At 42.8% G+C, this 242,529-nt stretch overlaps 65 protein-coding genes across 65 annotated transcripts; 30 read left to right on the forward strand and 35 right to left on the reverse strand.

The window, feature by feature from the left end:
* Nucleotides 1-4,576: 4,576 nt before the first annotated feature.
* PCOAH_00010210 (SET domain) lies at nucleotides 4,577-10,231 on the reverse strand (the record flags this gene model as incomplete). The annotated part of the gene is made up of 1 exon (XM_020057830.1): nucleotides 4,577-10,231. One exon carries the CDS (start codon nucleotides 10,229-10,231, stop codon nucleotides 4,577-4,579), a length of 5,655 nt encoding a protein of 1,884 aa, XP_019913582.1.
* Nucleotides 10,232-13,732: 3,501 nt separating this feature from the next.
* PCOAH_00010220 (Uncharacterized protein) lies at nucleotides 13,733-15,970 on the forward strand (the record flags this gene model as incomplete). The annotated part of the gene is made up of 1 exon (XM_020057831.1): nucleotides 13,733-15,970. One exon carries the CDS (start codon nucleotides 13,733-13,735, stop codon nucleotides 15,968-15,970), a length of 2,238 nt encoding a protein of 745 aa, XP_019913398.1.
* A 1,053-nt stretch (nucleotides 15,971-17,023) lies between these two features.
* PCOAH_00010230 (Uncharacterized protein) lies at nucleotides 17,024-21,931 on the forward strand (the record flags this gene model as incomplete). Its single annotated transcript, XM_020057832.1, has 3 exons — nucleotides 17,024-19,341; nucleotides 19,400-20,864; nucleotides 21,050-21,931. The coding sequence occupies 3 exons, from the start codon at nucleotides 17,024-17,026 to the stop codon at nucleotides 21,929-21,931; spliced, it is 4,665 nt and encodes a 1,554-aa protein (XP_019913361.1).
* A 247-nt stretch (nucleotides 21,932-22,178) lies between these two features.
* Nucleotides 22,179-22,985, reverse strand: PCOAH_00010240 (Ribosomal protein L21; the record flags this gene model as incomplete). The annotated part of the gene is made up of 1 exon (XM_020057833.1): nucleotides 22,179-22,985. One exon carries the CDS (start codon nucleotides 22,983-22,985, stop codon nucleotides 22,179-22,181), a length of 807 nt encoding a protein of 268 aa, XP_019913482.1.
* Nucleotides 22,986-23,425: 440 nt separating this feature from the next.
* On the forward strand, nucleotides 23,426-23,869 carry PCOAH_00010250 (hypothetical protein; the record flags this gene model as incomplete). Its single annotated transcript, XM_020057834.1, has 3 exons — nucleotides 23,426-23,470; nucleotides 23,578-23,607; nucleotides 23,744-23,869. Coding segments are annotated over 3 exons (201 nt in total), but the record flags the coding sequence as incomplete, so codon positions are not given.
* Nucleotides 23,870-24,297: 428 nt separating this feature from the next.
* PCOAH_00010260 (Uncharacterized protein) lies at nucleotides 24,298-24,933 on the reverse strand (the record flags this gene model as incomplete). Its single annotated transcript, XM_020057835.1, has 1 exon — nucleotides 24,298-24,933. One exon carries the CDS (start codon nucleotides 24,931-24,933, stop codon nucleotides 24,298-24,300), a length of 636 nt encoding a protein of 211 aa, XP_019913551.1.
* A 1,058-nt stretch (nucleotides 24,934-25,991) lies between these two features.
* Nucleotides 25,992-28,454, reverse strand: PCOAH_00010270 (Uncharacterized protein; the record flags this gene model as incomplete). Its single annotated transcript, XM_020057836.1, has 1 exon — nucleotides 25,992-28,454. The coding sequence occupies one exon, from the start codon at nucleotides 28,452-28,454 to the stop codon at nucleotides 25,992-25,994; it is 2,463 nt and encodes an 820-aa protein (XP_019913516.1).
* Nucleotides 28,455-29,901: 1,447 nt separating this feature from the next.
* On the reverse strand, nucleotides 29,902-33,477 carry PCOAH_00010280 (Uncharacterized protein; the record flags this gene model as incomplete). Its single annotated transcript, XM_020057837.1, has 1 exon — nucleotides 29,902-33,477. One exon carries the CDS (start codon nucleotides 33,475-33,477, stop codon nucleotides 29,902-29,904), a length of 3,576 nt encoding a protein of 1,191 aa, XP_019913385.1.
* Nucleotides 33,478-34,186: 709 nt separating this feature from the next.
* Nucleotides 34,187-37,720, reverse strand: PCOAH_00010290 (Translation initiation factor IF-2; the record flags this gene model as incomplete). The annotated part of the gene is made up of 1 exon (XM_020057838.1): nucleotides 34,187-37,720. One exon carries the CDS (start codon nucleotides 37,718-37,720, stop codon nucleotides 34,187-34,189), a length of 3,534 nt encoding a protein of 1,177 aa, XP_019913636.1.
* Nucleotides 37,721-38,898: 1,178 nt separating this feature from the next.
* Nucleotides 38,899-42,168, forward strand: PCOAH_00010300 (Uncharacterized protein; the record flags this gene model as incomplete). The annotated part of the gene is made up of 1 exon (XM_020057839.1): nucleotides 38,899-42,168. One exon carries the CDS (start codon nucleotides 38,899-38,901, stop codon nucleotides 42,166-42,168), a length of 3,270 nt encoding a protein of 1,089 aa, XP_019913407.1.
* Nucleotides 42,169-42,670: 502 nt separating this feature from the next.
* On the reverse strand, nucleotides 42,671-45,063 carry PCOAH_00010310 (Uncharacterized protein; the record flags this gene model as incomplete). Its single annotated transcript, XM_020057840.1, has 3 exons — nucleotides 42,671-44,635; nucleotides 44,833-44,871; nucleotides 45,049-45,063. 3 exons carry the CDS (start codon nucleotides 45,061-45,063, stop codon nucleotides 42,671-42,673), a joined length of 2,019 nt encoding a protein of 672 aa, XP_019913439.1.
* Nucleotides 45,064-48,144: 3,081 nt separating this feature from the next.
* PCOAH_00010320 (Guanine nucleotide-binding protein) lies at nucleotides 48,145-50,062 on the forward strand (the record flags this gene model as incomplete). The annotated part of the gene is made up of 2 exons (XM_020057841.1): nucleotides 48,145-48,639; nucleotides 49,221-50,062. The coding sequence occupies 2 exons, from the start codon at nucleotides 48,513-48,515 to the stop codon at nucleotides 50,060-50,062; spliced, it is 969 nt and encodes a 322-aa protein (XP_019913626.1).
* Nucleotides 50,063-51,415: 1,353 nt separating this feature from the next.
* PCOAH_00010330 (Uncharacterized protein) lies at nucleotides 51,416-52,414 on the forward strand (the record flags this gene model as incomplete). The annotated part of the gene is made up of 1 exon (XM_020057842.1): nucleotides 51,416-52,414. The coding sequence occupies one exon, from the start codon at nucleotides 51,416-51,418 to the stop codon at nucleotides 52,412-52,414; it is 999 nt and encodes a 332-aa protein (XP_019913372.1).
* A 594-nt stretch (nucleotides 52,415-53,008) lies between these two features.
* On the reverse strand, nucleotides 53,009-56,653 carry PCOAH_00010340 (Ubiquitination-mediated degradation component; the record flags this gene model as incomplete). Its single annotated transcript, XM_020057843.1, has 1 exon — nucleotides 53,009-56,653. One exon carries the CDS (start codon nucleotides 56,651-56,653, stop codon nucleotides 53,009-53,011), a length of 3,645 nt encoding a protein of 1,214 aa, XP_019913545.1.
* A 2,425-nt stretch (nucleotides 56,654-59,078) lies between these two features.
* Nucleotides 59,079-60,920, forward strand: PCOAH_00010350 (Dehydrodolichyl diphosphate synthetase; the record flags this gene model as incomplete). Its single annotated transcript, XM_020057844.1, has 7 exons — nucleotides 59,079-59,134; nucleotides 59,277-59,368; nucleotides 59,499-59,641; nucleotides 59,761-59,877; nucleotides 60,065-60,340; nucleotides 60,517-60,619; nucleotides 60,780-60,920. Coding segments are annotated over 6 exons (864 nt in total), but the record flags the coding sequence as incomplete, so codon positions are not given.
* An 807-nt stretch (nucleotides 60,921-61,727) lies between these two features.
* Nucleotides 61,728-63,086, reverse strand: PCOAH_00010360 (Uncharacterized protein; the record flags this gene model as incomplete). Its single annotated transcript, XM_020057845.1, has 1 exon — nucleotides 61,728-63,086. One exon carries the CDS (start codon nucleotides 63,084-63,086, stop codon nucleotides 61,728-61,730), a length of 1,359 nt encoding a protein of 452 aa, XP_019913476.1.
* Nucleotides 63,087-65,565: 2,479 nt separating this feature from the next.
* On the forward strand, nucleotides 65,566-67,548 carry PCOAH_00010370 (Uncharacterized protein; the record flags this gene model as incomplete). The annotated part of the gene is made up of 1 exon (XM_020057846.1): nucleotides 65,566-67,548. One exon carries the CDS (start codon nucleotides 65,566-65,568, stop codon nucleotides 67,546-67,548), a length of 1,983 nt encoding a protein of 660 aa, XP_019913512.1.
* A 3,474-nt stretch (nucleotides 67,549-71,022) lies between these two features.
* On the forward strand, nucleotides 71,023-95,208 carry PCOAH_00010380 (Ubiquitin-protein ligase 1; the record flags this gene model as incomplete). Its single annotated transcript, XM_020057847.1, has 1 exon — nucleotides 71,023-95,208. The coding sequence occupies one exon, from the start codon at nucleotides 71,023-71,025 to the stop codon at nucleotides 95,206-95,208; it is 24,186 nt and encodes an 8,061-aa protein (XP_019913389.1).
* Nucleotides 95,209-96,564: 1,356 nt separating this feature from the next.
* PCOAH_00010390 (Uncharacterized protein) lies at nucleotides 96,565-99,361 on the reverse strand (the record flags this gene model as incomplete). Its single annotated transcript, XM_020057848.1, has 2 exons — nucleotides 96,565-98,730; nucleotides 98,789-99,361. The coding sequence occupies 2 exons, from the start codon at nucleotides 99,359-99,361 to the stop codon at nucleotides 96,565-96,567; spliced, it is 2,739 nt and encodes a 912-aa protein (XP_019913498.1).
* Nucleotides 99,362-100,737: 1,376 nt separating this feature from the next.
* PCOAH_00010400 (Uncharacterized protein) lies at nucleotides 100,738-102,387 on the reverse strand (the record flags this gene model as incomplete). Its single annotated transcript, XM_020057849.1, has 1 exon — nucleotides 100,738-102,387. One exon carries the CDS (start codon nucleotides 102,385-102,387, stop codon nucleotides 100,738-100,740), a length of 1,650 nt encoding a protein of 549 aa, XP_019913524.1.
* A 2,603-nt stretch (nucleotides 102,388-104,990) lies between these two features.
* Nucleotides 104,991-106,253, reverse strand: PCOAH_00010410 (Uncharacterized protein; the record flags this gene model as incomplete). Its single annotated transcript, XM_020057850.1, has 1 exon — nucleotides 104,991-106,253. The coding sequence occupies one exon, from the start codon at nucleotides 106,251-106,253 to the stop codon at nucleotides 104,991-104,993; it is 1,263 nt and encodes a 420-aa protein (XP_019913488.1).
* Nucleotides 106,254-107,330: 1,077 nt separating this feature from the next.
* PCOAH_00010420 (Uncharacterized protein) lies at nucleotides 107,331-108,227 on the forward strand (the record flags this gene model as incomplete). Its single annotated transcript, XM_020057851.1, has 1 exon — nucleotides 107,331-108,227. The coding sequence occupies one exon, from the start codon at nucleotides 107,331-107,333 to the stop codon at nucleotides 108,225-108,227; it is 897 nt and encodes a 298-aa protein (XP_019913455.1).
* A 753-nt stretch (nucleotides 108,228-108,980) lies between these two features.
* PCOAH_00010430 (Uncharacterized protein) lies at nucleotides 108,981-109,238 on the forward strand (the record flags this gene model as incomplete). Its single annotated transcript, XM_020057852.1, has 1 exon — nucleotides 108,981-109,238. The coding sequence occupies one exon, from the start codon at nucleotides 108,981-108,983 to the stop codon at nucleotides 109,236-109,238; it is 258 nt and encodes an 85-aa protein (XP_019913417.1).
* Nucleotides 109,239-109,881: 643 nt separating this feature from the next.
* Nucleotides 109,882-111,871, reverse strand: PCOAH_00010440 (Uncharacterized protein; the record flags this gene model as incomplete). Its single annotated transcript, XM_020057853.1, is given in 2 exon segments — nucleotides 109,882-110,500; nucleotides 110,514-111,871. 2 exon segments carry the CDS (start codon nucleotides 111,869-111,871, stop codon nucleotides 109,882-109,884), a joined length of 1,977 nt encoding a protein of 658 aa, XP_019913371.1.
* A 1,346-nt stretch (nucleotides 111,872-113,217) lies between these two features.
* PCOAH_00010450 (Uncharacterized protein) lies at nucleotides 113,218-114,231 on the reverse strand (the record flags this gene model as incomplete). The annotated part of the gene is made up of 5 exons (XM_020057854.1): nucleotides 113,218-113,239; nucleotides 113,431-113,485; nucleotides 113,619-113,774; nucleotides 113,882-113,968; nucleotides 114,192-114,231. 5 exons carry the CDS (start codon nucleotides 114,229-114,231, stop codon nucleotides 113,218-113,220), a joined length of 360 nt encoding a protein of 119 aa, XP_019913624.1.
* Nucleotides 114,232-114,902: 671 nt separating this feature from the next.
* PCOAH_00010460 (Uncharacterized protein) lies at nucleotides 114,903-115,370 on the forward strand (the record flags this gene model as incomplete). The annotated part of the gene is made up of 1 exon (XM_020057855.1): nucleotides 114,903-115,370. The coding sequence occupies one exon, from the start codon at nucleotides 114,903-114,905 to the stop codon at nucleotides 115,368-115,370; it is 468 nt and encodes a 155-aa protein (XP_019913591.1).
* A 662-nt stretch (nucleotides 115,371-116,032) lies between these two features.
* Nucleotides 116,033-116,970, reverse strand: PCOAH_00010470 (Uncharacterized protein; the record flags this gene model as incomplete). Its single annotated transcript, XM_020057856.1, has 4 exons — nucleotides 116,033-116,245; nucleotides 116,371-116,437; nucleotides 116,574-116,644; nucleotides 116,797-116,970. 4 exons carry the CDS (start codon nucleotides 116,968-116,970, stop codon nucleotides 116,033-116,035), a joined length of 525 nt encoding a protein of 174 aa, XP_019913558.1.
* A 591-nt stretch (nucleotides 116,971-117,561) lies between these two features.
* On the reverse strand, nucleotides 117,562-118,967 carry PCOAH_00010480 (Uncharacterized protein; the record flags this gene model as incomplete). Its single annotated transcript, XM_020057857.1, has 6 exons — nucleotides 117,562-117,684; nucleotides 117,930-118,028; nucleotides 118,160-118,267; nucleotides 118,475-118,570; nucleotides 118,763-118,821; nucleotides 118,895-118,967. 6 exons carry the CDS (start codon nucleotides 118,965-118,967, stop codon nucleotides 117,562-117,564), a joined length of 558 nt encoding a protein of 185 aa, XP_019913510.1.
* A 7,501-nt stretch (nucleotides 118,968-126,468) lies between these two features.
* PCOAH_00010490 (Uncharacterized protein) lies at nucleotides 126,469-131,885 on the reverse strand (the record flags this gene model as incomplete). The annotated part of the gene is made up of 2 exons (XM_020057858.1): nucleotides 126,469-126,538; nucleotides 126,715-131,885. 2 exons carry the CDS (start codon nucleotides 131,883-131,885, stop codon nucleotides 126,469-126,471), a joined length of 5,241 nt encoding a protein of 1,746 aa, XP_019913474.1.
* A 3,024-nt stretch (nucleotides 131,886-134,909) lies between these two features.
* PCOAH_00010500 (Uncharacterized protein) lies at nucleotides 134,910-137,930 on the forward strand (the record flags this gene model as incomplete). Its single annotated transcript, XM_020057859.1, has 1 exon — nucleotides 134,910-137,930. The coding sequence occupies one exon, from the start codon at nucleotides 134,910-134,912 to the stop codon at nucleotides 137,928-137,930; it is 3,021 nt and encodes a 1,006-aa protein (XP_019913598.1).
* Nucleotides 137,931-138,082: 152 nt separating this feature from the next.
* Nucleotides 138,083-141,715, reverse strand: PCOAH_00010510 (Uncharacterized protein; the record flags this gene model as incomplete). Its single annotated transcript, XM_020057860.1, has 1 exon — nucleotides 138,083-141,715. One exon carries the CDS (start codon nucleotides 141,713-141,715, stop codon nucleotides 138,083-138,085), a length of 3,633 nt encoding a protein of 1,210 aa, XP_019913631.1.
* Nucleotides 141,716-142,989: 1,274 nt separating this feature from the next.
* PCOAH_00010520 (Uncharacterized protein) lies at nucleotides 142,990-147,024 on the reverse strand (the record flags this gene model as incomplete). Its single annotated transcript, XM_020057861.1, has 16 exons — nucleotides 142,990-143,106; nucleotides 143,301-143,344; nucleotides 143,435-143,504; nucleotides 143,652-143,836; nucleotides 144,055-144,162; nucleotides 144,322-144,410; nucleotides 144,508-144,542; nucleotides 144,670-144,744; nucleotides 144,883-145,019; nucleotides 145,215-145,281; nucleotides 145,405-145,463; nucleotides 145,607-145,687; nucleotides 145,791-145,939; nucleotides 146,117-146,289; nucleotides 146,402-146,560; nucleotides 146,788-147,024. The coding sequence occupies 16 exons, from the start codon at nucleotides 147,022-147,024 to the stop codon at nucleotides 142,990-142,992; spliced, it is 1,785 nt and encodes a 594-aa protein (XP_019913378.1).
* A 1,268-nt stretch (nucleotides 147,025-148,292) lies between these two features.
* PCOAH_00010530 (Anamorsin-like protein) lies at nucleotides 148,293-149,409 on the reverse strand (the record flags this gene model as incomplete). The annotated part of the gene is made up of 4 exons (XM_020057862.1): nucleotides 148,293-148,360; nucleotides 148,484-148,529; nucleotides 148,646-148,873; nucleotides 149,017-149,409. The coding sequence occupies 4 exons, from the start codon at nucleotides 149,407-149,409 to the stop codon at nucleotides 148,293-148,295; spliced, it is 735 nt and encodes a 244-aa protein (XP_019913414.1).
* Nucleotides 149,410-150,469: 1,060 nt separating this feature from the next.
* PCOAH_00010540 (Uncharacterized protein) lies at nucleotides 150,470-151,723 on the reverse strand (the record flags this gene model as incomplete). Its single annotated transcript, XM_020057863.1, has 2 exons — nucleotides 150,470-151,255; nucleotides 151,376-151,723. 2 exons carry the CDS (start codon nucleotides 151,721-151,723, stop codon nucleotides 150,470-150,472), a joined length of 1,134 nt encoding a protein of 377 aa, XP_019913448.1.
* Nucleotides 151,724-153,021: 1,298 nt separating this feature from the next.
* On the forward strand, nucleotides 153,022-154,614 carry PCOAH_00010550 (Uncharacterized protein; the record flags this gene model as incomplete). The annotated part of the gene is made up of 1 exon (XM_020057864.1): nucleotides 153,022-154,614. One exon carries the CDS (start codon nucleotides 153,022-153,024, stop codon nucleotides 154,612-154,614), a length of 1,593 nt encoding a protein of 530 aa, XP_019913484.1.
* Nucleotides 154,615-155,379: 765 nt separating this feature from the next.
* On the forward strand, nucleotides 155,380-157,566 carry PCOAH_00010560 (Uncharacterized protein; the record flags this gene model as incomplete). The annotated part of the gene is made up of 1 exon (XM_020057865.1): nucleotides 155,380-157,566. The coding sequence occupies one exon, from the start codon at nucleotides 155,380-155,382 to the stop codon at nucleotides 157,564-157,566; it is 2,187 nt and encodes a 728-aa protein (XP_019913520.1).
* Nucleotides 157,567-157,682: 116 nt separating this feature from the next.
* Nucleotides 157,683-161,259, reverse strand: PCOAH_00010570 (Uncharacterized protein; the record flags this gene model as incomplete). The annotated part of the gene is made up of 3 exons (XM_020057866.1): nucleotides 157,683-157,913; nucleotides 158,102-160,981; nucleotides 161,233-161,259. The coding sequence occupies 3 exons, from the start codon at nucleotides 161,257-161,259 to the stop codon at nucleotides 157,683-157,685; spliced, it is 3,138 nt and encodes a 1,045-aa protein (XP_019913553.1).
* A 1,304-nt stretch (nucleotides 161,260-162,563) lies between these two features.
* PCOAH_00010580 (Uncharacterized protein) lies at nucleotides 162,564-163,808 on the reverse strand (the record flags this gene model as incomplete). The annotated part of the gene is made up of 1 exon (XM_020057867.1): nucleotides 162,564-163,808. One exon carries the CDS (start codon nucleotides 163,806-163,808, stop codon nucleotides 162,564-162,566), a length of 1,245 nt encoding a protein of 414 aa, XP_019913586.1.
* A 948-nt stretch (nucleotides 163,809-164,756) lies between these two features.
* Nucleotides 164,757-167,165, forward strand: PCOAH_00010590 (Uncharacterized protein; the record flags this gene model as incomplete). The annotated part of the gene is made up of 1 exon (XM_020057868.1): nucleotides 164,757-167,165. The coding sequence occupies one exon, from the start codon at nucleotides 164,757-164,759 to the stop codon at nucleotides 167,163-167,165; it is 2,409 nt and encodes an 802-aa protein (XP_019913620.1).
* A 1,074-nt stretch (nucleotides 167,166-168,239) lies between these two features.
* On the reverse strand, nucleotides 168,240-169,196 carry PCOAH_00010600 (Oxoglutarate/malate translocator protein; the record flags this gene model as incomplete). The annotated part of the gene is made up of 1 exon (XM_020057869.1): nucleotides 168,240-169,196. The coding sequence occupies one exon, from the start codon at nucleotides 169,194-169,196 to the stop codon at nucleotides 168,240-168,242; it is 957 nt and encodes a 318-aa protein (XP_019913367.1).
* A 1,723-nt stretch (nucleotides 169,197-170,919) lies between these two features.
* On the reverse strand, nucleotides 170,920-173,001 carry PCOAH_00010610 (DnaJ protein; the record flags this gene model as incomplete). The annotated part of the gene is made up of 1 exon (XM_020057870.1): nucleotides 170,920-173,001. One exon carries the CDS (start codon nucleotides 172,999-173,001, stop codon nucleotides 170,920-170,922), a length of 2,082 nt encoding a protein of 693 aa, XP_019913621.1.
* Nucleotides 173,002-173,843: 842 nt separating this feature from the next.
* PCOAH_00010620 (Uncharacterized protein) lies at nucleotides 173,844-174,259 on the forward strand (the record flags this gene model as incomplete). Its single annotated transcript, XM_020057871.1, has 2 exons — nucleotides 173,844-173,918; nucleotides 174,107-174,259. The coding sequence occupies 2 exons, from the start codon at nucleotides 173,844-173,846 to the stop codon at nucleotides 174,257-174,259; spliced, it is 228 nt and encodes a 75-aa protein (XP_019913432.1).
* An 879-nt stretch (nucleotides 174,260-175,138) lies between these two features.
* Nucleotides 175,139-176,470, forward strand: PCOAH_00010630 (Lipoate-protein ligase; the record flags this gene model as incomplete). Its single annotated transcript, XM_020057872.1, has 1 exon — nucleotides 175,139-176,470. The coding sequence occupies one exon, from the start codon at nucleotides 175,139-175,141 to the stop codon at nucleotides 176,468-176,470; it is 1,332 nt and encodes a 443-aa protein (XP_019913401.1).
* Nucleotides 176,471-177,827: 1,357 nt separating this feature from the next.
* PCOAH_00010640 (Uncharacterized protein) lies at nucleotides 177,828-179,483 on the forward strand (the record flags this gene model as incomplete). Its single annotated transcript, XM_020057873.1, has 1 exon — nucleotides 177,828-179,483. The coding sequence occupies one exon, from the start codon at nucleotides 177,828-177,830 to the stop codon at nucleotides 179,481-179,483; it is 1,656 nt and encodes a 551-aa protein (XP_019913505.1).
* Nucleotides 179,484-180,065: 582 nt separating this feature from the next.
* On the reverse strand, nucleotides 180,066-182,346 carry PCOAH_00010650 (Uncharacterized protein; the record flags this gene model as incomplete). The annotated part of the gene is made up of 5 exons (XM_020057874.1): nucleotides 180,066-180,166; nucleotides 180,272-180,622; nucleotides 180,815-180,852; nucleotides 181,142-181,728; nucleotides 181,861-182,346. The coding sequence occupies 5 exons, from the start codon at nucleotides 182,344-182,346 to the stop codon at nucleotides 180,066-180,068; spliced, it is 1,563 nt and encodes a 520-aa protein (XP_019913470.1).
* A 1,632-nt stretch (nucleotides 182,347-183,978) lies between these two features.
* PCOAH_00010660 (Histone acetyltransferase gcn5) lies at nucleotides 183,979-188,662 on the reverse strand (the record flags this gene model as incomplete). The annotated part of the gene is made up of 4 exons (XM_020057875.1): nucleotides 183,979-184,140; nucleotides 184,274-184,788; nucleotides 184,904-185,318; nucleotides 185,441-188,662. The coding sequence occupies 4 exons, from the start codon at nucleotides 188,660-188,662 to the stop codon at nucleotides 183,979-183,981; spliced, it is 4,314 nt and encodes a 1,437-aa protein (XP_019913571.1).
* A 3,894-nt stretch (nucleotides 188,663-192,556) lies between these two features.
* PCOAH_00010670 (Rna-binding protein) lies at nucleotides 192,557-193,859 on the forward strand (the record flags this gene model as incomplete). The annotated part of the gene is made up of 3 exons (XM_020057876.1): nucleotides 192,557-192,616; nucleotides 192,822-193,295; nucleotides 193,500-193,859. 3 exons carry the CDS (start codon nucleotides 192,557-192,559, stop codon nucleotides 193,857-193,859), a joined length of 894 nt encoding a protein of 297 aa, XP_019913540.1.
* A 1,622-nt stretch (nucleotides 193,860-195,481) lies between these two features.
* PCOAH_00010680 (Uncharacterized protein) lies at nucleotides 195,482-196,863 on the forward strand (the record flags this gene model as incomplete). The annotated part of the gene is made up of 5 exons (XM_020057877.1): nucleotides 195,482-195,680; nucleotides 195,926-196,035; nucleotides 196,221-196,382; nucleotides 196,519-196,675; nucleotides 196,802-196,863. The coding sequence occupies 5 exons, from the start codon at nucleotides 195,482-195,484 to the stop codon at nucleotides 196,861-196,863; spliced, it is 690 nt and encodes a 229-aa protein (XP_019913380.1).
* Nucleotides 196,864-197,902: 1,039 nt separating this feature from the next.
* Nucleotides 197,903-201,782, forward strand: PCOAH_00010690 (Serine/threonine protein kinase; the record flags this gene model as incomplete). Its single annotated transcript, XM_020057878.1, has 4 exons — nucleotides 197,903-198,202; nucleotides 198,321-198,445; nucleotides 198,575-198,856; nucleotides 198,947-201,782. The coding sequence occupies 4 exons, from the start codon at nucleotides 198,035-198,037 to the stop codon at nucleotides 201,780-201,782; spliced, it is 3,411 nt and encodes a 1,136-aa protein (XP_019913632.1).
* Nucleotides 201,783-203,768: 1,986 nt separating this feature from the next.
* Nucleotides 203,769-204,008, forward strand: PCOAH_00010700 (Uncharacterized protein; the record flags this gene model as incomplete). The annotated part of the gene is made up of 1 exon (XM_020057879.1): nucleotides 203,769-204,008. The coding sequence occupies one exon, from the start codon at nucleotides 203,769-203,771 to the stop codon at nucleotides 204,006-204,008; it is 240 nt and encodes a 79-aa protein (XP_019913443.1).
* A 13-nt stretch (nucleotides 204,009-204,021) lies between these two features.
* Nucleotides 204,022-206,895, forward strand: PCOAH_00010710 (Uncharacterized protein; the record flags this gene model as incomplete). The annotated part of the gene is made up of 1 exon (XM_020057880.1): nucleotides 204,022-206,895. One exon carries the CDS (start codon nucleotides 204,022-204,024, stop codon nucleotides 206,893-206,895), a length of 2,874 nt encoding a protein of 957 aa, XP_019913480.1.
* Nucleotides 206,896-207,426: 531 nt separating this feature from the next.
* PCOAH_00010720 (Uncharacterized protein) lies at nucleotides 207,427-208,428 on the reverse strand (the record flags this gene model as incomplete). The annotated part of the gene is made up of 1 exon (XM_020057881.1): nucleotides 207,427-208,428. One exon carries the CDS (start codon nucleotides 208,426-208,428, stop codon nucleotides 207,427-207,429), a length of 1,002 nt encoding a protein of 333 aa, XP_019913375.1.
* Nucleotides 208,429-210,104: 1,676 nt separating this feature from the next.
* On the forward strand, nucleotides 210,105-211,901 carry PCOAH_00010730 (Uncharacterized protein; the record flags this gene model as incomplete). The annotated part of the gene is made up of 1 exon (XM_020057882.1): nucleotides 210,105-211,901. The coding sequence occupies one exon, from the start codon at nucleotides 210,105-210,107 to the stop codon at nucleotides 211,899-211,901; it is 1,797 nt and encodes a 598-aa protein (XP_019913411.1).
* A 448-nt stretch (nucleotides 211,902-212,349) lies between these two features.
* PCOAH_00010740 (Uncharacterized protein) lies at nucleotides 212,350-214,851 on the reverse strand (the record flags this gene model as incomplete). The annotated part of the gene is made up of 2 exons (XM_020057883.1): nucleotides 212,350-214,329; nucleotides 214,552-214,851. 2 exons carry the CDS (start codon nucleotides 214,849-214,851, stop codon nucleotides 212,350-212,352), a joined length of 2,280 nt encoding a protein of 759 aa, XP_019913595.1.
* Nucleotides 214,852-217,555: 2,704 nt separating this feature from the next.
* On the forward strand, nucleotides 217,556-218,828 carry PCOAH_00010750 (Outer arm dynein light chain 2; the record flags this gene model as incomplete). The annotated part of the gene is made up of 6 exons (XM_020057884.1): nucleotides 217,556-217,622; nucleotides 217,778-217,930; nucleotides 218,035-218,234; nucleotides 218,377-218,442; nucleotides 218,546-218,608; nucleotides 218,781-218,828. The coding sequence occupies 6 exons, from the start codon at nucleotides 217,556-217,558 to the stop codon at nucleotides 218,826-218,828; spliced, it is 597 nt and encodes a 198-aa protein (XP_019913629.1).
* A 108-nt stretch (nucleotides 218,829-218,936) lies between these two features.
* On the reverse strand, nucleotides 218,937-221,167 carry PCOAH_00010760 (Uncharacterized protein; the record flags this gene model as incomplete). The annotated part of the gene is made up of 7 exons (XM_020057885.1): nucleotides 218,937-219,041; nucleotides 219,152-219,227; nucleotides 219,322-219,493; nucleotides 219,600-220,073; nucleotides 220,167-220,292; nucleotides 220,441-220,903; nucleotides 221,099-221,167. The coding sequence occupies 7 exons, from the start codon at nucleotides 221,165-221,167 to the stop codon at nucleotides 218,937-218,939; spliced, it is 1,485 nt and encodes a 494-aa protein (XP_019913528.1).
* Nucleotides 221,168-223,058: 1,891 nt separating this feature from the next.
* Nucleotides 223,059-223,525, forward strand: PCOAH_00010770 (Uncharacterized protein; the record flags this gene model as incomplete). The annotated part of the gene is made up of 2 exons (XM_020057886.1): nucleotides 223,059-223,128; nucleotides 223,344-223,525. 2 exons carry the CDS (start codon nucleotides 223,059-223,061, stop codon nucleotides 223,523-223,525), a joined length of 252 nt encoding a protein of 83 aa, XP_019913562.1.
* Nucleotides 223,526-223,649: 124 nt separating this feature from the next.
* On the reverse strand, nucleotides 223,650-228,128 carry PCOAH_00010780 (Uncharacterized protein; the record flags this gene model as incomplete). Its single annotated transcript, XM_020057887.1, has 3 exons — nucleotides 223,650-223,920; nucleotides 224,101-224,504; nucleotides 224,670-228,128. The coding sequence occupies 3 exons, from the start codon at nucleotides 228,126-228,128 to the stop codon at nucleotides 223,695-223,697; spliced, it is 4,089 nt and encodes a 1,362-aa protein (XP_019913426.1).
* A 984-nt stretch (nucleotides 228,129-229,112) lies between these two features.
* Nucleotides 229,113-229,844, forward strand: PCOAH_00010790 (Uncharacterized protein; the record flags this gene model as incomplete). Its single annotated transcript, XM_020057888.1, has 1 exon — nucleotides 229,113-229,844. One exon carries the CDS (start codon nucleotides 229,113-229,115, stop codon nucleotides 229,842-229,844), a length of 732 nt encoding a protein of 243 aa, XP_019913464.1.
* A 192-nt stretch (nucleotides 229,845-230,036) lies between these two features.
* On the reverse strand, nucleotides 230,037-231,922 carry PCOAH_00010800 (50S ribosomal protein L4; the record flags this gene model as incomplete). Its single annotated transcript, XM_020057889.1, has 2 exons — nucleotides 230,037-230,236; nucleotides 230,326-231,922. 2 exons carry the CDS (start codon nucleotides 231,920-231,922, stop codon nucleotides 230,037-230,039), a joined length of 1,797 nt encoding a protein of 598 aa, XP_019913495.1.
* Nucleotides 231,923-232,232: 310 nt separating this feature from the next.
* On the forward strand, nucleotides 232,233-233,518 carry PCOAH_00010810 (Uncharacterized protein; the record flags this gene model as incomplete). Its single annotated transcript, XM_020057890.1, has 5 exons — nucleotides 232,233-232,525; nucleotides 232,725-232,810; nucleotides 232,965-233,022; nucleotides 233,140-233,258; nucleotides 233,446-233,518. 4 exons carry the CDS (start codon nucleotides 232,454-232,456, stop codon nucleotides 233,245-233,247), a joined length of 324 nt encoding a protein of 107 aa, XP_019913462.1.
* Nucleotides 233,519-233,853: 335 nt separating this feature from the next.
* PCOAH_00010820 (Protein-transport protein sec61 beta 1 subunit) lies at nucleotides 233,854-234,399 on the reverse strand (the record flags this gene model as incomplete). Its single annotated transcript, XM_020057891.1, has 3 exons — nucleotides 233,854-233,932; nucleotides 234,097-234,210; nucleotides 234,353-234,399. The coding sequence occupies 3 exons, from the start codon at nucleotides 234,397-234,399 to the stop codon at nucleotides 233,854-233,856; spliced, it is 240 nt and encodes a 79-aa protein (XP_019913353.1).
* A 1,582-nt stretch (nucleotides 234,400-235,981) lies between these two features.
* PCOAH_00010830 (Ribosomal protein L22e) lies at nucleotides 235,982-236,681 on the reverse strand (the record flags this gene model as incomplete). Its single annotated transcript, XM_020057892.1, has 3 exons — nucleotides 235,982-236,089; nucleotides 236,200-236,331; nucleotides 236,511-236,681. The coding sequence occupies 3 exons, from the start codon at nucleotides 236,679-236,681 to the stop codon at nucleotides 235,982-235,984; spliced, it is 411 nt and encodes a 136-aa protein (XP_019913606.1).
* Nucleotides 236,682-238,222: 1,541 nt separating this feature from the next.
* PCOAH_00010840 (Uncharacterized protein) lies at nucleotides 238,223-239,872 on the reverse strand (the record flags this gene model as incomplete). Its single annotated transcript, XM_020057893.1, has 1 exon — nucleotides 238,223-239,872. One exon carries the CDS (start codon nucleotides 239,870-239,872, stop codon nucleotides 238,223-238,225), a length of 1,650 nt encoding a protein of 549 aa, XP_019913573.1.
* A 912-nt stretch (nucleotides 239,873-240,784) lies between these two features.
* PCOAH_00010850 (Uncharacterized protein) lies at nucleotides 240,785-241,483 on the forward strand (the record flags this gene model as incomplete). The annotated part of the gene is made up of 1 exon (XM_020057894.1): nucleotides 240,785-241,483. The coding sequence occupies one exon, from the start codon at nucleotides 240,785-240,787 to the stop codon at nucleotides 241,481-241,483; it is 699 nt and encodes a 232-aa protein (XP_019913542.1).
* Between the last annotated feature and the right edge of the window lie 1,046 nt (nucleotides 241,484-242,529).

Genomic DNA, 242,529 nt, shown 5'->3' on the forward strand with positions numbered 1-242,529 from the left:
AAGGAAAGGAAGGAAAGAAAAGAAAGGAAGAAAGAAAAGGAAATGAAAAGGAAGAAGAAAAAAAAAAAGAAAGAAAAGAATAAAGGAAGATAAGGAGGGAAGGAAAAGGCACAGGTGCTCGTAGAAGTATAGTATGAACTAAAAAAAGTGAAAGGAGTAGCTCCCATAATGGAATATACACGTCACACACATATAAATAAAAATATTCAGTTTGTACATATTAGGATGGAAAGAAGAAATAATGGTAGTTAAATAAAAAGAACTTGAATGTGCACTAAAAAGGAAGAGGGGTACTTAGATAATATGATATACACACCTCATATTTGAATAAGTTGTTTCTAGTGTACTCATCTAAAAATGGAGAAAAGGGAAAAATTATTATTGTTGAATGATCATGAGTGGAAGGGGAAGGAAAAGGAATTTGTTTATACTGCACCATAATTCTTATGCGCAATTTTGCAGAATTCAGTAATATATAATAAAGGAGAAAGTAGTAAAGGGGGAAGAGGAGGAGGGGAGTAGAGATCGTTCTTTACTTTGTTATCTCCTGTGTGTGTTCATTGCCATTTTTACTTTAATTATGCGCATGATGATTTCAATGCATGTGGATGGTGGATTATCATTGTTTAAAAAATTAAACATTGTGTACTGTGACGGGAAAGGAAGAATAAAAATTCAATACCTACTCATTTCATAATCATCATAAATCCATTAGAACTCTGATATGTATTTCCAAACTATATGAACACACGAACACATGAGCACATAAACACTATCTTTAACATAAATTAAATTATATATTGAGGATATTCATAAACCATGGTAAAAGAATAATACAACGCATTCTTTCACAGTTCCACTATGTGGAAAAAAAAAAAATGTGTATATATAAACATCGTAGTATATGTGTATTTGTACACACATATAATGTTTCCTGCTACATATATATGTTCCACATGTATCTTATAATAATAGTGTAAATGTATGGTTGTATACACACATATTTCAATTCCACTTACAGAGCGCAGGTTTCTTACTTTTATTACCCTCACAAAAAATATACATGGAACTCGATGCAGAAATAGGAAGGAAGTGTACATCCCACAGTGATCGGCAGAAGCGTAGTGATCTGCAGCAGGCATTGGATAATTCATTACATTCGTTCTCGGCAGTTAAACATTTAAGTGAAGAAATTGCAAGTAACTACTGTTACGTATGTAACGGCGGTGGCAAAGGAATGGAAGGTCTGTCTGATAATGATCGTTATAATTTTTTCTACTACTGGCTGGGTGATAAAGTGAAGATGGCACTTCAGAGAGGAAACGACTTCTCAATGGTTATGAAGGCAATTTATGGTAAGCTGCAGAATTTCAGTCCTACATGTAAGTGCACTCCTATATACACTAATATTAGCGATGAACGTTTCGTAAAGGCTAAGAAGGTATTTGATTGGTACTATAATTATAGTAAAATGCACAATAGCGGGGACTGTCAGAAATATTGTGGAAGTAATAAATGTGATTCACACTACGAGGCTGCTAAATCAGCATATCAGCAGTTAACTTCAAAGTGCAAAACCACTGAGGGAGAAGCATATTGTGACGAATATAAAAAGAACTCTCAGAAGGAGAACGAATATAAGGAACCGAAGAAACTAACAGAACAAACGTGCCCTAAACCAGCAGCAGGAATACAGGTTGGTCATTTCCTTCCATTCATAATATATAAATACTATAAATAAAGTATTCTGTGCTCAATGTAAGGAATGTACACACATATATAAGTGGGAGGGGCACTTACTTATATACATACATTCCACTTCCTTGGTCAATTTTACATTCTTAGGTCACAGACACAAGTAAATTGCCCGCAGAACAAATGTACGATGCGTTAGACAGCGAAGGAGGACGAGAAAGTTGTATACTCAACGGAAGCAAAGGGAACAACAGTACACTGGAAACACAACTGAAAACATCATTAGAGTCGTACGGAGGGAATAAGTGGACTTGGATCAGTAAACTTATATGGAACTACTGTTACGCGTGCCAAATGAGGAAGGCCGACAACAACGATGATTGGTGTTATTTATTCTATTATTGGTTAGGTGATAAAGTAAGGAGTGAAAGTCAGAAAATAGGCTCTCCCTCAATGATTATGACGAAAATTTATGAGAAGCTGAAGCAATTCAAGCCTCAATGTACGTGCACCAATTTGTACGATGGCATTAGGGAGGAACGTTTCGGACCGGCCAAAATATTACATGAGTACTACTACAATTATAAGAAATTAAATGGAACCGAGGACTGCAACAATTATTGCAGTAAAAAGGAAATTTGTACTACCGCCGTAACGGCAGCTCAAAAAGCACATTCGCAGTTAAGTACAAGTTGCAGTGGAGTTGGCGGAGATCCATATTGCACCAAATTTAATAGGGGAAAGGATAAGAAGAACGGGAGTGAATTCGCGCAACCACAGAAATTAGAGTGTACTGCAACACGTACAGAACAACTGCGGGCAGAGAACATCGAAGACGAGGGCAGAGCAGGTTAGACAAATAGAACGAAGGAAGGGAAGATAACAAATAATATATGTGTATAATTTAGAAATATATATTATTATTATTACAATACAATACAAAAAAAAAAAAAAAAGAAGAAGGAATGGAATGTCGAACACATACATACAAAAAAAAGGAGGGAGCAGCACCCTCTCCCTGCACCCCCACAGGTGGTGCACCCCTGTTATGGGTGCACATATACCACCACCCTAAACACCACCGTCCATCTCTTCCCCCGTCTTATTTTCCTTTAGCAGTTTTACAACCATCTGTAGAACCTACTCAACCCACTCCTCAAGCAGCAGCAGCATCAGGAGCAAAGGGGGCAGAAGAAGCAGCATTACATCCCGAGGGAAGTAGTCTGGAAAGGGGAGGACACTCGCCCTCCTCCTCCAGTGGTGGAAGTAGAGCACCTGCACCTGCTGCACCGCCGAGTACATCGGCAGCTCCAGGGAGGCAACTACCATCCCAGGGGTTCATTAACCCAGAAGTAGGGGAAACCTCTTCCACCTTTCCTACCACTGCAACCATCTCTTCTGGAGCTGCCGTAGCAGTGGCTGTTCCATTAATTGCTTCCGTCTTATATAAGGTAAGTACACTAACACCACCATCATAAAATATCTACCACCAACCACATAACAACCCACCTAATAACCCACCTAATAACCCACCTACCACCAACCACCAACCACCAACCACCAACCACCAACCACCAACCACCTAACAATCATAACACCCCTTTCTTTTTTTTTTTTTAGTATACTTCCTTACCTTCTTTGATAAGTAACACCCTCTTTGGAGGGGGAAGAAGCAGTAGTAAAAATAGAAATAGAAGGTCCGCCATTAGGAGAGAATTGAACACCTTCTCAGGGGACGACTATATGGAGAACGATTCAACAGTTGGTTCAACAGCAACAGGTTCAATAACGGACCCATCTGAATATTCTGTCCCCTATGTTAGATAATTTCTTTCTTTTAAAAAAGAAGAAATAAAAAAAAAAGAAAAACAATGAAGAGAGAGGAGAAGAAAAAGCTAAAATGTAATAAGCCCGTTTACAAAATGAAGTGTTCGCTGATGGGTTCATCACAGTTGGAAGGAAAATAAATTTCTTTAATTTTTTTAATATGCTGCATAATAACCTCGTTGGTGGTGCTCTTTTTTCATATATTTTTTTTTTTTTTTTTTTTTTTTTTCTTTTGCGAGAACGTAATGCGCGAATTCATCATCATAGTGACGTTCCGCGAAAAGGTAGTTGTTCAAAAAAAGAAAAATGCAAAGCGCAAAATGCACACTTAAAAAAAGAGGTGCATAACAATTTTTTTTTTTTTTTTTTGTATGCATATTATGTATGTAATTTTTCGTGCAGAGTGGGTGTAACGAATGGAGGTGAAAATAGAGGTGCCCCAATTTTGTGTCGTTTGGCCTAGCCACATGTCCGTTGAGGAGAACACCCCAAGTTGCGACGTGCCCCATTGATAAAGCGCAGTTGGATCATATACACGACACAGCGATAGCATCGCTGCCATTCTGGTGAAAATCTCTTCCGTGACATATACTTGGAGGGACAAGCGAAAAACAAGTCCCATCCTTGAAAACCAAGAGGGACGCAAATTGGATAACTCATTTGTACTTCAACGTATGCTATATGAAGGCTCGTCACCCTTCTCCATTTTATATGCTTCTCCTTTTTTAAACTCTCACGACGTAAGATGTGGTCAAAGATACGTGTACGTGTAGACAAACATAAATAAATAATTCATGGAGGCTTTTAAAAGGGTAAGTAAAGTTGCAAGTTCCTTCCCCCAAGGGGTTAGCATAACCGTTCGGAGGTGTGAAAAGTGCGTACTTGTACACCTGTGGGTATCCCCCCGTTTAGCTACGCAAGGCTGCAGGTGGCTACGTGTGGAAGGGTTGATTTATTACCTGATGTGAACAACATGGGACGCACAGCATAAGCTAACCCCGCAAACTGCTAACAACATAACCCTTCATGGAAATACCTGTTCCCGCTAGGTATTTCACCCGATGTACCCCTTGCACTTCTTCGAATTGCACATGCACTTGATGTTCTTGTAGTTGATCCCGTAGTGGTACTTCAGAGGCTCATCCGGCTTAATATCCCTAGAGGCAAAGATGCCAACGGAGGGGTAATTGTCGCCCCGCCAAATGGTGATGACATTCACGTTCGGTTCGCAAGAATGGTTTAAGAATCGAGCTACGTTCGAAATGAACAGCGCATCAATGCATGGGATCTTCCAGTCATCGGTGTACGTTTCATCCACCTCTGCCGTTTCGATGAAGTAGTTAAAGTATCCTTTTTTGTCGTATTCGTGTTCCCTGGAAATCATTTCCTTCCTAGTGGTTATCTCCCCAACGTAGTGCATAATTAACGAATTGGCTTTTATGTAAGACGAGGAAACGATATCCCATCCGATGTCACGCGTCTTCACCACCTTCACAGGGTAATGCAATCCCTCCGGAAATTTATTGGTGCATTTTAAAGGATCACACAGACAGTTCCCCGAACAAGCAGCCAGCACATTAAAGTCGTTAATATCGTAGCTCTTATTCCCATCGCAATATATTTTGCCCGTTCGTTTATGCCGCAAGGCCTTGCAGTACCCGTTAATATATATTTCATCGAACTCCTTTTTGCTGTAATTCTGTGGTGCGCACCCTGAACACAAAGGTAACAAATTGTATGGAGGGAGTCTTGAAAAAAAGAGGGTCTTACTTACATAGGTAAAATTCATAGGGGGGAGTGAATCATCCACTGTGTTTTCTACTGGAATTTTAAACTTTTCCTTTCCAGCTGAGAGATCTTCATACGGGTTCCATGTATCATCGAATGGCTTCTTCAATTCGATATGCGCTGCTATGGCTTCTTTGCTTTTTATGGGAATGAACAGATGGGCTGGTCTCTTGGCCATTTCGCAGTTTATTGGTATCTCCGTCTTTCGGATAGATATTTCGATATTTTTTAAATTTTTGGTTCTAATTCTTTGGTTTTCGTTTATCTCCTTTTCAAAGTTTAGGGTTTCCAGGACCAGTACCAGGGGGAGGTACTTGCCGCGACACCAGAAGGGGAACGTCTCTGCGCCGCCTGTCCCGGTGGGGGCAACGGTGCTACCAGTACACGTGGGTGCATCCACATTGCATTTAGTTTGCCCAGATTTGTCCTCCTCACGCAGCTTCCGCTTGCACATCTCGTACATGCGCACATCGCTACGGACCCACTTGGAAGCCAATTTCTCCTTGATGCACCTCCGCCGAATGAACTTATATATGTGGTTAAAGTTCATGAAGGTCGTCGATTTGTAATTTTTCAAATATGGCACAGTCAAAGTCATGATCATTTCGCTATCCAAAAAGACGTTTATAGAAACGGAGTTCTTTTCAATTAGGTACTTCTTCCTCTCGCACTGATTTTCATAAAAACGGCAATTCCGTGGAATAAAGCACTTATCCACATACAGTCTCTTAAAAACGTATAGGATGTCTCTCTTATATTCCGACGTAGAATAATCGTTGATGGTGAAAGCGTTCACAATTTTGTATATCCCATCGTAGCGGATCCCATAATTGGGACAGTACTTTGTCTTCAAGTTATTGTGTCGGAAGATTCGTATAGGCATCTGCAGCAAATACGAGTTATACAGTGCATTCGCATAGCATTTCCTGAGGCTTGAAATTTTATTGCTCAGAAAGGACAGTAAATATCTAAGCACAAAGAAGTTGCCATTATCCGTGAGTACTTCATTTTTCGAATTCAATATTACAGATGACACGATATGCTCATTCTTATTTATCGGGTGTAGAAAAAGATTATACGACGTGTACTTACACAAAAAAAATAGCGCTATGTGGTAGTTGTGCGAAAAATGGGTGTTCACTTTGATATCCAGTATATTAAAATTGTTGTGGTACAACCAGTCTACTGAAAGCATGTACTTCTTTTCCCACAGTTCGTTGTTGTTACTTTTGTTTGCCCCTGTTGTTGCGTCTCCCTCTGGCAGTGTGGCCAACTTATCTCCGTTAATTTTGTCATCATTATTGACACCTGCCTGGTTATATCCACCTATATTATTGTCCACGATACCGGTGTAACCGTCTGGTCCGCCTGTTCCGCTTGTTCCGCTTGGTCCACCTGCCCCCTTTCCTTCTACACCATTCGCATTTGTGCCCCCTTCAGGAAATGCACTCTCTTTCCCCGCCAAGTTATCCACCCTTTCAATGGTACCACCACCACGTCCACTCATCAGCATCATTTTCTCCTCCCTCTTCTTTCTATTCAATTCATTATTCTCCATTATCCTTTTGTAATTATTTTTTATCCTCTCGAGCAGCATCACGTTCACATTTCCTAATTCACTCACATCCTCCCCATATTCTGTGTACTCACCATAGTCTGAACCTTTTTTTCTAAAATGGGATTCGCCTCCCCTGATTGTTCTCTCCCCTATTTTCCTCTTCCCCCTCATTGAAGAAATACCTCCTCCTCTTCTCCTTCCCCTATTTTTCATAAGCGACAAATTATTGTTACAGAAAAAATTCTTCCTTCCTCTTTTCATAGACACGTTGGACGAGCCTCTTTTTTTGTACCCCCTCCCCAGCCTCACCTCCCTCATTCCCTTCTCCTCCTTAACATATCTATTTCGCAACATTTGTTTCTTTCTGTACTCTCCAGTTTCGTTGATTCCTCCCTTTGTTACCAATTCGTTGTACTTCTCTGTTAAGTGTTTCCTCCTCCCGTCGGGAGTTACTGGTTCCTCCTCCCATGGCTCGCTTTTTACTATCGCTCTTCCCTCTTCGGTGCCGCCCTCAGGGGGGATGATCATCATGCAGTTGTAGCTTTTTCCTTCATCTGCCTTTTCTTCCTTCTCTTCACTCTTCACGCGGGCCATTACTATAGGCGCATCTTCACATTTGGGCTTCTCCTCACATTCGACCACGTCGGGAGTTTCTTTCTTCACTTGACATAGGGGCAACATCTCCTGGATTGATTCACTTCCCACTTGGTGCGTTTCCCCATCTGCTAGTAAAGCGGCATTTTCACACTGCACATCCTGACTGTCTTTATCGCCCTCCCCCATATCAGCTTCTTCGCCCCTCTGTTTCTTACTAGTGCAGTCAGACGGCTCATCTTTGCTCTCCCCCACCAGCATCTTCCTCTTGCGCTGTTTTTGCGTGGGCAGGGAGTCTTCGCCCAGCTCGTTTGCCTCCACTTCGTTTACTTCCTCATCTGGAAGATCCTCTTCTTCCTCCTCCCGCTTTACAGCTTCATTCATCACCACCTTCGGCTCGACCTGCTCCGAGTCGGCTTCCTTCTCCGTGGGTTGGCTCTCTTGCGGCAAATCTTGCAAATCGCACGGCGCATCCTCCACCTTGCACATAACTGGTGAAGCATCTTTGGAGAGTTGCGGGCAATCCTTGTCCATCGCACTGATTTGCTCTGGAGGAATTTCCCCCGTCGATCCTCCCCCGGCGACTTCCCCCCCCTCTTCCACCTTAACGAGGCCTTTCCTTTCTGCATCCACGGGCACAACCTTCACAGGGGATTCCTTCTCATCATTCGAACAGTTCGAATAGAGGTAAGGCCTAAACTTATACATGGAGCTGATCTTCCTGTTATCCTTCTCCGGTAAAATACTATCGTCGTAATTCTTATTGTGTTGCACATTTTTTTTCGCAAATTTAACATTATGAATGTTAAAATAATTTAAGTTGAAAAAATCATCGATGGGAATTTTACTTTTGTTCAAACTTTTGCAATAATTCTCGTACATGGCAAGGATGATGGAGTGCGTGTCTATCAGGTTGTCCTTTATCCGACAGTTAGAAATGGCCTTCTCGTCTATGTAGACATTTTTGTCCTGGATCTGATAATACAGTCTTAAATTTTTAAACAAACAATAGGTATAAATGAATTTGAGGGGACCTTTCAGTAGAGCAATATCATAGGAGAACAAATTATACAACATGAACTGTTCCATTAGAGAGTCCTTGCTGGAAATGATGTGACTGAAGTTGAACCTCTTCGTGTTCACTTCCTTTACGTTGTTCAGGAGAGTTGCGTTTTCTTCAGTTGTTAAAATTTTTTTCATCACTTTATTTTCGTTGCTGTTATCGGGGGGGTTCTCTCCAGCGTTCTCACCCACACCCTCACCCTCACCACTGGGGTTGCCTGAACAATCGGTGCTACCCACACCGCTGGTGCTACATACATTACCTGTGCTGCCTGTCCACCCGTTGGCACGCTCATCCAGGATGATAATTTTTTTCTGAAAATTTTTCTTCATTAAGGTCAACGACATGGAACTGTTCCTACTCGAACGCCCATCCTCCTTGTGCCCCTCCTCTTCCTCCCACTCCTCCTCATCATCGTCCATTTTTAAAAAAAAATGTTTGCTAATTTTTATATTAGAAAATTTGTTACTCATGTCGTGTATAACTCCGCTACCATACGCACCACTGTTATAATCGTTGTAGTTATAATATTGATTGCCCTTTAGGTATCTCTTCTTCTCATTTTTTATCTTCACATTTCCTGCATGCGTTGTCTCATACTTGAGTCGGCCATATGTGGAGGTTCCTTTTAGGGTGCCCTTCGACTTTTTCTTCTGTGGGCCTTTTTTCTTCGTTTTCATCTTCCCCTTACGCATCGTCCCCTTCTTCCTTTCGCCTGCCTTGTTCGCTAGGTTCTTCACAAACTGGCCTGTTCCATTATCGATACCATTACCATGGTTGTACTCTTTCACGTTGTACCCCACGGGGGAATACTGAAAGGTACCCCCATCGTCCATCCTTCCACTGCTCGCACTCTTCCCCTGTCTCCCTTTTTTCCTCCCCACTTTGCTCATCCCTATGTTATCCACGGGATTAACCACACTGGGATTATCCCCTACAGACACAATAACTTCTTCCTTCTCTTCATCCATGCCGCTTTTTAGATTCGTTTCCCTTTTAATAAATTTGAGGTTTCCCCTTTTTTTAAACTTTACTACCTCCGCGTTTTGCAGCGGAAACTGTGGGTCCTCCTCAGGGGGCACATCCATGCAGTTAACGCTATTGCCAACACCGCTAGCGACGACGCCGAAGGGATCCCCCTCCACGGGGTGGTCACCTCTGCCACTGCTGCTGTTGCAGACATCGCCCTGAAAGCTTTGGATAATCGACTGACCCAAATTATCATCAGGTATTTCACTAGCCATGTAGGATTCCCCCAAGGGAGCTTCCCAATTATGGTGGTTCGACTCCTTTGCGCATTTGTCGCTGTCTAGTACCTCATTGCACAATTCGGGTTCTTCTCCCTGCTCGAGCCCTTTTTTCTCTTCATCAAGATTTTCCACAGCGTGATCGCTACCATCCACGTAATATACCTCCTCCTCCCAGTTCAGGTTATTTAACCCTTCACTTTTACTTACATTAACCTGTCCGACTACTTCGACAGGTTTTGCGTCCATGGAATCCTCCACAGGGTTGCCACCAGCGTCGTACCTGTTGTCCAAGCCGTTGTCGATGGCATTATCAGACCCACCAGTGAAAGCACTGCCCGTAAGGTTGTTTCCACCTATGATGGGATCGCCAGTCGTGTCACCGCCGCTTCCATTTTGGCTTCCCCCCATTTTTCCGCCACCGCCAGGATTATTCCTTCTGCCGTTCTTTTCCTTCATTTTTCTTATCTGGAAATTTCTGGTTAGTGGCTTCGTCCGTATGTTTTATGTAGTATACATTTATGTAACATTCTTTTTTTTTTTTTTCAATACAATTCGATTGAGGATAATCCCGCTGGGGGCTCCATCCGGATGGCGAGTGCCTGTCGGTCTTGGGGTAAACGGCGATGCGTGGAAAAACGGAGTGGGAAAAAAAAAAAAATACGTGAAAAAAAAAAAAATGGCCACCGAAGAGCTGATCTGAGGCAGAAAAACGGGTTGCCTCGCACAGTAAAGAGGTCCGTATGTATGCATTTAAGCGTACATAAAAACAATGAGTAATTACATATGCATCTGTACATACAGCAATACATATATATGTATATTAGCAAACGCTCGTCATGGCACAGCCCTTTTTGGTGCTTTCTCTTTCGTAGGCCATTTTTTTCCGCCCCCAAACGGGTGCCTCCGGCCGTCCGCCAGGTGAGAGCCTATACAGCAACGCACGCGTATACACGTAATATGCAAATGCACAAATAGGCAAATTGGCACATAGTGTATACGCCCGCCCCGTGGCACCTATGGCTTAGAAAACGAAAAAATGACTCGAGACTGGTCGAAAGAGCATCTTGCTGGGTCAACTTTCCAGATAGAAAAAGAAAAAGAAATAAAATGAAACGGAATAAAATCAAATGAAGTAAAACACGGCACAGCTCAGTGGAAAGTAAAACAGACGATAGTCGCAAAATTAGCAAGAACGCTGCCCGTGCTCATAGTACATTTGGTAAAATGTGCCAATTTGCCATTTGCTCTTTCGCATAACTCTAGCATGCTAACGATTTGGCGCGATTGTTCCAAATTATCGGCGTGCGACAAAAAATACGCGAATTTATTTTCCTTGTTCCCTCACGAAAAATTTAAAAAAGGGCCCTCAAAAAGGGAAGGAACGATGATGTCCATAAGGGCGATAATTAGATGATACGAATTGCAAGAAGGCTCCGTTAGAGCGATGAAAATGCTGACCCCCACACCATGACTGATTTGTTGCTTCGTTGGTCTGTTCGTTGCCGTTTCCGTTGCACTCAATAATATCTGCTAAAAAGGAATTCGCGTGAATAGTGTTTTTTCTTTTTTTATAATAGTTCTGCCCCCATCACTTTCGCTAAGCGTAGCTTGTTCTTTTTCGTATTCCCTTTTTTTTTTTTTTTTTAAACGTATAAACAGATCTCTCATTTATAGATTAAATACTATCCGGGGGGGAAAAAAAAGGCTGATAATTCTTACATTTCCTAGCAAAGTGCCAAATAAATGGACACACCATAGAAGAGATGTGCTTTTTTTTTTTTTTTTTTACGATCCAACTGAGTGCCACCTATGTTTGACCAGTAATAGTAATGGTGGTCATCTCATCGATTGTTCGAGGAACGGAAAAAAAAAGTCCAATTTTGTTTAACAGTTTTTCCCAGATTGGTGTATACACATGCATGGAAAGCACCTGACATGTGGGAACATTTTAATATTTTCCTGTTTAGTAGGCTGCACATTTACCGACCAATATGTTTCGATTTTTCCCCTGGGAAGACATCCTAATAGAAAGGAATCTGTTCCCCGTCTCGCAAAAATGGCCTTAAGTAAGATCCGACGTATTATACGCGCAACGCGTTTTGCCCATTTCTAATTCCAGCGGTTTATCCGCACCGGGGGTTTGTTCGGTCTTAATTGCGCCCCCCACACGTTTACTCTATGAAAAACGTATTGCAGTTTGGAGCATTCTTTTTGTCATCTTGCCCTTCACGTAATTGTTTTTTTCCAAATCGTTTAAGTGGCAACTAGCGAGGAAACCACTCTGCACAAATGTACACATGTGCAACACCTTATGTATGACCCTCCATTTGGGCAGTGTGAATGAAACATGTTCTGCTTTACACCTACTTGAATTGGCTAGCCAGAAAAAAAAAAAAAAAAATCGAACTAGCCAAAAACGAAAAGGAAAATTTAAGCCTTTCTCTTCTTCGCACATTTTGTAGTCCTTTTTTTTTTTTCTTCATAAATTCGTTTATCCATTCGTCTTCCCCTCCCTTTTCCTTCCCTAAAGCTCTTACACGTGAGCTTTCTTTTTGCCTAATTGTCTTTTGCCCCCTTCGAAAGGGGGTTACCCTTTGCCAAAAAGAATATGAACGGGTCAGGTGAAAATGTGTTCCCTCTGTTCTGTGTGTTCTCTATTACGTTATTACGTTGTTCGCTATTACATGATTACATGTTTATGTTTTTCCATTTTCACATTTTCGCTTGCAGATGAACACTCGGGCGTGTCTTCCTCTCCTACCACTTCTCAATCATTCCAAGGGGGACCATTCCATAATGTCAAAAAGTGAAGACAACGCATGGGAGAAACAAATAGTGGGGGGAATTGCTCCGTTCCATTTTTCGTGCAAATGAATACCCCCTCGGAGAGACTCCCTCCCCGTAAAGACATCAACTTGGCAGTTACAGTTCACACAAAGTAGAATGTCAGCCCAACCGCTATTTCGCCCGCCATAAAGCAACCAATACAATTTGGAAGGCCCTACGTCGCGCTGCTTTAATACGTGACGCACGTTCTTGTATTGGGCTTTCCCTTCGAGTAAGCTGTTCCTGCACGGTTTCACGTCAGCATGCACAGCTGTTGTGCGCGCTTTACCTCAACAAAGGTTGACTCCTCAGCGAGTTTTAAAAATTATAAAATTTCACGTTAAGAGAAAGGTTCCTCCAAATGAAGTGGATTACATGCACACGCAAGAATTCTTTACAGGAAAAGATGCATTTCTTGACAGACCCTCTTCTGTCTAGTGGGATCAACACCTTTGCAACTACTTAGATCATGTTCGTTCTCTTGACGGAACATTTCTTGAATGTCCCCCTACTGGTAATCTCATTAGCAGTCATGGAAGGGCAGAGCGCAGGGAGTATACATTCTTCGCCCCCCTTCAAATTAAAATCTGCCTTTCGGAGGTATCCTCATAATTACTATGCAAAATATACGAAAAAGGTTTGAACTTTATTGTATTGCCGAATGGACAACTTCCACCACAACGTTGCTCTCACCGGTGAATCATGCTTCCCTATTTTCGTTCCACCAAATGAACCTTATGTTCCTTTAAAAATCACAAAGTACAATCACAACACCGTTCTTTTTTTGTACGAAAAGACCTACGCAAAATGTTCCTTTTTTTTTTTTTTTTTTTTTTTTCGTGCACTTTATGTGTAGATCACTTTTTTCGTGTGTGCAAATATGTAACATTGGCCCTTTCGGATAAGCTACTTTTCATTCGCACGTTTGAACTTATATATATATATATATTTTTACACTTTCCAGAAAACAACATGCTGGGTAGACATCTCTTCCATTGGTTACTCGTATCCCATGTACAGATGTTTCTCTACAAAAGGAGTGTATACTAACATGTACACACTGTGTGCAAACGTATTGTCCCACATACCTTTCTTACGCGTGAAAACTCCCCCCCCTATATACATCCCTAAATGGACACCACACTGATCGGAATTGCCATTTGCTTTGTTGGCTCTTTCCTTGGGGCACTAGGAGACAAATTCGTCCATGACAGCTATATCAAAGAAAACACGCAAAAAAAACACATGTCCCAAATGACTATGTGGTTGTTTGGAACCCTACTCAGTGTAGTCATAGACCCAATACTCACCATCTGTTCGTTGTATTTCACCTCCGCTGCATTGGTTGCACCTTTCGCAGGAGTACACATTTTGTGGAATTTAATCATTACAAACATTTCGTTGAAAATAAAAACCAAGTTGCATCAGTACATGGGATCCTTTTTCCTAATTTGTGGTATTGCCTTGATAATAATTTTTTCGGAAAAAAAAGTGGACATACATAGTATGAACGATTTAGCTAGCTTGTATAGTCAGACAAAGGTCATCATTTATCTTGTCCTCACCTTCACCATCATTGTTACTCTTTTGGTCGTTTGCTTGCTTCCCTTTCTTTTCAAGGATATAAAAAATGCTTCTTCTAAAAGTGAACAACTTTTATACATGAATAAATTTGTTGAAAATACATGCACATATTCATGTGAAATCTCGCTTCTTAAAAATGACACAAATGACACTCGTGCGAAATTATCGGGAGGAGCAACTTCCTTTGAAAATGGCAAATGGGGACACCCTAAGCAGAGATCGTTGGAATACCCCTTGAAGGGAACAGATGATCTAATATCCCTCATGAGCAGCTCCGATAAGGGAAACACCTACGCGAATAGTCCAACTAGGAAGGAAAGATTTATGGACACATCAACCGAGGGGGACAACTTTGCACATCGCTCTAACGATGGAATAATAACTTCCAGTCTGGGGGAAAAGACAACCACTGTCGGCCGAAGAAACGCACTCATTAATTACAGACCCGGTGACCCCCTACCGCGTCTACCTGCCAACCACACATTTCCAAAACATCCAACTGAGAAGATTAAAAAGATCAATTTCAAGTCAAGTAAGACGGAGAAAAGAAGACACCCACCTCAATTTCGCAAAAAGAATCACTCATGGGATGCGCGGAAGGAAAATGTTCAGCCAATCCTACAGGGAAAGTATCCCCCCGCTAACGGAGGAAACGCAGATATGCTAGATATAAAATGTTCAGAACGGGTCGAATTACAAGACGACCTCTACTGCAGTGAAACCACCCCACACCCGAGTGACAAAAGTGAAAATAACCTAAATTACCAAAGCGGAAGCCACACACCGAGCTGTTCCAACCTAGAACCGATGATAGAACCCACACCAAGTGACGATGCAGAATCTACATCTACTCATAAAAGAAGAAAAAAAAGCTTACTACTATCACCCAACAGACGTATCAAAATGATTGAAAAAAATTTCCAAAAAAAAGGCAGGGTGAAAGAAAAAAGTTTCCTCCGTTACACAAATGGCCATAAACAGAATGGTCCCACAGTGGAGGACCTCCCCGAACTGAATCCCCAATCGAATCACCCCAGTTCAATCGCAGGTAGTGAACCCTTCTCTCCAATAAATGTCCTTAAACGTCATGATACAATTAATTCGTCTGAAAATTGGAAAGATGGAGAGCCCTTCTCACTGATGGTTTATTCTCCCACGCGTGAAAGGGGTAGCCCAGGGAAGGTAAGCGTCGGTAGTAGCCTTGCCATCAACGAGGGAATAACTAGCCCAAGTGGCCCAACCGAACCAACCGGTCAAAACGCACGTAGTAACAGCCGAGGACGAAACGACCCCGTCCAGCTGCATTACCTGTCCCTCATCGCATCCATCTACCCGTCGGTCGACAAGTCGAGCAAAATCAGGCACCCAGAAATCTTATACAGAATATGCTGCTGCACATTGTGTGGCATGTCAGGAGGGTTCGTAAATATTTTCTCCGAGCAAATCATAGGAATTTTTTCAAGAGAAAAACTTCACATGTTCACACACCCTTTTGCATACGTACTCATCATGCTCACTCTCTTTTGCTTATGCAATCAGTTGTTATTCCTAAACGTCTCGTTGTCTAAATTTAGCGTCACTTCCGTCATTCCCCTCATTATGTCCAACATAGTCTTCCTTAGTAGCCTCACTACTATAATAATGCGCGAGGAAGAATCCGTGATCCAGTCCACCAACGCTGTGTTCTTCTCCCTTGGCGTCCTCCTCGTAATTATCGGTATACTATACCTACAATACAATATAAACCGAATTCTTTCGCGTTTCTTCAAACCGAAAAAAGGATGAAAGGATTGAAGGGGCGCTCATCTTAATTTTTATGGGTGAAAATTTTTTTTTTGGGATGGATCGACTCAGTTATGCCGTCAAGTAAGCGAGAAAGCGTCTTTTCCCTTCTGTGCTAAGTCACCTTTTTGCACGTCACCATTCGAGGACGCTAACGGAGATGTGGAGGCAACAAGTGCCCCCTTTTATCCATCCAAATTTGTCCTCCAATGCGCTTTCTCGCCCACTTTTTTCGTAGGCACCTCCGCACGCAAGATCATCCTTTTGTGTTCCCATTCTTCAGAAGTCCCCCAAGCGGGTTGGCATCACAAAAGGGAAGCGCGACAAATGCAGTGAATCTTTTTACATAACACTTGTGGTTAGAATAAATGGCAGCACTTGGTACCCTCTTCGCGTCGCTTTTACGATACCCCTACGCCCGATAAACGTGGAAGGCACAAGTGCAGCAACAATTTCAGGTACTTTTGGGGGAAGCCCTCAAAATGTGCTTCCTTCCCCTCCCCATTTAAGAAGTACCCTTGAGCATATTCTCTTCAGAAGAAGGCCACGCAGAATTATGAACGACCAAGTGGTATAGCTGCATGTGACCACTGAGGAACAGTTTGTACTTCCCCAGTTCGTACACATAGAATGCACCCTTTAAGAAGAGGCACGCCACCCCTCTTCAATGAAGGGAAGATCTACTCGGCGTATAACTTTTCCATGAGAATGCATCTAAGCGGGGTCACGAAGTGAAGAACAATTTGATCGAGGGAACATCGACGGGTGAACAACACACACAACACACATGAGCGAACCGTCCAGCGGGTAAATGTATTCAGGGGGATCTACCTCACCGTTGTGACGTGGCTACCTACGAAATAGATCCCCCGGTTGGGTTATCTCCCATCCGGTAATGTCACAGCGTAGGTGTGTGTGTATGTATGTAGGTAGGTGGAACAGCAGGAGAGGGAGTTATACCTTCAGACGTAATCCAATCGTCATCCAAACGGCCGTCATAGGAGCAACCAGAGGAGGCCCCCCCTCCCGTGCGGCGCTCCACACCGGGGGCAAAAAATGAAAGTCGCGGTAACGGCGCTCACTCTTTGCTTCTTACCAGCAAAAGGCGAAACAGTGACGAAGTATACCTTCATCGCGAACCGCCCACGCTTATCCCCCCGAGGAGGCAGAGAGGGAATTTGGACAAACCTGGGAAGGAAAAAAAAAAAAAAAAAAAACGCCATACACATAAGCGGAAACGACCTGTTCGAATACTTTGCCACGTTAACCAACGAAGAAAACGAAATGAATGAAGAAAGAAAAAAAAAAAATAAAAAATACTCCGTTACGTATGTACAAAAATTGCCAAAAAAAAATCTACTCCTAAAAAGATGGAAATACGATCTGTATGAAAAAATTAAAGAAAAAATGAAAAGAGACCATGAGATAATGAGTAGAACAAGGGTGTGTCAACGCAAGTATAAATTGCCGGTTGATTTTTTCAAGCTAGGGGACCAGGTGCGAGGAAAGGTTGTCCAGGTAGAGAACCACCTCATTAAGGTAGACATAAACGCCATTAACTTTGCACACCTCTACATTAAACGCTACTTTGAAGACAAGGCACAACTGGGAAAAAAGTACCAGGTGGGAAAACACATCGATGTGGTCATATGTTACATCCATAAGAAGAATGGGATCATTCAGGTTACGGACAATGAGGAAGAAATTAAGGCCCTGCGTCGGAGTTTGCAGAAATTGAGAGACGCAGGGTTTTTGCGGGGGCGCACTGGGGAGGGGGCAGACTCGACAACGGACGATACGGCAGACCCGAAAGAGGACTCTCCGGGCGAAGTGAGAGAAGAATCCGTGGTGGAACCCTTAGAAGACCCCTCCGAAGAGCTGGTCTCTAACCAGACGAATCTTCCAACCGTAAACAATGGTAACGACGCTAACCCCGCTGGTAACCCCGCTGGTAACCCCATTGTTAGCCCCCCCGAAGAGGTGAAGAAAAAACTCGGCGTGGACTTCCGAACCAATGAGGAGGAGGAAGACCTCATGTACATCAAAGAGGAAAGTCCATCCAAGAGGAAAAAAAAAATTACCCACTACAAGATAGAAGACACGGTAAGTGGAGTGGTGCAACACATAAACGAAGAGGGAGCCTACATAGACATCGGGTGCAAGACATTGGCCTTCCTCAATTTGGGTCACTACAATAAGGACCCCATGTCATTAGTTAAAGATGTCAAGAAGAAAAGAATATCCATTGGAGATTATCTAAAAAATTTAAAAGTTAGAAAAGTAGATGTACTGAGTAACAGAATCGAAGTTACCATGTATAGCCAGGAGGAGGAAGCATGTCTGCGTGTTCTAACTCAACAAGAAACCGTGAAGGAGCAAAACAAATACATGCCATGTCCTTCCTATGTCACGCATAACTACCACATGATTAATTACCTAAAAAAATATAACGAACTGAAAAAACAGAAAAAAAAAAACATACATAATTTGTTCGACAAGAAAGAACAACTAGATGAATTGAAGAAAGTTTCTCATCTGAAGAAAAGCCAGTTCACTCATTTCATGCTCCGTTACAATGAACTTACCTCACCGAACACTAACTACGAAGATATGCTCGAGCAGCATGCAGACAATGAGCAGTTTTTACGGGAAATTGGTGCACTCCCCAACCCAGACGATGAACAAGCAGACGAAAAGTTCAGTCTGGAATCCTTGAAAAAGCAGAATAAAGCATTAAAGGATGAAATTGAGAGATACAGGGAGGGTTCTTCCAACACACACATGACGGATGAAGATGGAAATCACCACGGGGAGGAATCCCCATCCGGATCGACCCAAATGATCGACGAAAATTTGAGGAAATTGTTTAACAACGATTTGCACAACTTGGATGAACCCATGGATAAGTGCTCCACTGACAGGAACACCGATGGTTGGGAGGACCAAACCATCCCCATGGAAGACGATTCAGATGATTTTTTCCGTCTTTGGCATGAACGTGCAACCCAGAAAGTAAGGAACAAACGGGACGACAGTATCGTAGACGGAAACAAACAAACACTCATGTACCTGAAGGATAACATTAGCAAAATTAAGGAAAGTGTACTAACTGAGGGGAAGAAGAAAACTGACGTGAAAGCGAATCGAGGTGAACAGTTAAGCAGCACATCCCGTGAAGACTCACGCGAGATGCTACAGCGGTGGAACCAAGTCCTAACGGGTGATCCAAACAAAAGGGAAAGCGCTACACATGATGGAGTTGGTGAGAGGAAGGATTCTACGGGGGGGGAACAGCCCAACTGGGCCAGGTACTTGGAGGAAGATGATGAAGAAGACGACAACGACGATGCGGATGACGTGGAAACCCCAGGACAGTACCCCCACCGCGCCCGGGGGAAACTCAAACCCACAGATCTTCACTACATAAACGAGAAAGAAAAAAAAAAAAAAACTTAAAAAGAGAAATATCTTTCGGGATGATGAACAAGTGGAGGAGGACCTCCCTAATCGGGCGGATCGCGAAGGCTACGGCGACGGTGACAAATTCGCGGATAATTTCACCCACGGGAGGGAGGACGCAGGGGAGGGTATCCAAAACAGTGATGAGCAAAGTATTGACAACGAACAAGGAGATGACTCAGACAACGAACGCTCCTTTTTTAACGTGAAAAAAGAACTAAAGTACATCTTCAGCCAAAACCTAAGCATGACCCTCCCCAAGGATGAAGAGAAATGCATAGAGGAAGCATCCAAGCTTTTTGGGGATGATATAAAAACGTGGAATGAAAAAATGTACTACTACTTTGGGGACAGAGATCAGGTTCCCTTAGACGGGTTCGATATTTATGATGAAGACGAATTTAGAAACAATATAGTGGATAAGGGGGTTCAGGAGTTTAGCGAATATCATAAGCTGCTCGACACGCAGCAGTTTGACGTGACCAGCGAGAGGGACTTTTTGGGCGCCACATACGGTGGTGCAGTTGTAAGCGGTTCGGCGGGAAATGGTCCTACTGGAAGTGGTCCAGCTGCAAGTGGGCCCATTGGAGGAGGTCCCACTAACAGGCCTCTCAACGGAGATAACCTCGCAGACCCCATCAAGGAAGAAACCACCCAACAGGGAAGCACATCCACGGGGGCAGATACTCCCCCCGCATCCAACACGCAGCAAGCCAAACTGAGTGAAGCCCCCCTGGAGGATGATCTCGAAAGTTACTTGAGCACCTTCGTGGATGAGCAGAAGGAGCAAAACCAGCAGGATTATCCGACGAACGAGCTGCAGAATCGACCGAATAAACAAGCGCATGGAAAGAAACACACACAGAAGTGCGTCCCTGATTTACACCCCCCAGAAGAAAACGTGATAAGCGAGAAGACGCCCGTGGGGAAGAGAACCGACGAAAGATCAACCAACTGGAGGGACCAGGTGCACCCGGTGAACTGCCTACACAACGGAGACACGCGTCAACCAAGTGGTGCAATCCAGATGGACAAAGGGGACTCAAACCAGGGTGCAAACTCCTCTACTGAGGGAGAAATAAACGTAGACGATATTGTGAACAAGGCTATAAACATTGGGAATCTGTTCAGAAGGAAGGAACTGGCAAGGTTGATGCAAAGGAAGAAGATGGAAGAGTGCGAAAGGGGGGGCAGTGCTGATGCAGGTGGTGAGGAGTTCCCCCGTGGAGGTGATCAGCCATGCAGCCCTGCGAAGGGGCTTGTGGAGGACCCGTCAAGGAAACCCTTCCTAAGAGTTAGCAAAATTGTGAAGCAGGGCGACAAGGAGGGAATAGCCCCTCCAGACGTGAAAGAAAAGGAGGAGGAAAATAAAAACGGAAAGAGCAACGTTGAGGATGAGCGCGACGAACTGAAGCCATACAGGCACGCATCCTACGAGGTGAGGAACGAACGAGTTTATCCAAACTGAACCAAATAATATTCCTCTTCGCTTTATTTTGCATGCCATTTATTTGTATCAGAAGGGGTATATTCTCCAAATTGGAGAACATTCCTATCCATGTGCCACTTCACCATTTTCTTGCTTGCTTGATTGATTCCTTTACCCTCCCCCCACATGTGCAGGTGCTGGGATACTACAAGAGGAAGAGAAAAATGAGAAACTTCCACGACTTGGAAGCAGTCGATGCGGAAAATGATGAAGACGTCATTTTAAATGAGCAGGATTTGTTGGGTAAGTCTACTGACGACATACCAAGTGATGATAAGAATGACCCCCACGAGGAAAAGAAGAAAAAAGATCTTCTAAATCTGGACAAACAAATGGATCTGCTCTTCCTACATGGACAGGAGGACAAATTAACGGGAGGAAGTTACGTGGAGAAATTACTCTGCGAGGAAAAATATAAAAACAAAAATGCCAACAAGGAAATAGACTTCCTCATTCAGAATTATAAATATGTGAAGGAACACCCGGATGAGCTGATTCAAGATTTTTACAACACAAGAGAGGGGGAGGAAAAAACTCCTATCGATCTGTCAGACGGAGGCGTCAACGATGTGGTGGACGCAACAAATGGAGAAGAGGAAAACCGTCAAAGGGGCATACCAAACGGTGGGGTGTACAAAACGGAAAAGGGGAAAAAACTTCCAACAGGAAAAAGCTCATCCAGGGAAAAAACACATACAGCACTGTCAACTGACTTTAATATAAAAAAAACGAAAGAAATCGAAGCAGAAGCGAATCACATGTCTGAGGAAAGCGTAGCCCTCAGATCGTTGTCCTTAAAATTGGGTCTTTTAAAAGAAGAGCATATGCACCTCGATGACCAGTCACTCATTAACCTCTTTGTGAGGAACCAAAAATTTAGAAGAGCCTTAAAATTCTATGACATTAAAAATTTGAAAAATGTTACCATACCCCTGATTTATAAAATTACGAAGCTGCTTTATTTTGAGCGTCCCTTCCCTAAGAAGGAGCAAACGCGCAAGTTAAACATGGATTAGTTTAAGGGGGGGACAACCAATAGGGTAAATTCCAGAGGGGTTCCTCTACAGGGAAAATAGACCCGTTCGTTAGCCCCCCCGTACACATGTACAAAGTGGACAAAAAAAGGAGAGGTGGCGGAAATCCGCGACAATGAGCTGTATGTACACGTTTCTGCGAATACACACGTGGAGTGTTTCTTCCCCTGTGCCACGCCAAGTCATTTTTCTCCACTTTTGTTTTCTTCTCACCCTGCCGAAATGCGAATCACACGTAGAAGTGCTCCCGTATGAAACACTCATTGGCCACCGGGTCGAAGTCAGCAAGGGGATCATACTTATTCAGACGCCTACTCTCCTTTTCCTCTTCGATCTTCCTTACCTCTTCCTGCACTTCTGGCCGTTTGCTGAGCTTTTTTGTTTTCAAAATATTCCGAAGCATTTTCTCCCTTTTGTAATTACCCCTGTGTTTGTAAAATGTTTCAAACTTGAGGCTACAAAATTTGTTCAAATAATCCATAAAGTGTTTTTTTAAATGCTTCAATTCCAAGCTGGGCCTAACCATGTTGTGAATACGATTCAAGACGTAGTAGATCGAATCGTCTCTAAAAAAGTTATACTTCCTTTGTTCCCTATCCATGAGGTTATTATTTATTTCAAATTTGTTTATGTAAATTCTGCTCATTTCTTGTCTGTGTCCATAAAACCTTTTGTAATTTTTCTTCGGCTTAAATTTCAATCGGTAAATTTTATTTCCTCGAAAATGCTTCATAACTGTTGCCTTGATTCTTACGTTGTCTAAAAAGGGTGTGCCGAAGAGCAGCTTCCCTTCCATCGTACTATAAAAAAACACTCTGTTCAGGTAAATGCTTTTATTTTCTTCTTGCTTTATTCTGAATACGTCATAGTACCTTCCCTCCTCCACCCATCGGGCTTTCCCACATATTTCGATAACACAGAATTTACCACTCCTGTCTCGATCATCCTCAACTTCGGAAAGTTTTATTTGTGCAGGCGAGTTTATCAACACGTCCACTTTGCTTCGTCTACTCGGTTTGACCTTCCATCCGTTCATGCTAGGTATAAACGTGAGATTTCCACGGGGGGGAGACACTACATGTGGTGTCCTACCACGGTGCCCTACCACCTTTGCTGCGCCGCCACCTTGTGGGGAAAAAACAAAAAAAATCGCGCATAGGCCTAAAAAAAGCATATTTCCCACGCGCCCCCAGGATTCCTCCTTCTCTCTGCATTTTTGCGCAGCTGAGAGGGGGTGGGGGGCCACAATGTTGCACCGCGCTGTACTACACTGTGTTGCGTTCTTTTCCCTTTTCACCCCTGGACGGGTCCCTTCTTATACATGCCTTGTTTAGGAACCCCTTCGCGCTACATCGCTCCTGCGATACGTGAGCCGGCGTAAGAGGATGAACGTGCGTAGTGCATGTGTACATATGTGCATAGTAAATTAGCCGGCATGATCATGTAAAGTCTCCTCCTTCTTTCTTTCTCCCCTAGCGTGGTATGTACGACTCAAATGGGAAAAATAACCCAAACGGCGCCGTACACCTGATTTTAGGAGAGGCCAAAATGTACCATTTGGAATGTAAGTTTCAACCGTTCACTATTTCGATATATATATATATTTTTTTTTTTCTACCCCTGTTCAGGTAACTTTTCCCAAAAAGGGGACCAATTTGGTAAAATGGCACCGAAATATTATGAACAGTTCAGAAAAAAAAAAAAAAAAAAAAAAAAAAAAAAAAAAAGCTAGCCAGGAATCGCTAAACAAACTGTGCTGTTCATTCCGGTTTCCCACCTCTCCTCGCTCATAAGGTGTACACACTTGCGCAAATTAAAGTGACGAAAGATTTTCAAAGAATTGCCGCCCCCACGGCAAGTCTTAGTTTAGCATTTTCCTTGACACACCCAGGAGAAGGGACAAAGGGACCAATTCTTTAACGGTCACTTTTCCGAGCGTTCCCCATTTGCTCATGCTATACAGCTCATTTTGGAGCTGATACGCCCTGTTAAAAGTTACACATCTTTTAAAGCGAAGAAACGTTCGCGTGTAGAGCTTGCCGATCTGCACACATGCAGGAGGGTACGTCCACATGGCCACGCATGCACGCCGGGCTAGCATATCCCCTCCCCTCTTGGGAGAATTAAGAGTAAAATGGAACTCTACACCAAAGAGGACGCAGCAAGGTCTTCACAAAATACTTTTTCCCCCTTTTTGACCTCGCACGGATAGAAGTGCAACGGTGTATCATCATATGTGTTTATAGTGACATATCTCAAAGGAGGACACCCCTCCTGCGTGTAGCTGCATCGCCAATGGGTAGAAAAAAAAAAAAAGAAGCGATCACCCCACCCTGGACAGTCTCACCTTAGGAGTCCCCCCTTTCTGGGAAGGAAATCCGCTTAGATGAATTTTTTAAAAAACTTTCACTTGACATGGAACCCATTTCTAGCAACTCATGTGGGTATAAAGAACTGCTCAAATTGTCACCAAAATGGGAACTATTCGATTTAAACGTCTTGTACACAGGAAAAAAACTTAACCCAAAATCTTCGTCCTTATCTTTTAAGTAGCGGAAATACCTACTGATAAGGATATGATTATCACGAGTTTTCCTTTGCTTCCCTTCTCGTGCAGAAAGGATATCACCAATTCGGTCCATGTTCTGATTAGCGTTTTTTATTTCATCTAACAGTGCCCTTTCCATCTTTATTTCGTAATTCGTTTTCGCTACAAAATCTTTAACCCTTTCTGTGTATGGTTCCACAAGTACATTCTGTAAGCTCGTCTTGAACTTTACCTTAGATAAGTTCATTTTTACAACTGGTGTTTGGGTCAGTCTGGCATATTCGTTTTCTCCATCATCTGTGTCTACCCTCTCGGTTAGTGACTTTAGCATGTTTCTAACTTGTTTGTTTTTCTTCACCTTTCCGCAGAGGCAAAGGAGTGAACTCCCCAGCAGTAGGTACATGCAGAGGGATGCAATCACAGTGGTCCTCTTCATTGGGGAGGGAAGAAACGAAAACAGTTGTAGGCTGTATATATAATTGTGTGTCGTAATCCTTGAATGGGACGATATCCCTGTGGTGGTCCCACGCAAGTGAAAGTACAAATATATGTGGAGGTGAACAAAAAATCAGGACAAATCCCAGCCACACAGACCGAAGTGAATACAATTCAGACAGTCGAATAAACACAAAGCAAGATTTTCGCCAAGAGTGGGAGCTCAAACTACTCGTTTTAATCCTCCCACCGAAGTGATGACAGCAGATACTCCTCATTTGAAGTTATACTTCGTGGGGACTAAAAAAAACTCACACTATACATTTGTAGCTTCTAGGGTTTTATCCATGCAGGGAAAATTATAAGATAACGGAGGATAACTGAGAGTAACTCTTCTCCATCGCGACGAGTGAGAGGCAACACAACGGGATAAACTCACCTGTATCATTATGGTCTGTATGTACACCAAATTTTTTTGGGGGAAAAAAAACTCCCACGCGTGAAATACACAAAAGAGGAAAGACGGGAAAAGAAATCCTTAAGCGGGAACTCGCTCTCCCAAAGAAATAACCACTGAGACGGGATGATTATCAATTGATGAGTGATACATACAGGCACAAACGCCACTGTCTGGGGAAGGACCTTTAATTGAGCAGGATGAGTACAGGCACACACCGCACGGACGTTTTAAGTGGACCGACAGAGGGGAAAACACCCACAAGCGCTTATATGTTAGAAAGTTGGCATTCTGGTACTCCACTCAGCAGTCGAACGTTTGGAGAAAGTGGAAGTCACCTCCCCGAGTTGCCAACGCAACTGATGCAAAATACCGCACAGCTAACACGACACACAAAAGGGGCCAAACGGAAGCTACAAACGTAAAGGTAAGTTTTTTCCAAACGAAATGAGAAAGGGGCAAAAAAAAAAAAAATAGTAAGTGAAAGTATAAGACAATAAACTCATGCAGCATCGCAACATTCGGGTGGACAACGTTCCTGTCAAAACAAACACAGTGCCACGGTGCAACGCCTTTCCCCGCATTTGCCGTGTGGACTGCCTTTAACTCCTCACATGGTAGTCATGCTTTCCGTACTGATTCGTCCTCTTGTTAGTCTCACTTCCATCATACTGGCGGTTCATGCTGTCGTGTCTGCTACGTGATCGCATGTCCGTAGCATATTTCTTTTTTCGACTTTGGTACCTACCGCTCCTGGAAGAGTCATCGTTTGTAGATTCCCCCATTCGGGCAGGGGCAGCCTCGGAATGCTTCGCCTTATATTTTTCCCGGAAGGTATAACCACTTCCATCCTTTCTCTGGTTTGGCTTTTTCTTTGCATTATTAGTACGGCCTGCATTATGAGATACTATATATTCCTGCAGGGTTATAAAATTGGAGTACCTACCGTTGTAGTGGTAGCAGGCCGTTGCTTTTCCACCTCCACGATTGCCACCCCCGCGGTTGCCATCGTCTGCATATCGCCTGAACGAAGAGGGTAACTTAAACTTTTGGCACTTCAAAAAATGTTCCCTCAATTTTTCATTCTTAAAAGCAACAGTAGCTATGGTGGGGCAACTCTTCGTCAAAAATATATCCTCAAAAACGGGGACGTGATTGCTGCCTGCAAATTGGGATTCTATGAATTTCCTCAAATCGTAATCGCTCCACTCGGCTGGTTTGTTTTTTATGACAACGCATAACTTGCTCTTTATTTCTTCTGAGATTTCTTTCCATCCTAGGTGGCTAGGCCATATAGTCGATCCGCCTCGTTTCGAATCGCTTCCCTCTGGGCGCCTTTCCATGCTCCTCAGACTGATTTGACTTGTGCGATCTTCGTGGAGGTCATTATGGGAGGGATCCTCACGAATGGGCCGCTCCATCTTGGATGTTTCCTCCCTGTTTGGTCGTTCCCTTCGGTTGTGACAATTTGGGTCACGTGGATCCTCCTCTATTTTTGTCTCTTTCTTTATTTGCTCCTCTTCCTCCTCATTCTGCTTTTCCATTTTCAACTTTATTTTACTACCACCTCCATGGAAGTGTTCCTCCTGATGGTGATGATCCTCCATGCTCCACCCATAGACATCCAAAAGGAATTGCCTTTTCTCCTCCAGTGGGAAATCTACCACCGTTGGTACACTCACCCCTGCGTCTTCCTCCCGGATTTCCCTAACCATTTCGTCTATACTACCTGGACAAAAGTAAATGTTAATTTTCTCGATACCTCTTCTTTTCATTTTTTTCCTCCTTTTTATTTTTTTAAAAAGTTCCTTCTGTTCACTTATTATACCTTCGATTGCATCACAGGGTGGGTTTTTTTTCCTGCTTCGTCTGGTATGCTCATCCATTTGGTCTGTTATGAGGTTATTTTTATTTTCCTGCGTGGTTCCTCCGTGGGGAGTTTTCGCCCAATCGGACAGAACAATACTCCCGTGTCTGTTACTACTTGGACCGCTGGTGGTGATAATGCCTTCCTCCTCATTCCGCACACTCGTGTCGTCATTTCGGGAGGAACTAACTAAGCTCTTCAATTCGCTTCCACTTTTCGTGTCAGACGTGTTGGAACTATTTCTATTCCCAATGTATTTGAAAGAATCCTTCCCTTGGTAATATTTTTCACCCTTTTCTTGCTTTACATTTATGTAATTACTGCTTCGATAGGACTCTTCATACTTTTCTCCTTCTTCCGCGTGGTCCTTCTCCACTTCGTATGGGTCCTCTCCATCCATCGCAAAGCTGGACTCGCTGCCAAACCAGTTACTGTCCTCATCATTTGAAAGGTCACCATCACTGTCATCACTACGGTTACCATCATCCCCACCAGGGGGCTCCTCATATAAACAGTACTCGACGCCGTTACCAGTTTGATTGGGGTCCCTTTCAAATTCGTGAAGGAGAATTCCGTGTGAGCAATCTCCACGTGGAGCTGCCTCACCAATGGTAATGGAATCCGCGTCAAAGATACCTTCATTCATTTTTTTTACTTCATTTGAATCATAATTTTGAGACGATGAAACGACATGGTTGCTATAACAGGAGGGGTCCCCTGCACTGTCCCCTCCATCCACTTCGTTCTTTCGAGGATTGATAAAACGAAAGATACTCCCTTTCGTATCTTCCTTTTTTGGGGCGTCCCCCCCCCTGTCCACTTCACCTTCAGTAGATGCTTCCCCTCCGTTTGTGTCCTTCCCACGGGGTAGTCTCACCAAAATTCTGTTATTCCTTTTTGAATCGTCATATATTTGGATTTTCTCCTTCTGAAGGAGGAATGACGCAAACTGCTCATTACAGATGACTTTCCATGGATACAGATTCGTTTCTTCCTTCACCGGTCTGAGCACCTTCTTAATTTCAAACCCGGCGTTTTTTTCTACGTCCAGGAGGTAATAAAGAATCCCTTCTCCGCATATATGTGCCGGAAGGTTGTAGCATTTTACCACGTGCCCATTGAGCAAATCTCCATCATATTGCTTCCCTATAATTGGGGTACCCCGCTCATGGTTCATCAGTAAATGGGGAAGTGTCATCCTGGCGCGGGAAGAAAATGAGAAAATTGGAAGGAGGAAAAAAGGACAACTTAGGAATTGCCGCAAAGGCTTTGAACAGCTCCTACACTATTCTCTTCTCTTCTACCCCTTTGGGGGGTTTCTCTTCTTTTTTTTTTTGCCACATATTTTTTTTTTTTTTTTTTTTTTGTGCAGGTCATCAAGTATTTATATGCTTCGCCCCTTTTTTTTTTATATTTTTTTCCTTCGCGGCGAATGATAAAAAAATGGGAACCGGGGCCCCGTTGTCATCTTCGCTTAAAGCGATGAACTGTTAAAATGGGCCACGCTTGCGCCGTAATTATTATGCCTGCCATTCTTCATGCTTTCATTTTTTTTTCCTTTTTTTGTGGACGCAAAAATTGACCCACCGACCAGTCAGTGCTAAGGGCATCCCTATCTTTTTCGCCAAAGGGTGAAGAGGGACGTCAAAAAAAAAGGAAAAAAAAAAGCAACATCCCCCCAATAAGGTAATACAAAAAAAAGGATAAACAATCACAGTTCGGTTATTTGTCGCCCATTGGGGAAAAAATGCCACATGGGACGTTTCGAGTTCGATTTTTCGAAAGGGCTAACAAATGAGGAGATACAGAGTTGGCCAGATGGACAAAATAGAAAAGGGGTCAAAGCGAGACGGTAACTCGGCGTGATAGGCGCCTTACCATGGCCATCTCTGCAAAGGTGATATATTTTTATGGCAAACTGATTAGCTCCTCCCCGTCCGCATTACGATGAGATGGAAGCGGCTAGTATAACCACCACGGGAGCGAAAAAGAACGGACTCTCATCGCGTCCGCAGTAAGGGAGTCTTCTCACTCCTGCTGATCTTTCGACATGTCCTTTTTTAACCCCGCACAATCCACGTAATAGTGGCGAATATGCTAAAAAAAAGATACATATATATATGAATAGGTCTCCCCAAGGGAACCCAAACGGATGTGACGTGCTCTCCACAGAGAAGACACAACTGAGTAGTCGTGGGGGGTTCCAAAAAGTTCCTGTAAGTACGTACCGTTTTATACGTTGCCAGCGAATTTACTCTTTTCTCCCTCCCCAGATGTGAATATATGAGAGGGCCCAATTTTAAGGCCACAAAAAACAACGGTGCCGTTTGGATCGGTTGGAAAAATGTCATGGCGGGCGGAGGTACTCAAATGTGCACATATAGACAATAACAACTGGTGGGGTGTAATATGGAGAAATGATGAAAAAAAGAAAACACTCTTCCAAGGGGTAGGTACAACGCTAACACGTAGCTGTGGAATCCCCGCCAAAGTTGCACTTCTGCATGAAAAGAAAACACCCATTTGGAAAACTCTCCTCGTGCATGCGTGTGGAGATTTCCCACGGATTGTCGTTCAAGCAGGAGAGAGAGAGGGAAAAAAAAGAAAAAAAAAAAAAAAAAGGAACATGTTGAACACACAACACGTCATGCCTTTTTTATCCGCCACGTGCTATTGTACAAAAAGGGATCATACACTAAGCGCGAATCGTCTCTCCTTAGCTTCTTAAGTACGGAGGGCCAAGCATATTTAACTCTTCTTTTGGTCCGTAGCTCGTATTTTTTTATGTGCCTACTTTGTAAGTTCACGTTGTCATGTTGGTTGTCATGTTGGTTGTCATGTTGGTTGTCATGCTGGTTGTCATACTGCTTGTCCTCCTGAATGGTGGGCGTATCATCTGGGCTAGCTCCACCTGTGTGCACCGTACTAGTAAGCTCGTCCACTTGGGTAAGCTCCGCCACCTCAGTTAGCTGTTCCACCTCAGTCAACTGTTCCACCTCAGTCAACTGTTCCACCTCAGTTAGCTGTTCCACCTGCGGCATGTTCGAATTTCGGAGGTCACTCCAGAACAGGTTGGTAGAATTGCTTTCGTAGTACTTTTGCACATTGAGTATTTTTTTTTTTTTTTTTTTTTTCTGCTTTTTTGTCCCACTATTGTCTTTTTGGCTGCTCCTGTTTTTGTCCTTTTTCTTCTTCCGATCGGGGGGAGTGTCGTTCGGGTTGCTTCCGTGTGCACTTCTCTCACAATGGTAGTCCGTACTACTCTCCTGGATGCACCTATCAACGTTACGGTCTTCACTTCTCACACTGCTGGTGCTGCCCATGATGATTCCTTCCAGGTTGTTCTGCACCTCCTGGGGGAAGACGCAAATTTCTTCATCCTTACTCGGCACACAATATACACTGTTGTCCTTTTCGCTCCCATTTGAGTTCCCAAAAATGTTGGCCCCGCGAAAGAGGTGTTTCCTCTTTCCAGGTGCAACTCTTTGGATCGTCTTTCTTTCGTCCTCCATAGGGTCTTCGTCGCCAGTTGGTACATCATTCAACTTGTCTGCTTCACTGTTTGAACTTCTAACCACTTTTTGCTTGCGCTGCTGTTTCTGTGTCTTCCTATCACCACTTCCGGTAGCGTAATGGAGGAGGCTTCTTCGCACCCAATTGGGGTTCGCGTCGACGTCTATGTAGTTCGACGGCAGCCGGTTATCCAGCACGTTCCGGAAATTCACAATTTTGCACGCCTCCTCGAAAATGCTCCCATCGCATCTGCAACTACAGCAACAGCATCTACGGCAACTGCATGCACAGAAGGAGCACCTTCTGACCATCCACCCTTCGTATGCCGCACTGCATCGCGAAGGAAAGTTGCAAATTGGCGTGTCCTCATTCATTCCCACATGGTGGGGGGGTACCTCCCTCGGGAAGAATGACGAAACGGCTCGATCAGACTCACTAGTACAAGTTCCGCAGGCGGGAAAAACACCATACGAACGCCCATTCGAATTAACCATGTTTAACCAACTGGAAGTCTCTCCCCGTTGAAGAGAACTCACTTGAGCTAACCTTCTTTCGAAGCAGCTGTTGCATGTCCCACCCTGCGGAGGGTGCCCGAGGGGGTAGATATTCATGTCCTTCTGCGTGGAAGCACAGTCGTAATAGGGCATTACAAAGGGGAGATTCATTTTGGTTCCGTCCACCTGCCCCCCGCAGCTTACACCGTTCCGTATCGTCTCCGTGCTCCCATCGATGGAGGCGTATTTCTCTTCCAACACGGATATGCTGTCTTGTATGTTCGTCTCATCATCATTGCAGTTTTTACAGTCACCCCTGTTGTCATTACTTTCGGGGTAACTGTAGCGGTCCCGTCGTGAGAACATGTTACTATGGTTCACATGTTCGCAATCCCACGTGGGACCCCATCTTGCACCATTACAAAGTGATTCCTCTATCGAATGGAGACAACATCGTGATTGCCCTTTCTCACCATTTGCCACCCTTGTGTCGATATGTAACTGGTTACTACCTCCCCCGTGAGAGGCATTCCTGCATGAGTTTGGCACAACGTTAAAATAAACCTCCGACAGCGCTCTGTTATTTCGCCTGAACAGGTCATACAATCTGCACTGATTGCAATTTGTTATGTGGCCACTTCTACCATTACAAATAGGATTCGTTTTTTTTCCACCTCTGTCAGTGCAAATGCAGGTCTTCCTCATGTCACTACTTGACGGGGCGTCCTCACATTTTAAAGTTCCCATCGAGTGACTATTCCCACGTGTGTTCCTCATCATTCGGTTCGAGTTAACACAATCGTAACGTCCTGTGTGTGCTGTACTTTCTATGTTCCCAACGATTGGTCCATTTTGTCGGGCTTTTTTTTTTTTCTTTTTTCTCCTCCCCAGGACAGGGTTGTAATAAAGTGTCCTCTCCTGTGAACAATCAAAAGCTGCACCCTTCATTTGTTCACTGTAAATGTTGGTGTTTTTATTTTTAGTGTTTCCCCCTTTGGAGATTTCAACGGGGGGGTTCCTAACCAAATGGTCGCTACTACTCCGTTCGGGTTCGGGTTCAGTTTGGGGGTTGTCTTCCCCAAGGTGGTCGGACTTAGGTAATTTTCCCAACCTGTCTGGCACAAATTCGTTCCCTATGTTGGGGCCATGGAGACAATCCTGCCACTTCTTAATCCAATCCTGTGTTGCATTTGTAGCATGTTCGTTTTTCTGGTCCTCTATTTTAAACAGATGCTCACTACCCCTTGGTAAGGGAGGCACTACATCCTCTTTTGAACCGATCGAACTGTCGGATAGGTTTAAGTCTGCGAAATTATCGGAAGACAAGTCCGACGTTTTGTCTTCATCGTGGGTTCTTGTCGGCTCACTTGGACGGATTGCCCCCTCCGGTGGTTGCCCACGCGGTTCTTTCTCCTTCCCTACAGCTGTTCCATCGAAGCCGTTTCTACGTGGATATATGCTTGTAGACTCAGATGAACAGGCACTATTTGCTCCATTTGGATCTCCCCCCGTAGAGGAGGACTCACAATTGGAAGGAATCATAATCGTCTTCTCTCCCTCCAGGGAGTCTTCTTCATTCCCTTCGATAAAACTCCCGCTCGATTCTCCACTGTCACATGTGAAAATAATGCCACGGATTCCTTCAGGCATTTTCCCTTTCACCGCTTCTTCCCCTGTGTATAAGTCCACATGCTCCATTTCATGTGTCTGGAAAATGTACCCATTTGACCCTTCTCCGATTATTGCAGATTCATGAATACGCTCATTAGCAAACGTGTCCTTGCTGCGTGAATGATTTGGCAGCTCGCCCTCCTCTTGAGTCACTACCTTGGAATCTTCCCCCCTTTCAAATGCAAACCTCCCACGTGAACTACACACAGTATCGTTTAATATATCTGTGTTAACTAACCGTCCATTATGCTTTTCTTCCTCTTCCGGTTTGTTGTCTCCACCTGTTAAAAACAAGGCACTGCTTTCTTCACATAGATTACAACTATTTTTGTAATTCCCTTCTGCGTCATCATTGTTTCTCCCTTTCGATGGGGTATCCAACTCGTGTAATCCGTCCTTGGGAACTTCCACCTCTTGGACGACGTCTTCATAAAAGAAAATGATTTTCCTCGGACTTTTCACCACCTCTTCCTCCGCCAATAGAGAAGTCGACATGCTGTTCGTGTGGTGGACGTAGTTCACTGGACCATGAAACACGTTCATCTGAGTACCCCCTGTGAAGTAAACTCACAAAAGGTAATTAACCAAAAAAAGGGCCAAACCGAATGGATGGATTGACGCGGTGAGGACAAACACAAAGTAATGCGAAGACGCAAAAGGAAACACAACCCCCCCTAAAATAGGGAAGTATACCTATATGGGCAGCTGCACAAAGTAGACAAGACGGAGCACTCGCGACCCGCTTGATCGAACATTCATCCTTCACAAAGAAGGAAAAAAAATAAAAACAGGAAATTAAAAAAAAGGCTTTCCAAAATATTGTTCAGCCGATTTATTCGTCCTGTCTACCCCTTCGGAACAAACGCGAGGTTACAAAAATGTTATTTTGAAAAAAAAAAAAAAAAAAAAAAAAAAAAGACCCAATGGTGACGTGGCTACCTTTTAGGTAGGCCACTTTTGAAAGAATAAAAACAGGCAACACAAAAAAAGTGAAAAAAACGGAAAAATTATCGCAACAAAGGAACAGGACAACAATACAGTAACGCGATGAAGAATCAGAGAGGGAAAAAAAATATTTCCAGACGAACGAGCGCCAATCTGTGGGAAATCCACGCAAACGAGCGATAAAAGGTCCACACGTAGGGGGGATGTACATACAGCCCGCACGCGCAACGAATGTGCGTTGGAGTGGGGATCTCCCAAAAGGGATATCACCATGGCCTCTTCGACGCTGCCAAATTACACGACCAATTTATACGTTCAAGTCGAAGTTCTTGACCCGGTTGAAGAGCGGGGCCCGGGGCACCTTCCTGTAGGCCACGATCTCGTCGCCCACCTGGAAATCCTCCGATGGGGTGTTAAAAATGATGGAATTGACTGGACAGTCCTTGCTTAACTCCGTGGTGTTATCCTTATTCTTCTGCATGGACAAAACGGAAAGCCTCTTATGAATAATCTGCTTGTTCCTCATAACAGTGAAGTAGTGATTCACGTTGCATGATCCCTCCTTAATCGAAACGGACAACACTCTTTTCCTCTTCGACTTATTTTTCTTCAGCGTATAAAAGCCAGTTTTACTGACAACCATTCTAGAAACGGGTTCATACAGATGTAGCGAATCGAAGTAAAAACTACAAATCTTTTCTAAATCCTCAAATAACTTATAAATAATGTTGTGGGTTCGTAAAATGGCTCCGTTCTCTTCAATGCTCAGCTGTACACTTTTCTCTATGTCCACATTAAAGGCTATTAAAAATATGGGCTTCACATCACTGCAGTATTTTAAATCACTCATGTTAAAGGAGCCTACTCCTTTGGATACAACTCGGAAGGGTTCCCAATTTTCAAAAATTTTTCCATCCTCCACCATGTCATCTGTTAGCTTATTCTTTTTCACGTAATTCCTCTCTACAAAATTGTTAATATCGCAATATTTTTCTTTTTTTTCTTTTCTACTGTATTCGCTAATCCCTTCGAGGATGGCTTCTATGCTGCCTTCATCACCCGCCTTGATGATCAGCTGAACTTGGGGCAGTTTCGTCTGGCTACTCACCCCGCCATTAACATCACCACCAGCGTTGCTGGTAACCTTGGAGGAGGCAACCCCCCCATAGTAACTGCTCATGAGGCTATACTGCGCCACCTTCAATTTGTACTTTGCAACCCTTTGGGCGCTCCTTAAGTTACTCATTTCGAAAACGAGATCCCCATAATTTATGGCGTTATCCTGTGTTAGCGAAATGGGACTAACAATTTGGACCACCTCCGATGGGTAGGCTTCCTTCACCAACTGATTATTACTGTTGTAGATTTGCTTCACTTTTGTGTACATGTGCCCTATTAGAAGGTAGGAGTTTATTTTTAGCGTTCCTGATTTGCACACCATGGTGAGAAGCTTCCCCCTGGATGGGTCAATCTTCTTCTCCAACACGTATGCAGAACATAAACTTCCATAGTCGCACATTAAATTTAAAGAATCACTCAGTTGTAGAATACATTTTTGCAACCTATCGATGTTAATGTTTTCCTTTGCAGAAATGGGGACAATTGGGACGTTTCCATTTTCCTCCAACTCGGTTATCACATCATATGCTACCAAAGACTTGGAGATTTTTTCCAAATCGGACCCAAATTTATCTATCTTATTTGCTGCTATAATAAGTGGGATGTTAAACTTTTTGGCTAGCTGGATACATTCCACCGTTTCACTCATGATCCCATCATCCAGGGAAATTACTAATATAATCAAGTCGGTGCATTGGGCGCACCTCTGTCTAATTTTCTTAAAAACCGAGTGTCCTGGCGTATCTAGAAAAGTTATTTTCCTGTTCGTTTCGCTGTCAACCACTTCGAATGCGCCTAACTTTTGCGTAATTCCACCGACTTCGTTCTGAGCAATGTTAGAATTTCGGAACCGATCCAGGAGAGTTGTCTTCCCATGGTCTACATGACCGAGTATTGTTACAACGGGGTTGCGTTTTTTTAAATTCACATGGCTATATTTAAGCTTATCTATCACACCTAACTCTTCGCAAATGAGTTCCGCCACTTCCTTTTCCAACTTCGTATATTTCGTGACGTGCTCATTGTCTAGGATAAATTTACTCACGTTTATAATTTTTTCTTCCTCCATGGATATATGCTGACTCAGTGCATGCACAGTTATGTTGTTGCTGTCCAGGTGCTCGTACTGCAGGATGGATTCTCTTCCCTTCTGTGTTGCGTGCTGCGTTCTGCTTTTTTGGGTAGAATTCGTCCTGTTAAGTTGGATGCGTCCTTTATCCAGTGGAGGGGCATCTCCACCTCCTAGGATGGTACGCAGCGGGGGGGTCGTTAGCCCATGTTGGTCATCCATGAGGGTTCTCTCTTCAACCGTCTCCACTCCTTCAGACGCAGAGAAACTGCTCCTCATCACATGGGAGTTCTTCTTCTTCTCCTTCAAGTTCTGCAGGATCGATGAGATGGAATCTTCCCCCTGGTTTATTACCCCCCCATACAATGACGCGCTGTTCATTTTTTCAAAAACGTTAAAACTGTGTAAGCTGTTCGTTGTACAACTAGGTGACTTTCCCTTCCTGCTACTTCTATTTGTTACTTCTATTGTGTTTTTTCCCGCTTCTGATTTATCCTCCGAAAGGGTCATCTTCCCGTTTGGAGTTTCCCTTAAGGGGGTAGACAAATTAACATCTTCCCTTTTCGCTTGATTTTGAAAATGGCCTGAAAAGCAGGTCCTGTCATCGTCCGCTTCGGCCAATGCGTCACCACTGCCATACGTGACGGTGTCCCCCTGTTGGAGGTCCCACCCCGGATCAGGGTCGGCCCACACATCGTCATCAACAGTATGAGCAGCGTCTTCGCGTAAGGGCGATTCGCTAGTACCACCTTTGGGTGGCCCCTTAAAAGAAGGATAAACCGTTTTAACTTCTTCATTAGGATGTGCCCCCCCAAGGGAATCACTCCACTTGGCTTTCTCCATCAGGGTGGCATTACTACAAAAAGATTCTTCTGCGTGGGTAAAGTTAACTGGGTGTCTTTCCAACGGTTTTTCCTCACAAATGACCGCTTCAGTCACGCATGCTGTGGGAATACATACATTCGGATTATCCCCCGTTTGGCACACAACGGGGGGGTCCACATTTTCCCGCTTGATATGATCACTATTTTCATCGAGTGAATTCAAAAAGATGCTCATGTACTTTTCCTTCAAATGCGTATCGTAATAACTCATATGGTCATTGAAAAAGGAAGTAGCTTTGGAAATTTCGTCTTTTTTTGTTTTTTTCAATTTACTAAAAATGGTGCTCTTCTTAGCTTCTTTCTTTTCTTCACTTTTTGGAGACGCGTTTTTTTTCATGGGGTTGTTTTGTGGGAATGGCGTCATCCCAACAGAAGCACCAAAATGGCTACCCAAATTGACGCCCATTTTACCACCAAACGGACCGCCCAAGCCGCCCTGCACTGATGATGCCTCCCCCCTGGGAAAAATATTTTTCCAGAGAAGCAAATTGCTTTTCGGCTTAAGCGGACTGAAGGGTAACGTATTCACGTCTATTTTGGGGGCCCTATGTGGCAGGCCCAGACAAGCATCTGTTTTGTAATTTATTTCCTTCAGTTCTCTGTCGTACTGTTTGGAGGCTTCGATAATTTCCCTCAACTTTTCCGCTGCCTTTTTGTTCAAGCCGTCCTTCATGATTCTGCCGCTCTCCGTCTTCACCCCATTTTTTAGCACGTGCTCGTATATCCACAGGTTGGGGTCTTCGAACTTTCTCACCCTCGGCTTGGTCATTTGGGGGAGGCCGTTTTGGAGATGCGATTTTGTGGATGCGGTTTTGTTGATGCACCTTTGGTGAGATGTCTATAATGCATAAGCTTCGCCGCTCTTCCGGAGAACCTGGCAGAGTGATAGGATGAAGATATGCCTCTACCGTTCGGTTGGTCAGAATTTTTCCCACTACGGGAAGGGGCCGCTGCAGGGCATTGTCACAGGAAAAAAAAAACACAAAAAAAAAAAAAAACACAATGCACATGCGTATAGTTGTACATTTGCCAACTTCCACGTGCCCCTTCTTCATCACCGCTGCTACAACTTTGCAACTTTTTCTGAGAGCACAAAGTTTCCAGCGTCATCGAGAAGTTGTGCATCTAGAGGAACTCGTGAGAAAAAAAAAAAAAAAAAAAAAAAAAAGGAAAACTTGACTTATCTTTTAACTACATTTTGATCACCTTCCCTTGTGGGGTCCGACGCGCAGCTCCCACGCAGAAGGGAAAGGTGTTATAAATATTATCTCGGTTATCTTATTTTTTTCCAAAGGGAGCCCCATCACAGATTTTATTTTCCCTTGGGGTTGCTCAAACGGCGCAATTTATGCACGTCGCGTTGCATCATTATTTCCCCCTTTTTTAAAATGGCCTACATTTTTTGACCTACGCGGTTTCTTTGCGTCACCATTATATTTTACCGCGGCGCTGTGGGATATTAATTTTTGTAGCTCCGCTGCTGTGTTGGACTTTGCTATTTTTTGAGTTTTTTTCCGATTTGAACGACTGTTATATGTTTTTTCTTTTTTTTTCCTGTTTTTTCTTGTTTTTTCCATTTTTTGGCTGCCCGCGGACCAACCCTGCAGATCACCGCGAACAAAACGCAGTTGCGGAAAAGAATTATCCATCTGTTGGGTTAGCCAAAGTTGTTAGTAGCTGCATTTTCGGAGGAGGTCTCCCCCCCAATATGCGAATGCAGGGGTAGGGCTGTCACCATTTTCTGTTGACCTTAGCAACGCTGCGTAGAACAAATACAAATGTACGGCATACGTACGTGCATCTAGATTAGTGTCGTTTTGTCCCTTTATAAAAAACGTGGGACCCGTTTTGCAACCCAATTGAAGCTGCCATTTTTAATGTGGAGTTGACATTAACCTCATATGATACGCAGTGTTCCTTCACCGCCCCCCAACCGTAGCGCCAAAAATGAAAGTCAAGAAGGCGCGCATGAAGGGGGGCCCCGCCCACGCGGGTAAGGGGAAGAAGAAGCTTTCTTCCAAGGGGAGTAGCGCAAAGTCTAAAATACTACAAAGGAAGGCCAAAGTGATACCCTCAGGGTTGAAGAAAACTTCCATGGGGAAGAAGCCAGTTAAAAACGCAGGTAGTAAGCGATACAGCTGGTTATTCGAAAAAGGGGGGGAGAAGACCAAACCTGCTGCGAAGACGGGGCGAAAAACTGACCGCTCAGGTGGAGACTCCCCCAATAGCGATAACGACGAAGTGGACAGCCAAAGCGGAAATGAAATACAACATGAAGGAGGAGCCAAAGGGAGGAAGAAAAAGTTCGTTCTGTATAAGAATAAAAAGGGGAAGAAAAATAAGAACAAAGGAATGTTGAGCTGCTTCCACAATCTGGGTCTAAGCGAAAACATGTGCAGAAGCATATCAAGTAATTTGAAATATAACCGCCCCACGGATATACAAAAGTTGTGCATCCCAAAAATAATGCACAGAAAGGACATCATCTGTATAAGTAAAACGGGCACAGGAAAATCCCTAGTGTATGTAAGTACGATGATAGACCTCCTCGCAGAGCACAGTCAATTTTTCGGAGTTCGAGGTCTAGTGTTGGTACCCACAAAAGAGCTAGCCATTCAGATATTTAAATTATCAAAAAAAATTTGCAAAAATTTTTTTAACTTAAAAATAAATGTAATAATCGGTGGAATTAACTTGAATAAACAGTTCGATATGTTGAAGGAAAATTTAGACGTTCTGATATGCACTCCAGGAAGGCTGAGCTTCATATTGAAGGAAACAAATTTAAGTCTGGAAAAAGTGGAAATACTAATCATTGACGAAGCGGATAGGCTGCTCGAGTTAAACTATTTTAACGACATGAATATTATTTACAAAAGTTTGCATCGTACAAATAAGCAGACGCTACTAATCAGTGCAACTCTCCCAACGGATGTACAAAATTATTTCAAACTTAAGTTGAACAATCCGGAAGTTTTGTCTCTCAGTTCAGATAATACAATAAGTGATAAAATGAACTTACACTTTTTATTCACCAGGTCGTATGAGAAATATGGCGTTTTAATTAAACTTATTTTCCTTTTTAAAAAAAAAAAACTTGGAAAAACGCTCATTTTTTTTTGCACAAAATATCATATTTTATTTTTTTCCAAAATATTATCCTCTTTGAAAATTCCGCATGCTATGTTGTATGGAAATTCAGACACCTCCTTTCGCTTCGAGCAGATTAGAATGTTTACCAACAGTGAGGAGATCCAGTTTTTACTCGTGACTGATGTTGCTGCCAGAGGGATAAACATCACCAGTGTCCAGAACGTAATAAATTACAGCTTGCCTTTTTCTCCAAAACTTTTCATTCACCGTGTCGGTCGTGCGTGTAGGGATGACGCTATGCCAAGTGGGTATGCCGTATCGCTTGTCACCTACCAGGACGTTCTCTACGCTTATGAGATATGCTTCTTCATCGGCAAGAAACTCAAGTTTTTCAAACGCACAGACATCGCAAACACCACAGAAGTCGCCCAGACGAACGAACCCGTAGAGACCACGCTTGCTTCCCTTCCCCGTGACGTCGTCTACCTCGGATCGCTCAACCACGTCAGCGATTACGTCGAACTGGTCGACAACCAGAAAAACGCAGACGAGGAACTGGCCTCCCTCAACAGGAGCATCCTGGCTTCCTACAAACTCTACTACGCCATGAGGCCCAAAGTGTCCAAATACGCCAGCACAAAGTGCGTCAATAAAATTAACAAAATAGGAGGGGTATACAAACTGTGCTTGTTTTATCATCCAGATGAGATTTACGAGAATGTCCCTGCAGATGCGACAAGGGAGGATATTATCCCCAATGAAAAGCAGCCCAATGGGGAGGAGCTTGCACACGTGGATGGCATATCCGCCGATGGTGTGATTAGCTCACCGAACGAGGGGGACCCCCCTGGAGGAGATGCCACCATAACCCAGCCGAAGAGTTACACCCACAACGAACTCATGACGATCATACACAATTTCCAAAGCAATGACACCGGAAAGGTAAAAGGAATATCAGAAGACATAAAAGATAAGTTGAATAAACTGAAGGAAAGGATGCAGACGACTAGACGTGGCCGAAGTGCAGAACCCACCGATGACATGGATGAGCTCATGGGCGCCCTTGCCATGGGTCTCTCCGATGACGATCAGGGTAGCGATTACGAATTGGAGCAACTGTGGAAGGACGGTGAAGATGGTAGTGCAGGCCAAACGGAACCAAGCAACAAGCCGAAAAAAATGAGCAAAAGGGCGTTAAAAAAGATGAAGAAGCAGCAACAGAAAGGGGAAGAACCCACCAGTGGAGAACCAACGGAGGAGGGAGCATCTCCAAACGGAAGGAACAAAAAAAGCAACAACGATATAAGCTTCGATGATATATTAAAAAAAATAAATAAAAAAAAAATGAAACAAGAAACGGCCGCAGCCTTTGCCATTAAAACGCCCGGATTCGACTTACCTCCAGATGAGGAAGAAGAATTGAACAAACAGAGGTTCATAAAAAAAAAAGTTTGGGACAAGAGGAAGAGAAAATTCGTCTTACAAGAAATAGATACCTTTCAGAGTGATGGGTTCAAAAAGAAGGACAGACAAAAAGACGTTGGGGTACCTGGCAAAGGTAACCACGGAGGTACCGCAGCCGAACCCACCAGCAACCTCTACCAAAAGTGGGTGAAGCGCACAAAGAACCGAATCAAAAATGTAGGAGAGTTGGAAGATGAAGGAAACCAAAGGGAAAGAAAAACTTTTATGAAGACAAAACGGGCAAACCGCCATTCACGGGACGATACCACAAGTAACCAGCTGGACGACGAAAAGCAAACCCACTTGGAAATGCTGAAGCAGAACCATCCGGAGATTACCGATTCGTTGTCCAGAAACATCAAACTCACTAAGAAGCAGCAGAGGCTGTACAAGAAGTACCTCTCAGGCAGGTATATGGATCCAGAACCAAACTCCGCCCTGCATAAAAGTTTGCCACAGATGCAGAAGGAGAAGGCAAAAATGCTACAGAAAAAACTCAGAACAGATAAGAACTTCAGGGTGAGATATGCACGCATGAAGAAGAAGCGACATGAGCAGAAGCTGCGCGAAAAGGAGAACCTGAAAAGTGCACGTTCTCGTTCCCTGGCCATTGTTAAGAGGAAGAAAATAGGCAAGCGGGGGGGCAAGGGGCGGAAGTGATGCGATTTAAAGTGAATACACGAAAAGGGTGAACAAGACGTAATTTTGGATGTGCACAGATGACCCCACGGCCTGGCAGTGTGCACCCCCTGGTTTCATCCCAAATGAAGCTAAACACAGTTGTTAAAATGTCCCTTCAGAATTGAAAAAAAAAAAAAAAAAAAAAAAAAAACGCGCAAAATGGACAGGCCCCGCCCACATGCTGCGTTTTTTTTGCGTACAAAAAAAAGGGTACTAAACAAATGAGGACAAAAAGACGAAGCGAAAGCGCGTCATGCATAAGAACAATGCATACGAACAATGCAAGCCCATCGTGAAAGCAGAGGACGATGGCAACACGTGTGCGCCTGTTTAATTGGACACATGTAGAGAGGGATCCCCCGGAATGCTATTTATATGTGTGCTTTTTTTTTCATTTTTTTCCCCGTTTCACAATCACGTTCGCTGACCCCCAACAAGGGGATACCTGAACCGGGGTCCCACTTTTTCATCCCCCCAAACATCACGCGTTTGTATTCTTCAAATAATTTTTCAAGTTGTTTATTCTCTTATCCAGGTCATTGAAGGAGATGTTTAGAATGTTGGATTCTTTCAAAGGGTTATTCACAGCTTTGCTCTGCGTTCCCCCTTTGTTTGGGTTCCCCACCGTCTCAGCGGCTTTCCTACCATCGCGTTTGCTGCCATCACGGCTTATATCACTGCTGCTGGTACTGCCGAAGGACAGGTCACAGTAATCGCTGCGTTTCGATACCAGTATGTCTTTCCTCCTTTTTAACTCCTCTAATTCCTTTTTAAAATTTTCCTTTATGTCTGAATCTACGCTTTTTTTCATATTTTCTAACACGTTTTGTCGCTGTTTCGTTTGGTTTGTTTTTAGCTGAGTTTTACCTCTCGACTCGGTGTGGCTCCCCTTGGCGTTCGAATTTGTCTCGTTTTTTTTTTTTTCCTCCTTGCTGATTAGGACGGTTCCTGTGGTAACGTCCTTGGCCCGTCTTTTCGAGGATACCCCGTCATGCTTCTTCGCATTAGTGGAAACAACGGCAGGCATAGTGGCAGGGGTGGCCATCGAAACGGCGGTTGGCTTCTTCTTCTCCCTCTGCTTGTCCAAATACAGTTTGACCCTTTTAATGGAGTCCCCACTGTCACTGTCTTCTTTATCGTGGTTCGCATTTTCCCCCTCCGCTGCATTCACCTGGGAAACGCTCGGTTGCCTGACCTTGCCGCAGCTAGCCATTTTGTTCAAACTTGACTCCCGTTTAAACGCATAAGGTGAGGTGTACTTTTTGCTAAGGATTCTCTGGTGGTGAGCATAATCGAACAAATCGCAGTTTATTTTTTTTCGCACTTCTCTTGGGGTTAACTTGCTAAGTTTTTCTATACTGAACTGTTTGCCACACGAATCTGCCTTCGCTTCCGCGTCTTTTGCTCCAATGGGTCGTTTCTGAAGAGATGACGAATTCCGATTAAGCAGTTGTTGATTGGTGCCGGAGAGGATGCTCTGCTTGGAACTGTAGTAACTTTTTATGTCCTTTGCAATGGTAGTGTTTATATCAGTAGACATGTTACGCATATGCTTGCTATTCGAAATGAGGTGGCTCTTCAGCTTAAACTTGGATGTATAGGAAGAGCAGCTTCTATTGGAGCGGAAGGAATCCGATCCTCTTCTCATAGGAACAACCATGCGATCATCACTTTGTTTGTCATTTTTTACATTCCTGGGAATAGGAACGGGGTGAACGAAATGTTCCCTCGAATGGCTTTTCAGCTTGTTGGATCGGTCCATGCTTCCACTGGTACTATTAGCTGGTTGTACCTTCGCCGAGTGAATCCTCCCATTGTGATCACCCCTTCTGCAGGTGTCACTATACCTGCCGCTAAAATTGCGCACACTCATTCGCTTGTTGTTGTGTATACTTGCGTTGATGCTTCTCATAGACACGTTTGAAAATTTAGCCTCAGAAGTGTTGTCTTCATAGAGGTGACTGCGGATGCGATGGCGGTGACGATCCTGATCTGGGTGACCACTGTAGTGAGCACCGTCATACCTTTGTGCAAACCCCCTGTAGTTGTGGTGGTAATTTCCCTCCGAAATGTTTCCCCTTCTGTACCAGCCGTCATGCTTGCCATCTTCTGAATTCACTTTGTTCATCCCACTCTGGAAGGAGAACCCACTATGGTGACTTCGCACAGAAACACCCCTCTGGTGATTTAAAAAAAAAGTATCGTTCTGTATAATCCCTTTTAACCTCTCTATTTTCCTCCTCAGATATTTTATTTCAATTCTGTAGTTCATTTCTCTGAGTTTATAGTCTTGTATTTCTTTTTTCATTTTATATATGTATGCCTTCATTTGTTCTTTGCTGAGGTATCTGGCTTCGTCGTAGTAACTGTTCATGTGTTCTCCCTGCGAGCTTGGGTCGGAGAGCCCCGCTCCGTACGAGGTCGTCCTCTGCCTTCGGGGCCGCACCTTCAGGGTTAGCACAAGGGATAGTAGCAAAATTAGTAGTAATGCTACTAACAGGGGTGGTGTATCATGCGGGTTGCATTCACCCCCCGTGGCCATATCACACCACTATTCCACAAAGACACACACATGAACACACAAAGAAGGTGCCATTTTGATGGGCATAAAAAAGGGAACCCCCCCTTAGGCTGCTCCCTCACCTGGTAATTCATTCTCCTTAACGGCTCTTTCGACGATCTCTTCGGGTAGGCAGAAAAAAAAAGAAAAGCATGTAGAACAAGAAGAACGAAAAAAACATGTTACGCGTGATAACACGACCCCTATTCGCTACTCACGTGGGGGCCAATTTAGACCTGTCTGGTTACGCTCCGACGTGGAACCCCCGTATAGCTAATGAACCAAACTCGAGTACTCACCTTTCGAACCTCCATCTTAGTGCGTCCCTCCCCCAAAGGGAGCAGGCTATTTAGGGAAAGAAATGCCTCCAGGGGAGCATCATAAATTATGTCGTTTGGGCCCGCTCCTTAAATGGTGAAAAGGTTCTCCAGTCTTAATCTTACGCTAGGCGTTCCTTCTCCTGCCACATCTCCTCTTGTGTTCTTCCCTTTACAGGTTTATTTTATTTTTAGTATTATTTTTTTCTTTTTGTGACAAGAATGAAGCCAAAAGGATGGGCTACACACGGATTAACAATTGCTGTGGGGGGGTTAAAAAAAGTTTCGCCTTAAGAACATCTGGAAGGAAAAACCTTCACCCTTTTTCGATCGTAAAAAATGTCTTTTTATTTGAATTTGTCACACTACATGTGTATGCACATCGGGAAGGTAAGAACTGCATTTATTTCCCCTCTTTTTTTTTTTTGCTGTTTTATGCTTAAGAAGGCAAGTGTGCTCGTGCTCATTCGCGCGCCTATGCGATTATGCCAATTTTTAAAAAGTGGAGAAAACCGAAAAAAAAGAAAAAATTGCCATGTATTATGGAAACAAAAAAAGGCAATTTGAGCACATTTAATTTAATTACACCTTTATCTTATTTTCCCGCATTGTTGTTTCACATGGCTATGTTATATGATGTGTTAGCCCCGCGTGAACGAAGTAAAAAAAAAAAAAAAAAAAAAAAATACAGTCAGTACAAGCCTTACGAGAACAGTGAATTACACCGTGTTGATGTTAACACTGTTGAAGCGAGATAATTAGACATTCGTCCTAGCAACCAACGAGGGGTACAAAAAAAGGGAAAAAAGGAAAGCAATGTGTGCCACTGAATATGTCACGAAGAACAAAGAAATACTTATCCACAAGCTATCACTTTATGCTGCATCTTCCCCGGGGGAGACGCAATTTGTAAGAACAGCTTTTCTTGAATTTTCTTTTTTTCCTCACCCCAACTTTATTTGCTTCTCTGCACAGTGTGCCATTTTATAATTGCACGAACATGCTATATAAATTTCGCCCCCGGTTGGAAAAGTTGCTGCCACTCGGCTCAATTAATGGGTGATCATTCGCTACAGCATGTTCCATATAGACCTATAATATGCACACACGCACGAGTTAACAACTGTGGTGACGCAACAGCAGAGCAGTCGAGAGACAAACATGGGATAGGTCTAACAATTGCCAATTATCCTTCCAGTTCAGCACGTGTGTACTTCTGTTTTGCATTTCCGGGGTGGAAGAGAATAAAAAAAATTTCTATTCACGAGGACCTGCACACAAATTGGAACAATTTAACCATAACAGTTACGATCCGGCGCTTACATATATGCGTACCACTTTGTGCATTCCTCCAAATGGCCACTTCACCAATTTAAGCTTCATCATGCAGAAGGGTACAACTTCCCGTCACATGCGCATCCATTCTGCGTAGCTTTTTTTTTTTTTTTTTTTTTTTTTTGTTCCTCCCTTTCGAGGAGTTTGCACTAAGGGGACCATGCTGCGTAATTTCCTACATGTACTGCTTATCCTCCACGTCGCTAATCAATGTTCTTAATTTTTTATCTTTTCAAATAGCACCCTCTGGGTAATCAATTTTTTTGGCACCCACCCCAAAGGGCAAGCAATTTTGTATGCCTATCGTTCCAAGCGTATTTCCACGTTTATAACTTTTTCCTTTGACAAAAAGAGGTGGGCTACGGAAAAGGGGGTCGAGTATAGGGAGCACCAACCAATTCCTTAAAATAATAAAGGTGAGGCGTAAAAAAAAAAGGTTTGCTATAAATGTTTCTCTTTGCAGGGCTGTCAAGGAAATATACGAGCGTGGCAGCTGTTGCACCCCCTCAACGTTAGCGTGTTGCCTCTTATGACGTGCTGCCAGGCGTGCTTGTAGGCATCCGTTTTCCCCCTGCATTTTCACCCCTTAAAGCGCCGAGGGGCACTCACCCTCAGCAGTCTGTACATAGATATGCGGTACATATACATATGCACCATTTGCTAGAAAATACGTCGCAATAGCAACATACGGCGCAAAAATAGTTTTGCCATTTTTGTAGTGGGCTCTGCGAATTCAAAATGGAAACATGAAGGGGGCAATTTTCATCTTCCCAATGGGATAAAAATAAAACCCCGCTAATCGGTGAATGTAAATAAATAATAGCCCCCCCCTCGTAGAAGGCATATGCCAGCCAGCCCCCCCTTTTTTTTTTGTACTTTATTTTTTTTTTCATTTCAGTGAGTGAATTGCCCCAAGTGCGCAACAGTTTTTTTTTGTAGTGTCATCCCTTGGTGGGGGGTTGGAAAATACGCCTCTCCCCTACTTCTTCGGCTTCTAACCCTAGCACCGTATATACGTTATAAAGTATTATAAGCGCAGAAGATATTATGTATGTTATGTATGCGACGGGACCCTATATGTGTTTTCGCAAACTGTATCGTGCAGGTATGGCGTAGGTGTAGCGAACCGCGTGATTAACACGGACGTTTATTTGTACATATTCATATGCCGTACGACGCACTGCTCTCTTTTCCTTTTTTATACCAACGTGTTTACTCCGAAGTCGACGTACTGCCAACCCCTATATTTTATTTGGTTTGCAAAAAAAAAAAAATAAATAAATAAAATAAGGTCAAGCGGGAGGAAACAATTCGGGCATAAAAAATTAAATATTTGAAAAATAAAAAAAAAGTTACAAGGTTACAAAAAAAAAGTTACCAAAAAAAATTACAAGAGGAAGTTACCTAAATAAAGGAAACGAATTATGTAAGAAGGATAAAAGGAACACGAACCTTTTCACTTCGTATTGCAGATTTTCATTAAGTTTCCCTTTTTGTTTTTATCCCGCAATTTTCCTTCCCCCTTTTTCACAAGTAAGAAACTGTACAAATACGTGTACGCATAACGACGTATGCATATACATTATTCGTATGCATGACTCTACGCCAATTGTAGGAGGAGCCACAATTGTGCGAAAATGAGTGCCTGCAGATGATTGATTCGCGTCGCTACATCATGTGAATGGGGCGCAGCGCGAGGGTATAATCTTCTAACTGCGTCATTCACGTATATTTTTGTACTACATATATGCAAGTGTACGCATGTTATGAAGCTGCCCAGGGAGGAACATTTATGTGCTTACCATCCACCCCCTCTTCTATTTTTGTACATATAAAACCAGCGCGTTTTTTTTTTTTTTTTCGTTTCACGTATATATCCTGTTATGTTGACGTGCCAAATGTGCCTTCCGTGTTGTTACGCCATTTCCCCCTGTGTTGCTCATTTATATGCCAACTGGAGGAAGCACTCTTCCGCCAAGCAGGGGTTTTTATTTATATTCATTTTTTCTTTTTGATGCTCCCCCCGTTTTTACTTTACCAAACATACCCACACATATCGCCCCTCCCCCCCTATGTAGATCCCTGTGTCAAATTTAAAAAATAATCCAAACATGGAAAACATAAAGGAAGCGGAAATATCCCTAAGGGGTGTTCTGGAAGGAGGACACAGCGACTGGGTGACGTCAGTGTCAACCCCCACTGACGCAAAGTTAAAAACCATTGTGAGCGCATCCAGAGGTAATGCCTAGTGAGCGTATGCAAAAAAGGGAGGAGCGTCTTACATTCGCGCACACAATTTTTGACCTGTACCCACGCTGTGCAACTATTCTGCGTATCCATCATGGGAAGGAGCGTTTAATACCGTGTTTACCCATGTACTCTCAACTCAGCCGTGAGGGGTCATACCATCACGGTGCCACTTTTGTGGACTCACTCATTCAGTTGATCACCGCTCAAACGGAGCAGCCAATTTGTGACCAGCCCCCTGCCCCGCTTCCCCTCGCAAAGTTTTTGTAAACTTTTTTTCTCTCCATGATGACAAGCTTTATCCCAGCTCACTCTGATATAAATAAAATATGAAGAGTTGTACAGCTCAAAAGTCTGATAAGTAGAAAATGTAGTTAAGAAAACGTAGCACATGCGAGAAGGGGTAGTTTATCCAAGGGGAGTGATTGTAAATTTGGCATTGTTCATTCCTCTTTCACGTCTGAGTGTTGGGTGCGGTTGCCTTCGTTGCCGCCTTACCTGCCTGTTTGCCTATCCATTGTTTAATGGCCTACTCACTTCACACCGTTCCTCCTTACATATGCGCCCCACAGACAAGAAGCTAATCGTGTGGAACATCAACCCCGATGACGACTCAGGAGAAATAGGAACCGCAAAGAAATCCCTGACGGGGCATTCGCAAGCTATAAACGATGTGTCCATTTCGTCGGACGGGTTGTTTGCGCTGTCCGGATCATGGGACCACTCAGTTCGATTATGGGATTTGTCCTGTGGAGAAACGATTAGGTCATTCATTGGACACACTTCTGATGTTTTTAGTGTCTCCTTCAGTCCTGATAACAGGCAAATCGTTTCCGCCAGCAGAGATAAAACAATTAAACTATGGAACACCTTAGCTCAGTGTAAGTACACCATAACAGAACAGCAACATACGGACTGGATTACTTGCGTGAGATTTTCTCCTTCACCAAAGCAAGCCATTATTGTTTCTTGTGGATGGGATAAATTAGTTAAAGTATGGAATTTAAAAAATTGTGATTTGAATAAAAACTTGGAAGCACACACAGGTGTGTTGAACACAGTCACCATTTCACCAGATGGCTCATTATGTGCATCCGGAGGAAAGGACGGAGTAGCCAAATTGTGGGATGTCAACGAAGGAAAGCATTTGTACTCACTAGAAACTGGTTGTACAATAAATTCACTTTGCTTCTCTCCATGTGACTACTGGCTCTGTGCAGCAACGGACAGATTTATAAGAATATGGAACTTGGAAAGTAAGCTTATCATTTCGGAAATATACCCAGTGAAACAATCCAAAGTTGGATTACCCTGGTGTACTTCCATCACCTGGTCGGCAAATGGCCAATTCTTATTTTGTGGTTCCACGGATGGAAATATTTATGTATATGAAGTGAAGAAACAATCCATTTAGGGGGATAAAAAAAAAAATGTAAAAAAAAAATCTGAACTGTTCATATTTTTTTTTTTTTTTTTTTTTTCTCATTTTTCCTGCCCCATCTTTAATGCATATATATATGTGTATATATGCACAGCGTATTCTTACGTATTTCCCATTCCTACTTTTCCCAAACGAACAATTAATAATCTTATAAAACTTACATTTTTAGAAAATTAGAGATATGAAATCTTTCTGTGTGGACGGCTGTTGTGCCTCAACAAATGAGCAGTCGCTCAGAGAAGGGGGCACCCCCTATCCTTTCCACAACGTCCTTGTCAGGTTCAAGCTGACACAACGGTTGTGTGCGCGTATGTTCTATTTGAATATTTTCCCCTTATGCAAGTGCGTCCTTTTTATCAGGCGCCTGATCGGTTCAGTGGGAGGAAACCTTAACAGCCTACAACAGTTTCACCTTCCAACGTTTGTGCAAATAGCACACACCCCAGGGGAGTGTCAAAGGGGGGAAATAACTCCTTAGAGAGAACTCCTCTGCGCCTATTGATGCGCTGGTGAAGGAACCCCATTTTGGTTTACTTTACCATGTCACATAATGCCAACTACAACGGTGAGGAACAAAATGCACTCCTCATATTTTAATGCTGTCGATTGGGATGATTATTTATGCCGCTCTGTGTCCAAGTCTCGGCGGGCAATTCAGCCAGCTAGACGACCTCGATCGCTTCGGTCACTTCAAACCACTTGGATCACCTCGACAAATGTACTGCCCCCTTTTGCAAAAACGTGAGTATGTGCAAAACGCGCGCTAATGAGCGGCATACCATTTACACTTTTAAATTTAAAAAAAAAAAAAAAAAAAGCAGCGGCCGCAAAGCGATGCTTCATTTTAAAAGGGGCAAAGAACTTTTCGCAAAAAAAAAAAAAGAGGCCACTGTGTGGACGTTCATTTGCACCTCCCCATCATTGCACTGCGCTACTTGCAAAGGGAAAAAAAAAAAAAAAAAAAAAAAAAAAAAAAAAAAAAAAAAAAAATACTCGCAGGGAGAGCACCTCCTTACAACATTTTTACGTTTACCAAATTTGTGTAGCATCGTAAGTGGTGAAGAAGAGAGTGCATTTTTTTTTTATCTTCTTCCCTCCAAATAGACCATTCGGATAGGAAATCGTAGGAAAGTCGCAAAAACTGGGACGCTTTCCTTTACCCCCCAAAAAAAAAACTGCATCCTCCTGCGAAGAGGCGACAAATCCACCCTCCATTACTGAGACAACCCATGTGGCCAAGGCGTACACGAAAACGCACCACTCTGTAGAAAGGAAACATGTCACGCGTCCCCCCCATTTGTTTGCCCGAAGAGATCAGCGGCGAAAATGTATATGCTATCGGATGAGGAGGTAGCCTACTCTAACAGTCTGTACAGTGGGGAAACCGGGACGGAGGCGAACGGTACTAGTGAGGAGCAGTCCCATGGATACGAACGGAGCCAACTCGACAGCTTCGACAGGACAGGTCATACACGTGGGAAGGCCTACACGTATAACAGATGGCGAAAACGCGCACATCAAAGTGTGAGCCAAAGTGAAGACCAAAGTGAAGGCCAAAGTGAATACCAACAGGAAGAGGACTACAGTGAGTATGGGCGTGAAAACCAGAATATGTACCAGCTTGAGTGTGAAAGTCCGCCCCAAGGGGAAGGCGAACTATTCAAGTACGTCTGCATAGCATCGATAGAGGACGCGGAAATTTTATTCAAGTGCAGCTTCCTTCCCCACGATTTGGACGCCGCCGCGAATTACACCATAAAAAAAATATTGGGCGCTTCGAAAAGGAAATTAAATCACTGTAATAAAAAAATGCTCAACTGGGACAACAAAATTATCTACTTCACAATTTGCGCGGAAAAAAAAATGGCCTTCTTCCTAATCGGACTGCATATGAAAGCTTATTTCAAAAATTACGCATTCGAGTTTTTAAAGAAACTGGAAATATATACCAAGTCCGATTTATTTTCTGGCCAAAATTACAAAGCCAAAAATATTAACCCCTCCAAAATGCACACCACGGAAGCATTCTTACAACGCACAATTAAAGGCATAAATAAATGTTGCCGTGATGAAAAAATTATAGCAGTAAAACAAAAGCTACACAAAATAAATTCCGTCATGAATAATCACATCGATAATTTATACCAGTCCAGGGGAAATATAAAAGCGCTCAAATATAAGACGCAAGATATGTCCAAAAATACGTTGCACTTTGTTCAAAATAGTAAAAAATTGAAAAGAATTATGTTCGTGAAGTATTGGAAGACGTATGCCCTCCTGGCTTGTTTCGCCATCATAGGGTTTAAGGTCTACCGATCCATATGATGGAATTAGTTCTTTGCACTTTGTTTTGGAGGTGCAATCGGCTGACCAATGCATATTTATTACGTTCAGTTTTCTTCGACGTTGCACCGAGGGGGGGAAATTGGCCTCCCCCCAATCATTGTTTGTAGATTTCATTTTGTCTAGCAATACTAGCACGCCTGGTGCCAACGCGGTGCTAAGTTGCTTCTGATTTGTTAACTCCCTTTTCAACAAATGTTCATTTCGCTTTTTTTGAAAACTCTCCCTTTTTAATCGAATGGCACATACATTGACGGGGTCCTCGCGGCAGGTCGAATGGAAACAAAAGCTGCGAGGAGGGGAACTTCTTTTTTTTTTTTTTTTTTCCATTTTCCGCTCGTCCTAGTTTGCTCCTCCCGCACGCGCCTGCAAAACAGGGACGTTTCGAAGGATGCCGATTGGTCTTCCCCGTTCTTCTTTCGATCAACCAGAGCTGGAGGGGTAGTATTTTCAGTGACCCCACGAAGATGATGTTGCTTTTTTCTACACCCGTTTCGGTGTAAACACAGTAGATGATCCAACGTGTGTAGAGAGCTTGCTCATCCCATCCGTTTAGGCGATGTATTGCCCCCTGGGTCATTCCTGCTCGTCCTTCTGTGTACCCCCCTCGTTCACTGATTCAACCTGCTGGTCGTCTTCATTTCCTAGAAACCCCTCCTTCTCGATGGATTCACTTTGGGCATCCAACTCAAGCAGCTTCATTTTCTTCTTCTTCTTCTCCTGCTTCAGTTGGTTAATAAATTTGTGAATTTCCTCCTTCAGTTCTGGCATGGGTACGAGCTGTTCCTTGCTGAGGGGTGCTCGGTTAAAGGGATCATTGGGTTCACTCATCAGGTGCCTCTCAATATTCTTCCGATCAATGACAATGCCAGATGTGGGTAGCAAAACGGGATCTAACATAATGTCTTGTAAAATCGGATCCAAATATTTATCCGGTATATCATCTACGTCGTCAAACAATTCTACTTCATCCTTCATGTCGATTATTTGTTGACAGAAATTTTTAAATTTATTCAAGTCCTCTTTACGTAGTAGTCCTTCCCTCTTGCATATGTAGTAAGCCTTGTTGAATACCTCTGGCTTGTAGTACCTTCCTTCGTTAGCGATTTCTCTGGTAAGTAGCTCCTCATTCTTTTTATCCGAGTTTAGTAAAAAGAGGTACGATTCCACTATACTGGTGAGCCACAATTGGGGCCTAAAATTATACTGTTCCATGTTCTTCACCTTTATGTTTAAACACTTTGGTCCGACCAGATAATCGAAGTAACAATTCAGACAGGTAACTATTTGCGAAAGAATCGTATTCGACGTGACAATACTGTTTGGATAATTCTTACAAAGAAGATTTAAAAAAATGCAAGACTTGTAACAGTAGGTAATAATCATCTTAGTCCTGGCTGCTAAATTTCTCATGCTTTCATTCGTTATGTCCGTTCCGACGTTGCCTCCCCCTCCGTCCTCATTATCACTGTTGTCACTGTTGTACGAATCGTTCATGTTAGCTGCACTGTCTTCCAAATCGCTTCCTCCGTAGGGGTTCAAAGCACTACTAGCACTAGCATTCGACACCCTACTGTTGCGTGTTGCGTTGGCGTAGGTATTTGAACTTCCTCCGGTGCCCGTATTGGTTGTCCCCCCCACAGTGGAGGTGTCCCCCCGCTCCTGGTCGTCCCTCTTCTTATCCTCCCGACGCTTAATCTCAGACAAGTAAGAGACCACCTCCTCCACCAAAAAGTTTACATCGTTCAATAGCAAATGAATCAAGTGCACGAACAAATTATTGTTCTTGATAACCAGCTGTGTAAACTGATCCACATAAATCTGGTTCAGAAATAGGCTGTTAAAATTTTCCACGATGCGAACCCTAGTTTGCATCCTTTCCGTATACTCCCCCTTTTGAGACGCAATAAAAACATACGTCAATGATTTTATTATATACTTCCTCGTCAAATCAGATTCTTCTATAATTTTTTTCATGTTGTCACTTCTGTACAGGTAGGTGAACGTCTTCGGAGCGGCTTCGCACCTGAGGTGGATGCTCTTTATGTGGTTCTCGCTCAGCATGGTGAAAATGCAAAAGGCTAGAAACAAGTCCACGTTTAGGTAACTCAGGAAATTTTCATTCCCTGGACTTTTAAATGTGTCCAATTCGTACAACAAGTAGATTATGTCAAATATATCATTTAGGAAAAAAGTCGGGATGATGGAAAACTGGGGCGATGCAAAAAGGTGGTCATCCCCATCATGGGGATTCCTCCCTAAGTTATCACTTCCTGATTGTCCCTGTGCTCCATCCGTCCACCCATCTCCCTGTGGTAATTCCGCACGTCTGTCCTCCTCATCTCGCTTTTCGGCACCTTCCTGTGGTTCCTCCACTTGGCCCTCTGGCACATTCGCGCCAAGGGAGAGACTACCAAAAGTCTTACCCCTCCTAAAGTAATTCCTCTCATTGGGAGGAGGACACGACTTCAGCACCAGGTGGGTGAAGTTCCCATTATGCTCACTCAAACTGTTCATCATATCCATGCAGGCATTCCCTTCCATGTCGTACAAATATGCCACGTGCAAAAAGTACGCTATGCTCAGATGCAAGAACTTAAATAACAGCTGAATAAAACGAGAGCTGTACAAAAAAATCTTCCACGTATGTATATTCATATAGTAAAAATTCTTATCCTTTGCATTTGGAACTTCCTGCACAATCCTGATAAACTCATCAATGGCTGGTTTGAAGAAGACACTGAGAGACTTAAAGGTGATCCAAAAGATGGATGTTATAAATTTAGGTTCCTTTCTAAAACATTCTGCATTTTTTACTTTTTCCTTTATCTTCTCTACGTTGGATTTTTCCTCAAAGGAAGATTGGTTGGTTATATTTTTTAACAGAAATTTAGAGAAAGGATCATCCCTCAGGAAGAAGAACAAGTCAAAGTCGCTGATCTTGTTCATCGTGATGGGTTCACACAGACAGAGGAGAACCCAAAACATGTTCAGGCAAAAGCCGTAGGAATTCTCTCCTAACAATTTTAAAAACAACCCGTATGATGCGTCTAACGATTGGGGGTATGTCGAATAGTGGTACATAATTTTCGTCTTCTTCTCATTCGAAATGATAATGCAAGCTAGCCATAGGAGGACTCGCTTCTTGCTTTCGGCACTTCCCTTAAGTAAATTTTTTATAATTTCCACGCAGTTCTCCAGAATCCAGTCCGTGTCCCTCCTCAGCATGACATACGTATTTTTCAAAGCACCCAAGGTCATCTTATTCAGTGAATTTGTTGCACTGTTGTAGAAATATTTATACATAGCAATTTCCTCCTTGTTCGTCACATTTGGCATGGTTATAACGGTGGGGGATAATAATCTCCCCAGGAGGCTATTCAGTTGGAGGTTATACCCGCACGAGTTTATTTCCTTATCCTTGCTACATGGTTTTTCTGGGGCGAACCCTCCATGGGTTGTAGAAATTGCAGCCTCCCCTGTAGCGCCCTCCACCCCGGACAAAGCACAGTCCCTTATCTTGTCCCTCAAATTGAGATGCAAAAAGATCGACTTACTATAAATTATATGTTCCGCAATTTGCTTAAAGCTGGAGAGAAACTTTAACAACACAGCCACATCATTTTTCGGATAGACCAAATTTCTTCCATTCAAATTTTCGAAAATGAGATCCACAATGGGGGTAAAAAATTTATTCAGTTGTTTATCCTCCTCTTTTTCTTCATTCTTATCATTCTGCTCAATGGCAAGCAGAAGCTTTTTTAAGAAACGAGAGGTGCATGAATCCTTCAGGAATTCATAAAAGGTGTTAACCCGTTCTTTTACTGGGATGTTTACCTCTGGGTACACCTCTAGATTTTCCAAATAAATTATTACACTATTGATTAGCTGATTGTTTATCTCATTCGTTACATCTTCTAGCTGTTTACTCTCCAGCTGTAGATGTTTGAAGAGTGTTTTATCTGACAACCTAGATGAACAGGAACACAAATAAGTTAGGCAGTTCTTCTTCTGCTTATGCAGGTACGCTATTTTGTGTAGCAGGATAAAATATAAGTTTTCTATCTGTAAAAAAAATGGTGGCTTCTTCTCTTTTTCCGTTTCGATCAATTCCTTTTCGTACGACTCTAGGTGCACCTTGGTGGTGCTCGCCTCCTCCTTCCTCAGACATATTTGAAGGGCGCTCTGCAAAATCGCATCCTCTTTTACTTTGTCTAGCATTATCTCTTTTCCTTTACGATGATGACAGATCAGTCTGTGTATGTGGGGACAGTGCGGCAGTCCTTCCCCCTTGCGTCCTACGTTTTTTCCCCTTTGGTGGGTACTCCGTTCGGCTCCCTCAAAGCTGGACGATCTGTGTGCACGAAACCGGGGGAAAAAAAGGTCCTAATACCGGGGATGTTAACCCTCCTTCGGCCAACACTTTTCCTTCTGTTATGTGTTCCCACCCTACACAGGTTTCTTCTCCCCTGTGTCGAAACAAGCTCCGCACTGTGTATCTCCTCTGCGATGATCAAATATATGCTCCTTCCAGCGTTTCCCCCCAAATTAAAATCGGTGTGCATCTATTCGTCAGTGCGGTGATGAGGCCTACGGAGGGATGCTGAAATGATATGTTACTTTACTGTTGCCCTCTTCGGAAAAGGTTGGGTTATTTTTTGTTACCCCTCCTAGCTGCTTCACGTTTTTGCATTCTTCCGAACTCGTTGGCACATTTTTTTTTTTTTTTTTTTTCCTTTCCTTAAATCGCCAGTTTGGCACTTTATTATTTTATTTATTTTTTTTTTTTTTCAGCGCCTCCGTCCGACTTCAATTTCGCGTCCGTTCGTCCATTTTTTTTTATTTTGGTGACGTACATGGCGGCGTATTTTTTTTTTACCCATTTGGGCGGCTCTGTTTTTGGTGCGCCTGTTTTGTGCCCTATTTTTATCGGCCCCATATTTCCGCCCGTGTTTAAATCAGCCCCAATTTTAAACGCACCTGGGGGATTATGCTTTTTTCTTTTTTTTTTTTTCCCCCCCTGGCGATTTGTTCCCTCGTTGCGTAATCACCACTTGGAGATCCGCTTAAACGGCGCAAGTGCATACAAAGGAACCTAACGTAAAGAAATATACCATCAAAGGAAAATAATTTTTGCGAGATCCTACACGCAGAGAAATTTTTACAAAACGAAACAGATGGTGGGTGGGTGTGCACAGGGATTGTATGAAAAGTTGCTTTTTTTTTCTTTTCTCGTACTTTCTATGCACCGTTAACACTTTTTTTTTTTTTTAAAAGGAGGTTGTCAATTTTTGTCCTTTTTAGGGGTCACACTGATTAGGCAGCCACACATGTAGAGGTGAAGAGGGACACCTAGATTGCTGTTCACCGGGATGACGAACCTATATGCAGGGGCACACACAGGTATGTACGACTATGTAGCTGCCCCTAAGTGGACATTGCCTTAACCATGAATGGGGGAAAAGAAAAATAAAGTTGCCGTCTTGTTGGTAGACCTATTTGTGTCTTCCTAGTAAGGACATGCTCGTTTATATGTGTTCTTTTTTTTCTCCGTCTAAATTTGTTACGTAGATGGTATTCCTTTTTGGCCCCCCTTTATCTCCCCCTTTTGCAAAAAGGATCATTAGAAGGGGCACCTCTCCCATGGAAAACCTGCCACACCCCGTTATATGAACAAGCTGTGAGAGTGGGAAAGGACCCGACACATCGACTCTCCGGTGATCACTTCTTCACCTACTGTGTACCTTGCTGCGTCTACTTTTCCCATTTGTCTACACATGTAGACTTCAATTTCGCTCGAGAGAGGCAAAACTTACTTCACCTGCGCTATGCGAATTAGCCACATTTGGGGATGCACTTCCCTACGATGCGTCCCACTCTTTGTCACACCACTAAACCTATAATAACACCCATTTGGTAACCTAACAAATAGAGTGAAAGAGAAAGCGGAGTTATAATTTTCCTTCCTGGCCGCTCACTCCTACAACTGGTACATTCAAAAAGTTTTTTTTTTTCTTCTTCTAATGACTACCCCAGTATGTTACACCCAGAATGATAGAGGCGTAACTGTCATTCTCCCTACAGCACATAATTTAAAAAGCTTCTGCGTATGTGTGTGTGGGGAGTTAGTGCTTCTTATTAGTTCCTCATGGGAAGCGGCCCATAATGTGCATATGCGCGGTGTTCAATGTTTCTTTCGTCACCCGTGCAGAGAAACTGGACGCATTCACTAGCCTTTTTTTTTTTTTTTTTTTTTTTTTTACGCCTTGCCTATCAGGAAAATGCATCCCTGTTTGCTTATCCAACAGATCGTTTTTTTTTTTTTTTTTTTTCCATCTTGAGCATTACCTAATGGGAGCTAGGCATATGTTCCCCCTGTAAGAGAAGTTAACATTAGAATAATTTTGATACACTCATGGGAGTTTCTTTTTTTTTTTTCTAGTGAGTGATGCACTAGGAGGGATTGACCTGGCCTGTTAGAAGATGGCACTGAACATGTACAGCACACCCCCTGGGGGGGAAAAAAGAACAAAATAAAATAACTATAATAATAATAATAGTGTGAAAGTAGAACGCAGCGAGGTGGCAACCCACCCACTAGAAACATAAAAAATGGCGCACCTGCAATTTTCACCCCATCTTGCAGACTGCAAAGACTGATCACTTCGCTCCTGCGGGGTCTCATCAGCGTCAAGCACATATGTAAAATCGAAAAGGCAAACATATGAAATAACCTGCATTCGGGTGGAAATTACCCTCGTTCGTGTCTGCGAACATGCACCCCTCACATGCATATGCAAACCCTAGCCTAACGTGTGCATGCCCAATTTTCCCCCCTCCCAAGCCATAATCATGGACGGCAACAGGCGATTCGCGAAGGAAAAGGGAGTCCACTCCTCTCTGGGGCACTACATGGGATCGAAAGCGCTCATCCAAGTTAGCATGTCTAAGCGTAGGAATTTTCGTGCACGCGTAAGCGCACAATACCAGGTGCTCATATGACCGCTTATTCGAAGCATCGATTAGGAAAAACCACCTCACCCCTACCACTTCACCTCTCACCCAGATCATAGAAATATGCATTAGGTTGAACATAAGGGTCCTGTCCGTCTTTTCGCTTTCCCTGCTGAATTATAACAGAAGCCCCGAAGAAATACACTTCCTCTTTTATCTAAATCTCCTCATTTTGATTAACGAGGAGTTTTTCATGTAAGTGCATTGCTTTCGGTTCGACGTGCTCATGCGAGTACACGGTTCGGGGGGGCTATACCAAATGTTAGTCCCACGTAAATTTTTCAAACACGCAAACGGTTTTACCTTCCCATCAGGAATTTCATAAGGGACAACAAAATTAGAATCAAAGTAATTGGAAACCTTTCTTACATCAGCGAAGCTTACAGAAAAATTATCTACGACATTGAACAGAAGACGGAGCAGTTTGACAAGTAAGCTACAGAAAAGACGACCCTGCTGAAATGTCTATAAATTTTTTTTTTTTTTTCACACCTTTGTGTGCCTCGTCAGTGCACACTTACAGAAGCACTTCACAGTCGTTGGCATCATCACATGTGCACTAGGCAGATACTTGCGTGAATCATTCATTTCCCCACCTCCTCCCCTTGTCATCCGTAGCCTTCTCCTGAACATCTTCTTTTCCTACACCAGTAGAAACGAAATGAGTCTGTGCAAATTCAATCCCAATTTGTACTTCAATACTTATAAGAGCCTGCTGGAGGAGCGGGAAATACTCTGTACTCCCTCCTCTACATTAACAGAGCAGGACGACCCAGACAAATGTGATTATTTAGAGAGCATACTGAAGAATGAAAGGAATGACCCCTATAAGTTGTTCGAGGTGGAGTGTATATGTGGAGGACGCTCTTTCCTAAATCGGGAGCAAATCAAAATGTATCTTAAAAAGAAGGGAAAATAAATAATGATAACGCAAATGATGCTACTATATATTTGTCTTCCCCCTGAAGAAGCCAAAGCTCGGGGGAATGTGTTTATTGGAAAATCCCGACCGTTCACCTGCACACGTTATATTTTTTAACCATTCTGAATTCATTACCCCCACCTCACAGAGTCAATTACCATAAGAAGCTCCTCACTTGCAACCTGCCCCCTCCGAACATTTTGATACGGACGTCCGGCGAGAAGAGGCTGTCGGACTTTATGCTATACCAAGTTAGGCATACAAAAAAAAAAAAGGAAGCATTTTTATAAAATTGCGCACAAGTACACCATCACGTGTGCAGACCTTCACGCCATAAATGCAAACACCCCCTCGTCAAAAGAGCAGCTCGTAAACTTCACCCCCTACCCCATTTCCCTCCCTAATTTGCAGATTTCTGAATTTACAGAAATTTACTTCATCAATGAGTACTGGCCAATGTTCAGCTTTTTGCAGTTCATATATGTCATCTTGCACTACACCATTTTCCAGACAACGAAATTGGATTTTTCCTACTCCAATCCGTGTCCACACTGATTGATTATTCTGTCAGTTTATTTTGTTACTTTAGTATATTATTTTATTTCATTTTTTTGATACCTTTTTATGTCCTGCTCCTTCTGACCTTCCTTGCGACCATTTGTTAATTGTCCCCTTTTTTAAAAAGACTCCCCCTTAAAACGATACTTAATTAATACCCCTAGACGAATCGCCCATCCACTGATGGAAGGGAATTTTTCACATAAAAGTGATTAAGGTCTGTCATTAACTGATGCGTGTAGATTGACGACGGGGCATGAGCGAACCCCCCCGAGTGAAAATAGCTTATGTTGTTTCATTTAAGACGATACTAAAACAAAGTTACAAAAAAAAAGATGAGGCACACGAGCGTGTGCGTCTGCGTGGAAAGGCGCAAAGGGGACTCAAATGAAACGAAAAAGACGACATAATGATAGCGAAATAAAAACGATGTGACAACGAAATGATGGCCAAAATGAGAACGCAAATAAACAAAACGGCAAAATTGGCGACGAACGTGAAATCACTCACGACGTGCCAGAAAGGATGAATCACCCCAGAGGTCGGCTGATCAAAAATGTAGAGCTGTTCACAGAAATGTGCCGCCCTGGGTTAAAAAAAAAAAAAAAAAAAAAAAAAAAAACTTCAGAATGTGTACTTCCTTGTACACATTTTTTATAAAAATATATGAACAGGTCATATTTTTCAGGCAGTTAGCCATTTTTTGCAAATTTTTTCAAGAAAAATATGAACGGGTCATAATTTTTAATGCTCCGCTTGCACACATTTTTTTTGTTGTTGCTCCACCCGAGTCCCCACTCTTCACAGAATAATCGGTGGTTCCATAAACACACACGGGATGTAATCGTTCAAATGGTTATACGCAAAATGAGGACCCAAATTAATTTTCGCCGAAGCACCCATGTACAAACTCACAGACGGATGATAAAACCCTTCATAAATATCAACAAAAGCGTTCTTCTTTATTTGCCCATTTAGGGAGAAAAAAATAGATGAACCGTAGTTTTTCTTTAAGACGGGTGGATCTTTTGGATCACATAGAATGCCATTTTGCAAATATTCATACAATTTTTTATCTGATCTTGGATCAAAGTTATACGTATTTTTGTTCTTTAAATTTAAGTAGCACCCAATGATATCACCTACTTTAATTGGTTCCATGCAGTCGTAACTTATGGAGTTGTTAAAAATTCTTCCATTTTTGCTATTGACGCAGTAGCTATATTTGTCTGTTCCTATGGGATAGTCATACCTCATGTATCTGCAAGCGAAACCAACTCTTATATATGGGTTTACCTTTATCACTTTGTCCTTATAACCTAAGAACTGGAAATTTTGCACAGGTTCTTCAATTTTTATTTCGTAGTACCATTTTCCGATGTCTGCCCCATTATTCACGAAAACACTGGACCATCCTTTGTCTCCATAACAGGTGAGCTTATCGCTGCTTAAATTCACACAGCTGTCTTTATATTTGGTGGAGAACGTCACATTATTTTTGCTTCTGTATTTGCTATAATCAATAAAATATTTGTAGCTTTCCTTTTTCTTGTTATTCGCTTCTGGTTGTGCATGTGTCTCTTTTGCATCGTTATTAATCCTAACGTGTTCATTCGGTTTGTCCTTCGCCTTTTCCTCCTTACTGGCGTCACTTTGTGCTAGTTCGGTTTTGCTACTTTCTCCTGCTTCGACTCCTTGTTCTTCTTTAGCATCTCCAGTGGTCGCTAGCTTATCGACCCCCTTGATGTTCTTTTCGATGTGATTGGCACAACTGATGTCTCCATCCCCTGTTTTCGCATGCTTGTTCATGCCACCAATAGTTGACTTTTCCATCAAGTCAATTTTATCAACATTGGGGGCACTGCTCATGCCGTCAAGGGTCCTGTCCATTTGGTACCGTTCTTCCACTGCTTCCGCTTTTCTCTTCTTATCAGAGCTAGCGCCAGTGATTAGCGTATTCGCGGCAGATTTGCATGCACTGTTCGCACCATTTTTTGCGTTTCCACTTTGAGTAAAAGGTTGTCCCTTTTCGGCTCCATCTTTATCCGAATTGTGATAACTGGTGCTCACTACCTCTTGCACATTCCCCTTTGGCGAATCCATCTCTGCATTTACAACATTTTTGTCCTCTTCGTATTCTACGTTATTAAGACTCGTCATGATTCTCCGTTCTGAATGCTTATAGGTTATCCGTCTGGTGCTACTATGCTATCACGTTTGCGTCTCACTTGCTTCTTATGCTTTTTCCTCTCTTGCTATCTTTCGTATTATTTCTTCCTCTTACCATTATGATCCTCACCTGCATTCATTGCCCATCGAGGGTCGCTCGTTCTCTGATTGATGCCAGTGCACTGCGGGGAGTTCCTTCCGGTGGGCGGACAACTACCATTCTAGTTGCGGCGCAGAATTTCGAGCAACTTTGGCGCAGTGCTGCTACCAAGGTGTGACCAAGTCGGCACAAACACGACACAATTTTTCTACTTGTTCGAAAAAATCACATTTGTTTTTGCCTAACTTTTGACTTGCGTAAAATTGCCAAATTAAAAGTTGCACTTTTTCGATGTGCCGCGTTTATTTTATAATTTTTTTTTTTTTTTTTTCTTCCTCTCGAAATCACTCATGCGTGTTGGAGTAGCACTTCAGCGCTCGCACATGTAAGCGTGTGTGTGTTCTCGGGATGTAAATAAATCTGTATGCATGTCATCACGAATGTGAACTTGTGTGCATACCAAAGTACAGCATGGCAACTTCAATCCCATGTTACCTAACATTCGCAACAATTTTGTTGCTACGCGCTTTTTCTCTTCCCTTTTGTCACTAATTTGATGTGCGCGCGGTGAGGAAGGGGCTACTGTTGCAGGGAGTGGAAGGGTAAGATGCGCCAAAAGGGGGCATGCACACACCTACTCACAGGTAAGCACAACGTATTTACACATGAACAGATTTATTTAAACGTCTTTTTACGTTTATGTAAGTGCCCTTCTGGTGTATCTACGCCTATTGTATGCCTTTCCACGTACACTTTTCTGTACACCTGCAAATTCGCCACAAAAAAAAAAAAATTGTGTATGCAGTAAAATATTCCCCTATCTGCATACACCCCAAGGCGCAACAAGCTTTTCAAATTCACGGCAAACGAATAGCAAATATAAAACTGAAAAAAAGGAAAAAAAACAACAACAAAAAAAAAATCCTTTTTGTCTGAAACATTATGCCCTTATATATTTTTTATACCTCCTTCAGTTCTTCGCCAGTATTTTCCGTTTTGATATACCCTATCCGCCTCTCTCTTTCTCCACTTACAATTGTACGTTTTACGTTGAGCGTCGAAACGGAAAAGAAGCATATAACGTGATATGCCTATTTCGCATTAGCCTGATTTGCTTTTTTCCTTTTTTATCACGTTGGTTCGCTTTGTTTACTTGAATTTGGGCCAGTTGGGGTTGCCGTTCGTACGGACTTCATTGGCAGGTACGATTGAAGCTGTGCAAGTAGTACTGGTAGAAAAACCTGTTCGCGCATGAAACGTTGTAGCTGCCTCGGTTGGGTGATTACTCATTTGGGGATATGCCCAACTGGAAAACTGCCCCTTTTTTGCCAAGTGCCACATGTAAATTATTGCGGGCTCGGCGTGAGCCCTGTGCAGAGTATACATATATACAACGTGCGTTGTAGCTTTTTTTTTTTTTTTTTTTTTTTTTTTTTTCACACGTCGTTCATGCAAAGCCAACAGGTTGCTTTGCAATATCTGCTGATTATAATTTTTTGCCAACTTTGCAAATTTCGCACAATTTGCAGAATTTTTTTCAATTTTATTAAGGCGGCTTTGCCATTTCCTCACCCGCCTGGTGTGCTCATTTTCGTCCGCAACACACGAATTAAAGGTTTGATCAGCCGTTCACAACTCCCTCACCACTGACAACAGAATGATTATTTTTTCCCGTCCTACATATCCTCTTTCGACATTATGAAATTTGAAAACAAATTCAATGCACAATTCGCAGACACACTTGCTGATTTTTCGTTTGCCTGTAAACAGACATATCAAAAGTGCTCACCAACAGTGCGAAGCTCAACTGCAGTGTTTCGCCGTGAACACAACTCAAGTGCTTCCCTTCTCGAAATACCAACTCAGCCTCAACGGTGGTCACTTCGCATGCAGAGGAGGATGGACCTCCCGTAAGTTGCTCTTCACACGTACGATGTGGAAACACTCAATTTGGAAAATTAAAAAAAAAAAAAAAATTTGCAAAACTCGGTCATCCAATATTTTGGTTGATCTTCCCCCCAGGACAAATTGGTAACATGTCCCTATCTTCATGCTTCTTTCACCTCGTATATAGCTTCATTTTCATTTATCCATGGAGCGTGCAAAAATTGGGTGTGCTATCCGCTGTCCATAATAAGCAATTCACGAGCACGTTGAAAGAGGTGTGTTGATTTTTTGCTATCTATTCATGCGAGGGAATATAACCGTTGTTGTGCGGAAGAGACAAGCTCGTAAAGCAGACCTTAGCTGCTCAGAGTGAATGTCATTATCTCAGGAAAAGCAAAAACGCTAACGAAAGAATTGAACTCTGACGTTGAAGCGTGCGACGAAGTGACCAATGAAACGGAAAGAAGAACCTCTTTATCAAAAATGAGAAGTGAAGAAGACACTGGAAATATAGGAATAAATCTGAGGGACGCAGAAGAGGAAGAATGCAATGTAACCATAATGGAGAAACGTAAAAAAAATTGCAAAATTTTGTCAAGTGAGCAAGAGGACACACATTCGGGTGAGCGTACAGAACAGCTCCATCTGAAAGATAAGGGTGGGATCCACCAAGTGACGTCGTCACATTATCACACTAGGGAGGAAGAAAAAAAGAACCAAAAACGAGGGAAAAAACAGAATGATAGTTATCCTCTCCTCGTAGTAAAAAATGAGGAGACAAAGCCAACGGATGATGTTCGTGAAAGGAACCAAATGCTCAAAACAGATGAAGCGATAAACAATTCCGAGGAACCAACTCCAAAGGGATGCCTGCCAAAAGGGGAAAGAAAATATCTGCGCGCGTTGAAAAGCATAATTAGAACAAGGGATGGTAGCCACACGCGTGACGCGAACATGGATAAGTGCAGAGAAGGGGATAGAAGCCCCAGAGTTGGAAACGGCAACCGCAGAAGCTACACTTACTTCGCATACAACCCACGCAGGGAAGAAATAATTAATGTAGAGATGCACTCGCATGTCCTAATGGATGAGTCGAATGATAATACCGCCGCCAAATTCCCCTCCAGGGTGGATAAAAACTCATGTGTAGAGGCCAACCAGGGAGAGAAGAGCGAAGAAAGCACAAGGAAGAAGAAATGGAACTTTAGGCGTAGGATTATGGGCAAGATAAAACGCAGAAGGAAGCGGGATGATGTGTGTCAGGAGGCGTGCCAGGAGGCCAACCAACCGGCACAACCAGAGACGCACCACCCTGCTACAGCAACCGCCGAGGAGAACAATTTTGTCATATACAAAGTGCCCAGGTACCTGAAAAAAAAAAACATAAAGTGCCCCTTCGTCTACAGGAAGGTCTTTTTTGGCAAATACGGAATAATAAATTATGATTTGAGGGGAAACAAAAAAGGCACGCTCGTCATAACATTTCATGGACTGAACGGAACCAACTTAACCTTCCTGGACATACAAAAAACGCTAGTCAAATATAAGTACCAGGTTCTCAACTTTGATCTGTATGGGCATGGATTATCTGCCTGCCCCAAATATAATCACCGAAAAAAAACCTACGGAATAAATTTTTTTTTAACACAGACGGAAGAATTGCTGACCCATCTAAAATTACTACATAAAGATTTTTATCTGATAGGTTTCTCCATGGGTTGTGTAATTGCCATCAGCTTTGCAAAGAAGTACATAAAACAGGTGAAGAAAATTATTTTGATATCCCCTGTTGGCATTTTGGAGAAAAAGCCCTTTGCCCTGAAGGTTCTGAAGTTGTTCCCCTGCCTGATCAACATTTCGTCCTTTTTTATGTTGCCCTGTTTTATTTCGAAGAAGAATTTTAAGAGCGAGCCCAAAGGTCCTTCTAAGAAGGGGTCACCCAGGAGGGGGTCAAAAAGTGCCAACAAAGAGGATCCTAGAAGTGACCCCAAAAGTGACTCCAGTGATGCCCCCGGCAAATCGCCCAACCAGGACCCCCAAGACGACTCCGATGACGACACGTCCGACTACCTGTACAACCGAATCATGTGGCAGGCGTTTGTGAAAAAAAATATCACGCACTCAATACTGGGCTGCATTAACAACTTAAAGATGTGGAGCGCCCATGACATATTCAAAGAAGTCGGACTGAATCATATACCCGTTTTGATTCTCTGTGGAGAGAAAGACAACATCTGTAGCGTCCACGTTTTTAAGAACACATCCAAATTTTTCATCAATTGCCATATGATAATTTTTAAAAATGCCTCCCACTTAGTTCTGGTCGAGAAGAGCAAAGAAATTAACTCCTGCGTGGTGACCTTCTTCCACTTCCCCAACAATGCTGATTTGAAGACCGTTCATCATATGTTTCCGGTGGACACGTTGGGGAACTCGGTCCTTTGCCAGCGGGGCGACCCATTGTGAGGTGAAGCAGAGAAACGGAAAACTGGGGAAATTTGCCGCGCAGCAGTTCGTTACTCGTGGGGTGGGAACACCTTTCTCTACACCCCTACGTGTTCTACCCACATAAAGAATCGTTTGCATTCCCCAGTTGTATTATTTTTTATTCTGTTCTGTTGATCCTTTTTTTTTTGTCCTTTTTTTGTGGTGACTTTTTTTTTATTCCTGCCCATTTAGCCGCACACACAATGTTGGATGCAGTTCCCCGTGGGTATTCCCCTTTTCCGCGTGAGCAAATCAACACATGTCCCGCTTTGAGGCATAAGTACCTCCAGCAGGGGTGTATCATATGTTGTTCCGATGTAAAACAAAATTTTGAGGATTTTATTTTCTCCTCAGGGTTAGTGCTTCTCACACAGCTGTTCCTTTTTTTTTTTTTTTTTTTTTTTTTTTTTGAGGTGTTCATAAAAAATAGCCAAACAGCCAAATGGCTATGTAGCAAAAAATTGGTTAATTTTTCAAGGGGGTGAAAAGGAAGAAATTTTTCCCTATGCGCAACACGTGCAAATTATTTCCGACCTTATCTGTCGACAATTCTGATAAAGAGACGGGGGGTGAAAATTATGTTTCACGTCCACGTCCCTGTGTTCGCCCTTTTCATCTTTTGTTGCTCCCCGCAGAATTGGCAAAACGTTTGTATTCACCATCACGCGGTATGCACAAAATAAATACGTATAGCCATTTTCGCTTTTTCTTTTTGTTACGTATTTCCCAACTGTCCCAAATGTGGCGGAGTAGCGCCGCCCCCCTCGTTGTGGTCGCTACTTTTGGCATACCTTTTTTCGTTAAGCATCTATTTTGCGGCGTGGCGCATACATTCTACATATTTTTTTTTGGCACATAGGAGCCGTTTTTTCTTTGGGCGCAGTCGTATTGCCCTGCCCGCGGTTTCTGTGGCGTGCAGTCGTGCAGCAGATGAAAAATCGTATAGCACCGGCCACGCATACAAAATTATATACAATATAATTAGCTGTGTTAGGGACGCGGCATTGCAATATATATATAATTTATGTGCCCGCTGTTTATATAATATCCCCCCTTTTTAAAAGGAGGCGTTTTTTTTTTCGTTTTCCCCCGCCCCCCAGGACGAGTTCCGCGCGGGGCCAACGTGGCTGGGAGCACTGTATGGCCGTGCATACAAAATTCGTACGTTTCGACTTTGTTTTTTTCCCAATGTATAAGTTGAATCGCCATTCTTGGGGCGACCATACATATGTAGTACCATCGCAAATCTACGTATGCTGGAACGCGCACAAGCGTAAACCGGTATTGCATCCCCCCTTATAAACGCCGCAAGTACGATGGCGCGACGAATGCCTTTGCGTATAATTTATAATTTCCCGCATGCCCCTTAACACTTGTTCTAATTTACCCATACCATAAATGAAACATATGAAAAAAAAGAAGGAAAAAAAATAATCATCTAGTTATCCTTTTTTTTCTTTTTTTTTCTTTTTCCACGCTTTACGCGTTCGAACTTAACAAAAATACTTCCCTATGTCAAGTATTTCGAAACAGCAACCGAAAAAAAAATAACCAAGTCAAGTCACAAAGCGCCGAGTAAGGAAAACGGCAAGTGACAAAAACACCAAGGAACAAAACAGCAAGTCACAGAACACCAAGTGATCACTTTCACGTGACAAAAATGTGAAAATCTGAACGTCCCCTGTTGCGTTTAAGTTAAAACGCGCAAAGACTTTCAGCGTGACATTTTTCACCCCTTTGTGTTTCACTTTGTGTTTCACGTTGTGCTTCACTTTGTGTACCTATCGATCTGTTTCGTGTTCACATACTTCGCCAGTCGAGGGGAAGGTATAGTCAACGTAACGAAGCATTCGCCTTCGCATCCACCGTTACATTCCCTTCACGTTTGTGTTGCCCAATTTATTTGCCTGCTTGTTCCCCGTACAAGCTTGCAGTTAGGCAGCTTCACAGAATCATAAAACATGTAGCTGCGTGCCCCGCGCGCTTACGCCTACATTATGTGTATGTGCCTTCATATGCATGTATATAGAAGCATGTGCTCGAATGTGCCTGCCTATACATGTGCCTATGTCCATACCTGTACTCGGGCGCACTTGTGCCACCCTTGAGCGTTCTCTCTTTTTTTTTTTTTTTTCTTAATCCCACTGCATCACACCCTTATGTATATATGTATTCCTCTTTTTGCTTTCTTATTGTGTAGCCCCCCCCACCAGTTAGCGCATCCCCACGTGTGAATTGTACGTACTTGTTTATATATATCTGTGGACAAGCACGGCGAGGCGGTCTGCCAATGCAAAGGCATGTGTAGGGGCGGTCTACATGATACGTTTTTCGTGTATGTGTGTATTTGTATATTTGTATATTTGTGCACGTCCATGTTTCGTGAGAGGGCAGTTCCTACCATTTCTCCAATTCGTTATTTCATTCTATACGCTTCTTCCACTTTCCCCATGGACTAATTTGCTCACATTATTGCGTACGACGTTTCACCCGCATGTACAAATTGACGTGTCGTTGTTCATGTAGAGGTACATACCTACGCCCGTGCGCGAAGGCAGTTGTAGTTTTGGCCCACTTTGCGTCATCCGTATTGTGTTCACGTGTATATGCATACCTGTGTATAGGTGTGTACCCCCATCTGCATGCACTACATATTTGTGCGTGAGTGGACTCCCACTTGCAATCGCCTGTTTACGCTCGCGTGGCTGCTTTTACGCCAAGAAAAAAAAAAAAAAAAAAAAAAAAAACACAGACTTTTTGTATGATCCGTAATTCGTTGCAATCCCCTTTTAAGAGCATCCCGTACGCACACAAGCCTACGCGAGCATATATGTGTAACATACATACGCATGTGTACCCATCGTGCGTGTTTTTATTTGGTTCCCCCGTACGTGCGCATATTTGTACGCGTCCAAATTTCGTGAGAAAGTGAACTCATTTTGTGTCCCGTGCGAACACACCCATAAGTAGCATCAACGTCTTTCCTGTGCACATCGCGTGAACATTTAGTAAGTGCATACTTTTTTTTCACGTGTAGCATACGCGTTTGACGTAATTAACGAACAGTCTACTTCATGGTACGCCCTGTGTGTTCTCCTTATTAATGTACTTTGTTATTCTGTGTGTTTCGTTTTACTTCCTTTTTTTTTTTTGCGTGAACTTTATTTTTTTATTTTCCCCCTCCCAGGGAGAGAAAAGTTTCCCCTTTTTGTGTGTGTACGAAAGTTTGTATGTGCCTACAAGCAAGAATACGCCTATCATTACGTGTGTGTCTTCCCCACGTGCGGAAGAGTGCATACGTGGAAGCTCATTTGCAGCTAGCGATAATAACCAGTTTGATGGTACACTGTAAACCGCCTTGTTCCAACAACTGCAAATGGTGATGCAGCAATATATGTAGGTCCCTGAAAAAAAAAAAAAAAACGTAAAAATACTGCCAATTATGAGTACAAAATGAAGATCCAGATACCGAAGGATGATAATTATATACTCATGCTGGATAAGATCAGTGAGGAGGAGAAATTTTTCATCCACGTTTTGTCAACATGTGACGAGAAGAACCTGATTGACCACCTGTTTCCCTTTGTCGACTGGGTGTGGCTGAAGTCAGATTTGATAGCTTGGGCGCCCGTGCTGAATCGGTTCGACGATCTCCTGCAGAGGTACATTGTGCATAATAAGTTAAGTCGGGAGGAGAGTTGCATTGCCAAAGGTGGTGGGGGGGTGGATGCTGGCCAGGGGGAAAAAAGCAGCGATAGCCCCACTAAAAATGACAGTCAGATCACAAGTCAAAAAAATCATGATCAGGTGAAGGAACCCCCCGGGGAAACGTTCGTCCCGCCCGATCTGCTAGTCGAGCAAATACTGAGATTCACGTACCACATCCTGGACAACTGTCTAAGCAAATCGAAGTACAACTCGTTGGACCATTTGCTCGTTCTCCTGTGGAGCTTCAACCCGAAGATATCCATCCTGTCGGCAGAAATATTAAACATATACTATCTGTTTATAAAAAAAACGAAGAAGAATGAAAACAAAATAAATCAAATTGTAAATATCCTGTCAGCGCTAATTAATATTCCGGTGCCCAGTTTTTTACACCCCTATATAAATAACGACATAGGACGGATAAATGATAACAACTACATTTCTGGTTTAGTGCTGTACTACATGCATGACTCTACGGATAAGCGTTACATGCAGAACGTGTACAGCAAAATAGATAATAGGTACCTCATCGACCTCATCGATTATGACCTAAACCTGGACAATGTTACAATTGACGTGGAAGATCACGAGATCCCCTTCACGTCTGTCTTCCCCAAGGAGGTAAAGTATAGTAAAGCGAAGGAAGCCCTACAACAGGCATACGACGCCATCATGAATAAGTACCAAATAGATGAAAAAAAAACCTTCGACCTCAGACACAAGTTAAGAATCTACATCGGATTAATATGTCCCAAGTACAGAAAAAAATTATTCAACTTGAGGTACCTAATCATTTCAGGTTCCTTGTCGATAAACTCCATTTTGTATCCACAAATTATTCCAAGCAACACTATATTTTTACAGGAAATTTTGTACCTACTAAAGTATCACAAGTTTGTTCATTTTAATACGCTGCACATAATCTTTGACCTGCTAACGACGGCGATAGAATCCCATCTTCATTACAAAGTTGTGTCTGACATTTTGGGTCTACGATTGCACAGTGGTTTATTTATCAGCGTTTTTAAATACTACCTGAATTATTTTCTATCCACTTATACAGTGCAGAAGGATATCTGTCCTCTGCACATTATGAATGAAAGCCCAGTCGAAATATACAGCACCAATGACATCAACACGTTATACTTGAAAAAATGTCAAGACGAAAAGGTGATAAGCACGTCTTCCCCCCCGCTGCAGGGCGGAACTGTGCACACGCCTAGAATTGGTAACGTTGTCACGCGGACGAGTATTTACAGCTCCCTGAGTGAGCTCCTACCGAACGAAAATGCGGATCAACCAACCACGCAACAGTACAGTCACCCTGTCGTAAGTGGTGCTCCCTCACATGAGGAGGCAGCTACCCATTTCCCAAATGATCATCAGGACGCCACGCAAAATGGGGGAGAAAATTGTCCAAACGATACGCATGGCGTGAACCAGTTAATAAGCACCCCCAACGGCAATTCGATAATCAATGCGGATGCGTTCCGAGGGGAAGATAACCCCGTCAGTATTGACTATGGTGACCCCGCAGGAGTGATCGGGACAATCTCCCCATTTGTGAACAACCCCCCTATCAGTGGGAACATAAATGTTGTGCAAAATCATAACATCTTTGACTACGTGAGTAATGAAGGTGATACGAATAATGAGGTGGATTCTACGCATGTGAGGGAGCCACCCAACGTGGGAAACTTGAATGTATTCGACTTCATGAACAACGCGGAGGAAGGTGACCTAATAGGTGGTTCCCCCACGGATAACAGGCTAACCAACCAACCCACCAATCCAAACGGATTGAAGGAAGAAACGCAATACGAAAATTACATCAGTGAAGACGTAATCATAAGCAATATAAAAAATTGCAAGAAAAATGGCGAAAGTGAATTCATAAAAATTACAAAAAAAAATTTTAAGGATTTTAAGAAGAAGAAAAAGCAAGTATCCATGATGCTACAACTATTGACCCTGTACCATACGTGCATTATGGAGCCGTGCCCAATTCTTACCATAGCGCAACAAAACACGCTAAAATTTTTCCCCCTATATTTGCAAGACAGCTACACGAATAACCTACCAATTGTTCATTTGTTACTGAGAATTATGGAGACGCTGTTGGACTTTACGCCCAACTTTTATTTCACTGCAAAGAATGAAGAGGAGCTGTACAAAATATTACTGTCTCGTTTTCAGTACGAAATATTTATGATGTCGGACAGTTTTTACCACCTGAATCGGGAGCACTTTCTGAGGTTCTATTTCGAACCGTTCGACTATCGAGGGTATGACTGCACATATGTGGAGAACGAGGAGGAGGCCCGTCGTTACGAAGGGGATGTGCCTTCAAAGGGGGAGGAGGTGGTACAGGTGGTGCAGGTGGTGCAAACGGATGGAAAGGTGAACACCGAAATGGTGATCACCCACCCGGCGGTTGCTTCCGCCCAGAATAGCCTCTTCTCCAAGCGCAATGAAAAGCTAGTGAGGCTATTCCAAACGTATGACATAAATGAGAGCGCCACGGAGGAGACCCTGCTGAACAGGTTCACCTTCTGGTGGAAGCTTCACATATATGAAGAACGGGTGAAAATCATAAAGATGATTATAAAGGCGTTGAACCTGGCTTTGAAGGGCTACTCCCCAACGGATACGCTGCTGGACATATTTACAAATAATTACATCTCCGTGAAGATTATTAAGTACATTTTAAAATACCCACATAAATTTGGCCTCTGCCTGTACGGCTACATACTAGGCTTTATATATGAACACATATATGAAGACCCAACCATTTTGTCCACCCTGTTGAAGGAGGGTCTCTTAAACATTTTACTAAACAGCATAGTAGAAGATAACTTGAAAGACGAAACAGTGTTGATCTATGTGCCGTCCCTTCTCTCCCTAATGTTTATTCACAGCATTGGAAAGTCAGCCATGAAGAAATTGAATTACTCCCCCATATATAACCTTTTCCATTATATGATCAAAATAGATTATTTTTTTTTCGACAGATTTGGTGATATAGCTGTTTCGATAGGGAACATAATCAACGAGCTGGAAAACTACGGCTTCGTGATGAAAGATTTCCTTACCTTTCATGTGAAGTTACTGAAGAAGTTATATTTGGAGGGCCTAAACTTGGGTTACTGGAGGTGTTTGGATTATGACTACGTGCAGAAGTATGTAGAGGCGTCCGTAAAACAGTTGCACCATGTTCAATTGAAGGATCTTAACATTGATCGGTACAAACATAGGAAGGATAACTTCTTCTTAGACAGATTATCCATCCTGTGTCGGTCTATCCTATCGTATATGAAGACCTCCTGGATTAAATCCTTTTTAAAGTTAAACGGGCTTAAGTTTCTAATGGCCTGCACCAATTTGATAAGCCTACCTCCCAACTATATACACATTTTCGAGTATCACTCCATTTATACGTTCGTGATGAAGGTATATTTGTATGCCTCCTTTAAGAATGTTTACAATCAGTTCTTGTACCCTCTGTACAACTACAGCAACTTCGTCTCCTATGTGCAGTACATCAGTTTGTTGCTTTCGGGTTCTTTCTACTTCGACCTGGGTGACAACGTCGTGGTGGTTAAACGGTCTGCTCTTCTCGCAGGGGAAATGGCAGAAACGACTAGAACAAATGAAGCACATGCATCTATTGGAGCGCCCGGCAAACCTTTCCAGCGCGGAAGCAAGTACCTCAGGACGGACTTCTTCGCTGGGCCTTTCATCGATCGGAACCAGCTGCTCCTCTGCAATATCACGCAGCTTTTCAACATCCTGTACTTCCTAATCTCAGCCTACACGGACTCCAAAGGGCTCTACAGCAACGAGGAGAAGCTCTACGACCTATCAGAACTGTCAAACAGAAAAATCTTGGAAATATTTTCAGACGTCCTCATAACGATTGAAAGCGTGTTCGACTTTTACTTTACGTTGTATTTCCACCAGACGAATGACTCAAACCAGAACATGTTTTTGCACCTGAAGGATAAGGTGTGCATCCATGAACACATTAAAAGAACACTTCGAAACAGCCAAAATAAGTCGGATTATCTGCTGTACAATTTGTTCGGATCGAGTCGCTCCCTCTTCTGCTATTCCATTAATAACAACCTGTACGTATTGAACCCGGATCAGGGAAGAACGCACATCCTTTGTGACCACGACAATGCAGATGATTACAAAAGGACGGATCACCTCACTGGATTGGATAACGAAGACAGAGTCTATAAGGCCATTTACAAATACACCTTTTCGCAGGTCCTCACTGAATTTAACACCTTTATGAATAAGAGTATGAAAATGCCATCCGACATTGTATCTTTTAAAAAGAAGGAAAAGACCAAATTTCAGAAATACTTTTCAAGTTCCGAGGAATCATTTGTCGGGGTACAAACAGGGAAGAGGAAAAATAATCCGAACGTAGCGAACAATCAGAATGATAACGACGCAGGGGTGATAACCCACCCTGTTTGTAATAATCCAACAGATCATTGCAACCCGGTGAAGGGGACTCATCTGTCGGGAAGCAATCCTCTTGTGACTGATTCCCCAGGTATCCAAACGAGTGAGTTAAACGCGCAGAGTATTGCAAATATGTACGGAGCATACCGAGAGAGCAATTCTATGGAATATCACTTTGCTGTGAAGAGTAAACAGGAAGGAGTAAATAACGACACAAGCATGGGCGGCAATGACAGTGGTGCTTCTAAGAGCGAATTCAACGATTACTATATTGAGGACAAGAACATCCACATGCACACGCGCCTCGCGTATGACTCGAAATACGTGCTTTGCGAAAGTCTCAGATCTCTCCTAGTGGTAATTAAGAAATTTTTCATCATGATTAATTTAGCCTGTCATACGAGGCAGCTGAAATTGAAGCCCACCCCCAACTATATCTTCTACAACGTAATTCAGCAGAAGCACATTCTGTGCATCATTCGATGTTTAACCAAGTGCATGATGAATGTGCCGGTGGTGAGTAAGCCCATTCAGGAGAACCCCTACCTCACGGGGGGTGCAACGAAACGCGTGTACAGAGTGCTTTCTGACCACATAACTGTGGAAAAAATCAACTATTTGAGCGAACCCAGTGAGAACCAACCACTGTCAGCAGCAGCACCCTCATGCGTAACGATGAATGACGTTGGCAACGTCAACCGTGAGTCAGTCGCGCAAAGTGCCTCCAAGAACGGAGCCAAGAAATGGCCAAAGGTTGGAACGAAGATGAACTATATTCCATGTGAAAACATCGCTGAAGCAAATCCCTTCAATGAGCACTTACCCAGCTGTGGTAACGCCACTTTTGCAACGGAGAGGGACACACAACAGAAGAATCTCAACCTGTATGACTATGCGTACACCTCGTTCACCAGCCACCATGTAGAGAAGATAGAAAATTATTACCCCGAGCCGTTCTACATGGAGGAAATTCTTTTCAAAAGATACAACTTTAACTTTTCCCTGATTGACGTGGTGCCGAATAGGGATCTTCACCATAGTGATCAGTTTGCAACAGCGGACAAGGGACAGGTGCAAAATGGAAATGCAGGTGCATGTGCGGGTACAACGGGAGATGCCTTTTCCACTTTCCATGGTGGGAATGTGGCCACACCCCCGTGTCGGGCAAACATCCCCAGTCACGATTTGAGCAAGTATAACAAGTCGTACATTTGCACCAGCGTTCGGGAGGCGGACGGGACCTACCGCGTTGTCCACCACAATGGTAATCTCAATTTTGTGAATTTCCCAGAGGAAAACACGAACGGAGCATACCAAACGAATCATCAAAGGGGTTGCGAATCGAATGAGCAGAACAACCCAAGTAGTAGTAACGACAGCCCGGGCAAAAATACAGAAGTAAAGCATCTACCCAAGGAGAGGAAACTCTCCCCAGTGAATATCAGCATAGAACATTACAGCCCGATGAAAACGGTAAAGTACATTGCAGAGCTAATCAACATCCTTCACAAACTACTGTCCGATAATAAACTGGAATTTATTAGCTACTTTTATTTCCTAGATTTACTATACAAAGTGGGAACTTTCGACTTCATTTTTAACATGTTTAATTATGTGATGAGCGTGTACATATCGCTGCTGGCATTATACTACAAAAAGAAGAAGGAAATGAAGAAGAAAAAAGAAAACGTGGGTGCGAATTTTGTTACTTACATTCCAATTCATATGAGCAAGAATTTTACCTGCACAAATACCTACTTCGTTCGGTACGTAGTGAGGATTATGGAATACTATTCTGGTGCTGATATTAGTATGCTAAAGATTTACCTCCAAATTGTGGTTAAAGGGATAAGTGCCTTTCTGGACTTTTTCGTCAGCCTCATCAATATTGGCAAGTTCAACTTGATGCTCTTCTGCTCCAAGATGCTGCACCCCCTCACGCGTTTACACAACGACTTTGAGAACCTCTCCCCGGGGAGTAAAGCGGCCCACAACGGAGCGGAAACGGCAACGGGGGAATCACACAGTGGTGATGTGCCGCCTACAAATGGAACGACTGAAGCAAGCAACCAGTTGCACACTAACGATATCGCGCAAAGTCCCAGTAACGGTGCAGGTGGAGAGGCCAATTTATTAACACCCCAGGTGGAAGGACCAAACGAGTTAAACAGTTGCAATGTGGATGTGGGTGCATTCCCCAATTCGAGTGAAATGAAGGAGAAAAAAAAACATAACACCGAAGATCATCTTAGCAAAAGTAACAACCAAGCTAATATTGCAAAGGAGAGTGAGAAACATGGTGACTTCCCACCTGTTGGAGGAAACACCGCCCCGCAAAATGCAAAACAGAATGCAGAACACACATTCACGTACAACAACAACTTCGTTTTCTCCCTGGATTATTTCGACATTGTTAACACGATAAGGTCGGTGAAGTGCGAAATAGCCGACAACATATTCATGTGGCTGACCTACATAAACAGTACAAGTGTAAAAATTACAAACCTGGGGAAGAACAACATATACATAAACTTTAACAACAATATAATATACACCCTGTTGAGGATTATTTTAAAATTCATTCATCACTCTATTGAAGTGGAACCGAAAATGATCGACTTCTGGGCGAAGGAAAAATGCAAAGATAAAAAAAACGTTGGTGGAAAGGAAAAGGATAAGGAGAAAGATAAGGATGCATTTAACTACCCCCATGTTAACATTTTAGAAGAATGGGGTCTAATGGGCTTTGACGAAAAAACCATTTATGACTGTTTGAATTATTCGGGTACCACTGATCTAGATTGTACGTTGAATTATTTGGATAAGGCCAAGGAGAAGGATTTCTTCCTCAACATGGGAAAGGATAAACTTCTTGGAGAGAGGAAAAACGTGGGTAGGAGATCATCCCCCTACTACGACTTCGACTACAACAGCAGTGATGAAAATTCTACCTCGGGTAATAACAGAAGGGTGGACATCCAATTAGGGGTGAATGAAAATGGCAGCGAGGAGGAACTGAACGATGCGGTGCAGGTTGGTGCGGAGCAGAACCCCATCGATGGGGGCAGCACTACGGGGGTTGAGCATCACGTGGATGAAAACGCATCCCCACCGGCGCTCATCCTGAATGATGTCCCCAAAAATGGAAACGACAAGGAGGACATATTCCACCAAGATGACAAGTACGTGTTGGAAAAGTTCCCCTTCATGTACGAAATATTGAAGGAAGCAAAAGCAAAGTCAACGCATGCAAGGGTGTACTACTACGAAACGATTATGGATCCAAACGGCAAGAGGAACATGATACTATACCTGCAATATTACTTAAAGTTATTGAAGAAGAATCTTTTCCTTACGTATGAGGAGAAAAATGATATCAAGCAATTTTGGGACGAAGAAAATTACTTGCTCCTTAGGCAAATTATCTATAAGTACATTTTTAATATGCTCATAAATATTATGATAACCATCCCATTTAATGAAGGGGGGTACACGAACCTTTTCCTGAGCTTCCTCCTCATCGATATTGACAAGAAGAGTGTAAAGCTGCTTTTGGATCATTATAGAAAAACCATCCACGATAAAAACACCAACAAAAGTCGCATATTCAACCATCAAGATGTGAAGATTATCATTCTGTATTATTTTATTGAGAATATTTCCAAGAAAATTAAAACGCTGAAAAATGATGAGGCCTTCCCCATAGAACCATTCTACCATTGCCACCACCTGTTCATGTACTTTAATAAGAGGAAAAATAAAAACGTAAAAAATGGCGATGACGGTGCAATGAAACAGGAAAAGAAGGATAACAAGAGTGCGAATAAGAACAAATTCGCGCAGAACAGAAATGGACTCACAAGCAACAACGGTGGCGTGATCCCCATTTTGCCTCAAAACGCAGGGGCGAATGCAGGCAACACCACCACGGTTGGAAACGGTATAAACAGTGGTGTCAACGGAAATGTGGCTGCAGTGGGGGGTGCCGTCACCGTGGGAAATGGCCACGAAGCTGGCAACGAAACGGGTCAGACATCAAGCAACACTGCCGGAATGGGAACAAACGTCCAACATAACATCCAGACGAATGGTACTACCTCCGGGGGAAACGCACTGAACAGTATGCGGAACATGCTCATGAGCAGTACGAACAACCGCAGTAGAGTAACTAACCCAATGAGTGAATTTCTTACAGAGTACCAAATGAACAACAACTACGATGTTAGCAACCACAGCGATGACAACGCGACTACGGTATTCTACCCAGGCAGTGACAACGTGGATGACAAAAATTCAGTCATAAATAACAACAAAAAGGGTAAGGAAAATAATAACCAAGATGCCGAAATAGCGAACGATGCAAATGATCCCACAGGTTGTATCTACAGCACCAAGTATATTAAAGGAGACCTAGATGTTATATATGAGTCGGATAAGGACATGGAAATATACTCCTACCACTTTTGTCTCTACATGCTTTTCTTCACGCTTTGCAACATTATTGATAAGTATACCATAGCGAGGAATTTAATTTTGCACATAGATAGGAACATCCTGGATTATTGCATTTTCTTTTTACACAAATTTAACGCGGCATATGTGAAAAACGTGGAAGCGAATGTGAACTACTTCTTAACGGAGAGCATATCCCAACCGTGTTTAGCCACGTCCAGCTCGAATGATGAACAGATGCTTTCAAATGCCCATGCGGGGGGAAGCTTCCTCCCCAGTGCGGATTATGAGGCGTCCGTAAACGATAACGATGCGGGGAAGAGAAATCAAGAAAAGAATAAAAGGAAGAGAAAATTCAACAAAATAATTGCAGCAAGTAGGGCTACCCCTAACTCGAATGAGCAACAGAACAACGGATTAACGAATGTCGACCTGTGTGATGAGGGGGCCCTTTCGATTGGCCACCCACCCCCTCATTCATTTCCACATGGTAACAGTTTTGACAACGCCCCCATGGAGGATGCGAATGAGTGTGCGCAAAATGGGAGCCACAAAAAGTATGCTTCTCACCATTGCGATGAAGTGAATAATGACTACGTGCATCCAACGTGTGGCCATGCTGACTTTGCCAACGTGGAGCAAGCCAACAACAACAGGGCAATACTGCTGTCAGCGCAGAAGAGTGAGAACAACCTGGCCGAAGCCAACCCGAAGGAACAGAAAATAATAAACCACATGTACAACAAAGGGTTGGTCATAAATAAAAATATCAAAACGTATAACATGCTGATTCCGTACTGGAACTTAGCCGACACAGATATTTCCGAGGTGAACCAGAAAACGGCCATCAATTATTCACTACAGGAAAATGAGGAAAATAAATACATCTCCCTGTACTCCAAACCGCCGTGCTTCTACACCCCCCTGTTCATGTGCCTTTACAAAATTATCATTAACTACTCCTTATACAATTTTAACGACAAAAGTAGAAAGGTAATGAAAAAACAGAAGGAGGAAAAAACGAATGAAGAAAAGTGCGGCACAAATATGGTCAAAAATGCACCAACCGGCAAAATGGAGAAGGCCATCTGGCTAAATGAGAAGAAAAATTTCAGCAACAATGTGGCCGCCAACACGAGCACAGCAACTGCGCAAATTACTCATGCCGCACAGACGATTACAGAGAACATCCGATTTATGTCATCGGAAAAACAACACAACATCATAAAAATATGTATCGACACGTTGTATTTTTTCAAGGGCTACAACGCACAACTGTGTATGAGCATTTTACAGATAATTGAATACTTGACTACCACGTACAGCAACGTCATTTTCTTCATTTCGTATGCGCCGCCAAATGTGTATAGGAACTTTGGGAAGGTGTTCCAACTGGAGGAAAGGAAGATGCAAAGGATGCAAGCTGGGGGGAAGAACCTAATTAATGGAGGCAGCACGAACGGAAGACCCATCAAAGCAGAGGAACCTTCTCCGGGGGATGTTCACAAAAGGGAGAACATCATCAATGGCGGAAGCGTTATGGAACCCCTTAAAGATAAAAGTAGTAATGGAACGTGTTGCCCCCCCAATGCTGCAAGCAGTGAGCACCACGACTACGTCGGCCCCTTCGAACAGAAATGCGACCCCCATTTTGACTTGAACGAATTGATCCTAAATAATATAAGCAGAAGCGGACTTGGAATTCTCCTAACCATTTCCAAACAAGCGAAATTTAAGGACATGCTCATTATCCTAATAAACATCCTCATCCAATGCTTCACCGACAACTACGTCATCGCCAACCGAATTGAATATAGCCTCAAGTCATTCTTCCTATCGCATGGGATCCCAGTTAAGTGCTTTATGAGAAAGGATGACCTAAAAGTTATAGAGGATCCAAAAATTTCCAACGCATTAGGTGTATCATTAAGTGAATTGAATGAGGCATTATATCCATTCATTTTTAAGAACCCCCAGATGTATGAAGAAATTCTGAGCTGTTTGTGTTTTTTTCCGAACCTGAAATATGTGAAGAAGGATGAAGCGAATGATGTGCAGCATCAGGTTAGTGACGCCGTTGATTTGCTTTCGTTCAATGGTTTTGGCAGCGCGGTTGGTGCGCATAACGCAGCAGGGATGACGAACGAACAAACGAAGGAGAAAAAGAACGGGGCAAATGTGCACACAGTTTCGCAAAATGGTGTCGAAATTGCAAAGGGGACGAAAACGGATAAGGCGAAAAGGGGAAAAGATGGCGGGAAGGACCACGACCAAGAGGGGAGAAATTCTTTCCAAAGTGGCACCAGCAACGGCCCGCTGAATGGCGTAACCCAATTGAACAAGAAGAAGGGCAAGTCGGTCAAAGAAAACAGTGCACAGCAAGCGACCACCCCCAATGGCGACGGAAGTGGCGGAGGCAAGTTCTATCTGAACCTGCTGCCCATACCGGAGCACATCAAATCCATTTACATGCTCTCCGAAACGGCCAACAGTACGAAGTACCTGAGGAAGTATTTCCTGAAGAACAATTTTTACAACTTTTACATTTTGGCGGTTCTGCTGGATTTCCTGAACCTGTTCACCATCATCCAAAGCAAAACGAGGTTAGTAAAACTCAACGAAAAGGAAGAAAGGCTACAGTTTAACAAGAGGCTAATGGAGATTTATGGAACGCATTCCGACTTTGACACCGAACTGGATTACAAGGTCATGTACCCCTTCGCACTGACAGCAGATAATATGCTCTTCATTCTAAACCTAATTTTTAAAACGTTCAAACATTTGATTGTTTATTTGGTTAAGGTCCCCAATTCTTTTAACCCCAAAATTATGAAGACGTTTTTTATGAACGAATATGATGAGCATGTGTACGCTTCTAAGGTGGACACTCTGCAGTACAATGATGCGTCGGTTTGTGCGCATTCTTTCCAGGGTAACACTACATCGGGAATGAATCAAGATACCTACAATCGAGGTAAAAATGGAACGGATGTTTATTCCAGCAGATGTGGGGAAATTACCCCCCCAAAAGGCCACCGCAACAGTTACAGCAGCAACGATTTGAACGCCCTCATGAAGGGGACCCCCGAAGAGGTTGCATTTCCCGCCTGCAGCGATAACCACGTAGGGGTGGAAGCCGCAACTGTAATGCACAAAATTGTGAAGCCAGAACTGATCTCCAGTAGTCCTTATACGTATCGAGAAATGTCGGAGTTTTATTTACAGAATTATATGCAGTACTATGCCCTCTTCGATTTATCCAAGTTAACGTTTAGAAGTTGCCTCTTCCCGTTCCTGATGGAAAAGGGGGCGTGCCAAACGGGAAGTAGTGGTAGCAAGGAGAAGGATCTACTTGCAGGTTATCTTCTCAGCGGAAACCACCCCAACAACCTGGTATTTACACCCCTGCTGATATTTCTGTTCAAACGGATATTACCCCAATTTATATGCCTGAGCCACCCGAGCATCCACACGACCTACTCGCCAAAAAAATTGGAGGAAAAATCCAAGTGCACGGATTACCATTACCAGTCTGTTCTAAACAGCAACGAATTCAAAAATGTGAATTATGTTAAACACATCATCAATTTTGTTCAACTCATTTTTGATATTCACTCGTCTAGCTATGATGTGCATAAGAAAGTGGTGCAGGAAATTATGCACCTCCTGAAGGTATACAACATTTTCCAGAAACGGAAGGAACAACATTACTCTGGTAACGCATCGACCAATTGGAACAACAATGTGTTCGCTACTCTCATCGATGTGTTCTCCTATGCTGTAAGTGCTTTGCTATACAAACTGGTCAACGAAGAACAAAATATCAAAATAGAGAACAGCAATCTGCTGGAGGAGAAGCACCTGCTCGGCGGCGGCAAGAACATTTCCAAGGTGTTGGAGTTTACACAGAAGGGTGAGGAGGAACAGGAGGGTAGGAACAATGGAAACGGTCCCAACCGCAACGACAGCGACGATTGGGACGATAGTCGGGGTGGGAACGGCGCGAATGGGGGAAGTGGAAATGGGGGAAATCACCACGGAGGAAACTACAGAGGTGGTAATCCAGGAGGTGGTAATAACAATGGTGGTAATAACAACGGTGGTAATCACAACGGTGGAAACCCGAATGGTGGCCACCCCAATGGAGGTAACCCCAACGGGGGCGGAGGCGACGATCGCGATGACGACGAAAAGGCCGATAAGAAGGACGACAGCAATAAGACGTTCACGTATAGCAGGGAGCAGCTGGCCCACTTCCGCATGGCTCTGTGTAGCTTACTAAACAAGTTGGACTACACGAAGGAAGACTTCGCCAACACAGCCACGTCCATCATTCGCTGTTTGTCCGTCCTGACATCCGCACCTATTTTGGGTCACCCCATAAAAACAAAGAACAATAAACTTTATATGCTAAAATTGAACAAACTAAATGAAAGGAAGAATAAAAAAATTAAAAAAATCAAGAGGAATAAGAGAAGAAAGAATATGTCCTCTGTGACTTTTTTAAATCCATCTTATGTGCGCTTCCGATCGGACTCGAGTAACAACAACTCTGCTGGCTCAGACATCCCCTACTCAGTTGATTCGGACGTTTCCTACGAGGAACACTTCATTTTTGACAACGATGATAGTAACGATGAGGATGACCTTCGGTATGAGTATGAGGAGGAGATGGACGACGATTACGTTGACATGGAGGAGGATGGCGACGATGAAAATGATGACAACGATGATGACGACAGTGATGAGGAGGATGACGATGACAACGACGACGAGGAGGTAGATAATGAGGCGGATGATGGGGAAGAGGACGGGGGAGACGAAGCAGAAGCAGATGCAGAAGCCAATGGAGAGGAGGAAGATGACGAAGTGGTCGAACCGGACGATGCAGATGATGTTGGCGAAGCAGAGGAGGACACGGGCGAGGTGGAAGATAGACCACGAAGAAGCAGAAGAAGAAGGAACGAAGAATCGCGCAACAACAACAGCAGCAATAACAACACGCTGAACAGCGCACAGATGGATACCGATGAGAACAATGAAAACTCACTTAATGAAGGGGTGGACGAAACGGAAGGAAATTACACCAATGAGGAGGTGGAGGAAGAGGAAGAAGAAGACGATAACGATGAGGAGGAAGAAGATGACGACGATGATGATAGTGATGATAATGATGAGGAGGAGGAGGATGACGAAATGGAGGATGATGTTATGGAGGAAGATGACGACGAAGAAGACGTCGAAGAAGAGGATGACGATGAAGCCATGGAGGAGGAAGAAGAATACGACGAAATCGACATGGAAGAGGAGGAAGAGGATGATGGAGGGGAAAACGAAAACGAACATGATACCAATAGAGGCCTACACGTACACGCCTACCTCGTGCAAGATAGAAACGTCATTGATGAAGACAACCTTTATGACAACTCCAGCAATTTATTACTCCCCCACGAGGTGGACGAAAATGAAGAAAACATATCACACATGGGGGATAACAATAATAACATCGTCTCGAATTTGGAGTTGGGTTCAGACAGTAGTAACGATATGGATGAAGGGCAGGGGGTCCACAGGATCAGAGAAATGGACGAAACGGAGGACGACGACGACATCGATGAGGAGGATGACGATGATGAGGAGGACGATGAGGATGATGAAGATGATGATGACGAAGACGATGACGAAAGTGATGATGACGATGACAGTGATGATGAGGAGGACGACGATGACAATGATGACGAGGAAGAAATTGACGAAGATGGGGATGAAGAAGAAATCAACGCAAATAACGGCGCCTTCCGAATTAGCCAAACGGATGATAACGGCAGAGCAACGAACAACAACGCAGATCTCATCGACACAGAAATAAACGTGAACAATTCCCTTCTCACATGTAATGAAAATCAGCACGAAATTTTAGATATTCTGATGGAGGAGGATGGTGTATATAATATTAATGACGACATAGACGAGTACAACGATGACTATATGGACGAGGGGGAAAATAATAACCGACCATCTAATAGTAATGTTAACATCGTGGGTAGTGGTAACAACGTCGGAATCTCTTCGCCGAATGGGAATGGTGGTGAAGATAGGAATGGCTACTCGGACGGAGCTCACCGGGGAGATGACAAAATTGCGAACAGCGAAGTAATCCATGATGACGTAATTGGAGCCCCCCCAGATGGGATAACAAACAGTTTGAACGATCCTCACGTGGATTCCCTATCGGAAGTGAAGAAGGGTGTCTGCAGAGTGAACGCATCGAGCGCTACTAATTTGGTCGACGCACAGAACAAGGGCGTTTACAACGAACTGAAAAATGAACTGGAGAATAACGGAATTCACGTGGGTATAAATAATGGGGAAGAGCAAAATGATAATCTCAATTCATTACTTAATGGAAGTTTGAATACAGGCTTCCCAGTTCCAGTTAGTGGTGCCCCGGGGGAAACAATTTTCCCTGCACACATGAATGAAATGACCCATACAGGCGTGAACGTTCTTCCAAACGGGGACATGATTAAGGGCGAAATGAACAATTTGCCTTCGATTAACGAACAAGATGGTGTAGAAAATGCGGGGGCAGATAATAAAGTCGTTCCCAGCAGCGCAACGGCTGCTATTGTTAATAAGCAAGAGGAAAATAGAAAGGGCTCACCACCCACAGGTGCGAATGCTTCTACAACAGAAAATGGAAAGAAGAATGAATCGGCCGGTGCGCCTGATAAAATGCAGACCACTTCCCCCGAAGGAACCACGAACATAACCAATGTTAACGAAAATGAAATTAACTTGATAGATTTGTACTACCATTTTTACAACAACAATAATAGGGATGTGAATACCCTGTTGGGCGAAAATAACAGCATTTTATATTTGAACGAAACGGAAACCATTCACCCTGCTGTGGTGAAGAGTAGCACAAGTGGGTTGCCAAATGGACCTACTGCTGATCAAAACGACGGTGCTGGTGGGGACAGTGTGGATGCACCAGCAAGTGGATTACCCACAAATGAAACAACGCCGATCGGATTGCCCCCCGTGGATACCGCCCCGATGGAGTTAAGCGATCCAGACCAAGGAACGCTTCTAAGCAGGAGTATGGATAATTATGGACCTGTTAATTACACCCCAACGAGCACTAACATATTTGCCCTAATGGATAATCTGTGCTCCAATTTGTTAACCCTAAATAGAAGAAGAAACGAACGTTTAAACAACATGTTGACGACCGGTGTGCACATCCCCGACGGTGTAAGAAATAACAACATTAATATCCCCATGGGAATCAACGAAGATTTTAACCTAAGCGGAAGCATTCCAAATGAGAACAGCGCATATGACCACAGCAACATGTTGCACGAAAGTGGTTGTACGTATTACCACCTAAATCTAGACAGAGTGAACAACTTATATTCCCCCCCTATGTTTAACAACTGCCCAAGTATGAGATCCAATAACGCCACCAACAGAAATATGAACCAAACGAATCACAACCTCCGAAATTTGTTTAACATTATTAGAAACTACAACATCAGCGATAATAATATTAACTACACGAGGAATTCGAATCCCATTCTGAATGACCAGGGTAGGAGGGGAGAATGCTCAGTGGAAGCAGTGAACCGTGCAAATGTGATGAATGTAGAGAATAGGGAAGCCCCTGTGGGGGACATATTGAACGAAGAGCCGAGCAGCAACGACGCCCCAAATGTGGGGAACAACCAGGGTGAAGGCCCCCCCCGTGAGGATGACCCTGGCGTGTCGACCGATATGAACAACACCCTAGCGAATAAAGTCAAAAACGGGAACACTAACAAGGAAAAAAACGATACAGCGAAGGAGGAAAAGTTTAGCCTTGTCGACACCGTCCTGGATAATGATAAGAAATTAAAAAGCAGCATCTGCAACATGATGTACAACAGATTGTGCAAAGCCATTCCGAAGGTTCATATAAATTTACCCATTGAAAATTTACTGGAGGAAAAAAAAAAAATAATTCAAAGCATGCGAAGGAAGGTAGAGGAGAAGAAAGAACTTGGAAGCAAGAAGGAAGCGCAGAGGGGCAAGGCGGGCAAACAGGAGCAGGGAAAAAAAAATGGCCTTCAAAAAGGGGATGTGCCTTCGAAGGAGGAGGAAGTGGTGCAGGCGGAAGAAGAAAGGAAGGACACAACAGAGGAGGTGGAAAACCAAGTGGAAAGTCACGTAGAAGATCACGCAGAAAATCACGCCCAAGGGGAAGATAAACAACACGATAACAACGCTGCTTCCCCCGAGGTAGAATCCACGCCGATTGAAAATGCCCAAGTGCAGATTGCGCCAACTGAAACGGCTGACCCACCCTTTGAATCCGTTTTATATGACGGCAGTTCCAGCCCCGATGTTCCCAGCAGTGATATAATGGGCGCAGATCAGAACAACGCAACTGACCCAAACCAAGCAGACGAGCAGAATGACAACACTGGCCAAAGTGTCCCCGACGAGGAAGACTACAAAAACATTAACTACGAAGATATTTTCGACAACGTCTTGAAAATCGAATCGCTCCTCATTATTTGCTGCGCCCTGGGTATAAACGAAGGCCAATTCTTCCAACTCCTAAACGTAGATAGATCCTTCCTCATTGAACTTCCAAATAATTTAGTCGACGAAATTATCGTACAGCATTTGAAGAATATCACCCTAGCGGGGGTAAACGAACTGGCACAGGAAAATGCCCAGAACGATAAAAAAATTTCCATAGAGCTGTACAAAAAGTATCTGAAATTTCAGGAGTTTAGCACGACACACCCAGGAGGACAGCAACCGAACACACATAACGAAACGATCATCGCGGAAACTGACCAACAAAATGATCATCTAAATGAAAGCGCGATTACTACTGCACATGTTGAGGGAAACGCCGAGAGTAACAACGACAATGGTACATTAACCAATCCGGCGGGCGAAACCGTTCAGGAAGTGTCAAATAATGATGATGCCACAGTTGAGGGGAATGGCCTCCCAGGGGTGGGCGCCCCAAGCGGGGGAACTGCTACCAACGTGGAAAATACAACTAACGTGGAAAATGCAACCAATGTGGAAACCACAACGATAAGCGAAGGCGATAAAAACCTGCTCATCTACAACAGCATAAAGAAGAGCTATCTGGAAGCTCTGCCGTCCAGCGTTCGCGCAGAAATCAAGAAGAGAATTATAGGAAACAAGAACCAGCGAAATGAAACGCAGGACGAAACGAACATTGCGTTTATAGATTCCTTGACGCCGGAGCTGAGGAGGGACGTGCTGTCCTCCGCCAGCTTAAGATTCATAAGAACGCTCACCGAGGAAATGATAGAAGAGGCAAGAAATTTAAGATTCGTTGTGCTGAACAGCCGATCGAATTTGCTAAATGGTAATAATCGATCTAGGCAAAACGCCGCTACTAACGCGATCACCGATGGGGACAACGCAGATAATACGGGTTCTAACATTGGAGGAAGTGGCTCAGGAAATGCGAACAGCGGCGGAGGCATTGCAAGTGTGCCCAACGGAAATGGAATGAACGCCAGCACAATGAATGAGAACCAAATTGGTGCAAACGAAACTAATCCAATTGGCAACAGTGATAGCGTCAATCACAGTAGCAGCAACGTCACCGGCAGCGGAGCATCGACCTCAAATGGACAAACGGATAACGCCAATGTGTCATCCACCAGATTGAATGCAATCAGAAATGACATTCAGGAGAGAATAACGAACACTGTTTTGAGGAACGCCGTATCAAACCTAAACAATAGCAACAACAGCAACAGCAGCAATAGCAACAGTAACAGAAGCAGCAACAACAATAACAATAACAGTGTTCCAGTAATTAGCAGTGGCAACAGCAGGCATGCACAGAACAACATGACCCTGTTTAATGTGCTCAGTAGAGCCAATGCCAATAGTAGGAGGCGTTTGAATGCATCCCTAAGAAATTCGCTCTCGTCGGGAACACAGAGGAACAACTTTATCAGGATAACATACAACGAAAATAACAACCCCATAATTATGATTAATACGGGTCATGAAAACTATGACAGTTTGACCGTTTCTCGTTTCTTGGATCACTTTCTTGGTGGCCGATCGTTCAACGGGGCAATTTCTAACCTGCCGCTATCTGACAGTGCAGGCATTAGTGCTAGTTTTTCGCTCATTCCGACAAATCGAGGTGGTGAAAACAGTAATGAGGATGGCAGCAGTGGTAATAACAATGGTGGGAGCAGCGGCCATGGCAGGAACAACGCAGGTAACAGTGGCAACGCGGGCGGAAGCAATCACCTTGGTACAAGTCACCGCAGCGGAAATAACAACAATGCTGGTAGTGGAAACAACAGTATGAACGAAACGAGGCTGTTCTTTAGTCAGGAAAATCGACTGAATAATGTGGATCCCAATTTCAATCTGCTCAATGACGACAAGTTTGCAGAGAAGGAAGATGATATAACGTTAAGTAAGTATTTAAAGAATTTATTTCCAACGAAGAACAAAGCAGATGCAGACAGCTCCAAAAGTAACGCCCTCTATGTTTGTTTAGAAGAACCCGTATCATCGCAGGCTCTGATTGACATTTGCAGATTACTGTTTTTAAAAAAAGAGATCAACAAAAAGATCATGTTTACCCTCTTTTGCAACTTAACGTGTTCGTATCAGAAGACTAAAATTTGTGCGTTGCAATTATTTATGAACATTTTATGGTCTGCTTCTGTTGACTTGCATGGGAAGAATAATGCCCCTCGAGTGGTAGCTCTGCGGGAGGTTGTTAATTTCCCCCCGAAAATGCTTTACCACAATGTGAATAAGAAGAACTATGGACTTTTTTCGGATAACTATTTTACCACTGCGTATGTATCGGCAGAGAGGGTACTAGAACAAGTGCAGTCGTTACTTATTACCATTCCACATATTACTTCGTTCTTTTCCATGTTGCTTGTACACCCCGCGTTTTTCGTGCCCAAGGATATTAACGAGAGTAAAGTTGTAGGGCCGAAGAAGGGTGGAAGTGGTGAATCGAGGAAGGGCTCCAGCAGTAGTGTGTTCGTGGAAGATCCCCCAGATATGGCGCACACATTGGCACGCAAAAAGGAAGAACCCATGCAAGGTAACGCGAACAAAATTAACGACGACGAGGCGGCCATTCTGCAGTACGAACTGAAGAGGAAGCGACCCAAGATGGACCAGAAAAACAGTTCCAGCGCGTTGACACTGTGCACAAAAATAGAACACCCCAAACAAGTGGATAAGTCGAAGAGTGAGTACCCAATTAACATCCTATTTAAGCTGCTAAATTCGTTCATATATTTAACGTCGAAAAAACTGATGAGCCACCTCTTGTCGGTCATTTTCAATCTTCTAATTAACTGCGGGAAGAAGTGGCACACGTATAGCAACTTCACCAAGTGGGTGTACACGGAAAATTTGGAAGAACTTCTCGATGCCGAAAATGCTAACAAGGATGAGGAGGTTAATGCTAAAAAGAACGACGACACGAAGAACAACGACGTGAACAATAACGACACAAGCAATAACGACCCAAACAACAACGACGCTATAAACAACGCCAATAATAGCCAAAGTGGAAGAAGCAACAGCGGCAATAAGAGGAACACAGCGAATAAAGGCAAAAAGCAGAAGCAGCACAGTAGTAACTTAAAAGAGTTCTACCACTCCTCATCGAAAATTAATAGAGAGCTACTAATGAGCATTAGAAATATAAAAAAGAATGAACCAGATAGTAGTAGGAAAGATTCTACGAAGAAGCCATTTTACCTGTTAGAAGTCATATCAGTAGATGCCCTGAGTAATTTGAGCAAACTAATCTGCAACTACAAAACAAATTTTCTATGGATCAACAGTAATAGTAACAATAACAATAATGCGAATAACCCTGCTAATAATAATAACCTGGAACAAGTGCACAAGCAAGACATTTCCTCACTAACGCAAATTATCGTCATGTTCTTTTCGCATTACAAGCTAAAAAAATGGGCCATTCAATCATTGAAATATCATACCCACGTTTTGATCAAAAGAATTATTTATGACTTGAGAAAAATTGTTCACTCCATACACAACAAAACTTTTGATGTTTACGCAGTTGATCATTCGGATAGTTTAGAACAAAAGCTGATTGCATTTTATCGTGTCATTACCATTTTATTTAACGCTCCTTCGTTGATTGATAATCTGATTAACAGGAGTGAGGGAAATAAAAATTCCAGCGTCCAGGAGATTAGCAGCAGCAACTCCCCTTCTAAGGAAGTAGTAGATTCCAATGCTGACAGTACGTCTGCTCCTCCAAATGGGGACGCCGCAGCGGTGAGTGAAGTTGCTCCGGGTGACATCACCACAGGTGGTGCTGCTGGGGGGGACAGTCATACTGATGATAATGTAATAAAACATTCGACGGAGAAGAAGAACGCAGAAGAAGAAACCAAGTTTGACATTTGCGCCGATTTTTTTCTCTCCATTAATATTGATGCGCTCTGGGAAGAATTCAACAAAGCCATGCAGGTAATCAACAACGCGCTCATAGATAAGAATTACAAATTTACACACAACAATAGGGGCAACATGCAGTTCCCGTCGGAGGGAGGAGAAACGCAGCAGAATAATGAAAATATGCTACTACTACCCAACAGACATGGGGAGAACAAGGCAGGAAAAACAACAACCGCAGAAGAGATAAACAAATCGTTCTTCGACTTGGATTCCTCCTCCAGCGAAACGTCCGAACAGGGGAATGCCAATTCGGTGACTTCAGGAACACCACAAGGTGAAGAACCTCTTCCACGCAGCGGAGCAGAAAATGTTGACAGCATTGCAGAGGAAAGGTCCAACCAAAACGGAGATAATAACGCCAACAGCAACAGCAACCCGGTGGAAGATAAAAAGAAAGAAAGTGAAGATGATCCACCCCCAACCATTTTAAACTACCTCCTACCACTGATGGAAGCCTACCTCTTCATCGAAGAAGTAATTCTAGTATCCCAATATAAGTTGAAAAAATTCAAAGACTTGGAAAAAAAAGTCGCAAATTTAAACATCGAAAGTATAAAAATTAATGAGAAGTTGGCTTATGACGATAGTCCCTTTTATATTAGCATATATCATAAGAAGGAGAAACGGTCGGAGGGTTATTCCACCGGGGGGAACCTCAAATTGGGAGAATTCAACCCTGCCAACGGGGCAAGTAGCAACCTTTCCAACAAGGTGAAAAGGATGAAGGAAGTAAATGCATCGTCAGACGAGGAGTTGCAAAAGGAAGGGCAACACAAAAAGGAGCAAATTAGTATAACACATATGCAAGAAGAAGCCGACAGCAACGCAGCCCAATTTAACCAGCAGCATAATGACGATAATGCGAACGCGCAACAAGGCAAAGGCGTGATAAACAAAAGGGAAGAAATGATGGGATACCTTGTAAATGACGCAGAGGAAGGGAAGAAAGCTAAGTCAGGTGAATTTCTCACCAGCGAAAAGAGCAGAGTTAGCAATTCCCAAAATGGTGACCATGTAGAGGAACCATCGCAACAGCAGGGTGCAGAAGTCGGGCACTACATGGATGAGTACGTTGGCGAAGACGCGGAAGAGGAAATGATGATGCGTGCGTTCGGCGATACCGCCAGTGACAATTGCGATGACAACGATGACGACGAGTACATACAGATTAAGCTGGAGGACAACGAAGGAAGCATCAACGGACGACACAAGAAGCTAATTAAGTTTGTGTATATAAACAGGAGAGTAATTAACAGTCTGATCAAGCAAACCCCGATACTGCTGCACCACAACTTTAAGTCGCTCATAAAACTGACTTCGTCCTGCATCAACTTCGAAAACAAGAGGCACTACTTAAGGAAGAAATTGAAGCACCTCAAATCAGGAGTTAGAAGTGAGCCAATCCGTTTGAACATAAGAAGAGAAAAGGTGTTCACCGATTCGTATTACCAACTGAGAAACAAATCTGGTAATGACTTAAAAGGAAAATTAGTAGTTACTTTCAAAAATGAGGAAGGAGTAGATGCAGGGGGATTGACTAGAGAATGGTACTCCATCCTAGCCAAAGAAATTTTCAACCCCAATTATGCTTTATTCTGTCGGGAAGGAAAGAAGAGCGAATTTAACCATCCAAACCCGCTATCGTACATTAACCCGGACCATTTGCACTTCTTCAAATTTGTGGGTAAATTTATCGCAAAGGCTATTTATGATGGGCAAGTGATAGATGCCTATTTTTGCAGGTCCTTTTATAAGCACATGCTTGGAAGGAAAATCCTCCCAGCGGATGCAGAATCGGTGGACCCAGAATTTTACAACAGTCTCATCAAAATTGCAGAGTACAAATTGGAAGATCTAAATTTGGAGATCAACTTTAGCACCGAAATTGACGAATTTGGAAAAACGAAAATTATCGACCTCATCCCCAATGGTAGAAACATCCCAGTGACAGATGAAAATAAAAACAAGTACATTGAGCTTCTATGTGAAATGAAAGTAACCAACAGTATAAAGGAACAGTTAGAAGCTTTTATGGATGGTTTCAAGGAATTAATTCAGCCAAAACTTATCTCCATTTTTGACGACAAAGAGTTAGAATTACTCATTAGTGGTATTCCCACCATAGATCTGAACGACCTAAAGGAGAATGTGGAATACCACAACTATTCACCTAACTCGATTCAAATTATTTGGTTATGGGATGTGCTCCAAGAATTTGATGAAAATAAAAAAGCCTCTTTCTTACAGTTCGTTACTGGAACGAGTAGAGTACCCCTAGGTGGTTTTAAAAATCTCATGGGAATGAGAGGTGCACAGAAGATGATTATTTACAGGGCCTACGGGGAAGATCGCCTCCCCACTGCCCATACCTGCTTCAACCAACTGGACCTACCTGAGTATTCTTCCAAGGAGTTGTTAAGGAGCAAATTAATTAGGGCCATCATGGAAGGAAAGGAAGGCTTCGGATTTATATAACGCGTCTGCTTTTTTGTTAAATGGAGAAGAGTAGAACAGAGATATGCACGAAGAAACCCCATGCGGAAAAACGGTTCGTGTTTTTCACCCCTGCTGGAGGGAAAACCAACCCAAAATGGACTTCCCCATGGAGACTACTTCCCTAATTTGGACTGCGTGTTGTTCAGCTTTCGTTTAACGTGCATCCTTCTTTTTTTTTTTCCCCCATTTTTAATGCATACTTGTAACGTGGTAATTATATTCCACCCCCATTTTTGTAAATTCTTCAAATTAACTCAAATTAAATTATTTCAAATCTTGACAAAAGAAAAAAGCCCATTTGGTTGTGCATACCATTTAGTACCTATCAGTGTCACCCCCTACACACACACACATCCCATATGGCGCATACACCATTTTAGCTGTGCTACCATTTTGTACATCCTGGATGGAAGATATTTTACGCGCACTTGTCCACACATCCCACAAATTCGTGACGACGTTTTGGAATACCCATTTTTTGACTCGCCACACGTGACACTGTGCACTTCCAGGAACTGATACCATTGGGCATAAACCCCTTAGCGGTATCTCATAATGGTATGCTCATTTTTTCTTTTTTCTGTTCATCAAGCGGATAAACGATTTTGCATTGGTTATAAATTATGCGTGGTTTTCTAACAGGGTATGTTAAGGAAATGAGTGTGGTACAGGGATACGGGGATCATTTATCGGAATTGCTCCTAATGGGTAGTCAAAATACCCCCCCACAAAGATCCACATCGGTGTGGCAAAAAATAAAGCGGCGAACTGGAGCTTCACAAAATAGGTTCTACTGCCCCATTTTGTCTGCGTAAACGTGCAATCTGGCCACGTTGCCTACTCCTTCTGCTAACCCATTAACGACATTTGCAAAAGTTACACTTGGCAATATTCGCAGTGCCACACAAGTTACTAATATAGGTACGTTACAAATGAGAAAAGAAGTTACCAGGGGAAGTGTCAAAAGTTTGCAAAATAAAACAAAGGTGTGCCATTTATTCGTGTGTACATTTATCCACACATGTGTGCACATGGCGAAGTTGTTTCTCTTTACAAAAAAAAAGACGAAAAAATAAATGAGGAAAAAAGGATAGCGCACGGAATGGCATAAAAAAGGAGTAGTTAGTTTGTCCCCTGGGTGGGTTGCTAAACAGGCACACAAGAAATGTGCAAGCAGATAAGCACCCCCTCATCAGGCGTAATGGTAACGCCATTCATTTTGACTACTTGCTCAAACGTGTTTTTCATAGCATTTACTGTGTGCGAATGTTGTAGTGTTAAAAAGAAAGTAAATTTATTTTTTTCTTCGAAATAATTTCCACATCAATATTCGCATCATCCTGCTGACGACTTGGCCTCCACGTTAAGGCCCCTCCCAATCCTGCCATCCTTAACCTGCACACAGTCCCTGATTGCGCCATTCCGATAAATGCACCTCCTCAAATTGACTGAAAAAATCATATGGTTTTTTTTGCCGAAAATATGTTTAAATTTTTTCAAGCAATCATACATATATTTAAAGCTGTCAAAGTGGAGAATTAAAATTCTTCCATTGTTATGGACATTCACTTTTTTCGTCTTCATTTTTTTATTTTGATTTTGATAAAAATCGGCAAATGACTCGAAGTTATTGTTCTTTCCTTCCGTGCCACTGTCATCATCATTTGTCCATGCTTCCAATTTTATGTTTTTTTTTTTCTTAAACTGTAGAAAGTTCTTTTTAGAAATTTCGCATATATAATCGTACACATTTTGGCTGCTCATTCTAGGTGCCTCACTAAAAATCGAATCGCAGCTTTCAATACGGATGTTGCTGTTTCGGAGGGAAATTTCACACCTTCTCCTTCTGTTCCTATCAGATATTGGTTTGTTATCATCTGATGTTACTCCTAGGTGGTTACTTTGGCCGAGTGCCTGATCCTCCTGAGCGCAGTTCCCACCCTTGGAGACGCTTAATTCGGGAGCAGCTTTCCCTTCTCCCCCTGCATTTAATACATCCAATTTGAGGAGGGACGCATTTAATAGCAAGTAAAATATATTGTAAATGTTCAAGTGAAAGGGAAGGTGCGTTATGATCATGATGTTTTTATTTACACATTTATCTACATACACTAATTTGTTAAAACAAAAAATGCCAAAGATTCTCAAAAACTCGCTAGTGGCTAGGTTTGCAGATTTTTCGTCAAAAAATTCTATAATGGCGTACAGCTGTGTGTAGCTATTCAAGTTAAATGAATTTTGAATTTTGTTCCCATTAGTGCATCTAGGTTGGTTGCTCTTCCCCCCCTTTGCGTTTCCACTGCGGGTGCTTCCATTCTTCTTACTCTTAGCAGATCGTACATTTTGCGAACTTTCCATTTCTGCTTCATCATTTAGTGCGTTTATGTCTACCGTTTTAAGGCGATCACTGAAAAATTCCATGCTCTTTATTTCGCCACAAAAGGAGAAGGCTTCCTTCAATTCCGCTCTTAGCAGGTTGTAGTTGATTATGGGAAGGTTGTATACAATGATGAAGTTGTTTTCGTTAATGCTGTGCGGGGTGGTTGCTTCATCCACGTCATTCGGGAGGTTTGCTTCGACAGGAGAGGTGATTTTTTCCGCTTCTCCCTCATCGAAGTGCACATCCATTTCGTAAACAATTTTGTTACTGGGGGTGAATTGTCTCTGTTGGTAATGTGCGCGTGGGGGCTTCTTCCCCCCCGTTTCCTTTTGGTCAGCATTTCCACCCTCGTTACCAACCGTTTTGTCGTCCCTGTTGCCATTCTCCACGCAGAATGCCGTGCCATCCCCCGCCTCTCCCTTGTCAACATTTCTTTCCAAATTTGTGAAGGCTTCTTGTTCTTCTTCTTCCCCCCCAGGGAGCTCTGCTATCCCCCCCTCAGTATCCCTACTGGTACATATAACCTGGTCATAATTAAACGTGTGGCTAATATCTTCATCCTTTAATATATCAATCGACTGAATAAATAAGCATGTCAGCACATGGTTGTACTCCTCTGGACACATTTTGTGAAACGCCTCAAAGTATTTTATTTTTCGTTGAAGATTCTTCTTTACCAACTTGCTATAATTTTTTATCAGTTTTTTCACCTTCTTAATGTCCCCATCTACAAACTTGTCATAAATTTCGTAAAGTAAATTATTGTACGCGTAGATGTTTCCAAAATTTAGGGATGATGTGTGTTTCTGGACAAAGGGGGAGATGTCCTGCACTTGGTTTATTTTCTCTATTATGATGTTGCTGTTTTTGCATATCAATTCAAATTGTCTGTAATAGTCTTCCTTACTAAACTTTTTGCTGACGCATTTTTCGCCTTCATCCTGTTGGATTGCCTTTTCGGGGGCGTTTTGATTATCCCTCTGGATGGTCTCTTCGTTCTCGATTAGGGACTTCACCTTCATTTCATCATTTTGACAGTTTTCTTTTTTCTTCTTCCTTTGTTTTTGCTTTTCATTTTGCTTTCCATTTTGATTTTTTTTTTTTTTTTTTTTTTTCCTCCCCTGGGGGGATGCCATTCGGGGGTTCTCCCCTGAGCATCCCATCACCTTTCAGTTTTACCTTTTCACCCTTTTCCTTTGGTGCATTTTTTTTCTTTGTTTTTGTTTTTTTTTTTCCAGTTACACTGTCCTTAGTGCTCTTATCGCTTCCTTCCATGGGAGCTGTCTTCGGGGCAAGTTCTCCCACCTTAGCAATAACTCCTGAGTGTACATTGGGGCCTATGTGCAGCACCCCCCCTACGGGGCTACATATCCCCCCAGCAAGACCGTTAGTAAGTTCTTGGTTCACCTTCACGTCAGACGTGTGACCACATTGGGTATTTTCACACAGTTGCGAAGGGGGTTCGTGCGTCTGTGCATTAGCGCCATCTAAAGGTGCTCCCCCATTTGGGGTTATAACTTTTTCTGTTTCACCCCTCTGGATACCCCCCCTGGTGACATCAACACCTTTGTCATTGCCATAGGCGGAGGACGATTCTACCAGCTTTGAAAAAACGGAAAAGTTTTTCTTACTGATGAGAAGCTTCCCCTTAAAACTGAAGGGAGGTGAGGGAAAAACCTTCGGTTTTACTGAAAACCAGTTAGTGACATAATAATTTTGTAAAACTGTGTGAAGTCTTTTCCTCCTTTGCATCATTCGAGTAGGTATATCTAATGCCCCCTTTTATTATCCTTCCTATTTGTACGTTTTAAAAGGGGGGGAGAAGAAAAGATGATTACGGTCCTCAGCCGGGGATCACATATAAGTATGCACGTTTCACAATTCTGCGCCTCCCTCTCATGCTTCCCTATATGGAGGCAGCGGCAGCTGATCAAAGCAGAAGCATTCGTTTTAGTGACAGATAGCAATTTCTTCCTCTTCGGATCCTCAGAAGAACAAACTGAGTCTGTAATCCGGTTGGTACATTTCGCAAAACTTGTTTTTGAATTCCTTGGGATTTTTTTTTTTTACATTTGTGGACTTGTCATCCGCAAATATTCCGCTCCCTTTTCTAGCACTGCATTTGGAGTGTACAGCAGCTGATGTTATTCTGTTCTCTTCATTTGGTCATTTGTTAATTTTGTAAATTTTTTCAATTTTGTTAATTTTTTCAATTTTGTCATTTTTTTTTTTTTTCTTTCTGCCTTGTAAACGGCTCCATACATGTACACGTAAATAGTGTCAACGCTCTGGAGAAATTGCCGCTCTTGAGAGCGCCCCAAAGGGGAGAGTGAACCAATTTGGAGCGCGCCCATTTTGACGACGGCGTTCTTCACTAGCGGGTCCGATTGGCCCCCTCCTCAGGATTGCCCAACGTTCGGCATCTATACGTAAACATCTACATATATAGATGCACATGCGCGGATCCTTTATCTGAGGGCGACTAAGCTTTCCCCCCTTCACGCACGTTTCCCCCCTTTTGGGGGGCATGAACCTCGCCTTGATGTTACATGGCCACATTTCACCTTGTGGTACGTTATTTTTAATGCCCCTTTTTTTAACATCATAAGGGGTAAATTGCGAAAAGTTAAAAATGCGGGACCAACCACCGCGCACATCTAGGTAGGCACATACACGAAACGTGCACTTATGCTACATAATCAGGATGCGTGTATACATGCATGGCTGCCTTACATAAATGTGTAAAAGAGACGGTGGCGAAAAATGGGGAATACCAAAACAAGGAAAAAGAACGAGAAAAAAAAAAAAAAAAAATTGTCGCATATTACAAACTACATTTTGCACAAAATGCGATCTTCATTTGCTTCTATGTTTATATACTTGGTACACATGCACCTGCGTAAGAATGACGGAATGCTGGACGTGGAAACGGCGGTCGAGGAATCATCCTATCACGTCCCCACGCTTTCCGCTGATAAAAGCATGCAGGAGTGTTCTCACTTGATTTGGTAAAATTTGGGGATCCAAAAAATGGCAAAAACGGTGTGTTTGCTGAGGAGGGGTGGAACACTATTTTACGCTTCCACCAAGGTGTACTTTTCCACCCTGCGCGCAGATGTGCCCAAAAATCAAACCTCCAAAGAAGCCCCCTCTTCCCCTTCCAACTTGAGCTTGTTAAGCTTTTTGCTGCCCAATTTGGCCTCAAAATGGAGACCTGCATCCTTAGCAAAGCCGATGGCCTTCACCAAATCGTTTTCACTCGTTGCTGTGCGTAGTAAGCCCCTAATCTTTTCATCCTTGGCAAACTTGTAGCCCTTTTTTTTATTGTTCATATTACGTTTCTTGTTTCTGTTTTGTGTCTGGTACCCGTCCGCTACGTTTTGCAAATTCTGGGGCTCGTAATGTTGGGGTACCCCACCCTTGAAACTCTGCGTATAAGATGCGGACGCCATGTTTTGAAAGAAGCTTTTGTTTGCTGCACCTTTTTCTTGGTTGCTATTTCCAGCGAAGTGATTTCCCTTAGCTCTGAACGGTGCGTTATTATTCGTTTCGTAGTTGTAGCTTCCGTTCGCGTAGTTTCCACCGTTATAGTTGTAACTTCCGTAGTTGTAGTTAAAGCTTCCCCCGGCGTAGTCGTAATTTCCTGCCCAATAGCCATAGTTATTGCCTCCAAAATTGTTATAACCGTTCCCGTCGTACACACCGTTATAATTCGTGACGGCATGATTCATGTTATCCCCCAGCCAGCGTGACTTTTTCGTCTTCTGAATCGAACCCGCATTCAGTGTAGAAGAGTACATATAAAAGTCCGTCACTACTGTGTCATCCGTGGCGTGATACATATTCCCCTCGTTGTTGTTTTTACTGTAAACATTCATGCCGCCATTTTGAAAGTACTCATTCTTCAAGCTGTTTTGCTCATTCTGTAGTGAAATCATCCCCCCTGTATTTTCACCCATATCTTGAGGACTAAAGTATTGGAAATTTTTTGCTGATTTGGGGGGGATATTTTTTTTCGGAAATTTTTTCACTACGTTTATATTACTTTTGTGTAAATCATTTTTTGGAGATGAGACAGAAGGCTTCGAGGTGAACGTTTGTTTGCCTGGTTTATTTTTTAAGCCCTCCCCTTCATTCTTGCCCTTATTATTCTGCTTCCCTTTTATCCTTTTTTTTGTCTTCAATTTTTCTACATCAATTTTTTCGATTAGCTTGTTTAGTTTTTTGATGAACTCCGCTTGGACCATTATAGTTTGGTTGTTACTGTCGTCGGGGGTGGTGCCGTTAGTGGTCCCTTTTCCCTCTTCCTTTCTCTTTCCGCCTTTTCCCTTGTCAACATTGTCCCTTTTAACATTGTCCCTTTTAACATTGTCCCTTTCAACTTTGTCCCCTTTAACATTGTCCCTTTCAACTTTGTCCTTTTCTGCCTGACCCTTTTCCGCCTTGCTGCCTTTCTTCTTCTCCTCCTCTTCTGCCTCTGCGTCCACCTCAGGAAACTGCTTCACAATTTTTATTATCTTCAATAATTGTGTGCGCACTATCCTGTATTTTTTTCTGAAATTTTTTCTCAATTCCTTTATTTTGATCTCATATGCCTTGTTCGTTATTTTGCTGTTATGATTGGAGATGGGGGAACCATGGGATCCTGACTTGGTGAGTCCATTTTTGTTGCTTTCCGTTTCGAGCCCTTTTTTTTTCGTGATTTTTTTTTCTGAACTTTCTTCTTCCCTTTTTTCTATGTGCAATGAAAGGTCTTCGTTAGAAAATATGTTCCACATGTTCGTGTCGGAGGGGAGAGGCTTGTGGCAATATGTGTACTGCGCGTGGGCACTGGTCCACACTGGACTGCACAGTCACCGCTCCGCAGAGCAGCTAGCATGCTAGGTGACCCCCCGAGGAATATTCCTCCAAAATGAGCTGCGAAACTATTGCACCAAAATTTCACACCGTGACGTAAAAAAAAAAAGAAAAAAAGTGCAGCGGAACTAGCTAGGGATATGTTTCGCAGCTCAGGGGACGGTTCGGAAGTGGCCCTGACGGGCTTGTGGCAAAAAAAAAAAAAAAAAAAAAGTCAATATTATCAAAGTTTTAAAAATTATAAAAATTGTAATCAAAATTATAGTCCAAGTGAACGGATAAAATGTAGAGGCTACGTCAGAGCAGACGCATGCGGCGAAGTCGGAAGGATGGACGAAGCTTGACGCAGTAATACACAAAGCAGCCTGAGTCACGTGAATTACAACTTCTCAAGTTAGTCGAGTTTACATGGAAAGGGGGAAAAAAAAAAGAAAAAGCGCATAATAACTCTATTTAATTAAGCATACTTGCAAAAAAAGGAATAAAAAATAAATAAGAGTACATAACAAACGCGAGAAAAAAAAAAAGTCCTAGTGTCAACCCAACTGTTAGGAATATACTTGTGTGTACGAAAAATTTGCCTAAAGGTAGATACTTTAGACTACTTTTCCGTCACCTATAAGTCAGAATGCCTCGAATACATGGTTATGCACATGTACATACACGTATGCGCGAATACAAAGAGGTGTACATACAAACAAGTATATATACAAACAGGTGTACATACACGCACAAGCGTGTGAATGCTCACCTACACACAGCGATACGCCCACGCACTGCCCCCATCCCCTTCTTTTTTTAAGAAATTCGTTCGTCATGTATTTTTTCAAAATGAAGTAAAATTTCACAAAGCAGGAAATGATATGTATCTTCGATGGGCACTAGGTTGGTGAACTACGAACAAAAGCTTTCAAATTATTGTCAAATTATTGTCAATTTTATTTTTAATTTCAAGGCAAGTGATTTTTTTTTCTTTTTTTCACAATTAATAAACTTTTTTAACCCCAAAATAAGTATTTCATTTAAAATTTTGATAATCGCCTTTTAATTATCCTAAATTATATATACCCGGCAGTTGAGCATAATAACCCACACAACTGTTGTATAAAAAAAAAAACAAAACAATTCCATTTCAATGATTTTTCAATGTTTTGTCTTCCATTAATAACAAATGAAACCCTCTTTATCGTTTGAATTAAAAAAAAAAAAAAAAATCGACATATATATATATATCGTTTCTTAATTTTTACTCATTAAGCTCCATTGGGCAAAAGTTCAGAATGGGGAACAGATTACTTTCCAAAAAGCCATTAGCATGCCATTTTTGTTTAAGCATTAGGATTATAGAATTGTGAGGAATTCATACTGACTAATTAACTACATATTATTCTTTTTTAACAAAAGGATTATAAAAAAAAAAAGAAAAAAAAAGCAGAAACAATGAGTGAAAGGGGTATGACAAAATATCTGATTTTACCTGCCCCGAGAAACAATGAATTTTTACCATTACACCTTATTTCGCTACGTCCTGCCTCACATTGTTTCACATTACTTTTTTGGCTTCTTTTCATCCCTATGGGAAAATGGTGGGGGGCTGTGTGGCATATCAAAATGTGCATGCACACCAAATTGATCAAAAAAAGTACTTAACTGAATGCCACTAATTTTTACCCTTATGTGGAAGTGCTTAAGTTATTTTTCGTCTGGAAATTGTTATTTCCATATACATGTAAGAATGTACAAGTGTGGGGATGAAAACACGCAGCCGCCGTTATCAGCAGTTAGCCTTGTGTGTGCTTCCCCCGCGTAAGCATACTACCAAGGGGGGAAAGAAGGGGAAAACTGCACACATGTAACGCTCACATGTAATGCACACGTGTAACGCACACACGTAACGCACACATGGAGTTATCAGCATGTGGGTACATCAACATATGTGCCTATTTGCATACTCCCCACCGTGGGGAAAATTATGCCGAATTCCAAACGAAGACAAATATTATCAGGTGGTAACCCACTTAATGTGTTCAAGTGTTGCGGCATCTCAAAAAAAAAATTAGAATATAATAAGCATGCAAACATACAACAAAACAACCAAACAAACAAACAGAAAAGTATGTGAACATTCAAATGTACCAACTTACAAACGTTAAATCCCCCTTGCTTACGCTGCACATACATTTTACCAACAAGCAACTAGACAAAAGAACTACTCCCCGTGGAGCCATAAATACATTTATTTAACAAAAAAGTGGGGCAGTACCGATCGAGCTTATTTCCCTCGCTTACCTCCGCGTACATGCCACTCCTTAAACAAATGAACCTGCAAACACTTTTGTCATGGAAAGGCATACACAAGTGGGACGACTCACAGGGGTACGCTTTTTTAAGCACCGAAAAGTTTTTAATGCTATGATTGAGCGGTTCACCAGGTTGAGGCATGCACTCTCTAACGAACTCTGCACCGAATGGTCACTCTTTTCCCTTTTGACAAAATTCCCTCCTTGGGTCGTCACGTTTCGACTTATTCTGCATCCGCGTCACCCGTTTCGGCATCGCTGTCATCTTCGTTAGCGACTTGCGCCTCGCCCATTTCTTTCTCATCCCCTTCCGTGCCAGCGTGCTCCCCAGAGGAAACTTCCTCCGGCGTGCTTCGCTTCTTCTTCTCATCCTCCTCCATGTTCTTTTTAATTTTATTCAAATCAATTACTCCCGCATCACCATGCTGCACTTTCTGCTCGCGGTTATTCACGAACACCCGAGTTGTCCCTTCCTCGGGCTTTAAATCGACTACTAACATTTTGCCATCCTCATCCTTTTTCCTATTTTTACTCAACTTCTCCTGCACACTTTTAATATTATTTGTATTGACAAGCATTCCTCTTATGCCAAAGTGATAACAACTGGAGGCCTCTGCAAGACTATTAACCCAAGAAGCTGTTTTGAGCTTATTGTCTGTACATAAAATTTGGTTATTATTTTTGTATGCAAAAAGAAAACACTGCTCCACACTGCCAATTAATTTGATAGGTAGATCCAAATTATTCCACAAATAGGTCATTTTTTTTTTATTTTTGTAAAAAATAGTAAAGCCAGAGTTGTCAATTCTCCCCTGAACGTTGTCAATCGAATGCTTTAATCCATTAGATGAAGAGACAAATTTTAATTTCCCCGTTTTGTAAATATCACAGTTCTTGCCTTGATGCTCATAATTGTAATTTTTATTGTTGTTACTTTTCAAATGCTTTTTTAACTCTTCTGCTTTGCTTTCCAAGTAATGCGATTTTTTATTCAGGTAATTTATTTGTTCTAAGTTATGTTGCAGCAATTTTCTCGTTCTTTCTTCGTCGCTTCCTTCTTCATTGTTACTCCTTTTTAAATTTTTCAAGGCACGATCATGCGAATCCTTTATTCGTTTGGATAGGTATCTTTTATTTTGCGCCTGCCCCAGAAGCGCTTTCACTTCTTCTTCGAGCGAGGCGTCATAGTCGCTTTTTATAGCTTCTACATGCTCATCACTACTGCCGTGCCCATGAATTCCATAACCCTTGTAGTCGTAAAACTTCTTTTGTAAATCCTTTAACTTGCTAGTTATAAAACTCCCTAAGGTCTTCTTCAAGTCGCTTTTTACCTCCACGGGAGTCAATTTGTCAAACGAGTATAACTGGTGCGTTGCGTAAGACACGGGTAGAAGGGATTGACAATTTGCTTTTCCATGCGGAGATAAACAGGTTAATAGAAAAAACGCAAGTGACAGCGTTACTTTGGATTTCACACTTCTCATCATTTTGCCTTACAAAAAAGGGTAGAAATGTTTAATTGGGTGGGACTCAGGAATGACGGCCGCAAATATGTCGAATGCTACTTACCACAAATATACTTTCAAATGGCTTCACATGCACTAGGCGAGAGGGGGTATAGGGGAAGATGTATGCCTACTAAACAATAAGCCAGTGATTAGCAGTTGGGTTTCTCTTCAGAGAAAATTTGAAAGACGCAACTGTGTGTGCTAACCTTTAGCACCTTCACTTTTTCAATGGGAATGCTTTACCAGCCCTAAATTGTTGGCTCCCAATTTGGAAGTTGCAAAAACGGGCAGGGGTAACTACACATGCACGGATACTCTCCCACACAAGCATATGTGCGTGTATATATATACATATATGTACATCCCAATATGCACGTTTTGTTTCCTTCTAATTCACAAAAACAAGCAAAAATTTTGTCTAACAAATTTGGTACAATGTTTAAACAGCGCAGAGGTTTTCATTCCATTCGTGAAGATAAATGGAAAAGCTCATTTTTAGGAAAAGCCAGCATGGATGTGTTTTGACTCCCCGCAGGGAGGCCCACATGTTGATACATACAACTGTATGCACACAAATGTGTACATTTACCTATACACATACACATTTGTGTGCGTTTTTTTTTTTTTCTTTTTTCACCTCTGTATGTACACGTCAACCTCCATGATTATTCTTCCCGTTTCCATTTTTAAATTAACAAAATTCAACGTTTTACTGGGACCCACGGGAAAACAACCGCGTGTGTGTGTGTGGGGATGTGGGGAGAGCAACATCATAGATGATCTTACGCTGGCACACGTGCGTTGTCCTCATTTTATGAACACGCCAACTGCTCGCTCACATTTGTGGAATTTCTTAAGGACTTTCTAAAAATTGTAAATAACTGAAAAAAGTTTCCTCTTGCAGTTAAATTATTTTGCCATTCAATTGTGTTTGTCTGTTTTTTTCTTTGTACCACATTGTTTGGCTTTTTTTTTTTTTTTTTTTTTTTTTTTTTTTTCCTGCAAATTTGGCTATTTCCCTATTTTGGCTAGCTGAGTCACCGCGCACACCACAAAATGAGAGTCCTTTCCCTTTTGCCCGTCATCTGTCTCGTTTCCACCTGCCGAGGCCACAGGAATTTATTTGCCAGAAATAACTACCTGCAGTACCTGCGGTCACAGAACTTCATACAGGAAAAACCGAAGTACCAAAAGTTAAACCAAAATTACTCAGAAGACCTGAACGAGTTTGACAACTATGAAGATGACGAATTGGATGCCGAAAATCTGGAAGCGACAAGCAAAGAGAGGGTGACCCAGAACAGTGGCACCAGCAGTAGCAGTAATGATAACAAATTAGAATTTAAAAATATCGAAAAGGAGCTGAACAACATGGGAGAAGTTTTACACGAAGAAAAGGATAACCTTCTCCTAATGGGGGGTGGACGCGAATGCTCCGTGAGCGACAAAGGCATTTTGGATGTTTCACTCAACTCAAGTGACATTTTTAACTTAACCAAGTATACAGTGGAAATGTCCTCATCGGGAATACTCATTAAGGACACACAAAATTCCAATGTCGTCAAAGAAATTCCATTTGACACTGTAAAGCTTCCAATAGAGACCATAGAAGAAACGAGGGAATGCTGGAAAATACGCTCCCATATGGAAACATTTCTCTTCTGTGAACGAAGTAAGGAAGACAGAGATAGGTGGATTACGAACATATTAAAAGCTTTGTTCTGTTATAATACAAATAATTTAACAGTTGACGAGGGTGTTCATACGGGACTTAGCTCGAAGGTGGATATTCCAAAGGAATCAACCGTCGACGCTAGAATAGCAGCTTCTTTGAAGGATGAGCCAAATGGCAGTGGAGACAATTCTTCCCATGGTCGCGTAAAACGGAAAGGAAATAATAACATTACCATTTCGAATTTAAAAAATGACAAACCAGAAATTGTTGTTAATTAGTGTTCCCAACACTTAGATGAAGAACCGAGGGGGCGACCATATGAACCCTTGGTTAGGCCCCCCTTCCCTTGTCATTTGGTTGGCAAATCTGCGCCAATTCACTTTTCACCCTTTGTTTTAGATGGTAAAACATTAGTAATACTACTAATAGCACTACCATTTCGGATCGACTGAGCTCTTTTTTTTTTTTTTTTTTTTTTGTTCACCATTTTTTTTGCCATATTTTGTTGCCACGTTTAATAACCACAGTATTAGCGGAAATTACAAAAAACTGATGAACGTTTGAACATACTTGCTTTGCCAAAAGGGGGGAATTTTTTACTTTTAAAAATGTATGGTAAAACTCCCCGGGCGCGGAAGCTTCCCAACATATATAGCGTCCACTATTGAAGCGGAAGGGGACCTTACGCATTCTGTTACCTCTGCTCATAACAACGCAGCTGCGAAAATGTATAATTAGCAATTAGGAAAAACAAAAAAAAAACGCGTAAGAAAAAAAGGGCATATAAATGTAGCTGTGTATTTACTTGCACATCCACTCTGTGCAACCGCGAAGGTGGGAGTGCGTGCCAACCAGCGAAATGTTAACATTACCCTCATGAGCAAAAGTTGCATTTGGTATCGCACAAAAAGACGTGTTGGTATACTGGAATGAAGATGAAGAACGGGCTGACGTGACAGAAGAGGGTATATACACATTTTCCATTTTGCTCCCTTTTTTTTTTATACAACACCCCGCCACTCCTCAACAACATGCTTGAAGTAAAAACAGATACCCCCCACCGGAAGGCATCGAACTCGTGCAAGAAAATACTAAGTGATATGATCGCATGTTACCAAAACACGATTTGTTATAAGCGGGAAAACGCCACCTTCGAAGAATGCTTACACAACCATGACTTGAACGAGGTGGACGAAAACTGCATCATTTTGAGAAAGGCTTATGCGCAATGCCGCCGCAATATACTCAATGGGAATTTTAAAATGTTGGGTAATCCCCTTTCCAGATGATTCAGTTGGAGGGGGGGAGGCAGGGAGACACAGATGGCTCTCCTAAAGTTCAACAAATCGGGAAAGGAAAGAAGAACATGGGATGGGCATATAAGTAAAATAAATATATATAATAAGTGAATGCACAAAGGAGTATATAAAAGACACCTTTTCCCCAAGTGATCACTTCGAATAAACAATTAAAAAAAAAATTATACTTATAAAAGTATACTATGTGCTGAAAAATAAAAAAAAGGATCAAATTTCCCTGGCGTGTGCAGGCATATGCTAATTTATACACTCCTGTGTACTGTACACATAAAAACAATTTTAAAAGTATGAAACAGTTTTTTTTTTTTTACCTGTTTCTTTTGCCCTTACAGAAGGGGCTGTGTGCACTTGCAACACGTATTATCACGTGCACACAAAATGCGCTTTACAAATTTGATATGTTTTACTAATCAGGTGTTCAGCTCTGTGCACCTTTAAGCATACCTCCCCCTGCCGGGAGTTTTTTTTTCGTTACTTTTAAACTTTTAAACTTTTTTTTTTTTTTTTACACCATTGTGTGTGTGATATATTGGGTGATATTCTCCTCACGTGGTGGACGACATAAAGGCGTTTTCACCATATACCACGATAACCCTGGTTGGGGTATACCCCCTTAATCGTCCCGCCCTTTGCGTGCGGCAGTCTTCCCTTTAATTTTCGATCTCTTTTTTTCCTGGGCATCGTGTTTTTTTCCGCTAGCGCCTCGAAATTTGGTCTTTCCATCCTTCTTGAAGTAGGGGGAGACATAATGTAGGGGGACAATCTGATTCAATGTTTCGTCATCCGTTTTTAAAATATAATCGGTGGTTAGTTTAAAATTTTTAGGCTTCACTTTGAAATATTTGAATCGAATGGGCATGTCATCAATTAGGTCTTCATAAGCACTCGAGTCGTTCTCTAGGTATTCCAATTCGCCACATTTCTCCACATCGTCATTGTGGTTGTTCATTTTGGATCCACTTTTGTCAGGAGCATTCCCTTTTAGGTAATCCTTTGGAGGTACGCAATACAGAGGCACTATCTGCTTCTTCAAATCATGTTCATGTGTTATTTTTTTAAAACAAGGTTTACACACGGCAAAGTTGTCGCAACAGGTGCACTCGTACACATAATTGAGGGGGCTGATGGGTACATTGCATTCGTCGCACAAAAACCACAAGTCGTTCGAATTATCGACAGCACCCGAATGTGCATCAGTTGCTTTTTTTTTTTTTTTTTTTTTTTTTTTCCTCCTTTGGTAAGCACGTGTTGGCAGTGGTGCTCTCCTCCGCGTCTAACCCTCCCTCGCCGTTAATTGGGTTATTGTTGACATTGTTAAGGGGATCCTCCTCTTTAGGGTTGGCCTTATTGCGGTCCAGGTTTTTTTCCTTTTTCTTGCCCCCTTTGCTGTCCCCCTTTTTCAAATCCTCCGTAAGTTTTTTCCGCTTCTTTTCCCTCTGCCTCTTCCTTTTTTCTCTGCGTTTTTCCCTCCTCTTTTCCTTCTTTAAGTCAATCCTCACGCTGCTCTTTATATGGCGCGGGTTGGAATTTATAATATTTCCATTCTGCTCTTCATAGCGAAAATTATACGTCTTTTCAAATTTGGCAGCTTTGTCCAAATCTTCATCATCTACTTCATCAATTTCTTCATAAGCGTTGTGTATTTTATCTTCCCTCCACAATTCTTTCAAAATATAGTCCCTTAAAAATTCTTCATCTTTATTTAAATTGTCATTCCAGTATTCCTTTAACAGTCCATCCTCTTCCTTGACAATTCTGGATGTCTTTAGGAAGTTTTCATAATATGCTTTTTCCTCCAAAATTTCCTTTTCTGTTTTTTCCTTTATAGTGAAGAAATTTTCATCGTCACCTTCATTTTCGTTTTGTTCATCTGCAATTTTGCATGCCTCTATAATTTTCTTTTTTAATTCCTCCTGTTCGTTTAGGTAGCTTTTTTTGTTTTTTTGCGAGCAGGCTTCTTTTTCCTTCTCGATCAGTTCTTCCTCCTCCTGATCAATGGCGTGTGACCCGTCCTTCATTAGTATGTCTTTGAAGTAGTCCGCATAGTTCAGGCTGCCTCCCTTTGCGGTGCTTTCCTTAACTTCGCCAATTTGACCATCTTCACCAGGTTGGTCCACTTGGTCAACTTTTCCCTTTTCGTCGTCCCCACCGTCGTCCGACATGTCCGTATCAAAATCACTGTCGTGAAAAAAAGTATCTCCCTCCTTGGACAGCAAGGTGGCATCTTTACTTTTTAACTTGAGTAACAAATCACTGAACTTTTTTTTAAACTTGGAAGTGAGCAACAAACCATCATGGTCTTCATCACTGCTAGAGCTTTTGTCGTCACTTGACAGGGTTCCCTCATCTTCTTTTTCCCCTGATACCTTTTCAATACCCTTACGGTTCGCCTCACTTTCTTCATCACAACTTTTTAAATTACCCTTTTCAATTTTCCTCTTTTTTCTTCTCGTTTGTTCTATACTTTCTGAGGAATCATTTTGAAGACACTTATCACTGGCGCCCTGTTCGCTTCTTAGCTCGGCCCCTTCGTCACTATGACCATCATTCCCAACCATTTTGTTTTTTTCCTTAACATGAGGTGAGGCTGTTTCATCCTCCATTTCGACGTTATCTGCAGGGTTTCCCACTTCCCCACTGTTGCTCTTTTTTTTTTTTTTTTTTTTTTTCCTTCACCCTTTTGGCGTTCGCATAACAGACCAAGCTACGTAGGAGAGGAATCTAGTAAAAGTCGCGTTATACTGGTCAGTTACATAAGTTCCTCCTTATGGCACGTGGTTCGTACCAGGTATTGGTAGGTACGTCCGCCGCGGTTATACGCTACTCTGCTTCAATTCTATTTTACGCGTATCTTCTGCATGTTTGATGGGTACACGTTTTGTGGGCACGGCAGCTTATTTCCGCCTACATGGAAAAACCCGCTCGCCAAAACAGGTGCGAAATTATATGCGTATAAAAATAGCTACGCATGTGTTATTTTATTTTATTGTATTTTTTTTTTTTTTTTTTTTTCCTTTTGTGGGAGCGAGAAATTTATAGGCCCGCTTCCCCTTCGGCGTTACGCTTGATTAACTCCCCGTCGTTAGTAAATTTATTACGAACATTAGAAGTGGGCGGAGAAAATGCAGATTGCATGACGGACCGTTGGAAGAACAACCCTTTGGCGTTTATTTCTATAGATGTATTGCATTTCATTTTTTTTCCTTTCCTTTTCTTTTCTGCTTTGTTCACCTTGTCCTTTTTCCCCCTTTCACGGTGCTAATCGCACTGAACCTTTGGTTACGCTCTTTTTACGCCGTTTTTTTGGGGGACCCCAAAAGTGGGCAAAAAAAAAGAAAAAATCAACAACACGGGATTTGATGGCAAGAAAAAAGTGTTACCACTTTGGCACTTAATTACGTCGCAATTTATGCCTTTTTTTTTTTTCTTTGAGTTAGTTTACATGAAGCTATGACGCGAGACGGGGATGCAAAATAAATTCACGACATATGAAAATGAAAAGCATGTAGCGCGCTGAATTTTCCTAGAGAAAACAAATAACCTTATCGAAGGAGCCTTCGCAAAAGGGTTCCCCAAAAGGGCAAAGACAATCACCCCTCGATGGTACGCTAACAACACGCGGTGATTTGTTTCTTCTGCACGCATGCTCAGATCGTATGTCCAAAACATTGTCAACTTCGCATACATATACAACTGCGCTTCATTGGCTTAATTAAAACGGTATTGAAAACGTAGTGGGCAAACGGATTATCCATTTTTATGCGCAAAAAAAGGAGTACGCAAAATGGCCATTATTCTCCTTCAACTCTGTCAAGAGAGAGGGGGTGTCCATATTTTAATACACATTTTAAACAAAAAAAAAAAAAAAAAAAAAAAAAACACGTACTGTGGTCATGCTTGTGGCCCTTCATATCATGAGGACTACACACCGTGGTGTACCTTCGCAAAATTAAAGCCTATACTTATCATCGCTGCAAATTGGAGGAAATAAGGGGGTAAAACGTATGAATTAGTCATGCAACAACAATGCATATAACACTGCACAGTTGTTATTCGGGTGTCCCGCCGAGTCAGTTATGTCATGGTGTACTGGTGGAGCAACTTCCACGTGCAGGCAAAATGGACAGCAAAAGGCATTCTCTTTTTTTTTCTTTTTCCTTACAGTGGTTGAAAGGGAAGTCTAAGTGCAACTGGGTCATAGTATTTACATAAGTTTCCTAAAAAGGGAAGGTGAAAAATATAAAAGTCACATTTGCGAAGTTGTTTAAGTAGGGTTACATACGTGCTGGTGTTCCTTTGGAGTATTCCCATTCTGCCGGTGTAAATCCCCCCATGTGGGCACGCCCTTACCGATATACTTCATTGACAAATTGTAACCCATGTCGTTATAAAACAACATTTGCTTTTCCATAAATCGTCTTCTACTTTCGTTGGACACATGCATCGTATCAAAAAAGGAGATTTTCAGGTACCGGTAGCCGTAATAAGCACCGTAGTAAAAGAGTCCTACGAGAAGAAGGAAAGGGGGCACATTATATGGGGCAGCTTCACAAAATGTTTCTTCTACGAATGATTGGTGCACTGTGCACACAGGGTGAGTACGCATGTAGTACCTCCACATATTCCAAACAGAACGCTGTGGGTTATGCTCGGACCCTTAAGGGCGTAATAAACCCCGCTGCAGAGTCGTCTACAAAATCCTGAAGGGAAAAAAGGAACGGGCGGGCACATAAGTTAAGGCCTACTTAGGGGTATGCACAGATGGGTCCAAATGTTTCATCCAGCTGTCCCCTATTTGGGGTGTCATGAACAGGTAATTCTTCTCCTCATGTGTTTATCGGCCAATTAGGCCCCTTCTTTTTTTCCCCCGTTTCTACACAAATTTGATGAACACCCAAGGGGACGTTAAAAATGTGGTGTTACCTTTTTTCTTCTGTTCCCCCTCCAGCACCTTATTTGCCATTTTAGCGCTGCGTGCGGATGGCCACAAAGTAGGGAATGTAGTGTGGGCAGGATAGCCCTCGATCGTTCCAAACTTGACGATAAAGAGGAAGAGTTCAACGGGCGTGAGTGGAAAAAGTTGTTACGTAATGCTGCTGCTCATCTGTTTAAGGAGCTGGAAAAAAAAAAAAAAAAAAAAAAACACAACAAGCAAACGAAGGAACTGTTGAGCCGCCAAAAAAGTAAACAAAAAAGGAAACCATCGAACGCAACAATTTTGTGTATCGTTTCTTCTCCCCGAATACGCGCGTGCGAGGATGCCACATGGAGCCCGGTGTATGCACCCCTTTTTAATTGCCCATGGCGGGAAGCACTAAAATGGGGGACGCCCCGCAGATTAATTTAACTTTTCAACAGTTTCTTTTACCACCACGTGGTTCCTCCTGCTACATTTCGGTCATTTCATTTTTACTTCCTTTCCATTTGCCACTGCGAGTTAAATTCCAAAATGCACACGGAGTCAGTAGAGTGAAAGGATGTCCCTCTATACCCTTTTTTAAAGATAGCTAATTTGATCGAAGAGGAGAACCTGTAACGAAGTTGAATGCATCGTTTCTCCCCTCATTTGGCTTGCATTTCCACTTCCTACGAACTGCCCCAAAGCAACCTTTCATTACGCGGGTACGTGAAGATATGTCGAAGAAAAAAAAGAACGCCAAGAGGAAGAATGGCAGCAGCATAGTGTTCTCTCACCCGAAAATTACGTCCACCATTTTATTATGTTCTTGCTACTTCTTCTACCACATATTTGGCGTAGTGTACGTGATCCTTGTTCTAATTACCATCATCTTCCTAAACCTTGACCACACAAACGATGACGCTAACAGCGGGGGAAACGCCATAAGTGCGTACTCCATATTCAACAAGGGAAGAAAATACCTAATTGGTGATTTAAGAATGAACCAAATTGAGACAGAGTTGCGGAACAGGACGTTTAAGAATGACGACAGTGACGATAACTTTGTTCGGTATGATGACATTGATAAAAACAGATTTTATGTCAAGGGGTCTTCCAAGTATAACAACAAATTGTGCACCTGTGGGTCCAACAAGAAATTTAAAAAATGCTGTGGAGCAATGAAAAATGATTTATCAGATTAGTGAAGTGCGCAAAAAAAGAAAAAGGAAAAAGGAAGAACAGGCAATTCAAGACGTGCAATTTGTTCACATTTTTTCCCCCCAATGTGGGCCTTTTTTTGTGGGGGGTTGATATTTATACACACATTTGTGTGTCAAAAGGAAGGAAGTTTACTTTTACCCTATGTGAAGGGGCACACTGCGTACGTTTTGGTCTGTCAACATTTGGCCAGTAGATATACGCTCCCCCGAATTATGCTCATGCGCCCGGCCAAACAGGCAGGGCATTTTTCTGCACACGGGAACCCCCCGCTGTAATGTTTTTTTTTTTAATTTTTTAGTTAATAGTGCTCCACGAAAAGGGAAGCACAACAAACTTTTAAAAATCCCTTTCAATTGCCGCCAACGTGATGCCAAGTAGCCAAGGCGCACGCCCAGAAATGCGACTTGTTCCAAGCGAAGTGAACAAAATTGAGGGAAGACCAAAAACGTTGTTCTCCCCACCTATGCACATAAACTCGCATTTAAAATAGGCGGGAAAGCACAAATGCTGATTTCACACAAAAAAAAAAAAAAAAAAAAAAGAAAGAAAGAAATGTCACTTATAGATGATCAAACTGTTGTGGCGGTTTGCCCTTTTTCACGTAGCTCGAGACACGTACGGAGATACACACCTATGTGTGCCACTATTTAATGCCTCCCTTTCCTTCCCCCCCGAGTGAGCTTTCATTTTTCCTCTTGGCCTTCAAATTAAACAACTGAGACACCACATTGCCGTTCTGCCGCATAGTTTCCGAGTTTCCGTAACTTTTTAATTCTTCGGAAATTTTTGCGAAAATTTTTTTTACATTTTCAACATTGGTGTATTCCCTTCCCTTCAGCGTCAAAATGAATTTTACCTGCCAGGGGAAATGTTGCGGGTTTTTTTGAGGAGGCTACAGTCAACTCACACGTCAATTTGTACCATCGTATGTATGCTGGTACATTTTCTTTCCGCACACAACTGTGTAAAATGACCACTTACCCTGTGTCTCCGAAGCAGAAATTGCTTCGCTGAATTTATCTTTATAAGCAAATCGTTGGCCCCAATTCTACGAAGAAGGTGTTGGGGTGTACGCACATAAGTTCCAGCGCGGGATGGACCACGGAAGAACAACCACACCAGATAAGGTACACATAGACGAGGATGGACACATGTATTGATGGACAATTCGCTTCGACTACTACCTTGGTGTTATTCGCAACTGCTTGACGACCTTGTTTTCCGCCTTCAGCTTCAGCTGCTTCATTTTCTTTTCCTTAATTGTAAAAAGTGGAGTTTTTTTATTTCTCTCACGGGTTTGCGTCTGTACACGGCGAGGTGACTGTGCGTGTCCATGGGCACAAGTTGGGGAATCCATAGACGTTTTACACCACATAACCTTTGCGTGGTGCGCTCCGCTCAGCCTACCTGAATGTACCGTTCGCGCCCCTCTGAGTAACTCGACGCATCATTCGACTCCTTCAAGTAAAAGAATTTTTTACAGCACACCTTGGGGATATAAAAGCAGCAGACGTATTCGCTATTCCTCAGGGAAAACATAAACACATGTGCCAGGACGAAAAAAAAAAAATTACTTAACATTATAAAATGTTCATGGGAAAAATGAGGAGATGAGGGAACACCCAAGCACAGAGGTTGGGTAAGGGCGCTGGGCCTCAGGGGGTCATTTTTTCCGAGTAACTAAACCATGTGTGGGGATGTTCCAAATTGTACTTTTTAAAAACACGTTCAAAAAAAAAGTGTTGAAAGGGTAATGGAGGGGGAAGTTTGTTTGCTCACTGCATGTATCATGATGGGGCACGCAAAATGGGAGAAGCAGCAAGGTAACCCAAACACGGGTTGGAAAAGGGTTTAAAAAGTGTGTTCAAAATGGTCTTCAAAATGGGCCCCAAATGTGTAATCAATACTTGGGATTAATACGTTTCAGGAGGAATTGCTGCGGGGCGAGAATGCCGCCAGCGCTACTAACCCCGCTAACAGCTTCTCCGTTTGTACACCTTCCCAAAAAAACTCCTAACATGGATATAAGCCCTTTTCTTTTATTCATAATTTACAATTTCTCGTTTTAAAAAGGCATGCGGATATTTGCGCAGAGCGCGTCTATACATATTGTTCACATAAACAGGGCAAAAAAAGGACGAAAAAAAAAAATTAAAAAAAATTAAGAATTAGCTAACGCTCCTTCTTCATCGTTATTAAAAAATCAAACATGTTCGCGTATGTGCTCGAATTGCAATCGTAAAATTTTTCCTTCTTCCTGTAGAGGTCCAACAATTCGTAAGCGTCCATGTCGAACTGGCAAAACAGGGGGGCAGGAAAAAAGAGGTAAATGTGGGGGGTAGAAATAAGGCACCCATCCATGGAGCTAAATTGCCAAAAGGAAAAAAGGGAAACATAAACGAAACGAATAAACCCGCTTCACGGTGGCACCGTCGGATGAGCTAATTTTAACAAAAATGGGCAAATGGGCGGGGACCCCCTTTCATGCTCTCTGCTCTCACACGGGGTGACAGAACAGCCAGAACGAAGGCACCACTTACGTCGTCTTTTATGCTCGCGTTTGCGCCATATTTTATCAGTAGGGTAAAAAATTCCGGAAACCCATTTTTAATAGCAATGTGTAAAGCCGTATCTCCTTCCTGACACATTTACACGCATGTAGAGTAGTATACATTCTGTTCTTTTGAGTTCCGTACAAATTGTTTTAAGTGTTTGTTTTGGTAATTTTTAAAAGACGTGGCCCCCTTAATAGGACGTATTGTACATGTACCTTATTCTTTAAGTCAATGATCTCCTTGATGCTGCTCCGACAGAGGATATCCAGGCAGTAAATGTTATTATTTAGCGCGATGATGTGCAGGCAGGAGTCTCCGTTTTCCTGAAAAGAAGGTACAGGGCGGGGGCAAGCACTCCATATCATATGTAAAATAGGAGGGGGAAAAAATTTCAACCATCTTCTTAACCCTAGTGTAGGTTTCCACACCATGGATCTTGGCATTTTTTTTAAAAGTATTGACCCCCTCCTCCCCAGGAATTATATTCAGTTTGGTAAGCAGTCAGTGACATGTTATCCTCCCCCCCTTACATTAACATGCTTATAGTCGCACCCACTGCTTAGCAGAAAATAGAACATGTTCGTGTCTTCATTGTGAGCGCAGATGTGGAGTAAGCTGTTGTTGTTCTGATGGAGCGAGCGTAAAAGCGAATGAGTACATGCATAAGTGATTGCACGCGTGCATGCGTGTCTGTTTGCATTTCTGTGCAGGCATATACAAATTTGCAATGTCTGGGTGGGGGTATTCTATGTCACTGTCATGCCCCTTTGCGCACTTCAAAAAAAAATATATATACCACATCCGTTATTTGTTCTCACCAAAAATTTGCTATTTATGTCATTATTTCTTAGTAATTTTTTCGCTCTCTTTAAATTTCCTAAGGACCAAGTAAGTTGGGATGTATGATACAGGTGTGCAGATAAATTTACGCGTGATAATGTACGACATACCTATGAAAACGCTTAATCCCAAGTCTGACAACTTGTCACGCACGCTGTCGTTGGTTAACGTTACAGATATCATTTTTGTTTAGTTTTCATTTGAGGGGTCTTCTCAACTGGGAGCTTTTGCGTTGCGGTTTGCCAACTTTGAGGTGAGGCCCTTTTCTTGCAAATGCAGCGCGATGTTTCTGTTTCGCTTCGCTTCTTTTTGCTTTCTTTCTTTATTTATTATATATTTTTTTTTTTTTTATTCTCTCCGCTGCTAATTCTTCTGTGCACGCACTGCAGATTGTTCACCTGCCGGCCATTTTCCGTTGTGCACTTAATCAGGATGTGCTCTTGCTTTCAATCAAGAGCGTCTTCCTGCTTTTTCACTCTGTTAAAAATTCAAAAAATGAATAAAAAAATAGCATACTCTTGAGGAAGGGCAAAATTGCAGTTCTGTTTCGCTTCGAAAAGAGGGGACGATAAAATGGGGGAATAGCAATGCTCTGTCTTGTTGCGACTTGCCTTTAGCACCATCCGCGTGAAGTCTCATTTGGTGTAGTTTCCGTATTTTTCGCATTTTGCAAATATATAAATATGTGTATTTTTTTTTTTTTTTTTTCTTTTTTTTTTCCTTATTTTCTTTTCTTCCTTTCATTTATGAAATCCTGGAATTCTATTTTACTGTGTTGAATATCCTATAGATGAACATACCCTTGGTACACATACCTCTTCGTTGTAGCACGCATTCCCAATTATATTCAGGTTCCGCGTCCTATGCTATGATGCTCCGATATTAAGACCTAAATTTTACCACATATTTTTCACACTAATCATAAGAGAAATTCTAGGCGCGCCGCTTCATAATGGAAGTATAAATAAACTTTGTGCGTCATATTCTTCGTTTGTCCCGAAGGATAAAGGAAAGAGGAAGTACACATTTTCCGCATAATGAAAAAATGCAGAGCTCTGATGTGAGCGGAATCCACTATATTCCCCCCGACTACATATGTGTACACATAATTCACAGTCCAATGTGAACTGTTCCTATTCTGGGAAATGTAGGAATACAGTGCACTGTGTCATTAGTCCCTTCCTATAATGGCTTCCCGCATTGTGTATAATTAAGATGAAAGATGAATAGTACCTTCCTTAGTTATATTAGTATTAATGACAGTGGAACTTATTTCTAAGAATGTGCCCCCTTTCTAAGTGAAGTACATTTAGAAATATGAACACATACAGCTTAAGTAAGTGAGCCCTTGTGTGTCATATATAGATTGTACATAACTATAGAAACCATAGTAGTATTGAACGTTTTTCTGTGCTACTCCTCGCCTGGGGCGACACCCTGAGGGGGGTCCATTTTCTATCCAGTACTTCACACAGAGAAGAGGGCGGAACGGAGGGTCTAAAGGAGGAAGGAAAGGACGGTCTAAGGAATAAAAAGGAAGGAAGGAATAAGAAGGAATGAAGGAAAGAAGGAATAAGAAGGAAAGAAGGAATAAGAAGGAAAGAAGGAATAAGAAGGAAAGAAGGAATAAGAAGGAAAGAAGGAATAAAAGGAAAGAAGGAAAGAAAGAGGATCTAAGGAGGAGGAAGGAAAGGAAGGTTCTTAAGAAGGAATGAGATTTAAGGGGGAGGAAGGAAGGAGTGTCTAAGGAAGGAAAGGAGAGGTCTAAGGAGGAGGAAAGGATGGGTCTACGAAAGGAGGGTCGTTAGGGGTGATAGGTGGAAGGGAAGGCTGTTAGGGGTGGTAGGTGGAAGGAAGGTTGTTAAGGTGGTGGTAGGTGGAGGGAAGGTTGTTAGGTTGGTAGGTGGTAGGTGGGTTGTTAGGTGGTAGGTGGGTTGTTAGGTGGGTGGTAGGTGGGTTGTTAGGTGGGTGGTAGGTGGGTTGTTAGGTGGGTGGTAGGTGGGTTGTTAGGTGGGTGGTAGGTGGGTTGTTAGGTGGGTGGTAGGTGGGTTGTTAGGTGGGTGGTAGGTGGGTTGTTAGGTGGGTGGTAGGTGGGTTGTTAGGTGGGTGGTAAGTGGGTTGTTAGGTGGTAAGTGGGTTGTTAGGTGGTAAGTGGGTTGTTAGCAGTGGTTGGTGGTAGGGTGTAAGGAAGGTTGTTTTTGTTAGGTGGTTGGTGGAAGGAAGGCGAAGATTGTTAGGAGTGGTTGGAGTGAGGAAGGATGGTCTAAGGAAAGGGGGTCTAAGGAAGGAAGGCGGGTCTAAGAAAGGAAGGTACTTCCTAAGGGAAGCAAGGTTGTTAGAGGTGAAAGGAAGGGGTGGAAAGGAGGGATTACAAGGAAGGATGTCTAAGGAAGGAAAGGTTAAAGGGTTGGATTCTGCATTTAGGGTAAAGGAAGATTAAAAAGGAAACAGGGGGTATAAGGGAGGGAAGGAGATCTAAAGGAAGTCTACATATGTGCGATGTCGTTTTTATTTTAGTTCAGTTAAAAAAGCGGTCTTTCCCTATACATACATTCCACTCTGTGTTCACTCCACATGGGGCAACATACTTTGGTAACACGTGCAAAATCGACATCACTGTGGTTATATTTGTATAATTAGAAGGCACTGTACCATGAAATGAAGGTTCTATGGTCGCCCTACTAGGGAATAAACTCGAAATATTTTATATATAAGGAATGTATAGAGAGAAGTGTAGAAAAATGTGTAATAAATGAATATTTACTAGCACAACATGAAGTAAGTTAACAAGGGAAAAGTATGTAGAAAGGGACGTTGTTCCTGAACACATGTAGGAACGGGGCGGGGGAGGGTTTTACACAATGAGTGTGTTGAACTTATTTCTCTTATACAAATTATTCCTTCAGTAGGTCCTTTTTCTATATTCCCATCTATAATAGTGTAGGGCGCCATAAGCAATGTATGCATGAATAAGAATATTTGATCAGTTTGGGTATGTACACTCCATAGAAACTGAAATCATAATATATACAGAAAACCACTCATTCCATTCCTTCCATTCTATATAAATTCCTCACATAATCCTAATATTCCATATATTTCATACAGAATAAAGGGGGAAAGTGTATTCACATACGCACAAAACGTTGTAAACTATATACTTCTTCCTTTCATTTATGGATTTGTGAATATCATGATATAATAAATACCTGTAAAAGGGATTATAATAATGATGGTAATGATATATATATAAGCATTAGTGGGCTTAGAGTTCCTTTATGTGTACAATATTAGCTTATATTAATGGTTATATATATATATCATTACCATCATTATTATTATTCCTACAAGTACTTTATTATTATACCATGATGTGGTTACCAGTCCAATAAATGTAGAAGGAAGGAAGAGGAGGAAGGAATGTAATGTGCACATAGTTCCACAACGTTCTCTGTATATATGAACTGTGCTATAACTGAGCATGTTAACAATTTTTAATAACGCACCCTTTTAGTAACAATAAAAATTAATCAATAGTATATACGTTGAAATTCCTGCTGAAAGTAATGTTACACTCCTATACACGCAACAAAACTAAAATAAAGTAAATAGTAATAATAATACTCAAGCAGGGGGGTAGGGGAGGGGAAGACTGTCACCCACAACCTAATAATAGAATAATAATAAAGTAAATGAATGAGAAAGTACATGGAGAGCTCATTAGTGCCCTTCTTTATTTATTGTACGGCATTTTAGCACATTTATTCTTACCTTCGTATTGTTCGTACATGTGATGATTTAATGTACACGTGGGTAATGTATAATCGCTGCTTAAGAAATTAAGCAATGTGTATTATTAAGAAGGGAGTAAATTTTAATATGCATACGTGCACAGTTGTAATAGAATGGAAAGAATTTCTATACCTACACCTATCCTAAGTTCATATGAATACTTTTAATATAAATTTACTATATACCAAAAAAGTTGCACATGAACATCATAGAACAAGCAGGCACAATGTTTGCATACCCGTTTTACATAAATGTAGGAGCAATTTTAATATAACTCCATTATCCACATAAGAAAGTTGCATATGTGAACAATGAGTGTAAGGAAGAATGAAAAGAATACTAAGCGCACATCCCCGCCTTCAGAATGGGGTGGTGGTAGCAAGTGGGATGGAATATATATATATGTATATATGTATATGTGCACATTGGAATGTATGTGCACCCTTCTCCAATTATATATTTATAGAAGGATCCCTTAAAGTGTTTACCTTCCAAGACCGATTTCTATGATGTATTCGAATCGCCCCCTGAGGACGCATGTAGTTCTAATAGGGGCCTAACCCAAAGTAAGGGGGAAGAGTTGGGGACTAAATTAAAAGAAAGGTTGTTTGAAAAACTTGATATTCTGAAGAATGTAATCACGAGGGCTTACTGTAAAGCATGCAAGATGAAGGAGGAGCATTCGTCAACCCATGATGTTAATACACCCTGTCGCTTCTTTTATCATTGGTTGGAAAAACAAGTCCTCCAGTGGGCACCTGGGTATCCTGTATTGGGAGTCCTAAGTACAATTTACGAGACGCTGCAAGGTATTAATCCCCAACATAAATGTGAAATAAATTACAAAGATGTTGACAGTACCGATGAAATTTTCAAGAGTAGAAAAACTGTATTCAATTATTCCTACGATTATAGTACGGTACAAGAGAAGTTACAGGGAGGTAAAGTCGATTGTATGCAAGAATGGCCAGATTACCATGAGGAAGTTACTGAAGCATGTAATAAAATGGAACAATATTGCTCACCAGGTGGGGAAAGTTTTGGTGATGACTATTGTAAGTGGTTCATGGCGAATGGTGAGCAGTACTGTAAACCAGACAAACTAGCACAATTAACATGCACCCGGACATCGAGGGAACCTTCTTCAGATGTTATAACGCAACGGGCTGATGCTGTGGATAGGGAAGACTCCCAGAATCTTGCTCTTCGTGCTCCTGCTCTTGCTCACCCTCTTGCCGGTGCGGAGGTAAGGATGTAAAGGGGAAGTAGTGAGACAGTTTTTTTCTACTCATAATGGGTGAATTAATATGTTCGTGTGTTTGTGTACATATAATATTTTCATCCATGCCATACCGTGGCATGTAATAAATTGGGAGGTTAGAATAAATAAGGAAACATATATATATTTTTTACTAATTATACATGTAGGATGGTCTCCAGGGGAAGTTACCTTCATATTTACACCACTATAAATGGTTCAATGGGGAGGCGCGGCAGTGTACTCATATTACAAGTGGAAATGCAGAGGAGGGTGTTGAACGTAATTTAAAGAGGGACCTGGGGGAGTACGGCGGAGGCGAGCAATGCGCCAGTAGAATTGTAGGAACCTGGTGTTCCGCAGTTAACAGAAGTTGGAGTACTCTAACTAAGGATGATGAATGGTGCCATTTTTTATATTTTTGGATAGGACAGAAATTATTAGATATTTCAGTGAAGACGGATTCATTGCCGAGTGTTATGGATAAAGTTTATACGCAATTATGGGAGCTGCATAAGGATGGTAAGTGCAGTAATGTATACCGAGGTAGTAATATTATGAACAGCCTTTTCAACGAAGCAAAAGTAGTATATGAATACTATTACAACTATCCAACTCTGGAAGGTCAATTAAAGCCCCATGGAAATTCCTGCGACCTAGAATATAACCAGTATCTGGGTACAATTAAAACAGCATGTGCCTCTGTGAGTGCATATTGCCAACATAAGAGTAAAGCTGAGAATGATCCATATTGTACCTGGTTTCAAGAGAAGAAAGGTGAGGGATATTGTACTGGGGATAAGCTGAAAAAATTGCAATGCAGTACGGGACCTGCACCGAGGGATAAAGCAATCGAAAATCACCATATTGCCAATCCAGAGAGTAGACTACCACAGGACACCATGCTTGTATCAAATCGAGCCCCCACCACAGACTCATCCACCGTAAACATCCCAGCCATATCTTCCGTCTTCTCTGTTGTAGGTGGAATTGCACTAGGTGCCACCCTATTATATAAAGTAATAATAGTAACAATTATAATCACAACTAAAAAAAATTGTGTGCACGTACATAATATAAAAGATGAGTATTATTTCCTATGAGTAATAAATATAGAATAAATTGTGCTGTGTGTGCAATACTTCTTCTCCCATTTCCTTTATTTTATTCTTTCCTTTTCTTCCATTCCTCTCTTCCAGTATAATCTCCTACCTTATTGGTTTCGTAATAACACCTTTGGAAGCAACAATAAAAAAAGAAAAAAAAGAACAATTGGACGGAACTTTGATGCTTCCACAGAAGATACTTTCACTGAATATTCCACAGATAATTCAACAATACATGACTCCACAACAGCGGATGATTCCACCACAGTACGTTCTACCGCATACACAAGACCGTCTACAAGGCAGTCCACAGGAAGAAGAAATAATAACACACGGGGTCGAGGGATGGTAGGTTATCAGAACATGTAAACGTAACACCAAGGAGGGAGGGGAATGTACTTCCTTAAAAGGACATAAATGACCGCGCATAAATCATACACTGTATGGAAAGGAGCAAAATGTCATTTCCTTCTTTTCCAATTCTTTTTCTTACCTTTTTTTTTTACTTCTCTGCATTGCATGGAAGTGTCCATGTTCATGTGTAATTAAAGTCAGAAATTTTTTTTTCACTTTATTCTGACTTCCTCGCAACTTTTTTTATTGAACATCTAAAATGTTCATTTACTTTTTTCTTACAGCGTTTTTATCTTTGTAATTTTTTTTTCTTTCGTTTAAATATTTTTTTGAGAAGGGTAAGCATTTTTCTTTTTTTTTTTTTTTTTTTTTTTTTTTTTTTTTTTACAAGCCGTCGAAGTTGTGTGCCTCCTATTATGGCGACTTCCCCCCTCTGTGATGGTCGTCCTATCAGATGATGTGTCTCTCCTGTCTTCAAATCTGTGTGTGGGGAAACCCTTCCCTGTGTTTTTCCCCTCCTCCGATACATTTCCGCGGAAGCTTTCCTTTCTACTTTCGACTCTGTGCAAGGAAAAAAAAAAAACAGATCGATCTGTAAGTGAACCCTTCGACATTGTGCGGATGTGTCAATTCGCGTTGTCAGTGGATGATTTTTTTTTTTTTTTTTTTTGTAACATTTTAAAATTGGCACCTACGTTATGATTTTTTCTGCACTTACGCAGGGGTCATAAAATTGTATGCCAACATAAATATGTATGAATGGATGTGTTTTTTTTTAACATTTTCTTGCACATATGTGCGAGTCCAATCCCCCCTCTCCATGGCCCCTTTTCACCACGCCCTACGTCTAAATCACAAAAATCACAAGCGCTTGTTTATATTGTTTACAAACATGTTCCTACACCCCGCCTTTGGGTCGTGTAGAACATGAGGTTTTAAAAAACAAAAAAAAAGTTAATGCGTTTTTGCATCATTTTATCATTTATTTTCTTCCTTCACAACGGTTGAGAAACACACAGGAGTTACACACAAACATGTTGGCACAGAAGCGACCACATTATGCAAATTGGGCGACGCAAAATGGGTCGAAACTGGCGTAGACACACCGCCCCTAAAATTACGTGCTTACATACTAGCACAAACGGGGCGCAGAACATAACATCGCGGGGTCATCTCAAATATCGATGGGCAAATTGTTCTTTAGTCTCTTCTTGCGCTCGTCCATCAGCCACTGCACGAAGGTCCTGCATGGAAGAAAGGCGTAAAAGGGGGGAACATTGCGCAGTGTACAAAGTGAACAATACGGAAGACGTACGCTCACAAGGTGGACTTCCACGAAGCGGTAGGAGTGACCCTCCCCGAGGAGATCACACACCCCAGCACTAGTAGCATTCAACGATACCGCATCTTTTGGGCTTACTTCTTCTTTTGGCTTCCCTTGTGTTCCTTCTGCACGTTCGTTTTTTTCAGTTTCTCATTGTCTATAACGAAGTTAAGAGCAACGTCTAGAGGAATATAATTTTCCCTATTGTTCAGTATGTTAATTTTTGGAATTCCGTTATCCGATGAAGATAGAGAACGCTTCAGATGGTTTTCATCGTTTTCACTTTCGTCACTTCCGCTCGATTTATTTGGCAATTTATTCTGTTGATCTTTCTCTAAACTATTCGAATGACGGTTGTTGTGCCTGTTTTTATCTCCCCATTCGTTTACCTTTCTTTCTTTTTCCACATCCGTTTCTCTCAAATTGGATTTTTTTATTTCCGTCGAATGTTCTTCCCCTGGGCTGCTGTTCTTCTGCATGGTGGGGTTACCTCCCCCCATGTTATTACCATTGGTGCAGCTTGCTTTGTTTCGCGTCTGTTTCTTTTTGGCTAGATGAGCATTCTCCTCTTCAGGTAGGTCATTCTGCAGGGTGACTTCGTCCACGCTGGTTTTGTTTTCCTCATCCACTTCAGTTTCGCCATCTGATTCAATCGCTCCCTCTGCTTCAGTCTCTCCATCTGGTTCTTCCTCCTCGTCTGCTTCGCCAACATCATCTGCATCATCCGGTTCCACCTCTTCACGCGGTTCCCCCGCGCGCGCCCTATTCTGGCGCTTTATCAGCAGCAACTTGTTCAGAATATTCTCGCTGTCGTTTTGTTTGTACGCACTGGAGTTCGGTAGGACGCGTGAGCAGTCGGGGGATTTCCTACCCCCACAGTTGACTCTCCTTTTGATTAAAGACGAATCGCTGAAGCTACTTCCGTTCTTGCCTCCACCATTCGTTTGTGTATTCCCTTGTGCGCATTTCCTTCTAGGGCTCCCTTCGCTGTCAGTCAATATAACCTTCGGCTTCAACAGATTGGGATTTCTTCCCATCTCCTCTTCCTCATCCGACGGACCGGGAGAATGGTGCGGGGTTTCCTTTTTCTCCAACACAGATCTGTTAACCTCATTCAAATAATTATAGTCGAAGTCGTCAAACTTTATTCTGCTGAGTGATATTAACTCATTGTCAAAACTGTTCGAAAGGGAATCGGCAACTGAAGGGTGTGCCTTCGCATTGAGGAAAAAATGATCTGAGCAATCCTGCAGGTAAAAATTGTCCCCCACGTCGTGGTAGTGGCTTTTCATTTTGTTGTTCCATGTTTCTTCGTAAAGATTTCTGTACATGTATTTGTAATAGCTTCCATCGCTGGAGTAATCTTCAAAGATGTTCTTCTTCTGTTCAACCTTTCCCGGTTTTGTCTCATCTTTCTGCTTATCCTGTTGTGCCTCCTTCGCCTTTGCTGCATCCCCGTGTCGACCTTCACGTGCGCCATTCTCCGCTTCGTCCACATGGATGTCTTCCTTATGGTGGTTTTCCCCCATGTTGACGTTATCTGCCTGCCTGTTTGAACCTTCCTCCATTACCTTCCTCTCGTTCATCTCCCTGCGAATTCTAATTTTCTCCTCAAAGTCTTTCCTAATCTTTAACTCGTACAACTTCCTCTTCACGTTTATTTCATGCCTCATTCTGTTCTCCTCATCTATTTTCATTTTTTCCTTATTAAAGTGTTCCTTAATCATGTCTAAATTTTCTTTTATCCTTTCATTCGAGTTGGTTCTCTTCCCCTCTGGACGCAACTTGGAGTAGTTCTTGTCAGTAGAAAGATTTTCCTTCACTCGTTTAATCACATTTTCATATTTTTTTTTTATTTCCTCTAGGCTGTCTATATTCGATACGTGCAGATCATTCGGAATATTTTCAACGATGTTCTTTTTGTGCATATCTGTTTGGGAATTCGTCGAATGGAAGAGTGGATTCTTCGCTTTGGACTTTACTCCTAAGTTGACTTTTTCCTTCTTCTGAGGGTTCAATTTGCTCATCCTTTGCATGAACTCATCGCCTAACATTCCTTTCCACATGGGAGGTTTCTTCTTTGCCAGATCGGTTGGTAGAGCAAATTCACCACTGCGATTGTTCTCCCCCCTTAGGCTATTCACAGGTTGATTACTTTTTCCCTTTCCTTTTAACACTACACTTTTGTGAAGCAGTTCCTTTGGGTATCCGTTCACTTTATTGGCTCCTACGTATGGACTCCTACGTGGGGGTGATTTCCCCAAAAAATGACGATACTTTTTTAAAATGTGATCCTCACTGGGGTGTGTCCCTCCTTTATCCTGCTCATGGGTAGTGTCGTTTGTGTTGACCATACTGATATGTGAAGAATTTTCCTTCTCCTTCTTCTTGCCTCCTGTCGTGGTGAACACCTCAAATTGGGTTTCTCCCCTTTTCTGCACCTTGGTGGAGGAAAATTTCCAACCTTTTTCTACTTCCCCACTCTTTCCTCTATTTGTCTGGCGGGATGGACTACGGACATATTTGTTACGCAGGTCTCCACTGAGGAGATTTTTATCCTTGCCGCTTTTCAATCTCTCTATAATTGCCTGATGGGAAGGCTCCTCTGTGCAAGCCCTCTCCTCCTTTTCCCAATTTCGGCTGCGATTGCCGATGCTGTTTTCAGTACCTTCGCTACGAGTTGGTAAGCCATTACTCCTATACCCTGCTGTCCTATCGTTACTTAACGCATGGATGCGCGAGTTGGTGGTCATACCCTTTGCCTTTTCCGATTCTGCCCTTTTTTGGCTTCTTTGCTCTGCCTTTTTCCTAAGTGATTGATCCAAATGGGGTACCACTCCATTTCTTGATGGGAGATTTTCCCCCATATTCGTTTTTCCTTCAACCCATAAGTTACACAGTTTGTCCCTTTCTTGGCTTGACATCCTGGCGCCTTTTTCCTTCTCTTTCCCCAAAGCGTAAAGATCTTTTCCTCCATTCGAACCAATGGCATGTTTTCTTTTCAGGTCTAGATACTTCTCCCTCAAGTCATCCCATTTTTTACTCTGTTCTATGCTAAGCCCATTTCTGCTGTAATCCGAAATCGGTTCCACGTGGCAATTGTCTACCTTCTCTCCTTTTTCCAATTGGGGATCCTTTTCCCCTTTACTCAGGACAGAATATTTAATCTTATCGTAAAGAGAAAGATTCCTGTCTTTATTCTCCCCCGTCCATGGGGATGTCTTATCACGATCATGAATGTGTTGTTCACTGGGACGGTTCGCCTTAACCGTTTCGTATTTCCCCTGGTCCTTGAAGTTGCTTATGCTTTTTTCCTCACGTGGGTACTCATTTGTATCATCCTGGTGAAGGTACGAATTTTTCCTCTCGTCTGGTTCATGTTCTTCTTTTTTCCCTTGAAGTTTGGTCTCCCCAACTTCGAAAGTGTATCTTAACTTGGTCTCCCTCTTTGATGTCAGCTCTTTATTAGCAGTACCTCCTGACGCTTCTTTACCCCCCAGTGGGGAATTTTCCTCACCAATTTTATATTCACCAAATTTGTTCTCCACATTTGTCTTCTCCTCTGTCGCTTCCTTCCAACCTTTGAGGCTACCCTCTCCACCTTCACTACGCCCCGCTGCGTTACCTGCTTCGCCTAGGGGCTCACCCACATGGTGTGCTTCTTTCCTTCCTTCATTCTGCTTATCCTCCCCTTTCCCCTTCTGACTGGATACACCTTCCTCAAAATTGATCGTCTTCTCCATTTGTTTCACTTGCTCGAATCTTTCTCTGATCCTTTTCTCATCATCCGTGAATGCCGCCTGGTTAAACAGTTTATTAAAGTGGGAAAATTTGCCCGTGGAGATTACCTCGGTTGCGCCTTTAATTAGGTTGCCCTGAATACCGGCGGATTTGTCAAAATTTAAAGAGTTGCTTTTTTCCTCGCCTATGGGTGCGTGATAAATATTCGAGGTGGAATCATCATCACACAGGCGGGTGTTACCCCGAATTGTATCACCGCTGTCTTTACCCTTCTGAAGGTCCCTCCCCCCGTAGGAGAGACCCTCATGCGTGTCCAATGCGCTATACTGCTTTTCCCCTTCGGAGGAGTAATACACCTTGGGGAGATTAACACTGGACAAAAGGTTATCTGCCCCATTGGGTGCATGCAGTTTAATAGGAGGTTCTTCCTCTTCCATTACCTCCTTTTTTCTTTCGCTCAAAAGGGATGAAAGCTTTGAATTACTTTTGGCCCCCCCATGACCATGGCCGTCTTTATAACCCAAACTTATGCCGTAATTTTTCAAATTTATCAAATTTTCGGAGCTACCATAATAGTATTCCTTCTTTCGTTGTTCCAAAAGGAGGGGATACCTGCTCATATAACTTCGCTCGCCATTTTCACCACTTTTTGTTGGCTCGGAATTTTTTTTCGAGATGTTCTCTTTTAACCATTTCACACTCCCTTCACCTTCTGGACGTGCAGCAATATCCTCAGTTGAACTTTCTTTCATTTCTTTATGTCCCCTTTGAAGAGACCTTAACGTATCCCACTGGTGACTCTCATCATTGTGCTTATCACATACTTGGCTCTTCTTACCATCCCGGGGATTCTCCCCCCCCTGCAGATGAGTTGCCTCATCTGCGTCGACACAATGGTTATGATTACTCCCCCTCAAATTGTAGGTACCACCAAAATGGGAGATGCACCCATCTTCCTTTGAATTGACTCCGTCACAGTTAACTGAATCTTCACTGCTTGTTCTACCATGCAGTATTGTCATATTTTTCCTGTACTTATTTATAATTTCATTTATTTTTTTCCTCTTCAAATTTTGTTCACTGTGTTGACTCTTTTCATTCCGTCCGTCTATCCAATGGCGCTTCTTCCCATTCGACGGGGTAACTGTGTTGTCTTCCATCGTGGACTTCCCTAATGTGTCATCTTTGTAGCTTTTGTTTTTTTTTTTAAAGAAAATTTCCCCATTTGTAGCAGTTCCCTGTGTTGCTGTTAGATCATTCTCAGATTGCTCACCCTTGCGATCATTTTTGTCATACCCATTTTTCGCTTCCACCAATTTGGCACTTCCACTTTCAAAATGGAAGAACTTCGAATGGGGGTTATTCAAGGAGGTGTTACTTTGTCCCAATTTTGTTCTCTTTGCATGGTCGTCAAATGGGTGGTCTTTCTTTGCTCTCCAACTCTTTTCTTCCCCGATCCCTTGTTTCATCATATACCCGTATTCGTAGTCCACCGCTGTCTTTAGCGATCTGTAATTGGTCGTCATTTTGGTCGTGCGTTACGCATTACTGTTGTGCTTAATTGGAACAGCGGGGAGCGATGTATCTGCACCTGTGGGTGCTCCTGTTTACGCGTGTGCACGTCCGTTTAGTCCAATCAATGTGCGTGACCGTTGGCGTGCTTACCCGCGTCTGCTTGTGCTCTCCTGTTTAGCACGCACGCTTGGGTCACTGCATTTTGCTTATGCTCCTTCTGACGTCGGTTTGTTCCGCTTGGGGAAGTTGCACGTGAAATATTCTGGATTATCCTTTTACGTCTTTGCAACGTTACCCCGTTATACTTTTCGCGGAGTTATTCCCCCCACTGGGATGATCAAGGAATGGAAGACCTCAACCGATCGCACCTCTGCGCTGACGAGCGTTTCGATTCCGTCCTTACACCCGCAGAGTTTCCGCGTTGCTGGGGTCACTGTTAAAAAAAATACACGCCTTGGCGATTTTTACGCTATTTTACACTTTTTGCGCCCCTTACAACTTTGCGCTTCCTTTGTCCCTAAACAGGAACGTCAAGGCAAGGTGAGGCAACCTTGTCACAATTTTTACACAGCGCAAAAGTCAACAGTTGCGCAACTGGCAGGTGGAAAAATACAAACAACAAGAAAACAAAAAAAACAAAAAAACAAAACAATCTCACAAATGACAGACACTTTGGGTTAATTAAAAAGCTTATTAACGGTGGACACTTTTCAAATGTAACAATGTGCGATGGAAATAAAAATGGAAACGGAAACGGACTATTCCCCAGTTGGGCAATTCGTTTCGCTATCGTTTCATCATTTCGTTCTTTTTAATCCTTCCTTTTTTATTTTAATTTTATTTTAACTTTATTTTTTTTCCTGTTCTGAATGTCACTCTGCCCATTCGAGGCTTTACAACATTTCGCCCAAGGGGCTATGGCTATGCCTTCCTCGGGAGGGAACAAAAACACGAATGCCAACTCTGCACAGAGAGGATACGAGCGGAATGTGCGGTGGCATACTCATTACAATCGCCCCTTTCGCATTATCACGTTTGCGCTGCACATGTATGTTTAATTACATAAGCATAAGTGTACAATATTTATTGTGCTGTTTGGCTGTTTTGTCGCCTTACCATTTTGTCATTTTTTTTTTTTTTTTTTTTTTTGCGTCCCCTGTATGCAAATCGCAAGATTGGTTGGAAAAAAAAAATTTCCAAACAGACGCAAATGCTAACCTTCTGTGAAATGAAAAGAGCAACAAAGCAAATGTGTAACTGTTTCGTGCATTTTCCAAAATTTCTTTTCAGAAAATATTTTTAAAACACGAAATTGTACGCATTAGACAAAAACGAAACAGAAGAATGGCAGAAAAGGCGTTGCGCTTTTTTTTTGACCTGCGTCAACTTATTGTTCTTTGGTGATGGTTAAAATGAAAGGGGTAGCATAACACGTTAGCTGCTTGTGCTCTTTTGAAGGACGTTGCTCTGTCCTACTTTGCTTTACTATTTTATTTTGTTCTTTTCTTTATACCCCCCTCAAGTGTCACCCCTTTCCCATGGACGCCCATCCCGACAAATGTCTACATATGCAACGCTCCGTTGGAGACTGCCATTTTCTCTCAATTTTGTCATGTTGGACGGACGGAAATTTTCCTCCTTTGGTGACCTCCCTTGGGGGGATAACTGTGAAAAGATCTCACTCGTAAGGGTACGTATAAAAGTGAACATACACCAACGTTGGATATACGCCGACATAGACATACTCGAAAGTGCCCCCCTCAGCCGCAGGGGGAGGCACGACACCCTATACAAGTGTCGCCCAATTTTGCGGCAAAAAGAGAACACCTCGATCCGTTATATAGACTGAAAAAAAAAAAAGGCATACAAATTGATGCCATGTCAAAAGGTCATTTGGTCTTTCGCGTAAATAAAAATTCATACCGTTTTGTGGCAACCTTGAAAATTACGAAAGGGGGAGGAAATTTTCCATCGTTTTTTTCCCGTTGTTTCCACAACGACCATGTATTACCCCATATTCGACTTCATTCAGCTAATTCGTAAGCGCATGTTTGTGTTTACCCATGTGCCTATATGCACAAATTATTTTTTTCTATTTTTATATATGTTCATCTCGCCCGCGTCTCACGCATCATCCGTTGTCCGCTCAATTATGCACAAAAAATTTTGGAGATTTTTCCCCCTTCTTTGTGTCACTTTCCTGTGCATTCCCCGCCCCCCAAACGATGATACACATATAGTTAAATTATTTTATTTCACTTCATTCCATCCCAGTTGACCCCCTTTTAAAGAAACCAATACAGACGTTTGGAAAATCTCTCCAAGGAGAAAAAAGTTCCGTTGGGGGGACTCCACCACGCCTGTTGTGTGGTATGCATTTATTTATTTCCATTTTAACCTTTGCGAAATTTTTCTTTTAAAAAAGTTGTGCAGTTCTTTTTTTCCTTTGGTAAAAATTTGGAAAAATTATTTTTTTCTAGTTATGTCCCCCCCCTGGTGCATTGACAATTGTGGCGCCTTCTTTTCCCTCCACGGCGTGCCCCCAAATGGCCACGTCCGTTTTGATGGAACCTTGTGGTAGCCTTTTGGCAATTTTACGTTACTCTCTCAACTCTGCTTCGCGTACACCTGGCTGGTGCTTATCTGATGATGCTTCTCCCATTCCAGCGGCGCGCTTAGGCAAAATAGAAAATTTTCCCAACCGAGAGAAGCACAAACACTCGCATCACCCACCGTTGAGTACATTTTTTGCCCTGTTCTGATTTTAACCTCGCGAAGGGGCCCAACTTGTACGGCTTGCAGGAAAAAAAAAAAAAAAAAAAAAAAAAAAAAACTTGAGAATTAGCCCCAGCGGTTATTCTCTAGGGGCCAAAGCAACGGTGAAGAGGCCATCACGGCTGTGAAGTCACCACTCTGGTGAAGCAACAACAAATGCAGCACCATAATACCGTTTTTTTTAGCAGTAGTCAGTTTTCTTTTCCAAATAGGGCTATTTTTTCTGCCACCCCAAGCGAACAAAAAGGGGGACGATCACAATGCCGCCGAACGGGCTGGTAAACGCGCCGCTGGTCGAACTGCTGCAAAAATGGGAGGCCAAAAGGATAAACTTATGCAACGTATGTCTCTGCTTGCACCACCTGAAAAAAAATATACTCCTAAAATGGGGCGACCGAAGGGACTTTCTATTAAGTAGCATCAATGAGGAGACCATTACCAAAATAGTGGATCTACTGGACGTGAACCAAAACGGAACCGTTGCAGACAGCACAAAGGATAAGTACTTCTTCCTAACATTTGTAACGTTCGTCTTTAACACAGAAAATGAACTCCTAAGGAGGAACTGCCATATGGCCAAAGAGGTAGAAGAAAACTACTCCAATATGAACAATGAACATTCAGGAGGTGGAAAAAAAAACAAAGGCAAAAAAACTGATGAAGAATCACAAAAGGGTGCACTGCAAAAAACCATAGAGGATGATAAGAAGCACCTGTTGAACAAACAGTTGGGGAATGATCAAATGGAAAAGCCAAAGGACCAATCACATCACCCCAATAACGTGTTGGACCAGTTTGACGTACTCATAAAAAGGGCAATCGATCTGGAGGTAAACCACACACACGGGGAGGTGAACAAATTACTAAGTTGCAAAATTTACGTATTTTACGTTTTCTTAAAATTTATATTTACCCTTACAAAGGACTGCCCCCAAATTAGCAAGCACTATTTGAAGCGTGTGAGAAATATCCTACACAGCCTGATGAGCATACCGTTGGGATTCCTACAGCAGAGTGAATATCTTGTCCACCTTGCAAACGTCACACTCCTCCTGATTGTATATACAAATTTCCCTTCCGTGAAAGATTGCGAAAAGGAATTCTTAAACTTTTTAATTATGCAGCTAAACAGGAGGAAGTACTCCCTGCAAACGATTGAACTAATCCTAGTTACCTATTTGAACAAAAAAAAAAACATCATTTTGAATGACCAAATTTATCAACAGTTAAGGAGTCATTCCAATGATAATATCAATTTATTTTTAAAATGTGGGAAAAAAGAAAACCTGTTCTTTTTCTTCAACCTTTTGTACCTTTTTAATGGTTTGCTCCATGCCAAGGTAAGCAACTCGAACCAGAATGTTTACTTTGTGAAGCCTGTAGAATGCGTTAATATAAATGTAAGCATTAAGGAGATGCTGGACAATGTTCAGAAAGTGCTAAACTACTTGGGAACCATGTCAAGGGATTATTTGGCCAACAAAAAAGTGGACATATACCTCAACGAGGGGGGGGCATACGTCTATTCGAAGGATGAACCATCAGAGGAGGAATTCACCATTGAAGAGATTTTAAAAGGGAAGGATTCACATGAAATGTTCCAAGGGGGGTTCCCGAACGGGGAGAAAAATAAACAGCTACCCAACCTCTTTACCTACATAATTGACAACGTGTTTTCTTTTTTTCGGGGCCTCATAAAAGAACAAGACGCAGAATCGATAAGCATGAACCTAAACCATTTGGTGGATTTTTTAAAACTATTTTTCATTCAAAATAATGAATCTGATTTATTTTTAATAAATTTCGTTGGAACAAATTTTAGTACTTATTGTAAGGAACTGCTGGAGAAGTGCCCCTGCGCGTTGGACGAATTGGTCAGCCATATTATGTGCCTATTTAGGGTTGTAAGGATGCTTACCCAGAGTGCGGTTAACAGAGGAACAGCCGGAAAATTAATGAACATTCTGAGTAGAATAGGGGAAGTCGAAATGGGGGGAAGTTCCCCAAATGGGGCAAGTAACGAAAGCTGGAAGGGAGTGCTCCCCGAGGAAAGCATCATCCACAGACTGTACAACAACGCTGTCCACACGCTATACGTTTTCCTCAAAAATGTAGAAACCTACTCAAATGAACAGATTAAAGAGAAGATCCTTATCCAGTATGAACACTTCCTACTTTGCATCCTCGATAAGGAAGTGAATGCCAACTTTGATCTGATTTTTCGAAACAGCACTTCGCTCTACGTAACGTTAAAGGCTTTTTTCATTCTGATGAAGCTACACAAATTTGACTTTGAAAATATACATAACTTTTTTTTTAAGTTGATCAAACTGGAGATGGAACTCCCCACAGCCAGTCAACAAGGGGCCTCCCTTTTTTATAAAAATGGCCTACACAGTAATGCCGCTTTAGTGCAAAAAATCAAGACATTCATTTTAGCCAATTTGGATTTAATTTCGCACGCCACGGGGGAGACCAAAGTGGAAAAGCTGAAGCGCCTGGAAAGGTTGACAAAATCGAACGTCTTCGGACGGGCCGATATTTTGTCCCAGTTTGAACGCCCCATCAGGGGGAGCAATAATAAGGAGAAGATCCAAACAGACCTCGAAGGGAATCGACACCCTTTGCAGATGAACGACGAGGTGAGTAATACCCACAGCGGAACGAAAAAAAACAAAAGAACTCTCGAAAAGACGAAACTGCAAGGAGAAACCAACGAAACATGGGAGAACGCACACGCGGAAGATACGTCGTCCAGCTCCATCAGCACGGATGAACATTTTGAAGAGGAAAAGATGCAGCGCCGAAAAAAAGGCAACACCTTCGTCAGTCAAACGGGACAATATAAGATTAAAAAAAAAAAAAAAAAAAAAATTAAGCATGAGGAAGAGGAGGAGGACGCTTCCAGTGTGCAGCCTGAGAAGGCGAACTCAAGTTCAAAAAAGGCGGGGCGTTCGGAATGGGTCGACGTGGATAAGGAGGACGACGACGCTGCGAGCGACACGGCAAACATGGCCAACAACAGTGACAATGGCGACTCCCTCCAGGATCACGCCGCTGAGGAAGCAAGCAAAAAAAACAAAAAAACGCCACAAAAAACGCTACAAAGCGGGCAGCAGGATGAGCAGCAGGACGAGCCGCTCGAAGCGAATCGAAGCAGCCACGCGGAGGGCGCCCCCGGAAATTTAAAAGAGCTAGCAGATAACGTAAAAATGGTGTCGTCGTCCGATGCCATGAATTCCCTGCAGTACATGAAGCAGTCCATCCTAAATGACTTATAAAAAAGGGTGCCACTTGGGTGCAGCGTGCAGGCAGTTCTACGTGCTGCGGGGCTGTACACGTACACATTACGGGGGTTTGTATTTTTCCCTACTGGTGTATGCCCTTTCTCCAAATTATTCGCTACGCCTCTTTTTTTTTCACCATTCCCCCGTCAGAGGGTATACAAAAAGTAGTAACACGAATTGTAGAGAAGCAAACCATCGTCCCTGCTCCGACGACGGGACATTTTTTTGTTCCTCTTTTTTTCAAATTTATTTAAAATTTTGCAAAGCATTTTATTTACGGCAATGTTTGCATGCAACTGATTTGTGTGCATCATATTCTGCAGCAGTGTCTTGTTTAGCGAAATTCTTTTTTTTACATACGCTGTGAGGAATCCCTTTTTATTCCCACCAGTGGTGTTCATGTTTTGCGTTGAAATTAGATCGCCTCGGTCGTCCAGGTCATCCCCGTTGTGATCATTGGCACTTTGGTTTTGCCTGGCATAATAATCATAAATTTTCTTAACATGTTTTAGGTAATTTTTCCTCTTTGCTAACTTTTGCACATCGCGTTGGTTATCATACGCTCGAACAGCGCTAACGTCGAGGGGAAGTTGTTTCTTCTTGGCTTTTTTCTTCCTTCCCTTTTTAAGTTTGTTTTTTTTTATTTTTTTTCTTCTAATTTTGGTACATTTGTTGCCTCTGTCTGAACACTTTCTGCGTAGTGCTTCACCCCGTCGTTTTGAGTGCATCTGTTTGGAATGTCCCCTCAATCGCTTCCAACCCCGCTTACGGCGTGGTGCAGCATTAATCAAAGCGGCGGAGCCCTTACCCAGGACTGTCATTATGGACAAAAGGAGGGGCAAATGGTAATCAGCATACTGTATGATAAAGTCCATTAAGTAATTTAGGTAACTGCAAGTAGCGGCATTATCCAGCACAAGGATATTGTCCATATGTTTGAAAATCCTATACAGGGATCCTTGTATGAGCGTATAAATGTGAAAGAAAAAAAAGTTAAACAGCTCATTTAATTCGGTCTCCTCGGGCGAAATAAACAATCGGCACTTCCCCCCGTAGTACACATTCTGATTGTAGAAATATTTCTTAAAAAATATTCTCAAAAAATTAGGCGTGTAAGCTAGGAAGAACTTCAAGTGAATATTTAAAGGCATTAAATAAATCAAATAATACGATACGTAAATGTGCATATACGTACATTTACTATGCGTCAATAATTTACTTAAAATATATATTAAATAATAATCTATATTAATAATTTCGTTGTTGTTCTTCTTCCTCAAGCTGGAACAGAAGTTTATCATTATATCACATGCCTTTCTTTTTACTAACAAAATGAGGTAAATATTTTTTAACTTCAAATTATGTTCATATAAAATAACATGGATTAGCATCTTCAGTATTTGCAAGCAGTAAAAATGGGTGTCTATATTTTTATTTTTTATAATTCCATCCACTAGGATTAACAGCATCAGCGATGCATACATATTGTTGAAGGCCAAGTTGTGCTCCAGTTCATTGAAGAGGAAGAAAAAAATATTTGCCAATATTTTGTTAATCTCCTTTGACGTTGTAAATATGTGCAAAATATTATTGTAGTCAAAAAAATTCACTCGGTAATTTATTATGTCTTTTATGATTTCCAAAATGTACTTTGACAGAATAGCGTATTCCTTGTTTATGGGGTAAAACTTGGGCAGCAGGAATATGTTCCCATTCTGGCGATCCAAGTTACTATATGCCTGCTTATTGACGAACCCCCCTCCTTTGGTATACCCCCGGTAGCTGCGATAATTCCTTCCCCTCCTGTCTACCCTGTACAACATCTCGTAGCACTGGTAGTCAAAATGAACAGAGCCGTTCTTCTTCTGTTCATTATTCCCCTCTCCACCACAACCGTAGTAGTAATCCCCCACAACGCTGGAACTTTGCCCGTTCAATTTTTTCTCCTTCCTCTTCTTACAACGGTTTTGTATAAACAACCAAAAAATGGTCATGTTGGCCTCCATAGGGAGCACATTCTGCATATCGCTCAGCAAAAAATTCTGAATATTTTTTATTTTTTTCTTACTTTTTTGCAAATACAAATTGTAGTGCAGCAGGTTGTCGTCTTCCTCACCGCTCCCAACGTGGGGGCCTTCCCGAGGGCAGCTCCCCTCCTTCCCAACATCACCATTCCCTACGTTGCCACTTTCTACTACTACATTACCTTCATCGCGTTTCTGTTCATCCACGAAACCTTCCCCCTCGGGAGGGTCTTCCTTGACAGTTCTCAGTGGATCCTCCTTATCGACCTCTTCGCTTTCCAAGTCCCTCGCGATTTCTGCCAGCAGGTCACTCGCACTGTGGTCGTGGCCTTTGCGCTGTTCATCCTGCCCGTCGTTCATACTCAGGGCCATGTGACTGATGCCGCTTTCAGCAACCCCTTTGACAGCGTTCCTCTCGGTCTCCTCATTTTCGAAAGGATTGCTTCCCTCCCATTCGATTGATACATTCACCTCGGGGTTGTCCTCATTCGATAGATCATCTGGAAGACTAAAGGATTCCTTTGCAGCGTCTGCCGGTTCTTGTTCCTCCTTCTCATTTTCCCTTTCCGCACCCAACAAGTCGTTTATCTCGCTGTGAAGCGTTTCATCCATGTCCGTACTGGAACATTTTACTTTGGTCTTATCGCCACTTGGCCCCGCATCCACCTTGCAGGAGTCCCCCCCGCTGGGGCTTCTTCTCTCCTTCCATTTCCCCCCGTCGGAGAATTCCCTGTAACAGTTGGTTCTCCTATTTTGCTGAGTTTGAAACTCCTTGAATATTTTGGCGGCACTGAGGTTGAAATTATTCCGCCTCTTCTTTTTCCTACCATTCTGGAGGTTGTTTTTTTTTTTTTTTTTTTTCTTCATTTTATTTTTCACATTCTTAAAGCCATTCTTGGACACCACCCTCAACTTGACTCTCCAATTTTTCATCCCCTCATGTTGGGAGTACAAGTCTGGATGCAAGCTCACCTGATATTTATACGGAACTGTTACATTCAAGTAATGACAAGAGTTGGTAAAATCGTTGATATTTAAGAATCTGTTGATACAGTACCTTTTTCTCTTTTGGTAAAATTTGTTGGCTTCTTCAATTATCTGTCTTACACGTAATTCTATTATGTTTGATATTTGGACAAAGCTGGCGTCACTTTCGATTGTCATTTTTGGGTTAATAATGTTGTTCAGCTGTCCCACCTTTTTAATGAAGTCTTTGCTGATGAAGCATTCGCTTCGACCTTGTGGGGCACTTCTCTTTGTTTGCTTTTTGCTTGGTCCTTCACTTGGTTCATCAATTGGTTCATCACTTGGTAAAAATTTCCCATCATTATTTTTACCGCTTTTCCCTTCATTCTTCCTTTCCTTCCTCGTGGCGACTTGCCGCTCGTCGTTCTCCGCCAGCGAGCTGCGTCCGCGCACGATTGGCATGTGCCGTTTTATTTTCACATCGTTCACTTCGCTGGAGGAGTCATACTCTTCCTCCTCAGCTTCGTCGTCTTCATCGTCTTCGTCGGAATATTCTTCTTCCTCGTCATCATTGTCATCTTCATCGAAATCATCATCATCGTCTTCCTCCTCGTCGAAATTGCTCCTATCCCCCCCATCACTTCCATCGTTGATGTCGTCGTCATCCCCTTGTTCCTGAAACAGTTCGGCAATTCCAAAGAGGTCCTCGTCGAACTCCTCCTCCTTGGGGGACGTTTTTTTCCTTTTCTTTTTACTCCCCCTTTTTTTTATATCACTTTCAAACGACATACTGCTAACAGGGTTGGCAAACGTCCTCAATAAACATAGCCTACCCGCTGGTGAGGGAAATCACAACTTGGGAAGGCGCTACAAACAGTGGGGGATTTTACCAACTGGCGAACGTACGCGCGGGGACAATACGTCACCAAGCATCACACAAAAAAAAGAATGTAGCAAAGAGGCAAAGAAACAAACACTGAACACTCCGTCCGTAAGCGCAGAATGAACTTTGCCGACTATGCCGTGTACAATAATATACACATAAAACGGAAGGCATAAAAATGCATTCGCATTTGCCTCCATTCAATTCGTACGTATGACGTACTTTTTACATTCCTGCTGTTCAGCAGCTTTCACAAAAAAAAAGAAGGAAAGGATAGGCAAATTTGTAAGTAAATCACCTTTTCCTATAGTGTTATTTCTTCTCATGGTACCTTTTTTTTTTTTTTTTTTTCCCTTTCCATTTCGCTGCCACTTTGGAACTCCTCCTGCCTGCAAATAGCTTTGCCCATTTTTTTTGGAGAAAAACTAAAAAAGGGAAATCAAAAAAAAGGAAAATTAAGAAAAATTATAAAAATGACCTCCTTCCTCGTGTATCATGAAATATATGTTCTTAAACATTTTCCCCCAGGACCGCTTCCTCCACGCAATTACATCCTTAGCGTATCCGCTGTGAGAGAACGCGACGCGGGTTTTGTGAGGCGAAGTTGCTAGGCGAAATAACAACAGCACCTGTTGCGTATGCCCAACATGCAGTAACAGAGGCATCGCCATTTTGAAGTTCCCCTCACAGACCTTCCCAATACACGTCAGCTAATGAACCGCAAAACTGCTACTACACCCCTACGTTGACCAACTTTAACCATTACGAAAAAAAAAAAAAAAAAAAAAAAAAAACGCTGCTCTCATCTGCGCAGAACATGGGAGACAATTCATTCCCCTTGATATGTCCCCCGTTGCGTTTCTCCGTAACCTTCATTTTTAATTGGTCACCTTTTAATTTCCATTTTGTAATCCTATGGGGAACATTACTAAAGCTGTGGACGCAATGCATAGGAAGCATGCCAGTAGGACAAGCGTCTACGCGATGAACATTTTAATTTTTAAAAAGTCTATTCAGCGAAGTGAACATGGTTCAAAATCGTTGGGTGTATAGGGGTGTGAGTACACACCATGCGGATGCCCCTCCAAGGGGGTAAACATACGCAAGAGCTAATTAGTACAGGCTGCACAAACAAAAAGGTTCCCCATAGACACAGGTATAACCCCACGCGATCTTCCGTTCAGTCGCTTAACTCCCCCCGGTGCCTCAACGTCTTGATAACCCGGACCTTCCTCCGCAACCAGTACTTCCCGAATTCCCATTTGGGTTCCTTCTGCACGGATTTTTCAGAAGGGAACTTAAAAAGGGAGGGGAGAAGGAGAGGGGGAACATGCAAATTTGTTGCGCGAAGAAAAGATCTCATGGAGGGTAGGGATCTGTAGTGGTGTCCTCCTTCTTTCACAGACGAACTTATCCCCAAATGGTCGCCCCAATTATTGCCATTTACTCAAAAAAAAGGTGGCTATTTTTTTTTTTTTTTTTTTTTTTTACCTCTAAATTGGAGTGTGACGTGGGTTCTCCGTGTTTCTTCTCGTCTGGGTTGAGTAAAAGGGTGCGCACATGTAGGCGTGATGAGATGTTTGCACGTAGGCAGGGGGGGACGAACGCACGTTACTGGGATTTACCTGCCATGGACATTTTGTAGTGGTAAGACGTCAACCTGAGTAAGTAAGGCACTCGTCCCATTTGTTCGCCCTGAAAGGGGAAACGACACAGGGGGGAATATATGCACGTTAGAAGTATGCTCCGGTGGGGGATCCAAATAAAGGACGCGCTACCATTAATGTGCAGACGTAGATGTATGTACTGAGGGAACTTCCACCTCCATTATAGTTTAAATACCTCGAACAGGGACACCAGTTGCCCCTCCCGGCTGCACAGCTTCTTCAAAAAGGAACAAATATAAACTGGGTATCTGCCCCTCTCATATTTCTCATTTCTGATCTGGTCAGCGAAAAAATAAAACTTCCACTCCAGTCTGGGCACGTGTCCCCACCACAGGATGGGACCTATCTCATTTAAGTTTCCTAAAAGGGGGGGAACAAAAAAAAAATTAAAAAAAAAATTAACAATACATGCATACTATGCGTAAGGATCGTAGAGACAACTCCACGACCCGTACAGAGAAAATATGAAAAAAGGAGGAATGGTCCGCGAGTTGTCCACCCCACGATTCTTCAATATAGCAACATTTAAGTGGTATGCCCCGATTACAGTTCGTTAATTTTATCACCCTCTCTTTTACCTGCCTTATAACAAAAATTGAAGGACTTCCATTGGTATCTCTTCCCAATCTTGTGCAGCTCCTCTATGATTATTTCTTCTCTGTGTTTGCGTGTGTATGTTAGCATGGCTGTTCGAGGAGTTAAGATAAAGGGGAAAAGGAAAGCGTGAAGGTGGGAACAGGTAGAGGAAATTCCACATATGTATGGACACGTGCGAAGGGGGTGGTCTGAAACAAACGCCCCACATGGGATAATTCCACGTCGACTGGCCATCCTCCGAAGTGTACCATACGAATTACAAATGTTCAGAGGGCAGAGTTCATAAAAAAGGTGGTAGCTAAGGTGAAAGCACTTTAAATCTTCTACGTTCCATTGTCTGTACAGCAGAAGGGTGGGGGAAAAAAAGAGAGGAAATGTTGTTCATGTATGTGAAAAATCTTTTGGTCATTTTTTCTTTCCGTTTTTAAATTTACTCGATGAAGGGGACGAGGTTTATAAGGACGATTAACTAAAAAAAAAAAAAGGGGGCGCAAAGGAATACACGCAGGTGGGTGGTAAAAATGTATTCGAATGTGGGAGCAAGCCGACAAGAGGGAAAACATCACTGCGAATGTCCCATCGTAACGAAGCATTACTCCGTAGAAGAGAAGAATGACCAGTTTGACGCAACCGACGAGCAAAAAGGTCACGGTGTTGATGGGCACGTCGTTCTGCAAGGTCGAAAGGGAAATGAAACAAATGGGTAAACACACACAGATAAGTAGCAATACAACGCCCCACACATCACATATTGTATGCTTTCCTGGAGAACATAGGCGCCCTCTGCCGTGACGGCGCAGTCAGGTTACTTCGTGCAGGGCGGGGATATGCCTCGAATGGAAAAAGAAATTTAAAATCGAATCGTCAAGGGAGGACAAAAATAAAATTAGACACAAGTACGAAAAAAAAATATAATTGCAGATGATATAGCAGGTTATGTGAATGGCTGCAAAAGGGGGGGAAGAAATAAATGTTGTGGAGGCGACAAGTGGAGTTGTGCGCTACACCGTTGTGATGTCTGGCACAAACATCGCTACGTTGTGCAAATGGTTGGACACGCTACCATGCTCACAACCGCATATGTCGCTTGCACACAAAAATTGTAACTCCTTTTTTGTGTTATCCTTCCAGTTGTACTTACTCACAAAGAGAGTAAAAAAAATTAGCCTCAAATTTGATGAACAAAATATGAGCCAGGAGAGTAAAAGCTAAAAAAAGGAAAAAAAAAAAAAAATTAAAATGATACCAATAATGGCAACAATGACAATAATGGCAATAATGACAAAAGTGGAAATGCCACTATCCTCCAATCGAGATGCCTCTCCCCTCACCTCAGACGTTAAGACCAGAAAACAAATTATCTTCTTGTTAAATGTGCAGTTGGCGATATCTGCAGTGGAGGGGGGGAAGAAACACGCGCATTTTCGCATGTCTTGATGAGAAATTCGATTAAGCAGTGGAGTGGCTACCTACGCGTGCCCTCCATATGTGCGCCCGTACGTCTGCCGATTTGCACGGTTTTGTTAGAATTACGTGAAAGTATCGAAGGGGCTGGTTGACAGATAAATAAATTTTGGCAGGCCTCCAGGTGCAGCCACTTGGGGCTATTGTTAACTGGGGAGAAAAAAAAAAGAACATATATATATGCATATATAGAATAACACTCCATTGTTCCCTCCTTAACTGGTTCATTCCCCATGTGCACACTTTTCATTACCAAGCTTATGGACAGCTGAGCCGAACAAAATTTTAAACGCGACTAGCCGCAGGGCGCATATCACCAACGTGTTGGAGTGCCTCAAATGGTGGCTATCGGACAGGCATAGAAATATTAGGAGGAACCCCAATTCGTTCATAAGCAAATCGCTGCAGGGGGGGTGAGAGTGGGGAAAGTTAACAAGAAATAAAACACATATGTGGGTACATAACTAGGTATATACACTGTGCCGACGTAGACACCACACCGGGTGAGTAATGCGTATTCACGGCGTTCTCTTTATATAGGCTGTTTTGTTCGTTCCTTCCCCTCATTTTGCGCAGTACCATTGGAAAACCATAAAATCCCGCATCCCAATTTTAAAGCACAAGTGCAGAATGAATAAGGACACAAAAAAAAAAGAAGAAAAGGTTATCCTGACGAAGTCGTTTTGGACATTCTCTTGAATTAAAAAGTTGGCAATCGATAGGAACACCCCGACTTTGCAAAATGTCTTCACCTGTCATGGGGGAAGTAAATGTTGTGGTTTAGGGTTGTACGTTGCATGTTGCGTGCGTGCATTTAGACGCTCGCTTGGCTCACCGCCTGGATGCCCGCTTGAGCGCGCTTACCCTGATCCGCCGCCTGATCACGAACTTCCAAAACTGGTACACACAGAGGACCACATGGTGCACGAGGAAAAAGTCAATACATCGGAGTTTTTTCTTAACCTCCCTGAGAAAATGGTCTACAGGGAGAATGCCATTCTGCAGTCCTATCAGCAATTCGACCTGCACGGAGGGAGATAAAAAAAAAATTTTTCTTCTGTTATTGGAGCATTTGGGGTGATAAGTGCAAGTAGCGCCTCGTCCAACAAGCCGTCTTTTTTTTTTTTTTTTTTTTTTTTTTTTTCTCAAAGGGACACTTTTCACCGGAGGATTAACCCAACAGTAGGGGGGGGATTATCTGCATTCACCATCAGATGGAGGGCGACGTGAATGAAGAGAAGCCCACTCACCTGGTTGTTTAACGAGAAGAAGGATACCAAGTACAGGACGTTCGAGTAGGTCAAAATGAAGCGTGACGTTCTTAGGTGCAAATACTTATCAAAACTATTTACGGTGGATAAGAAGAAGATGTAAAAAATAAAGCACGTTATAAGGATGCAGTTTTTTTTCTTCAGTCTAAACGTGTCCGATTTATTTTTTTCGATGTTCTTGTGGCTCATGCTACTGCGGTTGTTAGGAGCATCCATTATTTTTGGTACATCCCGAAGTTCGACCTGTTCATCCTAGCTGGGCGCAGTCGCAGATGCGCGCGCCTGTGCATGAGTGTATCGTTGTGGGCGTACGTATGGGCAGAACTGTATGTGTGGCCTCTTCCCTGCGTAGCATTTGCATCTCTCTTCTTTTCCGCTTTTTTTTTTTCCTTAGCTGGACATTATCAGATGTGCGCTGCCCTTACGCATTGTCACATTGAAGGTAGAGATTGCTCCTCGATTGAGCCTCAGTTGTGACATAATTGTGATAAAAGGTTACCCCTTCTCTGTACAATTTTTTTTTTCTTTTAAATTTACTTAAAGCAAACAAATGTGTTAAGTTCGCTACGGGAGGATTCATTTTAATGTTAAAAGGACCCTCCCGGCTGGGGTGTATACAAAATTGTCACTTATTTCGTGTGTACAAAAAAAAAAAAAAAAAAAAAAACAGGAAAATTCAAAGTGCATCAAATAACGCAGAGATATATATACCTCCCTTTCCCACGTGCGCTAAATACCGACATATAAATGTGCCTTCATCAGAACATACATAATGAACGGTCGCGTGCATCTATGCAAGGGCATTGGTGAACGGGGGAAACGTAATTACATCGAGGCACACAAAATGGTACCCCATTTGGTATCTATGATGGATTAAAAAAATGAGAAAAATAAAGTGAGCAATTAGGGGTGTACAGCCAAGCCACAATTGTCAAGAGAGCGAAGCGCTCAAATAGGAATCCAACTAAAATGTGATAACGCAGTGTGACCAGACGAGATGCGAAATGGACACATACCCCACGTGCATGCCATGCCTAGCGAATGATTTGTGTACCAACCACGGGGAAGACCCTCTTTGTCATTCCTAAAATTGTAAGAAATATTTCTCATCACCCCGGTGGTTCACTTATCCCTGCTCCGTTCAAATGACGAAATACCTCTTTTCTTCTTTTACAAAAGGGGACAAAAAAAAAAAAAAATTACTCTAACCACTTGTGGGATGTGCCCAAAATAGAGAAAACTAATGGGTCGTTTTAAAAGCTCATCAGGTGGTGGTTCAAATGGGGAGATAGGGAAGCGCTCCTACTTCAGCTAGTTTCATTCTGCAAAGAGGGACGAAATGAAATGGAGATAGTGACGTTTGTGGCGATAATATCGACGTAACAATGAGGGTACATTATGGGACCAATTTACAGTAAAACAAAAACGTTTGTAGGCGCAAACGGGGGGTGGGTTAATATTCTGACACCCCTGTGACACGTTTGTCAACCGCCATTCTGTCTTACGTCTAAATTGAGCTTCACATTTTCGCCAGGCTGGAATGCTGGTAAGCCTGTAAACAAAATGAAGGAGGGGAAGCACATACATATGGGTACATACGCAAGGGGATATTCTTCTATGGGAACAACCCTCTACACATGGACACCACGCGAAGCAGCTGTGAAAGGGTCGGTACCTTTGTACGGGCAAGAAGCGCATCGGAAGGCGTCTCCCAGGTAGCACTGAAAAAAGGGGGGAAATGAGACATTCATATGAGGGAGCATTCACGGATAGTGGTTCCTAAATGCACATGAAGAAACACACGCGGGAGGTCAGCAAAGGTTCATGGCTTTATTACATTTCCACAGGAAGAAACGGCGTTCTCCGTCAGGTACTGCACTTCCTTTTCATTTATGGTAACTTTGTCTAGTTTAACTCCATTCGTTTTTTTCCCGCATGTGCAGTTAGCACAAACCCTGTTGACGACCTTCTTGTTGTCCTCTGCATTTTGGTACGCCTCTCCATCACTTGAATTTGCGTCCTCATCGTCTTCGTTTGATAAGAAATCGGGGTTCTCTGCTGTCACCTGTGGAATGGGTAAAGGAATCCCCACGGAGGGGTAAGCGACATTTATGCGTGGCCACATCGCGCAAATGTGAATTAAATACGTACGGTTAGGTAATTGCTTCGCTACGTGCTGGGCTGATCCCACGCTCTTGTAGAACTCACATTTATGATGATCCCGTTTTCTGCCATGCTGGTTTCGTTGGAAATGTTGATGAAGCCACTGTAGAGGCATTCCTTCTTTAATCGTTTTGCAATTTCATCATGTGTTTTGCTGTCCCCACCTGCTGCGTTGCTTATGTAAAGAACCAATTTGAGCACCCCGCTTTTGTTCAGGCACCTCTGGACCTTGTGCAAAATATTATCGTCTAGATCCCACAGGAAGTCATAATCTCTATACGTATACAGAAATACGTTGTTATAGGTTTTGTACTGTTTGTTTTTTTTAAAGTTTGACACGCTTACCGTTGGGACAAGCATCTGCGCATATTTCTTCCTGAGCAACTCACACGGCCCGTCCTCATTTAGGATGACCAGCGTATCTGCAAAGTTCATCATCTTCGTGGCAATCTTTTCTCCTATGTTTCGTGTTTTCTTCCTCTGCTTCGTCTCCTTAATACTGTTTTTTTCTTCTTCTCTTCACCTTATTGTCGTGTAAGCACGCACGTTCGCATACGTGCAACGAGAGTATTACGCTCAAGTGGGTGGAGTCCCCTCAAATATCATTTCATGATTTATCTTGGACGATTCGTCGCCAGCGAAACGCTCACTTTGTTTTTTGAGAAAGGGTGAAGTAGTACACGCGCCATGTGTTTTGATGAATATTTCCGCGCGGCGATATTTTGGCTTCGCTTTAATTTGCCTTTTTAATTTGCTTTATTTTTTTTATTTTTCTTTGCTCCACAGGTCTCCAACGAATGATAATGCCCCCCGCCCACAAGTGAGAAAAATCAGTCGTTCTTTGACATTTTGGCGAAATGCATGTCCCATTTGGATGCTCAAAAGATAGGTTTGTCGTTTTTACAAATGTCAACTTTTTCTCCCCCACCCCTGATGTTTCTGTACATTTATGCTATATTCACGAATATGAAGTACGTGGCTAATGGGAAATTATAAAAAAAAATAAATAAATAAAAAGAGGGAACTTCCGTAGCCTCCTCCGTTTTTGCCTTGTTTTCCCCTTCCCCATCTTCTATGAACAAAACTTTCTCCGTCTGATAACGAAGCTGCAACTCTGTTCGCGTCCATTCAATTTGCAAGTTTTTTTTTTTTTTCTGTTTTGCGTGTTAAATGGATGGACAGAGGAGGAAGGATATCAGGACGCCCTTGAAGGCGCACTTGACCAAATGAGGTTAAGTGTGCCACACCTGGTGGGGAAAAAATGTTGATCAAAAATTGTAACAAATGGAAGAGGCACCTTTTGGAAAAGGGGTGAGTCAAATGATAACCCCTAATGGCTAAGCGCGAAAAGGGGAACTGCCAAAATAAATGGCTTATAATGGGAAAAGTAAACAAAAAAAAAAAAAAGAAAGCACACAAACAGGAACGCTGTGAGATGTATAAAAATGAGGACGAAGCTGATTCAGCAACCCTGCCAACAAAAGGAACCCCTTCCGACCTACTTAAAATTGTAGTACTTTTTCAAAAGCTGAATGTCAAAGTCTTCGTTATCCTCAAACGAGTCTTCCGTTTCATCTTCGTTCGCATTTTCGAGGACGTCGTCGTTGAGCGGGTCTTCCCGTCCGACGTTCATAAAACTTTGGAACTCTCCATCATCCAAGGCACCTTCTTCTTCCCCCCCTCCGGTACCCTGTCCGTATAAAGAGGGGAAACCATCTTTAAAGTTTTCGGTGTCATCGCGTGGGTAGTGCATCCCATCAGTTGAACCGCTATGATAATCATACAGTTCATCGTAGTAAATGTGTTTGTTGCTTCCTCCGGGTGGAGCTAAAAGGGGATGATTTAGTCCTTCCGAAAGGTGGGTTTTCTGCGTAACTCTGCCCTCCTCGCCGTCTACTACTTCCCCGACCGAATCATCCATTTCGTCATTCCCAATTAGCACGTGGTCATATGAAGACTCATCTTCCAACGCCATCGTGTCCACCATATTTAATAAAGCGTCTTCATACTCCTTCTTCAGCATAAGCTTTAAGTCCTCCCTAGTTAATGTTAGCACTTCCTGTGGGGGCATTAATTTGAGCTTCTCCTTTAGCTTCCTCTTCCTTTCTCTGTTGAGCTTTATGGAGGTCTCCCAAGCGAGTCGGCATATGTTAATCCACAGGCTCTTAGATGGTTCGCAGAAAATCATCTCCAGTTCTAGGAACGAGTTGATCATCCTCTCGTTGAATTTTATGATGGCCGGATGCATGTAGCTGCGCTTCATTTCTTCGATCACCAGGTAGGCCTGTGCGGGGGTTCAGACGGTGCAGCATGAACATAGGAATGTGGTGAGGCATGAACAGAGTAATGTGATGAACTAGGCGGCCGCTACGCTGGCGATGGAGCCACAGAACTGCACACCTACATTTTCATTCTTCTTCTTATGGTTCAACACGTACGAGTGGATCAGAATGGAGTAGATAACCTCGTCATACTTGTGCCCCTCATTTAAAAACTGCTGAATTGTATTTTCAAATAGAGTGAAGTTATGCTCGGTGAGGGCGTTCCACAATTTGAAGTAGTAGATTCTCTTTACTTCGTTTTCGTCCTGTCCCTTCTTTAACTTATTATTCAGGAAAATCTCCTGTCCACCATACTGATTAAACACGTAATCCTTCTTCAACAGGGTGGAGTGCTCATTCACTTCTGGGGCGGTCTTCACATGTTTGGTGTAGTAAATAGATGGGTATATCTTCAGGTACCTTCTTATCATTTTATTAATGGAGTGGCAAGGAAAAAAAAGGAAATGGCCTCCCTTAAAGTGTGTACCATTCCAAGGAGAATGACGCACACTTTGCTTTTGCCTTCCCGTAAGGTGTAAAATATTGGGTGAACACATTTTATGCTTCCCCTAAACTAAAATAACCACCCCTAAATAGCTGTTCTTTGGGGAATCCACAACAGTTTATGTAGACCTATACAAAACTGATGAGGGCGTCCCCTTTGTTGCCATAACGTAGGGTAAAAAAAAAATAAAAATTGCCTCTACCTCGAAGGGGAAGTTATCCCTCCCATATGAAAACCACATGTAAGGTTCATCAGGAAGGGAAGCATGTTCCTCAAAAATTCCAGCTGCTTGAAAGGAAGAACCCTCATTCACATTCATTTATATATACCACCTACTTCACAACGTTGTGGTGCGAAGTGTCCCCAGATTCCACGCCCCCCTAAGTTAGATGGGCGTCAAAAAATCCCGAACACTGGAGCAAGTTTCTTGAAGAAGCACGCCATTTCTCACGTATCGTAGGATTATCTGGATTAACAAATGGGGACACCAAATCGGTTAACCAATTTTTCGACATAGAGATTGTAGCACCGCTGGGTGTGTGAGGGGGAGAGAATCCACGCTGTTATGCAAAAATGCGCGTAAAAAAAGTAGCACATTTGTGACCCCGCCCACTTCACACTTGGGAAAAAAAAAAAAAAAAAAAAGAAAGGTGCCCACACAGGTTAGCATCCCAAGGTGACCATGTTAGCCCCTTGCACTTCTCCCCAACGTGAAACTTTTTCCTCCTCTTTAAAAAGGAGTCGCATTTTTCCAAACTCGAAATAATTTGCCCAATCCGCACATATTTCTTCATTTGTGCTTTTTTTTCCTTTTCCACGTTCTTTTTTTTTTTTTTTTTTTTTTTCCCCTGGAACTTGCCAATTTTGCATTTTCCCTGAAAACAGAACCGCGTGACATTACACTTGGGTCTACCACCCGATATATATACTCCCAGAGAAGAATTGCGGGGGCCGCGTTGGCCAAAGCGGTGATGGGAAAAAAAGTGTTGGACGCATAATATGTCGTAACCACTTTTAACCACAGAAGAGGGCTTAGCAAAATAGCCACGTGGCCCTGGAAGTTTCAATAGCCAAGTATAAAGGGCCAAAAAGGGGGACAACATTCCCATACGGAGCCCTCGTTGTAGGTGCTGGCTGGGAGAGGGGCGAATATAACTGTAGGCAGCTGAGCATCGTCATACACCGCCACGGATCACCGTACCGCACTCCGCATCATCCCCCCAAATGAGCACACCCAGTAAGCGAACCAACTCGGCGGAGGGTCCCCCCTCGACACCGCTTGGGAAGGACAACTCGGAGATGAAAAATAGCGCAGAAGCGAAGAACAGAACAGACACGAAAGAAGGGAGCACATCGCTGCTGAAAGAGCACCACCAATACAACACGTTTGCAAACATAACCCTGTGCCTGATGGGTATGTCCTCCGTGCTCATGTATAACTGCGTCTTGAATACCACCCCCCACATTCACGAACTGCTAAACAGAAACATCGTGGTGTCCTCCACGTTCTTTTTATATTTCTCCGTGTTGGTATTCGTCTCACTAATCAGTGCTTTATTTATCGAAGTGAAGACGAGGACCTATGACATATGTTTTGTCATTTCCTTTGCCCTCCAGTTTGTGTACCCTCTTGTCGTAAAGTACTACTATGATCGGACCTTTATATTTTATTTGCTCATTGGATTTATCGGTGCAACATGCTCCGTAATGAAGACGATGATTTTTTCCATTGCCACCATTGTGTTGAATAGCTCCAAGGTGATTTGCTTATCCTACGGTTTGACTGGAATTTACTCCCTTTTCATTACCACTACGTTTTTTTATTTTTTAATAAGAATAGATAAAGATGTGCATAAGCTTATGCAGTCCATATTTGCCACCTGCGCAATTAACTGCACATTTATTTTCGTCTCCTTCATTTGCTATTCTGTCTTGAAAAGTACCGATGAGTTTAAGCGGAAGTTCAAGATATACCAGGAGGAGACGGAGGCGAAGCGAGCTCGCAGTGGAAGCGGTGCACTGTTCGACAAGGCGGGGGGAACAACCGGGGAGGAGTCCTTTGTCATACCGGTTGAGGGTTCCACTCGGGAGGGTGGCTACAGTGGGAATGAAAGCGACAATGAGAAGCATCCCTCAAAGGAAGCTACGAAGAAAGATGCGAAGAAACCTCTCAATGGTGCAAAGAACGGGGTGGACCCCATGGAGGTAACCCCAAAAAGCCGCTTCTTCCCAGACGCCTCCTCATTCAACGTGAAGGTAAACGAGATGATGAAGCAAGCCAGGATAAAGGCATTCCTCTACAAGAAGTCCCTCGTTTTCCTCTTTTGCACCTTTTACAACATTTTCCTGAAAATTGCAGTTTTTCCAGTTGTCTGCCCAGAAATGTGGACCAAAAATGTGGATGAACGATACATACTAATCGGCATGGTGCAGCTGGGTGACTGCGTCAGTAGGATTTTCCCAACATTTGCAGAGAGTGTACCAGCTTTTAAAAAATTTCTTCTGCCACAAAGGAAGGTATTCATATACTCGCTCGCAAGGACCTTTCTATCCGTCCTATGTTTAGTAATTCCCCTGACAGATATGGCCCTGTTGAATAATTTTCTTTTTAAGTGCGCCCTCATTTTTTCAAATATTTACCTAAATGGCTGGTTTGTCGTTTTGTCCTTTATTAACATTTCCGATGTCTTGAAGCCGCTCAACTCGATGAGCAACGTTGCCATGGTCAGTAGCTTCGGCTCCACGCTGCTCCGGATGGGCTTGCTCACGGGCTACGGTACCTCGATCATCTACAGGCACTACGTCCAGGGGGGCTAAAGCGGTAAAACGGCGAAGCGGTAAAATGGCAAAAAGCCAAACCGCGAAGCGCCACGTTTAACAGAACGTTTGGGACAGCCCAACGGGACTGCGAACCAGTCACTTTATTTTTCAACACTGCACACATTTGTATGATTCGTCATACTTTTTGACCCTCCCGCGTGAGTGTGTGCGCACGTATACATGTTGTATGTGCAGACGAATCGAGGTCGAATTGCCCGTGGCTCTTTTTTTTTTTTTTTTTTCTACCCTGCTCTATTTGAATAGATCCTCGTATTGTGAATTCGACAATTAGGGACCCTTCCTAAAGTGATGCGTGTGTTAACAGGTGCGGCTGTGAAAAGGCATCTGCACACTTTTCCCCCATTGGGAGGTCATAATTAGTGAAGTGTGGCCTAACAGCGGAGTCTGCCACCTGCATGCGTTATTTTATTTTATTTTTTTTTTTCAATGGAACCTAATTAATAAAGAATAAACGAATTAAACATACTTCTTTACCCACTCGAGTGACTTGGTTAATTTTTTTTTTTTCACACCTGCTTTAACCCTCCTTAACCCTTTTAAATAATTTTCATCCGTAGAAATCGAATACGTTCTTCCATTGTTTGCATTTTTCCCATTCGTGTGTTTCCCCCTGGATAACACCATCACGCAGACTGACCCATAAGGAACCTACCATTCGCAGCTCACCAAACAGGTCACCGCCTCCCCAATATAGTATGCGAACCAATTCGCCTATATTGTTTCACTCCAAATTACCGACTTATGCTCATAAAAAAACTTTCTTTTTTACGTTTGCCCCAAAGAGAAATCGTCCTTTTTTTGTTAAAACATGAGGGAGTTTCGACTGTAAGGAGGCTTGGTGCCAAGTCGAAAGGTGCAATTCGTTTTTGCACGCCAAGAAGCGCCACCTTCAGTTCGTTATGTAACGCGACAACGGGCAATCGCCCTCTCGGGGGGGAAGGCAGTTCTTCCATTGCGCAGACGACGCAGGGTACGAATGAGGAGAGCAGTGCCGCCCCGGGGGAATGCACACCAACCCATTGTGGTGAAGGAAACGTGCGTAGTGACCATCATGACCTGAACGACGATGTGTACGAAAGCAGTGAGTGTGTTTACATTAAAGGGGAAAGAAAATTCGTTGTGCGCAGGCGAAAGGGGGGGGCATGCACAGGAGGCTCCTCCAACGGTGATGCGGGGGGGGTGACTGTCTGTGAGGGTGTCCAACCGGGGGAAAACCCTGCGATGAACCCCCAATTTAGCATCGCGCACAGAACTGAAGATTCCAATTTATCCATTTCGGAAGTGGGCACACATTGGGGTTTCCCTTCAAAGGGGAAATCCACAACCATCACCAATGCGGAAAGTGAATCCCCCGGCACGAAGTGCGCACGCCAAAGTGAAGACGAAATTCTTTGGGACACCCCTAAGAACGAAGCGCTCATGAGAATACTCACCGAACCAACTCACCACCTGATGATGCGAAACGAAAGACGCTTCTGTGACTTCCTATGGGTCGTGGCCAAGTCAGGAAAAGGGGGAGAACCAAACTACAAAAGACGAAGGAGTAAAAAGTTAAAGGGAGAAGGATATGGTGGACATGGAGGAAATGTTATTCTGAAAAGTAAAAGAAGCATTTACGATTTAATCAAAATAGAACAAAAGGTTAAAGCAAATGATGGAGAAAATTTTAAAGAAAATAGCCGAGGAAAAGATGGTAGTGATAAAGTTGTATTCGTCCCTGTTGGAACAATTGTACGGAAGAGAATTTACTGTAAGAAGAAGAATGAAAATAATAGGAAAATATATAAGAGTGTTTTTTGGCATCAATTTTTAAAAGAAAATGAAGAACTGTTGGTAGCTCGAGGAGGAAAAGGAGGCATATCATATTCTTTTTTTAAAAAGCATGATTATAGATTACCTGAAAAGGGGGAGAAGATGCTCCTCGAATTGGAGCTCCGACTACTGAACGATGTAGCCTTTATTGGAATTGAGAACAGTGGGAAAACTTCCCTCTGTAGTAGCCTCAGTAGGTACTATGGGAACATTAGTAGCAACATATTTAGCACCACAATACCACACGTCTCCAATATTAACTACATCGATGGGGTTGAAATAACCCTCCTGGATACCCCCTTTCTTTTTCATAACGCACACAAGGATTGCAGCCACGGAAAGAGGATTCTGAGACATCTATACAGAAGCAAGCTTATCGTTTACGTCATCGACGTTGCGAGTGACAAACTTGAAAATGTGGACGACACACAGGTGGAGGACTACTACACGGAGAGTCTAAAGGGGAAGGATGATAAAACGGGGGAGCAAGAATTAATGCCACACATACACAGGGACAACCCCAATGAACAGAAACGTAACCATGTGCACACGTCAGAGGAAGCCCGTGCCAACCTGAAGGACTACCATAACGATACAATAAAGCAAATAAAAATGCTACGAAATGAACTCTTCCTTTTTAATCCTGATTACTTAAAAAAGAAGGAACTTGTCGTTGCGACGAAATGTGACATGCTACACAAAAACGCCCTACTCAATCTAGACTCCCTCTATTTCCGTCTGCAAAATTTGTTCCCCCATATAGAAGTTATTGGCACCTCTGCCAAGTTCGGCCTAGGGATAAAGCTCCTGAGCAGGAAGATAAGGGAGCTTATCTACCCTCAGCACGTCTTAATGAGTCACAAAATGTACGCCAAAAATATAGAAGATTATGTCATCCCTACGCACAGTCACGCCAAGGAGGGACAAAAACGGCTGCAAAATTATGAACTACCAGAAAATGTCAAACACATCTACGACCACAACTACATGGAAAACTTCGACTACTTTTTGAAGAAGACTCGCAGGGAGAAGCATGATGTGGGTGTTACCAACTCTGGAGATGGTAAAAATTTGTTAACGGGGGGTGTTGCTGGTAGTGCAAGGGGCACAACCTAGGGGAAAACAATTGACGTAAGGAGGGACCCACAAAAGGAAGACATACATAATAAGGGTACCCCGGCTGACACAAACGGGAAGAGAAATGATGCAAAATTGCCGACCGATCTTCACCATCAGGGGGAGAAGCTGTTCACGGGCAAATTGCAGTTGTACAATTTACAAAGCTTCTCAACGAACTTCCTACAATGGGCACCGTCCTTGGTGTAGCTCTTCATGTCACTGTTCAACGTCGAGAGGACGATATTTCCGGTTTCCAGGAACTCCAAGTTTTTTTCGTTTTCGCGTTCGATGAGCTTTGTCCTGCAGTGGCGCAGCGGTGGGACGGCGATTGTACCAATCAGGTCCTACACAAAGGGGGGTGGTGAAGGAAGAAGTGGTAACACCCGATGGGAAAGCGTATCTAAAAAGGCAACATTACAGAGTCAACACAAAAACAGAAGCAGCATTAATCACCCTCACACATGTAGAGCCTTGCCGTGTGGACCCCCCTCCGACGCGTGGCACGAACAAAGGGGGGAAAGCCACAACCCACCTTGTTATTCAGCAGAGGATTCAAAAAGGGGTAGAACTCCTGCGCGAAGTAGGAATTCTTGAAGGTGAACAGAGCAGTTAAGCAGCTGCGCAAGTTTTCCTTGAGCAAAAAGGAAGGGATGAGTTGGAAGGAGTTCTGCTTTTTATTGTAAATTACGTTTTCGTGAAAAATGGAAAAGTGAATAGACAGGGGGGTATACACGGAACATAGCAGCTCGTTGTAATTATTGCTGAGGCGTATTTGTGGGAAGGAAGTCGTTTGGTACTTAAAAATTTTGTAATTCAAGGAGTAGTTGCTTTTGGCCTTTTTCCAATTTGCTTTATAGTTTTGTCTCATCTCGTAGGAAGTCTCTCTTGCCCCCGTTCCAGATCCAGAGGAAGAATAATCCGTGGCAGATGTCATGTGCGCACTTGCGAAATCTTCCTCCACTGAGTGGATAAATTTTTTCAGTTTTTTCTCGAGCAAGGAAAAGGTGTTATCCGTGTAGTAGTACTTAACCACGATGAAGTACTCGAACATGCAGCTGTCGTTGCAGATGTGTTTTATGTTGCTAACGTTAAGGATATTATTGTTTCGGAAGAGCACTCGGTCTTTGTATATGTCAGCTCCGGTGGTGGTGGTACCCATATCATCCGGCGCATCAGTGGCAGTGTCTGTTCCTGCAACCGGATGAAGTTTGTCACTGCTCACCCCCCTGTCATAACCATAGTCGAGGAAAAACTGGTAAGATTTGATAAAGTCCTGTATCATTTTATCCATCAAGTTGGAGTTAAAGTTTCTGAACATCTCGTCGATGTACTTAACGTATGTGAACATGTCCATGTCGAAGGTGAAAAGTTCGTCCGAGTGAATAACGACCTTGCCACTGGAGCGCAGGACGTTTAAGGACATAATGTTGTGTAACTTATAGAGGTTGAAATAAACCACGGTATCACCCACCTTGCTGTCGTCATCCAAGAAGTGAAGATAATGGTCAAATATGCCCTCGAAGGAAAGCTCCTCAGAATGTTTATTCAAATATTCATAAAAGAAATAGTAATTGTAGTACAGACTGAAGAAATCAAAGTGCTTGTTCTCGATGTCGCAACATTTCCAACACAGTTGCAGGATCACATACGTGTCCATTGGGATTTTGTTATTTTGTAAAAAAGCAAATTCCGTCTCGTTCTGTTGAATAAGGTTAACTAAACTTTGCAGTGTGATGCCGTACCTCTTCCTTACCACTCTGTGCAGGTCCTCCCTGTACTTCTTAAAGGACGGGATACTTTCTCTCCCCCGTTCTATGTGATGATGCGTGTACAGCTCGTCGTGGATACTTACCAGCTCTATTACCTTAACGAGAAATTCGTATATTATTTCGCTCTTAACGTATCGGAAGCCCCTATTTTTTACGAACAGCAAGTTGTTGGTGCTGTACTTTTGCACGTGCAGTAGGTAGCTGCAGATTTCTTCCGTGGAGAACTGCAAATTTCCGAAGAGGGCCTTCCTACTCAGGTAGATAACGCCATCCTGGTTTGCGCAACCGTTTTGGCCGATTTCCACCTCGAGCGACTCACTGTGCACAATCAGGTAGTACTGAAACAGCAACTCGATGTTGCTAAAAATGGTGGGTTTCTCGGACAGCACGAGTTTCTCCTTGCAGAGTCCCATAATGGACAGCGTTTTGACAAGCTCCTCCTCCATCGCATTATTCGCCCCCTCCGCGCAATTCCCGTAGTACTTAGAAAAAAACGACTTTAAACAAATGGCTAGCGTCCCATCAATATCGTTAAGAAGAATGTTATATGTTTTATTTTTTGTGCACAACACGGCGTCATTAAATTTGCCCAAGTTCAGGCACAACTTGTACAGTATATAATTAATGTCTTTATTGCCCGAGAAAATTAAATTCACTCGATACTTTTTAAGCTTCTCTGAGTTTAGGCTTTCATTTGGCCCATTGTTCATCTCAAACATGTTGTGTCTGTCATGGTGCCCCCCAAACATGCTGGAACTATGGATGTCGTTATTATTCTCCGACGTGTTGTAGTTGTGGCTTTTCAAAAAATCATTGTACTCTTTTATGTACTTATTAAAAATTTTGAAATAAATATGTCCACCGTTTTTTATAATATCCTTCACTTCCTGGTTGATACAAATTAACAGCCACTGATCGTTTATACACTTAATCCTTTTTGATAAATAAATTTGCCAAATTTCGTCCTGTACGATATCTTCCTTTTCCTCATGCTCTTCATTAAAGTCTTCCCTTTTTTTCCCACTCTTCGTAATACTGAGGACGTTTTTTATGGTCGTATTGATTATGGGACTACTGGCAAAAACGAGCGACTTGTCTGCCACATCGCAAACTTCATATATGTAGTTGCACCGATTGTAAATGGTACGCTCATTCTGATTCATCACCTTTTCCATCTCATTACCATACTTGTTGTAAAAGCTGTCATAGGTTGTATACTTCAGCATGCATATGTTTTCATTCTTGGACATTTCATGTATAATCCCATCGATTATATGGGCCGATACGTACAATCTGGGGACTTTCCTCAATTTTCCTACATCGCTCACTATGCTCTTTTGCACCTTTATCTCGTCCTCAAAATTGTAGTGCCATTCCATGTAGGCCCACAGATGGTCAATTTCGTGCACATACTTTTCTCGCTCTGTCAATCCCGCATTCTTCTTCTTTTGTGTGCACTGATTTTTCTGTAGATTGAATATGTTTCCCTCCTGGTTCACTAGCTTCTCATCACTAATGATGTTCTTTTCTTCCATCAGAAACTCGGAGAAGTCTGCCTGAATGTCCAGGAGCATCAGGGAGTAATCGCTTTCCCGGCTGATCCCCCGCTTCAGGGGCACGATTTCGCAACCATTCTCAAGGTACTGCGGTGAAAGGGTATTGGATGAAGTGGGAGAAATTTACAAAATGTACGTGTCTAGGGTTGGAAGCTCCCTGTGCTACCATGTTCAGTGCCCTAAGGATGAGCACTCCAACCGTTCGAAGGTCAACACCGTCGAGAAGAACACCTTCCGCAAGTGCCCACTCGACTGGACAAAACAAACACATGCATGCCCACGCCACACACATCAGAGGCAAGGTACATCTACCTCCCTTTTCATGTTAAAATTATTACCCATTTGTAGGATCTCGTTCCGTTCATCCTTCCGCCGCGTCCCTCTAGAAATATTTGTCCGGGAGATGCGGCCAAAGGGTTATTATTGATATCTCACAGGAAGGGTCACCTTGAGAATATACTTTGCCGTGCACAAATGGTACACATACAAATGGTGCACATAAATTATGTACATACAAATTACATACACATACATTGCATACACATACATTGTGTACACATACAAATGGAACACCTCCTTCTCTCTTCCCAATTTCGAGCTTGTTCCATTTAAAGGATAAAATAAATTATAAATCAGAAAGGGACCTGCCTATGAACATGCGCACATCTATATTTTTAAAGGGCTCCTTTATTCTGTCGGCACCTTGGAAGATCCACTTAAGCCGCGTTTCCGGAACACCCCATGTGCGCAATTATTTTACGCGCTTACTGTTCTAAACGGGAATGGAGCAAATTTTGTAGCTATGGTGCCTTTGTGGTGTACGTGAAAGGCTTCTATTTATTTTTCTCCTTTCTTAACATATGTATATTTTTTTTTTTTTTTTTTTTTTTTTTTTTTTGTTTCCCTTCACCCAGCGCGGAGGTAAACTGGTACACATGCTAACCCTCATTCGTGCGCTCATTTTGTCATAAGCAGGAGGTGCACTTTTGCTTCCCCTGTTAAGATGCCCACTGGGTGGTGCTTCTACGTAGCAGCTTCTTCACTTTCACACTGCAGGATCTTAGATGCGGACTTAGAATCAGCGCTGTGGATAGGACCTCCACACGGGTATACCCCCTCCAATGAATTCGCCTCGGCTTTTCCCTTATTGAGCGTAGGAAGTCACCCGAATAGGAGTAATTAAATGAATGCACAAACGAATACGCAAATAAATATATTATTAAAAAAAAAAAAAAAAAAAAGACAATTTCGCTGGCGCTTCCCTCTTAACTGCAAAGCGCATCGGAAAATTGGTTCCCCTCAAAGGGGTAAAAAAAATACAATCAGGAAAATCCCCAAATTAGGGATTCAAACAGATTTTTATTCACAGACGCGCACGGTACACACGCACACACTGCGTTCGATTCGATTCAGTTCACTTCAACAGTTCCTTGCGCGATGGGAGAATCCCCCTTCAATACACCTTGAACTTACACGCAGCTTGGCGAACACGTCGCTAAGATGACCTACACCCCAGCATATCTTTTCAACCAATTTGTTACGCATAGAGAAGTTCACGCAACGCGACATCATACGACGTGCCTGTGTATGTGTGTGCGTGTTGGTGTGTTCTTTACCCATCCCACGAAAGCGACCCACCTATTTCTGGGATGGTGGGAGCTACCATATTCTATGCTGGTTCCTCCTCATCGCAGAACTGAATCATCGGGTCGGTGGCATTCTCATGTATTGACGGCTTAAATTTGCCCCTAGGTCTTTCCTTCAAATTCCAGTAATCGTACACATCATCATGCTTGCACAAATATAAAATCTTTTGATCTATGGATTTGTTGCTTACCACACACAGAACAACATCGCCCACTTTGACATCACGAAACTGCGCAACGGAAGATGGGGTGCATGCAATTCCTTTCCGTGTACTATTTAGTTTAAAAACACAATTTAGCATCGACTTACTTACCAACATGGCTTGGACAATGTTCCCCCGTTTGGCCAAATCGACGGGTAATTTATAGCGCGAATTCATAAAACAGTAATTTACAAAATCTTTCGATTTTTCCAAAACGATTTTCTTTGAAATCATATTATCGAAAATTCTGTACAGGGGGAATAAGTACTTCACATTTTTTAAGGCATAAATGATAGACATTTTACTTAATGGTCTAACTTCCCAAATTTTTTCATTCTTATACATTTCCTTTTTGATGCTACTTAAACACTCATCCTTAATCCCCAAATAATCGTTCAAGAGTTGGAGAAAGCTTACTTGATATATGTCATTACTTCTGTTCTTTTCCATCAGTAGCATGTGCGCCCTGGACGTATCGTAAACGTTTTCGAATTTTATTCCCAGCTGGTTGTATAGGGCGGAGCTATCTTCCCTGCAATCGTGTACCAATTTTAGTGTTTTCTTATTTTCGATTATTTTTTTAACACTTTTTATGACTGACATTTTTAGCAAGTCGAATATGTAGTACTTCTCACGGGATAAACACTCACTTTTGGGATATGTTCCTCCTAGGGTTCTTTCCTCCGTGTACACCTGCATTATGCATACCTTTCCATACTTCCCCAAATTCGTCCCCTCAAAATCTACTGCAATGATGTCGTTTTGGTTTATTTCTTCAGCGGCGTCATTGCCGTCCTTTTCATTTTCTACAATCTTTATGTCTTTATAGCTACTTTTCTCAGTGTAACTTCCAAACGGGGTGGAAGGCTGGTTCGTGTTCTCTTGGCCACATCCTTCTTCACGCTCTTCCGAAATGGTCGAAATGAACTTGCTGCTGCAAAACAACTTTCGCCTTTTTACTGCATCCCCATTTTGTACCTTCCTCAAAAAGCATATACTAACTACGTTTCGGAAGAATGGTATGCCTTTTTTGATCGCGCACTTGTTGCTGTGATATAGGTACATTTCAAAATAGCATGTTCTTTCGGAAATTCAGTGCAAAGGGGCTTATACCACACTATTTATTTTAGTAGCACAAAACCGAACGGGAGAACAGCTTTAAATGTTTCCCCCATATGGCTGCTAAACCGGTAAAGTATCGTTCTTCCCGAGTTGAAAATCTGTGAGGGGGAAGTGTCGATATTTTTATCCCCACAGGGTGTAGCGCTGTTCGGATTGGTATGAACAGCTTCGAAACTAATGAACATGGAAAAAAAAAAAAAAAAAAAAAAAATATTCCCAAAAGAGTAAAGCACAAAATAGCTATTTAAAAAAATAGCTGCGATCCCGTATGCCACGCATGCTTGCACACACGACATGCGGTTGCCACGAAAAAAAACAACTGCAGCGTTGTAAAAAAGAGAAAAAAAATATGAACAGGCAAGGTTGTTCTTCCATTTCGAGCTATTTCTAAGTTTTTTTTTTTTTTTTTTTTTTCCCATTTTGGCTACCTGTGCACAAATTTTACAATTTGTTAAAAAAAAACTTAATCCATGCAAAAAATAAGCTGCGTTTATATTTTATGCTTTTTTCCTATAGATCCTTTCATTTCCTTTTCGCAGCAAGATTACCATATTGGAATATTCATTTTTTTACATTTTTTTCGAAAACTTTAAGGTACATTTTTAAAGGTGTCCAATCTACGTCTCCAACAATTATACACACTCACAACATAGTATACGCTTTAATATACTCACACTTTTCACGAACTGTCCTTTTTGCACCCCATCAATGCGTGGACATTCTGCGTGAGGCCAAATTCACTCCCACAGCATACACCTATTACACATTAGCAAAAAAAAAAAAAATACGAGTTTCATTTTATTACCCTGTGTCTGCATCCTTTGAATTACAATTTAGCAACGCTCTCACAATTACAACACCTCATTTTGATAAAACATTTTTTTTCCCATGATGGAAGAAGCCAGTTGCATCCCTGGGTACAGAAACATAAACGCGCAGCTGCTGTACAGGCTGCAAGAAGACTACGCATTCGTTAATGATATAAGAGCTAGGAAGTTCTTTTACAATCCATACTTCCGCAAAGAACCAGAGGGCTCATATGTCAAGGAATACCACGAGAAGTATCCGATTGGCGGACCGCTGAAGGGGTGCGTGTTTTCTCCCCTTACTATGGCGCAGCAAAAAATGAACAGACAGTGCAACCCGTTTGTGTCCTACCCGTACGGGGTTCCTCGAGATCCCCCATATGAAAAGTGCTCCAAATGTAGAGGGAACAAGAAAAGTAAAAAAGGGAAGCGGGAGAAAAAGGAGAAAAACCGTCATCAAAGTGATCATCAAGGTGATCATCAAAGTGACTTATTCGCTTCGAAATTGAGCTCCCCCATTGATTACAACCCACCGCAGGGGAATTCGCAGCTTAATGAAGACAACCATTTTGATCAGACTTGGGAGTACCCCCCGGTTCATTATCCACAGGAGGGAAGCAGCCAAAATGGGGATTCACCTTACAGCTCGTTCGAAATGAACACTCCGCACGACTTGGAAGGTACATATGTGCATGCCAATGATGTAGAAAGCGCGTCTAACGAATTGGAGAGTCCAAGAGAGAACTGCGTCAACTACGTCGATGTTGACAAACCTGAGTACCATTACAGCTACAATGAAAAGGCAAATAGAAATTCTCAGGAGGGGCTACAAAAGGTGGACGAGAACATTTTTCAGCACAGGAGTGATTCTCACCTGAGTGACGATGGCGAACGCCCCTCTGAGCAGAAAGTCACTTTTGATGTGAAAGGAGAAGATCAATTCAGCACGATGTTTGCAGATTCGGATGAGGAGATGGCAAGTCCCCATAATGCGGAAGCGCAGGATGAAGTCGAGGGTATCTTAAGTCAGTACATAAACGATATTAAAAAGAAAGGGCCGAATGGTAGGAAGCATCAAAACAAGGGGAGCACAAGTGGGGATGATCCGTACGACACACCTGTACGGATCAAAAGGGACGCGGAGGATTTGCACGATAACGAAATGGTAGCCGTGAAAATGAGCGTGCAAGAGAAGGGAAAAACACCCAAAACGTCGGACGTACGACCTGGTGACGGCGCAAAGGGAGATAAGCACGACAAGCGGCCCATCAAACAGGTCAAAATTTGCGAACATGAAAATGTGTTGAATAAGTACAGCGTCACTGAGAACTCCAAAATGGAGGACACTTCGAATGAGCGTTTGAAAGTGGGAGTATCATCGGGGAGAGGTTCCCCCGATTCGCGCAGTCCGCGCAGTCCATACAGTCCGCGTAGTGTGCACAATACCCGCAGTCCTCGAATCTTGTCCAATCAGCCCAATGCCGAAAGGGAGAAAGCGTCGGAACATCACGGCAGAGTATGCAGACAAGCTATTCCAAAGAACGAAGCAGCAAAGAAGGATGTCATACAGTCAAGATATAAAAGAGAAACTGCTAACACCCCACAAATGTCCAAATCAAATGAGGAAGACAAATGGGGAGCCATTTCTGCGAAAAAAGGTGCACCGAAACAGAGGATGGGATACAACCCACATAGGGAAATTATGCCACCAAAAAGGAAAACTGAGAAGAAAGAATTAGCTTATAAAAACTCCAAAATAGCAATTGGGAGAGCCAAATCTTTGAGGTTTAGAAGAGATACAGTCACTTTCAACACAAAAAATATTAACTTCCAACAGAGGAAAAAAAGTATGCTGAGCAAACAAAAATCGATGGCCGTACCGAAGCTCAAAAAGCAAAACACTGTAGCCTTGAAGAGGAGAAAAACCATGTCTAGGCTAAATTCTATGAAGAACCCACCTTACACCATCGTCTTAAACAAAAAGAAGGTCATGAATATGAACAAAGGGGTGCATCCTTCGGAGAACAAGAAGGATAAAGTGAGTGGTACTACGACTACCCCTTTTGCCGCGAGGAAAATGCTCGCTAGATCAAAGACCAAGGTCCTCGTTGACAATGAAACGAAAATATTTAAAAAGGAAAATGTGAAAATGGTTTCAAGCACCCCCTTTAAGCCGATTGCATCTTCTGTGGAAAGTACCACACGTAACGAGCCAGAAAATGGGAAACAGAAAAAAGAAATGGGCACAACCGGAAGTGCCAACAGAGAGAGTGCACACCTGAGCGCTAATGCGGATAAAAGAAGAACCTACAATAGCTCTGTTAGAAATAAGCTGAAATCGAAAAAGGAGGAAATGTTCCAAAATATTATATCCTTGACGAAGAACATGAAGGAGAAACCGCTAAAGAAGAAGTACAACGATCAGATTGACCCACGCGATTTGCTATCGCTCACGTCTAACAATAGCAGCGCTGCGGCGGACGGTGATTTGTAGTGGGCACAAAACAACATGCTCTGGCCGTTGTGGTAATTCCCCCAGTGGAGAGAAAAACTTGTACGGATGTTTTCTTTTTTTTACTACACCCTCCCGCTTGGCCGATGCAGTGAGGTTGCATTCCTGACCGAGCAATGTGAAGAAGAAGCGAATCCATGGCAAGCTTTTGCAACAGACGCATTGTAACGTCGCTCAAAATATTGCTCTACATATGCAATGTTTTTTGGAGACGTTCATTTTGCCCTTCACCGCGTCTTAGGAAGTGCATTATACCCATCTGGTGCGTAAATTAGACACCTTTTTTGTACTTCTTTTGTCCTTTTTTGTCCCTTTTTTTGTCCCTTTTTTGTCCCTTTTTTGTACTTCTTTTGTCCTTTTTTGTCCCTTTTTTTGTCCCTTTTTTGTCCCTTTTTTGCCCCCTTTTTTGATGTTGGCTCCCACGTTTAGTGCACTACTGCACCAGTCGCAGGACCAGTTTGAAAGACTTCTCTCGTTCGCTGAACGGGGTTTACACCTTTACTCGCACACGTTGCGTGAAGCATATCTGAGAGAGCACCAAAAAAAAAAAAAAAAGATCAATCGATCGATCGACGCGCATCTTCTGCTCGACAGCTATTCCAAAAATGGACAAACTTTCACAAAAGGACCAAAAAATTATTATAACGCTTTAGGAGTTTTTTTGAATATGGTGAAAAAAAAGGACTATGAACAAATATCATTTGGTAGAGAAAAAAGAAAGGAGCAGAAAAAAGGGTGATGCAATTTGCTCAAAATAGTTTTTACATGGATAGGTAGCTTTACCTTTAGGAAGGATACACAGGAGGAATTCCTTTTTTTGAAAAAACGATATATACAAAATTGGCGATAATTACGAGAAGAAATGGATGTTCATGTGAAGCAGTCAGTGTGTGCACACACCAGTGTGCATTTCTACTTCTCCTTCTCCTAGTGCTGTTGCTCACCCCGTCACTACTTGTCAGCACTACGATGTGAGAGGCTGGCTGTCTTCACATAATTTGTACCAGCTCACATAAACACACCCGTACAGCAGTGTTTAGAAAAAGGAAAAAAAAGCTAGGCGAATTTCTTCAACAAATTGTTCAGGTAATCCATAGTTATGAGGGTAATCATAGCATGGGGCGCAATACGTACATAGTAGGTTGAGTAACTTGCGTAGAAGATGGATATGCCCCCCTTTCTGTATAACTGGAGTGAGCAGTCAAGCATGTTTTTGTAGGGCATTTTCTTCGTCACAGGATCGACTTTCATTTTCTGCATGCATGTTTTGACAAAATCGAAAGGTAAACTTAGAGTGACGGCAAAAAAGCCACTAATCACACTAGCAACGAGATTGGTTTTCATACCTACGCCTAGATATTTTTCTAGGTACTCTTTCGATTGATCATATGTGGATAGCATACCCAAGTTTAATGACATAGCTCGTGCAATGGTTGGCACGGATCCTTTCCATAAGGCAAAAATTCCTTCTTCCTTTGAAATTCTATACACAGCATTGAAAACGCCTGTGTAGTTTCTTTTCAATTCTTTGGGTAGGGTATTATCAGCTTGTAGTCTAATTAGGGATAAATCTGCTGGGTTTCCCATGAAGGCACCTAACCCTCCAGCAGCGAGTGCACAAAAACATTTTTTATAAAATGGCAAAGGTTGCCCTTCTTCCTTTACCATATCAGAGAAAGTCCTAAATAATCCTAACCTTCCCGTGGTGTACACAATTTGTCGGGTCAGCCCTGCATCTAACCCTTTATACAGAGACAGTACGCCTTCATTTACTATGATATTTTTGCCTACAATAAATGGGTTCTTAACTGCGTTTGCTCCTTCAGCGTTCAACTGAATCCGCACCTTGATCATGTCAAGTGGCTGCACACAGAAAGTTGCAAACATCCCACTGGCCCCACCCACTGCAAAGGGCTTTACCTTTTCCAACAGGCTCTTTTGGTCATTGATTTTTTTTTTTATTTCTACATTTGAGCTGTCCTCCAAATCGTACTTGGCAATATCTTTGTTCATTTTGTTGGGGGAAAAGTGGACCTCCTCAATATGCACCTTTTGAATGTGTCTTCTCACGTGCGTTCACGCACATGTGGGTTGTGGAATGGGTGGCTGGGTCGGCCCTAAGGGGGGGAATGTCTACACGGGGGAAACACACACATACACACATATACATGTTCGAATGAAGGTGCATAAACGTGGGTTAAGGCCACACAGGTGTGTGCACGAGTAGAAGGGAACACCCTTCTGTTCATGCAAATACGCATAAAAGTTATAAACGTGAGATGAACTTATCCCCGAGCCTACCTTTTTTCTCCTTCCTCGAATTCTCTCACGGGTAATGCTACACTTTTTTTTTTGCGGCTGAAAATTGTCATTCCTCACGCGGCATTATCGGTGAACTGAAAAAGGTGGAAAAAGAATACGCCACAACAGTGTGGTAACATAGGCGCTTACGGAGGTCACCACGTATAAACGTATAAACGTATGAACGTACGTACACACGCATGAGCCTACGTGTTTAGGGCGCGCGCGCCGTGGTGTCCGACCCCTACTGGGGACTCCCCTCACCTGGTTAAATCAAACTCCACATGAAATTTTCACGCCGATGGGCTGATACCTACATATGCTCAATTGTAATTTTTTTTTTTTTTTTTTTTTTTTTTTAGTAAGTATCAAGCGGCACGATGGGATGAGCTCCAACAAACTGTCATATTCGCATGAAATGAATTTCCCTCTCCTAGGAAAAGGTGCACTCCCTTTTTTGGAAGGCTCACATGAGGGATGTATCATTTGGTATATACTTCATAGGCCTTTTGCAAAGGCGGGAAGGGTAGAGTAACAAAAAAAAAGAGCGAGAAAAAAAAAAAAAAAAAAAAACTAAAACCATCAATGTATTTCTTCCAATGGATGGCTTAACAAAATTGTAAATTGTATATATTGGGACGCTCGTGCTGATGAGAAAAAAACAATTCGAACCGCAAAGTTAAAAAAAATATATTTTCCACCCTCTTTGCCTCGTTGAAAGGGATATATGCACGTGTATACAAACGTGTAGGTGCATACAATACGCAGTGGCGACTGCGCAGCCCCACGCGTTGGCTACGAACAACATGCATGAGGGCCATGTTCTGAGGTGCTTAACTTAAGGGTGCCCCCTTTATACGTCCTTGCCTCGAACGCATACAAAAATCTGCATGCATTTGAGGAAAAAAAAGGTCAATATGTTACTCTGACAGAAGGTTTCCCCGGGAGAGGGTAACCATGTTAGAGCTATACTCAACCCGTGCTACTAAACCAAATGTTCATCTGCTTCATTATGCGTGTGTGGTTTAAACGTTAGGGGTGGCGTACTTGGCGCCGTTCTAACAACACCATTTCTGCAATTTTATGAGTGGGTCAAACTGGACCGGATGGGGAAGCGTAAAAGTCAAGCATGCGCGACTGTTCAGTGAAGTTTCCCCTAATGGGCCTATCGCATCAGCCAAGCGCTAGTTAATCCGCGCAAAAAAAAGAAAAAAATATATATACTAGCAGCTACATTGGCAATGGGTTTAAGTAAATCGGTTTGTTCATTCCATGGAGGTGATAGTTCGATGAGTTCATCAGATGTACATGATGGGGTGCACACACGGAAAACCGCCAGAGCGCGGCTACCGTGGGAGGTAACAAAAAAAGGGAAAAACGTGACGTGCAAGGAGTGCCCAACAGGAAGGCGCTAACATTGTTCAGGAACACTCGGCTAATTAGCAAGGAGGAGCAGAAAATCCTTGATGTTGGTGACGAGGAGCGTGGCGCCCATGGAGGCGGCCAGACAGGCGTACCTCAACTTGCCGTAGTTCTTAAAGGAAGGGTAGAGGAAGAACCCCACCACGGCGGAAAGGATGACTTGCATTGGGGAAGTTCTCTTAAAAATGTTATACAACCGATAGGAGAAGGTTTTCTTCGGGTTATAGAGACAGTTAACTTCCATGGGTAGGCAATATTTGGGTATTTTCTCAAAAGTCAATATTTCAATGTCTTTGTAAATGTTGGAGAGGAAAGAAAGGTCTTCCTTCTTCTGGGAGTAGTTACTTAAATTCTTTATTTCGTTGATTGTGGCGAAGGTGTTCGCAGAGTAGTCCATAAAGAAGGAGTCATACGTGTTGACAGATTTTTCCTTCGCAAATTTGAGGAAATTTTTTGTCATGTTGGATTTTAGTAGGTACACCGGCTGAATGAACATGCTACTGTCAGATTCGTCTGCGCCCAACTTGGAGGTAAAACTGGCGTAGGAGTTATTCACATGTTGATAAATTTTTTTCAAAGAGGTTAGTGTATCTTCGTTGTTGAGACTGTCGATGATGGTGACGTAACAGTAGGTGTGTCTCGACCCGACGGTGGAACAAACGGAATCCACATTGGTAGCGTTAATTTCTACCAAGTTTTTCATCAGGGCATCTTTATATACATTTTTAATATTCGTGGAGGAGATTCTTCTGATAATTTTCACTTGCTCTTTATTATTCACCAAAATGAAGTAGTCGATATTTTCGTTCTCCTTAATGTAGTCACTTTTTTTAACACTGAGCACTTTTAAAGCGTCGATGATTTCTTTTTTGAGTGGCTCATTTGTTAGATGCTCAATTTCGTCGTAACGTATGGCATACGTGGTGTAAATGTTTCTATACTTGAAGGTGATGTGTTTGACCTGGAGACTTAACTTACTTTTATTGGAGAGGAGAAGCACTTTATTATTTTTGTCAATGTGGGAAGATCCACTCTTACTAACAGGGTCACTCTTCTTCATCAGGGAAGAATACGCCTTATTAAAATGTTGTACGTTATATATTAAGTTCGGATAATAGTTATTAATATAAGATTGGAAATCCTTCGACGTGGCGTTAAATATGTTTGAGTATAAGTGGTAGGTCCCATCTGGAGCTAGGATAAAAATGGTGGGAAAAATCTTCACATTGAATGGTACTTTAGACTTAACTAATTTTTTGTCTGTCAGTATGTTTATACGTCCAAAGGAGATGTACTCATGATATTTGTCAAAAGCTTCTTCCCAAATTTTGGAGAAATTTAAACTTAAATTATCTGTGTCTGAGTAAATCTGAATAATCCAGTAGTCGTTGGAGTTTTCCACCAAGTCCTTATAATTTCTCATCGTCAAATTGACACTGTTGGACTCAATCAGTTTTAGCACTTTTCCTTTCGAATGATCATATGCCTTTTTCAGCCTCGGATCGGACAACGTTTTATACGCCTTTGTAATGTCTCTAAACTTCTTGTCACAATCTTTACAATCCTTATTGCTATCCGGATGGTACATTTTCGATAAATCACGATAATTCTTTTTTATCTTATTTATGCTGTCTCCTCTTTTGCATTTTAACACCTCGTAATAATCAAAGGAGTCTCCCTCCTCCAAGTATTTCTCCAAGGAATATTTCTCCTCCAAATATTTAAACGTTATCAGAGTCATAAAGGATAAAATGATACCTATAATTATTATGTTGTCAGTTAGGAACTTTATTTTGCTTTTGAACATGTCCATCGGGGTCTTCTCAATGTTACTCTGTTTTCCACTTTTTGCATTCTTACTTTGGCTACTACTGATTATGCCTTTTTTATCCTTTTGCTCGTTTTTTTTCTTCTTCTGTTCGTCTTTTTTTTTCGTTTCCTTCTCGTCACTGTACTCTGCGCTACTATTCTTTTCCACATTTTTATCGTTTTTGTGCTTGTCGCCCTTCCCCTTGGATGAGGACTTCCCCTTCAGACTGAACGAGCTCAGCTCCGAGGACTCCGGCCCCGTGTCGTACGACGACATGCTCTTCATGGTGGGTTAGTAACTACTTAGTAAAGAAATAAATAGCGGCTACACACCAGGGGGTGGTAAATGCAGGATGGGGGACGATGTACCTGGAGGGAAAACACGGGCCCTCCCGCTTGGGATAGCACTATCGATTTAGATTTCCACGCTGCTACACTCCCGCTTCGCCGTTCCCTGGCTCGATGAACTGCTTACGTGGGCTCAAATTTTAAGGAACTTTCCAGCGTGCTAGGTCATGTTCCTTCTTACTATACGTTCATTGGGTTTCCTAACAACTAGCTCTTTTCTCTTCTCTGCTTGACTTTTTTTTTTTTTTTTTTTTTTTTCGTTTTGCTCTATTTCATTCGCCAATCATTCTCCTATTTTGTGCTTGCTACGATTTGTATCCACACTTGTAAAAAAGGTTCTCTTTTTGCTTTTTCGTTTTTTTTTTTTTTTTCTATGTGGGGATAGAAAAAAAACGCCATTTTTTTTAAGCCACTGTTTTCGTTCCAATGTATCATGCACAAAAAAAAAAAAAAAAAAAAAATATCCGCTTTAGCTCCACATATGCCCAACTATAAGCGGATGCGATTTGCAGAAGGAGAGGATCCCCATCTGTTGGCGGAGTCACGCACTGCTATAGTTAAGTCACCGTTCGGCGGACCACTTGCAACGAGTTGCCATGTTCGCAGTTAAGGGAAAAAAAAAAAAAAAAAAAAAATAGTAAAGCAAATCAAATCACAGCGAAGCAAAGCTAAACCAAGCAAATCACCACACTTCACTTTTTGCCCCTTGCGTGTAGCACCAAAACGGAACAAACCTATAGGTCATCGTCCTGGTAGAGTAAACCCCCCGCCCCCCAAAACATGAATTTTAACAAACCGGAGTACCCGAGGGGAAAGGGAAACAACAACTCCCTTTCCTCCAAGATGATTAACAAGGTAATGGAACATGTGCCTTCATGTCGTACGCGAATGGGCTGAAAGGAGAAAAGAATTTCCTCATTTCCGCTTGACACTGCACAAATGATACTTGTGGGAAAAATGATGGAAGGGACACTCCTTCCCGATTTGTATGCCCATCTGCCCGCACCGCACACATGACGCTAAACTCACCACCCCCTTTGCAGATGTATGGCCTGTCAATTCACATGTGCGATTACATCATAAGGCCACTCCTCTTTTACTGCTTCACGCCCTTCATATTTGGATACGGACTTCACTACAGTGACGAGTTTACCCTGAACCCATTTAAACTAATCCCCAAAATATTGATAGGCTGAGGGGGGGCACGCAGCGCGCCCATACATTGTAGGTGCTCCCGTGCATAGGTACAAGTATTGTTTGTGTGATCAGAAGAATCGTAGCACCATGCGTGCGCATGTGGGAATGCTTTAAATTATTATTCCGCCATGTTGCCCCTTATGGATGGCTACCGTATAACATACAGCCGCTGTTTTTTAACTCCCCCAGACACGTATCCGCTGGTAATTCATTCGTATGTGTTCTCATTTTTTTTAATTAAATAAAACTTACAAGGACGCGAATTAATTTCACGCCCCAACTAACCTTTGAAACAATTTGAATGAAAAAAGTGGCAACCATATTGATTTAAAAAAAAAAAAAAAAAGGAAGCAATTATATCCACGCATCGTGTGCATAAATCTGTTCACTGTCACTCTTAATGGTTCAGGAAATTATTGTAAAAAAAAAAAAAAAAAAAAAAATTAAAACACGAAAATGCTAGTAGACCTTCCGTTCTGCCGTTTGCAAAAATTTGGGGACGCCGTTCTACAATTTTGGTTAACTCCATATCGATCATTTTTTCTCTTAAGATATTTTCCCAAAAGGCATTTACCGCTTCTTTTTAATGAGGCATGTCGTACTTGTAATAACGGAAAGGGGCCACATGGAAGGTATTATTCATCACCGTAAGCTACTCACAACTTTGTAAAAAAAAAAATATAAAACCCACTTTTGTGACTAATTCAGGTAGTTCGGATCCGTCACAGAAATGACAAAATTTGGGAAACAGTCACCCCCCACCCACAAACACACACACTGGACACTAACTAGATAAGGAAGGTGTAAACGAACCAAATAAACGACGTCATAGTAGGACAGCGTTACATACGCACCTGCACCCGTTTTGCTCCCCCTAAATGATCAAGAAACTCCTTTTGGTGCAGGCTGCGATAAGCCTTGTGATCCTTTGCTCCACGAAGAAGTTAAAGAATGAAAAACAAATCCCCCGAACGGCGTGTGCTCTGCTGAAGGGCGTGAAATACAAAACGCGCAAAAGAGCGTTTGCACAGCCAATCGGCGGATCTTTAAAGAAGGAAAAGTACAACACACGGGAAGCAAACGTGACAAATGAAATTCTCATTTTCGACTTGAGCGAAAAACTTATAAATTACAAACTCGCTTTTGAACTGCAAAACTGGTTGCATCAATCTAAAATTAATTTTCAAAACGGAAACAAATTCTCCATACATTCGAACACACTAAAATTGGTGAAAGATAAAATTGAGAGATTTGAAAAAAATCTCAAAAAATATGATTTTTGCTTCATTCTTCAGCATACTCCATGCTACACCTTGGGCAGCTCAGCACACATGGGTGACATCCTTCTGGATAAAAGGGATTACTACATTGAGGAGTTAGGGGACATATACAACAACTTCGACGAAAGGAGTCTTTCCCAATTTGTTAGCAAACACGAATATATTAAACATGAAATAAACGAGAGCGAAAATTATGATGAAGGGAAAAACTATTTTGAGAGTTTTTCACAAAATAGAAATAAAGTGAAAATGCCGATTTATCGTATTAACAGAGGAGGGAAGGCAACATACCATGGACCGGGACAGCTAATCTTATACCTCATTTTAGATTTAAAAAAGTATCCCTGTAATTATAGCGAAAGGGGTGTCTCCCATTTGTCTCAACGTAAAGATGATTACGAGGGGGAACAACCTAAAATGGAGGAACATAACGAGGAAATGCTTCCACACCGATGCAACACGAACCTCAACGCAAAGACAGAAAGCTTGTTTGATCTACACAAAACAGTAAATAACATCCAAAAAGTTGGAGTCGAAACTTTGGGCAAATTTAAAATAAAAGCGAATACCAAGGAAGATTCCATTGGCGTTTTTCACAAAGATAAAAAGCTTATTTCAATCGGTGTGAAAATAAGAAAATACGTATCTATGCACGGAATGGCTTTAAATTTCAACCTAGACAAAAAATTTTTGAAATATTTACTGCCCTGCGGAATGAGTCACGCTGATTACACCTCCATGCATGAGCTGGATGAAGTAAAAATTAGAGAGAAAAAAACAGGCGTCAGCCGGAACCCCGAAGGAGAAAGCGAAATGGCTAACCGCACCACTGTGCTCAACGAATTAGTAGTTAACTGCGCACACTCGGTGGGAAGCATTTTTAATGCCAAGGTGAAGATTTCTAGCGATATAGGCGACCTCTTTGCTTAATTATTTGGTCTGCCTATTTGTAGCATTGACCCATGAAGGAGCACTTTTCAGAAGAAGGGTAAACATCCAAATGTATGCCTCCATAGGGGTAAGCAGTTTGCTCTACAAATTTTATTAAATTTCAATTTGCAAAAAGAGTTCGCTATAAATTTTTTTTTCAAAATGGCTACCTGTACAGCTTGACAAAAAAAAAAAAAAAAAAAAAAAAAACATTTGCATTAACAAGTCACAGAAAAAGTGCACACTCGAAACAGTTGTGTACTCCAAATGTGTTAGAAGAAAACTACAGGGCTCAGTTCAAATGCGCTCATTTTTAATGGTTGTAAACGAAGAGTTGTCTACCTCCCTGCAAGTGATCAATATTTGTTCCTTCCGACGTGAGAGGAGCTCTCTAAGGGGAGAACAAAATATGTATTCCACATGAAAATTTAGAGTAGAACATTTGCGCGCTGAAAATGTTCACTTGAAATAAATGGCTTTATAGGTAGCTAAAATGGGTGTGCATATGCACATTTTTTTTTTTTTTTTTTTTTTTTTTTTTGGCTTTAAACGTGAGCATAGCGTTGTTTTTACCTGAACGAGCTAGCCACGTGCTTTAAATCATTCTACATTTTGAACAGTGCTAAGCGTGTGTACATGCAAATGTATTAAAAAAAAAAAAAAAAAAATGTCCCTATAAATAAATAATACAAAAAAAATCACAAAGGAAAATGAATAAACAAAATGAATATACCAAATGAACAAAAAAAAATGAATAAACAATATAAATTACAAAAAACTTCTTTAGACGAGTTGAGAATACTTTTCACTCACATTTGATTTAAGTCACCTCCGCCGTCTTGTGTCATCGTTTCACCTCTTTCCATTCTGTGTCCCTCCAGAAAAACACGTTTTGTCACCTTTTCCGCAAAACATTTTGGGACACCGTCTGCGAAGTGTTTACATGGCATTTACTCGCTGTTGTCTTCTTTTAAAAACATTTTTTTCCTTCCATCATTTTGTAAAGGAGTTATTTTAGTTAACACCTTTGTAGGCATGTGTTTGCATACGCATATTGTTTAAGGCACACCTGGGTAAAGCCGTTTTTCAACCCAATCGCCCATACACTGTTGTGCGAGCGCCAGTTGGATCCATTTTTTGCTCTCTTTTACCTTGTCAGCTGCCTCGACGGTTAGCAACATTACGGGATAGAGCCACAGAGAGACCTGCGTTGTTGCATAAAAATATTTGACCATTTTTATCTCATCTCATTTTGGCTTGGTCACCCCCCAAAAAAGAGCAGTAAACCACGCACGCGCGTGTATACGTATATCTACTTGTTTATCTGTTTGTTTGTCTGCTTGCCTGTTTGTGCAAAATGGAACGCCCCGCGGTGAACACGGCAAACATGGCCCCCACGGCCAAGACGGAAAAATTGTCCAACGCGTCGAATAGCGTCCCGTACACCTTCGAGCACTCCAGAAACCTGGGCAACAAAATCCTCAAGCCCATACGCCAGGAAAAAGTCGTCAGGGTGCCGGTAACCCAGTACGTGGAAAAAATCATAGAGAAAGAAGAAATTAAATTCGTGAACAAATATGTGGATGTCATCAAGCCAATAATAACCTACAAGACGAAGCACATTTCCAAGCCAATCTATTTAGACAAAATTAAGTATGAACCCAAGCTGATAGAGAAGGAAAAAATTATACACATCCCAAAAATAGAGTACAGAAATAAAATTGTAGAAATACCTGTGTACCTTCATAAGGAAAATATCATAGAGAAAAAAGTCCCCCTAATAATTGAGCGAGTTCTTCCTGTCCTGAAGGTCAAAAAAGTGGAGAAGGAGGTCCTCACAGATGTGGTCGATATTCCTTCAATCTGCGAAATGGAAAAAATGGACAAAATGGAGAGAAAAATAAATAGTAGTACCAAACATGAATACAAAGAGACACTGATGATCCCTCAAATTGCAACAGGAAACTCTGACAGAAATAACTTTTATGCAGTAAAAGAAGCGACAGAAAGTCAGGATATGTATAATAAGGAAACGTACAGAAATGTGGAGTCCCGAAATGATATTTCTTCTTCCCCCGCTGTGTATTCCCCAGTGAAAATGTCCCCGTCTGTACAAGTGCAGAAGTTTAAAGGACACCGTGGGAGAAGTGACTCTGTTGCCAGCGGCGAATCGGATGAAAATTCCCGGGGGGAAAAACTGGAGCATAAGAATGAAACTATGTATAATGACGCCACGCAGGAGGAAGACGAGGAAGGTGACAACTACGGGGACGCCGTGGAAAATGCGGGAGGAATGCTTAACGAGGAATATATAGCCAGCGGCCAGGGCCTACGCAACGACGAATCAATCTCGAGGGAACACGTCCAAGGTATAGTGCAAACCGGGCATTACAGCGAAAACGATCTGTATAAAAAGTCGAACTTAACGCATGTCAGCATACACCTGCCCAGAACGAAGGAGGAGCTGCATGAGGTTCTCCAGGGGAATTCTGTCAACGCAGGGCAGGGCAGTTACGGCAGCAACCGGATAGCTAGCAGTGGTGCCAGCAACCTCCGAAGTGGCAACGAAAGGTACGCTTCAAACAACAACCTCTTCACCTACGACCAAAGAAACAACAGATACAACGAGTACGACATGAACCAAATGATGAACGATCAGCTAATCAGAGAATCCTTTAACGGCAGCAGAAGAGACATGTCCAAGTCAGTGGAAGAGAACGTTGGCCGGGGAAGCTATTACTCAGACGTGAAGAACCGCATAGAATCCCAGAAGCATAATCTTTCCGTCCCATCTAACATGAACGTCTACAAGGAAAACTACTCTTCTACTCAGAACGTGTGCAGGAATGAGTCCGGGAGAACGCGCTCGAACTTTATGCCCTCCTATGCGAACAGCAACGGGCAGGCAATTGTATCCGTGCGCCCCGCCACCATTTTGGAATACGTCCCCAAGCAAAGGAAGGCCAAGGGGCGCTTCTGCAGCTTCATGAACAGGTGTTGCGGCGACGAATAACTGCACGAAGGGGGGCTGCAATTGCGGTTGCCAAGCGTATATCGGGGCGTTGTCATTTTTTCCCCACGTGGACAGGCGACGCTCCCCCCATGCATGAGCGTATACTTCCCCGTGAGCAACATAAAACCATGAAACTCTTCAAACGCGAAACATAAAAGTTGGTCCAAGGAGCATGTACCCTTCGCGTCTCCCTTTCTCCCTTTCCCCGAGGGTTCAAAATAACGATAAAAAGTAAAGCAACCACAGTGGTGCCACTTAAAAATGTCACACAACTGCTATTAAGGCAAAGAATCACAGTTCTGTAGGAATAACGTGTTGCATATGTTTTAATAAAAAAATCTCCACAAAGCTTGGAGGGGGCAGTTTCAAATGTGTTGGCGGTAGAGACCACACGAATGAGAGAAGCGTGATCGTCGGAACAAAAAAAAAAAAAAAAAAAAAAAAAAAAGAGAAGAGACGCAAAAATACAGCCACACCTCCGCTTTAAGGATAGCTGTAGACATGCTCGCGCGTTTTTACGCTTGCCTACCTGTGGCGTAACTAAAACATTAATAATGATACAAAATTGAAGAGGCGAAAAGGCTAACTTTTTAGCAGCTCGAAGGGGCAGTCCTCCTTGGAATAAGTGATAGCTCTCTGTAACTTGGTGTCCCACGTTAGGGACTTCTTATACGTGTTCTTTTCTGTTAGGTGGGGGAGGAAAAGGTGTAGCGTGGTGTGCAGATTTTTTTATAACATTCTGTTTCGTTTTGCCTTTGTTTGTTTTTACTTTTCTTATCTGTGCTTACTTGACTTTAGGGAACTGCGGGCGCTCTGCATGTGCATTACTTTAAACCGTCTTTGCCCCGGTTGTTCGCCTGGGTGGAATGTTGCGCTGAACGCGGGTACCTTATTCGCATCATAATCTTTCAGGGGAGATGCATCAAGGAGGTTCTCTGTTGCATCTTGGCTATCCATCAAATCGTGAGCATCGTGAAATGGGTATTCATATTCGTCTGCCAGTCCGTGGTCCTCACGTGGGTTCTGTTCTTCGTTCAGTCCGTGATTGTCTCGTTCGTTCTGTGCACCTGGTAAACTTTTATATTTCCAACATAGGGCATTCTTGGATGGCTCATACTGCATGTAGTCATTTTCGCTTGCTGGTATGTCTGTGTGTGTGGAGGGGGGAAAAGCGACAACGTAGCGGTTATGTAAATGGGAACCGAGTGAAGGGGCGCCAATAGGACGGATTCCTTCCCCAATGGATGTGATATCAGGAGAAGGCATAACAACGCAGCGCAGTCATTACAACTACGTAGTCTTTTTTTTCCCCCAAAGGGGCGAACTCTTACTGGTACTCGCGTGACGGATGGAATCGATGGTGGATTGGCTGGAGGAGGAAAAGGTGGAAACAGAAATAGGTGAGCAGTGGATAACGCATTGGTCACTTCCATTGAAGATTCTATTGCCACTTTAGTCATTGCAATCAGGGGGGGCAATAAATTTGCGCTCCTCCATTGTGGAGATGGAAGAAGAAACAGATATAGCCACATATTTAGACATTGGCTTGCTCCAAGTACAGCTACACATTTACGTAGCTGTGGGAACTTCTTCCTCTGTGGTGGTAGTGACTTCCCCCCGTAGCATCGTATAAAGCGCCCCATCTGTTGGACCCTTACTTGAAGCAGCTGGACGAAGACAGGGAAACCTTCGACTGGTACTTGAAACAAATAAATTGCTTAACCTTGTCAATAATTTTATTTTTCTTACCCAACTTTTTTTGAATTAACGAATCGATAAAACAAAACTCGTGAGCATATTTCTCCATCAGCCCATTAAATACCCTCATGTAGGTATATACACTGAAGACATTTTGTACCTCAGCTTTCTTTGATCCAAATAACACCGTCCGGATAGCTGCCATTAATTTATTGTCATATGAAAAAGATTCATACGCATGGGCTGCCTTTTCACATGTGTAGATTATTTTTTGCTCACTCTTCTGCTTGTATGCTAAGTATAGGCTGTGGGCTGGGTGCACGACTTTATCATTTCTTGAGATTATATATATGGTGGGGATGGTCACATCTTCGATGAAGAAAATGGGGCATATGTTTTCTATGTCGTAGTGGAACTTTTTTTTTATTCTCCTTTTTGCAAAATACAGGCAGATGTTTTTAAAAATGACTTCTCCCTTTCCCTTGGCGCTCAGGTGGAAGGTAGTTTTGTACAGCTCGGTCAGGGACACGTAGGGGGAGTCCACGATCTGCAGGGAGGGCAACATGATTGAACAGGTCGAAACAGGACGCAACACATCACAGGTCACCACGAATGGCAACGTATGACGTTGCACTGCAACATGTGGTGGTGCACTGCTTGACTGCGGCGCCCCCCTTACCAGCAACTTAATGTTGGCGTCCAGAGACGCCGCAATGATGGAGCTGACTGCACCGGAGTACTTCCCCCAGAGAGCGAAGTTCTTCACGTGTTCTACATTCCTCAAATGGTGCAGAATCAGAAACAGATCCTGGGATTCATTCCAGCCACTGGTAGAGAAGTAACCATCTGATAGACCACACCCAGAACAGTCATAGGAAAAAATGGAACACTCACATATCAGAAGAATGTGAAGGACGTCCAACGCCTCCAGCTGGCAGCTACAACTCGAATGAGTGTAAATAACACAAGGTGTATTTTCATTGTAGTTAAAAGGAGTAAAGAAAGAACACTTGAGTTTTTCCCCTCGTCGGTTGTTAATAACCATATCCCTTCTGTAGTAATTTTTCCCATTAAAGTGAAGGAAAATGGGTCCCAGAAACTCCTCTTCATACTTGTCTCTCGGGTTCCTCAAAAAGAACATTAGCAATTCATAAAGATGAAACATGTTTCTTCATTTCTGCGAGTTTTTCCCGCGGAGGATAAAATGAACTGGGGGAGCCGGATCAGGAGGGTGTGTTTGCTCATGCGTCTTCCCATGCATGTGCTTGTACGCGTTATATCTTGCGTGTTGTTGCAGTGGGCGCGTTTTTCTCCGTTTGGTGAATCCGAATTCACATGCGGGGTTCATATATCTATGTGCACGCGCTCACCGGTGTGCTGACTCTTCCAAGAGGTTGCGTGGCTCATTCGAAGCAAAAGAGTTGCACTCAGTTGTGGGGGGAAAAAATTAGCATTTCATTCAACATTTATCTGCAGCAAATGTTGGGAAAAAATTCTGTGACTAATTAGACGTGTCTGTGAGTCTTCCTCCTAGTTGAGGGGGCTACCTCAGCAACCACACCGGAAAGAGCATATCTCACTTTACTATGCCTCCCTGTGTATTACTACGAAAAAAAGGTCAATTTTATAATTTTTTTTTTTTTCGCCACCTTCTTCTTGTTTCCTTTTTTTCTATGTTCATGCAATTGGGCCCCTCTTTCACGTATATATATGTAGGTACCCTAAAAATGTAAACGTCTTATCACTCCTCCTTTGACTACCATTTTGTGGTTGAGTCTAGGAAAGCTATGCAACACACTCACGACGGTGCCTCCCTATTCAAATGGACACATACTAGCGCTTCTTTACACGCGGGAGATGGTGTAGAACTTTTTCCCAATTCGCCCGAATGAGTTACTTCAACGAATTAACTGCGACGCGCACGCGAAGGAGATGGCTGCTGGGCCAATTTTTGTATTCCCAATTTTTGCTTTGATCAATTTATGGCAATTGGGGGGAATTGCCAAAGGGATGAGCTGGCTCATTTTGCAGCATCAAAAAGGGAATGGGTCACACACATGGTGAGAGAGAAAATACAACGCTGCAAATTGGATAAGGCAGGAGAATACCCAACTGGGATGTAAACCCGTGAGGAAATATTTTAAATATTTCTATTTTTGTAAAAAAAAAAAAAAAAAAAAATATTTTTTTTTTTTTTTTTTTTTTTTTTTGTCGCGTCTTTGCTCACCTATTGAAAAAGGCGGAAAAATGGAAGCGGGAAATTTTCACAAGATAACGTAAAAAAATGGGAAAAAAGAAAAAAACGCCAGTGTGAATGCGGAATGCCCTTGGCATATACAAGGAAAAACGAAACATCAGAAAAAGGGGAAGAAATGAAAAAAAAAAAAAAGGGGGGTGACAAGGTGGAACGCGCATCAACGGCAACGTGACAGTCGACGAAGATGCAGCAGAGGGATACGTTAAAAAACAAGAACAGCTGCAATATTGGGGTTGCAAGACGCGTCTACATCCTCCCCCCGCGCATAAGCGCAGGTAAGGGCGAATGTAGGGGTGTAAAGCGGGCGTGGGGACTGCTCGTGGAAAGGTATACCAGTGCATGATCACGCGCTTATTCGTATGTACATACAAATGTGCACACACATATACATGTACATACATACATATGCGCCATTCGTACTCTTCCCAATAGGCAACGCAAAGGCAACGTCTCATGCGTGTAGTGGTTCATTCTTCGACAAATATTGTTCCAGTCACATATCAGCGTGTTCTTTTTAAAAATTACTCCAAAATGATTAGCTCACTTTCCTCCATCAGTTATGCACTCGTACTTGGGCCATATAAGCGCCTGCAACTCGTTGGCGTACTTGAAGTAGATGGTCGTGGGTGCGTTGTACAGGCGGCAGTTGTCGAACATGCGCTTCAGCTCTATTCCAAAGTCCTCTTTCGTTTTGTATTCGCCCTGGGGGGAAGGAAGAAAAATACACAGGTAAGTAAAATGAACAAGTGTAAAGACAGGCAACCGGGTAGGCACAGTCATGGACCGGCCATCCAACAGACGGGCGAACTTGCACTGTTCGCTCATGGTAACGTACATGTCTGGCCTTCCTCCTCATGGTTAGAATATCCGTGGGTTCCTTTATAATATCGTAGTAATCGGGGGCTTCTGACAGACTCACAGGTTTGAGGAAGGGCCAAGCGGATTGCTGCTTTTCGAGGAAGTCTAGGACGCTTAATATTTGATCCTTCAGCTGTATATCCTTGTTTTGGGCCTTCTTTGGAAAATATTTCATTTCCTTTTTCCATCCGACTTCCAGTAACCCTGGGATGTTACTCGGGTGAATGGCATTGTTGACTCCTTTATTTTGCACAAAGTAGTTAAGCCCCTTAAAAATAACTTGTGGCTTAATAAAATGAATGGCTTTTTTTACCGTCTTCTTTTGCTCGTACAACATCTCCGATAACCGCAGGTAGTTTATGTTCGGGAATATGTAGCACTCCATTAACGTTCCTCCGTCGTAGTCCTTGATGTAGCCAAACCACCTCTCCTTGGGCATGGAAATTTTCTGGGAGAAGCCCTGCTTGCGGAAGTACCCGATGGCGAAGTTGTCTAAAGGGTCAAGGTGATGAAAACGGTGATGATGCGCAAAACGGTAAAAATTATCAACACGGTAAAGATGCGCATCTAATCAAGTGGGAGCCCCTTGTATTGGGATGAGACCTACCTGCATACGTTAGAAAGTACTCGATTCCAAACTTCTTCACGTGCTCCTTCAAATGATTCATCAGCCTCGTACCGTAGCCCTTCACCTGCTCCGTCGAGGTAACCGCCAGAAAGGCGATCTCAGCAAACCTCTGCTCAAAGTAAGGTCTAAAACAAACTCCCCCAATTACCGTGTTCTTTTTTAAAAGACAAAAAGTGTAATGGTTCCGGTCGAACACTAACCGCACGATGTACTCTCGTGGCATCTTCGGTAGCTGTCTCGAGAAGATGTTCTTCAGTGTAATTAGCTTAATTAAGTGGTCCGGTTCTCGGTCATTCGTTATGCACTCGAAGGTGATGATGCCCATGTTTTCTTCCTTCGCTCCTCCTGCGTCTCGGTGCAGGTATCCAAGGCCGGTTTCGGACGGTAAGAGGGACTACAACGTGGGGGGTGGAAAAAATGTCATCACACAGGTGTTAATGTTAAGTAGAAACAAGTGAGAAGCACAGAACGAACTGACACATGCACCATCCTTTTCAATGCATCACTTTTTCTCACCTGCAACTTGTTGCTCTGCTTGGCCGCATTGATGAAGAGCATGAGGGCCACGTTGACGGAGAGTCCGGCCTCCAAACAAAGATTCAGAAAGAAGAATTTTATTTTCTTCTTCACGGCGGTTTTTTTTAAATCCTCAATTATGGTCACATAATTGCACAGCAAAACGGTGTGCAAAAAGTCTCTGGAAAAACACATGCTAATAACGTTTCCACTGGATTGCTCCTTCCGCAAAAAGGTTTTCCACTTTGAATAAATGGTGTCATAATTCGGGTCATAAATTAAATTGGGATTGCTTATCCTGTTGTTCACTGGCATCAGTTGCTGTAGGTTTATAATGGAACAAATGCTTTTCGTTATTTCAGTCAAGATGTACTTGTTGCTTTCATCCGTTTCACGGTTCACGGTAGCTTCAGCGTTGTCGCTATTGTTATTCGTCGTGGTCGTGGTGGTGTCCTTCCCTTCCACGCCGTTAAGTTTGTCCTCATTCTTGTTATTAACACTGATGTTCTCACTTGGGGCGTTTTTTTTATTGGTCTTACTGGGGGTGCCCTCATCTTTGCTTTGCTCATTTGGCACCATAACGCAGTCATTTTCCTTTCCCGTCTGTCCTTCTGCAGTGTTCTCTGTGGTAGCCTCCCCCGTGGGGGTAACACCGTCGACAACCTTCTCATCATTAACCCCCTCGTCCTGCTTCTTAACAGTTTCCTTCACATTATCACCATTCAGGGTTTCCCCTATTGGGGGCATTTCCCCCTGTTCACCTCCCCCAGGGTCACGATCCACCCCGCTGTTCCCATCGGACATTTCGCCCTTCTCATTATAAAGCAAATTCTCGTTGTTGTAAAATTCGAGCAGATAATCCACAAGCGAATTCTGCACAATGTAGTTTACAATGTTGTATATTTTCTCATTGGGGGGTAACTTGGAGCAGTACTTTCCATTTACAAAGTTTTTGCTCAGGTCAAGACCATCGACGTTTTTTAGATACACATTTTCACTAAAGGTGAGATCCTCCATTTTTATATTTTTAATGACGTTTTTGCTACTTTCTGCGTTGCTACTCATTTTGTTTTTGCCTTTACTATTTGTCTGCGTGTCATTATTTTTCTTTGCGTTCACCGTTTCTGCTCCGTTTCCGCCTGTCCCTTTTGTGCCTACATTTTTGGTACCCTTGGGTCCTGCTGCCTGTGTCCCGCTGGCTGCTCTGCTTGGACTGTTCACCAGGGGGATACTTCCATGCGGGCCGTTCACCAACCCGCCCATCATCCCTGCGTGCATGTCATTCATTGGACTTCCTGGCAAAATACCCCCTCCAATCCCGCCCGCGTTGTTCCCTACACCACTCCCCATCATCCCAATAGAATTCATCATATTCATTCCACCATAAGGATGGGGATGAGTCACATGGAAGTTGTAAGAATTACCACCTGCACCCACCATCGGTGGTACATTCATTGCATTGTATTGACTTCCAATTCCTTTCATTGCATTGAGGCTGTTCATTCTGCCCATGCTGCTGTTTAAAAATGCATTCGGGTTATTCATTCCATGAGGGGGAAACATGTTCACGTTGTTACTTCCCATGCTGATGGTGCTGCTAGGATAGTTGTTCATGTCGTTGCTTTTTAATGGACCTTCCATAATTTCTTTCTTCCCTGCGTCTTTTTTTCTTCCTTCCGGGGGGAACTCATCGTTCATGTCTTTGAAGTGGGGGCCATTCATGCGGCCAAGTTCACCCACGTTATTCATTCGTGACCCCTTGACGTTCCCCACAAACCCCATCTGCGGGTTCGCCATAAAAAGCTTATTCTTCGGGAAATTCACGTTACCGCTGAAGCTGTTCATACCTACAATTTTATTACCCCCCAGGATGCTCCCGTTTCTGACACTTCCACCTTCAGCGTTAAGTTTCGCTCCATTCAGGTGAGACGCATTCCCGCTGGTACCACCCAGACTCTGTAGCGGTACCTTATTCGGGGTGGAAAAATTGACAGGACCACTTTCCATCTTACCCATGCTGCTACTGTTACTGTAATTACCGCCTACTGGCATTTTCCTTTGATTACCACCTATTACTCTGTCCTGATCAATCAGTTCGTTGTGTCCACTGCCGTGTGCAGGGCCGATGCCTAACCCCCCATTAACCATTCCATTCCCGTTGGGCAAGTAATTCATTTTTGGGTCTCCCCCCTGCATGTTGTCTTCACCGACTTTGCGTTTTTTCTGTTCATTCTTCTTATTCTCCTCATCGTCCTCCTCCTGGTTATCTGCCTGGTGACTACCATCTATGTGGCCATTTCCACGGTTTCCATTTCCTTTCCCATCGTCTCCACTGCTCCCGTGGTTTCCTCCACTTCCTCCGCCTCCCCCTGCGTTGCCACCACCGTTCATTGAGTTGCTTCCTCCACCAACGGTGGAAGAATTCCCTGCTCCATCTCCCCCCCCACTGCAGTCATTCCCTTCCGCCATGCAACTCCTCGCCTGCCACCTTTTGGGCAACTCCACCAATTTATCTGCCCCGACGGAGGTAAGCCATTCGGTACCGCTAACTGGGGGGTCATCATTACACTTCTCCTTTTCTTCCTCCCTCTGTGAACAAATCCCATTATTCTCATCCCTTGGGTCTACATGCCCACTCTGCGGTGATGCATATCCACTCGTGTGGGTTTCCTCCAGGTTATCCAAATGGCCGGTCCTCAGCTTCTTCCAAGCAGCTTTTCTATCGCTTTTCTGCTCATCTTTTTGCACATTCTCTTCACCATCTGCGGGACTACCCGGGGAAGTTTCCAAGCAGGTGCTACTTTTGACACTCTGGGTGGAGCTGCCACGTGGCGGGTCTTCCAAACCGTTACTGTGTGTCAATCCGTCGGGGGTGTAACTCTGCAGGAGGTTAGCAACCCCACCACCGGATTCGAAGTGCATTCGCTTCCTCTTGGACGTCCCCAGCAAGCCTCCTCCTGATGTTGTTCCTGCTGTTGCTAATGCCGCTGCACCCTTGGGGGCCAACTCAACGATGCACTTCTCCTCCTCCGAGTGGAAAAAAAATCCATCGTTTTTGCATTTTAAAAAATTCCAAAGGTCGACATCTTCGTCCTTGCCTTTGTTACAACAGTGAAAGGGATATATATATATTTTTTTTTTTTTATTGGTCAAAACATGACGACTTGGGTCCTTCCAAAGTGGATCCCTCTCCTCCCTGTTTATGAGGTAATCAATCATCATTTTCGTCGTCGTTAAGCTTCTTCGAATCGCTCGGCATTAAAAACTAAAAAGGAACATACAAATGTACATTCTAGGAGGGACGTATTTGTACAGAGGGGTCAGCAAAAAGGGGGTATTATACTACCCACTCTCTTCATCCCTCTGCTGCTATGTTGCTATGCTGCTATATGCGGCCCTGCCAGAGGGGGGAAATAAACCTCGCAAATGGTAATTCATTCGCGCGGGGAAAAAAAAAACCATACCATGGGAAAAACCCATAAATGGAAAAATTAAAAAAACGTATCAAAACGTATCAGAACGTATTAAAACGTATTAAAATGCGTGAAAAAAAAAAACAAACAAAAAGGAAAAATTGTGGCCTCCTCAAAGGAACAATTAAAAGAATAATTCAGCGCATAAAAATTACCCATGGGGGGGAAGGAAAAAAAAAAAAAAAATCGCAATTGGGAAAAATGAATACTACCAATTTTAAAAATATGCACGGCAGAGAGAGAGCTGTGTTGGTGGCATTTGAAAATATCTCAACTGAAGGAGAAGAACGGAAGATATAACAGTTACTTTGCCTGCTTATAAACACATGACATGTTCGTAAACTTTGCTTTACTCAGAGGTCATTTTTTTGCGTTAGGGGAGGATTACATTCCTTTGCACTTTTCTATTTTTATCGAATTAAGAATATGCCTATTTATGAATGTACCACTGTTGTGTTGTGAGGTGAATTAGCATAGGAGAATGTTCTTGCCCCTTCTGTATTTTCCCCTCAATGATGGCAAGCAGAATAATATGCCCTAAGAAACTCCTTTTCATGTCGCTACAAATGCACACATATACGTAAGCATACGCCTATGTGTACATATGTGTTGGTATTCTTTTATAGTTGCTTCAAACCACAGGGGTGTTGTTGTCGTTAGTGCGAAGTTCACCTCCATAGTTGATCATCCCCAAATGATGTGCCAGATAAAAGAAGCCACGCATGGTGCACCTTCTACAGGATATAAAGGACTAATCCCCAAAGTTGTCAGTAAGAAGGGGGGAAGAGACAGACAAACTCACTTTTAGCGTTTGCCCTACAATTCGGGCTCTCTTCCTCCCCTCAGGTGTGTATCCTGTCACAGTTTGTATTATGTACCTATAGCGGTGCACTTTTACCGTTTTATTATTTTATTTTATTTATTTATTTTGTGTACGTGGTTACCCCCACCCGTTTGGCGATTTAGCTGTGGAGCGGCTTTATGACCTAATTTTTACTCGTTGCACAAGCTCCTTGCAGAAGGGTACGAGCACAAAAATGTGGACACATATGTGTGAACGCACCCAGGTTGGTAGTCGTTATATCTGCTATGTAAAGGGAACGCGACACATTGGTACCGAGCTTTTTTATGCTGCACATCTTTCAACACAGTTAACCAACGATGCACTGGTGGACATACACATAGCAGCCGCTTCTGTTAAAAGGTGAAAATGCTCTTATATGATTCACCGCCACGAACAGAATTTTCTTTTTTCTTTCATTAAAATTTATGGGCAACGTCAGATCGAGAATTTTTCTCATCGCCCCTGAAAAGGTGAACAACCAACCTTTCGCTCTTTCCAATGGTATAAACTGTTGCACTCACGCGAAATAAAAAAACCGTGTGATACACTGCAACATGGTAAACTACACAGTAAATGTGCGCGTCGCAAGTTTAACTTTGCGTGTTACTACGGCTGCAGACGGTGACCATCCCAAGTTGTTTGGTCCACAAAAGTACAGTCATGCATACAAGCAATTTACATGTACTTTTATTTTAATAAGAGCAACGACACAAAGTTATTGATTTCTTTTCTTTTTTCCCATTTGTTAGCCATGTGGACATTTTAAAAATTGCATAACCGTGACAACATGATCAATTTATGCGTGAACAAACCTTTTCAATTTGGCCTTCACACCTGTAGAGGCACACGTATGGGTAGAAGGTGGAATGCGTTCAGGCGTACGAGAATACACGGTACAGCTGCAAAAAGGTGGGTCACAAAATAGGGTCAGCCTCGCCCCCTAAAATATGTACTGTGTTTTCACCCTACAAACAAGCAATTTTATTATTCCACAAATAAGCAAAATAGTGTTATGCTTTATCTCTCACATGTTTAACTGTTGTGGTGAAGCGAACACAAAAGAATAATTTAAACGGTGAAACTTTCATAAAATAAAAAAATATATATATATCAGGCGCAGCTTTAGCAGCGCGGTGAGAGATATGCAACTCGCGGAGGGGTTAACTCCTAAAAAGGTGAGAAAAAAAAAAAAAAAAAAGCAAAACGAAGCGAAGCGAAATTGCGGCAATTATTCATATAAACAGAAATATATATTTCCACGAATGAAACAAATACTGCAATGCTGCAATACTGCAATTCGGTTCATACGGGATTTACTATTATGCAGCTGTGCATGTTTGCAGGAGCTCCGGTACCGCAGAAGCAAACGCCGGCAGAGGCACATTGAAAGCAAAAAATAATAATAGCACCCCCATCGGGTAGAGCCCCCAATCAAAGTTAATTTCTTTTTTACTGCGCTTGCCTGATATAGAAAAAAATGTTGAAAAAAAAAAAAAAAAAAAAAAGAAGCTTACAAAATTTCTATCGTATTTTTTATATCTGTATTTTTGAGGGGTTCTCACTTTTGCTGTTATTTTTTGCTTTAATTTTTTGTTTTTATTCTGTTTTACTTTTGTTCTATTTTTGTTTCGTTTTTATTTGTTTTTTGATTTTTTCTTATTTTATTTTATTTGATTTATACTAGTTCGTTTTAGTTCTACTGCTTCTATTTTTTTCATAGTTTTCATGTCGTCCTTGGACTGCGTTCTTGCCTCGCCGGTCGCCGCTAGTTCGCACGTGCCTCTTCATACCATTCCAGTTTTGTTCATAGTTGGCGGTTCGCAACTTGTGGTGAAGGTTGAATGTGAATGCCCTTTTTCTTTTCTCCTTGCATGACGGCAGCGCTCACCCACCTCACATATACAAACCGGCAAAATTGAAGCAAACGCAATAGAACGAAACTGAGCCCACTTCACTGTAAAACCGAACTGAATTAATTTTTTTTCCCCTTTCGCACCTTTCTAATGTTAACCTAAACGTATGCCACTGAGGCGAAGAATAGGAGACGAGTAGAAAACAGCCAAACTAGTCAAACTAGCCAAACTGGTAGTAACTGCCGCGCCGACTGATCAAAGTGCAAAGGAACAACGGGCTAGAGAGACCGTTGATTGGAACTATTTGCACGTGTTGGCTGGCCTTATTGCGAACTGCTCCATTTCTCCCTGGGGTATAGTAAAAATTTACGCGAAATACACGGAGCATGAAGCAGGAGGAAGGAAGTGGGCAGATGTGAACAAAGACGGGTAGGACAAACCCTAAATTATACGCACAGAATAACTCTCCGTCGTGTGATGCAAGCCGACCTTAGTGCCTAACTGTGCGCTAACGTCATCCTATATGTGTACCCACATGCACCTACGTGTGAATGTCCACCTGCATGAGGGAGTAACACACAAACCATTGCAACAGACTCAAGCTGATCCATTGAAGAAGAAAAAATTTCCATAAGTACGAACATTACGAACGTAACTTACAGTAAAAACATAACGCTCTAAAATTAATACCTTAGATGTATTCCCCTGAATTATTGATCGTCCTATTTTTGTCTTCCCTTTTTATTCACCCGAGTGTATACACGTATAGCTGCATTTTGCGCTGAGCGACAGGATAAAATCCGAAGACCCCTTCAAACGCATGCGTGCACGATCTACCCATTTCCGCTCAGGAAGATTAGGCACAGCCAAATTTTAAAGTCAAAAGAGTTACCTCGCGCAAACGGTGTTGTTCCCCTTTAACTAGCCCAAGCTGTGAAGGGAAAAAATGTCTGCTGCGAATTCTACCAAAATTTTTATTGGTAGCATCCCCAAGGATGTTACAGAGGTGAGTCCATTCGCGCAGTTATACCCACGCGCACCATACAGGCTGTAAGGAGCCTTGTGTGCAAGTGACTACCGTCCTACCACATATTACCTTCACAGTGAATCCGAAAAAAAAAAAAAAAAAAAAAAAAAATATATATATATATATATATATATATATGTATATCATGTTCCATTTTGTGCTTTACTTGTCCCCCTTCCCCCAGGAGGAGTTAAAAGCGGAGGCATCCAAACATGGTGTGATCACCCAAGTGTACTACGTGCCGGCCACGGCCCAAAGCCCCCGAGGGTGGGCATTCATTACATACAAGCAGAGGTCGGAAGCTTATAAAGCCATCGAAGCTTTGGACTATAAGTGTATATTTCCTAACAGCCAGCGACCACTGGATGTAAGATTCGCTAGCTACAAACATAACACCACTACCACTACCACCACCACCGAAACACAACCGGCGCCAAATAAAAACGTTTGGCAGAAGCACGTAACGTCAGATGGACACCCATATTACTACAATTCTGTAACTGGCCATTCCCAGTGGGAAAAACCCAAGGAATCAGTTACTACGCCCGCCTCAGTCATTCAAGGAAAGACTAACACCGTTGCGCCGTATGGTCCTCCAGGCGCCAATGTGTTCGTTTTCCACGTGCCCTCACATTGGACGGATATGGAGTTGTACCAGGTACGTCAATTTATTCGATCGCCTGGTCACGTAACTGACGTGATTTACCAACTCGGAGGAGAGTACCCTTCCGATGTGGTACCCCGACCGGTGCGCAAGAAAGGGCCTAACTCCCCACACACGCACATATATATGAATATATACACACGTACATATACATACATGCATAAATATATGCGTAAATATATGCGTACCCCCCCGCAGCACTTCCAACACTTCGGATACGTACTGAGCGCACGAATTCAAAGGGACTCCAGTGGAAGAAACAAGGGCTACGGGTTCGTCAGTTTTAACAACCCAGAGTCAGCTATGAATGCAATCAAAGGAATGCATGGATTTTACGTCTCGGGGAAGCACCTAAAAGTGCAGTTAAAAAAGGGAGAGGAACACTATATGCAGTTAAATGCCCCTGTGCAGCCGCAACTGGCCGCCACACAACCCTACACAGTGCAACAACCAATCATGGGGAACCCCCAACAGCCTTACATGGCCCATATGATGTATGGTAGTATGGATTCTACCAACCAGATGCGCTACAACAACACGTATTCATTGAGTAGGTAGGTGGGTTCGTCCCCTTGGAGGGGGGATACCCGTTCTACCGCACCCACATGTATGGCTAGGTATGTGCCTATTTGTTGATAACCCATGTGTAGTCGCCCCACGTGTGGGCGCACTCTTTTAATGATCTAGCCTTTTTCAAGTTAAACGAAGGGAACGTTCGGGATAACTCCCCATTTGCACCTCGCCTTCCGTATATCGGCCCCATCTTTGCTGCTACGTTGTCCCTTTTTTCGTTGCTTCTCCCATCTGTCCGTTGTTCGTTTTTCTATTTCTTCCCCCCTTTCTACAACATATGACATAAAATTAATATTTTTTTTTTTTTTTTTTTTTTTTTTTTTTTTTTAATTTCTCCCCAAATTAACGATACATTAGAAAAGTTTGTTTTTGACCAAAATGGAAATATATATATTTTTTATCACTCCTGTTGTGTGATTAGGAACGTGTGCAGTTTGGGGGTCTTCCTCCCATCCTGAGTGAGTGACCCACTTTATTATTATGTCTCCATTTCTAACAACTCCCCACATGAGCAATATATGCTCCATCTCATAATTGCGCCTTCCATCATTTTGTTAAAATGCTCACCGTAATGAGTGACTATGTCTGTTGAGTGCTCCTTCTTTGTGAAACATACTTGTGGTTCATGAATGAGTTTAGCAGGAGCCACACTGGGAAATGATGACCCGACCATCGGACACCTTTCGAAGGTGCGGTGTATTATGTCCCAAGGAGAACCCACATGTGGGAGAACAAATACCCGTAATTGTCTTCACAGATCAGAGGGAAAGACGCAGCCTATGCGGGTTTACCCAGACTATGGTTAGGTTGTTATAAAAGTGGGCAGCATATATGTATACACCCATGTGGAGGTGCGGAAGTGGCGTCCACCCTATCCACCAGTTTGGAACAAAAAATATGAGGTTCCAAATATAAGGTTAAGTATACGGTTAACTATGTACACTGCAAAATGGGAAACATTTGGCAACTGCGGGGGATATACTCCTAACATGAGAGATACTACTTGAATGCCGTCTCATCTGCAGAGAGCGGGGTCCACCCTGTTGCCCTGCCTGCCTTCCCTTTTAGCCGCCCCGTTTCTTCAACCCAACTGATATAATTGCTCACACGGTTGAACTGAACCAGAACCATTTCATTATTCCATTGCTTGCCCAGGACTGCGCGGTGAGGGAGCTCCAACAACACCGTTTCTTTTTGCAACATTGGGAGAAGGAAAAAAATATGGGGAGTATAAATCGACATACGCTTTTGTATCCTCCTAGTTGACATTTTTTTTTTTTTTTTTTTTTTTTTTCTATCACCAATTTTGCAATGGATGAAACAAATGTCGGTGAATACCCCGTCGCCTGACTCACTAAATATTTTTTTCCGTAAAAAGGTTTATAAGTCACACAAAGCTCATGTATTTAATCGTACGACGACTATGAAGTGGGTACGGGTGTTCCCTCCAACTTGATATTTGAAGAGAGCACAAATATGTGCACCTGTAGGTATGCATATATATGCGTGAACACCTAAATAGGCCAACATAGGAGTAGCCACAAACAAAACGCCATTCAACCTATTCACGCCGTTCACGTGGGCGCGCCAGCTGGGAAGGAGGCAACATGGATTACAAAAGCGAACAGTTGGCAGAAAAGGAGAGCTTGTCACTTTTGTACGAATGTACCAATGAATTTATTTGCGTAGACGAAAAGAAATTTAAAATCCTGATTGAAAATAAAGCCAAGAAAATTTCCTTCTACTTGCTGTTTGAGTATACGGAACGGTACCCGGATGAGGCCCCCATATGGAAGATCATCGAAGGTAGAAGATGGTGTGGAGTGCGTATCTGCGCCGATTTGTTTTGTTCCCATTTGGGGGAAAAGACCCACCTCATGCGAAGGATATATGTACACGTAGAACAGGGTTTCGTGTGCTTATGCATTTGTGTATATAAATTCTAGGCCTTCTAACAGGAACGGCCTTTTTTGCAAAAAGCTGTTACCTTTTTAATGTCTACATATGTGTATATAATTTTTTTTTTTTTTTTTTTTTTTTCACGTGTTCAGGTAAAAATGTGACCAACAGGCTGCGCGAAAATGTGGAGGAGCACATCCGAGAGACGGTGGAAAATAACTTGGGCTACAGCATGATTTATAACATTGTGGAGAATATAAGGGTAAGACCAGGGGATGGACAATCCGAATATGTTGGAACAGTCGCACATGTTTTTCTTGTCGTTTTCCATATGGCTAGCTTTCTGCTCCTTCCTGTTCCCTCGGGTTTATTTAAAACGGCACGAAACTATTTTCCCCACGTAATTTTATCCGACGCGTGTTTTTTTTTCCCACCTCCCTTTTACAGTCTTACCTCTCCGAAGACATTGAAGAAAAATCCATGTACGATGAAATGCTGGAGAGGAAACCCAAAGAGGGTGAAGAAATGAATGATGAGGACTCCGATGACAAGACTGGCGCAGAGGATTATGAAAACGTTTTGGAGTTGAAGGAGCTGTGTGAAGAACGGGTGCGTCTTCCCCCGTTTACGTATACCCACCATTGTATATATACCTGTACATACGCATAAGTGCACATTCCTGTCTTTGTATCGTGGCACCTGTATCACACCTGCTTGCCCGATGTCTGTTCACCCCCTCCTGCAGTACCGAGTAACCGAGGAAGAATTCGATGCGTGGCGAAAAGAGTTTTACAAAAACATTTTCGCTGAAATAAAAAATATTAACATGTCGGATAACCCCACAGGGCGGGAGCTCTTTGAGAAGGGAAAAATTAACTTGGCCGATGCGGAATTTGAGGACGGTAAACAGGAAAGGAAGTTGGCACCCGTCCACCCACCACTGTGCTGCTATTCATCGGTACACTGCTCATTATGCCGTTTTTCATCCGTAAACTGCTCATTACGCCGTTTTTCATTTTCCTTCTTAGGCGAAGCCAAGTGGTGCAACGAAGAATTATTTTGCGACCTTGACTTGGACATGGAACCATGAGTATGAGGATACGTTAGCTCACTTCCCGAGGGGAAAAATATACAAGCTTACCAGCCCTACCTACACAGTTACCCTGTTCACGTTGCAATTTATGCGAATCCCCCCACAGGACAGCCTTCCCCCCCGTTTGTTCTTACGTCCATTCGGATGAGCATCCCTTTTAACAGCCAATTCGACAGGCGCTTGCTTCATCAACACACACATTCTTATCCTTTAACTGTTTTGCAACATCCCTTTTTTGACGCCTCCTTTTTGGCGAGAATGTTTGTTTGGATCTTCCATTTTTTTTTTTTTTTTTTTTTTCCCCTCGCCGCACACAACTGCAACCTGGTGAGTACTTCACCCGATGAACATTCCTCTTAAGTTGTTTTTACGCTAAATGGTAGAGGAATAAACAGCATCCGCTTTTATTTTGTTTTACTTTGTTTTATTTTTTTATATTTTTTCCAACCCCGCCGATTAACCAACAGCACGCACATGCCGTGAATTCTCCCGACCGATGCGTGAGGGAAGCAAAAATGAGAAAAAAAAAAAAAAAAAAAAATACAGCACTCTGCGCAACGCAAACGCGCATGATCAGGTGCAAAGTGCATTTTCCGCGGCAGCCTCTTCCCACCGATGCGATGATGACAACGCCCCCCGTTCGATCTTAAAAAAAATTAAACGAATAAATGACGCTGGGCTATAGGGAAACGTGTACATTTCTCCTCGTGCAGGTCGCATTCGGGTAGCCCATCAGCCACGAATGGGTCTCACAGCAGTGAGGAAAAATTGGGCACATTCGCGTGAGCGATGTTGCCAAGCATGTGATTTGCTAAACATATGATACGCGCAACATGGTATGCGCTTTTTACCTTTTTTTGTTTCGCCCCCACCACCGCCGGGCTTTCGCTTGCGCTTCGAATTAAAGGTTACAAGGGGGGTGCCCATGGGGGGAAGTGCATCGTTCTCAACAGGGGCAGGCTGGTAGATACCTCCCCCCCTCTTTCCACACTTCTGCTGAGTTGTTGAATTCCCGAGAGCAGTATTTTTAAACCCCAGTTTGTTTGTAGCACCGTTTACGTTTTTTTTTTTTTTTTTGTCTCCCTAACTGTTTTGTTTTGTCATTTTTTTTTTGTCGCACCGCATCTTCCCCGTATGTCTTTCCCCAATTGCGTCTTCCTTCAGAACAATGGGGAACACACTATACAGCAGCACAGGGTGCAGCTCCACCCAGCTGGACGATATGTACTCCAAGTACCTAAACAACCTTTACAACATTTATAGTTACTTGTTTAAGTATGAGCACTTCGTCTTTATGAATTGCTACGCGTTGAATTCCTTCTGCCATGTCTTGGAGGTAGGTTCTGCACAAAATCGCACTTGCAGCGGTTTCTGCGCGTTTTTCCGTGCAACACTCCGGTGATTGGCTACCCCCGTATAATGTAACCCACCTGCCGCACCACCCACCCTTGCAGGGCATCAACAACAACGAGGGACATGTCCTTATAAAGGTGTTCAAGCAGAGATGCGAGACGCAAAAAATAAAAAGGATTCTTTACACGCTCAAGTTTCTCTTCTCCTTTGACCTCTTCCCAAATGTGTAAGTGTCTCCAGAGAGGTACCACCCGGTTGAGAAGCCACGTAGACTTAGGCTCCGTCTTCCATTGTGCGTTGTGCATCCTGCCATTTGGTCGCCACCCAGCACTTCCCTTCCTTCCTACCCCCACAGCCTGCCCTACAACCGAATGAGCGTGTACGAAAGCAACATTTACATCTACAGAACGTTTGTGCTTAAGAGTCTGGACCACTACCTTTTCAACGAGAGGAACCACAAGCCCTTCAAGCACTTCTTTCTGTTTCAAATATTTCTCGCCATTATCCAGCTGCACTCCCTGGGCATCTACCATGGCCATATAAAGAGCGAAAATTTTCTTCTCCAGAATGGCATGCACATACTCATAACGGATATTAACATATTGAATAAGTATTTGTACTTCATTCCAGGGGTGAGGTACGTTTGCACGTGGGTGTGTTCCTTCACCTGGAAGAAGTGACTCTATGTTAAGCATCGCCTGTCCACACGTCTCTACCTCCTCCGCAGGTGCGAAGACAAATGGAGCAGCCTACAGCAGCGCCTACAGAGACTGCAGGATGACATTTTCAACCTAGGGATACTCGTTCTGGAAATTATGCTCAGTGATAAGAGCGTTTCATACGCATTCCTGAAAGAGAACTACCATGACAAGAACGAGTATAACTTCTATCGGGGTAGGAGTAGACAAGGCATGTTCCAATTTGTGGGAAGTGAAAACGGAGCAGACAAAACCAACGGAAAAGGAAAATCCAGTGCAAATGCCAAAGTGAAAAGAATAAAAAGGAAGGAAGATAAGGACTGCCACTTTGCCAGCAGTGGTAGCGCGGAAAGTGCGGATCGCATCATCGACCTGTCGACAAAGAAGACAAGCCACAATTTCGTGCATGCACTCTCCCTACCGTTTATAAACAAAAGAATAAAAAACGAGGAGGAAATTTTTTTTCAAGAGAACAAACACGTTAAAATGAACATAGACAAATATAGGCACTACAATTACCACTACATTAATAGCGTAAATTACATTAACATTTACAACGACTTCTACAACAATGGGACTTTGCATCCAGTGGGTGAGAACAATTCGCACAGGGGAAGCCTCACTACTACATATGGAGAGAACGTGGTGAATGAGCTTCCTCCTAGAAGTAGGACTGCTCTATATGGCCAAACGGATGGGTTGGATTCTTTGGGGGAGATTCCCCATGCGTATAGCGATTGTGAGGTACTCGGGGGAGAGACCAAAGGAGGGAGGAAAAACAGAGGTACTTACGATAGACTCGATTTGCACGTACCGCAAGATTGGGGGTATGGCAGCTCGAACGACGTGGGAGAACCTTCGGTGAAGCAATCCCCCCTTGGTGATGCATCCCCCCCCCGTAGACGCGCCCGACATGCAGACAGAAGAGAAAAGGGAGTGCCCTACAAAATTTGGAAAATTGTAAACGTAGCAAAACACCCATTTATTGTATACTCCCTCATCAATCATTTCTTCCTACAAAAAAAAAACAACATTTTTAAAATTTTCAAATACTGGTCTTATTATGTCTTCCCGAGTACATACAAGTACGTGTTCTTCCCTCTTACGATATTGCAGCTACACCCCGTCTTTAAGAACGCAGACCTTTTTATTCTGCTGCTTCATTATAACTTACCTTTCATTTTGTTCCACCTGGATTTATTTGCGCGAAAGGAACAGGACAAGTATGACATGCTACAAATGGGGGGCAACCCAAAAGGGGAAGACGCAAAGGGAGCGTATAAACTACATCAGCCGAACCACCACGCATGTGACGGAGGAAGCAGTTCGGGGGGTGCACAGGAAAAAAAAGAGACTACACCTCAGCAAACGAAACAACCGACGCTGCCACAATACGCGGGTCGGCTCGCCCACTTCGTTGACGTGGTTAAGGAGTTCACCACGAGCGTGAACAAGCGGCAGATGGAGACCTACATCCGGGGCAGTGACTTGGGGGATGACGTGAGGATGCAGCTGCTGAAACAGTGGCGTGTGTGCAGGAGAGAAACCAAGGGAAGATGCAGCCGAACCAGAGGAGTGTACCATTCGACGTGCCTCTTTCCCTTCCCAACCTTATCATACAGGAACACCCACGAATTTTACAGAAACTTTTTGTCCTTTTACAAAACGCTGTTTAATGCAGTTTTTCACAAAGACCAGAGTTACATTGATATATTTAGCGGCTTGGAGATCTGCAAGAGGGAAATTTACGCACCCCTTTTTCGGGCTGCCCATATCAGGAGGAGTGCTGCCACTGGTTTACGAAACCCCAAGTGGAGGTTCAACGAAGACGTACTCCAACTTGCAAACATGTTAATCACGTCGTACCAATCCCTTGCATACGAGTCGACCAAGTTGCTCTGCCTTGAAATGCTCTACTGCATAATTCACCACCTGAATGATAGTACCCTCAACAGAGAAATCGCGTCTTTTCTACTTTTTTGCATGAACAAGTCAGGTGAAAAATTAAAAGTTATGGTCATCAAATCCTTTTACAAAATTATGCACAACGAAAATGCCTACGAACATATGTACCCCTACGTGGAAAAATTCTTGCCGTCCTTTTTCTCGCTCAAGGATAGTAAAGAAAAAATGGAAAAATATTTTTATGTGAAATATTTACCGCTAATCGCCAATGTGACCATTCAGTATATATATAATGTTAGTTTGTTAAAGAAGGGGGGAAAAAAGCAAAAAGAAATTTCTAAGGAGGAGCAGGATGGCCAGAAAACGAACCCTGATGAGGTGACCATCTCGGAAGTGAAGCACATGGATATGTTAAAAACACTTCGCAACCAGTTAGTGCACATTTTAAAATACGCCACGGACGAATCTATTCTGTTTGAGTTTTATGAGCACCTAATCACCTTTTGCAAAATCATGAGCAGAAAATGGGTCAAAATATATATCCTCCCTTATTTACTAGCAAATATTTACAAGACGAAGAATACCTTCATCAGAGCTCTGTCCATTCGGATCACCCTGCGAATTATGTCCTACATTAATGACAGCGAAACGTACAAAATGATTTGTGCCTATGTGAACCCAATTCTTTTCGAGGGAAACGAATTGGCCATTCTTTTTTTGCTTTCCGAGTGTAACATCCTCCTGCAGAAAAATGTGCGAAAGGGAGGGCGCTCCACTGGGGTTCCACTCAGTGGCCACCAAAGCGAAACGACCGAAAGGACCAAACGGGGAAAAAGAAACAGAAGACGCATATTCTTCTTGCACAAACTTAAACTAAACCACCTCCGCAACCACCCCTCTGTCGCCATTCGTGATTTGGTACACACAGTCCAGGCCAATCTATACCAAATGCCCCCCTAACGCGCGAGAGAGGGGGAAAAAAAGAAAACGCTCATGTGTTGGTCCGTCTGTGCGCTTACACACATGTGCAGGTGCAAAACGTTCCGCCGATTTTTTTTTTTTTTCGTGGCGCCGCATTGCTTAGCTAGCGCAGCGTGGGGTAATGCTTTTTCCACGTTACCCATTTTTTTCTCATTTTTTCCCCCATTTTGGCGCACTGCCATTCATACTGCTCATCGCGGCGCCGGTTCCATTTGCAACACATAAGCACATTTGTAAAAAGGAATTTTTTTCGTCTTTTCCAAACCGCGTCACATATGGGGTGACCCCATTTCAACAGCTCAGCATTTGCAAGACGGGGAACATGTTCACTGCGCCATGCATTAAGCACGTTTTAACTTCCCAAACGGACGCGGCAAGTTCGTTCCTCCACGGGGTGGTGTAAGTATTATACACACTCCAGCACATATATGTGCGGGGGTTGATGGGTGGTCTTTTTTTTTTTTTTTTTTTTTCTTCACTTTGTTGAGAGTGACCGGGAAGAGCAGCGAAAAAGCGAAAGTCACCAAAATGGAAAAAGTGGCGAACGTTAGAGAAGTGCCCAGAATGATCAGCGCTCATGAGATATCCCCACCCAACGTCTCCTAACGGGGTTAGGTGTGCCATAACGACACCGTTACACTTTTTTTTTTTTTGCATGTGCAGTGGTAATCCCTTTGAACAAATTTGTTCCCATCACTTTACCAAAGATTTTTAAAATGTGAAAAAAAAAAAAAAAGAGGCAAAACAAACACATACATTGTTACACTTTTTTAAACACCGATCGGTGAACTTCAATGTTTGCAAATGTAGAAACATTTTAATGAAGACTTTTTTTCTGTAACTGTTTCTTTTGTGTGTTGTAAATCTGCACTGAAACAAGTACACTCCATGTGTATTTAGATAGCTTTAACAACACACTTTATTTTTCCACGTGTTCAACTCTGTCAACATTTGTAGATTCATCACACGCAAGCAGTTCTGCGCAGAAGAAGGTGGAAAATGAGTTTACAAATTAATTAATCAATGTTTTCTTTTTGCATGACTGCGTGTGTGGGTATACATGTGTGCAGTTTGATTTGACGCGCGCTTTGCCGAGGTTCGGAGAGTTCTCAGCATTATAGCCTTGGTGGTCGGCACGCCTCCAGATCGTAAACGTGTGTGTATATCTATATCTACATATATAGATATATTTATTTGCACACCCGTGTTTACACACACGCGTACACACATACGGGGGAATGGAGAACGCTCACAGGTGTGTGCACTTTTTTCACCACACGCATTTGATTACGTAAAAATTTGCGAACATGATGAACGGTTTAAATACCGAACGGTCATGCGTGAAGAATAAAAAAATTCTTTATGTAACACTCTTCTTCGGAGAATCATAGGAGAAACATTCTTACGTTATTATATTAGGGGAGAAACGTATATAAACGTGGTTCGTACAATATAGCGTGTTCTACTCTCCCGTTGATGTTGTTTTTGCCCAACGAACGTGCACACTTGTAAACGGTGTGGATTGTCATTTTGTTACGCTTTATTTTTTCTATTTTATTTATTTTTTTTTTATTAAGAAAAATTTGCATTACTTGCCAGCAATTTTTCTTTTTCTCACTCTTCTTCACCACACTTAATGTTACAACACGTGTGTACGTTCGTACGTTTGTGCTATTTACACATATTTGTACTTATATCAATAATCAGAACGTACACACCTGCGTGAAGACGTTTATGTAAACGATTTTCCCGTTGTGTACTCTTCTTTTGAATGTCCCTCTGACTAGCCAGAAAAAAAAAAAAAAAAAAAAAAAAAAATTGCCACCCTACATAGCGTTAAAAGCAGAGAAATATTCTTGCCTGGTCAGGTAAATTTTGACACAATTTTTTAATTCTTTTTTTGTTGTTTTTCTCCACCCTTACGTTAACCCCCCCCATTTTGTAACCCTCCGATCGTTGGGAAAAATGGAGGTACTGCAAAACATGCAACGAATGGACAGGCGGATTATGGAGATCAGAAATCTGCGAAAATTGGTGGACGATGAGCTAGACATTGACCTTACGGGGGATGTGGGAAATTACATGAACGCGCTAGCCAATTTACACATTTTGGAAAAAAAAAAAAAAAAATTCCCAATTGGTGGTGAGCTCGGAGGAACTCAGAAGCTGCGGTCACAAGAAGGGCCGAAGGAGATCGAGAAATAGCGTCTCGTCGAATATGGGCGGGCGAGGAAGGAACAACGGAAATAGGAATAGCAAATCGAATGGAAATGGCGGACGTCGCGATGGAGGCCGCGGGGGAGACGGAGGAAGCGGCAGCTTCAGCGGAGGAAACGGGGACGATCAAAACGATAACAACAATCGTGACGATCGTGACGATCGCGATGACGAGGAAGAGGAAACCCCCCAAAGTGACGACGACCAAGACAGTGACAAACCGAAGAAGGTGAAGAAGAAAAAAGAAGACGGAGAATCCGAAGCTGTTGAAGGAGAAGAAGAAGCGTCCGAAGAGGCAGACGAATTAACCGAAGAAACGCGCGACGATGCGGGCGAAGTTACTCAAACGAAGAATCTCGAGCAGATAAAGTTGTTGCCGGATATGAAGCTGCTTGTGGCCCCCGAAATGGGGAATGCACAAATGAGCGAAGAAGAGGCATTGGAAAAAACAACAAACATAGTTGAGGACAATGACATAATTAATATGATAAACGATAACGCGTCGTCCATTCGGGAATACAGCTTTGAAGATTCTCATATCAAGGCCTGCCTGTTAGAGAACAACGCAGGAATGCACAGGATATCGCCAGAGGAAGCTCAAAAAATCGGGAAGAACATCGTCAGCAACCCGTTTACGGCCAGCAGTTGTGGGGGAGAAACGGATGAGCAGTACGTACGGGTAGACAGTCTTGTAGAAAGCGACGCAATGCAGAACGGGGGAGAAAACCTTCCAACATCCCATCTCAGGCGCTACAAGACCGAGGCAATCAACAAGTGCATCCAGAGGCAGCAGACGAAGATAAAGCTGAACAATGTGTTGACAGAGCTGAAGTTTAAAAACGCACACCAGGTTGAGTACCCCCAGGGAGAATACTCGGAAGAGCATAGCCTATCCGGAGGAGACATGAACAATAATTTGGAGGGGATGGAGGCACATAACGAAAATTTTCACCCCAATAACCAGCAACGCGAAAGCTACAACAGTCCCTATGACCAGAATTATACCGACTTTGTCAAACACTACGTAACGCGCGCTGGAAAATTTTACAGAGATGTGGCCAAACCGCAAGTTGAAAAAATGTTGAATGCACAGTCACAATCGTTTGGATTAAGACATTTATATAAAAATGCAGGAGATTTATCGTACGCCTATGGAAGTTCCGAATTTAACAGATCATTGTCTACCTGTATGGAGGAGGGAGATACGAAGAGGGAAGTAGACGATTGTAATTTTACAAATTACCTGACCTGTTCAGGCGACAAGGTGATAAATAGATACTTCGAAGAAAACATGAACTGCATAGCTACACCCCTGGCGGAAATGAAAAAATACATGCCTACCCACTTGGGCTATTACGAGAATTTTAATTACAGCAAGGCGCTGGACACGATTGGCAACTACGACTGCACGAATGCTAAGGAGTACCTCGAAAATTATGACTGCGTGAAGGGCGCACGCGCGTTTGTGGAGGAGAATTCCTGCGGGACGGGCATGGCACGGCTGGCGGAGCACGTCAATTTGGAAAATGTGCGAAGACACGTCAATATGGAAAATTTACGCAAACATGTCAACCTGGATAATGTGCGAAAACATATCAATATGGAAAATGTTCGAAAGCATGTCAACTTGGAAAACGTGAAGAGACACGTGAAACTACCATCCATGGCCAGGCGCATCAACATAAGAAGCGTGGCGGAGCAGATCAACGTGGAGCAGCTGAAAGAGCGCCTAGACGCAGAGGGGCTCCTAAACGCACAGTGCTTCGATGGAAATTACAACATCCTGGGGGAGGCCTACAGAAATTATGTGAACAAATATATTGAGGAGGTTAAGAAGTCTCTACAAGAACAGAAGGAACACTACACACAGAACGCCAACTGCAATGCACAACTGATGAACAACGGTTTTGTCAAACTAGCTACGAGGAATATTCGTAATTTAGGAAACGTTTACACGAGGAATAGAAAAAAATTTAATTGGAATAATCATAAGGAGTATATTGCGTTTAACCATAGGAAGTATGTTGGTTTGTTAGATGAATGCTACAAGAGGAGGGTTCAGTCTGTGAAGAAAAAAATTAAGGTGAACAAGGAGTTTTTCGACAACTACTTTAGAGCGTGCACTATTGATTGTAATAGTAACAGGTACATGGGGTCGTCAAATGATCTGTCCAGAAGTGCTGCTTCTCTCTTTGACTATGGAAATATTGAGATCAATTCGTTCGAACAAGCAAATTCTCTAAACCTAGCTGACATGCATCTCCCGTCGCTGTTTAAAGGTTCCGCTTCTTCGTCCAACCTGCAAAGGGTCAATAGTAATAGTGACTCCGAAATGGTGGGAAGCGCCTACGGCAACGGCAATGGCAACTCCGACGAAGGGACAAACAGACGCAACGGAGACGCAGCCACTGACGAGGGTGATGATGCATATGGCGATACTTACAACGCTGACGTGGACGACGAACAAATAAACATCCCCTGCTTCCCACAGAAGGAAAACAGACTGAAGCATTTGAAGTCCGTCCTGGCAGACAGTGGAGGAATCGAAAGCGACATCATCTATGATCAGAAGAAAAATATCTTCTTCGATTTTAATGACAATGCTTATGTGCACGTTGAGGGGAACTTATATTTCAACGCAAAGGATAAGTTATTCTACGAAATTGACTACATCGATGACTTTTCCTACGAAAACGTCAGAAAGGGACTCCTCCAACTGGGCCACTTCCTCATCACCGAGAAATATGCACCCTGCAAACTTATCATGCGACTGTGCACACAGTTTAATTCGTTCATGTATAACTTCCTCGGTTTGCACAAGTACAACGTCTTTTACGCGGATAGGGATAACCTCGTGGAAATTATCATCAAGTGAGGCAGCGTCAACCGGATTGTACGCGTCACTGTATTAGCTTCAGTGCGTCCTCCCCACGTATTTTTTTCATTTTTTTTTTTCAATTTTTTTTACAATATTTGCGGCGTAAATTTTCTGACCTGTTCATAATTTTTTTTTTTTTTATTTACCCCGCCGTCCTACACGTGGGCGATCCATTTGTCTGTGTTGCTCTTTTGTTACAGTTAAAAAAAAAAAAAAAATTATAACCAATTTCAAACGTTGTAACTTATTTCAAAAGTTGTAATCCATTTAGCTCATTCAACATAATATAAAGCCCATTTTGGAGTGCTTAAAAAAAAAGGCGCTACCCATTTGATGAGCAACTTGGAGGTGATTTCTCCCTGGGGGTCAGTCACACGTAACGTTACGATCCGTTCAGTTACGTTACGTTGTGGCAATGCACGTCACGCCAAAAAAAAAGGAAAAAAAAAATTACTACACTGTTTTGCGCGCAGGATGGAAGCAAACATAGCCGCATCATATGAGTAGTTTTGTAACTGTGTTTTCCCTTCACAACTCGCCCAAAAAAATCGTTTTGTCCGACGAGCAGGACACGACAATGTCCTCATACGGGTGAAAGGCAACGTCGTTTATGGTGCTCGTATGACCTGGCAAGGTGTACTTTAGCATCTTCTGCTTGTAGTCATAAATGTAGAGGTGGTTGTCTCCACTTCCACAGGCAAGCAAACTATCGTTATTAAAAGATAGTTTAATTAAATTGTAGTCGATGTTAAACCTGGGTGCTGGTAGCTGGAACAAGAGTTTGTCGTCACAGGGGAAAGGTTGAATGTCCCAGAAGCAGATGGTCTCGTCTGCACTGAGGGATGCCAAGACGGTCTCTTCGTTGTTTACCGCTAGACCACTTATGTAATGCTTATGTCCTGTAAAGGTATCTTCTAACTCTGCACTGGTAACGGAATACTTGCTTATTCTATCATCCGCAGAAGACACGTAGAGAGATTCCCCCTTTTTGTCTGAACAGATAGCTAAAAATGGATACTCATATGTGACCGTGTGAACCCATTTTTTGCATCTAAAGTCCCAAACCTTTACAGTAGAATCATCACTACAAGTGGCAAATAAATTAAAATTTATTACATCTAAGCCGTTAACGATACTTGTATGTCCCTTAAAACTTCTGACTTTTATTTCATTTTCCACATCCCATAGGAAGGCATTAAAATCAGCGGATGCACTACATATGTGTGTGTCGTCTCTACACCACTTGGCTTGCAAGACTGCATTCTTATGTCCTCTTAAAACGCATAACGTTTCACACTCGTTGTAGACATTGTGCACCATTATCGTCATGTCGAAGCTGCCAGAAGCGATGAACTTTCCGTCAGATGAAAAATTCACTGAGTACACTTCCCCCTTGTGGCTGCTTATTAGCATATTGGGGAAGTGCAGCCCCGTTTTTCTCTCTCCCCCTCCTGGGCCCGGTCCCGGGCCCGCCCCTCCTTCCCTTTCGTCGGTAACCAATGCGTGTGGATTCGCCTGAACTATTTCCATGTCGGGGAGCGATGACAGAGCGGCTCGGTATTGACTTGAACAGGGGGTGTCCCCTCCTCTCTGCTAAAAAGGCCTGTTACTTCTTCGTTTCTTCCGGTTATGTCATTCTACGCACGTGGTGCGGCGTCCTCGTGGCTATCTACTTCTGCGCAAATGGGGGGGGTGATGATCCAACGTGGATCTCCCCGCATGTAGTACAGGCGTACCCGTCAATGTAGCTCTTTTTTTTTACCCTTTTGATTACGCCGTTCCAGTTAAAAACTGGGTTAGCCTCTTGCGGGCACGCCAACGGGAAAATTTATTCACTTGAGGGGTTACCTATTCATCGGCTGGGTAATATATTTTTTTTTTTTACCCAAACAAAACTTGCCATAGTTTACTTCAGGTGCCGCCCCTTTTTTAATGAGCTTGTTATGCCCCCACCATAATGCAGCAACAGTCGCTGTAGTTGCACTCACTGCGGTGCATTTATTTATTTACCTCTCCACTTTGTGGCATCCCCGCGTTATCAACGAGGCGATTTGGGGGAAGAAATAATTTCCCACAGAAGGTGTTCCCCCCACGATGTGGCTCTAACATAGCGTTACAGAAAAAAAAAAAAAAAAAAAAAAAAAAATGTAACCGTTGTTGAGCGAGTGCTCATGTTGTCCCCTCCTCCAAGAGTAAAATATCGAATGGGCACATAAATACAAATGACAATTCATATCATTTTTTTTTTTTTACCACGGTGACGAAAGAACCTTCCACATTCGGAGAAGCGATTACCACTTTGGCGAAGGAATAAAAATTTAAAAACTGTACTGCGGGCATTTGTGTACTTGTGGATGGAGCAGCTTCATCAGTGGGTATGGAGGTGATGGAAAAAGGCCCCATTAGGTAGACGCAAATGCAGAAGTCGTATAAAAAGGCCTCCCTCCCCCATCGAATTAACGTCCAATAAGTTAATTCCTTTCAGTTCCACCGAAAAGGACTCAAATAGTGGGGAAAAAAAGAAAAGTGTCCTACTTGGTTACAGCTTCATTTCTGCTACGTCTTTACTACTACCCCTTTGGTGCCACCCCTTTGGTTCGTTTTGAAAACTCCTACCAACCGTCGTCTGTCATGTCTCCCTTGCGATAATGGAGAAACAACACCTCCGAATTTTTCCTGTAGGGTCTCTCGCCAGTCTGTCCTCCGGGGGGATCACCCCGCATGCACACTTTGACCCTAAAAAAAAAAAAAAAAAAAAAAAAAAAATCTTATGCACGTTGTCCCCCACCACACTTGACTTGTTCTGTCTCAAATGGGGTGGCAACTTTTAACTGAACGAAAAAGCCACTCAAAGGTTATGCAGTTGTATAGAAAAAAAAATGCAACAGTACGCATGCAGCAGGTGCAAAAAAAAAAAAAAAAAAAAAAAAAGACCACCAGTTTATGCTTAAAAACGTGTATGGATACTGATTGAAAAAAAAAATTTTTCTGGAAAAAACGAGTTAGCAAATGTGAGAACGTAATGGTAAGGGAACTTCTCTCTTGTAAGGAACGGCCCGGCAGGTACCTAAGTCTGTGCAAGGTGTACTTGTAGGTGAACTGATCAACGTGGTGGTGGGCGTCTTTCCATGCTCACATGAGGAGTAGCACTATTCTTCCAATTCTATACCAACCGATTTGACCACCTGATTTTTATTCTCTACAAAATGAATAACAGACAGCTCCTGTTGAGTACTCTGCTGCTCCCCCTGCTGGTTGCCTCCGTGAGGACCAACTGGGGGGCACGCCTGAAGGGGAGGTCACTCCAAGAAGGGGATGATGCGAAAGACGCCCCTCACGGGGGGAAAAACACCAACCAGTATTTCAAATGTTTTGTGGACAAGGCAAAGGAAAACACGGCCGTAAGGGAGGACGACGTGGCCAGGTGGGTGGACCCCCAACACAACTCCTGCTACTGCAGTGAGGAAAACACGCAGCCGTGTTCGATGAACGATATAAGCAACTCCAAGTTTATAAGTCAACTGATGAAGACAGAAATCTGTGATCTCAACGATAGGGGAAGCAAGAACAACCTGTTCATCGTGTTGGAAAACTATTCGACGATGAAATGCTCCAACGTAGATAGCACGACGGAGAAAATTAATCAGAGCGAACTGTACAACTATTGCAAAAGTGGGTTGCCTGCCTGGGACAACAAGCACTTTTACGAGTACCTCAATTGTGACACGGTGAGGAATAAACAAGGGAAGCAACCAGACGGTATTGGACCAGATGGTATTGTACCAGGACATACCTGTGCTGACTTGTGCAAAGAGATTAAGGAACTTTGCAACTCGAAGAGCTCCCAATTCTACTCCTTCGAAATGTGCAGTAAGTACTACGAAATAAATCACTTCACGGCAGATATTTTTAACAAAACTTTTAAAACGTTCCAGGATAACTGTTCCTACTTTGATCCCACCAATAGGGGACTACTTCTGTGCAAGCATAAACACATCCCCTGCGAATTCAGCGAATGGTCCGATTGGACCACCTGCACAAAGTCTTGCAAAAATGGTAGTTACGATGCAGAAGCAATTCGAAGTAGGAAAAGGTACCTAGTTAAGGAAGTGAAGTATGCTGGAAAGGCATGCAGCATAGTGGTAAAGGATAAGAACAAACTGGTAGATGTAGATTTCTGTGGTGAAGTCCCCCTATGTTCTTCTATTAACCCGTCTAGCAATGCATCTAACAATCGTAACGGTCCTGTTGACACTACCACCCCGGAGAAGACATACGACAACCCCCCTTTTGTGATACCACTTAAGGAAATAGAAAAGGCCAACATGCTAAACGACTTGAACCAACCAGATGGAGACGTCATAAACGAAAACTTCGTGCATAATGAGATGGATACTTTAACTGAGTGCACCGTGGCAGACATGGGACTCTTCGAACATTCAAGAGAGTACAGTGAGAAAATAAAATCTTGTGCTTGCCCTCCTTACCACTCTCCATGCTACTTTAAAGACATATACAAATCAGACTACTGGAAAAAGTCCTTCGACAGACACTGTGCAGATAATCCCACGCTTAATGTTGTCACGGCGGATTTTGTTATGCTGAGTTGTGATAACTCCATAACCATTAGGAAGAAGGAAATTGCAGTTAACACTTACCTTGCTATGACCTTTGACTGTCGCTCTCCTACCTTTCGATATTTGTTTTGCTCCAAGTCTAATGAATCCTCCAGAACGAATATTTTTTACATCGTCCTTACTTGTGCCCTTGCGTTAATTTCTTCCTTGTACCTCATACATTTGCTCTTAAGCGAGCATGACAAGTGGGCCTTTTTCATCACTCGTATTGTTAATCCTAAACGGGCTTCCCCAACGGACCACCCTTCGACGGGCCATTCCTCAGGGTCCTCTTCAGATGAAATGAACGACAACGGAGAGGAAACCCCCAACCCGGAGGACACCCCCACGGTAACCCCCTTGCGGAAATATGGATCGAGAAGTTAATTGGACGTTTAGTAAAAGAAAAAATAAACGTTAAAGTTAAAGAAAAAAAGTAAAAGGGACAAAGGCGTATGCTCTTTTTGTGCATGCAAAAAATTGGCAATAATTTAAAAAGTTTCAGAAGGCGTAGTGACTCCGCATGGCGGCACCACTCAAGAAGAGATGCGCTTGTATGGGCGTCTGCTAAACGCTCGGAGGGGAAGACCTTCGGGGATCCCAACTGTTGGCATTACCCCACAGCTTCACTTCATCCTCACACGGAATCAAAATGTTTGTTTACAACTAGCACACAAATTCCATTCCAAAGAACTTTTTTTTTTTTTTTTTTTTTTCTCTTGCTCTTTTTGCAATTCCAAACGGTTAGATAGTTTGCACGGTGGGGAGGGGGGAAAAAGTCGCACAAACATACGGCAAGAAGACACCCCCTTTTCACATCGCCCCCGTTTTATTGTCACGTCTGGACGGCCAGCTTAACCAAGTGGTCCATAAAAATTTTGAGAGACACGTCATCTGTGTTAATAATGTAGGATTCGCTGTTGGACGTTCCGAAGGTGCTACCACTGAGGGAGTTGTGCGTTGTGGACGGGTTCACCTTGGCTAGAAGAAAGCGGCTCTGACTACCACCACTGTTACACAAAACAAATTTAGGGATAGGGAACCGGTCCTCCAAAATGGACTTGGCATCCTCATGAGGAGCGTTTAGTAATTGGCTAAAGTGCTCATATTCGGGTTTCTCGTGAAAGCCCTGTTCTCTCCACTGGTATATCATTTCCCCGTACCAGACGACGATATGGAAGTAAGAATCCAGCAGAAGGATGACATTAGACTTTAGTGATTGCGCGTCAAGGAGGACAGGTACGGGGGTGTGTGACTCGAACGAATATTGCAATAACGCTGGTTGTATCATAATGAGAGAATTCATTGCATTTTCCCGAAGCAGGATGGATCTGTAGTAGGCCGTCTCATCCGGACTAGCATTGAACGTCTGCAAAAAATGGGACCTCCTTAAGTGGTACATAAATTGTGGGTAAATAGAAAACTCGGGCGACAAATGGAAGGAATTCACATCGTCCTTCTGATAATCTGCAAAGGTGCTCACTAATCTGATCAACTTCCTGTCTAGCCACCTTAACACATCTATGGGTTCATCCGTCTCAGCCTTTAGAACCGCAAATCTAGCCATAATCACAGCAGCAGTTTCTTGATCGAACCCTTGGGATATTTCTGCAATGTTTGCTTCTGCGAAGCGGTACGAAATGGTTGTGACGCGCAAACGCCTACGACCACTTGGGTGCTGGTAGAGCGTCTGGAACTGTAGGTAGGCTTGTCTATCCGGAGGAAGAGAAGAAATGTTTTGGTTCACGATTTCAAAGTAGAAGGCTATGGTGGACTGTCTGTCTAATGCACATATGGTCCATTCGCACGTGCCCCCTTCACCAACACACGTATCAGAAACATAGTTGGCTATTTTTTTGTTGCTTGAACAGCCACCAATAGCACCACAGACACGAAATTCCTTCGAACAAATTATGGTAAGCTTTGCATTATAGCCATGTTTTATGTATCCATTAGAATCTGTCTCGAAAATTTTCTTAAAGGAATCCTTAAATACATTCATGGAGAAGGAATCTGCCATTACCATGTAGCCGTTTGTCTTTTCACAACATACCTTCATTTCATACAACCCGATCTGATCCAGGGAACACGCGAAAATATCAATAGCGTGACCTGATGCTACGGCTCTATTTGCCAAAGCGACGTAATATTTTAACGCCTTCTTCACATGTCTGGCGTTGTTATTCTCCTTCTGTAAATCTAGATGATGTCTTAACGATTCACTCAATGGGGTGTCTACAATTTTCCCCGGAGAGGTGGTGTCTGCCCCTCCTATGAACATCATTACTCTGCCACTCAATTGGTTGCAGCAGCATTCTAACAGACCTATTGCTACACTTAGGGCTACCCCTGTGCACCTCTTTGCTCTCTGATCAGGGGGAGTGGGCCAATTATCCTTCTGTATGTCCTCCAATAACATGTTAATATTATATTCACATTCACTAACTGGTTGTAGAAACCTTCTAGCAGATGCAGATGTGGTGGAACTTCTGGGATCATTCCGTGTTCCCAAGTTTAACTGCTTCTGCAAATCTTGTGCAGTGACATCCTTGGTCCCCTTGAACACATAAGATTTAAGACAATCCTTGAATCCTATTTCGTGCACGTAGCACATATTTCCAAAGGTAATTATTCCGATGTGTGCATCTGGGGGCATCAAACTTATGCACTGCTGGATTGAATCCTTCAGCTGCTCCAGCTCCTCCTCCAGGAGACACGTGTCAATCACGAACAGGAACGTCGGGGGTGGGATGTCCCCCACGTTGGACGGTTGTATGTATTCGATGTTGGAGTACATCACGTCGGCGGGCAGGTTCTGCAGGGGGGGCAAAACGGTTACATGACAGCAATAAACGGTGATCATTATGTAGAGTCGCACTAGCCAGAGAACGCAACATACATAGATGCATAGATACATAGATGCATAGATACATAGATGCATAGATACATAGATGCATAGATGCGTAGATGCACAGATGCACATGATGGACACACTCCCTCCATGTAGACCACTGTCCTTTCCTCCCTCGAGGCGTACCTTCTCCGAGATGTGTTCCGCGTAGTGCAGAGGGAAGGGGTTCTTTATATTCGAAAAGGGACACGTCCATGTCTTGTTCCTAAAGTCTATGTTGCAGTACGGGTTCAAGATGCAGTTACTCGTTTTGCACTTTAGTGGCTCGTATTCCACTAGCTTCACGCTGTTGTCATCCGTTCTTTTTAGGACTGTGTAGAGACAGCCCAGAGGCACCTCAATTTTCGACGCCTCATTCTTTGTAGGGGGCCATAAGTTCCAACTGAAGCGGATCCCCGTCTGATTTTCCTGCAAGTGTATATCCATGTTATCTACTTATCGGTGCATGAACAAGGTGTGTGTATTTATGTAGGGGGGGAATAGAAGATGCGGGTAATCCGGGGAGAGATAAGGCCTTCCCTAGGTTGGTCTAACTTTTGAGAAGGCCCTCTCTTCCTACACAGTTCCTTCTGTTTCTTCCCCTTCTGCGTAGCAATTACTTAAAAAATGGGGAAGAGGTGCCTTGTGCGGGGGTGAAAGAAAAAAAAATGCTTCCTCCGCGAACATCCCAATCAACGGATGCGGCACCGTTCCCCGTGCATCTGTGGCGTTTCCCTCGATGTTGCCTCTTCCTCTTCGTGTACTCAAAACTACTTAACGCACCCACGTGTGTCACTCATGTGCACACAGGGACACACGACTACATGTGAATGTTTGCAGGTACTACTGCTGCGGCTGCTTCGAATGGGGCAATAACGACCCGTTCAGGGCACAAAAAGGAAGAGAAAGAAACAGAACAGAACAAAACAACAGTTATTATTACAAAATTGACTGCCTGGTTTCAGAGGCATACTCATTCGCATGGCACAGCAGATGACTTCACTCGTGTGGGGCGGGGTGGTACGTATCACGGTTTCTCCTCGTCATCGGTGAGATGAATGTTTTAAGTTGTGTTGTATGCGTTGGAGTATGAACTGCCGGTGCATTCTTCTTTCCTCTCCTTTTATGGACGTTTCTTCGCTTCATAGGGCAGCTGCGTGATAGGTTGCCACATGGGCGGTCAACCACAAGCATACTGCATAACGTACCGTCAAACGTACGGCCAAAGGTACCGTCGAACGTACCGCTGAATGTACCGCTGAACGTACGTGCGTGGCATACAAACGCGCGAACGTCAAATGACACTTGGGCGTTTTTTTCCAAAGGAGAAATTGACGCAGATAACAAAATTAAAATGACAAATGGGGAAAATGTTTTTCCTTCCGTACGATCAATACGGTGGCCACGTTCAAAAAGGAAAAAATAAGAAAGAAAAAAAAAAAAAAAAAAAAAAATATATATATATATTCCGTAATGCACAAAAAAACGTTGTCAAATTTTGGCGTATTTTTTTTTTTTTTTTTTTTTTTTTTCTGCGCAACAAAATGGTGGGGGGATTTGTAAAGCATTGCCCCTAACCTGTTCGCCTAAGGCGTAGTGTACCAACTGCGCAGAGGAAAAACAAATAAGGAAGTAAATCGCGGAAATGAATACCGTAAGAGGGGGCAGCTGTTCTCCAAAAAGTAGCACCCAGCGGTCACGCATATGCATATATATGTACGTATGTACATATGACATCTTCACCCTCGTGGCGCCGTTCCTTTATGCCCCCATGGATGCTCCAAAATGGAACCATAAAAAAGAAAAACGCCCAATGCAATACAATACAACGAATGGATCAACCTGTGGATAGAATATTCCAAAGCCGTAACAACTTGCGACATATTTTTAAGGGGGAAAAAATTAAAGCAAACGGGACATGCACAAATCGTCCTGGAAAAAAAAGAAAAGAAAGGAACACCCATTGGACATGTGTTGCATTATCCCCTCCTCTGCACTGTTTAAACGCTCTTCTGTTAATGCGAACGGGGGGTGGTGAAGACTCCCGGCTGGAGGGTAACGCCATTGTCATAACCATCACCATAGGCATCACCTCACCATTGCCTTCCCTTCGGAGATGTGTACCCTTGGGCGGTCAGGGCAGGAGGGAAGGGACTACACCGTCAAGGCGCACAACCGAACTGGTGGCATTTACATCATTCTGAGGGAACCAACAAATGGGTACCACGTAAAACGGGGAAGGTACCCACATGTGTTACAACAGGACGTACTCACATTAACTTGCAAGGGAGAACTGGTGCAATACTCCCCCGTATGCGTCTTTTTTTGCCTGACTGGTCAGCTCAAATTTGGGGCAACTCCCTACTGATGGGAATGTAGAGGGGGACAAAAAATATATTTAATAAACTGAATTTAGTCCATTTCGATGTTGTACGTTCATCGCGGGTTGGGTCGCAAAACACACGTGCACCACTTCATCACTCCACACCTACTCTTCTTTTTTTGGATCATTTGCTGGCCGAGTAATTGCTGCTAACTGAACTGTCAACATGTGAAAGTTTTAACTTTTGTGCCGAAGCCTTTTGGCCAGCGCCGTCCCCACCCGAACGTACTCTTGCACACGCCTCCATACCTACTAGCGCAGAGCGAGAAAAATCGCCGCAGCGTGGCTCCGTCCAAAAAGGAGAAACGTCCATTCAACTGTCCATTGGGCCAGTCGAAACAAAAAAAATATATATATAACCTTGGCAGGGATTTACATCTCCAGTAGTGACTACATCATCACATAAAAGATAGACATTGAGGAGAAGCAAATACGGGTGGAAAAAAAAAAAAAAAAAAAAAAATTCACCCCTGCGCGGTACGCAGCAGCGTGGGAGAGTATCCATATGTGCACGCAAATTGGAAACTTCCTTGTGCGTTCGTAGATTACTGGTGTTCTCTTCCTCGGTGAGACTTCCGCAGTCTTCGGAAAACTTCCACCTTGTGAAATCTCCACCCGTTGGGAAAGCTCCAACTCGTGTACCACCTGCATCCCTCTTACCATTTTTTAACCACGCCAACGTCGGCATCTCGGACAGGGAGCCTCCCCCATACGTGCAAAAAAATAAAATAATAACTGAACCCTTTTTGCGAAACAATCCAGCTCTAAATGAGTAAAGCGATGGCCAAGGAAGTCACCATTTCCCAGTGCATCAAAAACTGGGAACAGAAAAATGGCAAGACGGAAAAAAAAAACGGCTAAGGGAAAGGGGCGGCCTGGACAGTGCCAACGCTGCAGAGTTGCCCCAACACCGTTCACCCCCCGTCATCACCACCCTCTCTGACAACGTTGTGCACTCCCCCCAATGGGAAATATCCTTCCCCCTCGTAGGCAGAAAAATCAGCGAAGAAGAAGAAGTGAGCTTCATTTGCCACGTCCCCCTAATCGAAAAATTAGACAACAGCATCAACTCGCTGGAGAAGTGCAAGCGCCTGTCCTTGTCGACGAACCGAATTGAAAAGCTCATCCCCATGTCCGGTCTGAGTACGTCTCTGCGTGTTGAAGCGGTCGTACTGAACTCCCCACGTGGTTCATCGTTTTGCAGGCCAACTACCCACCTCTCCACAACCCCCTTCCCGCCGTCGCAGAGAATATTGAAATCCTCTCTCTCGGAAGAAACTGCATTAAAAAGTTCCAATTCCTCGAGGACATCAGTGGCACGCTCAAGCAGCTGTGGATGTCCTACAACAGCATAGACAAGCTGGACAACCTGCAGTCCCTTAAGAAGCTGCAAGTGCTTTACTTGTTTCACAACAAAATAAAAAATATCGAGGAGGTCGACAAGCTGGTGAGAGTGCAGGGAGCGTCCCCCACGTGGAGGTAGCGAAGTATCCACGTATCGTCGCGCTTCCCATTTTTTGTGCTGACCTGTTCATACGTTTTTACAATTTTTTTTTTTTTTTTTTTTTTTTTTCCCCACCCTTTTGAAGAGCGCCTTGCCAGAACTTGCCGAGTTGGGACTTAAGGGAAACCCCCTCTATGAAGGAAAGACAAACGTAACTATCTGTTTAGCTAGTTAGGCAGTTTGCTTGTCCTGCCCCTTTTGCGAAGCAAGTCACACACGTTTGTTCCTCGCCCCTTATTCATTAAACTGTGTAGGAGTATATGAAGCTGGTGATTTTAAAAAAGCTGCCCCAGCTGAAGGTCGTGGACAACGAGACGGTAAAAAAAGGAGTGTTTCGACGTGTATAATGAAAAGAAGGGAAGGAGAAAAATAACCCTGTGCTGGGTCATCAGTGCCACAGAGGAAACAAACCTGAGGGGACACATATACAAACGCATACATACTTCCCCCTACGTGTGCGTTTTTACTCACTTCCCCGGAACAATGCAGATCACGGAGAAACAGAGGAATGACGCCCTGACCGTGGAAGTTTTTTGAGCGAAAAAAAAAAAAAAAAAAAAAAAATATATATATACATATATATATACATATATATATATATATATATATATATATATACTGCGGCGAGATTGCTCCCCTTTCATTTTAACCTTTTGTCCCATCCCGCTTCCCCTCCTTCGTCTTGACCTTCACATTTTCCGTGATGTCAATTTTTCTTTCGTAAGACTTTATTTTTTTCTCCACATTGTGCTACGAGGGGGGTTAAAAGGGGTAAATATAAACAGATCGACCAATTGGCTAGCTCATTGGCGGACCAACATCCGTAATCGAATCGAATGGATCTGGCGTTCCCCCCTTACGATGTCTTTGTTCAGCTGGATGCACTGCAGGACGGAGTTGCTGCCCATGGCGCCGACGTGCTCGTACTGGTTCATTCTGCGGGGGGGAGTGAAAAGGCAATCCGTTAATAGTATATAGTGTAGCGGGTGCCCAAAGAGGAAGCGCGTCACTGCTGCCCTCTCCGTGTTACTTATTCGACACGCTGTTGGTCGTGTCAATCTTGTTGGTGAGGTCGATTATCATCCTGTTCATTTCGTTCAGCGTGCAGTTGTTCTTTTCGATGGTGGTCTGCATTTCTTTTTTCCTTCCTTCTCGTTCTTCAATTTTATTCTGCGTCTGCCTCAATTCGTTGAGCAGCTTTCCTGCGATGGATGAGTGGATAGAAGTAACAACGCGTGTTGACCCTGCCAACTGTTTTGGTGGCGTAGTGATGGGTTCTAGTTTGTGTGGTCACTGCTTCGCCCCTACTTAAGCAGGAGTAACTGTCCTCGTGTTCCCGCATCAGCCTATCGTAGTTCAGCTTCTGGTTGTGGATGAGCACATGCAGGTATCTAAAGTCCACGTTGTTTATATTTTCATTAAGGGTAATTATATAATTCATGTTAGAGAATTTTTTCCTGTACAGGTTTAGCAACGTCTGGTTTGTCTTTCTCGCTTCTCCGACTTTGTCTCTGTGCTTCTGTATGATCTCACTGAAAAATTCATTTAAGCAATTCTTCCTTTTCATTAGGTAGTTGTCCTTTTTCATTCTCTCTCTCCATGTGTTGTAACTTTTTGTATCCTCGTCCAACTCGAAAAGGAGAATTTTACACTGAGTAATCATCGAGAGGATCATCGTTTTTGCGTTGTCATAATAGACGGTATTTTTTTTTATTTTCCCTTTAAGCTTTTCTATCTCGTTCATTGTTAGTTGTTGCTTCTCGGGCAGGTTCAGGCGGCTCCCTACGGGGGAAGCAGTAACAGATGGAATAACGAATAGGGAAGACACAGAACAGGCCAATTGTATATTTCCACCTCGATTGTGTAGGAACTCACTGTGGATGTCTTCCTTCGCCTCGAACGACTGAATGGAGTAGAACTCCCCCGTGGACTTCTCCCTTTCCCAATGCAGACAAATGTTCTTCTCGTTCGTTTGGCAGGGAGAGTCAGCGTGCTGTTCCGCTGGGGGTACAAATGGGGAAACGGGGCAGGTAAAGTAAGTAAAGTATATGATATAAGGGGTAAATCAACACGGCGGAAAGTTTTCCATTATGCCGTTTTTGTCCCCTCCGGTTCGTTATCCCCTTCAGAGGATTCATCTGAGAGGTACCTGTTTGGTCGTGCTGTTCCTCCTGCGTTGCCCCCCCTGGTGGGTCTTTCCCCTCCAATTGTTCACGCACTAACGTTTCGTTCGCACTGGTCCCCCTCGAAACAGAAACCATGTCATCCACGTCTTCCATGTCAATGTTGTACACCTTATTTTTCAGTTGATCCTTGGAAACCTGCTGTCCAGACAAACCGTTGGTAGGAGACCCCACATCTACGTCCGACTTTGTTAAAATATTTTTTAAAATATTTTTGTATTTATGTATCTCCTCATCCAGTAGCTGATTCAAGTGGGATGCAAACTCATGTCTTGACAGGTTGAAGTTTATTTCATCCTCCACGGCGTACAGACTGGTACACACGTGGTGGATGTAGGGCAGCGCTTTCAGCAGTTTCGTCTGCTCTTCGTAACTTTCAATCAGTTTTAAAAAAGCCCGATTCTCCAATTCGATGTTTTCATTCTCTCTCTGCGGAGGGAGGAAACATACACACATATGTTTGTGTGTTTATACATGTGTGGCTTACCAATACTTTGTCATCCTTGTAGTCGTCCTGCCGGTGTTGCCGTCCACGAGGGAGTGATGCCCCCCCCCTCTCCTTACAACACAGATTTTTCTTCATATGGTGCAAAAAAACTGCCTCTTCATTTTGTTCCCCCTCACCTTTATGTCCTCATTCCGAATGAACAGTTCCTTGAGGAGAATTTTCTTGTCGTCCAGAAGGTAACTCATGTTTTTCAAGTTCGTTGCAGTATGTCACGTTTACGCCCCTTTTAGCTACTACCTTTTCTTTTTTTTCTCCTTTCTGGCCCAATTTTGCAGCGCACACCGAGGTGATGGCGGGAACGGTGACCGACTTGGATACGATCCGACGGGCTGCATTTCTACCCCGCGTTTATGTAAAAATTGGGAAGTCCACGTGGATCATTTTTTCTTTTATCATTTCCCTTACGTACTGCTTACAGGTACATGTTCTTCCCTCTGTGGTCATATAAAACAACGTGCGTGAAAAAGACAGCCAAATGGGGGGACGAGGATTGGAAAAAAAAAAAAAAAAAAAAAAAAAAAGCTAACCAGGAATTGCAAACATATCAGCAGTTTATGTACCAGCGCGAGTTACCCACAATTTCATATTCAATTTTTTTCACCATCCACAGTTAATGAATTCGTCCTGGTGAGAGTTCCACATGGCAACGTCATGTTTCCCCGTTAGAGGGGATACACCCTATACATTTGAAACGGTAACGCGGCATCGTGTGTATCCCCTCCTTCAAATTATGAACATAATGGCATCACCAAATGAGCGTCTAGTGTTACCAAGTGGGACATTCTTTGCCACTGCTCCGGGAGCATAAAAAAGGAGCAGGCTTTTCCGTTCACCAACCCTTTACGATTCGCCTTCTTAACGCTCTGCGTGTACAGAGCCATGTAAATCCCACTTATTTCATTTTGCTGGGAGGGCAAAAAATGGGTCATAAAAACGTGCTAACGGGGTAGAATGCGGTGGAGGAACGATTAGGTGTTATTGGATTGTAAGCACTTCTTAGAGCAGACGCTACCAGATGAGCTGAACCAACGGTGGGGGTTAGTGGGGACCGGCCAGTGTGTACCGCTTGGTATGGAGTAGCTACTAATAGTAGGCACAAAAAAGGGGAACGAAAGAGAAAGACAAAAATAAACGCACAGAAAAACTGCAAGGATGTGTCTCCCCCTTGAATGCTTTCCGGATGATGGCAAAATATTACCCAACGCGGGGGAACCTTTCGCTTTTTTTGAAATGCAAAAAGGGAAGAAGCAAGGGGGGAAGGTGTTCCTCAAGTTATCTCTTCTTTGCGCGTTCTTTCTTTTTTCCTGTTGTGATTGCTCCTGTCATGCCCACTAGTGTGATTTACTACCCTGAATTGGAGTCCACCGGTATGAGCTTAACTGACGGGGCGTAGATGCATATGTAAGGAAGCCTACCAACCATAGTAACACATAGAAAAGAATGTCCCTAATTACGTGCGGTACGTGGAGGACTTTCACCTTAATTGTTCGACCTGCCCTTGTGGAGGGCAACACCAGGGTGATCTCTGTATATTCTGTCGAAAAAGTAAACCCTTCTATGCATAATTTCTACACCGCGTATTTTTCTTTCTGCATTGCCACCTCCGCCAAAAATGTAGCGCACTCAGGAAAATTCGACAAAGCAGAAACACAAATGGCTAGCCCCGTTGAAGGTTCGCAGCGGAAAAAAAAAAAAAAAAAAAAAAAAAAAAACGGAACATAAGTTGGTCAACAATTCAAGCGGCGTAAGAAACAAATCGACAAACTGCGGATCTGCTCTTACGTTACGGAATGTACATGCTTCACGCGCGCGACATTGCAAAGGCGCAGATACACAACATTGCGTATCATTCTGGCGTAATCCATTTTTCCGCTGCTCGACGGGTGGGTCAGATATTACTACAAAGTGACTCCAACAGGATATCAAAAATATAAAGCAGAAAGTACTCTCCACCCATTTGATAAACTCTTTTTTAAAAGGAAGAAGGCGGTATAGGGAACAAAGAGCGCATAGTGTAATCCTTGTACTTTTTTTTTATTTTATTTTTTTTTCCTACGGGCCGAAGAAAACAGAACCATGCCGCTTACTGTGGGGAAGGCAGGTCCAGGCTCGGACTTTCGAAAGTTCATGGAGAAGCGACTGCAAGGTAATGTGCTGTTGTGGAGTCGAGCCGGTGGGGCGGCGCGCGAAAGGAGGGAAAGTCAAAAAGGAAAAATGGAAAAAAGAAAAATAGCAAAACAAACTGACCGAGGTGGATGCCAATCTGGCTAGCAAACGATGCAACACACGCCAAAGTGATCATCCGCCTTCTTTACGATAACATCCTCCACATTCTGTACCTCTCCTTATCCATTTTTGCAGTGTACCTAAATGGAAACAGACAAATCGTCGGAGTTTTGAGAGGATATGACACCTTCATGAATTTAGTTCTGGACAACACGGTCGAGATAAAGAAGGAGGAACAAATTGACATTGGCATTGTCGTCATCCGGGGCAACAGCATTTCTTACTGGGAGTGCCTAGACAGGGTTGACATTAAATGAGAGCACTGTCAGGTAGTGCGTCCAGGAGGGGGAAAAAAAGGCGAAGAGCTACGCTTGTAAAATGCGTATTCCTGAACAAGTGTAGCTATACGTGTTCATACGCATTGCTTTGTCACCCCCCCCAACGTAATTTGAGCGATCTCATTGTATCAACCAGTTCTGTAATTTTTTACATACATGTTGTTAATCCCCCTGATGAGTCGCTTTCCTCACCACGTGTCCACCCATCCGTCCAGCTCATTCCTTTTTTTTTTTGTTTAACGTAACTTAGATTTTCCCATGTCTTCTTTATTTTCAACACAACCTTCTTGTTAATTACCCCCTTTTGAATTTTTGCCTTTTCATTTTGCAAAATGAAAACGAAGCAATCGCACGTAGAAATGTACTCTTCTTCCCTGCAAAAGGGGAGGGGGGAAAAAATAGCTAATTTTGTGTGCAAAAGTGGGAAAATTTGCCTGACCACCTGAACAGGCAAGGTAAATTTGGCATTTAAAAGAAAAAAAAAAAAAAAAAAAACGGAAAGCATAAGCATGTGTGTGCGAGCAGGGGGTTTCCCTTTTCTACGCCAGGCTGACCTGCTCTCCAACAGTCTCGTCGAAAAGGTGTAAGAATTTCGCGCCAACAAAAAGTGAGCGGACATGTAGGAAGACCCAAAGAGCAACTCGAAAAAGTAATTCTTGTCTTGCAGCACCGGGATGACCAGAAAAAACGTCAGTTCATGTTCCTCCTTCTTTAAGTGGTGCAAAATGTGCACGATCAGTTGGTTAATTAGGTACACATCGAACGGGGGGTTCACTTCGTACGCTCCGCTGTGCAACGGAAACTCAAAGAAGTTGCCGGAGCTTCCGAAAAATGTATCGATGTCTGGGAAGAAGGAGCAGTAGGACGGTAAAACTGCATTCAGGGGGGAGGAGAAGCACTCCCGTTTTATTTTCAGCTTCCTCCGCAGCAGGGTCATTACGCGTTTCGGCACGCAGCTCTTCCGAGGGGGGAAAAACATAGACGATATGTGTTTACGTATGTGTGCACGTATGTATGTATGTATGTATGTATGTATACGTTTATGTGAACATGCTGGGGGAGGACGTATGCAGACAGCACGCACACGTATGCCCCATTCGATTATAATTTTCACACGACGTACCTGCAACCCCGAGTGGCGGACATTTCCAACCAACGTGTGGTATCGCATCAGGAGGAAGAGGACAAGAAAGTGGAAGTTACGCACGAAAATGTTCTTTCGGTTTTTTATGAGCATCCCGATTTGCTTGTAAAAACAGTCATGCGTTGTTGCGTCTTCCGTGGGGGGGGTGCCGAAATTGGTAACCCTGCCCAGCACCAAATACCTTCCTAAGCATCCGGTGCAGACGCAAAACACCCGGTTAAAGAGGAAAGAAAACACAAGCGGATTTTTCGCATAAAAAAAAAAACAGTACCTATAAAATAGTAGGCACACATTTACGCACTTTATTTTATATGCCCTCCTTGTCCTGTAGTCCTTTTCGTGAACGAAATAATTTTTTCCATTAAATCGGTAGTACACATTTGGCGAATCGGCCGAGTTTCTCTCCCCCTCTTTGGATCTTAAGTTAAAAATAACGACATCGTTTTTCCTCTGAATGTAGAAGCAGTCTTCTTGCCAGTCTTCATACAAATCGTAGTTCCGAATCGGTGCACTTTTAAGCAACCTTCGTATGTATGGGCGGATATTCCTCCTGCGCTGCTTTCTTGTGCTTATTTTTCCGCGTTCCATTCCGCATACCGTTTGGGAAAGTATGTTTCTTCTTCTGTGTAGAGAGAGGTTGGTTCCTCTGTTTATATGGGTGGTGATTCCACCGAAGGTTCGCACGTCCACTGCGTTGGCCAGTCGGTACACCAGCAGGAGCAGCCACACGTTTAAGTTCTTCACACTGTTTTGCAGATACGAGGTGGTCCTCCTTAACGTCCTCTTTACTATTGCACTGTATCCACTGCGTATACATAGGAGGTGTACCGCTCGATCGAACTTACACGTGAGGTAATCCTCGACAGGGTTACAAAAACGTCCCCGTTGGTATTCTCTGGAGAGATGTCTCCTCACACTTGTAGTTGGTCCTGTTTTGCGTGTCTTCCTAACTGATGCTTCTCTTCCTTTAGGACGCATGCACATTGGTGAGATTCCCCCCCTTCGAAGTGTAAGGAACGACTGGACCATGCACAAATAAAAATACATGTTCACACGCACGATGCTTCTTCTATATAAGGCACTCAATAAGGGACGTAAAAACGTCTTTAGATTTTCTAAAAATGTTTTGCCTTCACTATAGAGGTACTCATTTAAACTGTTGTCCTGGTGGAACACTCCTTCTTTGTCTTCCAACTGGTTGGATAAACTTAGTGGTTGTGTTCCTTTTACTATACTATTTGCACCCCGTTTTTTGCTAAATCGATTTGAAGGGTTGTTCTCCTTTGCTGTGTCTCCGAAGATCGACCTGCCCGACTGGCTTCCTCTCCCGCTTCGTGACGGTATAGAATACAATTCGCATGTAGGTGAATACGTAGCACAATTCCAGGAGACATTTTTCTTTTCTTTCCCCTTTTGGCAGTCCACATTGGGGTTTATCAACTCACCGAGGTGGCCTAAAATGGATTCCTTCCTGTTCAGCCGTTGGAAGCATCGTTGGAAAATCCGCTGGACGTCGTGGCACCGGGGCCACTTCTCCCTCTTAACAGGGTTAACTTCTTTCCCTTCCTTCACTTTGAGGCGCTTTCGAGTGTTGTGTCTCCCTCGTGGACGGCAACAAACGGGACAATGGTGGGGGATTCCTTCATCTGCTTCTCCCCCCTTATATGATATAAGCTGCACTTCCCCCTCGTGGGGAATGCACGCACTGTTCACCACGCTGCTAAAGTAAAGACTCAGAATGGATTCCTCCTGGTCGACAGGCTCTACGTAACTCTTCCGCAAAATATCCAACACGATGAAGACTAACCTTTTCTTTTTCTCCAGTGGGGTCATATTTTTATTCCTCCGTAATGCATGGTATAAGCAGAGGAGGCACGTGGGGAAGCACCCCTCCGTTACCTTCACTCCATTTGCATGCCCCCTGCGGGGGTTACTACATCGGTCTGCACGATGATCATTATGAGGTGGGACTTCTTCACAATTGCGCTGCTTCGGATTAGTTGCTCCAAACGGGTAGGGGAAATCGCCTCCCCCTCTTTTACTACTCCTTAAGGGGATGTTTAAAAAGAGGAAATAAAAAAGAAAGAGGGAGAAGAGGTACCCGAGGGGCAGATGCTCACACAGGAGAGCGATATTCACGACGGTCATGTGGAGGAGCTTCCTCACGTCTTCCTCCAGCAGGTTCAGGACAATATTTTGTAGAAAAATCAACTCATCCCTTGTATCGACCTTGTGGTACGCATGCAAAGGTCTGAAAAACACCTTTAGACATTTCGAAATACCACCGTCGTTCGGTTCACGCATTTCAAAGGGGTTTCCTTCCAAGTGGGACTTTGCCCCGGGGAAAAACGCCTCCTTCCAATGGGAACGGAAAGTCCTACCAATATCCGCACAGAAGGAGTCCCATTTAAATTGGCTGCTTTTACTCACCAGGGAGCTGAAAATGGAATTCAACAAATTTTCGTATAACTGCCCCAAAATAAATCTTCCAACGGCGTGCTTAACTTTTGCTATGTCGACTTCCACTTCCTGTGGTCTGGGTTTGAAATGTGCTCCATGTAGACTGAAGCGGAATGACGTTGTCCTCTTCCTGTGAATAGACAAATTATACGTGGGGTATTCCGCACAAATGGAGAACATCATATAAATTGGAGAATTCTTCCTCCTGATCATACGTTTGTTATCCCCATTTTGGAGGGTCCCAACTTGGATGCTGTAACGGAGGGATCTTCCACATGAGGAGTTTTTTCCCCTCCCTTTAGATTTGTTCATGGGGGTAGAGTCCAATCTGTGAAGATACTCCTTTAGAAATGTTAAATGGGGATTCCCCCTCTGGCGCTTCAAAACAGGTGCGATGAAAGAACAGAATTGTTTAACGTAGCGGGCGTCGCAGAAAAGGGGACTGTTCTTCCGGTTGTCGTTCATCCTGCTAAGCGTGTTTCCCTTTCTCCTGTCCAACTTCCCACAAGCAAAATGGACGTACCGAACGAACAACCAGTAAAGATACGTGTCCTCCTCGTCCAACGAATAGCTAGACCCATCAATGCGTAGACTGAAAAGAAACCTGTTCATTATTTCCTTCTCCAGAAAGCAGACGTGTCTGTTTAGTTCCACTGCATCCACGTGGTAATGTCCCTTCACGTGGTGTTCCTTCCAAAACTTATGGTTAATGGAATTTACCCTTTCTTGCAGCAACATTTCACGGGGATTGCTTTCCCCACACTGGATGCTGCACCCCATCTGAGCATCCACATTATGCCTCCTTTTAATTATTCTCAAGTAGCTACTTTTTACCTTTAAGTTTTTCTTGTAAAATAGTTCAAAGTTGTATACGTTTAGGAATGCCTTGCGGAGTTTTATGGTCTCCCTTTGGAAGGTGAGCTCCTCGTGCAGGTCCAGCCGACGGGCGGGCGCACCAACGGATGATTGTTCTGTCATTTGTTTTAGGAGGTTCAAGGGTGTAGATTAACCTTGTCGGAGCAGAACAACTTGAAGGTGAGAGTCTCTCCCCCAAATGAGAGATGGGCACTGCCAACACTCGTCGATAGCAAGAGGATCCCTTCAGGGGAAAGCATCTCCGGAATATCCTCCCAGCTTTGCGAAGAGCATGCCGTACTGGTAGCGCATTATTCTAAAGGTTACCATTTCCCCTTTCACAAAAAAGGAAAGTTAAATGGGAGAATATCCCTCCTGTGTTATCCCTTTAAAACACTTCTCATGACCACTACGATGGGCATATAGCACATGGGGAGAAATGCTCTTTAGAGAAACGCCACCAAGTGATCATGGACTCCATTACGGGTAACTAAATATCGCCCGTTAATCCGCATGAAGGAGAAAGCTTCGGTTGAGTTTTCCTAATGCGTAAGGGGTCACACCTTTGCTGGCACAGGAGAAATTCAAACCGACTTCGCCTCTTGATGTAACTAGGTGCAGCCCATAAACAGATACTTCATCCCGTCCTACACCTTCATTACGTCGTCTTACAAGTAGGAGGGATCCACTAATGCCTCACGGCAATCTCCTCACATTGGCGTGACAGTAGACCGAGGGGAAGAAAACATTCTGGTCCATTCTGACGCAGGTGCTACGCTTAGAAGTACGTTCCGTAAAGAGAATGACATATCACCTTTTTCCAACATTGCGCGATGTGTTGCCCTAGTATGCGCAATTAGTATGTAAATATATTGCGGTGCCCCCAGTGCCCCTTTAACACTTTTTTCCAACCTCGACCTTTTTTTGGTGTGCCGCTTAAATTTTCGGTACACCTAGCAGAATTGTTTAAAAGGGAAGGTTTCTTTTTTTTTTTTTTTTTTTTTTTTTGCTTTATTTTCACTGAAGTTATTGTGCCAAGGTTTTTTTTTTTTTTTTTCTGCTTCGTGCCGATGCCCCACCCCGCCCTTTCCTTTGACGCGTGAAACCATGGCGGATAAGTACGTGTCAGGGTACCCCCCGCCCCCGTACTACTTCCAGGAGTATGTAGATGCGGGTGAGGGGGTAGGCCAAGGGGAAGATACCGAAAGGGGATATCACACGGAAAGTTACCATTTCTTAAACAGCATAGCGCAGCAGTACAACATTTACGACGTTACGGAGAATGCTCACGTCCACGCCCCATCCGATGGGAATGAAAAGTACACCAAGCAAACGTGCCAACTGGTAATGGGAAGACCCCCACCAGTGCCCCTCAGAAGTAATTACAACGTATTTGGGATAAACCACCAAGTAGAAAAAAGAGTCGAAGACTTAGATAGTGATGAATTACTATATGACGTGAAAAAAAACTTGAAAAATGAATTTATTAAACTTTTTAAAAAATATAAAGATTCCTTTTTTGATCTTTTCGATGACATTGTAAATAACAGACGGGACGACAAGACAAAAATAAAAATGCTCATAAAAGTCCACGTAAATTTATTTCACATTTTGGCGAAACTGAGATTCTACCAAAGTGTGAATAACGTCATTAACATTTTGAAGGTGCAGCTGAAGAGACGGCAGATAGCCATCGACAAGATGAAGTTAAGCTTGCTTCGTATTTATGGCTATATAAATTTTGTGCAGGAAAATTTCGCCACTGGGCACGCCATTGAGGATGATGAAGGAGGGAGTCCCAAACGGAAGAGGAAGCTGACCGCGCTGCAGCTCGTTTGAATGGGTGGACATCCACCGGAAAAGGTTATATACGCTTGTTGTTACTTTTTTTTTTTTTTTTTTTTTTTCACGTTTCTCCTTTTAGACTTTTTTGTCGAGTGCACCCATCCGAAAATGATGGAACATTTGAGCCATCACTCTGTTACACCGCTTACATGTTTCATCGTGCAGTTTGGGCCGTTCTCTTCTTCCCTACCCACGCGGGGGGGCCTCCTCATCGGGGTACTCCTCATAGTCCCCACCGTCGTGCAGACCTTTGTGGTCACCATCGCAGTTATCATCACTGTTGTCATCGCTGTTGCCATCACTGTTGTCATCGCTGTTGCCATCACTGTCTACGTCGCTGTCACCATCGTGATCTCCTTCCTTGTCCATTTCCCCTCGGTCGTTTTCTAAAAAGGTGAAGGGGGGTGCACACATGAGGGGGTGCAAAAGAGAAACACACACAAATGGACGCACAACGCAGCGCAATAGTTCCTACCCGCTGCGCCCAGCCCGAGTGTGGACAACTCCGAGCGTCCCTCCAAGTAGTCATCATCGTTCAGCATCTCCTCGAGGATGCCCCCCGCATCGGCGGCAACGTCCCCATGCGCTCCCTCGAGAGAGTCCTCAACATTGAAGAGGTACTCATATTTAACAAATTCAGGAAGAGGCTCATTGCAGGAAAATTTCGTTAAAATAAAATTCTTGTAGGGGTCCTTCTTCTTAACTTTCAGAGGACCCTTCAAATCGCTACTCCATTTCCATTCTTCTATATTTTTTTTTAAAGCTTCTTTATCGAAAAAGGCGAAATTATTTCTCTTTTTCTTTTCCTTCCAAGTTATGTCCCAATTTTTAACCTTCTCTGGTATGGGCGCCACAGAATTGTCTGGAGTAGCACACGTAGGAAGCCACTTCATTTTTTGAGGGTACGTTTTCAGTTCGTAAATTAAATTTTGTAATGCTTTATATGTAAAAACAACATATCGATATTTCAGCAAATTATAAATGTTTACACCTTGGACATTTTCCCTTTTAACGCTAGCTATATTTGCACACGCCCAAAAAAAATTGTCGTTAACGTCTGTTTTTCCTTCGTGGACAAGCAAAGCACTGTTGCAGTTGTTCCCCAAAATATTTCTTAAATATTTTACAGCATATTTCGTTTTGTGGGATTTAATTAAAAAATTGTCTACGACTTTTATTTGGTCCTGAGCAAATTTGGCTGATAAGATAATTTTCATTCCCTTCCACAAAAGTTTTCTGTTTATTTTGGTCCTCTGGTCGAATGGCCTGAGGGGATGGTTTTTCACTCCCAAATATCTACCGCACGTTTTTCTCCAATTCATTCTTGCTTTTCCACTTTTTTTTTGACTTCGATACTTTTTCGTACTTCCTGGCCATTCCCATTTGTACAGTTGCATTCGTTCTGTGTACCCTGCCAGGGCAGTTCTGTAAAAATAGTAACACTTGTGTAGTATGTCCGGCCTGATGGGCAGCCCGAATATGTCATTCGGCACAGTCACATATTTTATACTTTCATCATCAGGGCCACATTCAAATTTGTAAATGGGGATTTCTAATTTGCTATTAAACCCCACCGCTGGGAAGGTCCAATTGTTTCTTAACAAAGTTTTTATGTCTATTATGCATCCTGGTCTCCTCACCACTGGCTCGTCATCCACGTGTGCAAGGTGCTTCGGTCTCTCAAATATAAATTTGTACTCCTCTGACACCCCTTTTTGGTTAACACCATCAAAAGGGGTTTCTTCCCCTTGGGGGGTCTCCCCTACGTAGTCCACGTCACCCTCACAGGTGGTATTCCTCCTCCGATCCACATAAAACGGTTCCTGCCGTTGCTCCATTCGCTCCAAATGTATGTCTGCGTTTTTTCTTTTTTCCACAAAATCGCCTGAACAGGTCATAATTTTTTTTTTGTTTTTTTTTTCACAGCTAGCCATTTCTTCATTTTGTGTGTGCAATTCGTTCAGTTTCGTTGTAAAGCGGAAGGTCCTTATTTCTCGCCTTTGCGTTGACGAGCGGGGCACGGTCTTTATGACCCTTCGGGCCAGGCCCCCCTGGCACAGTTTCAGAAACATCGTGCTGTGTTTTCCTCAGAGGGAAAAAAACGAAAAAAAAGGAAACACACGCAAAAAATAAATAGCCATGTGGATATATACGTATGATCATATATACGTACATAAGCATGTACGTGTGGCCTTAGAAGGGTTACGCGGCCGCACCCTCCACACATATAATGCTATTTTTCCTGCGTGCTCGGAGCAGCTCTGGCGCGAAATCGCTAATTGGAACTCCACTCGGTGTAACGTCGACAACAAGGCTCATTTGGTGCGGGGCCACCATCGCACACCAGTTTGAATTTTCAAAGTCACCACTGTGGCAAAAACTGTACAAGCGAGTTGAGAACAAATTTGATTACCACAAAACGGCATGTAAAAAGGGCATACATACGTATGAACGTGCATATACATTTGTGAAGCTTAGCTTTGACGACTCACGCGATAAATGGCGTAGCAGAAGAAACACACTGCCTCTCCCCGAAGGAACAAACAGCTGTGCTATGTTCATACCGATTCGGGGGCAAATGTACAGAGACGGGCACGAACACCATGGTGAGCCTTTTCCAAATTCACAAAAGGTTCATGTATTGGCCTCCAAAAAATAAAATAAAAACCATAAAGGTGAGCACATGTGTGAAAGCAGGACGTTCTGTGCGTTCGTACACATCGAAGTTTCATCTGTACACACACACGCACACATCGGTACGGAAAGAGATCGTTCCCTTCGTTTGCTATCCCGACAATGGAGGGAACATTCTACATGAACGCGTTTATACTTTCATGCCTGTAAACCACCTCCCCTACTTCCCCATTTTGTTAGTTCCCCTCAGGGAAGAAGAGCTTCATTTTTATCGGCAAAAGGGATGAAGATGGGAAGGACGAGCCGCTTTTATGCTTTGTCGACAAGTGGGAAAAAAAAAGAAATGTGCAGCGAAATTGTAAAATGTAGAAGTTTCGCATGATTATCCAACCTAACGCTTGCGCGCAGAGGGGGCGAAATTGCCCCATGCCCGTGCCCACTTACCCATGTCGTTTCCTTTAACCCCAAATTTTGACGCAGCCAAAACCATAAGCTGACTTGGATGAACGAAGAGGAGGTCCTGAATTTGGAAAAGCTGGTAATGCGCTTATGCATACTGGACTGTGCCAGCAAAGGAGGGTACTCAACACGTCCATATGTACATGTAACCACAATGCACCAGTAGACAGGAATATCTTCTCCCCCCTCCATGTAGATGCCCCGACTAGACAGCTACTTCTCCCTCTACTTGGAAAAAGCCCAAAAGATCAAGGAGCAGAATGCAACCCTTAATGAAGAAATGAACAGATCTTTACATGATTAAAAAAAAACAAATTACAAAATGAAAGTGTGAAAGGGGCGGAACACACCCCACCAACGTTGCCTTTTTTTTTTTTTTTTCTTCGTTTCATTCCGAATGGGGGTTTCCCATCAAATGTAAGTCAAATTGGAGAGGCGCCTCAAACTGGCCGCCGTAAGTATGCCTAAACATATACTTAAATTATCAACTGTTTTGTTTAATGTAACAAAAAAAAAAAAAAAAGAGAAAGAGAGAGGGAAGCACACATGAGATAGTAAAAAGGACGCTTAGCACTATGTTCGAATGGAAAAAAAAGAAAAAACGTGCACGGATGTATACTGGGGATGTGTGTGTTTGTGTATTGTGGCACACACATAACAACACAAGTCTGGTGAACTGAAAAAAAAAAAAAAATTGCACAGATGGTGAACTGAATAAATGAACAAATCGGTAAACCCTAAATCAATAAAAACATGCAATGCAAACAGTTTTTTTTTTTCCCTTCACATTTTCGCGTTATATGAGCAGAGGGAGAGTTACCCCTAAATGGGCCCAAGGGGATGGGAACAAAAATGTCTTCCTTCGTACATCCATATATACACCCACACGTGCATGTGTGTTTTTTTTTTTTTAAATTTTGCTAATAATGTGCAGTATCACTACGGTCGCCATGAAGATCAGTGTAGAGATAAGGACCGCTTGGGGGGTTCTACAAGGTGGGGGATAAATGAGTCATGGAAAGGGAGTGTATTAGCGTGATCCTACACATGCAAACGGCTTATATGTACGAATGGGGAGGGCAGAGTGAGTGGCAGACGAACATGCCAAATGACACGCACATCCGCGTGTCCCCCATTAAACGCATTTAATTACAATTTAAATCCGGGTGAGTCGTCTCCATAGAATTTGACGATGCTGTTTGTACCTCCACTGTTACTTCCTCTCGGCTTGGCATTGTTCGATGCTGATCCTGTGCTTTGTCTTCGCCTGTCAAAGGGAAATGGGCATGTGAATTATATTGCGCGTGTTTTCCTTTATGCTTGAAAAACACCCAAGTAGGGGTTATTCCCCCTGGGGTATGTATGTGTGTGTCGGGGTCCTCCACTTGCTGTGATATCAGCACGCTAACCTGGCAGGTGTTCTCATGCCACCGACGATAACGGGTGAACTATTCATTTTGCTCAAGTGGTTAATATATGGAAGGGGGGTTGGTCTGCAGGGAGGATCGCGGAGGAGTGGAAATAACATCCCGTATGAGCTCGAAAGCAAATTCCAGTAGGTGGCAAGCGCATGAAACACAATAGCTCACGTGAACAATAATAGTAGTGCCGTTAATATGACATGCAGGGGAAGGTAATCGCGCTACTAATGGTATTTCCCCCGGTGAGGGGGGGAGGAAAAAACTCCCATTTGTTCCTAATTTTTGCTAACCTATAAATAGGATCAGTTGCTTCGTTCTGCTGTGTTCCCTAGTTCTCTTCGTTTCGCGTTAGCCGACGTGATCAGGAATTGTTGTAAAGGATTGAAGCTGGTGGAGGGTGATGAAAGGGACCATAAGGGGCTATTCGCGTTGCCTTGTATGCTTGCTTCGTCACTTTGGATCGCGTCGCGTTAACTATTTTGCAATTTCATTTGGTGGATTTTTCCTGTTCCGTTTGTGGCTATCTGTAATTGTTTTTCTTGTTTTTTTTAAATATAAACAAGTGTAATTTTTTTTTTTTTTTTTTTTTTTTTTTCCTGATCACTCCAAGCGTGCAAGTTGGTCAACTCGCACAGCCCCTTTTGGTCGCTCCTTCAAATGAACGAGAACGGGGAGGATACATGGAAGCCTTTTATTTTTTTTTTTTAAAAAAAGGAATGTTATAGAGCATTCCTCAAATGAGTTACAAAAAATTGAGCAGCAAGTTTTAAATTAAATTGTGAAGAAAACAAAACAGTCCCCTTTTGCGTATGGCACAAGTGGGGGAGTTGTGTTTCAAAAGGGGCCACAATTGATATGCATTTTTGCATGCGTGCAGACGTGCACATGGAGGGGGGGTATATGGAAAGGAGCACACGCATGTCCACCGCTGTGCTTCAATCGATTGGTACCGACTGACTTGCACGTTGCAATAGCATTCAAATTATCATTATGATTCGCATGTTTGTTGTTTTTTTTTTCCCCATGGTGGGAGAATAAATCCCAATGCTGAGTTGCCCACTTTGTGGAATTCTGTTACGCAGCCAGGAAAGGCGTTTCCCCGGGGAGCACGTGCCAGAGGTACCTATCTCACGCGGACGCAGATCCAATGATGGAGTTTTCTTTTTTTTTATAACAGTATCCTTCAGAGGTGGAATAACCTTCCCCGATGAAGTGCTTATTTAAGCTCACTCGACGTGCACGTTGTTCGCCACGGAGCAGCAATACACTTGCGGGGCGTCCTAAATAGGTTCACACATTTGAGAACAAACGAAAGAGCAGTGAATCATTTAATTTCCACCTTTGCAATAATCTGCTCACTACGCGAAAAACGTTGCAAAATGCCGTACCCGTTTTCTCAAAATGGGAAGAACTTTTTTAAACGTTTATTAAAATGGATGCAGTTACTTAAACGTAGTGAAAAAAAAAAAAGAAAAAAAAAGGCAATAAAAAGATAGCAGAATAATTCGCAAGAAAAACATGATCCAGTAAAGTGGCCCCGTAAAGAGGCGCAATTAATGCAGTCCACGATGTGGTGTGTACTTGCTTGTCCTGTGAGGAGCGGTCCTATCCTTCTGGTTAATTGTTCAGCTGAAAGTATTTAAACTCGTATGCCAATTTTCCCTTGGCGATGACTCTGAGAAAGTCTCGAATTTGGTGCATCTTCAGGTACTTCTTCGCCAGGTACTGCAGGAGGGGGGAACAAATACAATTATGAATATACATGCAGGTATGTAAGGAATAGTTATGCATATGGTAAAACATCACGCCTACGTCACCGTTCAATCGGGGCCTACCTTTATGTATCGCTTGGAGAAGGGGATGTGAACGGTGATGTAAATTTTGCAGTCGTCCGAGGTGACCACAATCTTGTTCTTCAGGTTGTTGGTCTTCTTATCCACCTTAATTTTGTCCTTAAAAAATTGTTCCTATAAATGGGGGATGTACAGGATGGTTAAGAATGTCAGCACGGTATTCTTCGCCACACGCCAGATGGGGACCAAGGCAGCTCGTCGACCCACGTCAATGACGAGGACGTTATATACAAGCATACGCCTCACATGTAGGTACGCGCGTCAGTATATACGAATGTATAATGGGAACTTACCAATCCGCTTATATCAAGGATGGTATCCTTCACTGGCTTGGTACAATCCAGGACGTACTTAACTCCCTTAGTGCTCTTCATAGCCTTGGGTTTCTTCACAGCTATTTTACTCTTCTTCCCATTTTTCTTCTTCTGCTTTTTTATAACTTTGGATTCCTTCTTGGCTACCATTGTGCTTAATATTCGTAGGAAAATTTTTTCGATGAGCAAAATAAAAGTGTACTTGCTGAATAAGCAGTTTTCTCTTTTTTGTGCGGATTTTTTTGTATGACTCCTTTTGAGGATGTTTGGAATGAGGCGATGATGTTACGCTGCTCAGTTATTTTACAAATAGCAGAACCTCACAGTATGGAATGTGCTTCTTTATTCTTTACGCTTTTATGTATCACTTAACGTGTAGGTTTTTTTTTTTTTTTTTTTTTTTTTTCCCACGTTTGGGCGTTTAAAATTGTTGACATCAACAACGAGGGGATAATTCGCTTTTTTGCGTTTCGTTTTATTGTAGGCGTGAAGAGGAACCGCGTGGTAATTGTTCCAGAGAAAGTGCGCAAAAATTAAGAAAAAAAAAAAATCCCACGTTGGGGGTGGTAAAAAAGGGGGCATATCAATTTTTGTCAAGGTAGCGTCAAAGTTGCATCGTGATGACGCAAAGTTTTCCCTCGCAATGCTTTCCTGTTGTTTTGCCTCCGAAAGGGGGGTAATAAAAAAACGGAACAGCCCATGAACGTTTTTTTTTTTTCCAGGCAGTATAGTACCCACTTGCGATGAGCTTTTTTACTCGTTGCCTAAATAGGCTCTGCCCGTCAGGCATACGGAGGCAATGTATGCATATATAAGGCATATACAAAAATACGGAGACGCCACCCTGTAACGGTACTGCATCTCTAAAGAGATATATAAACCCCCTTTTTTTATTCGACCCGGCGCCTTCAGTAGTAACACGTTTTTTTTTTTTTGCCGCACGCGCAGCGGAACCCAGCTTTGAAGGGGTTCCCACGCACGCCCTTTTTTTCCCCCTCAAATGAAAATAAGAATTGGAAAAATTTCAAAAAAATGCAGCAAGAAAAAGCAGGGAAATATTCCCCGTGGTGAATCCTCCCTTGTGTGAATAGTAACGAAAATGAATTATTCACCTAAGAATTGTAACGGGTAATTGATTACCACGCTACTCTACCCAACAGATGGTTTGTTCAAATTTACTTATCCTTAACTAGGTACCCAATGATACTTCCGTTGTAGGATAGAAGCAGCGGGAAGTATAACCCCGTGAGGTGTTAGAAGTGCAACGTGGGTTCACGACCCGATGGGGATTCTTCTTACGCCATCCAAAACGGTAAAGCAACAAGATGGGCGCAACCCATATTTGTGCGACGTTATTGTGCACCGCTAGAAAAAACCGTCCCACTTTGTACCCTTTTTAAGAAAAAAAAAATGGGAACCTACGTAGGTAGGACCTTTGCAAAGTGCAGATTAACAAGTTGCTCGAAAAAAACTTTTTTTGAAAAACAAACAAAAACAAACTAAAGGGGGAAGGTGCCCCGCCAGGACGATAACGTCATGCCCCGTGTGGGGAAAAAAATGACAAAAAAGGGGGGTGTTCAAAGGTGGTGTGCTGTGTGCACAGCGTTGGAGACAGGGTGCCGGATGTTCGGCGGGCATTTCCCACATTAGGGATGAATGCGTTATCACGTTACAGCTTCATTTCATCGCGGCTAAAACTTCATCTGCTTGGCATTCCCTGGGACGACAAAGTAGGGGGGGAGGTTCTTCGTGGTGACGGAGAGTGGGCACAGAATTTCGATCACGTAGTCGTTCTTCGCATCTGCATTTCCTTGCGCTTCTTCTGCGCCTTTTTCACTCCTCTCAGTCTCCTCCCCCACCTCCGATTCGACCTGACGCACACTTTGCACATGCACAAACGCAGCTATATTCATCAGGTGGACATAATTAAGGCCCTTCGAGTAGGACACGCCCAAAATGCAGTTAGTCAGGTTAGTGATATTCCCATTATACAAACTGACTGTTACGTTTTCCCTCTGTATGTCTCTCGCATCGGCTGGTAATGCAGACAAAGGCACAGCCAAGTTGGTGTCCAATTTTATGAAGCTAGTTAAGCTACACCTGAATGAAATGACGTGGCTCTTTCTGTACAGGTTTTTCGTTACGATAATATCTTTCGTAAAATATTGGTAGTACCACAGATTTTTGCAATACCTTATTCGGTTATTATCTGAGGGGATTACTCCTTCGTACTTTGGCATGCCTACAATTTCTACTCTCCTGACTGGATCATCCGTCTCTTTGTTGTTGTCTGGTTGTTCATCTTCAGGGGGAAGAGTGTTTCCCTTACGGTGCGCTTCGGGTGGGGAGTCACGCCAGGTATCGCCACGATAATCCCTGTCGTAGTCCCGCCCCCGGTCTGCAGCACGCCGACCACCATCATCCCCGTACTGGTCCTTCAACGAATAGTGCAAAAACGCGTTATCAATCACGATGACGATATTTATTCCGTATATTTCAATCAGGTTGTTAATGACGTGGTGGTCGGCTTCCGAGGGAACGTTTAAAATGAAACCCGCGGCGTAAATGCCCTCCTGCTGTGCATCCGTTTTAGCACTAGACGAGACGGAGTTCAAATTGTTTAGCAGCATCAAGTGAACGCAGCTGCTTATGCACTCATTCAGGTGGTAGTACAAATTGATGTCTTCATTCAGGTCGAGGTAGCCAAAGTAATAATCTAGTGCACACTTCATCCGATTCATTGGGTCGTAAACAAAGGAACTCATAATCCCGGGTCCCCTGTTCAATTCGATTTTATCACAAGTACACTTTGTATCTGCTTCAATAAAGATCGGTTTGAATCCTGACTTTAATGCGTAATTCAACAGAATCAACGAAACGGAACTTTTTCCTGAATTGTTATTTCCTGTAATGAGAACTCTAGGTCCAATTTTTTTTTTCTTCTTTGCTAATTTCCTGTAGGCATCCAAAGTATACGATAGGGATAAGTACTCCTTCATTGTGTTGTTCCCACTTTCATATTCCTGCAACGTTCGACCTTTTATTTGAATTGTGCATCCTGTGAATGTGTAGATGGCAAATTTTTGGTTACACCCAAATTTGTACTCCTTATCTATTATTAATTCTCTTCCAAATATTTCGGCCGTGCTTGGAAAACCGCCACTACTACTACTGTTGTGCTCGTTTTTGTGTCCTACACCGCTGCCGCTCGGCAACAAACGCACTTTAACGCATTCTTCCTCATCCTCCTCCTCAAATTTGGTATACTTTTCCAGGGTCACTATTCGTAGCTCTCTGAAAGCCTTCAAGTGATAAATCCGTGTGTTTCCGGAGTTAGCCATTTCGTGCTCTCCTTATATTCTGCTAAAAGGGTTTACTTCTCTGAGCTACTTGTTCCATATGGCGCGTTTTTTATTCTTTCCCCGCCATGGTTATCCCATATCATAGGTACTACCTTATTCAGAGGCGACGACTTCTTCAACGTTTGTGTTATATCCCTCCGGATGCGTAATTCGCGTTACAGCCGTGTATGAATGAAACATAACCATTGGTGTATGTTCTTACCCCTTTTTGTGGCCACGCCATGTGACAGCTAGCCAATTTTTTTTTTTTTTTTTTTTTTTTTTTTCAAAAAGTTATGAACGGTTCAGGCAAAACAGAAGTTGCATTTCCCATTCTGCAATTTCTTTTTTTATCCCCCAATTGCGCCGCTACCGTTATCATTACCATTACCATTACCATTACCGTTGTTTGTTTCCCTTTGAGGAGAAATCGTCCCCTGGGTGAGCAGTTTTTCTCCTCTCTGCAGGTGGCAGTTTGTCCCACCATGGACTTCTTTTTCCATGTTGCTGCTTCACTTTTCTTTTACCCCCCAGTGTGATAGAGAATTCCTTTTGAAAACGTCACCTCTCCTATATCGCGTATTTTTGGGGGGAAAAAGGAAGAAACCACATCTGGTATAGAGCGATTATATATGCATAAAATAGGTAACTTTTTTTTTTTGCCATATTTGTAACTTACATCGCGTTGTTTCTTTTCTCCATTTTGCGTTCTCCCCAAGATGGCCACCTCGGCCGAAATCACCCAGAAAACCATTTTTCCTGATCCCTTCTATTTTCCGCCGCGATAGGGCAAATAAACGGAACAGCATGTAGCCTTGAGCCCAGTAGGCATCTGTCCCCCACCAGCAACCTGCACAGCGCATATAGATCGGCGCATCCCCCCCTTCCTTTCCCACATTGCTGCCAAACAAGATGGACACGCCAGAACGAGGAGTATCACCCCCCCCTGCAGAGGAAGAAGACAAAAATAAGAAACGAGTCATTATCATTCTGGAAGGGGCCCACTTGCAGCTAATCGAAACGAAGAGGTACATTTATGAGCTGGCCAACACCATGAAACATAAACACTTGTTAAGAGGCCAAAAAAAAGAGGACGAAATGAGAAACTTCAGACCAGACATCCTACACCAGTGCCTAATTCACCTCTTAGAAAGTGCACTAAATAAATATGGTCTCTTGCAAGTGTACATAAAAACACATGACAACCAACTATTCTTTGTTTCCTCCAATTTAAAAATCCCCAAAACGTATGACCAGTTCGAATCGTTAATGGTCACCTTCCTACGGAAATATAAAATAAAGGCCAATGAAAAAAATTTGTGTTTGCTAAAATTTCTGAAAAATGACTATAACGCTATTTTACCAATTAATGGAAAAAAAATTGGCTTGTCTGTAAAGGGCAGAAAAGTACATTTGTCTGACTATGTTCAGAATTTCCAGAACGAAACTGTACCCGTCACGTTCTTCATTGGGGCGGTGGCCTACTCAAACCCGATTACGAAGCTGGAAAATCTAGACGACAACATTAGCATTTCCGAGTTCAGCCTTAGTGCCGCCACGTGCTGCTCCACCATATGTTCGGAGTTTGAGAATCTGTGGGGCGTCTTCTAATGTGTCCCTGCGGGGGATTCCTTATCGGTGGAGTGCCCACATACTGACGGGAGCATCACCGCTTGTAGTTTCTCTATGGGTAAACTTTTTTGTTCATTTTTTTTAATTTTTTTGCGCCCACGCAACATCGGACATTGCGTACGTAACGATCGGCATAACGCACATTTGAACAAAAGGAAAGCAGACAGTTTTATTTGCCCCACGCGCAAATTATAAATGCGTTGTAAAAGTTTTGAAGTTTGCTTCTTTTTATTTGAGTTATTTTTTATTTTTTCCCGCACACTGTTTTGTGCCCCAATTTGAGGGCGTACCTTCCATTCAAACTTTGTTTCAACCACTTTGATAAGCCCTTCCATCGGAATGGTACCTTCTCAAGGTAAATTTTTCCACGTTTGGCAGTTTGGTGTACATATGCAATGGGGGAAGTATGTAGGGGGATGACCGCCATACTCCATTTCCGCTTTTTTTCATTTTCTTATTTTATTTTTTGGAGGAGGAGAATAAAGTCTTAACGGCACTAAAAAAGCATATTTTTTTTAAAAAAAAAGGTGTTTTAAAAAAGGGAAATGCAAAAAAAAAAAAAAAAAAAAAAAAAAAAAAACTCAAAATGACGCAAAATATGGTAACGTAAGAGTAACATTAAATGACGTAGCAGACACGTGGTAGCCTTGGTAGACGTGTTAAACGAGATAACAACAAGAATGAACATGGTAACTGTGGGGCGATGAAAGGAATCATAAGGGCGTGATCTGTGCAAGGCATATGTTAGACTGCTGGCCGCATACGCTATGCACGTTACACGCTACATGCACTGTGTAAATATGCTCACTTGGGGGGGGGGAAGGGTTTCACACGTAGTCACATATATGCACACATGTGTAGGGACGTACGTGCGTACGCACGTATATATATGTATATGTCCAATTTTTAAAAAAAAAAGGTGAAGGTGAGAAGGGGGGGAATGCAGGCACGCATACATGATACATGTACACATACATGCAATACTTACATGCGTACTCACACGCTCACTTGCCACAAATGCACCT

The sequence above is a fragment of the Plasmodium coatneyi genome, chromosome 5 (assembly GCF_001680005.1).
Source record: "Plasmodium coatneyi strain Hackeri chromosome 5, complete sequence".
In the NCBI taxonomy this organism is placed as follows: Eukaryota; Apicomplexa; class Aconoidasida; order Haemosporida; family Plasmodiidae; genus Plasmodium; species Plasmodium coatneyi.